Here is a 268,891-nt window from a genome sequence, read left to right on the forward strand (position 1 = left end):
TCTTCTGTTTGAGCCATCTCTCTCTCCCTTTTTTCTTCTTCTTCTGGTCTGGTCGCTCCTGTTATGGTGAGGGGCAGAGCCTTAGGTGTTCACCAGGGCTGGGCACCCCAGTCGCTAGATTGTGATGTTGTATGTGAGGGGGGGGTCGAGAGGGAACAATTGCGGTAGCTCCGCTCTCCATGGGACCTCAGTCCCTTCCCTGGGATCCTGGTTTGCACACTCTGCCCTGCTCCATAATCGTGCCTCGCTGGGTCTGCCAGCTGCCGCTTGCATACTCAAGGTCCACCCACTGCAATCTTGCGTGCCCCGGATGCCTTACACGCTCCCAGTTGCCTTATGCGGCCAACTCTCCCTGCTCTCCGCGCTGCGACCCACACCAGGCTGCTCGTCTCCACCCCCTCTACCAGTATGGATGAACGGGTCTATTTCAACTTCTTGGCTGTCCAACTTCCATTCAGATAAATTTTCTATCAGTTCTGGGTGTTATTCTCCCTCTAAATTGTGTTGTTGTTCCAATCTTGGTTGTGCGTGGAGGTACGGTGTGTCCACCTATGCCTCCATCTTGTCTGGAAGGGCCCACTTTGAATATTTCTTGCCAATTCCTTCTAGCCTGCAAAGTTTCTTTTGAGAAAGCTGACACTATTATGGGAGCTCCCTTGTAGATAATTAACTGCTTTTCTCTTGCTACTTTTGAGATTCTCTCTTTGTATTTAACCTTTGGCATTTTAATTATGTGTCTTGGTGTGGGCCTCTTTGGGTTCATCTTGTTTGGGACTTTCTGCACTTCATGGACTTACATGTCTATTTTCTTCACCAAGTTAGGGAAGTTTTTTGTCCTATTTTTTTAAAATAGGTTTCCAATTTCTTGCTCTCTCTCTTCTCCTTCTGGAAGCCCTGTGATGTGAACATTGGTATATTTAAAGTTGTCCCAGAGGCTGCTTATACTATCCTCATTTTTTAAATTATTTTTTTTCTTCTTGCTGTTCTAATTGTTTTTTCTTTTGCTTTTCCTTTCTTTCTTTTTTTTTTTTTAAGAGGGAGAGAAACATCAATGTGTGGTTGCCTCTCACATGCTCCCTACAAGGGACCTGGCCTGCAACCCAGGCATGTGCCCTAGACTGGGAATCAAACGGGTGACCCTTTGATTCACAGGCTGGCATTCAATCACTGAGCCACACCAGTCAGGGATGATTGTTTTTTCTTTCCTTATATTCTAAATTGCTGACTTGAGTCTTGGTTTTATTCACTCTACTGTTGATTCCTTGTAAATTTTTCTTTATTTCAACTAGTTTGTCCTTTGATTTTGACTGGATCTTTTTTATGCCATTGAGGTTCTCACTATAAGGTTCATTGAGCATCCTTATGACCAGTGTTTTGAACGCTGCCTCTTGTAGATTCTTTGTCTCCATTTGGTTTAGTTCTTCTTCTACAGTTTTATTTGGTTCTTTCATTTGGGCCATGTTTCTTTGTCTCCTCATTTTGGCAGCCTCCCTGTGTTTGTTTCTATGTATTAGGTAGACCTGCTATGTCTCCCAGGCTTGGTAGAGTGGCCTAATGTAGTTGGTGTCCTGTAGGGTCCAGTGACACAGCCTCTCCTACTACCCAAGTTGGGTACTCAAGGTGCACCCACTCTGTGAGCTCTGTACACACTCCTTTTGTGTTTAACCTTGATCACAGTCAGCACATCCAACCAAGGTCAGCCACCACCTGTATTCTGTCTGGGGCCACACAGCATAAGCTACAAAGCAATCTGTAATACCTGCTCCTTGTGCTGGGCTTGGAGGTGCCCAGGCAAGGCCAAGCTGTGAACTAAGGCTGGCCGCTGCTAGTGCCAGGCCTGGGGCAACTTAATAAGAGGTATGGGGCTTGCTGAAGCCAGATGCTGCTTGTTGAGAGAATTTAGGAAAATCTGAAGCATAGGCCAAGATAAGCCATTTGCATGGAAAAGCCACTGGAAACAGCTTGGGTAGACCCAAAAGTTGGGTGGGACAGGGCCTCAGGGAATCACCAGAGTGGAGCAAACAGTGTGAGCCAGTCTGATGGAGTCTCAGATATGGCAACCACCTGCCAGCTCTTTGGCTTTATGGGGAGAGAGCTCAGGAAAGGAACAATGGCCTCTGCCAGCACTTCTCTCAGGGAAGAGCTGCCCCCAGCTCTTACCCTGAAGCCAGACAATTCAGATTCTCCCCATATGTCTCTAATACCTTTCAAGCTGATACCCCAGTGCTGGAGCTCAGAGAGAGTGAGTCCAATAAGTGTGTGTGGGGGCCATTTAAGAGAAAATGCCTGGGACTCCAGAAGTTTGTGACTTCCACAGCTTCAATCCCCACTGGTTTTACAGGATGAAGTTATGGAGACTTCTCTTCCCAGCACTGGAATCTTGGGCTGGGGGTCCTGGTGTGTGGCTGGGACCCCTTGCTCCTGGGATATCCCTCCCCATTATTATTCGACACTCATGGATGTGGGACCAGACTGTTCCACATCTCTACCCCCCACCACCAGTCTTGCTATGGTTTTTTCTTTTCTTTTTTAAAATTTATTTATTTATTTCTAGAGAGGGGAAGGGAGGGAGAAAGAGAGAGAGAGAAACATTAATGTGTGGTTGCCTCTCATGTGGCCCACAACCCAGGCATGTACCCTGACTGGGAATCAAACCTGTGTTGCTTTGGTTCACAGCCCAAGCTCAATCCACTGAGCTACACCAGCCAGGGCCTTGGTTTGTTCTTTAATTCCATGGTTGTAGGATTCCCATTCAGCTAGATTTCTGAATGATGGTTGTTCTATAGTTTAGTTGTAATTTTTATGTGCGAGGAAGCAAGCTCTATTTACCTATGCTGCCATCTTGAACCTGGAATTTACATCTTGAGAGCCTAGGATAGTATTATCTTCTTGAACATAAACCTATTAGAGATTGAGACTAATATTCTTGGAACTTCTTGATATGTAAGAGTAGTTACCATCTTTTTCTTCCCTGCACCCCTTCCCCAGAGAGAATCTGAAGATAAAAAATAAAATCAACAGTTTTAAAGACTGGAAAATTTTTAAATTTATTTTATTTTAGTTTTTTAAAAAGATTTTATTTATGTATTTATTTTTAGAGAGAGAAGGAAGGTAAAAGAGAGTGAGAGAGACATCAATGTGCAAGTGATACATAGCTCTGTTGCCTCCTGCACCCCCCCCCCAATGGGGGATCTGGTCCATAACCCAGCGTGTGCCCTAACTGGTAATGGAACTGGAGACCTTTCAGTTCACAGGCTAGCACTCAATCCACTGAACCACACCAGCCAGGGCAAGACTGGAAAAAGTTTTAGAACATTTTTACAGAAAGGTCAGTACATACAATTCCCAACATAAAGTAAATAAATTTTAGGCTGATTATTTAAAGAAAAAAGTACTTGTGGGTTTGGAGCATGCCTTTAAATTGCAGCCTGCATTGTATGAAATGCAGAAAGTGAACTCCGAGCTAGTGAGTTAGCCTTCCCATCCCACAGAGGCTTCTTTAATACTTCATCAAACAATGTGAGGTAGAAATGAATAACGTCAATCAAAAATAAAAATGAAACAGCTCTGAAGTTACCAATTTAGTTGTGAACACTCTTTTGATGTACAAATAACTCCCCCAAAACACACATACACAAAGGGGGTCCCCTTGGCTGCCTGGACTGGGGGGCCCTGGGATACAAATTTGAAGACTCCCTAGCAACTTCCAAGTGATTTCACTTGAGTACTCTCCTCCTCCCATTCTCAGCACTCCCCATCACCTTCACTTTCAACTCAACTGCTGTGCTTTCTGTTTGTGATTGCAGTCCCTACTTAATTAAGGTGACTTCTGGTTTGTGTGACATTACAGAGCTTTGTCTGGTAGAATTGCAGTCCCAGGTTACAATTTAGAATGTTCATCAGTTTTCAGTAGACCACCATTTGGTGAAGATGACCTTAGTTTACCTAATTTTCCACCACTAAAAAGCCTGGCAAATGTGCCCTGACTAGTGTGACTCAGTGGGTAGAGCATTGTCCTGCAAACCAAAAGGTCACCAGTTTGATTCCCAGTCAGGGATACCAATTGAAGTTTATCTTGCATATTGATGCTTCTCTCCCTCTTTTTCTCCCTTCCTTCCCCTCTCTGTAAGATACATAAATAAAATCTTTTTTTTAAGCCTGATAAATGCAACCTCTGTTTTCCCTCCAAGTGAAAGGAAAGAGGTAAATAATGCCTAAAATAAGAGACTTCCTGATCCTGCCAGCTTATTTCCTCTTGTCAAAATTTCTTCTCATCGACTTCCGGCAAGATGGAGGCATAGGTGGACACACCGTACCTCCACGCACAACCAAGATTGGAACAACAACACAATTTAGAGGTAGAATAACACCCAGAACTGACAGAGAATTTATCTGAATGGAAGTTGGACAGCCAAGAAGTTGAAGTAGACCCGTTCATCCAGACTGGTAGAAGGGGTGGAGAGGAGCAGCCGGGCATGGGTCTCGGCATGCGGAGAACAGGAAGAACTGGGCGCATAAGGCAACCAGGAGCTCATAAGGCATCCGGGGCACGCAAGATTGCAGCAGGTGAACCCTGAATACCCAAGTGGCAGCTGGTAGACCCAGTCAGGCAGCGATTGTGGACCAGGGCAGAGCGTGCAATCCAGGATCCCAGGGAAGGGACTGAGGTCCCAGGAGAACGGAACTACCGCCATTGTCCCCCCCCCCCGCCCTCACATACAACATCACAATCTAGTGACTGGGGTGCCCAGCCCTGGTGAACACCTAAGGCTCTGCCCCTCACCATAACAGGAGCGACCAGACCAAAAAGAAGAAAAAAGGGAGAGAGAGATGGCTCAAACAGAAGAACAAATCAGTGCCCCAGAACTCATCCTTTTGAGTGACTAAGAGATAGCCGATGTATCAGATGCACAATTCAAAACACTAGTGATCAGGAAGCTCACAAAATTGGTTGATTTTGGGCACAAATTACATGAAAAAAAATGCAGGTTACCCTAAAAGAGATGAAGGAAGATGCACAGAGCACCAATAGTGATGGGAAGGAAACTGGGACTCAAAACAATAGAGTGGACCAGAAGGAAGAAAAAAACAACCAAACAGGAAAGAATGGAGAAATAAGAATTCAGAAAATCGAGGAGAAGCTTAGGAACCTCCAGGACATCTTTAAATGTTCCAACATCCAAATTATAGGGGTACCAGAAGGGGAAGAGGTAGAGCAACAGATTGAAAACATATCTGAACAAATAATAAAGGAGAACTTCCCCATTCTGGCAAAGGAAATAGACTTCCAGGAAATCCAGGAAGCTCAGAGAGTCCCAAAGAAGTTGGACCCAAGAAGAAACACACCAAGGCACATCATAACTACATGAGCCAAGGTAAAAATGAAGGAGAGGATCCTAGAAGCAGCAAGAGATAAGGGGACAGTCACCTACAAAGGAGTTCCCATCAGACTGTCAGCTGATTTCTCAAAAGAGACCTTACAGGCAAGAAGGGGCTGGAAAGAAATATTCCAAGTCATGAAAGACAAGGACCTATATCCCAGATTACTCTATCCAGCAAAGCTTTCATTTAGAATGGAAGGGCAGATAAAGTGCTTCTCAGATAAGGTCAAGTTAGAGGAGTTCATCATCACCAAGCCCTTATTCTATGAAATGTTAAAGGGACTTATCTAAGAAAAGAAGATTAAAAAAACATGTACAGTAAAAGGACAGCAAACTCATAACTATTAACAACCACACCTAAAGTAAAACCAAAAGAAACTAAGCAAACAACTAGAACAGGAACAGAACCACAGAAATGGAGATCACATGGAGGGTTAGCAACAGGGGGAGTGGGAGGAGGAGAGGGGGGAAAAGGTACAGAGAATAAGTAGCATAGATGGTAGGTAGAAAATAGACAAGGGGGAGGGTAAGAATATTATGAGAAATGTAGAAGCTAAAGAACTTATAAGTATGACACATGGACATGAACTAAAGGGGGAGAAGTGGGTGGGAGAGGGTGTACAGGGTGGAGGTGAGTGAAGGGGGAAAATGGGACAACTGTAATAACATGATCAATAAAATATATTTTAAAAAAAGAAGTACAAATAGGTAGTTACAGAATAGCCATGGGGATGTAAAATACAGCATAGGAAATGGAGAAGCCAAAAATCTTATACGCATGACCCATCGACATGAACAATGTTGGGGGCATTGCCTGAGGGAGTGTAGGGTGCTGGATGGAGCAGGGTAGAGGGGGGAAAAGTCAGGATAATTGCAATAGCACAATCAATAAAATATAATTAAAATAAAAAAAGAAATATTCAAAGTGATGAAAAGCAAGGACTTACAGCTGAGATTATTCTAACCAGCAAAGCTGTCCTTTAAAATTAAGATATAAAGAGCTTCCCAGACAAGAAAAAGTTAAAGGAATTCCTTAGCTCAAACCAGTATTGTATGAAATGTTAAAGGGTCTTCTTTGAGAAGATCAAAAATATGAACAATAAAATGACAATAAATACATATCTATCAACAACTGAATCTAAAAAACAAAATAAAAAACAAGCAGAACAGAAATAGAATCATAGAACATTGTGATGGTTGCCAGATGGGAGGGAGTCGGGGAATGGATGAAGAAGGTGAAGGGATTAAGAAGTACAAATCGGTAGTTACAGAATAGCCATGGTGATGTAAAGTAAAGCATAGGCAATAGAGGAGCCAAAAAACATACATGCATAACTCATGGACATGGACAATGGTGTAGGGGTTGCCTGAGGGAATAGGGGGCCTGGGTGGAGGGGGGCAAAAGGGGGAAATTGGGATAACTGTGGTAGCATAAACAATTAAATATAATTTAGAAAAAGTAAAATCCACTTGGCAAAACCTGAAAGAAAAGTGAAACTTTATCTACTTATTTAGTGGTTTTGCAATATTTTGGATGGTTGGTGGGTTTGCATACCTTAGAGTATTCATGCAAGTGTGTGTGTGCATAGTGTGTGTTTGTATGGGGGAGGAGCTGGAGCTGCACGCAGGGTCTGTGCTGGACCTACCCTGCTGGATGGCTGCGTTGGGAATAGGGTACAAGTGTTGCTCCCTCAGCTCTGTGTTCAGTCCCTGACTGTTTTCTACCAGCAAGAGGCCATCCCCCTTCCCAGTCCCTAGTTTTCTTTTCTGGCCGCAAGTGAAACAGCTGCTGAGCCAACTCTCCGTTTTGGGAAGTCAGACGACCTTTTCCCTCTCCCACTGGCTGCCTGTTCCTGCCCGAAGCTGGACGCCATGGGCTCACTGATGGCCCTGCTCTGCCTGCTGCTCCTGTTTCCAGGTAGGAGCAAGGTGGGAAGAGGATGTGGGGTCCTGTGGGCGGGGCTGCTGCCGCCCCCATGAGCTTCTCTGCTGGCAGCAGTCTTTTGCTTTCCTTTTTTATCTCCAGGCCCCGGGTTTAGGATAGTGCCTTCCTTCTTTCTCCATTTCTGTGTTTTGTCCCCATGCCCACAGGCTTGGCTGCAGCTGCGCCCTCCTGCCCTCAAAATGTGAAAATCTCCGGCGGCAGTTTCACCGTCAGCCATGGCTGGGACCCTGGGAGTGTCCTCATCTACTCCTGCCCGCCTGGCCGTTACCCATCCCCGGCATACAGACTGTGCTTGAGCAACGGACGGTGGCAGACCCCGGGATCCGCCCCAGGGACAAAGGCAGTCTGCAAACGTGAGGCTCTCCCCCGACCTCACTCAGGGTGCCCTGCTAGCTCAGAACTTCTATTTAGGATTTGCTGGGATTGAGGCTTAACCTGACTAGATGGTGTGGGAGGAATGGCAAAGCTGCTTTTCCATTGGGCTTTGCAAAATAGTGGGAAAATGTTGGCTTCTCATAGCAGGGCATTGGGAGCAGGCTTCAATGGGATTGTGGGGTGCTAAATGCTAGAGATGATTTTCGAAATACTCAACAATTGACTGCGTGATACTGGCCATTCAGAAAGTAGGTGGTCTTGGAGCCCCTGTTGTGCCCACTTATGGGACATCTGAGGACCCCAGGGGAGGGGCTGTGGTGACCTTGGCCCTGAGGGGCTGAGAGAAGTGGTTATATATCAGTAAATTAGGTTGAACTGTGTGAAACTGACAGTGTTCACCCAATTGCCAAAAGCAGCAATTTCACAGGCATCGACCTAAAATGTAGGCAGCCAGTGGGCTATTCCCAGCTTCCAGGCAAATGTCACCCACTTGGTGCACAGCTCAGGTGTTACCTGTCCATCCTTATATCCCCATTCCCCTCTCTCTCCAGCTGTTCGCTGTCCAGCCCCTGTTTCCTTTGAGAATGGCATGTATACCCCACGGTTGGGGTCCCACCCCGTGGGTGCCAACCTGAGCTTCCAGTGTGAGGATGGCTTCGTGCTTCGGGGCTCACCTGTGAGGCAGTGTCGCCCCAATGGCATGTGGGATGGGGAGACGGCCGTGTGTGACAATGGCGGTGAGTGTCCTGACTGATGGCTGCATGGAAGCTGGGGGCTTCCAGGAACCCTGGAGCCAGATGTGTCCAGGGAGCCTCTGTGGGGACAGGGCCCTGGTGTTTCTAGTACCAAAATAATATTCCTGGACTCTGGTAAATTGACATAGACAGGTCACACATCACGGGCCTGTAGGGAGCCTGGCCCAAGGCAGCTGGTTCTACATGGGCAGCAGATTCAACATAACGGCTTCACAGACTGTACAGCTTTTCCAAATGCCTCAAAGCAAGATTTTGGTATTCAAGTCCCATGGGATGGCAGGAACAAAAGATATGCTGAGAGAGTGTCATACTTAAGTGCCTTGCATCTGCAGCCAGGTTGGGTTCCAAGTCTGGCTCTGACTTTGACAGAGGTTATTTATCCTCTCTATGCCTCAGTTTTCACATCTGTGAAATGGGGATAGTAAGGGTGCTGACTATCCCCATTTCACAGATGTGAAAACTGAGGCATAAAGAGGTTAAATGAGGTTGTCATGTGCATGGAGTGAGTTGATATTAGTAAGCATCTAGAACAGCCCTTGGAATCTGGTAAGTGCCACATATACTTTTGTCACAGTTATTACTGTCCCAGTGAGTGGCGAGGGGCTCTGCTTGACAGAATGGGACTCCCAGTGTTTCCTGGAGTCACATTTGCCTGCGAGTTTTGGGAGCTTCCTGGATCATAGTTCTAAGCACGTAATACAGAAGACAGAGTCCATGAGATACAGCAGGAACATTCCCTCCCCTGGGGGCCCAGATGTCCTTGACTCTGCCAAATAGTCACTTATTCAAACATAAATGTGGTATACAGATCTTAAGTATTCAGCTTAATGAGTTTTTAAACATGTATTCACTTGTGTAATAACCACCTAAGAGAAAGAACATAGCCAACATCCCAGGAGTCCCCTGTCCCCTCCCACAGGTAACCACTCTCTGACTTTTGTCTCCCTGGGTTAGTTGAAGTTGTTCTCATCCCTCATACACACAGAGTTACACAGAATGTGCTCTTTTGCATCTGGCTCCCTTTATTCAACATTCTTCCTGCAAGATTTATCCATGTTTTTCTGTGTATCCACAGTTTAATTATTATTGCTTGTGTAGTTCCACTATATGAATATATTATAATTTAGTTATGTGTTCTGTTGATGGACAGTTGGCTTATTCCCAGTTTGGGGCTGTTACAAGGAGAACTCTGTTAGCATGACTTCCATGCACTCGTTCCTCTTGAGCATATTATCTAGCAGTGGAATTGCTGGGTTCCTGTTGGCATATTTAGTTTCAGTTGAGGCTGGCAGGCATGGCACTGACATTCCAGTGATATAATCAAGTTTGGTGGACTCACATCTTATCCAGCCCTTGGAATTATGCATCTTTCTACTTTTAGCCATGCTGCTGGGTATGTACTGATGACGTCTTATGGTTTAGGAAGTGCCAATGTCCTCTGTGGAAGGGCTTCTCTGCTGGCATCTCGCCCAGGGTTCTGGGATGGATGTAAACTGAGTCCCTGGGCTGGGACTGGGTTGCTTTAGTTTGCAACCAAGGGCACTGAGCTCTGAACATTTGGCCCTCCTTAAGGTTTTCTATCCACACCCAAGTGGGAGACCAAAGGGCCGAAAGAGGCTCTGAGGGGCTGGAGAGGAGGAAAAGCTGGAGGGAGAGGGCAGGTAAGCAGGGCTAGAGGTTAAGGAGGTGGGTCCCTGAATACCTTCATCTTCCTTTGTTCACTTGTAGCTGGTCACTGCCCCAACCCTGGCATTTCGGTGGGCTCGGTGCGGACAGGGTCCCGATTTGGCCTTGGGGACAAGGTCAGCTACCGCTGCTCCTCGAACCTGGTGCTGACAGGGTCTGCAGAGCGGGAATGCCAGGGCAGTGGGGTCTGGAGCGGAACAGAGCCCATTTGCCGCCGTGAGTAGCCATCCTGACCTTCCCAAGACTCTTGGGTACCCAACCCCCCAGCTTTGGCTGACCCCAGTGGCTCTTCCCATAGAACCCTACTCTTACGACTTCCCTGAGGACGTGGCCCCTGTCCTGGGCACCTCCTTGTCCCACCTGCTTGGATCCACCAATCCAACCCAGAAGAAGAAGGGTGAGTGCTTGCAGCAGGGCAGCAGACGACTGGGCAGGCCTAGTGGAGGCTTGGCTTCTGGTGGGCTCAGAGGGCTGAGTTGACTGGAGGGGAAGTAGGGAGGCCTGAACCCCTTGGCGAGAGAGCAGGTCAGAGGTGGAAATCTGAAACCACCCCCTTCCACATTTCTGCCAGAAAACGTGGGCCGAAAAATCCAAATCCAGCGATCTGGTCACCTGAACCTCTACTTGCTCCTGGATGCCTCTCAGAGTGTGAAGGAAGAAGACTTCAGTATCTTCAAGAACAGCACCACGATCATGGTGGACAGGGTCAGGCAATAGAAGCCTAGGCACAGAGCAGGTCTTCCTGCACACACCGTCTCTCTGTCTCCTTCCGTGCTCAGAATCCCGCTCATAGCCCACCTCCTTCAAGAAGCCTTCCCAGACTATATGCATGTCATGAAGGAATCTTAGGTTCAATTTATAGGGTCACATTTTTCATTCCACAGTCACCTACTGTATATCAGGGACGGTGCATGGTGGTGAGTGCTGGGGGCACCAAAGGTGAACAAGACTGAGGTCCTACTTTCTAGGAACTCATCACCTAGAGCGGTGGTCTCCACCGATGTGTACACAAAATAATCTAGTGGGTGTGCAGAAAAATAATAGTATCCCTGTTAAATAATTTTAAATTAATCAGTAACTTAACATTTAATCATTTGAAAGCATTTCAATATCTTATATGTGTTTAGGGTGATACACCTTATAAATATACGAGTATAGTTCATAAATATATATACCTTTATCAGGGTATGTGCTCACAACATCCTCACTAATGCGATGCATGAACAGAAGAGTTTGGAAGCCATGATTTAGTTTCGCTGCCCATATTTTACTTGATAATTATGCTTTTCACAATAGTTTTTGTAGATGTATGTTTTTCCTCCCAGCTACATTTTAATTTTTATTTTCTAAATTATATTTTATTGATTATGCAATTATAGTTGTCCTGATTTTTCGTCCTTTCTCCCCCTCCACCTAGCACCTCCACTCCCTCAGGCAATCCCCTCAACATTGTTCATGTCCATGGGTCATGCATATAAGTTCTTTGGCTACTCCATCTCCTATACTGTACTTTACATCCCCCTGGCTATTCTGTAACTACCTATTTGTACTTAATCCCCTCACCTCTTCACCCATTCTCCTCCTCCCCTCTCCCATCTGGCAACTATCTGGTAACTAACTTCTTTTCTCTTGCTGCTTTTAAGAGTTTCTCTTTATCTTTAACCTTTGGCCTTTTAATTATGATGTGTCTTGGAGTGAGCCTCTTTGCATCCATCATAATTGTGACTCTGTCCCAGCTACATTTAAAGAAGGCAATTTTTGTGCTCCTTAGAGTCTCTCTTTGGGCTTAAAGTCAAGTAACTTATTAAACCATGAAGCTGCCTAATGCGACTGTTGGGTCCCTCAGAGTTGCACCAACAGGTTCAAATCCTACCTCTACCTCTTACGAGTGGTGTGACCTGGGGCAAGGTAAGAAAGCCTCAGTCTCCTCATCTATAAAATAGGGACTATGATGCTCCCCTCACAGAGTTGCTGTGAAGATTAAATGAGAAGTGAGACTCTCAAAGAGAGTAGATGGCCAACAAGTATCAGTTTCTGGAGTTCTTCCAAGCAGCAGTTTCTTAGTAAGTGTCTACTCACAGACCTCGCCTTTGTCAGTCCAGGTTTGCAGCCTCCTCCAGGTCCTTTTGCTTGCTCTCTTACCAGCAGCCCTTCGGTTTCGGGGCTCTTCATGCCACCTCTCACTTCCCTTCACAGATCTTCAGCTTTGAGATCAATGTGAGTGTCGCCATCATCACTTTTGCATCAAAGCCCAAAATCATCATGTCTGTTCTGCACGACAGCTCCCGGGATGCGACCGAAGTGATCCACTATCTGGAAAACATCAGCTATAAAGGTATGGATGTCATCAAATGAAAGTGGTGGGAGGGAGAGGGGAACAAGTCTCCTGAAGACAGATCTGGATGAATTAGAGAGAGGGGGTCCTCCTCGTAGCATTCAAGTGTCAGGGCTTTGGGGTTCTGTTTCCTTAAGTTTTCAAGTCAGGTTCATGGTGGGCGAGTCCCAGCTCCCACCATCTCCTGACTTCCTCTAACGTGCTGCATATCTAGTGCATCATGCATGTCTCGGCTCCCAGAATCACATGGCAGAATCACATGGCAAGCAATCACATGATGCCAGAATCACATGGTCTGGTTTTCGTGGCTCATTGCCGTAGTCTCCTATGTCACGGCAGAGTACCTGGGTGTAGGCAGCAGATGCTAACACAGTCCAAGTTGTTTGGAAACTCCATCTTTGCATCTGGGGACTTTAGATTGGCCTTAGATTGGGGTTATCAATGAGCACTTCTACCGGGATGGGCGGCTCTTATTGCCTGAACAGGCAATGATTCCAAATCTCTATCTGGATATCCAAGGCCTGAGTTTATCGAATGAATGAATAATTTTATTTCCAGTAGTTGGGGGAAACAGAGTGGTTCCTTTCTTCCTAACTCATTGCATATTCCAGATCATGAAAATGGAACCGGGACCAACATCTACGAGGCCCTAAATAGTGTCTATATTATGATGAATAACCAAATGCAACGCCTCGGCATGAACACAGTGGCCTGGCAGGAAATCCGGCACGTCATCATCCTTCTGACAGATGGTGAGTGTGCTCGTCTCTGGTGAGGCTGCATTGTAGAAGGAGCACCACAATGGGGCCAGAAGACCAGCATTCTGGTTCTCTCTCTGCCACTTTGAGCCTCTGTTTCTTATTAATAAAGTAGAAATAGTGTTAAAAAATAGAAATACAGTCAAACCTCAGTTCTCAACCATTTGGTTCTTGAACAATTTGATTCTTGACCAAGCTGTTCACAGAAAAAAATGTCTCAGTTATCTAACAAAACTTGGGTCTCAATTCTCTACCTGACAACCCGTTCGTGCTGATACCGATGTGATGAGTCTTGTGTCTCTCAGGCAACAAACAAAGGAGATTAAGCTTTTGAACAAATGGACAGTTTTCCGGAACAAATTAAGTTTGAGAATCAAGGTTCCATTGAAGTGTTGAAGGTGACAACGGCGATGACAAAGATGACAAAAATGACAATAGCTGCCTTCCTTTCCTTACCCAATTTTTATGGAAATTTAAGTAGTTTGTGTAAAAGTGCTTTGTGATTATAAATGTTAGTTATTGTCCCCACCTGGGAGGTGTCCCAGAGCGAACCGGATGGGGCATCGCTCTGGAGCCGTGAGAGCGAGGAGCAGAGGGAAGGGCGACTGTGTAGTGGATCTGGGCTCCGACATTGATCTTGACTTTGTCCACATTACATCACCCATCAGTACTATGTTCTTGTCTATAAAATGAGGAAACCCATACTTCCTGGGGTTTCGTGAGAATTAAATGAGATAAAGTAAATGAAGCTCCTGGCCCAGTGCCTGGAATACAGAGAATTTTGGTAAAATTCGGGGTAGAAGTGTTGGTGTTGAGGTTCCCAGGATGAATGTCTCTCCACTCCTCCTGATATATCCACACAGACGAACAATTCTTTTCCCTCCCTGTTCTAGGAAAGTCCAATATGGGGGGCTCTCCCAAACGAGCTGTTGATGATATCAAAGAGATCTTGAACATCAACCAGAAGAGGAACGACTATCTAGGTGAACCTCCACCCCCAACCCCACCTGTACTGCCCCTGCAGGGGGCACAAGGCCCTCGGCCAGTGGTTCCAGTATCTTTCTAGTGAGAGTCCTTCCACTCCAGCTGTGTCATTCCATGTGAAGGCCCCTGAGTGTCATGTTGAACAGTCTGGCGTCAAACCACCCATGTTTCTAACCATAGTTTCATCTTTGATTGGTTGTGGCTGTGGGCAGTTTCTTCCCTTGTAAGAAGAGGGCATTGTAGGCTGATTGGGGCAAATGCTCAGATGTTGCCTGATACAGTGTGTGCGGTCATCATCTTCACCATCATTGTCCTCATTATCCACCATTTTATGTTCCACGAACCTCACCAGGAAGAAAAGGCCTGAATTCCTTGTGGGGACTGTCCCTGGCATTTCTCCCTGTAGCAGTACAGATAAGTAACCAAAGCTTTGGCAGCTGCAGACTCTAAAAAAACAATTCCTCTGGTTCGTACTAAATACAAATTGCACCAACCTTTGACCAGAAAAGAATTTCAGAGGAAGCACTCCAGATAAGGGAAGGCAGGTAGTTTTGAGGCCCCAATTTCACGTTCCCCTGGTTCTGCCTTTTCTGTCTCCCCCACCCTGCCGTGCCCCTCCTCCCCTCGGTGGAAAGCAGGTTCCTCTTTAAAACTTCCACTCGGAGGCTGTGCCCGGATGGTTGTGTGAGCCGGTTCTCCAGTGGGAGGGGTGGCCCCAGGCCCCTCTTCCAGAGCCTACTTTTTCAGAGGAAGACTAGATCTGAAGTTTTGCCTCCATGCTATTGTCATGAGTTCTTATTTATCTAGTCATTTAAAAGTACTTCTGAGAGACTCTCCGGGGCTAGGCACCATTCTACAGATTGCTGTGAACAAAAGGACCAAAAATGCCTGTTTGCATGGGGATATCATTCTGGAGGGGCAATGTATCAGTCAGCCAGGGCTGGTGCCACAAATTGCACAAACTTGGGTGGCTTAAAACAACCGAAATTCATTCTCTCACGTTCAAGAGGCTAGAAGTCCAAAATTAAAGTGTCAGCAGGGTCCTGCTTCCTCTGGAGGTTCTGCCAGCTTCTGGGGGCCCAGGCGTTCCTTGGCCTATGGCAGGCTAACCCAGTCTCTGCCTCTGCCTCCACACCCCGTCCTTCCCTCGGCCTCTCTGTTGTCACAGCACTCTCCCTGTGTGTCTGTGTTCAAACTCCCCTCTTTTGATGAGGACACTGGACAGCAGATCAGGCCCATCCTAGTTCAGGATGACTTCATCTTGATCATATCCATAAAGACCCTATTTCCAAGTAGGGTCCCATTCACAAGTAGTGGGGGTGAGGACTTGAATGTATCTTTTTTTGAGAAACAACTCTACCCACTGTTGGCATCAAACAAGGGAAATCAGGAATCCACAGGGTCTGGTAGGTGGTGTGACTCAGGCTAAGGCACAACATGAAGCAAGCAGGGAATGGAGGAGCCTGGGGCACTTCAGTCTCAGACAACGAGGCCAGGGAAGGACCCCCTGAGATAGTGATGTTTGAGTCAAGACTTAAAAAGGTAAGAAAGTGAGCCATGTGAGAAGATTGGGGAGGAGGAACCAGCAGAGGCACAGCCAGTGCAAAAGGCCTCAGGTACGCACGTGCCTGCAAATTTGAAGAACTTCACAAAAGGTGTGTGGCTGGAAGAGAGTAAAGGGTGAGCAATGGTAGGAAATAAAGTCAGACAAGTATAAGGTGAAAGTGAGGCCCATGTAGGGCTTTGTAGGACAGAGTGAGCTCTAAATACAGCCTCCTGTTTCATGGGGTAGCCCCCCAGATGCAAGATTCTGGTGATTTCCTCCTCCCCATCAGACATCTACGCCATTGGGGTGGGCAAGCTGGATGTGGACTGGAGAGAACTGAATCAGCTGGGGTCCAAGAAGGACGGCGAGAGGCATGCCTTCATTCTGCAGGACACAAAGGCTCTGTACCAGGTCTTTGAGCACATGCTGGGTGAGTCAGCTTCGTTCTCCCTCTCCAGAGTAGAGAGGACAGAGAGGAGCCAGCCGGGGGTCCAGTTTGGGAACCTGTTCACAGTGCCCCTCACCTGCCTCCTTCCCCATCTGCTCCTCACACCCACAGATGTCTCTCAGCTCACAGACACCATATGTGGGGTAGGGAACATGTCAGCTAATGCTTCTGCCCAGGAAAGGACACCCTGGCATGTCACTATCAAGGTACCAGGAAGGAGGGTTGGGCTTGGATCTCAGAGGTGAAAGTGGCCAGGGGACAGAGACACAGCTGTGCCTGAGGATCATCTATTTCCCTGCAGCCCAGGAGCCTACAAACCTGCCGGGGATCCCTCATCTCAGACCAGTGGGTCCTGACAGCTGCTCACTGCTTCCGCAGTGATGACAAGGACCATTCCCTGTGGAGGGTCAATGTGGGTAAGGCAGGGCCCCCACCAGGTTCCCAACCCTGTGGCCAGAGCTCCCACCACTTGTCCCTAGCTTCTGGCTCCTTCAGGACCCCCAGCCTAGCCTAATCTGCCATATTGTTCCCAGGGGATCCCAACTTCCATTTGGGCAAAGACTTCGAAATTGAGAATGTGGTGATTTCCTCGGGGTTCAACGTCTATGCCAAGAAACATCAGGGAATCCTGGAGTTCTACGGTGATGACATTGCCCTGCTGAAGCTGGCCCAGAAAGTAAAGATGTCCACCCATGCCAGGTGCCGGCATCTGGGGTACAGCACTCTGGGGAGCCCTGGAGGAGGAGTCACCAAGGGCGAGCCTCTATGACCCCCACCCTTCTCCCCAGGCCCATCTGCCTTCCCTGTACGCTAGAGGCCAATCTGGCACTGCGGAAACCCCCAGGCAGCACCTGCCGAGATCATGGTGAGTGCTGCGACTTCAGCTACAGGAGGAGCTGGGACCAAGACTTGAGGGTGATAACACAGGCTGTGCTCCCATCCCCAAGTCAGGAGTCTGGGTGCTGGGTAAAGGGAGCAGCACCAACCTCCCCTTCTCCTTGACTGCAGAGAGCTTGCTTCTGAACACAGTGAGTGTTCCTGCTCATTTTGTGGCCTTGAATGGGGACAAACTGAACGTTAACCTCAAGACAGGGACAGAGGTGAGAGTCTCAGGTCTGGGATTCTCTTGGGAGATGGGAGTCCCCTGGACATCACCCAGAATGTCTCTCTGCCTCCTTCAGCTCTGGCTGCTTTCTGCATCTCATCCCTAGTCACCCCTCCTCCCTGGTCTAGCTGAACTCCCAGGTGTTCCTGGGGCCTGCTCATTCTGCCTTTCTCTCTTGTTCCACTCCCACTGCAGTGGACAAGCTGTATTGATGTCGTCTCCCAAGAAAAAAACATGTTCCCCAACTTAACAGACGTCGGGGAGGTGGTGACAGACCAGTTCCTATGCAGTGGGACTGGGGAAGATGACAATCCCTGCAAGGGTGAGGAGTCAGGAGCTCCCCTGCATATCTGCAGATAAGAAGCTGCACCGGGAGCTCCCACCCATCCCCCACCCTGGAGCCCGGATGTCTGGGGAAGGCTGACAGTCTCTTGTCCCTTCTTTGTGCAGGAGAATCTGGGGGAGCAGTTTTTCTTGAACGGAAATACAGGTTTTTTCAGGTGAGGAGAAGGGGGACACTTGCAGGACTGGGATCATGGAATCGCCTTGTTGGGAGGACAAGGGAGGCCTTTGAAGGAACCAGGGAGGTTGGGGCTTGGGTCTGGGACTGTGGCCGTCTCCTGTCCCATTCTCTCTTCCAGGTGGGCCTGGTGAGCTGGGGTCTCTACAACCCCTGCGGCAAGTCTGATAAAAACTCCCGCAAGAGAGCCCCCACAGGCAAGGTCCCACCACCTCGGGACTTCCACATCAATCTCTTCCGCTTGCAGCCCTGGCTGAGGCAGCACCTGGAAGGCGTCCTAAATTTTTTGCCCCTCTAATCATGCCCACTGACCCCTTTGCTGTCCTGCAGAACCTGCCATCTCTCCCATGTCCTACCTCTAAATTTCTGCCTTCGTACCCCATGACCCATCTTTAGTCCAGCCTCCAGGATCCTGGGACAGTGCCTGGTCCACCCTCTGCTTTATGTGACTCACTCTCCTTTCACTTTCATGTGGAATTTCCCAGTTATGAAATTAATAAAAATCAGTGATTTCCACATCTGTCTGTGCCTCTGCCTGAGGTGGGGGGCGGGGAAGGCAGGAATGATTCCAGGAATTGCAGGAGGCAGGTCAGAGACCCCGCTGGACAAACAGGGACTCTGCTCTATAACACAGACAACAGGGGGCCGGCTGGGGCTTATTTCTGGCCCCTTAAGTGGGCAGTCTGGGCTTGTTGGGGAGGAGAACTGTGGCAGAGAAGAGTTGTTGAAGGGGAGAGCTCCAGACCTTGGGCAGCAAAGGGTGGGGCTTGTGCGGTTTCTATTCCTTGACTGGCAGCTCAGGGGCCCACCTGCTTGGACATTCCGGGAAGTGATGTGGGCAGGGCTGACAGGGTGAGCCACAGGTGCCAGCATTCTGATTGCATAAAAGGCTAGAGGTTGTTGGTGGCAGGGCAAGGGAATGCAGCCTGGTCTGGGTCTGCAGTTTCTGGTTGGACACTGAGCCAAGCGGACACACAGCACAGGCTGGGGAAGGCCATTCTGCCTCCAGCCGCAGCCTCTCTCCTGCCTTCCGTGGCCATGTGGAGCAATCTCAGCCCCTGGCTCTACCTGGTACCCTTGGTCCTGCACCTCTTGTCTGGAGGTAAGCCAGGATCACTGCCCCTGTTCCTGCTGTCCCCAGAATCCCTCCTTGGCCTTGTCAGGCCAGGCTTCACCAGTCTGTTTTTTTAGGTGTGGGTGCGACACCATTGCCGGTGCCTGAGCCCCACCGCCCCTGCTCTCTGGAGGGAGTAGAGATCAAAGGTGGCTCCTTCCGGCTTCTCAAGGAGGGCCAGGCACTGGAGTACGTGTGTCCGTCTGGCTTCTACCCATACCCTGTGCAGCTTCGCATCTGCAGATCCACAGGGTCCTGGAGCACCCTGCGGACCCAAGACCAAAAGATTGTCAAAAAGGCAGAATGCAGAGGTTGGAGGGCAGTGGGGGTGGGCATGGGCTAGCAGAGGGCTAGAGCCAGTGGCGGCCAAGGTCCAGACTAGCATGAGATTAGAGTGTGTTGAGACCAGGCAGGCTGAGCAAGTATAGGGGCTGTCTGGGTTTGGAGGTGGGAAGGAGAGAGGAAGAAGGAGGGAGGGGAGCAAATTTAGCATCTACCCACTACCAGGCAGCCCCGGCAGTTAACAGAACACTCAGGAATGGGAAGGGAGGAGCAGCAGGGTTGAGGACCCTGTTCCTGTGCAACCAAGAAGGTGTTTTTACTCAGTGGCAGGGACTTAAAGACCAGAAGGGATACTCTAAAGGGCAGCCCTTCTCTCTCAGTAAATTCTGCTTGTCTCTCTCCCTCAAAGCAATTCGTTGCCCAAGACCACAGGACTTTGAGAATGGGGAGTACTGGCCCCGGGCTCCCTACTACAATGTGAGTGACGAGATCTCTTTCCACTGCTATGATGGTTACGTTCTCCGGGGTTCTGCCAACCGCAGCTGCCAAGTGACTGGTCGGTGGGATGGGCAAACAGCCATCTGTGACAATGGAGGTGAGAAGCATCATCTCCCCACATGATGGTGGTCTCTCCCTGACTGCTCTGCAACCTGAGGAAGTGGTGCCATAACTCCTGTGTTCTCTCTTGCCCTCCTGGCCTCTGGCTTTGGCCCTCACCTCCTTATTTCATGCCTCTGCAGCGGGGTCCTGCCCCAACCCAGGCATCCCCATTGGCACAAGGAAGGTGGGCAGCCAGTACCGCCTTGAAGACAGTGTCACCTACTACTGTAGCCGGGGGCTCACCCTACGTGGCTCCCAGCGGCGAACATGCCAGGAAGGTGGCTCTTGGAGTGGAACAGAGCCTTCTTGCCAAGGTGACCCTTGACCTATGCCCTCAGGTCAGATCTTGCTCTCTCATCCTCAATCCTCATAACAGGGCACTATCTTCTCTCCCCTTAACCTAGCTCCTTCCACTTCTAAACCTCCCTGCAGAACTTCCTCACTTTTGAGCTCTTCCACTCTGGAAACCCACTGTCCCCTGTCTCTCTGGTCCCTGTGTTCCTGACCCTCCCAGACATTTGACCTGATTTCTGACCTCTGCCAGACTCCTTTATGTATGATACCCCTGGAGAGGTGGCCGAAGCCTTCCTGTCTTCCCTGACAGAGACGATAGAAGGAGTCGATGCTGAGGACGGGCACAGACCAGGTTTGACAGAGTGGGAGATGGGGCAGGGAACTAACTCGGGGAGAGTGGGCAGGAGAACCATGCACGCTGAGCCTGAGTGTCTCTGATGGCACCCAGGGGAACAACAGAAGAGGAAGATCGTCCTGGATCCCTCAGGCTCCATGAACATCTATCTTGTGCTGGATGGATCAGACAGCATTGGGGCACACAACTTCACAGGGGCCAAGAACTGTCTTAGAGACTTCATTGAGAAGGTGAAGCCGCTCCCCCTGAATGTGGGGACCCTAAATGGATCTCACTGCTGTGCCCGGACTAGCTTCCTGGTGTTCCCAGACCCTCTGAGCCACAGGGTTCTAGAAACATCCAGGCCCTCCTTCCCTTTTACTTGAAGCAGTTTCTTGACCTTTAACCCAGACTCCCCAACAAACCTCAGAGTGACTATCCAACCCTTGAGTCTCTTCCTATGCCCTTCCCTGTCCCAGCAATGCCATGACCCTTTGCTTCCCTCAGGTGGCAAGTTATGGAGTGAAGCCAAAATATGGTCTAGTGACATATGCCACAGACACCAACATTTTGATCAGAGTGTCCCAAGCAGAGAGCAGCAATGCAGACTGGGTCACAGAGAAGCTCAACAAAATCAGCTATGAAGGTCAGAAGTCAGGGAAGGGAATGGTGGGAGGTTCACTTTGGGGTCAGAGAGGTTGGAAGGTTCAGGGTGTAGCATAAGACCACATCAGGGGGCCAGGAAGACCACTTTGTAATGCACAGTTGGACATCAGGGTCAGTGGGGAATGAGGGTTAGTGGGAACCCGTTATGGGCTGAAAGGGTCACTTTGTGGTCAAAGGGAAGTCAGAGGGGTGACGACTAACGAAGTTGGAAAATGTGGAATCTACTGCTGACAGGCCTCTGGGTTTTAAGAAAGTCTTGGAAGGCTAGGTGGGGTGACGATCTCCTTCCTTTCCACAGATCACAAGTTGAAGACGGGAACTAACACCAAGAAGGCCCTCCAGGCCGTGTACAGCATGATGAGCTGGGAAGGGAACAGCCCCCCAGAAGGCTGGAACCGCACCCGCCATGTCATCATTCTCATGACTGACGGTCAGAAGGGCCCTTTCTCCTGCCCAACTCTCAGCCATTCATACCAGTGTGTGGCCCTTTGGTCCACACCTAACAGTGACTCATAGTGGGGGCCCTGAGCAGCAATGGGCCTCAACCATGTTGATCTTTTCTGTGACACTTTACAAGGGGGGCTCTCCATGATCTATCACTTCCATTTCCTTCCCAACCTGCTTAACCAGCCATGTGTCACTATATCTGGCCAATTTATCTTTCTTGACCCTCCTCCTTGCCTCCCCCGTCATGGTCCATCTCTTCTGCAGGCTTGCACAACATGGGTGGGGACCCAGTCCCTGTCATTCACGATATCCGGGCCTTGCTGGACATTGGTAGGGATCGCAAAAACCCAAGGGAAGAGTACCTGGGTAAGTTTTACCACCCAGAACCCTGGGTGGGTAAGTTTTACCACCCAGAACCCAGAACCCTACTTTCAGTTCCTGCGCCCCAGGGTTTGGACCCTCACCCTGACCTTTTCTCTCTCAGACATCTATGTGTTCGGTGTTGGGCCTCTGGTGAACCAAGAGAACATCAATGCTTTGGCTTCCAAGAAAGATAAAGAGAAACATGTGTTCAAAGTCAAGGACATGGAAAACCTGCAAGATGTTTTCTTCCAAATGCTTGGTAGGAAGATATCAGAATAGTGTAAGATGGATGGGAAACTCAGCTCTCCCCAGGCTCCCCCAGGTCACTCATCTTTCTTCTCCTCCCAAAGCCATGGCAGTCTGGAAGGCTGTCCTCATTTCTGAGGACTCATTTCTGAGTGTCATTATTGTTTCCTGACACTGTCCACTTCCTTATCTTAGAGGCATGGAACTCCAAAAGACGTCAGAGACCTTTCTCCAGTCCCTTTGTTTTACAGATGTGCAAATTGCAGCTGAGGGATGTCAGAGGACAGCAAGAGTTAGGCCTGAAATTAGCCAGGTCTCCGATCTTAGCCTCAAATTGTTGTCATTGTACCAGTGATTTCTTGTCTTCATCATAAGTAAACAAATGCCCCTGCCTTTCCTTTTCTCCTTATGGGCCTTGGGTCCCCATGGACATGTAGGTGTCCCTCCCTAACAGGAGCTGCTATTTGGAATGGTGTCCCAGCCTTCAGCACGTTCTTTTTTGCCAGATGAAAGCCGGACTCTGGGTCTCTGTGGCATGGTTTGGGAGCACAGGGATGACAGTGATTACCACAGGCAACCATGGCAGGCCAAGATCTCTGTCACTGTAAGCAGTGTTCCTGTGGTGGGGACTTCTGGGAGCTGAGGTCAGGGTGAAGTGTGGGTAAGGGAAAGGGCCAAGTTTCCATGCTCGAGTGTGGTGTCTGTGAAAGTGGAGCTCCCCCCTCTGCCATTCTGTTCCCAGCGCCCTTCGAAGGGACACGAGAACTGCATGGGGGCCGTGGTGTCGGAGTACTTTGTGCTGACGGCGGCACACTGTTTCACGGTGGATGACCAGTCACACTCCATCAAGGTCAACGTGGGTAAGGGTGACAAGAATCAATCCTGAGCTCCACCTTCTGGCCAACACCTCCCACTTCAAGAGCCCACAGCCCACATGCCCTCCACGTAGTCCCTTCCTTTGTACACTGGACCAGTTAGGATGCGGTGGGGCCAAAGGCGGGAGGCTGCCCACAGAGAAGTGGGAGGTCCAGAGGTACACACAATTCTCCAACCTTAGGAGGGATAAAGCAGGACATGGACATAGAAGCAGTCCTATTTCACCCCAAGTACAACATCAGTAAGAAAAACGCAGAAGGAATCACTGAATTTTATGACTACGACGTGGCCCTGATCAAGCTCAAGAACAAACTGAAGTTTACTGAGACTCTCAGGTGTGGCTTCCTGGGAAAAAGGTGGGGCTGGAAGACTGGGTAGGTACAGTGTGTCATCCCTGAATTTCCCCATCTCTCCTCAACAGACCCATTTGTCTCCCTTGCACCAAGGGGACAAATCAAGCTTTGAGGCTTCCGCTGTCAACCACTTGCCAGCAGCAGAGTAAGACATGTTCAGGGAGAGCACTGGGATGCGAGTCCAAGAGACAAGGGTGCATGAGAGTTGCTGCAGGAGATAACTGCTCAGCCCCTAACTCACACAGAGGGGCTGAGGGATGTTTGCTGAGATGGGGGTGGGGAGTGCTGAAATGATCCAGTTTGTCCATCTGTCCAGTGCAAGAGCTGCTCCCTGCAAAGGATATCAAAGCTCTGTTTGTGTCTGAGTTGGTCAAGGATGGGAAGAAGAGGCTGACTCGGAAGGAGGTCTACATCAAGAATGGGGATAGGGTAAGAATTGTGGGATCCTAAGGAGTTCCTGTACCTGGGGTATCCAACCTTTTGGTATCTCTGGGCCACACTGGAAGAGTTGTTCTGAGCCACACATTAAATGCATTGTGACATAATCACACACACAAAAATCTCTAATTTTAAGTCAATTTACGATTTTGTGCTAGGCTGCATTCACAGGCATCCTGAGCTGCATGCAGCCTGCAGGTTGGGCACCCCTGCCTCTGACTCTCCCTAAGCAAACTTTGTTATCCCCTTCTCCATGCTTCCCACCTCACCTACAGAAAGATGCATGTGAGAGAGATGCTCAAAAGGCCCCAGGCTATGAGAAAGTCCAGGACATCTATAAGGTGGTCACCCCCAGGTTCCTTTGCACTGGAGGGGTGAACCCCTATGCTGATCCCAACACTTGCAAAGGTGAGAAAAGGCTCTTTGGTTGTGCTGCAAGTTCCTGAGGCCCAAGAGTCTTTCCCTACAGCTTCTCTTTTCCTGTAGGTGATTCCGGTGGTCCCCTGATTATTCATAAGAGGAGCCGCTTCATTCAAGTGAGTCTCCCCTTTCCCAGTAGCAGGGAGATGCCTAGTGGTCAGCACAGGCCCTGAAGCAGTCAAGTCAAACGGATGTGGCTAGAAAGGGGAGGGCAGAGCCCATTTCACCTTAGGGCTATTCCCTGGACTGATTGGCTCAGGACCTCGTGTCTGGCCTGGGTGCTGCAGAGGACAGGACTGAGCTGGGTCACTAGTCTAACTCTTCCAGGTCAGTGCAGACGCACTTGGGAGTAGTTTTGCTTTCTGGGATGAGGAAGGAATCCTACCAAACGATCTGTGGCAACCCCTTGCCCTTTCCAGGTTGGTGTGATCAGCTGGGGTGTAGTGGATGTCTGCAAAGACAAGCGGTTGCAGCGCCAGGTACCTGCTCACGCCCGAGACTTTCACATCAACCTCTTCCAAGTGCTCCCCTGGCTCAAGGAGAAACTCCAAGATGAGGGTCTGGAATTTCTATGAGGGGTTTCCTGCTGGAAAGGGGCATGTGATCAAATTAAAACAGCTCTGACTATACTGTGTTCAAGATCCTTTTGGGGAAGGGAGTGGGGAATGTGCACTGGCTACCTTGTTACAAAGCAAAACAAATCAAATCGAAGAGCCATTTTTAACGGTTCAACCGCAATTCCAAGTTCTGAAAAACCAGAGGCTGAGGAAGATGGTGAGCTTCCACCTCAGTGTTTTACTGAGACCAGTGTTGGGGCAGACGAGGCACAAGAAATCCAGCTCCATAACTAGAAGCCATCCACAAGGTTTTCCTTGTAGACATCATCACTGTAGACAATCTGGGTCCTTTTGTCCCGGTGGCAACCCTTAGGACTGTTCTGGACAGCTAGGTTGGAAGGAAAGGATTAGTTAAGGCCAGAAGGAGAGCATTGGTGAGACCCTAGGCCCAGTCTTACCTCCTCACTCCTGACCTGACTTTTGGAAGCCTGGTTTCTATGCTGCCCTCTGGTGGTTGGGATGGCCTGTCTCCCTTTAGCCCCTTAGGCTAGTGGCTGCCAATTCATCACTGGGGCAAAGGGTATTATGCTGTTATCTTGGCACATGGGCATACTGTAACAAATGTTTTGTTCTTAGAAAATTCCCAAACGTTGTTGTTGACACATGTGAATGGCGCTTACTTAATGCTTTTAGTTAGTACATCAAAAATTAAAAATTAGAAAATCTCACCCTGGCTGATATGGCTCATTGGATTGAACACTGGCTTGCAAACCAAGGGGTCACTGGTTCGATTCCCAGTCAGGGCACATGCCTGGGTTGTGAGCCAGGTCCCCAGCAGGGGACATGTGAGAGGAGACCACACATTGATGTTTCTCTCCCTCTATTTCTTCCTCTCTTCCCCTCTAAAAATAAATACAATCTTTGAAAAAAAGAAAAAAGAAAATCTCTACAGCCCTTTGTTGACATGTTGGTCTTTTATCTGGAAGGCCACTCTTGCTCTGAACCCCTTGTTTTGTTAACTCCTTTGTCAAGAAAATCTATTTCAGCTAAACTTGGTTATTCACACCGAGAAACGCTCCTTTCCCTACCAGGAGAACTCACTCCGGGGGTAGCTTTGACCCTGAGCATTCTTGCGTGAGCCTTGGGCTCTCTTCCCCTTTCTCTTTCCTCCCTGTATCCAGTGTGTCTTTCTCTTCGCCCCATCTCCAAGGATTCCATCCCTGCCACTCTGGGGCTAGAGTGAACCCCCCACACCAGCTCCCATCTCTTGGATTTTTATATCCCGCCACTGCTGATCACGCCCTCCTCAAAGCTGGGGTTCTTTGGTTTCAGGGGCCCAGGTCCCCCTGGTGCTGCTCCCAGCCCTGACCCCTCCTGGTATCAATGTTTCCAAAAGGAGAGAAGGCCCCACGGAGGAAGGTGGGCGTCATGTCTTCTCCATACTATGCTGCATCAACTTCAGCCTAACACGCAGAAGAGCTGGGACAGGTGGGGCATGAGGAACACAACCCTCCTTCCTACCACATGGCCTGTGCATTTCCCAAGCCCAGCCCTGGGTCATTTCCCCCTGCCCCCCAATGATACTGTCATTTTGCAGCCACCATGAGATACAGATGACTAATCTGTTTTCATTTCTCACCTCATGCCTGAGTTCCAGATCTCTATTCCAAATGCTTATTTTAGAAAACCTACTATACTTCATCTCAAAATGAACAAGGCCACATGAAATGTTCATCTTCCTCATGAACTTGACCTGCTTTCACGTCTTCCCTGTTCAGTTATTGGAAGTTGTTTTCAACCCTTTTCTCTCTTCTTTCTCCTACTTCCAACTGACAGAGGGTCTACCCACTCTCCTTCCCATTCCCACAGCCTCCCACAAATCCTGACCTCTAGAGAACCCGGGGACACGCAGGGAAACAAAAGGCGTGAGAGGTGGGGGACAGAATGAAGGAGCAGAAATCCTGTTCTTACCAAGGGAGCCCCAGACTGACTTCCCAGTGGCGGCGTCCAGCATGGGCTGTTTGCGGGCAATGCTGACTTTGAGCTGCACGGACTCCACCTGGGTCCCATTGAGCTGGGGCAGAAGTGGGGAGGGCAGAAGATGGGGGAACATTACAGACAAACCAAAGGTGGATTTCCATGAGTTTCCATCCTAGGAGTGGACTGAGCAGGAATCTGAGAATACAAGGTTTCCTGTGTGAGCAGGGAGATACTATTCTGTCAAGAGGAAATTATTTCCTCCTGGCTCCCAGCACTTTAAAGAGAAAACATGAGGATGGCAAGAGGGGTGGGAGTAACGATCTGGGAAATCCCAACCTCAGCAACGGCCTGATCTGCTGACTCCATCTTTTCATAGGTGACGAAGGCACAGCTGGGATGAGAGAAAACAGGGTTAGTGGAGGGGTTACGTCTTCTGAACCCAGCCAACCCCGTGCTCATAGGCCACTGGAGACATACTGGCCTCCTCCTGGGCCTCATCATCAGTTCGGCCTGACTGTCATCCTTACTTTCTGGGAGGGTCCATGGAGAGGTCAATGATGTTTCCAAAGGGAGAGAAGGCCCCACGGAGGAGGGTGGGAGTCATGTCTTCCCCATACACATAGAGAGTATTCCCCTTCCGAGGGGCCCGGCGCTCAGGGAATGAGTCCGACCCTGTGGGATCACAAGATGTACCATGTCTCACCCTCCAATTTAAGAGCGTGCTTTAGTTGGAGCCACTTAAATCCTATCTGAGGTCACTTTTCCCACCAGCCAAGCCAACTCACTGCGGAAAAGGCCCTCTCGGTCCCGGTCCCGGTCTCTGTCCCGGTCTCTGTCCCGGTCCCGGTCTCTGTCCCGGTCCCGGTCCCGGTCCCTGTCCCGGTCCCTGTCCCGGTTCCGCTCACGACTGCGGTCCCGGCTGCGGTTTCGGGGAGGGGAGACTGAGGAGCGGGCACCACCACGTTCTTCATAGCCCCAGTCAAAGCTTCGAGGGAGGCCATCACCAGCCCCTGGGCCTTCTGCCTCATCCCCATCTGCCCCCAGTTCCCGAAGCCGATCACTGGAAGACACAAAGCTAGGGAAAAGACAGGCAATGATGATCAAAGGGGGCCTCTACCTTGTCTTCCCAGATCCCATGGAGACTCAACACTCCCTCTACAGCCTCACCTCCTTCCATTCCAGCCCCACACCTTCTGAGGACTTGGTAAGCCCCTCCCACCACCACCTATTGGGACCCAGTCCTATCTGTAAATTGCTAACCTCTCATACAGAGATTTCCTTTGGGGACGTCTGGATAACTGAAAAAGAGACCAAGTTTCAGTGAAGACAATTCTAGTTGCTGGCATGTAGGTACCCTCAGGGACAGAGGATTGGGGACCGTTACCTCCTGCAGATCGTCGTCGGCAGATATGCTCCTCTGGAATGGCTGGAAAGTGGGGACTGGCCCCTTCTCAGGGTCCTGGAAGGTGGTAGAGACTTACCTCAGTGTGGGAGCAGGGGTTGCTTAACTGTGGGACACAGGGGATTCCTCTTCCCTCACCTTCTTCTGGCCTATCTTTTTTTTTAAATTACTTTGTACTTTTCTTATTTGATTATATAGTATTTTAAATAAATGACCCTAATATTTCCTCAAAGTATTTAGTTTATCTATACATTTCTTGAATGTGATGATACTTCAGCCTGTCTAACTCCTGAGAACAACACAATACCAGAGCTCTAATTCATGGATTAGAGCCATAGAATGAGGAAAGCGGACAGCGCAGGAGTCACCCATTTTCCTCACTTGTCAGATAAGCAACCTGAGGCTCAGAACCATAGAGCAATTTGCCTGTGATCAAACAGGCATTACTTTCCCCCAAACCTACCTCCATTCCAACTTGGAGGGACACCCTCTGAAGTCAAGGGTTCCCTAAACAAGCTTTCTGCTTGTGCTTACTTTTAACTTCCCCTCCAGGGTTCGAGAACGTTTGAAGCCCGAGTTCTTGGTCTCAGCCTTGATGGCACTGATGGCTCCTGATTTCACCAGCTGCTTTGCCTGCTCTGTTGCGGTAGCTGTGTCCACGACAGGCTGCTCTGACAATGCTGAGTGGTGAGGGAAAAAGGCATTATGTTGGCCAGGTGTGAGAAAGATCAGCTCCCATGCTCCCCATTTCCTGTCACTCACAGCGTTTGACACCGCCTTGGCTGGCTGTGCTGCTGCTACTTTGCTTCTTAAGAGCCAGCAATGCCTTTTTCTGGGAACAAGAATGAGAAGAGAGGAGTTGGTGAGGGCCAGTGCCTGACCAGATCCTTTCCCAAGGACCCTAGGCATCTTACTCCAGGGTCCACCATTCTGAGAGAAAACAATGCAGATGGTGCCCCTGGAGTGGTTCACTGAGGCACCCCTGTCTCTTACATATGGTCCCCCAGACCACCTGCAGTGCCAGCGATACCCAAGCTATCCAAACCATGGTATCCAGGGGCTTTCCAAAGTATTATGTTTTTGAAGGTGAAGACAAGGAGTTCAATCATGGACCAGAGCCCCAGGTTATAAGCTGCAAGTAAGTATAAGCCTATGTGTCTTTCTTGGGGGCTTCATCCATCCATCCCCTGTATATTTAACAGAACACGCCATTCATTACTTTATTACAGGGATATGCAAAAGTATGAGACACAGTTCCTCTCCCCCCCAAAGAAGTTTACAACCTGAGAAATAAAATGACTAGACTAAATTGCCAAGAATGTTTATAAGAGGTGAAAACCACTTGAGAGGTGAAAACTACTTGAGAGCATTTTCTGATATCAAATGGCTATTAAACTGGACCCTGGGTGGAATCTGTACAACAGAGACTGAGAAAAAGGGACATTTCAAACAAAGAAAACAAGGTGGCAAAAATGCAGAGGGAAGAAGGCTTTTGGAATGCATGTTTTGGGACTAGTGAATAGTTCTGTTTTACTAAAAAGGGATGCCAACTTAAGGTTTTGCTCTATAGACAAAACGAAACCACTTAAGGGTTTGGAGAAAAAGGACAGAATCTTGTGTTTTCAATGGATCGTTTAAAAAAGGGTGAAGTCTGTTTAAAAAAAAAACCACTGTGGAACACGCTTAGAGACCATTACAACAGTCTAAGTGAATGTCAACAAAGACCTGAATTATGGAATACACAGGAAAAAGTAAACGGGAGGAATTACTTCCAAGAAAGAATCAAGATGACTTGGCAAATGTTTAGCTATACAAATAGAGAAGTCAGTGCTGAGATTTTTTTATTCCCAACACACAAGAGAATTGAATGTGGTCAGTCTGTATTTGGAAGACAAAAAAAATGAACTAGATTAAAATAGGAGGAAGGTGATAGCTTTATTTTGGATAGGCAAAGTTTATCAGCAAGACATCAGATGGAACTGGAAAAACCTAACTTGGGGGTCAACAGCTTTTAGGTGGTAATAAAAGCTGTGGGGAAGGGAGACAACTCCATGGCAAAGTGAGTAGGAAAGAGACAAGGTACACAACAAGACACCAGCCCACCTCTGAAGCTACACTGACAGGTGACAGTCTCTAGGTATGAGTCAGAAGAACCCTCCATCCCTCACCCTCACCCCAAGTGGTCTCAGAGTGTAGAGTCTGAGAAAGATTGGGCCAGGGCCCCACACACTCCCTCACCTTTTTCTTCAGTTTGTTGAACTTCTTCTGCAGAGCCTCCTCCTCCTCGCTCAGTCCAGGGGGTATCACCAACATGGTGGCTCCTGGTTCAGGGGCAGGGCCCAAGACATCTTTCTCCACTGCCAACACCCAGGGTCCACTGTATCCAACCCCAGCCCTCCGGGCTTACTCTTGTGTATCACCTCTCCCTACCCCTTGCTTAAGCTAGGCTGCCGTCCAAGCCTCCGCTCATGGGGGTCAATCAGCATTCCCTCCTCGCTAGGAATCACGGGCACCAGAGGCTTGGGGCACTACGTGGACAGGGGAGAAACACCCTCTCCGTCGACAAGATGATGGCATCAAAAGCCCCCTATCCTCATTGGGGTTAGTATGGCAACTAACCCCGAACTGCAGAGGAGACAGTGGAACCCGCGCAGCGCTCTCAGAGCAACGAAAAAGAGAAGAAGAAAGGAAGGAGCTCGGACAAAAAGGGACGAAGGGTGAGAAAGAGAAGGCCTTACTTGAGGGGGTGTCAACCCGGGCCCAAGGTCTCGCGCGGCGCCCGCGCTGGCAGCAGATCGCTCGCTCGGAGCGATGACGTAGCTAGAGGCGGAAAACGCGGTAACCAAGGTGAAAATACTTCCGCCCGACCTTCTACCGGCAGCCCCTCGGTAGCACTTGTCCTCACTAGGGAATGTGTGTATGTGGCGGAAGTCGCCTTCACTTCCGCCCTTTTGGGGGCGGGGCTTACCTCAAGGCTCCTTGCTGCACTTCCGGGCTGTGGGGCGACTGCGGTGGCTCCAAGATGATGGAGAGGGAGAGACTTGGTGAGGGGGAGGGGGTGGAACAAAGGAATAGACTGGAATCAACCCTTGACTTCTGACCTCTGATCTTTCTCTCGTAGTGCTATCTCCCCCAGATCCCCTGGACCTGCCTCTTCGGGCTGTGGAGCTGGGATGCAGTGGGCGCTGGGAGCTCCTCAATATAGCTGGGGCTCCAGAGAGCACCGTAAGTGACTTTTGACTCTAACCTTTGACCCGCATCAGCTTAAAACCTTACGGTAGGATCTAGCAAGACCCACTTTTCTCTCTGGACACCTGTCATCCGGCCTGGACTGGTGCAGGACAGACTCCAGGCTAGTGGACCTGCTGTAAGTCAGAGTCCCAGTGAGGACCAGCAGGGAGCGCCAGCGATATTTTTTCTCATCCCACTGGTGGTTGAGATGCTAGCCTTTGAGCCCCTGACTCTTCATCTTTAGGTCTGGGACCTAAATCCAGTGATTGTCAAATTTAAGTGTGTCTCATAATTAGTGGGGGGCCAGCGGGGGGTCCTTATTTAAAATACAAATTCTTAGGTCCAGCCCCAGATTCTGAAATCTGAAATCTGTATTATTAACCAGTGCCTGTAGTAATTCAGTAGCAGGCCATTTGTCCTGTAAAGCATTCAGCCTCTGGAAAATATTGCTTCCCTTTGATTGTCCTCGTGTGTCTGGGACATCTACCATTTCTGATCTAAACATGAGTCCCATCACTTTCTCTCATCTTGCCCTTGTTCCAGCTTCCGCACAACCTCCTTCCCTGTGCCCCAGATCTGCAGCAAGAAGCAGAGCAATTGTTTCTGTCATCTCCAGCCTGGCTGCCTCTGCATGGCCTGGAACACTCAGCTCGGTGAGGGGTCTGGAGGAGGGGCTTGGACTAGGGAGATGGGCCCCTGAAGGAAGCTGAGACAGAGAAGAAAGAAGATTTGAAAGCCACTTCCTTTTCTCCAGAAAATGGCAGCGGAAGATGGATCCCTGGTCTCTCCTTGCTGTACTGGGGGCCCCAGTCCCCTCTGACCTACAAGCCCAAAGACACCCAACCACAGGCCACATACTGGGCTACAAGGAGGTAAGAGATCAGGGGTCACGAGAAGCAGAGTTGGGAAAAGGAGGGTCAGAGGCAAGATCACCTTCACTGGGGCTCTGATTTCTTGCCTCAGGTCTTGCTGGAGAATACAGACCTGTCAGCCACGACCTCATTATCTCTTCGCCGGCCGCCAGGGCCCATCTCCCAGTCCCTGTGGGGGAATCCAACACAATACCCTTTCTGGCCAGGTGACTCTTGTGGAAATGAGATTGTAGGGGAGGGAGCTCTCAGTCTCCAGGGAAGGGTTCCCGTATCACCCCTCATGAATCCGTATGTGTCCGACCTCTCCCAGGTGGAATGGATGAGCCCACCATAACAGATCTGAGCACTCGGGAGGAAGCCGAGGAGGAGATAGACTTTGAGACAGGTGAGGTGGTGCCAGGATGGACCCTTAGGAGGCAGGGCTCCAAGTCTGGGCCTTGAGGATGAGGGGCCCAGGCCCATCACTGGGCTGCTGCTAGCTAGTCCTTCCCTGCCTTTGAGCAAATTAGGAGAAGGTCCCTCTTCCATAACAACTTTTACTGTTATTTGTTGGCAAATTATTACAACTGTCCCCAGCTACAAAGCCTCTACTGTGAATGGTATCCTTTAGGTTTATGTAACGTCTGACCTGTACAATAGTGCAGTGCACCTGACCTCTGTCCCTGTTCTCCAGCTCTTCTTACTGTTCCACCTGGCTTCAAGAAAGGTGTGGACTTTGCACCAAAGGGTGAGTTTTGAGATGGGGGGTATAGGAGACGTGGTGCCCTTCTCCTATAAAAGAGAAATGGACATGATTGGGTCTCCCATTTTGCCTTGCTTCTCAGATTACCCAGCTCCAACTCCTGGGTTGCTCAGCCTCAGTCGTCTGCTAGAGCCCCTGGATCTGGGTGGCGGTGATGAAGATGAGAGGGAGGCAATGGGACAGCCAGGAGGTACCAGAGGGGACACAGTTATGGCCTCTCCCTGTAATGCTCCCTTGGTTCGAGCAAGCAGCTTGGAGGACCTAGTGTTGAAGGTTGGTGCTTCTGGGTAGTCAAAATAGGAAAGAAGGGTGCCTTGCTACCAGGAGGGTGGGTTGGCTTGGTTGGATCTATGGGGAAGACCAGAGTAATCTTTTGAGGGGAGTGGTAATGGGGAGTTTTCTGGCTATACCTTTATCACTCCTACCCCTTACTTTTCCAGGAAGCTTCCACAATTGCATCCTCCCTAGAGCCCCCCAAAACCCTTCCTCAGGAGCAGTGGGCCATTCCTGTGGATGTCACCACCCCTGTTGGTGATTTCTACCGCCTCATTCCCCAGCCAGCCTTCCAGGTAGTGTGACCCTGGCCTCACATCCCACTCCCAGCCCACTGCCTTGTTTCCTCTCCTCACCAGAGGCCAGATGCGTTCCAGGCAGTCTTGGACCTCAGTCCCAGCCTTGCCTCACTCTGGCCTCCCCACTGCCCTGTGTGCCCCGTGAGAGGTAGGAAGGCCCCTCTCCCTCCCTTCTTTAGTCCCCATCCATTTCTGTCTCCCACAGTGGCCGTTTGAGCCTGACGTGTTCCAGAAACAGGCCATCCTGCACTTGGAACGGCACAACTCAGTCTTTGTGGCAGCTCACACATCCGCAGGGAAGACAGTTGTGGCTGAATATGCCATTGCCCTTGCCCAGAAGCACATGACACGGTACAGCATTTCCCTTCCTCAGCTGTCCCTGCTTTCTCCTGCATCCTTTCTAAATCTCATCTCTTCCCACGTCTTTACCTCATCTTTTAGTTGGGAGATATGGGGGAGGAACTGAGCCATGGGCCCAGGAAGAAATGAGAAGGTGTGGGGAGAGAGTTTAGAAGAATGACCTGTGTGGCTTTAGTTCAGGAAAGGGATGTGGAACAGAATTTTCCTGGGGTTATGTCATGAAGGAGAATGAGGGCAGTTCAGATGCAGAACGGGGGCCCCTGAGCTCTGCGGCATGCTGCTGGGAGGGCTCAGGGTGGGAGAGGAGGTGCTGGCCACAGTCTGTATGGAGAGACTGGCTCACTTCATGCCCTCTTCTCAGCACCATCTACACTTCGCCTATCAAGGCTTTGAGTAACCAGAAGTTCCGAGACTTCCGAAACACATTTGGGGATGTGGGACTGCTCACTGGGGATGTACAGCTGCACTCAGAGGCCTCTTGCCTCATCATGACGACAGAGATCCTTCGGTGAGAGATGGGCACTCAACACGGGTGGATTTTTGGTGAGGAACATGAGGCTGTTCTGGGGAGCATGTTGGCCAAGTTGGTAGAGGCAGGAGCCCTGGAGAGTCAGCCTTCAGTCTCTCTTCTCCCCAGCTCCATGCTGTACAGTGGCTCAGATGTCATCCGGGACCTGGAGTGGGTCATCTTTGACGAGGTTCACTACATCAACGATGCTGAGGTAAGGGGCATGAGGCCCACGGGACCCTGCACCCAGGAACCCTTTCCTGTGGAACTAGTTCAGCAGCTCCCTCTTCCACATACCCTGAAACATTACTGCCTTCTTTGCCCTCCATGGGAGCCTAGGAGCAGAAGGGCAGCCCCTCTGAGCCACCCAATGACTTGTCTTCCCTCTCTGTGCCCAGCGTGGGGTCGTGTGGGAGGAGGTGCTTATCATGCTCCCTGAACATGTCTCTGTCATCCTTCTGAGTGCCACTGTTCCCAACGCCCTTGAATTTGCTGATTGGATTGGGTGAGATGTGCGTTCTGGGGTGCTTGGGTGAAAGAGGCTGTAGTCTTCCTTGATTGGGGTGGGGAGGGGGTGAAGATTGCCACAGCAGAAAGAGTCGCCAGACCTTGGGGGTGGGAGGAGGAAGGGGTGGGGCTGGGGAACATGGCCCACTTGGGCCCAGACCACTTTGCATGCTGAGAGATGTGACGACAGGAACAGCCTTCCAGCCTTCTGGCTCTCAGAAAAGACTGGGTGAGGCCAGAAGCGGAAAGGTGGGTGGGGATATGGGTTGTTCCTTACCACACTCCCATCCCTGATCGACTGTTCCCTTCCCACTCAGACGACTGAAGCGTCGTCAGATCTACGTGATCAGCACTGTCACTCGCCCCGTCCCCCTAGAGCATTATCTCTTTACGGGGAACAGTCCCAAGACCCAGGACGAACTCTTCCTGTTGCTGGACTCCCAAGGCACCTTCCACACAAAGGGGTAAGCTGGAGATGCAGGGGAGAGTCAGGGTTGGGCCTGGCTGGGTGTGACTGACAGCTGCCTTCCATGTACCTCAGGTACTATGCAGCTGTGGAGGCCAAGAAGGAGAGGATGAGCAAACACGCCCAGACCTTTGGGGCCAAGCAGCCCACGCATCAGGGGGGCCCAGCACAGGTCAGAACCAGCGGGCTTCGCACCTGTCATCACTTACCCCTTCCTTCGTCCCCTGGGACTGCACTTGAGCTTTGTGTGTCGCCCAGCCTGACAGTCTTTTACCAGCCCCCACTTTGGCTCCCACTGGCTCCCACCTCTGTCCCTTTACACTTCTCCAGGACCGAGGTGTGTACCTGTCCCTCCTGGCTTCCCTCCGCCGCCGTGCACAGCTGCCCGTGGTGGTGTTCACCTTTTCCCGGGGCCGCTGTGATGAGCAGGCTGCGGGCCTCACCTCCCTTGACCTCACCACAAGTTCAGAGAAGAGCGAGATTCACCTCTTCCTGCAGCGCTGCCTTGCTCGCCTCCGAGGCTCTGACCGCCAGCTGCCCCAGGTGTGGAGGGGGCACTGAAAACTGGTGGGAGTGGGTGCTGCACTCCGCGCCCCCACCCGACCATGGCCTCTCGGCTATCTGCAGGTGCTGCACATGTCAGAGCTCCTGCACCGAGGCCTGGGCGTGCACCACAGCGGCATCCTACCCATCCTCAAGGAGATCGTGGAGATGCTTTTCAGCCGTGGCCTGGTCAAGGTGCACATGCTGCCCTGCTCCTTCCTCATTGCGAGATCTTTTGCAAATTACTTAATTTCCCTGAACTTTATGTTTCCCATCTTAACATGAGGATGCATTCAGAAGAGAAACCCGAAAAGCTAGCAAGCATATAAGTTAGAAAAATGCAAATTGAAATACTTATAAGACTTCACAGTGATTAAACTGATAAAACTTAGGGAACTGGCTAATGCCAAGTATTGCCGAAGCCATAAGGACTACAGGCAGACCTCGGAGGTACTGCGGGCTTGGTCCCGGACCACCACAAAATGAATACCTCATTAAAGTGAGTTTTTGGTTTCTCAGTACATGTGAAAGTTATGTTTACACTGTACTGTACTTTGTAAAGGTACAGTAACATTATAACATTATATCTAAAATCAACATACATACTTTAATTAGAGAATACTGTTAAAAAATGCTCACCATCTCCTGAGCCTTCAGTGAATTGTAATCTTTATGCTGGTGGAGGGTCTTGCCTCCACGTTGACTGAAGTGCAGTATGTGAAATGCAGTAAAGCGAGGTCTGCCTGTACAGGATGACAGGAACTCTCACACAGGGGTGGCCAGTCTGGAGTGTGCCCTGGCATTCTTTAGGTAAGAATAACATACTCTTTGATCCTCAATTCCATTCCTGAGTATAAACCACGAAGAAGTTCTCATCCTGGTCCACGATGGAATGTGTCCGCTCTTCCTTTATTGGCTCTAGTCTTGTGGCAGGGTGTCGGTGGTGGTCCTGAGGCGCCCTTCACTGGGAGAACAGGTAGGTAGCTATAGGGCAGGCACCCCACAGGGTGTCCTGCTATAGTTGGAAGCAAGGGATTAGGTATAACCACAGGAATGCAGATGGATGCTGAAAACATGACGTGGAGGAAAAGAAGTGAGGAAACAGAAGGGGATCTATAAATGCCTTTAATATGGATTGCAAATTACACACACACAAGACAAGATGATGTGCAACAGCATATTCACACAAAAAGATACTCCTTAAAGACATTGGATAACTGGCAGTGGGGGCATGGAAGTGGGACATGGGGGTGCAAAGAAATAAATAGACAGCTAAATCAATAAAATGAGGAAAATGATAGTCCCCACTCCAAAGTTTTGCCTGGAGAGTTAAATGGGCTTCTGTGAGTTAACCATCTGCATCGTGTCAGGTAGCCTTGGTACAGAGTAAGATGTGCTGGGTGTCTGTGTGTAGCCCCTTTGCTGATCTTCTCCTGTGTCCCAGGTCCTGTTTGCCACTGAGACCTTTGCCATGGGGGTAAATATGCCGGCCCGAACAGTGGTGTTTGATTCCATGCGCAAGCACGACGGCTCCACCTTCCGGGACCTGCTCCCTGGGGAGTATGTGCAGATGGCAGGTAGGGCAGGCCGGAGGGGCCTGGACCCCACAGGCACCGTTATCCTGCTCTGCAAGGGCCGAGTGCCCGAGATGGTGGACCTGCACCGAATGCTGACGGTGAGCCAGGCAGCATGAGGAAAGCTGGAGGGCTCCAACTGGATTCTCTCTCTTCAACCCCCTTCCCCTCTCCTTTCTTTCTTTTTCCTTTTGCCTGGGAGAAGCCAAGGTAGAGTGAGCAAATCCAAGGGTGAGACCCAGTCTCATCTCTAGCTTTCCTACTGAGTACGGAGCTAGCTGGCCCTTTGCAGATTTATCACTTAGTTTTGTTCCCTGAGTTTGCAGAGGAGGTGAGCAGGCAGTTTGTCTGGGGTCCCATGGTTTCAGAGCTGGGACTGTCTGTAGAGGGCTGGCTGGGGGCAGTCGGCCCATCCTGGTTGCCCACCCCCCCACACAGGGTAAGCCATCGCAGCTGCAGTCGCAGTTCCGCCTCACATACACCATGATCCTCAACCTGTTGCGGGTGGACGCCCTCCGGGTGGAAGACATGATGAAGAGGAGCTTCTCGGAGTTTCCGTCCCGCAAGGACAGCAAGGTGAGGGGTCAGGATGATCAGTATACCAGGCTGGATGTCAGACAAGGGAAGCCAGGCCAGGAAGAGGCAAGCATGTAGAGGCCAGTGGGGTGCAGGTGGGGATGTGGCAGACTGAACCTGGAGACTTGTTTTGCACCTGCCCCCACTTCTGCTCAGGCCCATGAACAGGCTCTAGCTGAACTAACCAAGAAGCTGGAGGCCTTAGAGGAACCTGACCTGACCGGCCAACTGGTCGACCTTTCCGAGTATTACATCTGGGGAGAAGAATTGACAGAGATTCGGAGCCTGATCCAGGTGAGCCAATGTGTGTGTCGTTGGGGTGATGGCGGAGGGAAGGAAGACAGGGTGACACTCTGGAGACTCCTGAACCTCGTGCCAGCATCCCTGACACTTTCTCCTTTATCCCTTTCATGCATATCTTCACTCTTCAGCGACGTGTCATAGAGTCTGTGAATGGGCTGAAATCTCTCTCATCTGGAAGGGTGGTGGTTGTGAAGAATCAGGATCATCACAATGCACTGGGTGTGATCCTGCAGGTGACTCGAAGGGAACCTGGGCCCCAGAGGGCAGGGCAGGCCACACTCAGCTGTGCTCTTGTTTTCCCCTTTTGCCATCCTTCCCATCACCACCACTTCATGCCCACCTCCTGGTCCTTCTCCACATGCCCCTCCCCCACCCTGTCTGCTCTGATTGTTTGACTTGGTTACCAGTCTATACTGGTGGGCTCTGCATGATGCTCCATGATCCCTGCCTGAAGGTAGAGATCTGTCTCTAATTTTGTTATCCACTCTTCATATTGCCCTGTCCTGGCGTCTCCCACTTCCCCTAGGTCTCCTCAAACTCTACTGGCAGATCGTTCACAACCCTGGTCTTGTGTGATAAGCCCCTGTCTGAGGACCCATGGGACAGGGGGTCGGCCTCCCCAGGCGTGCCCTACCCAGATGACCTTGTGGGATTCAAGCTGTTCCTGCCTGAAGGTGAGAGTGGGACAGATGTTCAGGTTCCTAACATCAGTACAGGCAGGACACTGGGGTTACAGTGAGGCCTGACCCTGATCTTCCCTTTTCACAGGGCCCTGTGACCACACTGTGGCCAAGCTTCAGCCCAGAGATGTGGCTGCCATCACCACCAAAGTGCTCCGGGTGAACGGAGAGAAGATCTTGGAGGACTTCAGCAAAAGGCAGCAACTGAAATTTAAGTTAGATGCTGGGGAACCCATTTTCCTGGGAAGGGACTATGTCATGGGGAGTGGGAGGTATGGTTGGGGCGTCTCCCCTGGCCTGAGGGAGCTCTTACATAAGAGAAGTCTCAGGACCTACTCCTTCCTTAGGCAGGATCCTCCTGTTGCTGCCGTGACCACTGCTGTCCAGGAACTGCTGCGCCTGTCTCAGGCCTACCCAGCAGGACCCCCTACCCTCGACCCTGTCAACGACTTGCAGCTTAAGGATATGTCGGTGGTTGAGGGTGGACTCCGTGCCAGGAAGCTCGAGGAGCTGATCCGGGAAGCTCAGTGTGTGCACAGCCCCCGTTTCCCTGCCCAGGTAGGGCCCCGGATGCTGGCTTCAAAGCTCTCTCTCTGGTTCCCTGAAGGCTGCCCACCCCATCTCAGCCTTGGTTCTCAGGGCCCTGTGGAGGGCGAGAGGAAGGCTAACCCAGGCCTACCCGTGGCTCTCCACAGTACCTGAAGCTTCGGGAGCGAATGCAGGTACTAAAGGAGATGGAGCGGCTGCGCTTCCTACTGTCAGATCAGTCGCTGCTACTGCTCCCCGAGTACCACCAGCGAGTACAGGTGAGAGTGTTGGTAGGGGGAAGGGGGCTAGTGAGGAAGGGCAGCAGGCTCCTAACACCCACCATCTTCTGTCCAGGTGCTCCAAACCCTGGGTTATGTAGACGAGGCAGGCACAGTGAAGCTGGCGGGGCGGGTGGCTTGTGCCATGAGCAGCCACGAGCTGCTCCTCACTGAGCTCATGTTTGACAACGCTCTGAGTGCCCTGCGGCCAGAGGAGATTGCAGCCCTGCTCTCTGGTCTGGTCTGCCAGAGCCCTGGGGACACTGGGGAACAGCTCCCAAGTACCCTCAAACAGGTATGGGGTGCCCACCCCTCTCCCTCCCCTGGCTGCACATTCCCAGTCCCCATTCCCAGGTTTCCCCAAGTGACCTCTCCAGCCTGTGAGTGCTCCTAAGAGCTGGAATGGCTTGTTCCTTGATCTGAGTCTCCCTTATCCTAGAGCAAGAAGGCAGTTCTTAACTGTCCATCCCCATCCGTAGGGAGTGGAACGTGTCCGGGCTGTGGCCAAGCGGATTGGTGAGGTTCAGGCGGCCTGTGGCCTGAACCAGACAGTGGAGGAATTTGTAGGGGAGCTGAATTTTGGGCTTGTTGGAGTTGTGTACGAGTGGGCCCGGGGCATGGTGAGTAACTAGGGTTTGGGGTTTTGTAGGCAGCTGGTTGGGGAAAGGCTGCCCAGGTTTATCATATTCAGTCCCCACCCTGCTCCCCCCACAGCCCTTCTCTGAGTTGGCAGGGCTCTCGGGGACCCCTGAGGGCCTGGTGGTCCGCTGCATCCAGCGCCTCGCCGAGATGTGTCGGTCGTTGCGGGGGGCGGCCCGCCTGGTAGGCGAGCCTGTGTTAGGTGCCAAGATGGAGACGGCAGCCACCCTGCTACGGAGGGACATCGTCTTCGCAGCCAGCCTCTATACTCAGTGAATGACTCCCGTGTAAAAAGTGGTAATAAAACAGCAAACCGTCTGTGTGTGCTTGAGGGTGACTCAGCTCAAGAGACACAACAGGGAGAAGCACCTGGAGATATGTCTTTAACTCCACAGAGACAGAACCAGCTCCCGCCCTTAAGTATCAGTCTTTAGGGGATGGTGTCTTGGGGGTTGATGGGAAGTCCTGAGTCATGGCTTCCACATACCATGTGGGCAGGAAGGCATGGGGTACATCTCGATGTACAGACACTGTGACTGGGCCACCAGGCTCCCAGGAGAAGAGGTGGACGAGCCTGAGAAGAGGGAGTTGCCAGTTGAGGGCTGGAGGGTGGGCTTCAGGGACCCAGAGGGAAGGGTTAGAGTCGAATGCCTCACCTGGGGTCATCCTGGATAACTGTGTTCTGGGCAAAGCTAAGGAAGGCAGCACAGAAGTTCATGCACACAGAGGGATTCCAGCCGTCACGGTCATTCTGGAGAGGGCAAAGGAGGAGGCAGAGATGAGTGAGGGCAAGAGTGGGGGGAGGGGAATGCACATGCAGCCCGGGACACGGGACCCGTGGTCTTGGCCTCGGGGCTGTGGCACCACTGCCTCACCCTGACGTGTTCGAACATCTGCATGGTGGGAAAGGTCTTGAGGGAACAGACGAAACCCTCTGGGTTACGGAAGCCAGCAACAACATTTGGGACCCCCAGGAGGAATGACTGAGCCCACCATTTCAGAAGCTTGTGTCTGTAAGGAAAGATGAGGTGTCGGTGGGACCCCACCTCCATCCTCCGCCTCTTCCCCCAAGTCCCTTCCCCAGCTGTCAGTTCTAAGCTCTTGCCCTGCCCACTCCTCAACCTGTAGAAACTCCTCCATTGGCCAGGGCTGTGCATCTCCTTGGAGGTCTTGAGTTCCACATAGCAGGTGGGGGGCTGTGGGGACGGGGCCTGTGGGTCTGTGCAGTCTACCTCCCCTGAGAAGAGCAGAGGGTGGTTTCCCAAGCGGCTGCGTAGCACAGAGCAGAAGGCCACGTTGGTATTTACCTCCCCAGAGGGGTCCGGGGAGCCTCCAGGTTTGTCTGTACAGGGAGAGAAGCAGCGGCAGGGGTGGGGGCTCTCAGTCTCTGGGGAAGGGGGAGGGAGCTACAGAGCAGGGGCAACTCTCACCTGCACACATGTACTGCTCAAACTTGTACCCCATGTACATAAGTTCCCGAAGGAGGGGTGGCCGGGCAAGCCTCTGGGCTCGAGCAGCTGGTGTCTCTACCTCACTCAGGTACAGTGTCCCCTGGAACCTGGAGGCCGCCAGCTGCCAGCCTTCCTGCCGCTCATATGGTGTTGTCAGCAGTTTTGTCAGGTGCCCCCGCCACGTCACTATGGCCCCTGTCAGCCAGCTTGGACCCCTGAGAGGGAGGAGTTAGAGGCTGAACGTCTGACAAACAGTAGCTCAGATGGCTCCCCCAAAGAACAGCCCAAGTTTCTTCAGAGGACTAAATGCCCTCCAGCTTTGGCTTTCCTAATTTTAGGGGGCAGGTACAGGTCTGCATCTACTTGTGTGCTGTGCTCAGCTCACCCTTCCAGCCGGCCTCTGTGCTCCAGGAGCCAGCGTAGCAGGTGGTCCAGGCCTTCTCGGACCTCCTCGTCCCGGGGCTGGTATCGATCAGGGTATCCGTCTCTGAGGTCAAAGTTGGGGCACTGACCATTGGTGGGGGGTGGGCTGTAGTAGCGCAAGGCTTGGGCATCTCCATGGTACTGGCGTTGGGCATCCAGGGAGAAGCAGCCCATTTGTGAAGGGCGCCGGTAAAAAGGAAAGGGCCCAGAGTAGAGGGCAGGGTCTGTGGGTAGTGAAGGGGCTGGGCGGGGGAGTTTGTTCCGAGGTTCAGCTACTTCTACCTTCCCAGCTCCTCTCTTGGTCCCTCTGGGCTCCATGAGATCCTGAGAGATGAGGGGAAAGTTCCGCTTTTATAACGGAGGCCTGGAGAATGGGGACTCGGGGTCAGGACCAAGTAAGTCGCCTGATGGCGAGAGTCTGGCTTTGAAACACGGAGTCCTCAGCCCCTTACACAGAACCACCGCCAGGTGCACCCATGGCCCTACCTTTTTACCACCAAGGCGAAGAGGTTAGGAAGGGTGTTTGGGCTCAGATCAAGGATCTGGTTGCTTCTCAGCCCGCCAAACTCAACTCCCACCTCCGCAGAGCTTTGACGTCTCGGCAGGTACAGCCGAACTCTGAGGGAAGCTAAACAGGTTTTCGGCTCTGGCTGGCGCAATCACTCAGCGACAGTGGCTGGCAAACCCCTCGCACCAGGAAGTTGGTCATTACGCGGCGGCCCGCGCCCGCGGCACTGCCAGGCTTCGGGGACCTGAGTTCCCAGGGGCAGCGGAGCAGCACGGGCCCCGGAATCCGCATCGGCACCGCCCCTCGCAGCCAGGGCACGAGAGACGACGGGTGGACGTCTCTTTTGTCACTGTAGGGCCTGACTTACGCTCCGCCCAGTCTTGGAAGACGTCACTGCTCCGCGCCGGAAGTGTATTTTCCTGGTCTTTCCCTCAACACCTTCCCCTTCTTCGGCCCCACAAGATCCCGGGTCATGAGCCGGAAGAGGCAGCACCTGGTCCCGGAGACTTTGGGACTGAAGAGGCGGCGGGAACCAGGGCATGCAGAGGGAGACCCTTTGAGGGGCGAGACAGGTAACCGTGACAACCGGGAAGTCTGCACGAGCGGCCTCGCCTCCCCTCACCCTAGATGCTGGGAGGACGGCACCCCCATAAGCGTGCCCCCGCTCTAGTTCACGTCCCAGTGACCAGGCCTCTCCGCCCAGGATCGGCACGCGCGGCAGTCGCGGAGCTGGTGCGGCTGTTCCCCCGAGGTCTGTTCGAAGATGCGCTGCCGCCCATCGCGCTCAGGAGCCAGGTGTACAGCCTTGTGCCCGACCGGACTGCGGCTGACCGGCAGCTGGTGAGGGGCGTCGGAGCCACCGACCGAAGCAGTACTCAGGCTCTCGTTCCGCCAGCCATCCTGCCATTCAGCAAGCCTAGCTCTTTTTGGGCAAGACACTGCAGTGCCAGGGAGAATGCTACAGACTCTGTTAAAGGACGCGCAGGCAGTGGGGAGCATGACGCAGTGGGAGCATGAAGTTGGGGGAGCCTGCAGTGCTGGGAGTGCAGGCAGACGTCAAATTACAATAGGCCTTGAGCATCAGTGTTGTTTCTGCTTTACACCGAAGACAGTGATCTTAGAGCATGTTAAACAGGAGAGGGAGCGGTGTGTTGCGTGGTTTGGAGGTAGTGAGATGAGGCAGGGGGATCAATTCGAAGAAACTGTCTCTGAGAACTGGTGAAGGCCTAAATTAGGGCAGTGTAGCAGGAAGGGAGAAGGTTGGGTGAGGGATGTAGGAAGTGGCAAGAGGGAGGAATCCAAGATAACTCAAGATTTTATGGTGGACATACTGAGAGGTTGGCTGGTGGAGTGAATAGAGAAGCACATTGATTTGTTGGGCAAAAATGATGTTCTTAATTTTGTGCAAGTTGGGTTGGAGGTGCTTGTGGAGCGTCCAAAAACAAATGTGTAGTAGACAGTTGCATGTGAAGGTTTTTGGAGAAAATGTTTTGGAGAGAAGGTTTTGGAAGGGCTTTGGAGAGAATTCTGGGCCCATGATTTAGAATTGGAAGTTATTGAGAAGTGAGAGGTGGTTCAAAGTCTGTGGATGTGAGTGAGATCGGATCGGAAGAGTGAGTAGAGGGGTGATTTTTAACCTTTTTGCATACTTCAGTAGATAATGAAAGCAGTATCTTTCTTTACCGAAAAATGCATACACGCCATGTATATACAATGTACATGCACAATTTGGGAGGAAGGTGTGCAACAGATATTCTGAGGCCCATGGTTAAGGACTTCAGGTTTATAGTGAAAGATTATAGGGCCAGATCCACAGTGCTGAGATATTCCAATATTTAAGGCAGTATTTCTCAGAGTATGTCCTGGGTTCTATATCAGAATTATTTGGGCTGCTTCTTAAAAAATGCTCAGGGTACTGAATTAAGGTCTCTTGGGGTAGGACCTGGTAATCTACATTTTGAACTACTGCCCCAAGTGATTCATAATGTGCCTTAAAATTTGAGATCCACCGATGTAAGGGGAAAGCAGAGGAAAAGGAGTCTGGGAAAGAGGCTGAGAAGGAATGCCTAGAGTTAGGGTAACCCAGGAAGAGGCCTATTGTGAAAGTAGAGATTTTCAACAAAGTGGGGTATTTGGCGTTTTTAAACCCATGATTCAGGGCAGTGATCTGTGAGGAGGTCAAGAAAAAATAATATCCCAAATCTGTCCATTGGGTTTAGCAGGTAGAAGGTTAATACGGCAACCTGTCGGAAAGAAGAGGGAAGAATGGAAAGATGGAGACCAACTCCAGTCTCATGAGGAAGCAAGTCAGGTGGAACCACTCTCATATATATAGTATTTGTTATTTTTAATCTAATCAACTGGTGTTAGCCTGAATTTTTTTAAAAACTTTAAAAGTTGGCACAAAAGAAAATGTAAACATGTACACACACACAATTTAAAGAATGTTTACAGACCATATACCCATTTAACCACCACCCAAGTTAGACTGTAGAACACCGCCAACATCCGACATATATCGCTCTCCGTTCAAAATGCCTTATGTCCCTGGAAGGTGACTGCTGTCCTGACTGGTATGACAGTTCCTTCGGTTCTCTTTATGCCACCTATGTGTTTATCCATGAACAGCATAACTCAGTTTTACCCACTTTTGAACTCATTATAAACAAAAATCATACTGAGTGTATTTATTTATATCTTATTTCTTTTTTAATGTATTTTATTGATTATGCTATTATAGTTGTCCCATTTTCTCCTCTTCCCTCCACCCTGCGCACCCTCTCCCACCCACATTCCCCTCCTTTAGTTCATGTCCATGTGTCATAAGTTCTTTAGCTTCTACATTTTCTATACTATTCGTACCCTCCCCTGTCTATTTTCTGCCTACCATCTATGCTACTTATTCTCTGTACCTTTTCCCCCTCTCTCCTCCTCTCACTCCTTTGTTGCTAACCCTCCATGTGATCTCCATTTCTCTGGGTCTGTTTCTGTTCTAGTTGTTTGCTTAGTTTGTTTTCATTGTTTTAGGTGTGGTTGTTAATAATTGCGAGTTTGCTGTCATTTTACTGTACATGCTTTTTATTTTCTTTTTCTGAGATAAGTCCCTTTAACATTTCATATAATAAGGGGTTGGTGATGATGAACTCCTTTAACTTGACCTTATCTGAGAAGGACTTTATCTGCTCTTCCATTCTAAATGAAAGCTTTGCTGCATACAGCAATCTTGGATGTAGGCCCTTGCCTTTCATGTTTCAAATAGTCCTTTCCAGCCCCTTCTTGCCTGCAAGGTCTCTTTTGAGAAATCAGCTGAGAGTCTGATGGGAACTCCTTTGTAGGTAACTGTCTCCTTATCTCTTGCTGCTTCTAGGATTCTCTCCTTCATTTTAATCTTGGGTAATGCAATGATGGTGTGCCTTGGTGTGTTCCTCCTTGGGTCCAACTTCTTTGGGACTTTTTGAGCTTCCTGGACTTCCCGGAAGTCTATTTCCTTTGCCAGATTAGGGAAGTTCTCCTTTATTATTTGTTCAAATAACTTTTCCACTTGTTGCTCTTCCTCTTCTCTTTCTGGTACCCCTATAATTCGGATGTTGGAATGTTTAAAGGTGTCCTGGAGGTTCCTAAGCCTCCTCATTTTTTTGAATTCTTGTTTCTTCCTTCTCTTCTGTTTGGTTGTTTCTTTCTTCCTTCTGGTCCACTCCATTGATCTGAGTCCCAGTTTCCTTCCCATCACTATTGGTTCCCTGTACATTTTCCTTTATTTCACTTAGTGTAGCCTTCATTTGTTCATCTAATTTGTGACCAAATTCAACCAATTCTATGAGCATCCTGATCACCAGTGCTTTGAACTGTGCGTCTGATAGGTTGGTGATCTCCTCGTCACTTAGTTGTATTTTTTCTGGAGCTTGGATCTATTCTTTGGTTTGGGCCAATTTTTTTTTTTTTTGTCTTGACGCACCTGTTACGTAGTTAGGGGTGGAGCCTTAGGTGTTCGCCCAAGCAGGGCAACCCAGTAGCTGTGTTGTGATGCTGTTTGTGCGGGAGGGTCCGAGAGGGAACAATGGTGCTTGCTCCACTCTCTGCTGAATTTCAGTTACTTCCACTGCTTCCCCTAAGCAAACTGGGCCCTTCTGGTGCTGATTCACATGTGGGTGGGTTTGTGTATGTCCTAGGACCCTGTGGGTCTCTCCAATGAACTCTACTGTGAGGCTGGGAGTCTCTCCCTGCACCTCAATCCCCACAGGTGTTTTCAGTCGGTGTTTTGAGGCTTTATTTCCCTGCACTGGAGCCCTGGGTTGCACAGTCCATCTTGCTCCGCAGTTTCTCCTGGTTTATCTGTGCGAGAATGTGGGACCACCTGATTCCGCCAGCCGCCTTACATGCTGTCCACAATCTGCCACCTCTCTGGATCCACCAGCTGCTGCTTCTGGCACCTGAGATCTGCCAGCCACTGCTTTTTTTTTTTTGCCTCGACCCCTCTCTACCATGCCGCCTAACTCCACTCCTCCTACCAGTCTAGATGAATGTGTCTGCTTTAATTCCTTGGTTGTCGGACTTCCATACAGTTCAATTTCCTGTCAGTACTGGTTGCTATTTTTTTTCTAAATTTTTGTTGTCCTTATTTTTGTTGTGGGAGGAGGCACAGTGTGTCTACCTATGCCTCCATCTTGGCCGGAAGTCTATATCTATTTCATTAAGTGAATATTTTTGAGATTCTTCCAAATTGTCACCTGTAGCTGTAGTTAGTTCATTTTCATAGATTTCCATTTTGCAGACCTATCCATTTTGTTCATTCACTTGGAAAAATTGTATTTTTCTAGGAATTTGTTGATTTCACCTAAACTTTCAAATTCATTGGCATAAAGTTTGGAGTCTCTTTTTATTGTTTGTAGAATAATAGATTTCTCCTCCCTTTTTCTTGGTCAGTCTCACCAGTGACTTATCAACATTAATAGTCTCTCAATGTTTTTTTTTTTTTTATTATTGGTCATATACAGTTTTCTCCTTTTTACTCCCAATCAAGTCCCCCCTCCCACCCTCCCCACTTCCCTCCCATTACCACCCTCCCCTTAGTCTATGACCATGTGTCCTTTAAGTTTGTTCCTGTGAACCCTTCCCACTGTCCCCTTAAATTCCCTCTTCTCGCCCCTCCGGTCACCATCAGCCTGTCCTCTATTTCAGTGTCTTTGGTTACATTTTGCTTGTTTCTTTGTTTTGTTATTTAGGTTCCTGTTAAAGGTGAGATCATATTGTATTTGTCTTTCACTGCCTGGCTTGTTTCGCTTAGCATAATGTTTTCCAGCTCCATCCACGCTGTTGCAAAGGGTAGGAGCTCCTTCTTTCTTTCTGCTGCATAGAATTCCATCGTGTAAATGTACCATAGTTTTTTGATCCATTCATTTACTGATGGGCATCTTGGTTGCTTCCAGCATCTAGCTATTGTAAATTGTGCTGCTATGAACATTGGGATGCATAGGTTCTTTTGAATTGGTGTTTTAGTATTCTTAGGATAGAGTCCCAGCAGTGGAATTGCAGGGTCAAAAGGCAGATACATTTTTAGTTTTCTGAGGAAGTTCCATATTGCTTTCCATAGTGGTTGTACCAGTCTGCAGTCCCACCAACAGTGCACTAGGGTCCCCTTTTTCTCCACAACCTCTCCAACACTTGTTGTTTGTTGCTTTGTTTATGATGGCCATTCTGTCTGGTGTGAAGTGGTATCTCATTGTGGTTTTAATTTGCATCTCTCTGATAGCTAGCGATATTGAACATCGTTTCATGTGTCTTTGGATATTCTGTATGTCCTCCTTGGAGAAGTGTCTGTTCAAGTCCTTTGCCCACTTTTTAATTGGATTCCTTGTCTTCTTAGAGTACAGTCATGTAAGTTCTCTATATATTTTGGAGATTAGACCCTTGTCTGAGGTGTCATTCGCAAATATGTTTTCCCATACAGTTGGTTCTCTTTTAATTTTCATACTGTTTTCTTTAGCTGTGCAGAAACTTTTAATTTTGATGAGGTCCCATTTGTTTATTCTTTCCTTTATGTCCCTTGCTCTAGGGGACACATCATTAAAAAAGTCTCTTCGTGAAATATCTGAGATTTTCCTACCTACGTTCTCCTCTAGGACTTTAATGGTGTCATGTTTTATATTTAAGTCTTTTATCCACTAAGTCCTTGAATTTATTTTTGTATATGGTGTAAGTTGGTGCTCAAGTTTCATTTTTTTGCACGTGGCTGTCCAGTTCTCCTAACACCATTTGTTGAAGAGGCTATTTTTATTCCATTTTATGTTGCTGCCTCCTTTGTCAAATATTAATTGACCATAGAGACTTGGGCTTATTTCTGGGCTCTCTGTTCTGTTCCATTGGTCTATGTGCCTGTTTTTATGCCAGTACCAGGCTGTTTTGATTACAGTAGCCTTGTAATATAGTTTAGTGTCGGGTATTGTGATCCCTCCTACTTTACTCTTCTTTCTCAATATTGCAGCAGCTATTCGGGGTCATTTATAATTCCACATAAATTTTTGAAGTGTTTGTTCTATGTCTGTGAAATATGCCATTGGTACTTTAATAGGAATTGCATTGAATGTGTAAATTGCTTTGGGTAGTATGGACATTTTGATGATATTAATTCTTCCAATCCATGAACACGGTATATGTTTCCATTTGTTTGTGTCTTCCTTGATTTCTTTCTTCAGTGTTGTGTAGTTTTCTGAATACAGGTCTTTTACCTCTTTGGTTAGGTTTATTCCTAGATATTTTATTTTTTCTTTTTGCTATTTCAAATGGGATTTTTTTCCTTGATCTCTGCTTCTGCTGTTTCATTGTTGGTGTACAGAAATGCCTTTGATTTCTGGATATTGACTTTGTATCCCGCTGTTTTGCCAAATTCATTTATTAGGTCAAGCAGTTTTTTGGTAGAGTCAATAGGATTTTTCTATGTATACTATCATGTCGTCTGCAAACAGTGATAGTTTTGTTTCCTCCTTTCCGATTTGGATGCCTTTTTATTTCTTTTTCTTGTCTGATTGCTGTGGCTAAAACTTCCAGTACTATATTGAATAGAAGTGGTGAAAGTGGACAGCCTTGTCTTGTTCCTGATCTTAATGGAAAAGGTTTTAATTTTTGCCCATTGAGAATGATGTTGGCTGAAGGTCTCTCATATATGGCCTTTATTATGTTGAGGAATGCTCCCTCTATTCCCACTTTGCCAAGTGTTTTTATCATGAATGGGTGCTGTACCTTATCAAATGCTTTTTCTGCATCAATTGATATGATCATGTGGTTTTTTGTCTTTGCTTTTGTTTATGTGATGTATTACATTTACTGACTTGCGAATATTGAACCATCCTTGCATCCCTGGAATGAATCCCACTTGGTCATGGTGTATAATCTTTTTAATGTATTGTTGGATGCGGTTTGCCAGTATTTTGTTGAGGATTTTAGCATCAATGTTCATCAGTGATATTGGCCTGAAGTTTTCTTTCTTTGTTGTGTCTTTATTTGGTTTTGGAATTAGGATGATGTTGGCCTCATAAAAAGAGTTTGGGAGATTCCCATCTTTTTGGATTTTTTGGAATAATCTGTGAAGGATAGGGGTTAGCTCTTCCTTAAATGCTTTGTAGAATTCTCCTGTGAAACCATCTGGTCCCGGGCTTTTATGTGTTGGGAGTTTTTTTGATTACTGCTTCAATTTCTTTTGTTGTTATTGGTCTGTTCAGACTTTCTGCTTCTTTTTTCATTGAGTTTTGGAAGATTATATTTTTCTAGAAAGTTGTCCATTTCATCTAGGTTTTCAAATTTTTTTGGCATACAGTTCTTCGTAGTAATTTCTTACAATCCTTTGTATTTCTATGGTATCTGTTGTAATCTCTCCTCTTTCATTTCTGATTGTGTTTATTTGGATCTTCTCTCTTTTTTTCTTGATGAGTCTGCTTAAAGGCTTGTCTATTTTGTTTATCTTTTCAAAGAACTAGCTCTTGGATTCATTGATCCTTAGAATTGTGCTTTTAGTCTCTATGTCATTTAATTCTGCTCTGATCTTGGTTATTTCCTTCCTTCTGCTTGCTCTGGGCTGCCTTTGTTGTTGTTCCTCGAGTTCTTGTAGACGTAGGGTTAGGTTGTTTGTTTGGAATGTTTCTAACCTTTTTAGGTGGGCCTGTATCACTATGAACTTCCCTCTCAGGACTGCCTTGGCTGTGTCCCATAAGTTTTGGGTTGTAGTGAGTTCGTTTTCATTAGTTTCCAGAAACCTTTTGATTTCTTCCCTAATATCATTCTTGACCCATTCATTGTTTAATAGCATGCTATTTAATCTCCATGATTTTGAGTGTTTTTGTTTTTTTTTCCTTCGGGTTGGTTTCTAGCTTCAGTCCCTTGTGGTCTGAGAAAATGCTTGGTATGATTTCAATTTTCTTGAAATTCTTGAGGCTTGTTTTGTGTCCTATCATGTGGTCTATCTTTGAGAATGTTCCATGTACATTTGAAAAGAATGTATATTTAGCTTCTTTTGGATGGAGGGCTCGGTATATATCAGTAAAGCCCATTTCATCAAGGGTATTGTTCAATGCCACAATATCTTTGTTGATATTTTGTTTAGAAGATCTGTCCATTTTTGATAGTGGGGGTGTTAAAATCTCCCACTATAATTGTGTTGCTGTCCATATCTTTCTTGAAGTCCTCTACGATTTTCTTTATGTATTTGGGTGCTCCTATGTTGGGTGCATATATATTTACAATATTTATGTCTTCTTGATGGATTCTTCCCTTGAGTATTATGAAGTGACCTTCTGGGTCTCTCTTTATGGACCTTTTTTTGGAAGTCTATTTTGTCTGATATGAGTATTGCTACCCCAGCTTTTTTTTCCCTGTCCATTTGCTTGGAAGATTTGTTTTCCAGCCCTTCACTTTCAGCCTGTGTAGGTCTTTTTATCCTGAGGTGGGTCTCTTGTAGACAGCAGATATGTGGGTCATTTTTTTCTTATCCAATCAGCTATTCTATGTCTTTTGATTGGAGCATTTAATCCATTTACGTTTAAGGTTATTATTGATAGGTACTTATTCATTGTCTTTTATGTATGTGTGTTCCCTCTCTCTCTCTCTCTCTCTCTCTCTCTCTCTCTCTCTCTGTCTCTCTCTCTCTCTCTCTCTCTTCTCTCCTCCTTAAAGCAGTCCTTTTCAGAATCTCTTGCAGAGCTGGTTTGGTCGAGGTGTATTCTTTTAGACTTCTTTTGTCTGGGAAGCTTCTTATTTGGCCTTCAATCTTGATTGAGAGCCTTGCTGGATATAGTAGCCTTGGTTGCAGACCTCTGGTTCTCATTACCTGAAGTATTTCTTGCCATTCTCTTCTGGCTTGAAGTGTTTCCATTGAGAAGTCAGCTGTTAGCCTAATTGGGGCTCCCTTGTATGTTATTTCCTTCTTCTCCCTTGCTGCCTTTAAGATTCTCTCTTTGTCTTGAAATTTTGTCATTTTAATTATGATGTGCCTTGGGGTGGGTCTCTTTGGGTTCCTCTTGATTGGGACTCTCTGTGTTTTCTGGATTTGTGTGACTTTTTCTCTCGTCAAATTAGGGAAGTTCTCCTTCATTACTTGTTCAACCAGGTTTTCGATCCCTTGCTCTTCTTCTTCACCTTCTGGTATCCCTATTATACGGATATTATTACGTTTCATATTGTCTTGCATTTCTCTTAATCCCTCCTCATTCTTTCTGAGCCTCTTTTCCTTTTCTTGCTCTTTCTGGATGCTGTTTTCTACTTTGTCCTCCAGCTCGCTAATCCGGTCTTCTGCTTCATCGATCCTGCTTTTCATTCCTTCTACTGTGTTCTTCAGTTCAGAAATTGTATTCTTCATTTCCTCTTGACCTTTGCTGAGAGTTTCTATTTCCTTTTTCATGTTTATATAGTTTGCAGTGAGATTGATGTAGTTTCCCTCTAATTTCTGAAAGCTCATTGTGAGTTCATTGAACTTCCTGGTAATCATTGTTTTGAACTCACTATCTGATAGTTGGGTTGCCTCTATTTCATTTAGCATTTTTCCTGAGGCTTCCTCGTTTCCCTTCAGTTGGGGGTTGTTTCTTTGTTTTCTCATTGTTCGTGGGTTTCTTCTTTGTTCTTCTTGCTTGTTAATTTGAACTGTTCTGATTCCCTGTATTTATGGTGTGAACTTCTGTGGTAGAATTTTTGTGTGTTTCAGTGGTGCAATCTCCTTCGTGTATCCTGGTGGTCACAGCTTCCCCCTACTCTTTTTTTGGGATCAGTTGGAGGAGTAAGGCAAAATGGTTTAAAACAGCAAGATAGTATACTATGATATTTACTTTAGCAGCCAGTAGAGAAGAGATGGGTTATCCTTTGGCTCCTTATAGTGTAGCCGTGATCCTCCACCCCCACTATCCACCTTTTTAGAAAGGATGGAAAGAAGGTAAGACTCTTATTGGGGATGAGAGGATTGTTAGTTGGATCTAGAAAGCTGTGAGGCTGTGGGAGGTCAGCTTCTAAGGTAGGGTTGGACTAAAGATTAGTATATAGGAGTAGTGAGTAAAAGAATAGAGACAACCCCCCACAATAGTATAGTTCAGAAAATTGCAAAGTGGGTTGAGATCAGGTAGGGGTATTGAGAAGCATTTACAATTGTATAGACTAGGTCTTGCTAGCAGTAATAGTAAAGTGACAGTCTTGTGGCAGAATCGATGAGGTCTAGATAACAAGAATAAAGAGTATAGAACCTTGAGAAGTGTATTAATGGAACGCAGATGAAGGATAGTAACTTATCAACACCTTGTGACTGAGATACCAGGGGGAACCTATCAAATGACAGTATAACCAGCCAAGCAAGGAAGATTATACAGAAAGAAAAAGAATACCAAAATATTATTAAAATAAAAAATGTCGTAAAAGGGAGAAAAAGATAATACAAATTTACAGTAACTTGCAAGATTAAAACAAAAGGAAAGAAAAGCAGAAGATGTGGTACAGGAGAGATAAATTTGGAGTGGAAAGAATAATATTAGGTTGAATGGAAGAGAAACATAAGGGTTTGCGAGATAAAAATAATGAGAATTGAAAAAAAAGTCACATAAAACACAAGATAAAATCAGTCAACCAACAACAGCCAGAGAAACCAATAAAAACCAAACCAAACAAAAAACAAACAAACAAACAAACAAACAAAAAACCTCTTGTTGGTTTCTAACTGGCCAGACCAGTTTTTCTGATCTTGCTAGCTTCAGCTGGCTGAGGGGCCTTTGAAATGCTTCTCTCTCTCACAACCAGAACTCAGCAAGTCTGTCAGGTACCGGGGCGCTCCCGAAAACACTGGTGCGAGAGAGTCAGTCTTCCCGATGAAGGTGCGGGAGCCCAGCCGTTTCCAGCTCCGTGTTCCCCGCCGAACCGCACTCTGACCGGGTGTTGGCGCCTTTCCCGACTCCCCCAGTCGGGCTGGCTGGAAATCTCTGAGCCACCACTGAAGGAACGCCCCCAGCCCCTTGTCCCTTCTGGGATCGCAGCGCGCGATTCCTGCCTCCCTATGGGGCGCGAGCCGAGCACTGCCGGCTTGTGCTCTCCACTGATCTGCACTTCGCTGGGGTAGAGATGCCCCTGGTCCTGTTGGCTAGAGGCTCTCACTTCTCGGTCTCTGGGCGGGATTTCATATTCCCTGGGCGATTTTTTCTCAGTCCAACTGGCCAATCTGTTCCTTCTAGCAACCCGTTCTCTCCTGGAGTTGCTCACCCCCGTATTCGGGGGAGGGAGGGGGCAGCAACTTCCCTCTCCCGGGATCCCTGGGGAAGAGCCCGGAGCACCGGGCGGGCCTGGGGTCTGCGCACCCCAGACCCCGCGCTGATCCTTGGGCCCCTTTTGTCCTGTACCCTCTTCTTACCGTCTGTTTTTCCAGTGAGTGCAATAATTTCTGATGTCCTGCTTTCAAAAGTGATTCGGCAACCCAGCCCACTTGCTCTGCCTCTCCACCGATCCGCGAGTTTCCCCCCTCTTCACAGAAGCCGAGAAAAACGCTGCCTACAGTAAAGCCGCCATCTTCTAGTCTCTCAATGTTAATAGCTTTATTGCTCTCTTGTTTGCATGTTTTCTGTTTCATTAATCTGTTTCCCCTCTACTGTTGGGTTTATTTTACTTTCTGTTTTCATGAATTTTTATCCTTTCTCTCTCTCTTATCTTCACCCGAGGGCATTTTTTCATTGCTTTTAGAGAGAAAGGGACAGAGAGAGAGAGAGAAACATTGATTGGTTGCCTCCTGTATGTACCTTGACCAGGGATCTTATGCACCCTGACCAGGGATCAAACCTACAACCCAGGTACATGCCCTGACTGGGAATCGAACCTGCAACCCTTCAGTTACGGGATGACGCTCTAACCAACTGACCACACCAGCCATGGCTATTTCCCTCCCTCTCTCCCTCTCTCTCTCTCTCTCTCTCTCTCTCTCTCTCTCTCAATTCTTACCCGAGGATTTTTTTTATTTTATTCTAGAGAAAGGAAGGGAGGGGGGTGGAGAAAGAGCGAGAAGGAAATCCAGAGAAACATCCATGTGAGAAAGAAATATTAAGCAGTTGCCTCCTGTACATACCCCGACTGGGGATTGAATCCACAATCTAGGTGTGTGCCCTGACTGAGAGTCGAACCCTCAACCTTTTGATGTAAGGGACGTTGCTCCAACCAGTTCACCCACCCAGCCAGGGCTGTTCTCTCTTCTAATAGATAAATGCAGGGCAGCTGTAGTTTTCCACTAAATATTGAGATTTATCTGTCTCCCCAAATTTTGTTATATATTTTCATTATGATTCATTTTAAAATGTCTTCTAATTTGGTTCATGATTTGTTTTCTTTTATTCATTGGGTTGGTTAGTAATGTGTCTTAATGTCTAAACATTTTCTTATTACTTTGTTGTTACTGATTTCTGGCATAAATGATATTGTGGCCAGAGAACATATGATTTCAGTCCTTTGAAACTTACTGAGACTTGCTTTGCCTTTTGTGGTCAGTTTTGTTAAATATTGTACGTATATTTGAGAAGAATAGGTATATTCAGTTATTAATTTCTTAGTAATGTGTTACTGTTGAAGTCTTCTGGCTCCTCACTGCTTATTTTGTCTGTTGTTCTATGAGTTAATGGAATTGGATTAATGCACTGTCCTGGTTGTGGGTGTGTTATACATTGTACCTTCTCTCTGTGTCCTTTAAGTCTCTTAGTCTCTTGTCTGCATTTTCTGTCTTCTGACTGTCTTTACTATAGTGTGGTTAATTGTTTTGATCTGTCTTGCAGATTAGTAGCTTTTTATTTAGCTGTGTCTTAATTCATTAAACCCATCCATTGAGTCCTTAATTGCACTTTCCAGTTCTAGAATTTCTATGTGGAATTTCTATTAAATTTCTATTAAAATATATTATGTTGATTTTTTAGGTAATTTAAAAAGAAGATTTTATTTATTTTAGAGGGAAAGGGAGGGAGAAAGAGAGGGAGAGAAACATTAATATGTGGTTGCCTCTTATATGCCCCCCACTGGGGACCTGGCCTGCAACCCACCCATGTACCCTGACTGGGAATGGAACCTGGGACCCTTTGGTTTGTAGGCCAGCACTCAGTCCACTGAACCACACCAGCCAGGGCTGTCATGTCAATTTTTATAATTTCCTGCTGAAAAACTCTATCTTGGCTTTTATTTATTTCAGCATTATGAACATAGGGGCTTTTAAAAAATATATATTTTTTTATTTATTGATGAGAAAGAGAGAGAGAAAGCAAGAAAACGTGTTTGTTGCTCCAGTTACTTATGCATTCACTGGTTGCTTCTTGTATGTGCCCTCACTGGAGATTGAACTCGCAACCCTGGCATATCAGGACAATGCCCTAATCAACTAAGCTACCCAGCCAGAGCTTTAATAGTCTGTTTTTGATAATTTCTTGATAACATGTCTTTTGGGGTCTGTTTCTGTTGTCTGTTTCTTTTGAATTTGTTTCCTTGTGTGTCCAGTTATTTCAGACTGTGCTGGACAGAGTTGCCTAAATCATCACATGTCTTCCACATTCCAATTACTTCTATGAATTCTTTTGTTCACTTATTATTTTGTGAGCTCTTTGATGCTTAACAATTTAAAAAATAATATTTTATCCAGCATTTTAATTAATTTTCAGCAGGTAGGTTGGTTCTTGCTGTATTCCTAGTTGATTTTTATTTGTTTTAAACCTTTTATCTTGTATTCCTCTCCACTTTCCTCTACCCCAAGTCTGGACTGTTAATTCCTTAAGGCCAGGGCTTGTGTCTTAATCACTGTTTTACCTTTAGTGTCAGGCAAATGAGTAGTCTTAGAAAATGCTTACTGATAGTTCGACACTACAGATGAGGTGGGTGGGTGACCAGTTGGGAAAGACTCTGGTGATTCTCCTGATTCGCTCCCCACAGCTTTTCCTTTACTTAGAGAAAAACTCCCCAGTGTGGGCCAGGTGCGCAGAGTCTAGGGGAGCATCTCACCCTGACACTTTTCCTTCCATTCCCATCTTTCTGGAGACAGAAGGAACTTCAGGAACAGGGGGAGATCAGAGTCGTCCAGCTAGGCTTCGACCTGGATGCCCATGGGATCATTCTCACCGAGGACTATAGGACCAGGGTGCGTGCAACTGTGTGTGTCATGGGGCGTGGGGTGGGCGGGCAGGAGACTGGGGAAAGGAAGTAAAAAGAAAAGAGGCCGTTCTCCTACTCCATAGCTCACAGAGGGCACAGGACAGGGCTCTGCTAAATAGTAATAAGAGGGAGGAGGGGGAGGAAAGGTATGGAAGCTGGAAGGAACTCAGCAGAAGGGAATCTGCCTCCCACCTGCAGGTAAATGTCCTGGAAAAGAGGCCACTGGGGAGTGGGGGAGGGCCACACCAATCTCTCATCTCTGGTTCCAGGTCCTCAAGGCCTGCAGTGGCCGATCATATGCTGGGGCTGTGCAGAAGTTTCTGGCTTCGGTGCTTCCAGCCTGTAGGGACCTTAGCTTCCAGCAGGACCAAATGACGCAGACCTTTGGCTTCACAGACACAGAGATCACGTGAGACTTGGGGACTTGGGGAACCAATCAAATCAGGCATCTGGCACCTCCCTGCCTCCCTCCCATCCAGCCTTGTCCTTTTCCTTTTGCTGAACCTGCCCAAAAGGTTTACTTTTTTTTTTAAATTTTAGTAAAATGATCTAAATTTGTATTATTCCCCCCAGGTAAGACACCTGTCTTACCTGGGGCCTTGGAAAGAGCCCTGGATTAAAATTCAGGCCATCTGGGTGGCTAATCAGACGCATCTAGAGGCCTGCAGGGACCACAAATGCCTGATGTGAATCTTGCTGATACTAAGAACAGGAGTGGTAGGAGCTAAAGCACTCACTTTCAAAGGAACAACAACCAGGCGTGGGTGAGATGAAATTATCAGTGCAGGGCTGATATCAATGTCCCTGGCTCGGGCTCCCTGTTTCGTAACCCACGGTGCATGTGAAGGCGTTTTCTGAATTTCTCAGTAGATGTGGGAGGAGCTGTGGTGAAGTATGCGTAGTCAGTGGCAGGAGCACAGAAAAAAAGACCCTTATTTCTGGTGGGACTGAGGGTGTCAGGGCTTGTGGTCAGGGAAGGCTTCTGAGAGCAGTTTTGGGGAACTAGCAGCGGGTAAAGAGTGGGGGAAGGGCAGTTGGGCAGGTGAATGGGATCGGAGAACTGCTGGGTGGGGTGGGGTATCTGTTATCCAGTCCCTTTGCTGGGTTGCTTGTGTTTCTGGAGACAGAGTCCAAACATAAGCAGACGGGGAGGAGAGAGGATTCTCAGAGCCAAGGCCTCATCTTTCCTGGCTTCCCACCTGCTTAGGCAGCTGGTGAACGCTGGAATCTTCACCGTCCGAGATGCTGGGAGTTGGTGGCTGGCTGTTCCTGGAGCTGGGAGATTCATTAAGTATTTTGTTAAAGGTATCCTGTCTACAACTCCAGCCCTCATCCCCTCAAAAACACCTTTCAGTCGCTTCTCTGGCCTGTAGGCCTTACTCCGCACTCCTGTGCCATCTCTCCTCCAGGGCGCCAGGCTGTCCTTGGCATGGTTCGGAAGGCCAAGTACCGGGAGCTACTCCTTTCAGAGCTCCTGGGCCGGCGGGTGCCTGCCTCGGTGAAACTGGGCCTCGCCTACCACGTGCATGACCTCATTGGGGCCCAGCTGGTGGACTGGTGAGTCTTGCCTCCAGCTTCTAGCAGTTGGCAGAGCAATGACCCAAAGTGTAGTTGGGTTTCCTCCCCACTGTTGCTTTCCTCACTAGGGAAGCCCAGCTCTTCTCTCCCCTGGAACCCAGGAACATCCCTGGCCAAGGTCTGAGTTCTCCCCAGACCTTGGGCCTGCGCATCTGGATCCCACCATGTCTTTCTCTTGCGCAGTGTCTCCACCACTTCTGGAACCCTCCTGCGCCTGCCGGAGACGTGAGGATTCCACTCATCGTGGCAGACCTCCCCGCAGTGGAGCGAGAGGGGCCCGGGAGTGTTGCCCAGTGGTGGCCGAGACAGGGTCACCTTGCAAAGCTTGGGGCTAGGACCGTGAGTGTTGGACTCTCGAGTGTGATGTCAGACGTGACTGCTGCTGTTGACCTGGGCTCCGAGCCAGTGGTGGGGTCTGGGCGGTGCTGCTCTGCCCTTCCGTGGAAGTGGAGTCAGAAGACGTGCCAAGGCCATGGCTGCTGCCTTTCGTGCAGCAAGGTGCTGCTGTTAACTGTCCTGGGCTAGGAAGGTGGGGTTTCTGAGGAGACTGGTGGGGGAGGGCGGGGTTCTCTTCCCTACATGTTGGGTTGAAGCTGCCAAATAAAGTGTTTCTGATGGTGCTGTTTCCTGGGTGTCTTGTGTAATGTGCTGTGTGCTTCTCGTTTTGGGGTAGAGGTAAGGCCACACTTGGGCCTAACCTGTGCCTCATTGTTTGGAGGGAAAAAGGGGTGTTGAGGTCAGTTTTCCCTGTGGGGTGGTGAGGGTGTGCCTGATCTAAAGCACAGAGTTTCTGTCGGGGCCTGCAAAGAGCAAAGGCCTGATGTAGTGCAGTTTTTGTGGGTCATGGAAGAGGCCAGTGTCCCCTCCCCTTGTATTAGGGCCAGGACCAGGAGCCTCGTTTCTCCAGCTGTGCACTGCGCCCTCCGATACTGAGCACGTTCGAGCACTCACCCGGGTATGCCCCGTAGGGGTGCCCAGGGTACGGGGATGAGATGGGTTAACAGGGAGGGCATGACTCTGGGCTGTGATTTCCTGATTCCCCCAGAGACCCAGGTGGCTGGGGTGTCCACCCCTAACACTGGGCCTGGGGCCAGTTGCATTTCTGGGCTGTCACGTGGTTTCCCGGCTTGGCTGGGCTGGGGGAGGAGCAAGGTCCAGAGTCAACCCTGCTTCACACACGAGGCTGACCAGAAAGGAGCAGACAGACAGACGTGTTTGATCCCTCTTGGGTCTTCCAGCCATGAGGCTCCTCTGGGGGCTGATCTGGGCGTCCAGCTTCTTCGCCTTCTCTCTGCAGAAGCCCAGGTGCCAGAGGCAGGGGGCCAGGGTTGCAGAGTCGGGGCAGGGGCGGAAGAGGGGAGGCTGACTGCTGACCCCGACCTCTCCCCAGGTTGCTCCTGTTCTCTCCTTCCGTGGTTCACCTGGGGGTCCCCCTGTCGGTGGGGCTGCAGCTCCAGGATGCCCCCCCGGGACAGGAAGTAAAAGGGACAGTGTTCCTGAGAAATCCGAACAATCTTGCTGTCTCCTGCTCCCCGAAGGTGGACTTTATCCTCACCTCAGAAAAAGACTTTATTCTCGTCAGCCTCCAGGTAGTTGGATGCCACTCCCTCCCGCTGTTCTTAGCGCCTCCCACTCTGTCCCCTCTGTCTTCCGTGCCTGTCTTCTCGCTGGCATCCCTCCCTGTCGCTCCTTTCAGGCAAAGGTCTCCTTCCCCGTTTCTGTCTCAGCCTCTCTGGCTTTCTCCTGCTCTGTCTCTGACCCACTTCCTTTCCCTCCCCTTTTCCTGACAGACATCCCCCAAAGGTGCTGAGAGCTGTGGCCTCCACAGCCTCCTCGGAGGCCCCCAGGTCCAGCTCGTGGCCCAGTCGCCATGGCTGAGGAGCACTCTGTTGAAAGGGATAGACATTCAGGGCATCAACCTTCTCTTCTCCTCTCGCCGGGGGCACCTTTTCCTGCAGACCGACCAGCCCATTTACAACCCTGGCCAGCGGGGTGAGTCTCAGCCCCAGGGCCTCGTCCTTGAACTCCCTCACATCTCCTTCTGTGAGACAATCTGAAAGTGCGCTGCACAGGAAGGCTGCCTCGCAAACGTTTGTCCTCCCCTCACTCCCTGCCCACGTGGACTGCTGCTTACCTCTCCCCCTCCACTCCCAGTTCGATACCGGGTCTTTGCCCTGGACCAAAAGATGCGCCCATCCACGGACACCCTCACGGTCACTGTGGAGGTGAGTCCCTGACCTCTGCCCTTCCTGATCAGCTGGGGCCACTGATCTGACCTCCCAGCCATGACACTTTTCCTCCCGTTGCAGAACTCTCATGGCCTCCGTGTGCGGAAGAAGCAGGTGTATGCTCCCACATCCATCTTCCAGGATGACTTTGTGATCCCGGACATCTCAGAGTGAGCTCTCGCCTCAGCTGCCCCACCCCATTCCTGGTTCCCCTGCTCTGTCCTCCAACACACAGAGTCAGACCCCAGCTCCCTGGGCCTCCGGTTTACCCCACAGTCCTTTTGCAGGGAGCCAGGCTGCTGGCTCTCCCAGGCCCTCTTGCGCAAGTGGGCTGAGTCCCTCCCTTGTCTGTCCTCAGGCCAGGGACTTGGAAGATCTCAGCCCGATTCTCAGATGGCCCGGAATCCAACAGCAGCACCCAGTTTGAGGTGAAGAAATATGGTGAGAGCTGGAGATGTGAGGGCCAAGCAGCTCCTTTCCTGCAGGGAGTAAGGGCTGAAGGAGAGGTGGTGGGAGCAGGGCAGGGGCAGGGAAATACGGGTGCCGCCGCCCTGAGGGGTGGGGGGAGTCATTAAAGGGCCCTTCCACTAGAGCCTGACTCGCCTACCTCTTTGCCCTGGGTCAGTCCTTCCTAACTTTGAGGTGAAGATCGTCCCTGGAAAGCCCTACATCCTGACAGCCCCTGGCATTCTTGATGAAATCCAGTTAGACATCCAGGCCAGGTAACTCCGGGCCCTGCTCCCAGGGCTCCCCATTCATTGTGAACGTGCCACTTCCCTCCCTCATCCACCACTGCCCCCCCCACCCCGATTCCATCGTTCGCCCCAGCCCCCCCACCCAGCCTGCGCCCAATCTCTCTGCGGCCGCAGGTACATCTACGGGAAGCCAGTGCAGGGGGTGGCATATGTGCGCTTTGGACTCCTGGGTGAGAACGGTGACAAGACTTTCCTTCGGGGACTGGAGAATCAGACCAGGGTAGGAAGGAGGGTAGGAGGGGTGAGGGTGAGGGGAGGGGTGTGAGGGTGAGGGGAGGGGAGGACACGAGGTGGGAGACTCAGGTATCAACCCAGGCTCTGCTTTCTTGTTTGCCCCAGCTGGTAGAGGGCCAGTGTCACATCTCCCTCTCGAAGGCTGAGGTTCAGGATGCCCTGGAGAAGCTTAACATTCGTCTGACCGACCTCCCAGGGCTGCGCCTCTATGTGGCAGCAGCCATCATTGAGTCTCCAGGTGAGCAGCTTCGCCTGATGATGACCCCAGGCCCTGGCCTCTGACCTCTGAGCTGACTCTGTTCCCCAGCACTGACACCACCCCTCACCTTTCTTACCGTCCTCTGAGACCCACAGGCACGGAAGACCCAGGAGACTGTCTCTCTCCACCTGTGCTTCTGGGTGGTTTCTGGGGAAACAGCACCTTCCCCCGTCTCAGTTTATTTTTTTTCCCACCCATCTGTCCATCCATCCACCTGTCCTTCCATCCATTCACCCAGCAGATACATGTTATGCTCCATCTGTGTGCTGGGTCCTGTGTGGCTCAGCAAACATAGAGATAAATGGGAGACTGCCTGCGCCCTGAGGAGCTCACTGTCTTGTGGGCAGGAAACCTTTGAGCTGCTTCCCTCTGCTCCGCTGCCCCTCTTCCTGGGTCCCCCCTCCACCCCTCTGCTTCATGTCTTGCAGGGGGAGAGATGGAGGAGGCAGAGCTCACGTCCTGGCGTTTTGTGTCATCTCCCTTCTCCTTGGATCTTAGCCATACCAAGCGACACCTTGTGCCTGGGGCCCAGTTCTTGCTGCAGGTTTCTTCTGCAAGGGCAGGGGGTTGGGGGGAGTGTGGTCGTCAGGAGGGCCCGAGGCCTTTCTGACCACTGTTTGACCTGCCCCTCCCTGCCCACCTAGGCCCTGGTCCGGGACATGTCAGGCTCCCCTGTCTCCAGCATTCCTGTCAAAGTTTCTGCCACATTGTTTACTGGTTCTGCTTCTCCTACAATACATCAGCTTCAGCAACACACAAATGGGAGAGGCCAAGTCATCATGTCCATTTCTGTCCCTCAGACCACCTCAGAAGTGCAGCTCTTGGTAGGACTCTGACCCGCAGGAGAGCCCGGGGAGGGAAAGAAGGGCAGGCTGTGCTCCTGAGCACCCACGGCCCTGCGGCCCCCACCCCACCCCTCCCTCCAGGTGTCTGCAGGCTCTCCGCATCCAGCTACAGCCAAGCTCACCGTGCAAGCCCCACCCTCAGGAAGCCCTGGGTTTCTGTCCATTGAACGGCTGGATCCTCAATCCCCGCGAGTTGGGGACACGCTCCACCTGAACCTACAAGCCGTGGGCATCAGTGGGGCCAGCTTCTCTCATTACTACTACATGGTGTGCATGAGCCGGGTTGTGGAGGAGGGCAGGGTGCAGGGAGCAGCTTGGGCAGGAGAGAGCCCTCTAGTGGGGAGTGGTTTCGGTGCTGGGGATGCGCAGTGAAGAGGGGACCACTCTTGCCCAGATCCTGTCTCGGGGCCAGATCATGTCTGTGAGTCGAGAGCCCAGGACGGCCCTGACCTCGGTCTCGGTGCTTGTGGACCACCACCTGGCACCCTCCTTCTACTTTGTGGCTTTCTACTACCACGGGGGCCTCCCAGTAGCCAACTCCCTGCGAGTGGACGTCCAGGCTGGAGCCTGTGAGGGCAAGGTAACCAACCCATCGGGAGAGATGGGGTGGTGAAGAGAAAAGAAAAGAAAAGCTCCCCCCACTCTGACTGCCCCACCTCCCGCCTCTGCCAGCTGGAGCTGAGCGTGGACAGTCGCAAGGACTATCGTCCTGGGGACACCGTGAAGCTCTACCTGCACACTGATTCTCCGGCCCTGGTGGCACTGGGAGCTGTGGACACGGCTCTGTATGCTGTGGGTGGCAGAGCCCACAAGCCCCTTGACATGGGCAAGGTTTGTTAAGACGCCCCCCACCCCACCCTCGTCCTCTAGGACGCATTCTCCCGCCGCCTGAGCCAGAGCCCGGAGCCTGCGGCCCGGCCCTGGACCTCACTCAGGCGGCCCCCAACTCCCCCCGCCTCGCACTGTGCTCCCTGTGGTCGGTTTCTCCACCGCCTGCCTCGTATGTTTGTCCATCCCCTGCCCTCTCACCCACAGCCAGTCCTGCCCCTCAAGGCACTCGTCTCTGCCACATCCCTGTCTTTTCTTGCTAGGTCTTTGAAGTGATGAACAGCTATGACCTCGGCTGTGGGCCTGGGGGTGGGGACAATGCCATTCAGGTATTCGAGGCAGCTGGTCTGGCCTTTTCTGATGGAAGCAGATGGACTTCGGCCAGAAGGAGTGAGACCATAGGAGGAAGTGGGATGGATGGGGGGAAGGGAGGAGGGGCCTTAGGGGTAAGATAGGAGGAGGGGTAGGAAGCTCTGGGCCTGGGAGGGGGAGGGGGAGTGGGGAGGGGAGGCGGCAGGCCACACACCCAAAGCTTGGCTGCTGTCCTGCTCTCTACCAGGTCTGAGCTGCCCCAAGGAGAAGAAAGCCCGGGAAAAGAGAAATGTGAACTTCCAGAAGGCGATTAATGAGAAGTGTGAGTTGTGGGCACCTGTGAAGCTCTCCACTTAGGCCCGGATGCCAGGAGGAGAGGTCTGCCTCTTGGCGCCTCTGCTTCCAAGGGAGCCAGTTTACGGTGTTCAGGGCCAGGGATCCGGGCTCTGGTGTTGACAGCGAGTGGGCAGGACGCTCTCTCCACTGGCCACTCTGGAGTTCCTGGTTTCTCAGGGCGAGTCCTGTGTCTCTGGAGGTCAGGGTGGGGAGGAGGTGTGTCTCCCGCGCTTACCCCCGGCGGCCCTGCAGTGGGCCAGTACACTTCCCCAGGAGCCAGGCGCTGCTGCCAGGACGGGCTGACGCGGCTGCCCATGATCCGCTCCTGTGAGCAGCGAGCAGCCCGCGTGCCGCAGCCGGCCTGCCGGGAGCCCTTTCTGTCCTGCTGCCAGTTTGCCGAGGGCCTGCGCAAGAAGACCCGGGCCACGGGCCAGGTGGGCCTCGCCCGAGGTGAGCCGAGGGGCGGGGGTGGGGGGGGCAGGCCGGGGAACCTGGGAGGGCACAGGGGCCCCTCCTCATCCCCGTGCACTGTGGTCCCCCAGCTCTGGAGATCCTGCAGGAGGAGGACCTGATGGATGAAGATGACATTCCTGTTCGCAGCTTCTTCCCAGAGAACTGGCTCTGGAGAGTGGCATCCGTGGACCGCTTCCTCCAGTGAGGGCGTGTGGTGGGCCTGGCCTGGTCCCTGGGCAGTGCCTGGGGCCAGCCCAGGCTGTGACGAGGCTTCTCACCTTTTTCCTACCACAGCATACCACAGCTGCTGCCTGACTCTCTGACCACATGGGAGATCCATGCTGTGAGCCTGTCCAGAACAGCAGGTGAGGTTGCTGTGCTGGGCCTCCGGCCACCCCTCTTCCATCCCCCTCCATCCACCTCTCTTTTCTCTCACTGTAAGGAAGGGGGTGCAGACAGCGGGGGAAGTCTGCACTGCCCGCAGCAGGGCTGGGAGGCTACAGAGCAGGGCAGAGATGGGTCACCCCTGCCCCTTGTTAGTGGTGCCCTGTGGCCGTGATGCTCCCGGGCCTCTGATTCCCGCCCCTTCCCCGTGCTCCTCCCCCCGCAGGCCTGTGCGTGGCCACCCCGACCCAGCTCCGGGTATTCCGAGAATTCCACCTGCACCTGCGCCTGCCCATCTCTGTTCGCCGCTTTGAGCAGTTTGAGCTGCGTCCCGTCCTCTACAACTACCTGGACCAAAACCTGACCGTGAGGCCCTGTGGGAGGGAGCCTGTGTGCCTGGGGGCCTGTGGGAGCTGGGCGGGGGAGGGGTGAAGAGCCTAACCAGACGGGGGCTCTGGCCATTCCCGTCTTCCTGCCCCAGGTGAGCGTCCACGTGTCTCCGGTGGATGGGCTGTGCCTGGCCGGGGGCGGAGGGCTGGCCCAGCAGGTGCTGGTGCCTGCACGCTCTGCCCGGCCTGTTGGCTTCTCTGTGGTGCCCACAGCGGCCGCTGCTGTGTCCCTGAAGGTGGTGGCTCGAGGGTCCCTGGAGTTACCTATAGGGGATGCAGTGTCTAAGGTTCTACAAATTGAGGTGAATGGAGTACCCCGGAATTCAGACCCCCAGGCTCCCAGATTTACCCCCTGACCCCTGGCACCCTCTCTGCTGGCCAGGCCAGAAGCCCAGGACCCAAACCCAACACTTTGGTCAGTTTACTGCGTCTGCAGTTCTGATCCAGCTCTGTCTCTGAATCCACACTCCAAGCCCTGGGGCGCCTGCGCTGGGAGGGGCGGCTGCAGTCCTGGGTGATCAGCAGTCTCTCAGAGCTCTGTTTCCCCTGAGACAGAAGGAAGGAGCCACCCACACAGAAGAGATGGTCTATGAACTCAACCCCCTGGGTGAGAGGCCCCAGCCCCCTGCCATCAGAGTTCTAAAGGGGTGGTAGGTGGAAGGAGATGCGGACGTCAGGACAGACTGACAATTTACCCCATCTTCCCAGACCACCGAGGTCGGACCTTGGAAATTCCTGGCAACTCTGATCCCAATATTATCCCCGATGGTGATTTCAGCAGCCACGTCAGGGTCACAGGTGGGAGTGTCCTCCAGCTCCTTTCCTGTGGCCACCCTCAGATTCACGTGCAGCCTGTCTGTCCCCACGGCCCCACGGCCCCTGACCCGGGGTCTCCAGACCTGCTCTCTCCCCGTGACCACCTTCTCCCCCGTGACCACCTTCTCCCCTGTAGCCACAAATCCGTTGGACAGTCTGGGCTCTGGGGGGGCCTTGTCACCAGAAGGCCTGGCCTCCCTCCTGAAGCTTCCTACGGGCTGCGGGGAACAAACCATGGTCCTCTTGGCTCCGACACTGGCTGCTTCCCGCTACCTGGACCAGACAGAGCAGTGGAGCAGACTGCCCCCGGAGACCAAGGACCACGCCGTGGATCTTATCCAGAAAGGTTCTGGGTGCAGGGCAAGCAGGAATGGGGGCGGGCAGTCAATGGAAGATGGGCAGCCCAGGCGGCTAGTGCGGGGATGAGGGGGTGCCCGATGGGAACAGGGAGCGTGGCCGTGGGCACACAGAGCAGCTGCCTTTCCTCTCCAAGGCTACATGCGGATCCAGCAGTATCGGAAAACAGACGGTTCCTACGGGGCATGGTTACATCGGGACAGCAGCACCTGGTGAGGTTGGGAAGAGTGGTTCTGGGTCTCCAAGAGGTGGCAGGGCTGCCAGGGGCAGGGCCAGGTTAGAATGGGAGGGCGACTAACAAGGTCTCTCAGGGAGTGGGGCCGTGCTCCCTGGGGGGGCCAGTCCCTGTCCCCAGCTGTCACTCTCCCCCCCTAGGCTCACAGCCTTTGTATTGAAGGTACTGAGTTTGGCCCAGAAAGAGGTGAGCGACTCACCTGAAAAGCTGCAGGAGACGGCCGAGTGGCTGCTGTCCCAGCAGCAGGCTGACGGTTCATTCCAGGACCCCTGTCCAGTTCTCCACAGGGGCATGCAGGTGTGGGCCAGGAGGCTGGGCCGAGGAGCGCGGGGGCGGGGGGGCAGGGGGGAGGCTCTCCCGGCCCCTTACCCCTCCAGGCTGACATCTCCTTTCCTCCCAAACCAACCAGGGGGGCTTGGTAGGAAATGACGAGACTGTGGCCCTGACGGCCTTTGTGGTCATTGCCCTTCATCACGGGCTGGCCATCTTCCAGGACACGAATGCAGAGCTGAAGCAGCGAGTGGTAAGGGCACCCTCGCACCTGCCTTTCACTGGCCCCCAGCTCTTGCCCTTTCTCCTCAGGAACCTAGGTGACCAGCTCACAGATCTTCCTCCCCACTTTCTCATAGGAAACTTCCATCTCAAACGCTAACTCATTTTTGGGGACGAAAGCAAGTGCCGGGCTTCTGGGTGCCCACGCAGCTGCAATCACAGCCTACACGCTGACGCTGACCGAGGCCTCTGAGGGCCTGCAGGACGTGGCCCACAACAACCTCATGGCCATGGCCCAAGAGACAGGCGGTGAGAGTCGAGAGGGTTCTGGCATTGATCCTGGGGCTTGGGGGAGCTTGGGACCTCCAAGTGCGCCCAAAGGCAAAAACCAAACCAAGACCCCGAGAAGGAGTGAGGGCATCTGCAGGGGCGACGAGGGCAGAGCTGGACGAGCCTGACAGGAGCGCGAGGGGCCAGATGACCAGCGGCCTGTCCGTTCACCGGTGGGTCTCCCTGCCCTCCCAGACCACTTGTACTGGGGCTCCGTCACCACCTCCCAGAGCAACGTCGTGTCGCCCACCCCGGCCCCTCGCAACCCCGCAGACCCTGTGCCCCAGGCCCCGGCCGTGTGGATTGAAACGACGGCGTACGGCCTGCTGCACCTGCTGCTCCGGGAGGGCAAGGCGGAGATGGCCGACCAGGCTGCAGCCTGGCTCACCCACCAGGGCAGCTTCCAAGGGGGATTCCGCAGTACCCAGGTAGGGGCTGCCCTGGGACTGCGGGGTGGGTGGTCCAGAGACCGAGCCTGAGTCCTGGTCCAACCTCCCCAGGACACGGTGATCGCCCTGGATGCGCTGTCCGCGTACTGGATCATGTCCCACACTGAGGAGGAGACGGGGCTCAATGTCACCCTCAGCTCCATGGGTCGCAATGGGCTTAGGTCCCACGTGCTGCAGCTGAACAGCCGCCAAAGTCAGGGGCTGCAGGAGGAGCTGCAGGTGAGCCACACCCTCGCCTGGGTTGCCATGACACCTGGGCCTTCTCCGAGGGGCCAGAACTTCCCAGCACCCCGTCCCCCGCCCCCAGCCCGCAGCACCCCTAGCAGCTGGCCCTGAGACCCTCGTGGAGAGACTCACTGGCTGTGCGGTCTGCAAAGTCGCCGAGCCTCCGGGCTTCGTTTTCCTCCTCCGAAAGTAGTGTGTGCCGAGTCTGCCCAGCAGTTTCAGGAGGCTGAAGTGAAACGATGCAGTGAAGGCGTAAACGCTGTAGAGACATGAGATGGGGAGAGGAGGGCTGGGTTTTAGGAAGGAGGTAAGTTGGAACAACAAACAGCGCGTCCTTCCGTGCCCTTCTGACATCCTTTCCCTTTTCTGTTCCTGCAAGTTTTCCTTGGGCAGCAAGATTAATGTGAAGGTGGGAGGAAACAGCAAAGGAACCTTGAAGGTGAGAGCCCACAGCGGTGGGCACCCCGGCCAGCAGCGAGCAGCTGGGGTCTTGAGTGGGAGACCCGTGGGCAGAGCTCAGGGTCAGCAGGAGGGAGACGCCCCAGGGCTGGTCTGGCGCCCGCGGAGCTCTCCCTTCACTCCGGCCTCCACCCTGCCGGAGCTCTCCCTTCACTCCGGCCTCCACCCTGCCGGAGCTCTTGTCGGTGCCTCCCCCTCAGCGTTGTGCTCACGCACCCAGCGCTCAGTGCCAGCCTCTCCTGAGACGCGGCCCTTCCTCCTCCTGTATCCCCAGCAGCCCAGTTGTCACTCTGGAGGCATCTTAGTGCCCTTCCCTCCCTCCCGCGCCCCTCTTATGGCCCCAGTCACTGCTCCTCTGGTCCCCTGATGTCTGGGGCCCTCGTCACTTGTTCACTGATCTCGGGGCTGGAACAGTCTTGGGACTTCTCCCACCCCCACGTCTCACCCCTCGGAGTCCCCGTCCACAGTGCCATGAAACTGACCTTCTGAGGACGCTGGTCAGACCAGCCTTCAGACTTGCCCACGCCACACAGGGCCGGGTCCCTGCCCACCCCCCTGGCCAGACAGGTGTACCTGGCTTCTTGTCCCATGTGGCAAACTCATTCTCTCCCTTCAAGCCTTGGCCAGAAGCTTTCCTGAGCTTTCCTAGCAGCCTCCTCTGCATGGTGTACAGTGCTGGTCCTGAGGGCCGGCCCCTGCTGCCCCCCCGCCGCACTGTCTAGCCCAACTCCGGGCCATTCGGATGTGGGGACTGGTCAGGAAGGAGGGCGGGAGGGGGCCACCCTTCAGGCTTCAAAGCCCTTAGCCCAGGGAGATGCCCTTAGGTGTGGCTCTGGAGAGAGGCCTGTGGCCCCAGTTGTCCCGCGTTCTCTCCGTGCCCCTTGCTGAGCCAGGTCCTTCGTACCTACAATGTCCTGGACATGAAGAACACGACCTGCCAGGATCTTCAGATCGAGGTGACGGTCATGGGCCACGTCGAGTACACGTGTGAGTGTGGAGTCAGGGCCACGGGGCCTCTGGGGGCTGGTACCAGAGGCCTGGTCTCAATGCCCCTCCATGTAGTGGCAGCCAACGAGGACTACGAGGACTACGACTATCAGGACTCAGGTTTCGCCAGAGATGACCCAGGGGCCCTTTCCCAGCCCGTGACACCCCTGCAGCTGTTTGAGGGGCGGAGGAGCCGCCGCAGAAGGGAGGCGCCCAAGGCGGACGAGGAGCAGGAGTCCAGAGTGCAGTACACTGTGTGCATCTGGTGAGGCTGGGGGGCGGGACCCAGCCAGGCGGCGTCTGCCAGCGGGCGCAGGGGGAGCCCAGACCACAGGGGACGTCTCTCTGCAGGCAGAACGGCAAGGTGGGGCTGTCGGGCATGGCCATCGCTGACGTCACCCTCCTGAGCGGTTTCCACGCCCTTCGGGCTGACCTGGAGAAGGTGTGGCACGTGCCCCAGGGGCCCGCTGCATCCCTGCAGCCCCTCCAGCTGCGAGGGGGGGGGGGCCCTGCCACGTGCAGGGCCCACGGCCGCCTCCCTGAGACCCTCTCCTTCTTTACAGCTGACTTCCCTCTCTGATCGTTACGTGAGTCACTTTGAGACCGAGGGGCCCCACGTCCTGCTGTACTTCGACTCGGTGAGCAGGGAGTGAGGGGCTGGGGTGTGGATGGTGCTGCTTACTGTGCACGTACTCTGAGGTTTCCAGGAGACACTGTAGCAGCGGCTCCTGGCTCCCAGGGGGAACCTGTTGGGAGCGGGAGGCTTGGCGAGGGAGCCGGCGCCCGGCTGCAGAGTGGTGCCTGCAGGCGGCCAGGGGCCAAGCCCTGGTGTGGTTTGGGGGCCAGTGCCAGTCAGCAGGGGCAGCCTGAGAGAGTCTGTCATAAAGCTGAATTTATGCAACTGGAGGATTTGCTTTTGTTTTTCTTTTTATTGGCATTCCTAGTTTTTTATATTAAAGTATATTTTCTCTTATCAAGTGATGTTGGTCATAGATGAGTTGGTTTTGTCTTTGCACCTATTTGGCTAAAGAGTTATCAGAGCCAAAGAGGGCTCTGATGGCCCTCAAAAAATTTTGGACTGTTTACTATAATGTCTTGGAGAAAATGTGAAAAAGGCATGTGAACACAGTAACACCATCAGTCACGTATTTGTGGGTTGGGAAAGATGCCCCCCTCCACCCCCAGTATGTAAAGAGGGGCCAGACCCTGTTGGCTGAAAAGCCAGGCAGGGAGTCTGGTTAGACACAGTGGGAAAGGGGGCACCGACCGTGCAGAAGCTCAGCTGAGGAGGGAAGGTGGCAGGTGCCAGCCACACCGCACAGTGCGGGCGTGGGGAGAAGGAGCCAGGCTTTCGCGTGTGGGGCAGGCCCCAGGGAATGGGCGTAGTGACAGCACCCACAGTGACAGGTTGTGGCAGATAAGGGAGGCCCTCATTGTATCAGTGATGAAGCGAGGCTCTCAGGAGGGTGAGTGGGTTGGAGGGCAGGCAGAGTGAATCTGAAGAATATATATATCCTACAAAAATCCTAATGCAAGAATGAAGCTCAGAGGTTTGTTTGGGAGTCAACCTGGAGGGTTTGGTGAAAGCCGGGAGTGGCGGAGACATTCACAGGGGAGCGCAGGGGAAGAGCCAGGGCCAGGCCTGGACCCCTGGAAGGAAGACGAGGGGCTGTCAGAGGCAAGCGGGCCAGAAGCAGGGATGGTCCGGAAGCTGACCCTGAGTTTCGGGAAAGTGTCCATGGTGGAACACTCTGCGGAGGCTCTTGGAGACAAGAGACCGGGATGAGGTCACCATCTGGGCAGTGAGGTCAGCAGAGACCTTGGGAGCAGTTTTTAGAGTTCTGGCAGCCAGCAGGCAACAAAAGGTGAAGGACACTGAGGATGAGACCAGCGGGAACCAGAGACAGGCCAAGGAAATGCAGCACAGTGGCCCTCAGAGCCCAGGGAGTGGGCCCCTGACCCCCCCACTCCCCGTGCCAGGTCCCCACCTCTCGCGAATGTGTGGGATTTGGAGCCGTGCAGGAGGTGGCCGTGGGGCTGGTGCAGCCCGCCAGCGCAGTCCTGTATGACTACTACAACCCCGGTGAGCACTGCGGACACGTGGGGGGTGGGGGGCATCAGAGCTGGGGCAGTAAAAGGTGGCAGGGCGGTCCTGTGGCTCCAGAGGACTGGGAGACAGCAAGGGCGCTCGGGCCCTAACTGCCCTCTCTGCGTTTCCCCAGAGCACAGGTGCTCTGTGTTTTATGGCGCGCCAGCTAAGAGCAAGCTCTTGTCCACGCTGTGCTCCGCCGACGTCTGCCAGTGTGCCGAGGGTGAGCCGGGGTCTGCGGGCCTGTGGGCGGGCTGGGGGGGCGCTTGCTGGGGCTGACCTTGTCTCACCTGGGTCCTGACCTCAGGCAAGTGCCCGCGACAGCGGCGCGCCCTGGAGCGGGGGCTGGTGGAAGTAGATGGCTACAGGATGAAGTTCGCCTGCTACTACCCCCGCGTGGACTATGGTCAGTTTGCCCATTGGTTCTGAGGGTCTCTGGTCGTGCCCGCTCCTGCCACAGGCCTGCGGGCGGCCTCTTTGCTCTGACACCAACTTGCAGCCCTGAGCCCCGGGGTGACGCTCCTTCCTTTCCTTCCCCTAAACTCCCTCACAGGCTTCCAGGTTAAGGTTCTCCGAGAAGATTCCAGAGCTGCTTTCCGCCTCTTTGAGACCAGTATCATCCAAGTCGTGCACTTCTGTATGAAGGGGCGGGCCAGGGGTGTGGGCAGGGCGGGGTAGATAGAGGGCAGCTGAGGTCCGGGTTTGGGGCCTCGCTGCCTAATAGTAAAAATTCAGAAGAGTCTGAGCTTAGATCCCCTCGGCCTCTTCTTCGAAGCTCTGGGTTTGTCATAAACGGGGAAGCAGCACCCTGCTGGGAGTGACAGGGCTCGGTGGGGGGCAGGGGTGTCTATAAAGCCCCTGGCCCCTGGCTGTCCCTGCCCCTCCTCCTCCCCTCTGAGCTCTGGGCCTATCTGCCCACAGCCAAGGACGCCCAGGCCACTGCTGGTCAGACCCGAAACTTCCTGGTTCGAAACTCTTGCCGCCTTCACTTGGAACCTGGGAAGGAGTATTTGATCATGGGTCTGGACGGGACCACCCGTGACCTCAAGGGACAGTGAGTTCTCTGGGCCCCTGAGCCTCTTGCTGTTCTCACACCTCATGAGGAAATGGATCCCCAGTGCTAGGCCCTGCCCCTCAGAAGCCAGGGACCATGTGCTCTCCTCTTCTATCCGCCCATCCTCCTGACCCCTGCTGCCTGTCCTTTGCCCCCACAGACCCCAATACCTGCTGGACTCGAATAGCTGGATTGAGGAGATGCCCTCGGAACGCTTGTGCCGGAGCACCCGCCAGCGGGCAGCCTGTGCCCAGCTCCGGGACTTCCTGCAGGAGTATGGCACTCAGGGGTGCCAGGTGTGAGGGCTGCTCCCCTCCCCCAGGAGGAGCCTGGGCCTGGGAAAGACGACTCCTGGACTGGCCCCACGGCAGGGCCAGAGACCCAATAAAGGCCTTTGTCAGCAACATGGCTGTGTGTGTCTCCAGGACTGAGAACAGTCCCCATCGTGCCTTCCGGGTCGGGGGGCCCAGGCCAGGGTTTGCACAATCTTAGGCCTTCAGAGCCTGGATGACCTTGGGTGCCTCACCCCTCGCGGATGGCTCACTGAGAGCTGAATCCATCACAGGATCCCCCGAGCAGACCTGTGACCCAGCAGCCTGCAGCCTGGGGACCCAGTGTCCACACCAAGGCCTGCCTTCCACCGTTCCAGAAGGGCACTCCACTGCCCCAGGTGGCCAGGTGTGACAGGCCCTTCGTCCCCAAGCAGGGCCTGCGCTCAGCTCACACCTGGCTCTTCTGCCTCAGGAGCCACGCCATCTGGCCCACGTCTCCCGCTGGTCCTGGCGCCATTAGCAGCCCTGGGGGCTGTGGCTTTGGGCCGAGGCCTGGTCTGTTGAAAGCCTGTTGACCCTTGGCCTTGCCATCGGCAGTGTTAGGGAACATGCCCAGAGTTTCGTAATTCCCAGATCAGATGTCCCTTCTTCCAGGTACTAATTTTAAGTAAGTAAAAAATTTGTCTTTAGTGTGTTTGTTAATACTCTGAAGAGAATGTTCTACTGGGGCAGACCTTCCTCACCTGTCTGCCTGGCTCCTCACCATTTGGTGGTGCCCTTGAGTCTTAAGGGCTGACATAGAATTCCATCAAATCCACCCAGATAAATTTGCTGCGGCAGTCCAGAAGCCTGCCATTCAATCATCCAACAGAAATCTGTGGGGCTCTTACTCCATGCCCTATGCCAGGCCCCCATCTTCTGAGAGGTGTGGGAGCACATAGTTGGGGCATCTGACCCAGTCTGGGGAAATGGGCAAAGGGGGCAGGGCAGGCTTCCTGGAAGAGGTGGCGTCTAAGTTGGGTTCTGAAGGCTGAGGACTTGGGCAAAGAGAGGAGGGTAGATGAAGGTGTTTGAAGCAGGAGAAAGAGACTATGAAAGGCCCGAGGCCAGGGTGGGACAGAGCACATTTGGGGGCCTCAGGCTGGACTTGGGATTTGGTGGGGGGGTATGGGAGAGATGGCGCTCGAGTCAATTTATGAAGAACTGTCCACAAACATGCCAGCTTTCCTGGTCACTCTCCTTTAGAATCGAGTCCCCTCCTATTCCACGCAATTTGGAGAAGGTCCGACCTTCCCAGTGCTTCAGAGGCTTCCTGGGGCCGTGGTTTTACACGGCCTTGTGCTCGCCGATCAGGTCTCACTCCCTAAAGCCAGCGCCATGCTGGTGGCATAAACCCATTTACGAGAGCCAGGGATTCAGCTGCAGCCGTGGCAAGACCTGGCCCGGGTCTGAGCGAGGCGGCAGCCGCTGCCCGACCACAGGAACCGTGGCCTGTGTCCTCTCCCAGCCCTGGGCATGGATCCAGGCAGAGCCCAAACTCTGCCACTAGGGCCCCACAGTTCTCTCCGAGGTAGTGGGTGGGACAGCTGGGACCTCAACTCAGGCTCTCCAGGGCACGCACATGGCTCTGGGCAAAGCTCTAAGGGGAGGACCCTCCACCCCTCAGTTCTGGGGTCAGTTCACAGCCAGGAATGGGGAATTGGGGGATGGCATGGGCCTCAGGTCACCTCCAAGCCTTTGACCCCCAGGAGGCCCTACCCTCTCACTGGGCCACACTCCTCTGGCATGGCCTCTCACCAAGACTCTCCTCTAAGCTCCCCAACTTCCACTTCAGCCATAAAATTGGTCCCTGATAGTCCTGTTTGGTTTGGTGGGACCCCCCCCCACCTCTTATGGCTACAGCTCTCAGGATAGGGCTGGACCCCTCACCCCAGCCGGGGCTATTAAGCTCCTTCCTGGGGACTTCGGAATGGCAGGAGGCATGTTGAACAGTGCTGGGAAGCCTCACTTGCCCCTGGGCTGGACATGTGGACTCTGACCCCAAAGGCAGTCCTGTTCTGCCCACACCTGGACACAAGCCGCTGGAGCGCAGACACAGGAGGGAGGAACGGAGTGTGAGGAAACTCCTGTCCCGAGGGCCCTCCGCACTCCCGAGCCCTCGCCTCCTGCTCTCAGGTTCTGAGCCGCCCTTGTATTCATGTAGCAGTTCCTATTTTGGCTCAAGTCCCTCAAGTTGGTCTCTCTATCTTGCAACCAAAAAGTATTAAGCACATGGTCAGAGCTCTAAACTGGGGACCATATAATTCTTCATCTTCAACTTCTGAGAGTGAAATGAGAGCTGATAATCACATGAGACAACAGGCACAAGGTGGGGAACCCCAGCGAACCGGGCTGTGTGTCTGCCCATCTGCGAGCTAAAGATAACACAGATCACTTTCATCTCATTTTGTCCTTCCGACAATCTGAAAGGCACGTGAGGCCGGGACTGTCATTTTCCCTTGCAGACAAACTCTGCAGCAGTAAGCTGGTCACGGGGAGGGCGGGGGAGGGGTGGGCAGGCTCAGTGGGCCCAGGCAAGAGTGTGGACGCATTTTCCTGTATGGCTGGTGCGGGGCCGTGAAGGTGATGCTGGCTGTGGGAGAAAGGTCAGGGTTGCACTTTCCTTCCTTTCTTCTTGATGGATGAAAGAAGAAAGGCCTGTTCTTTGAAATATGGACTCCCCAAGGCCAGCACGCCTGTTGCCATTCCAAGAATGTGGTATTCTGTGGGCGGGACAGTGGGCAGGGGCCTGAGGGAAGGAGTCAAGGGGGGCCCCAGGACAGCCCGAGCAGCAAGATGGATGCTGGGACCTCCAGAGGTATAAGTGGCCAGGCGGGGGCCTTTGCATGGGTCTCTGGCCATGCTGCTCCTTGGGCTGCTGCTGCTGACTGTGTTGGCTGGTGCCCGCCTGCTGTGGGGCCAGTGGAAGCTCAGGAGCCTCCACCTCCCACCTCTTGTCCCCGGTTTTCTGCACCTACTGCAGCCTAACCTTCCCATCTACCTGCTTGGCCTGGCTCAGAAACTCGGGCCTGTCTATAGGCTCCGCCTCGGGCTACAAGGTGAGTGTGTGCCTGCTCCCTGCCTGGCTCCGCCACAGTGGGATGTGGGTGCACTCTCTGCTGATATCTGCTTTGGTACTCCCCCAGATGTGGTGGTACTGAACTCTAAGAGAACCATTGAGGAAGCCATGGTCAAGAAGTGGGTGGATTTTGCCGGCAGACCCCAGATACCATCCTGTAAGGGGTGGGAGAAGCTGGGGCTGGGGGTGGCAGGGAAGGTCAGGCTGTGGCTCCCTTGGTCAGTTCGGCCCCTACCCCTACTCGCAGACAAGCTGGTGTCTCAGCACAGCCAGGACCTCTCACTTGGGGACTACTCCCTGCTCTGGAAGGCCCACAAGAGACTCACCCGTTCTGCCCTCCTGCTGGGCATGCGCAGCTCCATGGAGCCCCTGGTGGAACAGCTGACCCAGGAGTTCTGTGAGGTGAGGCTGGACCCCATGGTCACCCCAGGTTGGCCTCTCCTCTGCCAGCAGTCCCGGCCTGTTCAGTTCCTGCTTTCTCCACAGCGCATGAGAGCCCAGGCCGGTGTCCCCGTAGCCATCCAGAAGGAATTCTCTTTCCTCACCTGCAGCATCATCTGCTGCCTCACCTTTGGAGACAAGGTCAAGGCTCTCTCAAGCTCACATCTGCTTGGACCCACTCCTCGGCCCCTCCCTGACCCCTCCTTGTCCTAAACTGAAAGGATTCCCTCTTCTGGCAGGAGGATACCTTAGTACATGTCTTTCACGACTGTGTCCAGGACTTGATGAAAACCTGGGACCACTGGTCCATCCAAATTTTGGACATCTTTCCGTTCCTCAGGGTGAGGAGGTGGAGCCAGACACCCTGGCTCCTGGGAGTGGGTGGGGGACAGGCTTCCTTCCCAGCAGCTACACTGTCTTGCTCCCTGACCAGTTCTTCCCCAACCCCGGCCTCTGGAGGCTGAAGCAGGCCGTGGAGAACAGGGACCACATTGTGGAGGAGCAGCTGAGGAGGCACAAGGTGGGCACTGTGCTTGGACCAGGTCCTTCAGCCCGCCACCAGGCACTCAGGCTGGCCCCTCCCCTCTCCAGGAGAGTATGGTGGCCGGACACTGGAGGGACATGATGGACTACATGCTTCAGGGCGTGGGGAAGCCAAGAGTACAGGAGGCTCCCGGACAGCTCCTCGAAGGGCATGTGCATATGTCTGTGGTGGACCTTTTCATCGGTGGCACGGAGACCACTTCAACCACTCTCTCCTGGGCTGTGGCGTTCTTGCTTCATCACCCTGAGGTGTGCCCTGGGGACAGGGAATGGCCGCCTGTCACCCCACCCTGATGCAGGCTGTGTTAGCACAGGGTGGGGGGGCTTCTTCTAATTGGCACAAAGGTTCCTGTGGGTGCACCAGGGCATGGCTGGAGGCGGGGTGAGAGGCAAGGCTGGACCCCGCACTAGACTTGCCCCCATTTCCCAGGTTCAGCAGAGACTGCAGGAGGAGCTGGACCGTGAGCTGGGCCCTGGGGCTGGGAGCTCACAAGTCCCGTACAAGGACCGCACGCGACTGCCCCTGCTCAATGCCACCATCGCCGAGGTGCTGCGCTTGCGGCCAGTGGTGCCCCTGGCCCTGCCACACCGCACCACTCGGCCCAGCAGGTGACTCCCGAAAGGCAGGGGTGAGTGGGATGGCAGGCGGGGTCCTGGGCGGCCTCTAACTCCACCCTGCCATCAGCATCTTCGGCTATGACATCCCCGAGGGCACAGTCATCATCCCCAACCTCCAGGGGGCCCACCTGGACGAGACGGTCTGGGAGCGGCCACACGAGTTCTGGCCTGGTGTGTGCAGGGCCGGTGCCCGCGGGTGGGAGCAGCGGGGGCCAGTCCCTGGCAGCCTCTGACCAGGTCTGTCCTTCCCCTGCAGATCGCTTCCTGGCCCCTGGCGCTAGTCCCAGCGCTCTGGCTTTCGGTTGCGGGGCACGCGTGTGCTTGGGCGAGCCGCTGGCGCGCCTAGAACTGTTCGTGGTGCTGGCGCGCCTGCTGCAGGCCTTCACGCTGCTGCCACCCACAGGCACCCTGCCCTCCTTGCAGCCCGAGCCCCACGGCGTGAACCTCACTGTGCAGCCTTTCCAGGTGCGGCTGCAGCCCCGAGGAGCAAGTGGCCCTGTGCTGGGAGAGAGTCAGTGACTGGCAGGACACGTGCAGCCTCATGCCTCAGTTTCTCCTTTTATTGCTCCCGTACCATCCTCCCTCCCCCCTGTAAACATAGTGCTGTGAGACCGCGGTGGAGAAGGCTTCCTCTGGTGGATGGGTAGTGAAGACGGGCCTTGAGTCTTCTCTCCTCGCGGCCCCTCAGTGCTCTGCAGCCGTACCTGCGTGGGAGAGGCGAGCCCAGGCTCAGCCTCCCCAGGCAGGGGCCTGGTAGCCTCTGGGTCTCAGCTTCATTTCCGTGAAGGGCACAGAGAACTCGAAGCCCTTCCAGTGGTACCAGCTCACTCCCTGGAAAGGAGGTTGTGGGGAGAGTCAGAGCAGACATCCCATTTGCTCCCACCCCTGCCCTTTTGGGAAGCTGCATTCCAGAAATCAACCTTCTTCCCTCCCTGCTGCCTTCATAACCCTCAAGGGCAAGGACTGAGGCTTAATCCTGAGCTGGCTCTTTCCAACCAATAAATCACCTCCTCTCCAAAACACCCTGGTGAGAGAGCATCGTTCTTCCATTTCACAGACGAGGGCCTCGTGGGCTCAGTGACTTGCCCATCACATGGAGCGTCACACCCAGGCAGGCCGAGCCCCAGCCGCCCCAGCTGCATCTCCCCCGGACGCTCACCTGGTGGTCCACTGTGCTCCCGTAGAGCCCGTTGAGGTTGGCATAGTGGCAGTTCCTATACCACCAAGCCCCTCGGTAGGAGACGGCACAGGAGATGAGCAAGTTGTTGGGGTCTCGGTCTCGGGCAGAGAAGACACTGCCACTGTGGTAGCTCATGGAGTCCCCTGGCCGGCGGGTGAGGAAAGGAGTGAGGACCTCCCCTACCTCATGCCCACCCAGCACCCAGGCCCAGCCCTCACCTGCGGTGCCGTGGTAGCCCTCCAGGTGGAGGCGGTAGTACTCTGAGGCCGAGTCTACCCGGAAAGAGTCGTACTGAGCGAACACTGCCTCGTCCCCAGCCCGCAGGTCCACACGCATGGAGTAGTCGCCAGCTCTCGTCAGGCTATGCAGGGCCTCGTTGCCTGGGGGTGGGAAGCATGCTCTCACCAGGGCCCTGGTGTCCACAGGGCCCCCATCCCTTCCCTGGTGCCCCCGTGCCTGTGAGGCACTGACCCAGCCAGAACTCCCCAGAGATGTTCCCAAAACCACGGGCGTAGTCTTCCCAGTCCCTCCAGAAGTCCGTGTGTCCGTCCATGCGACGCTGGAACACCTGAGAAGTGCGCACCATCAGCCCATGGCCCCCGGCGCAGCAGCCCTGGCCCTGTGCATGTCCCCGGGCTCCCGGCTGCCACCCACCAGCCAGCCGCCCCCGTCAGTCTCCATGTCACAGAACACGTTCAGGGGCCGCTCTCGATTGCCGTTGAGGAAGATGGTGGAGGTTCTGGAGGTGCCGGCCCCGTTCTGCATCTCCTCCCCGCAGTCCCGGGGGAAGGGGACCCGCAGTCCACCTGGAGAGAGGACAGAGAGAGGCCGGTCCTTTCTCCAAACCCTAGACCCCAGCTGCCCACCCAGCCCCCACCTCAGGTCCCAGCACCCAGGTACCCGTGGTGAAGGAGGTAGACATGGGTGGCGTGAGGCTCTCGCCCCACACAGCCCGGAGCCAGGCTCTGTAGCTGGTGGAGGGAAAGAGGCCCTGGAGCTGGTGAGAGGTGAGGCCTCCTGCGAGCTCGATCTCCTGTGAGACAGACAAGGGGCGGCTCAGGGGACAGGGAGGCAGAGCCCCACCAGGAGAGGCAGAGGCAGCCCCTCCTGGAAGGGAACCTAGAGACGGGAGCTGGCCAGTGGGGCAGGGGTGGGGGCACCTGGGTCTGTCCACCAGGAGTGTCGTAGGTGAGCAGGTAGCTAGTTGGTGGGACTTGGGGCTCTGTCCAAGTAAGCAGGGCTGTGCGGGGGGTCACTTCCTTGGCTTCCAAGTCCCGGGGGCCCTCCAACCCTGGAAAGAGAAAAGGGAAAAGAAGAGGGAGGTGGGGCCCTTCCTTGCACCTGCCCCCCCCCATCCCACACACTTCACAGGAGGTACCTGTGGTGAAGGTGATGCTGGCTGGAGAGGTGAGGTTGGGGCCTCGAAGGCCACGCACGGTGGCTGTATAGTTGGTGTGGAGCTCGAGGCCGTGTAAGGGGTAGTCCACGGTGCTGCTGGGGGCTGAGGCCTGTAGAGAGGGGGCTGGCCATGGGGGGATGTCAGTAGCTGCTGCTCTGCCTCCCTGCATATGCCCCCTCCAAATGCCTGAGCCCTACTCACTGCCTGGGGCTGTAACCTGGATGTCATATGTGTCCACAGGAGCCTGAGGGGGCTTCCAATGTAGCACGGCTGTTCCTTCTGTCAAGTTCAGTGCTCGCAGCTGGGTGGGGCCATCAGGAACTGGGAGAACAACATAAGGGGCTCAGCACAGGCCCCTGCTGCTTTCCCCACCCCCTCCTTCCCAAATCCTGCTGGGCCTCTGGTCTGCGGCTGGACCCTCCAACACCCCTGCCCTCTCCAGTCACTGAGCTAACTCCCACCCATGGCCTCACCGGTGGTGAGGAAGCCCGTGAGAGGCTCACTCTCCTCGAAGCCCCGGACAGACACCACCGTCACCTCGTAGCGAGCGCCTGGGACCAGCCCCTCGAGTTGCTGGGTCCGGGCCTGGCTGTCCACTTGCACACTCTGTGGCTCCCCTGAAAACACGGTGGGCTTGGGAGGTTGCTAGGGGAGCCAGGAGGGGCTGCGGGGTGGGCAGAGTGGAGGGCGTGGAGAAATGAGAGCCAGTGAGGATATGGGCAAAGGGTGTCACCTCCTTCTGCCAGTTGGTAGGATACTTTGAAGCTGTCAACTCTGGACGGTGGGGGCATCCAGCTGACCCTGGCTGAGGTCTCCCCAATTTCGCTGAACTGGAGGTCACGGGGGCTCTCCAGAACTGAGGAGAGTAGTGTGCCAAGTAGTGATGGTGAGGGCACAGGCCGGGGGCTCCCATGGAAGATCCCTGCCCCCACCTTCCTGGGACACTGGCTGCAGGCACAGACGTGAAGTCTTTCTGCATTCCCCACTCCCTGCCCCACTCACCAGCCTCCCTCTGCCCGAGGCACCAGTTCCCAGCCATGGGGCCTCACCTGGGCTCAGCGTACGGGCGGTGCCCTGCACACTGTCGGCATTGTGGGGCCCACGCAGGCCATACAGTGTAAGGCTGTACAGGCTCCCAGGACGGAGGTCCCGAAGCACAGCCGAGCGCCGCGTCCCTGGCACTGTCACCTCCCGCTGCAGCAAGGGACGTGGATGCAGCTCCAGAGTGCTTGCTGATGGGACCCCATAGTGAAGCAGGAAGGAGTCAAAGGCCCCAGGGGGGGCCTCCCAGTTGAGACGCAGAGAGCTGGTGGTCACATCAGTCACAGACAGCTGGGAGAGCCGGGGCCCTGGCTCCCCCAGGCTCTGACCGGCAGGAGCTGACCCTGCACAGAGTGGGTGGGAGAATGGTTTAGAGGCAGAAGCACACCATCCAGGTGTGCCCCATCCTGGGGCAGGTCGCTTCTGCCACCCAGCCTGGCCCCTAGTTCCTCATCTGTAAAGTGGAGCTAATGCGGGCCTGGCACCCACAGCAGGACCCACAGTGACAGCGCCTATGTGCAGAGCCAGGGCAACCCCTCTCCCCGCTCCATGGCACCCTCATGCTCTTTCCCTGTGCTCACCACTTCTGGGCGCCCCTCACCCTCCAGGCCCCGGGGAGAAGCAGGGAGGCTAAGATGTAGGCCCTGGCCCAGTGGTACCTGTGGTGCCCTCAGCTGAGACAGGGCCCAGGCGCTTCCCTTCACGGAGGCCGTAGAGGAAGAACTTGTAGGGGGTGCTCGGTTCCAGGCCCGACACAAGGACCTTGTTCTGGTCACCACCCACAAGCAAGGCCTGGGACTGCCTGTCTGTGTCCCAATACTGCACCACGAAGGAGTCGAAGGAGCCCTGGGCCACAGTCCACGAGAGGCGCAGGGAGTCTGGGGTCCTGTCAGTCACTGCCAGCACCCCCAGGCGGGGCCCTTCGGGAGACTCAGGGGCCTCTTCTGGGGCTGTGGGAGAAGCCCGGGAAGACGCTGAGTGCGCGTGCGCACGTCTATGCGAGGCTGCATGGGCTGCGCCTGCGCACAGCAGGCCCTCCCAACGCCACTGCTCCGGCTCTGGGGTGGCCCCGGGCTGAAGTGGGGCCTTTACAGGTCCTGGCCGGGGAAGCCAGGTAGAGAGGAGAGAAGGACTGAGGCTCTCCTAGCATTTTCCTTGTCTCGAATCTGCCAAATCCCTGCCCTGGCGGTGAGGCCTGCTACGCCACCACGGGTCTCCCTGGGGCCGGCACTGTGGCCCCAGGGCTCCTCTCTGTGGACTCCTTTGCTAGGTCTGAGCTTGTGCTGCCTCTGAGGCAGGACTGACTCGGCCAGTCCTGAGTTCGGCCATGGTCCTCCTTTCTGAGAACAGCTGAGGATGGAAGTGGCTGGTGAACAAGGGGCAAACCTGCCTCGTGGGGCTGACGTGAGCTGGGTCAGCACCTCTGGAGGAGCCCCTCCCACCAACACAGCCACTTCTGCTGGTTTCTTTGCCCTTTGCTGTTGTTTTCCAATTTTTCCATCTGAGAAAAGGCTCCTGACCCATCCATGGGTGGGGTTTTTTAACCCTACCTGGGCAAGGTCACCCTGAGGGGATGTAGGAGTGCCCCCCGGAGGAAGGGCAGGTGGTTGAAGGGGGCAGGTGGTTGAAGGGATCCGGAGATTGAGGGCCACAGCCTGGGCCTCTCCTGGCCTGGCTCCTGCTTTCGACTGACCCCTGGTCACTGACAGAGCTGGCCCCTGGCTCCCTCCTCTGGGCTCCAGGCAGGGCTCCCTCATGCCCCTGTCCACTCCTGCCTGTTCCTACATCTTCAGCCCAAAGATCGGCTTGCTGGGGCTGTGCAGGACGGCCTCCCCCTCCCTGTCACTCCCAGGACAGAGACAGGCCCAGGTGTTGTCCTCCCAGGAGCCCGTGGAGCAGGAACTTGTATTTCCTGCCAGGCTCTGGGCCATCTATGGTGGCCTCTCGCTGGTCTGCAGCCACCGGCACTGTCCTGGGCCGCCCGTTTGTGTCCCTGTACTGGACCAGGAAGGAGTCAAAGGGGCCCTGAGCTACCGTCCACACAAGGTGCAGGGAGAGTGGGGTCTCATCTGTCACTGTAAGCTCCCCTAGGTGGGATGGGGCTACCAGTCCTTCAGGGGAGCTGTGGAGAGAGTTGGGGGTGGTGAGAAACTCTTAGAGCTGCCTTCACCTCAACCTTGGCAACTTCCAGGAGGTGTGAGGGTCTGAGAAACAGTCCCTGAGGTGTGGCTTCAAGGACAGCCGCCTGAGGAGGCAGGCCTGCTCCAGTCCTGTGGGCACCTGGTCTGCTCCTGCAGAGGCCACTGCCCAAACCCTTCCTTGCCCCCTCCCCCCACTTGACCAGTGTGCAAGAAATGTATAAAAGATCACCTTATAAAGGGAGGTGACTGGGGCTGTTGAGAAGGGTGTCAGTTTCCCGCTGACCCCCAGACCCCCGAGCAGAGATGTGGTCAGTGCTGAGAAAGGTTCCAGAGGGTGTCTGGGTGGTCAGGTTGACAGTGGAAGCCAGGCCGGGCAGCCAGCCGAGCTCACAGGTGGCCATCACCCGTCATGCCCCCCTCCTTGCTCTCTGTCAGCCTGGGCCCTCCTTCCACCTACTTCCCCAGCCCTGCCCTGAGCTCGGGACTTCGAAGCTGGGTGAGGAGGGGTAGCGGGAGGGGCCGGGGGCAGAGTATGGAAGAGACCTGCCAAGCGTGGGTGCTGCCTGGTGGGGGTTGGAGGAGAAGTCTGTACCCCATCACCATAATGAGGGTTCAGGGAGGAGAACTGCGGAGTCTGAGGGCCCCTGGCCCCAGCTGGCCTGTGCTGAATGTCTGGCCAGGGTGGCTTGTGGCTCCGAGGGTGGGGCGAGTGTCAGTGACTGACCCCTGCCCCCTCCTTGGGGGACTGAGTCATAGGCACAATGACACAGATTTTCCCATTGTCTTTTTGCAGCCGAACTCTCTGTACTTTCTACCTCCTGTCACAGAGCTGGGGCCAAGGAAGGAGGATGTGAACGTTCACTGAGCGCCCATGGGTGTCATTCACAATCATCACGCAAGTGTGGAGACTGAGGTCCAAAGGGACGCAGCTGGGATGTGGCCGCACAGCTGGGTCGCACACTGGCCTGTGTGGCTCTGGAGCCTGGGATGTTTTTATTGCCTGGCCAGTCAGCGAGTGGAAAAGAAAATGCATGTTACTGCTCAGAAGAGTGCCCGGTATGCAGTAGGGACTCAATATGTGTTTGCTTTTGGTGTTAGGGTTGTTGCATCAGGGCTGACAGAGAAGAATAAACTTCATGGGATGGCCTCAGGCCCAGCTCTGGGGCTCAGATAAGAGGCAGCTCGGAGAAAGGTGGGGGCAGGGCTGGAGCTTCCCTGTGGTGCCCTCAGCAGGGATGGCACCCTGCTGCTCCCTGCCTGCCAGCCTGTAGAGCAGGAACTTATACTTCCTGTTGGGCTCACTGACAGTGACCTCCAGCTGGTCTGCAGCCACGGGCACCACCTGGGACTGCCCTGACCCTGTCCTTCTACTGGACCACAAAGGAGTCAAATTTGCCCTGGGGGACCACCCAAGAGAGGCTCATGGAATCTGGGGTCACGTTTGTCACTGTCAGCTCCCCCAGGTGAGGAAGTTTTGTGTCTGGGACTGGAAAAAAGGGAGAGGTACATGGAGAACAACAGAAACCCTCAGGGCCACATGTCAGGAAGGGGAAAGCAGAGGTGAGGGGACAAAAGAGGAGCAAGGGAAGAAAGAGGGGTCCTTGGGGATAGGAGGAGCAAGGAGAAGGACAAGATGAGGGGTAAGGGGGACTGGGTTTCACTGGGCCCAGTAAATGTATGGGTCTGGAGACCCTGAGGTCTGGAGTGTGGAACACAAAAACTGATGTCCCCCCTGTTGCCACAAGGGGGCGAAGGATGGTCAAAAGGCTCCAAGAGCAAAGGTGGTCTGTGGACCTTACTCAAGGGTCTTTGCATCTGCAGAGAATGGGCACTGCCTGTTCCAATCCTGCAGACCAATGAGTAGGAATTCGTACTTGGAGTTGGACAGGGGTCAGACTGGAGATGGTGACTTTCCCTTGGGCACTACCTGGGGCTTCCCCTGAACATCCCTGCACTGGACCAGGAAGGAGTCAAAAGGGCACTGGGCCACTGCCCAAGACAGGGGCGCTACATCCAAGGTCATGGCTGCCACAGCCAGCACCTCCAGGCAAGGTGCCACGGGGGCTCTGTGGGCACAGAGGCTGGAACAGAGCAGCAGAGCCTCAGGGCTCAATGGCAGGACCCTGTCCTAGAGAGGGAACATTCAAGCTAATTGCTGCGAAGTGTTCCTGGGTCCCAGGAGTTGTGCCTGCACCCACACAACAGGTGTGGTAGGTGCCTTATGGGTATCACACGGCCAAACTGTGCAGGGGGCTGGCACAGAATGGAGCGGGGAGAGGAATGCAGCTGCAGGGGTTGGGACATATCTGCATAATAAATAATCAGCAAGTTCAGAACAGGACTCAAACGCAGAAAGCCAGGATCCACACCCACTTTAGCCACCAAACTCCCCAGTCAGGGAGCCCGAGGAAGCCACAGATTAAAAAGTCAGCAAGTTAGAGGTCGGTATGGTGAGGAGAGGAACAAAGCTAAAATGTATGAGGTATGGCTCATGCGTACCAGCCCCTGACAAGGTGCGTGCCATCCTCACTCATTCAAGGATCATGAGGGACCCTGGTGCCATGTGGGAAAGAACAGGGGAATGACCTGTGTGCAAGGAGTACTGACCGCCAAGGGGAAAGGCAGAAAGGAACACAGCAAAACCCTGCCCTGTCCCCACTCACCTGTCAGGCCCACAGTGGACACGGGGCCCACACGCTGCCCCCCGTGTAGGCCATACAGGTGCATCTTGTACTTGCGCCCCGGCTCCAGGCCCTGCACAGTGACTTCTCTCTCCTCACCCCCGACACGCACCACCTGGGGCCGCCCGTCCCTGTCCTTGTACTGGACGGTGAAGGAGTCGAGTGGCCCTGGGGGACGGTCCAGGAGAGGCTCAGCGAGTCTGGGGAGGATTCTGTCACTGCCAGCTCCCCCAGGAGGGGCTCCTCGGGGGGCTCTGGGGCCTCTGTGCTGGGTTCTGTGGGGCTGGGGGTCTCTTCCTCAGCAGCTGAGAAGGACAGACAGAGGGAGTGTGAGGCAGGGTCCATGGAGATGTCCTCAGTCTTCTCCCAGGCTGTGGTCATGACTGGACCCTGAGGTCACTGCAGAGGAGTCCCTCCTGGGGGCTGGGAGGTCCTGCTCAGCCCAACGTCACAAACATGCCCAGACCCTCGGGGTCAGCTGTGGGGAAGCAGGGCAGCCACCAGCACAGCTCACAGAGGCCTTTCTCTGCCCAGGGGGACACGCTGGTCCTCGGGGAGCCCAGGGGGAGGCACTGAGGGCACCATGGCTCAGCCTCGAGCAGAGGGGCCCCCTGCACCCCGCCCACCCATCGTGGAGTGTGATGCCCCTGCAGGCTCCCTCCCTGGGGCGCCCACCGTCCACTCACCCGTCACCCCGATGGCAGAGATGGGGCCCTGGCGCTGGCCGTCGTGGAAGCCATACAGGTTCATCTTGTACTTGTGGTCTGGCTCCAGGCCCGAGATGGTGACCCTGTCCTCGTGTCCTGGCACCCGCACCACCTTGGGCTGCCCATCACCGTTCTTGTACTGGACTAGGAAGTGGTCGAACTGGCCCTCGGGGACGGTCCAGGACAGGTGCAGGGAGTCCGGAGTGGTGTCAGTCACAGTCAGCTCCCCCAGGAGGGGCTTGATGGGAGCCTTGGGGGTCGTGGTGGCAGGGACTTGGGTGGTCCGAGCTTCGTGATCTGGAGCTGGGCGAGCTGGACAGAGACATGGGAGACAGGTGAGGTCTCCTCAGTCCTCAGTTCAGCCTATCAGGGTCTATTGTAAAAATAAGAGAACAAGGAACAGACTCTGGCCGTCCACAGTGGCTCTTGCTATGACTCTTTCTGGTCCCTTAACGTCTCCTTCCTCACTGTCACCCCCCCCCCGCCTCACCCACCACCCACCAACACCACTGTGGCTCTCCCTCTCCTCCTGCTCCTGCCTCTCCTCGGAACACAGGTCTGTGTGGCCACCGCGCCCTGGGCTCCCTGCACTGGGGTCTCGTTGGCATCTCGCTCCCTCTGGCTCATGGCTTTGCCCCTGAGCAGCTCAGAGACGCTCCCCACAGGAAACCAGCAGTCGGCCTGGTTCTGTCCCTGTCCTCAGCTGCCATCGACTCTGAGTGTCCCAGTCTTTCTAAAGTTCCTGTCACATCTCCTCACTCTCCACACCTGCAGCCCAACCTTCCTGCTTAGGGCCACCCTCACCTCTCACCTGGTGTCTCTGCCTGCTTCCCGTCCCCTCCGCACAGGGGACCAGAACGGGACATTAAGTGCACAACTGATGGAATCGGTCCAACTTGAAACTGTGCACAACCCTCTGAAGCCCCCGAGGAGTCCCTGCTTCCTGAGCTGCCCTCCCCTCTCCACCCCCATCTCAACACCACCCCCATCTCAACACCACCCCCCTACTCAGAGCACTTCATCCAAGATGCTCTCATGTGCCCCAGTATTCCAAGTTCCCGGGCCTTTGCCCCGGCTCTGACATTGTTCATCCGACACACTAGTCATCCCACGCACTGTCACCACACTAACACCTGCCTGACCTCAGGTATCAGCCGTCCCGTGGGCGCCTGTGGACAGGCTGGCTGAGGTCTCAGTGCCCCGGGACTCTCTGTCATATCCCTGTCCTCCTCTGTCTGATTTGCTGGTTCACAGCCTGTCTTCCCTGACCGTCAGCCCCCTTAGTATAAGGCCTTGTCTCTCGTCCAAGTTCAAGGCTGAGTCCCTGTGAATTCCCACAGCACTTGGCTCAGGATGCCCCCATCTTAGCTGGCCCATTACAGTCAGAGGTCTGGGAATGTCCGAACCATGAGGCTGGGGCGCTGCAGACAGGATGCTACTTTCTGAGCACCTCCCACCCTCCGTCACAGCCTCCAGTCATGCCACAGACGCTGCATCTCTAGGATACCCCAGGGGTGCCAGCACGATTCCCTCCCACAGATTCTGGGAAAGAGTTGACCCCTTGGTTGTGAGCAGATGCTACCCAAGTGTGGTCCTCACAGCAGCCGCAGCAGCAGCAGCCCAGAGAACCTTAGGGATGCGGGATCTCTGGCCCCAGCCTGATCTGCTGAAAGATCTGCCCTTCACCAAGACCCTCAGGCCACCGATGCGCAAAAGAGGGCGGGCAAGTGGGCACACTGATGTTTTCTTTATTACCAAAGATGGTAATAAAGGGAAAGTTTTCCAGGGCCGGTCCTCACCACCCTGCCTGCCCTGCCCCCACTCACCTGTCAGGCCCACAGTGGACACGGGGCCCACACGCTGCCCCCCGTGCAGGCCATACAGGTGCATCTTGTACTTGCGCCCCGGCTCCAGGCCCTGCACAGTGACCTCTCTCTCCTCACCCCCGACACGCACCACCTGGGGCCGCCCGTCCCTGTCCTTGTACTGGACGGTGAAGGAGTCGAAGTGGCCCTGGGGGGACGGTCCAGGAGAGGCTCAGCGAGTCTGGGGAGGATTCTGTCACTGTCAGCTCCCCCAGGAGGGGGCTCCTCAGGGGGGCTCTGGGGGCCTCTGTGCCGGGTTCTGTGGGGCTGGGGGGTCTCTTCCTCGGCAGCTGAGAAGGACAGACAGAGGGAGGGTGAGGCAGGGTCCATGGAGATGTCCTCAGTCCTCTCCCAGGCTGTGGTCATGACTGGACCCTGAGGTCACTGCAGAGGAGTCCCTCCTGGGGGCTGGGAGGTCCTGCTCAGCCCAAACCTCACAAACATGCCCAGACCCTCGGGGTCAGCTGTGGGGAAGCAGGGCAGCCACCAGCACAGCTCACAGAGGCCTTTCTCTGCCCAGGGGGACGCGCTGGTCCTTGGGGAGCCCAGGGGGAGGCACTGAGGGCACCATGGCTCAGCCTTGAACAGAGGGGCACCCCGCACCCCACCCACCCATCGTGGAGAGTGTCCCCCTGCAGGCTCCCTCTCTGGGGCGCCCACTGTCCACTCACCCGTCACCCCGATGGCAGAGATGGGGCCCTGGCGCTGGCCGTCGTGGAAGCCATACAGGTTCATCTTGTACTTGTGGTCTGGCTCCAGGCCCGAGATGGTGACCCTGTCCTCGTGCCCTGGCACCCGCACCGCCTTGGGCTGCCCATCACCGTTCTTGTACTGGACCAGGAAGTGGTCGAACTGGCCCTCGGGGACGGTCCAGGACAGGTGCAGGGAGTCCACGGTGGCGTCAGTCACAGTCAGCTGCCCCAGGCTTGGCTTCAAAGTGGGGCTGGCTGACTGTTCCACTTCGGGGGCTGGGAAAAGATGCAGACAGAAGCTTTCCTGTTGCTAGAAGAAGTTGCTGAGACCCCAGCTTCTCCTGACTTCTTCAGCTCTGGGACTAACTTAAGATCCATTTCTGGTTGTGACCATCACGTCTTTCTGTGGCCTCCTTGGAGTCCATGTACCTGGCCCGCCTCCTGCCTCAGAGCCTTTGCCTGTTTCCTCTGCCCTCTCGCTCTTTCCCCAGATGTCTGTGGGGCCCTGCCCACGCTTCCTTTCAGTCCTTTCAAACGCTACCTTCTCGGTGGGACCTTCCCCCCACCACCTATTTAAAGTTCCAGTCCTCCCAGTTACCACCTACCCTCTTTGTGTAGACCGAATTCCAGCAACAAATTGGAACACAACAATTATGAAGCCACCAGAAACTGGTAGCACTCCCTGGATACTTGAGGACATTAAGGAATGACTGTTCATTCTTGAGGTACAATAATTATCACGTGGTTATTTGTAAATAGCCTTTTCAAAGAGGGACTATAAATATTTAGTGATGAAGTACAGTGTCTGGGGTGAGTGCAAAAACACTTCAGTGGTCTACCCCACCAGGAATACTATTTGGCTGTACAAAGACACACAGTACTGCCTGATGCCACCACACGCATGGACCTCAAAGCGTGGCTGGCGAAGGAGCCAGGCACGAGAGAGCATGCGCTGTGGGTCCCGTTTGCACGGTTGGTCGGGCAGGGCAGGGCCAGGCACAGAGCACAGATTAGGGTGGCCTGGGGATGGGCGTCGGAAGGGTCTACCCATGAGGGCTCTTCTTGGGGTGGAAGAAAAGTTCAAGAACAAGATAGTGGTGAAGCACGCACACCCTCCAAATATACTAAAAATCGATTAAGTCGTATATTGAAACAGGTGCCATTTCTCGTATGCGAATTATGTCAATAAAGTTGTCGCTATGGAAGCATTCTATGGAGAGGGCGGGCAGAGATGGAGGAAAGGGCGAGCAGACTGGACAGGAGTTGCTATCTGGTGGAAGCAGGTGATATGTGTCCCAGCTCCCAAACAGAGTTCTCTCCAGAGTTCCCAGCCAAAGCAGAGCCACAGTGGGCCAGGGCATTATTGCCTTGGAGGCTTCGGTACCCCGGGGCCTCTCAGATGGCCAGGCGCCTTCCTGACAATTGCTCTTCCTGCCCCCAGACTGTCTCTGTCCTCGGCTGTCTGATGGACAGTGCAGGGGCAGAGGATGGGATTTTACAGTCTGCACTGCAGGGGACTCTGGAGGCTCCACTACTGCGACCTTTCCTGAGCCCAACCCTGGAGGCCCTTCAGCCGCCACTCACCTGTCAGGCCCACAGTGGACACGGGGCCCACACGCTGCCCCCCGTGCAGGCCATACAGGTGCATCTTGTACTTGCGCCCCGGCTCCAGGCCCTGCACAGTGACCTCTCTCTCCTCACCCCCGACACGCACCACCTGGGGCCGCCCGTCCCTGTCCTTGTACTGGACGGTGAAGGAGTCGAAGTGGCCCTGGGGGACGGTCCAGGAGAGGCTCAGCGAGTCTGGGGAGGATTCTGTCACTGTCAGCTCCCCCAGGAGGGGCTCCTCGGGGGGCTCTGGGGCCTCTGTGCCGGGTTCTGTGGGGCTGGGGGTCTCGTCCTCAGCAGCTGAGAAGGACAGACAGAGGGAGTGTGAGGCAGGGTCCATGGAGATGTCCTCAGTCCTCTCCCAGGCTGTGGTCATGACTGGACCCTGAGGTCACTGCAGAGGAGTCCCTCCTGGGGGCTGGGAGGTCCTGCTCAGCCCAACGTCACAAACATGCCCAGACCCTCGGGGTCAGCTGTGGGGAAGCAGGGCAGCCACCAGCACAGCTCACAGAGGCCTTTCTCTGCCCAGGGGGACGCGCTGGTCCTTGGGGAGCCCAGGGGGAGGCACGAAGGGCACCATGGCTCAGCCTTGAGCAGAGGGGCCCCCCGCACCTCGCCCACGCATCGTGGAGAGTGATTCCCCTGCAGGCTCCCTCTCTGGGGCGCCTACTGTCCACTCACCTGTCACCCCAGTGGCAGAGATGGGGCCCTGGCGCTGGCCGTCGTGGAAGCCATACAGGTTCATCTTGTACTTGTGGTCTGGCTCCAGGCCCGAGATGGTGACCCTGTCCTCGTGTCCTGGCACCCGCACCGCCTTGGGCTGCCCGTCCCTGTTCTTGTACTGGACTAGGAAGTGGTCGAACTGGCCCTCGGGGACGGTCCAGGACAGGTGCAGGGAGTCCACGGTGGCGTCTGTCACGGTCAGCTCTCCCAGGAGGGGCTTGATGGGAGCCTCGGGGCCCATGATGGAAGTTTCTGGTAGTTCATTCTCCTCTTTCCTTGGAACTAAACAGATACAGGGAGAGAGAGGAGGACCTGAGCGAGGGGCCGGCGTCCAGAGGGCTCTCCTGTCCTAGGGCTCTCATGCTGTCTGGAAGGAAGCAGGGTACACAGAGTTCCTCTTGCTCACCTGTCCGAGATTCCACCCGGATAGGACCCAGACGATGCCGGCCATGGAAACCGTACACATTTACCAGGTATCTGTGGTTGGATTCCAGTCCAGAGAGGGTGATGTCATTTCGGTTGCCCCCTAAACTGACAACTTGGAGTTTCCCATCCTCGTCAATGTACTGGACCTCGAAGGAGTCAAATTCTCCCTCAGTGACCGTCCAGGAGACGTGTAGGGTGTGTGGCGTGGCTTCGTCCACAGTCAGCTCCCCGAGTTGCGGCTCAGACTGTGGAGGGTTTGGGGCCATGGTCTCAGCTCCAATTTCTTCCCTGGGGGCTGGTGCAGAGAGACAGGTAGAGCTGGGTGATGGGCTTGTTGCTGCACTAGGTCTCTCCAAGGGGAGGGTGGGAGGTGAAGGCAAGTGGTCAGTGACAAAGGGGGCCAACTATTGATACACGGGGGGATTTTAAAAGCATGATGCTAAGTGCAAGAAGCCAAACACAAAAGACTATGTACTGTGTGATCCTGCAAACAGAAGGCTTTAAAAGTCAAAATGATCCTGATGGTAAGCAATCCACAGTGCCAGAGGCTGGTGCTAGGGCACAGGTGGCAAACACAAGGCCCGTGGGCCGAATCCGGCCTCCACCTTGTTCTATCTCCTTTGCTGCCTGGCACCTTGTTTCTACCCAGCGGCAGTGCCAAGCTCCTTGCCCCTAGTTAAGGTGTAGTGACATTTATACAGTCCTAGAATTACATTTGGGCCTTAGAAGGCAACCGCAAGGCTGCTGTGGCCCCCGGTGAAGATGAGTCTGATGCCCCTGCACTAGGGGAACTGACTGAGAGGGACACAGCGCCCTTTCGGGCCCAGGGAAGTGTCTCACAGCTCAGTTGAGATAATGATTTCATGACATTGAATTATTCCCTTTAAATGGGTGGATTTTATTGTACATAAATTATACCTCCATATAGCTGATCCCTTTCTCTAAAGACAGGGATATAGGAAGCTCTGAAATGGTGTGTCTGGGTGAGGCCAGGAAAGGCTGGCAGGAAAGAGGAACAGTCTGTTCTGGCCACAGCCACACTCACCGGTCACAGCGACAGCAGCGATGGGCCCCACACGCCGGCCCTGGTGCAGCCCATAGAGCAGCAGCTTGTACCTGTGGGAGGGGTCCAGGCCCGAGACCCTGACCTCCCTGAGGCTGCCTTCCACGGGCACCACTTGGGGCTGCCCGTCCTTGTCCTTGTACTGGATCACGAAGGAGTCAAACTGGCCCTCGGGGACCGTCCATGCAAGGCCCACGGAGTGTGGTGTCACGCTGGTCACCTGTAGCTCCTCTCCCAGATGGGGTTTTGAGGGACGCTTTGTTCCAGCATCATCCACAGCACCCTGGGTCTCTGAGATGTAGACATAGAGGAAATGGCTGAGACATTTCTGGAAGTCTGGGTGACTCTGAAGGGCAGGAGCGAGAGCTCTGGAGCCTGGGCTTTGATGTGTGAATCCCACAGGGCTGGTGCCATGGGCTTACGCAAGGAGAGCGGGGGGACTGGGTCCCAGCCTGAGTGGCTGGAACCAGATAACAGTGATGGCAGCCAACACAAGGGACCACCTGTAGCCCTGGCCTGGCAGGGTACCAGACACCTTCCCCAGGGCCTCCGGGTGCAGAGGCAGACCCTGCAGGGGAGGCCCTCACCTGTGGTGCCATCAGCGGTGAGGGGGCCATGGCGTTTCTTGCCCAGGAGGCCATAGAGGAGGAATCTGTACTTGCGGCCACTGTCCAGAGGGGTGATGGTGACTGAGCGTTCGTGACCTGCCACAGGCACTATCCGGGGCCCATCCCTGTCCTTGAACTGGACCGCAAAGGAGTCAAAGTGGCCCTCGGGGACCGTCCAGAGGAGGTGTAGTGAGTCCTCAGTGGGCTCTGTCACCCACAGATCCCCGAGGCGGGGTGGGGCCCCTGGGCTGGCATCTCCTTGGGCAGCTGACAGAGAGGAATAGTTCTCATGTTTATCTTCCAAAGTGGCTCCTTTACTGCCTCTTGCTGGAGTTGGAAAAACCAAGAACTGCCCAAATGATCAGTGCTTCCCCCAAATCTTTCTATCACCCTCCCAGTGCCACCACCATCCCCAGCTGGCCTGTGCCTCTGTCCACTTAAGCAATCAGGAGGGGTCTTCTGTCCTGAGACACCTCTGGGCAAAGAGACTCCCTAGCTTGCAGTTTATCTTATTCCTCTGGCTGTCCAGATTCCTCCCATCAGTTAGAGACTAGTTCCCTAGCAGGTGCAGCTTGTCACAGGCTTGGAGTGCTGTATCCTTTTACCAAGGAGCCCACTCTTTGTGATTTGACTGCCTCTGGGGAAATCCAAGGGTCCTGGGGACATCAGTCAGATGGGGGCACAAGATTCCTGATGGCGGCAGACAGCAGGAGAGAAGGCATGACATTATGACAGGGGTGGTCCTCATAGGCCTGGTGGAGGGGGCTGCCTGTGTATGAGGGGGTCGGGGAGAAGGCGGGGAGCTCAGACAGGAAAGGAATCTGGTGTCAGCCCAAGAAGCCATCCTGAAGCCTGAGAAGGAGCTGGCCCACTGCCTTCCTAGACAGCAAGGATGCGGAAGGCATTGTTATTGCAAGAGTTTTCTAGCAACACGGAGCCCCCTGGGGCAGGGGAGGGCCTGGACCGAAAACCAGGAAAGGGCCACAGCTGGGCAGCCAGTCCTGGGTTCCTGGGGACCTTGGTTTCTGAGGCTCCAATAGGAGGACAGGGAAGGAAAGATATGGGACCCGACAGGCCTGAGCCAATAGGGTAAGAAATTGGGTGAGAGTCAGAGGGCAGATGGCAAAACTCTCAGGAGAGGGCGGTGCCACAGGGCTTAGGACCCACAGGGCCCAGGGAGGCAGAAAAGGCCCTGCTCCCTTCTCTCTCTTGCCAGCACCTGCTCCCCATGCCCACCCTCCAGAGTGGGGTCTGAAGGGCCCTCCCCCTTTCAACAGGAGCAGGGATTATGAGAAGACAGGGAGAGCCAGCTGGGGACGGGTCCAGGTCTGGCCCGTCATCCTGGCTCCTGTGTGCCTTGGACTGGGCAGCTTTGCCAATGAAACAGGAGGACGGAGCGGGGCCTGACTGGTGCGACAGGAGATCAGTGTGAAGAGGGGCCTCAGGCTCAGCGTCAGGGGGCCTCTCACCTGTCTTTGCTCCCACAAAGACAGGGCTGAGTCGTTTCCCTTCCTGGATCCCAAAGGGCAGGAACTTGTACTTCCTGTTGGGCTCTAGGCCACTGACGGTGACCTCCAGCTGGTCTGTGGCCACAGACACCACCTGGGGCTGCCTGTCCCTGTCCTTGTCCCCCGGCCACGAGGGAGTCAAATTCGAGGGACCACCCATGAGAGGCCCACAGAGTCAGGTCAGGAGTCACATCTATCACTGTTAGTGCCCCCAGGTGTGGCTCCTGGGGGGACTCTGTGGCTGGGGCTGCTGGGAGGGGCACTGGGATGGGGGACAAAGAACAGGGCTGAGGTTTCTGGAGGGACAGCTCTCCCCACAGGGCTCTGGGCTCCCAGGACCTCAGGAGCCTCGACCTGAGATGGGAGACAGTCGCATCTTTATTTTCCACTGACCGCTAACTGAAATGCAGCGTTCCCTTTGACGATGCACACGGGAAACCAGCCACAGTGCACCAGCAGTGCCTGTGACCCTGTCACCAACAGGAACCACAGATGTTTTCACATCAACTCAGAGGCACTGCAGGGACTTCACAGTATGGGTTACACTCACCACTGCTCCCAAATGTGACACTAAGTCTTGTTATTTAATGAACGAATCAAGAAGGTCCTGTGTTAAACTTGAATTTTAAAATATTTTGATGAACTGTATATCAATATAATTGACTTCCCTTGTAATGCTATGCATTTCATTTCCTAGATTTAGAAGCATCGCCCTGAAGGGCATCCATGCTTTTCACCAGACACCATGGAAAAGCAGCTGTGGGAGCCTGTGACCAGGAGGCAGTGAAGCCCTGGAGGCCGAGAGCGAGCTTCCAGAGGTGCCCGTGTGCCTGACAAGGAATTCAAGGGGTGTGTGCCACTTAACCCCAACAGAATAGGCCAGCAGGGGAGGTGGTAGCCATGTCCAGGTCACAGAAGCTTATAAAGAGAAGGGAAGAAACAACTGTGGACAGTCAGAGAGGGAGAACCTCAGCACCGGATTTGGGTCAGGTGAGAGGAAGACATTCTGGCCTGGGGGAGGGGCAGAGTGGAGATGGGGCTGGAGGGCAGGGAAGGTTCCAGCCTGGGGGAGGAGCCAAGGGGTCAGGGAAGAGACTAAGATGCTGTGACCCCAGGAAAACCTGCAGAGGCCGCCAAGGCAGGAGAGGTTGTGGGTGGGGACTCTGAATAGCTAGGGTTAGGGACCGCCTGACTCCTCACTCACCCGTCACAGCCACCGCAGACAGGGGGCCCACGCGCTGCCCGCCGTGGAGCCCATAGACATGCATCCTGTATTTGCGTGCGGGTTCCAGCCCCGGGATAGTGGCCTCGTGCTGGTCCATGGCCACAGGAATGACCCGGAGCTGCCCATCCCTATCCTTGTACTGGATCACGAAGGAGTCAAACTGGCCCTCAGGGACTGTCCACACGAGGCCCACGGAGGTGGGGGTCACACCCGTCACTGTCAGGACCCCCAGGCGTGGCTCCAGCGGGGGGTTGGTGGCTGCAGGAGTCTCTTCTGGTTGTGGAGCTGCGACAGAGATTGTGAGAGATTGTTAGGAAAAGCCCTTCTTTCCCTTGGTGGTAATTATGTCTGTTGTTTTTGCGGTGCCTGTGAGGTGGGCCTGATGTAAAACTAAACTCATTGGCAGCACCTGTCTGGCCAACAGCCCTCTACTAAGTCCCCGCCAGGCCCTGAGGCTGGGCTTCAGGGGAGCGGTCAGCCGTCACTGAGGCCTGGGAAAGTGGCTGAGCTTCCACCCATGCTTCGATGGTGCCCTACTGTCCACACCTTCATGATGACCTCCAGACTGCTCCACATCTTCCCTGGGTACCTCACCAGTGTCTCAAATTCAGCAATCCAAACCCCAGCTCAGGGCCTCCTCCCATACCTGCCATCTCCTGGCCTCCCCACCTCAGCACGGCCACTGCGGCCTCCCCGGTACCATACGCCATCCTCTCTGACCCCCAGCCCAGCCCAGCCCAGCCCAGGAGCGGGCCACCTGCAGAAACTGACTGTCCTCACCAACTGCCCTGCTACCATCTCCAAGCACCACCAGCTCTCATGGGGTTATAGGACAGTTCCCTAAATCGCCTCCCTCTTGCCCCCTCAGCCCCCCGCCCTCTGTTCCGCACTGTTAACACGTTAGTCAGACATGCTCCCACCATGGTGTCCATCGCACTCAGAGAGAAAGCCAAATCCGCACGATGGCCTTAAGGTCCAACACGTTCCTCTCCCAGACCCCCACCCCTAATTCTAGAACATTCCTTGGTTCACAGACATTCAGGCACCTTCTCTCTACCCTGAGTGCTTGTCCCCAAGGACCTCAGTGGCTTGTCCTGTCCTCCTTCATTCTTTCCTCAGCCTGGCCCTTTCCCACCTCCTTCCCATCACTAACCTACTGGCCTTGGCTTTTCTCCCCAGCTTGGCACTGTCACTGTGGTACCACTGACACGCCTGTGCAGTTGGGTGCCTCTCTCCACAGGCAGGAGCCCTGGCTGTTCGCTGCTGTGCCCCCAGCCCGCTGTGGGTGCTCCACAGTGTTTGCTAATGAAACTCTGCATGGCTGGGCTAGGAAAATCCAAACTCAGGACCTCTTGGTTCCCATAGCCCAGAATGACCCTGGAGACACTGCACCAGTGACTGAACCTGGAAGGTGGTCCCAAGAGGCAATTGGCAGGGGTGAGGGGCGGTGGATAGGGTTTCCAATAGCTTATTTCTCTGGCTCCTGAGAAGAATAGGTTCCAGACAGATGAAACCTGCTTCATGAACAAGCTGCTGACAAGGTCTCAGGAAGACAGCGATGAGTCTGAGCGGAGAGGACAGGGACGGGGCAGCTAAAGGGGCGGGAGAGGCCACTGCTGAGCAGCAGTGAGGCGCAGGTGCTGGGCGGGGCCCTGGGCTTCGTTTTGTTTGCCTCCTGGCTCTGCCAGTTCCTGCAGCATCCACTCCCTGCTCGCTTTCGCCCTCTCTGCACTTCTTTCCATGAGAAAGAGAACCTGTCCCTCACCATCAAGCCTTGTCGGAGGTGGTCTGGTTTAACTGGGAAGCTGGAATTATACCTGCCCATGGGTGTGGCAGCCCCAAGGCTGTGTCTGGCATAAACTTTTTCCAATTTAGAAATGTTTCTCACTAGCTGCACGCATTTCTTCTCCTGCCAGGCATGGCCCTAAGTCAGCATGGTGCCCTCCTCTGATAATGACCGGGTTGCTGGACCTCACGGTTAGGACCTGGGCAGCTGTAATGGAACTCAACTCGTCAGATTCCAGAACCCAATTTCCCTCACTGCACAGTCCGTGCCCAACACAGCCCATCCTTACCCAGGGACCGGCGAGGCCTCGTAAAGCCCCGTGTGGCAGCCCAGGACAGACAGACGGAGTGAGGGTAACCCCTGGAGAAGCCTCGGCCTCGTGTTCTGGGCCTGGCATGAGCCTCCCCGCTGTGACATGCAGGACTCAGGGTAGCCCTCCCCTCTTCCTACTCTCAGTGCTGACTAAAGCAAGAAAAGAAATCAGGGGTGGAAAGTTCTGGAAACTAAGCCAACCAAGTCACAGTGAGGTTGGGCTTTGTGGAAATACAGAAACTTTGCTCTGGAAACCTATCTGTTCCTCTGCTTTCAAGTCTGTACTCCTTCCCCTTACAGTAAAAACTGTTCTTCAAAGTGTCTTTCTTTCAGTGAGCTAAGGGGGAAAGAGATTCCCCCTTGCTCTGACCAGCTGGGCAGGATGCTGGAGGGTCCCAGAGGTCACCTAGGACCCGGGCCATCGCGCTGCGGCTCCGGAGAGGAGGAGCACAGGCTGGGCCATTCACCACGGCTGGCTGAGATGGCCTGTGCCTGGGAAAGAGGAGGGAGGGGTGTTCTTCCTTGCTGCAGAGGCACCCACTGGGAGAGTGGAGAGCTTCCAGCTGCGCTGCTGAAGGAGCCACGTCTCGCGCACACTCCCATCACCTGGGAAGCTGGGGCAGCCTGCTGCAGTGAGGGTACCTGTAACACACACAGTGCCAGACACCGACAGCGTGTTCTTTCTGAGCCGAACCTTCCTTAGTGCTTGACGTTGCTGACTCACTGAGCCCTCATACCAGTTCTATCAGTGGGCATTATGATCCTCATTTTACAGGTGAGGAAACAGAGGTGCAGAAAGTATAAGAATTGTTCAAGGTTGAGCAGCTGGTTGTAGTCCATACACGGGAACTCCCCTGTCTAGGTCTTTCCCAAGCAGGTGGCCATGGGGAACCAAGCAGCTGGTCAGAGATCACCACAGGGAGGATAACGCACTGGTGGGAGGAATGAGCTAGACCCTGCCACCACTCACCTGTCAAGCCCACAGAGGACACGGGGCCCACACGCTGCCCCCCGTGCAAGCCGTACAGGTGCATCTTGTACTTGCGCCCCGGCTCCAGGCCCTGCACAGTGACTGCTCTCTCCTCACCCCCAACACGCACCACCTGGGGCCGCCCGTCCCTGTCCTTGTACTGGACGGTGAAGGAGTCGAAGTGGCCCTGGGGGGATGGTCCAGGAGAGGCTCAGCGAGTCTGGGGAGGATTCTGTCACTGTCAGCTCCCCCAGGAGGGGCTCCTCAGGGGGCTCTGGGGCCTCTGTGCTGGGTTCTGTGGGGCTGGGGGTCTCTTCCTCAGCAGCTGAGAAGGACAGACAGAGGGAGGGTGAGGCAGGGTCCATGGAGATGTCCTCAGTCTTCTCCCAGCCTGAGGTCATGACTGGACCCTGAGGTCACTGCAGAGGAGTCCCTCCTGGGGGCTGGGAGGTCCTGCTCAGCCAAACGTCACAAACATGCCCAGACCCTCGGGGTCAGCTGTGGGGAAGCAGGGCAGCCACCAGCACAGCTCACAGAGGCCTTTCTCTGCCCAGGGGGACGCGCTGGTCCTTGGGGAGCCCAGGGGGAGGCACTGAGGGCACCATGGCTCAGCCTCAAGCAGAGGGGCCCCCCCGCACCCCCGCCCACCCATCGTGGAGTGTGATGCCCCTGCAGGCTCCCTCCCTGGGGCGCCCACCGTCCACTCACCCGTCACCCCGATGGCAGAGATGGGGCCCTGGCGCTGGCCATCGTGGAAGCCATACAGGTTCATCTTGTACTTGTGGTCTGGCTCCAGGCCCGAGATGGTGACCCTGTCCTCGTGCCCTGGCACCTGCACCACCTTGGGCTGCCCGTCCCCGTTCTTGTACTGGACCAGGAAGTGGTCGAACTGGCCTTCGGGGACAGTCCAGGACAGGCTCAGAGAGTCCACGGTGGCTTCAGTCACAGTCAGCTCCCCCAGGAGGGGCTTGATGGGAGGCTCGGGGGTCGTGGTGGCAGGAACTTGGGTGGTCCCAGGTTCGTGATCTGGAGCAGGGCGAGCTGGACAGAGACATGGGAGACAGGTGAGGTCTCTTCAGTCCTCAGTTCAGCCTATCAGGGTCTATTGTAAAAATAAGAGAACAAGGAACAGACTCTGGCCGTCCACAGTGGCTCTTGCTATGACTCTTTCTGGTCCCTTAATGTCTCCTTCCTCACTGTCACACACCCCCCACCTTGCCTCACCCACCACCCACCAACACCCCTGTGGCTCTCCCTCTCCTCCTGCTCCTGCCTCTCCTCGGAACACAGGTCTGTGTGGCCACTGCGCCCTGGGCTCGCTGCACTGGGGTCTCGTTGGCATCTCGCTCCCTCTGGCTCATGGCTTTGCCCCTGAGCAGCTCAGAGGCGCTCCCCACAGGAAAGCAGCAGTCGGCCTGGTTCTGTCCCTGTCCTCAGCTGCCATCGACTCTGAGTGTCCCAGTCTTTCTAAAGTTCCTGTCATATCTCCTCACTCTCCACACCTGCAGCCCAACCTTCCTGCTTAGGGCCACCCTCACCTCTCACCTGGTGTCTCTGCCTGCTTCCCGTCCCCTCCGCACAGGGGACCAGAACGGGACATTAAGTGCACAACTGATGGAATCGGTCCAACTTGAAACTGTGCACAACCCTCTGAAGCCCCCCGAGGAGTCCCTGCTTCCTGAGCTGCCCTCCCCTCTCCACCCCCATCTCAACACCACCCCCATCTCAACACCACCCCCTACTCAGAGCACTTCATCCAAGATGCTCTCATGTGCCCCAGTATTCCAAGTTCCCGGGCCTTTGCCCCGGCTCTGACATTGTTCATCCGACACACTAGTCATCCCACGCACTGTCACCACACTAACACCTGCCTGACCTCAGGTATCAGCCGTCCCCGTGGGCGCCTGTGGACAGGCTGGCTGAGGTCTCAGTGCCCCGGGACTCTCTGTCATATCCCTGTCCTCCTCTGTCTGATTTGCTGGTTCACAGCCTGTCTTCCCCTGACCGTCAGCCCCCTTAGTATAAGGCCTTGTCTCTCGTCCAAGTTCAAGGCTGAGCCCTGTGAACTCCCACAGCACTTGGCTCAGGATGCCCCCATCTTAGCTGGCCCATTACAGTCAGAGGTCTGGGAATGTCCGAACCATGAGGCTGGGGCGCTGCAGACAGGATGCTGCTTTCTGAGCACCTCCCACCCTCCGTCACAGCCTCCAGTCATGCCACAGACGCTGCGTCTCTAGGATACCCCAGGGGTGCCAGCACGATTCCCTCCCACAGATTCTGGGAAAGAGTTGACCCCTTGGTTGTGAGCAGATGCTACCCAAGTGTGGTCCTCACAGCAGCCGCAGCAGCAGCAGCAGCCCAGAGAACCTTAGGGATGCGGGATCTCTGGCCCCAGCCTGATCTGCTGAAAGATCTGCCCTTCACCAAGACCGTCAGGCCACCGATGCGCAAAGAGGGCGGGCAAGTGGGCACACTGATGTTTTCTTTATTACCAAAGATGGTAATAAAGGGAAAGTTTTCCAGGGCCGGTCCTCACCACCCTGCCTGCCCTGCCCCCACTCACCTGTCAGGCCCACAGAGGACACGGGGCCCACACGCTGCCCCCTGTGCAGGCCATACAGGTGCATCTTGTACTTGCGCCCCGGCTCCAGGCCCTGCACAGTGACCTCTCTCTCCTCACCCCCAACACGCACCACCTGGGGCCGCCCGTCCCTGTCCTTGTACTGGACGGTGAAGGAGTCAAAGTGGCCCTGGGGGATGGTCCAGGAGAGGCTCAGCGAGTCTGGGGAGGATTCTGTCACTGTCAGCTCCCCCAGGAGGGGCTCCTCAGGGGGGCTCTGGGGCCTCTGTGCCGGGTTCTGTGGGGCTGGGGGTCTCTTCCTCGGCAGCTGAGAAGGACAGACAGAGGGAGGGTGAGGCAGGGTCCATGGAGATGTCCTCAGTCTTCTCCCAGGCTGTGGTCATGACTGGACCCTGAGGTCACTGCAGAGGAGTCCCTCCTGGGGGCTGGGAGGTCCTGCTCAGCCCAATCTCACAAACATGCCCAGACCCTCGGGGTCAGCTGTGGGGAAGCAGGGCAGCCACCAGCACAGCTCACAGAGGCCTTTCTCTGCCCAGGGGGATGCGCTGGTCCTCGGGGAGCCCAGGGGGAGGCACTGAGGGCACCATGGCTCAGCCTCAAGCAGAGGGGCCCCCCCGCACCCCGCCCACCCATCGTGGAGTGTGATGCCCCTGCAGGCTCCCTCCCTGGGGCGCCCACCGTCCACTCACCCGTCACCCCGATGGCAGAGATGGGGCCCTGGCGCTGGCCATCGTGGAAGCCATACAGGTTCATCTTGTACTTGTGGTCTGGCTCCAGGCCCGAGATGGTGACCCCGTCCTCGTGCCCTGGCACCTGCACCACCTTGGGCTGCCCGTCCCCGTTCTTGTACTGGACCAGGAAGTGGTCGAACTGGCCTTCGGGGACAGTCCAGGACAGGCTCAGAGAGTCCACGGTGGCTTCAGTCACAGTCAGCTCCCCCAGGAGGGGCTTGATGGGAGGCTCGGGGGTCGTGGTGGCAGGAACTTGGGTGGTCCCAGGTTCGTGATCTGGAGCAGGGCGAGCTGGACAGAGACATGGGAGACAGGTGAGGTCTCTTCAGTCCTCAGTTCAGCCTATCAGGGTCTATTGTAAAAATAAGAGAACAAGGAACAGACTCTGGCCGTCCACAGTGGCTCTTGCTATGACTCTTTCTGGTCCCTTAATGTCTCCTTCCTCATTGTCACACACCCCCCACCTTGCCTCACCCACCACCCACCAACACCCCTGTGGCTCTCCCTCTCCTCCTGCTCCTGCCTCTCCTTGGAACACAGGTCTGTGTGGCCACCGCGCCCTGGGCTCCCTGCACTGGGGTCTCGTTGGCATCTCGCTCCCTCTGGCTCATGGCTTTGCCCCTGAGCAGCTCAGAGGCGCTCCCCACAGGAAACCAGCAGTCGGCCTGGTTCTGTCCCTGTCCTCAGCTGCCATCGACTCTGAGTGTCCCAGTCTTTCTAAAGTTCCTGTCACATCTCCTCACTCTCCACACCTGCAGCCCAACCTTCCTGCTTAGGGCCACCCTCACCTCTCACCTGGTGTCTCTGCCTGCTTCCCGTCCCCTCCGCACAGGGGACCAGAACGGGACATTAAGTGCACAACTGATGGAATCGGTCCAACTTGAAACTGTGCACAACCCTCTGAAGCCCCCGAGGAGTCCCTGCTTCCTGAGCTGCCCTCCCCTCTCCACCCCCATCTCAACACCACCCCCATCTCAACACCACCCCCTACTCAGAGCACTTCATCCAAGATGCTCTCGTGTGCCCCAGTGTTCCAAGTTCCCGGGCCTTTGCCCCGGCTCTGACATTGTTCATCCGACACACTAGTCATCCCACGCACTGTCACCACACTAACACCTGCCTGACCTCAGGTATCAGCCGTCCCGTGGGCGCCTGTGGACAGGCTGGCTGAGGTCTCAGTGCCCCGGGACTCTCTGTCATATCCCTGTCCTCCTCTGTCTGATTTGCTGGTTCACAGCCTGTCTTCCCTGACCGTCAGCCCCCTTAGTATAAGGCCTTGTCTCTCGTCCAAGTTCAAGGCTGAGCCCTGTGAATTCCCACAGCACTTGGCTCAGGATGCCCCCATCTTAGCTGGCCCATTACAGTCAGAGGTCTGGGAATGTCCGAACCATGAGGCTGGGGCGCTGCAGACAGGATGCTGCTTTCTGAGCACCTCCCACCCTCCGTCACAGCCTCCAGTCATGCCACAGACGCTGCGTCTCTAGGATACCCCAGGGGTGCCAGCACGATTCCCTCCCACAGATTCTGGGAAAGAGTTGACCCCTTGGTTGTGAGCAGATGCTACCCAAGTGTGGTCCTCACAGCAGCCGCAGCAGCAGCAGCAGCAGCCCAGAGAACCTTAGGGATGCGGGATCTCTGGCCCCAGCCTGATCTGCTGAAAGATCTGCCCTTCACCAAGACCGTCAGGCCACCGATGCGCAAAAGAGGGCGGGCAAGTGGGCACACTGATGTTTTCTTTATTACCACAGATGGTAATAAAGGGAAAGTTTTCCAGGGCCGGTCCTCACCACCCTGCCTGCCCTGCCCCCACTCACCTGTCAGGCCCACAGTGGACACGGGGCCCACACGCTGTCCCCTGTGCAGGCCATACAGGTGCATCTTGTACTTGCGCCCCGGCTCCAGGCCCTGCACAGTGACCTCTCTCTCCTCACCCCCGACACGCACCACCTGGGGCCGCCCGTCCCTGTCCTTGTACTGGACGGTGAAGGAGTCAAAGTGGCCCTGGGGGATGGTCCAGGAGAGGCTCAGCGAGTCTGGGGAGGATTCTGTCACTGTCAGCTCCCCCAGGAGGGGCTCCTCAGGGGGCTCTGGGGCCTCTGTGCCGGGTTCTGTGGGGCTGGGGGTCTCTTCCTCGGCAGCTGAGAAGGACAGACAGAGGGAGGGTGAGGCAGGGTCCATGGAGATGTCCTCAGTCTTCTCCCAGGCTGTGGTCATGACTGGACCCTGAGGTCACTGCAGAGGAGTCCCTCCTGGGGGCTGGGAGGTCCTGCTCAGCCCAACGTCACAAACATGCCCAGACCCTCGGGGTCAGCTGTGGGGAAGCAGGGCAGCCACCAGCACAGCTCACAGAGGCCTTTCTCTGCCCAGGGGGATGCGCTGGTCCTTGGGGAGCCCAGGGGGAGGCACCGAGGGCACCATGGCTCAGCCTCAAGCAGAGGGGCCCCTGCACCCCACCCACCCATCGTGGAGTGTGATTACCCTGCAGGCTCCCTCCCTGGGGAGCCCACAGTCCACTCACCGGTCACCCCGATGGCAGAGATGGGGCCCTGGCGCTGGCCGTCGTGGAAACCATACAGGTTCATCTTGTACTTGTGGTCTGGCTCCAGGCCCGAGATGGTGACCCCGTCCTCGTGCCCTGGCACCCGCACCACCTTGGGCTGCCCGTCCCCGTTCTTGTACTGGACCAGGAAGTGGTCGAACTGGCCTTCGGGGACAGTCCAGGACAGGCTCAGCGATTCCGGGGAGGATTCTGTCACAGTCAGCTCCCCTAGGAGGGGCTCCTTGGCGGGTGCTGGGGCCTCCATGCTGGGTTCTGTGGGCCTCAGGGCCTCCTCCGCAACTTCCTGATGGGCTGAGAGATGGATTGGGATAATGGCTTAAAGGGTGACTTGCTTTGGTGGTGATGTTACATATGGCAATCATTTATATTCAGTAAATATATTCCTGAAATTGCTGGTTTGTGGGGCCTCTATGTTAGCCATTGAGTGGGTGGTCATGAAAGATACGACTGAGTGGGGCCTGGTTCCACCATGCCGTGCTAGCCAACTGTACTAGTGGGCTCTGTGGACTGGGGTCTCCCCTTCTGCCTGAGGAAGGAGCTGAGATGGGAAGATGGAACCTCTTAGGTGCTGTCTACCATGGTCACTGCCAGTGTTGACCTCAGGTTGTGAAGGACAGTGTAGCCTCTTCCCATCTGCACCTCTCTTTCTGCCTCTGCCCTCCCCGCCCCCGCCAGGGCTTCCCATGTTCACCCCACCTTATCCCTCAAGAATAAGCCACTAAGTCAAGGCTTTAGACAAAAGTGGGAGTGGGGTGGGCCCTGCTTCAGTTTGGGGGTGGGACCGGGGCTGGGGCAGGCCCTGCACTTCCCTTACCCACATTATCTGCATTTGGATCTGTGCTGTGGCTCCATGGCCTGGGGAGCCCGGACAGGGCCAGCCAGCCCTTCGCTGACCCACTCCCAGGCCCATGGGGAAGTATTTAGGGGAAGGAGATTGAGGAGGGAATAGGCAAGAATGATAACCCAGCTGAGGATGGGGAAGGTAGGGAGGATGTGAAGAGGGAAAAAGGAGCCCCGGCTGGCATAGCTCAGTGGATTGAGCACGGGCTGCGAACCAAAGTATCGGTTCGATTCCCAGTCAGGGCACATAGCTGGGTTGCAGGCCACAGCCCCCAGCAATTGCACATTGATGTTTCTCTCTCTCTCTCTTTCTCCCTCCCTTCCCTCTCTAAATATAAATAAATAAAATCTTTTTTAAAAATCTTTAAAAAAAAGCAAGGACAGTATTTAAAAAAAATCTGTTAAAAAAAAAGAGAAGGAGAAAGGATACTGGGAAGCAAGACAGTCAGGGAGAAATAGCAGCTCACACTGAGACAGCGGTGTCAATGTTGACAGGCAGTGTCCTGAGTGCTGTGTGTGCTCTGACAACTGAGTGAAGCAGTTACCATTATTACCCCCATTTGACAGATGAGAAAGCTGAGACACGCACAGTCACACATGGGAGAGCTGGGATAAAAATCTAGGCAGTTGGATCTGGAGCCACGCTCCCAACCCTGCGGTTACACAGCCACGGAGATGGGGCTGGCTGGGGAGGCTGGACACGTGGGACATCCTGGAAGGTGCTGGAAGTAGCCCTTTTCCCTACTTCAAGCTGGCTGGGAGTCAGGGAGTCGGGGGCTCAGAGGAATCCTCTTCATGCTGGACAGGGCTAGGGAAACACAGTGCTCTGAAGCTCGGAAATGACCGTGACCGAAGCCAGGTCATGGAAGGTGAAGCGCAGTACAAACCACGAGGAAAGAACATAGTGGCTGAGGACAGTGCAGGCAGGACAGGTGCAGGACAGCCGGGGTGGAGGGATGGTTGCAGGTGCTCTGTTTGCGGGAATGGGGGCTGCTCTTGGAGATGCAGAAGCAGGGCCGGGACAAAGGCTGTGGCTGATGGCTGGGAGAGAAGTCCTGGGACTCGGGGAAAACGAGGGTGGAGGCTTTGGCAGCACTGGAGCCAAGAAAAAGAAGGTGCGAGGAGGTGCACAGGAGCCCAGGTCCCACCCAGAGGACTGGGGGCTGACAGGGAAGGGGGCCCTGTGGCCCTGACTCACCGGTGGTGACCACGGTGGACACAGGCCCCACACGCCGCCGGCCATGAAAGCCGTAGAGGTTCATTTTATATTTCCAGTCAGATTCCAGGCCAGGGACAGTGACCGTGTTCTCATCTCCCTTGACCGACACTGCCTGGGGCTGCCCCTGTGCATCCTTGTACTGGACCACAAAGGAGTCAAAGGTGCCCTGGGCCACTGTCCAGGATAGGCGCAGCGAGTCTGGGGTCACGGAAGTCGCTGTCAGTTCCCCCAGTAGTGGCTGCTCGGGGGGCTCTGGGTGGTGGGGCTCTTCTGTCTTCTCTGGAGCTGTAAATAAGAGGATCTGGCCAGGCCTGAACTAGCCGCCTGGGATTGGGGCTCGGGGTAGGGACGGGCTGTCACACCTAGAGAGCCATACTGGGTTAGTGTGAGTGCTGAACTCCTGGGATGTCTGGCACCGCCAGGGTAGGACACACCGCTGGGGCTTGGGGAGCAGCTGAAAGGGTTGGACAGGGCCCAGCAGTGCAAGGTGGGCTGGCTGCCCCTCAGTCTGGGAGCGGGACCAGGATCTAGAGTCAGCCTTCTCACTGGGAAGCCCAGCCTGTTCCTGGCTAAGGGCAAGTGTTTGGAAGGCTGGGAGGGGTTACACGGGGGCTTAGGTGGCTGCCACTCACCAGTGCTGCCATCAGCCGTGAGGGGGCCATGCCGCTTCTTGTTGGCGATGCCAAACAGAGTGAATCTGTACTTGTGGTCAGGGTCCAGTGGAGAGATAGTGACCGAGCGCTCAGGTCCCTCCACGGGCACCACCTGGGGCTGTCCATCCCTGTCCCTGTATTGGACCATGAAGGAATCGAACTGGCCTTCAGGGACTGTCCAGGAGAGGTGCAGTGAGTCTGGGGTGGGATCTGTCACCCATAGTGTTCCGAGACGGGGTGGTGTCACTAGGCTGGGATCACTCGGAGGCACTAGGAGAGAAGGAAGGGGACAAAGGTACATCCACCTCCCATGCAGGGATGCTGTGGGAGGTTGTGCAAGTTGTTTACTGCACAAAGGTACACAGAAGGAGCACTAAGAGAGTTTCCAGCCAGTACTCTGCTTGCCAAGAGTGAGACTCTGCTGCATACCCTGGCGATGGGCTATGCCCACCTACAGGCAGGGCACCTTCTTCTAAATGTGTAGACTGGTATGGTCCTTACTCTATCCCCAGCCTGGGGAGGGGGCCTCAGAGACAAGGGAGCCAAGCCAGCCCTTTCCACATCTCCATGGCGGCCAGGGAAGTGTTCCAAAGTAACCTGCATTGCTTCAGGCTTAATGCCAGCTGGTTTCTCCTCTGAGAGAGGGGAGCACCATACTTAGAGTGAATTGGTGTGGGAGGCTCGACCTGTGCCCTGGGCCCCACATCCTCCTCTCCCGCCCTCCTCCACTCCGCTGTATCTCCCTCCACCCCCCAACCTCCCTCTCTGCTCTCTATTCCAGTCCAGACTCCAGAGAGAGATGTCTACACGGGTTATAGCCATGCCCTCACGTCCCTCACACTCCACGGCAGCTCTCACCAGGGCAGTGGGGAGCTCACATTGCCAAGTCCTGTGGACACTGCAGTGCTGAATCACTCTCACGGAATCTGATGTGCCCGACCATGCCCTTCATTTTGGCATTCAGGACAGCACTCTCTGGGACTCTGCTCCTATTTGCAAGTATGCTTCATGCTACCCTGCGGGCTCTTCTCCCTCTGCAAGTGCCCTGGGTGTTGGCCATCCCCAGCGCTCCCACAGGCTCACCCGCACTCCTATCTGCTGGCACTGATGACCCCCGACCCTCTCCAGGCCTCCCCTCTGCTCTCCACACCGTGGAGACAGCAGTGCAACCCCAGGGCCCATCACTTTCTGCCTGAGTGACCGCTCTGCGCCTTGACCCTCCACATCTACCGCTCGGGCACGCCTCCCAGGGCTGCTGTAAGGGTTGGGTGTGATGACACACCTGGAACATCCCGGAACACACCTGACCTCAACAGATGCTCAAAAGATGTTTACTACGTATCTCGCTGCATTGTTCCTCATCTCTGCTGCTCCTTGTCTCTGGGACGGGGCTGTTGGATTCAGAAATGTGGGCTGCCTGGGTCCAGCACTGTCCTTCACCCCCCACATCCAGACTCACTGCCACCACCCCAAACTTAACTCACTTCCCTAGCTATCCTCCACAGCAGCCTTGGTGTAATTTGTAAGATAAATACAGAATCATGTCTCTCCCCACTTAAAACCCCTCAGAGGCACCCCCCAAGAGCCCTCAAATGAGGTCCAAGCTCCTGTCAGACTCATGAGACCAGTCCCTCAGCTGCCCAGGCACGCTGCTGTCTGGCAGGAGGAAACAGACATGGATGCTCCTACAGAGTCACACACACTCCTGCCCTCTGCTCTCTACGGGTCTGTCTGTGCTGCCCTCCTCATCCTCTGCCCGACTCACCACTGTTTTCCCTTCAGGATTCATCTCAGGGGCCCCTGCCTCCAGGAAGCTCTCCTGGAGTTCCCAAAGCACTGGAAAGACCTCCTTGAGGACCATGCAGAGGGCAGGGGCAGGGGCCAGTGATGGGTGTGATGCTTTCACTTACAGATCTTGACTTCAGCCACCAGGGGGCCATGCTTCTTCTTGCCCACAAACCCATACAGGGCGAATTTGTACTTGCGGCCCATGTCCAGGTTGGTGATGAGGGCCGAGCGCTGGGGCCCCTCCACAGGCACCATGTGGGGCCCATCCCTGTCTTTGTACTGGATTGTGAAGGAGTCGAACTCGCCCTCAGGGACAGTCCAGTGCAGGAGCAGGGAGCTGGAGGTCACATCTGTCACTGTCAGCTCGCCCAGGCGTGGTGGGGCCAAGGGCTTCCCAGGCTTTCCCCCGTCCCTGTCTGCAGTAGGGGGAAGGGAGTAAGAGCAAAGCAGGCAGTCAGCCAAGGCCTTGTCCTCATCTCCTTTCCTCCCCTCTGCACACTGGCTTCCTCTAGCCTGGACAGCTCCCTCTCTCCCTCGAAGACTGACTCCATCTCCCCAGCCCTAAGACCTCTGTGACCAGCCTTCCTGGGCAGGGGATTTCCCCCACAACTTCTGTTCTGGAGTCAGAGTTTTGGCCCCTACTACCCCTCACAAAAGTCCCAGTCCCTCTCCACACCAGGGTTCATGGGGAACTTTCAGGTCCCCCATGGTTCTTCCCAGGAGTTTTAAAACCCCCCACTGCTGCTGTAAAGCAATCTGAAGACTTCTCAGTCCACCTGAACTTTTCTCTTCCTTATCTCCGTCTCTCTCAGTTGTGAGCCTGACCTGGAGTTGTAGGAAGAGTCAGCTTTCCTGGTCCCATAAGCAGGGATGAAGAGGGAATGTGAGCGCCAGGCACCCCAGCCCCAGGCCCTGTCCTTCACTGGCTCTGGACACCTCACCCAACTCTGAAGTCCTGCTGGCTGTGGTGCTCCCCGCCCCAGGGAACCTCCACCCCCAGAAGAAAGTGGCTGATGGAGCCGTGGGGTCCTGTCCATGGCAGGCCAGGCTCTCCAGGTGGGAGCAGTGCCACTGCCCTAGCCTGCCCAGTGAGGCAGGATGGGAGGGACTGTGGGGAAGGGAAGGGGAGGGGGGTAAGTATCATCAGGGCCAGAGGCCTCCCCACAACCACCCTGAGAGGTGCATGGGGTGGGGCGGGGCGGGGCAGAGGAGTGGCCAGGATATGAAGGTATAGGACACAGAGCACAGAAAGGAAAGACTCCCTGTCCCACTCTGACTTCTCTCATCTTCTTTTCAGGGAGCTACTCCCCTTCCTGGCCCACCCTGTCATCATTCTCCGACTCCACCCCCATCCCTCTTGCCTATGAACCCTCAGCTCCTTTCCTCTCCTTGTTTTCTCCCAGCACTTCGACCCAGACACAGCCCTGCCCTTCTACCCTGTCCTACTTCTGCAGTGGCCCAGCCCCTCCCCCGACCTCAGGACTCTGGTCTGAGCAGAAGCCAGGATGTACCCATAATGCCTTGATAGATGAGAGGAGCAGAGGGCTTGCCCTCAGGAGGAACCCCATGAAGTGACAGCACATAGGGGGCTCCAGGAGGGGGTGAGGGCACCAGTGCCTGGCGGACGTCCCCTGGCAGCAGTTCGTCATGTGCCCCTGGAGCATCGGGCACCCAGAGGCGCAGCTGGAAGTGGGTGAAGGCTTCGGGCTGGGCCGTCCAGGCTACGTGGAGGCGACCAGTTTTGTCTTTGCCTAGTACCCTCAGCTCCCCCAGCTCCTGGGGGCGCTGCTGCAGGGCAGGGGCCTGCACCCCTTGAGTTGTTGAAGGGCCTGAAGGGGAAGGCTCATCGGTGGCTCCCAAGAAGCCCGAGGGGGAGGATCCTGGGAATGGCAGGGCAAGAAAAACAGGGGAGTCCAGTGTGAGAACCTGGAAGGAACCCCGGCCCACAGGCTCTGCCTTCTAGCCTTTAAGAGTTTGCACATATTCCCTGGGCCACCTCGTCCTCCCAGATGTCAGCCTGGCCCTCCAAGTACCTCTGTGCACCTCACCTGAACAGACAGGCCTGCAGATGATAAAAGAAATAAAGCCTGCCATCCCTCCCCCACAAGACTCCCATGACCTCCGGCCCCACAGACTTCCAATCCCTCCCCACAGGCATGCCCCTCCCCACGGGGTGGTGGTCGTGGCTCCCATTAGTGCTGCAGTGAGAAGCCTGGAATAAAGGGGGAGAAAGTGGTGTTAGGGAAGGAGGGTGTGAGAGGAGAGCAGGTAGTGAGAGGAGGGGGTTAGCATCCAGCTCAGGTGGCATCTGGTCCCTATGGGTGAAGAAGACATCCACGACCCTCCCCGTGGTCACCACAGAACGCCCCTTCCCTGACCCCGATGTTGCTGCTGTGGGAGAGACCGGCACGAGTGAGCCAGGAGATCTGAAAGGTGGCTCAGGAAGCAGTGGATTCCCCTCACACACACACATGCTGCTGATGGCTTCAAGGCTCCCCAAGCAGTTTCACTGTGTCCCTTTGAGGTCAAGGCCAAATCACAGAAAGTAGTAACCACTGACCACAGTCTTCAGCCACCCTTACCCCAGTGAGTCAGAGCTGGGAACCTGTGGCGTCAGTCACTCCTGCCCCACCCCCCCCCCCACCCCACCGCTCTAGTGAGTCTGCACTCCCTCCCCGCTCACCAAGTGCCCCTTCTATGGCCCAGAACAGCCATCCCAGCAGAAGTGCCTTGAGAACCCAAGAGAAAACCAAGGGACCCCAAAGACTTGTTCTCCTGGGCCTTGTATATCTATCTGCCAGAGCCCAGGAGAGCTGCGCTTTGCTATGGGGACCTCTGGAGCCTGGACCAGGTAGGACTTGAAGGCAGAAGGGTGTGATGGGGCGAGCAGTGGGAGGACCTGAGGGATGCAGACTCCACAGGAGGGTGAGCCTGGGCAGGGGAGGGGTGTTCCTGAGCCCCAGCCCACGCTACCTGTGGTGGTGATGAAGGCGTAGGACTTGGAGGTCTGCCCTGCCCGCACCCCGTGGACCTCCACATGATAGGTGGTGGCTGGCCTGAGGTCAGGCAGAGTTACGGTGCGCGTGGTGCCAGGCACAGTCAGCTCCCCGCCGGGGGCGTCTGCAGGTGGCTGGGGCTGCCAGCGCAGCACCACTCGTTCAAAGTGGCCGCGGAGCCCATCGAGGGACACGAGTAGTGAGCCATTGGCGGAACTGCCTAGCACCTCGGGCTTGGGGTGACGGGGCACAGCCATCCCATCGACGCCTTCGGGTAAGAGGCTATAGATGCCCTGGTTGGAGTCCCGTTTCCAGGTGCCAGAGTCGGGGCTGGCGGTGGGGTACAGCTGACGGGGAGGGGGTGCAGAGCTGGTGGGGGCAGAGGCCGCCAGACGCCGCTGCAAGTATTCGTGGATGTGGCGCGCCACGGAGGTGTAGGTCTGGTTGGCCCTCAGTGGGTAGTTGTGAGCCCGCAGGTGGCGCTCCAGGTCCTGCACCGTGCCGCGGAAGCGGCCCAACTCCGCTGTCAGGTTGCCCCACGGCCGCCGAGGGGGCTGGGGCAGGCTAGGCCCAGGCCGAGGCTCCTCTTGCCCCTCTGCCGGTCGAGGGAGCCTAGCCGGCCTAGGGGGCTGCGGAGCCGGAGCTGGCCGAGGCCGAGGCCGGGGTTTGGGGGGCGGGGCTGGGGGGCGCACCTCCGGGTAACTGTAGTGGCCTGGTGCTGGAGTAGGGGGGCAAAAAGGGGATGAAGAGAGCCGATCAGTGGTAGCCGCTCGCACCATCGCTGCGCTCCTCCCAGGCATTGCCTCCCTCCATCCGTCCCTCCCACCAGAGTCAGAGGCCTCATCTCTGTGCCCCACTCCCACCTGGAAAGAGAACAGAGAAAAAGGAGTCATTGTCCCAGAAGCCCCTCACCCCTCGCCCTCCAAGCGCAGCATTGTTGGTGCCCTAGAAAGAAAAGGGAAGCCAGCGGGCTGGGCCCTGTGTCTGAAGGAGAGAAAAGGGAGTGGGAGGGGAGAATGTGAGCTACAGCAAAGTGGGGGGAGGGGGGGTCCCTCGGTCAGAGGAAAAGAAAAGAAAGATCCAGGCATCTGTCAAGAGACCTTGAGGTTAGTGGAAAATTACTGCCATGAGACCTAACTCCCCAAATCTCAATCCTAAAGTCAACAGGAGTGCTGGTGTCTGGTCTGCCTAATTCCAGTCCCTACAAGATCAGACCACCGACTGAGCACGAGGGCTGTTCCCCATCTACGGGCATCGCCAGCACCTCTTATTCACTACTCTCTTCATGGGCAGCTCCTCCCATACTCCAGCCCATAGGCTTCCTATAGGACTCGAGTGCCTGAAAGCTGTCTCCCTGGTGCCTTTGGTACAGAGCAAGGCCCCCAGCAGGTGCTTTGGGAGCGCCACCCACCCTGCCAAGTGCGTTTGGAGGAGCCTGTGGATCCCACGTGGGCCCCCATGGAACGGGCTCCTACACTTGGAAACCAGGCCTTTCCCCAACCCCTGGCTAGCATACCTGTGTTAGCCCTGACAGACGCTGGGTAGCTTACTGCCCGGCCCCGCTCCGCAGTGACAGTCACCACGTATTCTACACCCGGCATCAGGTCAGTCAGCAGTGTTCCGTCTGCCTCGGCTGGCACTTCCAGCCGCACCCTCTGGTTGCCAGCAGTGACGTAGGACACCACGAATCGGTCCACCTCGGCCTGGGGGCGCAGCCAGCTGAGCTCCAGTGTGGTTGGAGTCACGGCCACCACCCGGAGGTCCTGGGGGCCATCGATCACTAGCCAGGTTAGAGAAAGGATGGATCAGGTGGAAGTCTGGTTTTTCAGTCACCAGCTTTCCTTGCCCCACCCAAACCCTCCCTTCTGCCCTCCTGGAGGGCAGATTCCCAGCTGCCTCTCTTATATCCAGATTTCCACTTAGGATCCACCCCACAGCCCCTGCTCTCACTGGTGGTGATGGTCTTGGAGACAGGAGGGCCCCAGTTAGTCCCTCGAAGGGCACGGACAGTGACCTGGTACTCCTGACCGGGGGCCAGTCCTCTCTGGTCATAGGCTGAAGCAGAGCTTGGCACCCGTGCGGTGAATGGGGGGCTTGCCCCCTCTGTCTGCAAGAGAGAGAGAGAGCACTGGGTAGGTCAGGGCTGGTGTTCTGCCCCTACCGCTCAGCACCCCCAGCTCCAATTCCAGGTGGTGTCAGCCTGGGACCGTGCAGAGGGTGACCTGGTGCAGCTGGGGAGCAGCAAACACGTGCACAGAGAGAGCATAGAACACTCTCTCTATGCCAGCCACTGTTTAAGGGAGTTTATGTGTATGACCTCACTGAATCCCCGACAATGTGACCTCGGAGTCCCCTCTCTTGGGCACTACCTTTTAGCCTGGTCATCAGCTGTCTGCCAGAATCCTACCCGACACCCAGGAGTCTGGCTTTCCCTGCAACCCTGGCTTCCTGGTGGTCCAAGGCTTCTCCCAAGCTCACGCCTGTTAGGACAGAGGAAGGAGATGAGGGATGCCCTTTCAAGTCTTACTTCCTCCTTAAAGCATCTGCCCCAGCCCGAGCCTCCCCACAGACATCTGCCCTGCTGTCTAATGTGGGTGTCACCCTGTCATGACATTTCCCTTCAGGCATTTTTCTTGTCTCTTCAGCAGAGTTGTAGGCCCCTCAACAACAACGCCCATCTGTTCAGAGCTCCACAAGTATGTTTCCCAGTTTTGTATCTGGCATCATGCTGGGCATTGAGACACAAAAATAAAAGCTACGGTCTCTGTCCTCAGACAGCTCATGCTATAGTAGCTAATGGTGTGGCTGTGTCTTAAATTTTATCAGACCCCGCCCAAATCTCTGTATAGTACGTGAGAAAACAACCCCCCTCCAAGTGTGCATTGGAGGTGTGAGGACTATCCGTGGTGACCTCACAGAAAAGCTGCTGGCCCCAGCTCCAGGCAGGGCCTCTCTGGAGTGCAGCCACAGGGACAGAAGGAACTGATGCCTGGGAGCAGCCCCCAGCCCCGTGCTCACTGGGCTGCCCACGCAACGAGCATGCTCAGCTGCACTGCACTGTGGTGGGCCACCATGGGGACGCCCCCCGTCCAGCCGAGGAGGACTGGACATTTCAGGTTTTCTCCTAAAACCAGAGCTGGTGGGGGAACAACAAGTAAACAGCAAAGCACAAAACCAGATGAGAGGCCACATAATGGATTTCTGGGTTGAGGATGAATAAAGCATTGTCAGGGTTTTCTTGGCTGAAAAGTTACCCTGGGCACATAGTACCTTCATCCTACTCCTGCTCACCCTGCCCCAGGACACCCCAGTCTAATAGGCCTTGGTTGACCTCAACTCAAGATGCATGAAATCCTCATACCTCCCATGACTTAACTCTTTCACCCTTTATTCCCCCCAACACACACACACACACACACACGTGCGCGCGCACCTTGGGTGCTCCCTGATGCCTGGTCCTTTCAGCGAGATAAGCCCATCCTAAGGTCTCCTTCTCCCATCATCTCCCACCATCTCAGATCATCTACATGAACCTTTTAGACACCCCTTAGGTCCCTCCTGAGATACTCTGGAACAATTCCTTGATAATCCCACTGTCACCACATCTGGCTGCTCTGAGGCAGGCTCTCTAGCCAGATGCTGGCAGCTGACTTTGCCCCTTAGTAAAAGCTTGGCTGCTTCACTGACTGTCTTTGGTTAGTTTCTAACTCTGTTCTCAAAATCAACCTTGTGGCTCTAGTGGTGGACTCCACCTTGGTTGGTCCTTGGAGTTTACTTCACCTTCATCCCTCTCTTCAGACTAGACTCAAGACAAACTTTTCTGAGGCTGCAAGATCTTGTGTTTCAATGAAAACTGGGCATAGCTTTGGTTTCCAGGCTGCAGAACACACCCAGACAAGGAATACCTAAAGCTTTTTCTGTTTCCTCATGCTTTCTCTTACATTCATGGAGAAGCTAACATTTTGCAAAATAGCAACATTCCTTAAGTTGGTGGTCCTCAGGCTTAGGGCACATCAGGACCCTAAGGCTTGTTGAGGGCTTGTTACAACACAGGTTACTGGGCTCCACCCCCAGAGCTTCTGATTCAGTAGATCTGGGGAAGGAATCCAATAATTTGCATGACTAACAAGCTCCCAGGTGATGCTAAGGCTGCAGATCCAGGGAACACATTTTGAGAACCACTAAGTCAGAGTAACAAGGCCACACATGCAGAGAGAATTATTGCTTTCCGGTGTTCTGAAAATCACTCTAATGGCCAGGTGTGTCCCTTGTCCAGGAGTAGCAGAGTCTGGGCTTGGAGAGAGAAGTGTTTCAGGATAAGGTAGAGACAGACAGGATTCTAGGAAGATGGCAGTTGCCAGAGGAAAGCCAGTTACTGAATATATTCTGTGCCAATAGAACTAGACAGAGAGCACTGACGAAGGCAAAAGGCACAATTTTAGGGGCCAGCTCCAGAAAGTATAGCAAGTAAGCCCTGGCTGGTGTGGCTCTGTGGACTGAGCTCCAGCCTGCAAAGCAAAGTGTCGCTGGTTCAATTCCCAGTCAGGGCACATGCCTGGGTTGTGGGCCAGGTCCCCAGTAGTAGGTGCACAAGAGGCAACCACACACTGATGTTTCTTTCCCCCTCTCTCTCCCTTCCCCTCTAAAAATAAAATGAAATAAATCTTTAAAAAAAAGTGTAGAAAGTATAGTCTGAGGGCCAGTAGCACAGGCTGATGAGGAGCTCAAGAGGAATGTCTAGGGACCAATTTTACAGGAGAATTTTTCACCCCTGGGCTCAGAGAGAATCCAGATTATGACAGAAGCCCATAGCCAGAGCAGAGCACATGAGCTGACAGCATGGCCAAGCCGGGTTCAGGCCGGCTTGACGCCACCCAGCCCCATGGTGAGGGAGGACGCTTCGACTGGGAAGCCCTACCTCCTGAGAACACCCAAGGGTAAGCTTGTGCTTACTAAGAGCAGGAGGCAGTGCTGCCCTGCACGCTCCTTCCATTTCCAGTGTTTATTTTAATTCCACTTTCCCTCAAGTTTCTTTGGAAAATTCCTTCTAAAGTCCTACCTTCTCAAGATTAGAACTATGTAAATAATACACACAGAGAAGAGAGTGGGAGAAACACTTTAAAATGTTAACAGTGCTTATTTTAGTGTGAAGCGGCCAAGAATTATTTGGTTTTTGTCTAGTTGCCAAATTCTTGTCTTGTGATTAAATCATTCTTATGCCAAGTAAAAAAAATTAAGATTTTATTTATTTTTAGAGAGGGAAAGGGAGAGAGAAAGAGAGGAAGCGAAAGAGAGGGAGAGAAAAATCAATCAGCTGTCTCTCACACATGCCCTGACAGGGGACTGAACCTGAAATCCAGGCATGTGCCCTGACCAGGAATCGAACTGGCAACCCTCCACTTTGTGAGACAAGGCCCAACCAACTGAGCCACACCAGCCATGGTGTAAAAAAAGTTTTTAAACAGAGAAAAAATCCAAGCTATCCTAGTTATAAAATGAAGTAGGGATCTCTACCTCTGCTTCTATTAGAGAGTGAGGAGAGACCGAAAATGGCAGGGACCTGGCTTTGAGGTATGTTAAGAATAGCCAGGCTAGTGGGGGTAGGGATGACAGCCAGCATCTCTGAGCAGCTCCTTCTGTCCCAGAGGCTTCCTAGGGTTTTGGCCCTGGGAGTTATTTATTTTTCCAGAGCCCTGGCTGGGCAGAGATGAGGGTGACATGGCCTACCTACTGTGACATTTGTGGGATGATGCAGGAAAACATGAATTGGACAGTAGAAATGTGAGATGATTTGGAGTTAGGAGACCAAACACATCATAAAAGCCCATACTGCACAAAGGGAGGTCTCTAATGGGAGGCCACAAGGCTTTGTCCTTCAGGTACCCTCCGCCCAACATTTTAAGTGTAAGTTGGAAGGACACAGAGGAAGGATGCTTTGCAATAATACAGTGACGACATGGAGGCAGAAGAACCACTTCACAGATTCAAAATTATTGCACCAGCGTAGACAGCTTGGCCCAAACCAGAAAAGATTATATGAAACAGAGCCAACTACAAAGCCCTATATTTAGGCTAAAAAAAGTGTATATAGTTCATTCCTTTTTCTTTCTTTTTTCCTTACTTATCTATATTTCCTGAAGTTCCCACACTAAGCCTACATAAGTTTTATAATAAAAAGTTATTTAAAAAAACAAATATGATCAGCTATGGCTGGTATTGCTCAGTGGATTGAGTGCCAGCATGCAAACCAGGGAGTTGCCGGTTTGGTTCCCAGTCAAGGCACATGTCTGGGTTGTGGGCCAGGTCCCCAGTAGAGGGAGCGCCAGAAGCCACACATTGATGTTTCTCCCCTTCTCTTTCTCCTTCCCTTCCCATCTCTGTAAAAATAAATAAATAAAATTAAAAACAAAAAACAAATATGATCAAAACAGCTGACAGTTTGTGTGACCACAAGTTAATATGTCAACTCTGAGAAAAGTGCTGTGTCTCCAGAATTAGCTCCTCTTCTCTGCACTCATGTTTTAGAGACAAATGAACAAAGCAGGAGGCACTAGAAGAGGGAACTCTGGAAGTGAAGAATTCAAGAACAAAGTCCTAAGGAAAAGGGTGGGGAGGAACCAGTGGGTTTTGCCCATGAGAATGAAGGGTGACGTGATGGCTGATGTCTCCAAATCCCTGAAAGGCTGTGGTGAGGGATGTAGGGCAAGCAACTCTGTTGGTGAAGGCCCAGCTAGGGCCACTGGACGGATGTTAGAGTGGGCCAGATGTGGACTCAGCAGTAACAAAGAGAACTGCCTGACAATGATGACCACCAAAGGACTGGACAGCCTCAGAGAGCGCTGAGCTCGCTGTCACCAGAGGTGTTCCAGCAGGAGCTGCTGCAAAAGCCCTCAGCACCCTGTGTAGGGCAGGGCAAGAAAGACTTTACAGCAGCTTCAGGAACCCAGATATTTGGACTCAAGCACTGATTACCTGGAATGTCCTGCATGAGGTGTGCAGCCCCTACCCTGGTCCTACCCTCTCGTTCCCTCCTGGAGTGTGCCTCTCACCGTGGGGGTGAACTGAATCTCATAGGCATCCACAGGGCCAGGAGCCCTGGTCCACTCTGTCCGAACCGTCGTCTCCTCCAGGAGGTGCATCCTCATGCCCTCAATGGCTGGCACCTCTGCCCGGAGAATGGAATATGGGAAGCTGGTTAGCCCAAGGCAGCCCCACCTGATCCCCATCATCACAGGCCCCCTTTTCGGGGGCACACAAAGAGGTCAATCCCTGTTCCCACTGCTCTCTGGAGATGTGGCAAAGCTGACAAAGGCCTGAACAGGCCTTAGGTTTCCTTCAGCTTCTCCTCCATCCAGGAACACAGAATCTCCCTGAAAGCAACCAAGTGGCCCTCAACCTGCTCATAAGATATTTGAAAGCAGGTCCTGCATACAGGTATGACCCCATGGTTCTGCTGTTCCTGGTGGACACTGGCTCCCTGGCTCCTGTGACTGCCCACTCCCCCCATATATAACCTTCTTCCACCCTCTCTCCAACTCCCTGGGCTCCAGGGCCTCAGGGTGGGGCCTTCCCACTGACTCAGATTCCCAGTCCCTGACAGAGGATACTGGGGAAGGCTGCCCACTCACCTTCTCCACAGTCCTCCCCTGCATAGCCCTCTTGGCAGATGCAACTGCCCTCACGACACTCTCCTCGGCCACGGCAGTCCTCCGGGCATGTTTGGATGGCGCAGTCCGGGCCTCGGAAGCCCTCAACGCACACACATTGGCCTGCACGGCACAGCTCCCGGGGCCCGCAGCCTTCAGGGCAGGCGCTGGCAGGAGGCTCTTCCTGTCCACAGTCCTCACCGCTGTAGCCTGCGTGGCACACGCAGGATCCCTGCACACAGCGCCCACGACCCCGGCAGTTGGCCGGGCAGGTGCGGATGGAGCAGGAGGGGCCGGTGTAGCCTGAGTAGCACACACAGCGCCCATCATCACAGTGGCCACGCTGGTGGCAGTTGGAGGGGCAGGTACGGAGGCTGCAGTCCTCTCCCGCGTAGCCTTCCCAACAGGTGCACACACCGTCCTGGCACACGCCGCGCTGGCTGCAGTCTCCCGGGCACCGCCTCACGCCGCAGTCATCGCCTGAGTAGTCGTCATCACACACGCAACGTCCGTCTAGGCACTGGCCACGGCCTCGGCAACCTCCTGGGCAGCTGAGTAAGCTGCAGTCCTCTCCCTCGTAGCCAGCGTCACACGTGCACACGCCATCCTCGCAGTGGCCGCGACCATGACAGTCCCCGGGACACCGACGGCTCCCACAGTCCTCGCCCATGAAACCTGGGTTGCACACACAGCGACCATCCACGCAACGCCCGCGCCCTCTGCAGTCGCCAGGGCAGGCCCGCGTTCCGCAATCCCGGCCCGTGTACCCGGGCCAACACACACAGCGGCCACTCTCACAACGACCCCGGCCACGACAGTCTCCAGGACAGCTGCGCACGCCGCAATCCTCGCCGCTGTAGCCTGTGTTGCACACACACACGCCATTCTCACAGCGCCCGCGGCCCCGACAGTCGCGCGGGCAGGCGCGCGCACCGCAGTCGGGCCCTGTGTACCCTGGCCAGCACACGCAACGGCCGTCCTCGCAGCGGCCCCTTTGGTTGCAGTCGCTGGGGCAGCTCCGCACGCCGCAATCGTCCCCACTGTAGCCGGTGTCGCAGATGCATTCTCCGTCCTCGCAGCGCCCGCGGCCTCGGCAGTTGCGCGGGCAAATCCGTGTGCTGCAGTCCTCACCCGCGTACCCAGGCCAGCACACGCAGCGGCCGTCCACGCAGCGCCCACCTTCACCACAGTTCCAAGGGCAGGTCCGTGAGCCACAGTCTTCTCCAGTGTAGCCAGGGTCACAGACGCAGCGCCCTTCCTCGCAGCGCCCTTTCTGGCTGCAGCCCCGGGGGCAGCTCTTTACTGAACAGTCCTCACCTGTGTAACCGGGGTTACACACGCAGCGCCCATTTTCGCAGCGCCCCCTCTGGCTGCAGCCTCGAGGGCAGGAGCGCAGGCTGCAGTCGTCACCAGAGAAGCCCAACCGGCACACGCACACGCCCTGCACACAGCGCCCACGGCCGTGGCAGTCCCCAGGACAGGAGGGCCAGCCACAGCTGGGGCCAGTGTAGCCAGGGAAGCACACACAGTGACCGCGGACACAGCGCCCCTGATCGTTGCAGTCATCTGGGCAGGACCCGGAGGGTGGCGAGGAAGGGGACACTCCGGCGTCTGTGGGGTCTGAGCAGGAGGGCCCGCCCCAGCCTGGCTCGCAGGAGCAGGCACAGCGGCTCAAGTCAAACACACCGTGGAGACTGCAGAGGCTACGAATGTCTGTCTGACCTAGAATAAGAGCAAGAGGAGGGCCTCAGTCTCTCTGGGGGAGAGTCTGAGCCCATATAGTGCTCCCTTGAGTTGTCCCCTTCATGAGCGCCAGCCTCATTTCATAAAGCCATCTTAGCTTCCGACTGCTCCTGGTCAATATATGTGGTCTCCCAGAACCCCAGCATATGCTAGGGAGAAGGGGAGGGAGCTGACATCTAGCCAGGTTTCTCCCCTCTCCAAGTTTGTACTCACCGCCCCCAAGGGTGAGGAAGGGGTGCCTCTTTCTAACTCATACCCAGCTATGCCCCCTCAACTGCTGCACTCGCCTCTTTTTCTGTGCCCCCTCCTGTGGTCACTTGCTTACCTGTGCCAGCCTGGGCAGCAGCAGGACAACATCCCCCTGTGCACTGTTCCTTGAGCCCCTTCACCAGCTCCTCCAGGATCTCTAGGCGGACCCTCAAGGCCTGCACCTCTGAAGCAGGGACCGGGGGCTCAGTGCCCGGGGGACAGCCACAGCTAGTTGAAGGGGGCAGGTTAATACGGTGGGTGAACACCACCTGCTTTTCCCCTCCTTCTACAGTGTGCTCATAAAGCTGAGAAGTGGGGTTCGCCCCTCTTGGTTCTGCTGTGCGGCCCCCTGGCTTAGGAGGGGGTCGTGGGGCAGGGAGTGTAATATTGGAGCGTGAAGAGAAAGGGCCTGCTCTGACTGTGCCCAGCAGCAGCAGGAGGGCCAGGTTGGAGGTTAGGGAATGTTGGGCTGGCATCATTCAGGAGGCTGCAAGGAGAGAGGGTAAGTGTGAGAGCAGTTTCACAGGGAAGACAAGATGTCCCCTCCAACACGCACATTGACAACAGTCCCACCACCCACAACTAATCTACCCACCTCACATGTAAGTAAAAATCCACGTTTAACTCAGCCCTAAGGAATCCCCCCTTGGAGAGATTCATTGTTGTACTCACTTTCTAATGTCATTTGTTTACCCTGCTCCCCATCTCTTTTTACTGCTCCACCCACACCGGTCCTTTGTGTGTTCCACAGACACCACAAACTTGCATTATTAGCTTAAGGACCCAACTTGCATTATTAGCTTAAGGACCTATATATTCCCTCTCTGGGATGCTCTTCACTCAGCTCTTAAAGACGGGCTCCTTCTTGTTAAGATCTTAACTCATATGTCATCGATACCTAGAGGCCTTTCTTGCTGCCCAGCTGGAGCAGTCTTCCATTACTCTCTCCCATAGTATCCCCCTTAGCTCCTCATGGCATTCACTGCTGCCTGAGTTATCTGTGCGGACACTTGTTTGTTCTTTCTCCCACTACTAGAATGGGAATTCCATGGAAGTGCACGACTGTGTGCCTGGGCCTGGCACACAAGGAGCTGTCTAACACATTCATGTCGGATGATCAGTGGGGGAGTATCCAAGGCCAAGCCTTCCACGAGCACCTGCATCCCAGCTCCTACTAGCCTCTCAGCAACCTTCAGGTGCAGAGTGTCCTCTCTCTCTTTTATTCACCACTTACTTTGCTCAACTAGGTCCTTTCCATCGGCTATTATATGAGCTGCCAGTTTTTAAAAAGCCCTTTTCCTGAGGACTTACATTACCAAGTATCAAAACTTATTATAAAGACACTGGGAGACCAACAGAATAGGGTTCAGAAACAGACCCACGTGTATGACAAAGTGTTACTACAATAAGAGGGAATGAATGGTCTTTTCAGTAAACGGTGCTTGGTCAACTGAAAATGTGTATGGAAAAACCACCTAGCTCTACCTTATGTCCACACACAGAAATTAATTTGAAATAAATCTGATGGATCTAATTTTGAAAGATAAAGCAATAACTTTCAGAACAATATCTTACAGAAGAAAATATAGGAAAATATCTTTATGACCTCAGAGTAAGCAGAGATTTCCTTAACACCTAACCACACAAAATTTAACCATAGAAGATTTCACACAAAATTTAACCATAAAAAAAGAGACTGATACATTGGACCCCAGTGAAACTGGTAACCTCTTCTGGTCATCAAAAGACACCAATAAGAGAATAAGGAGAGCCATAGACTGGGAGAAAACACAGTGGACCCTTGAACACAGCAGGGTTGAGCTGCGGGTCCTCCTACATGCAGATTCTTCCCAACTGACCTACGCAGCTCCGTTCCACCCTGCTCAAGGCTCAACTGTGTGATATGTCAGAAAAAAAAATTGAGAAAAAGGTTTAAAGTCTAAAATAAAGAACTTCAAAAACAAAGACAAAAAGGCAGGCAACCTAGTTTTTTAAATTGGCAAAAGACTTAAACAGGTACTCCAGATAAGAATACAGTATATCCAAAGGGCCAATAAACATGAAAAGGTGAATACCATCACTAGTAATCAGTGAAATGCAAATTAAAACCACAATGAGATGTCATCAAATATCCACCAGAATGGCTACAATGAAAGGGACCGCCATTGCTCGATACTGGCAAGCATATGAAACTACTGGAGCTCTCATCTATTGACAAAAGAAGCATACATTAGGGCACAGGCGGCAAACACAAGGCCCGTGGGCCGAATCTGGCCCTCCACCTTGTTTTATCCGGCCCGGCACCTTGTTTCTACCCAGCATCAGCGCAGAGCTCTCACTTAACTGTAAAGGAGTAATTACATTTATACAGTCCTAAAATTACATTCAGCCCTTTGAAGGCAACCAAGAGGCTGATGTGGCCCCCAGTGAAAATGACATCCCTGCATTTGGAAAACTGGCAGTATCTACTAACTAAAACACATAGCCTGTAACCTGGCAATTCTACTGCGTGGTAAATATCCAATAGAAATGACTGCACATCCTCCAAAAGATGTATGAAAATGTTCATGAGATTTATTCATGCCAGTCAAAACTGGAAAAAACTCAAGCATCTGTAAACAGTAAAATGGAGAAATAAACTGAGGCATTGTCATACAATGGAATATTATACAGCAATGAAAATACCCTCTGGCTACACGAGACAGCATGAATAAATTTTACACACACAATGCTGAGCAAAAGAAATCACATACACACAACCATTTTGAAAGATGCTATTTCTGTGAGGTTCTAAAAGCAAATTATTGCTTTTAGAAGATAGGGTAGGGTTACTTTAGAGGATGATACTGACTGGGAGGAGTTACAAGGGGGATTTCTAGAAATGTTCTGCACGTTGATCTGGGTGGTAAACAGATGTATACCTATTCAAAAATTGAGCTATACACTTAAAATTTGTGCATGTCATGGTATGAAAGTTACACCTCAAAATAAAACAAAACACCTTCCCCAATCTCATATTCCCTCCAGCCACCACATATCTCTATCCTCTACTTCATGGCCACAGTTGTCAAAAGAATTAACTGTACTAGATGTTTCTATTCCCCCTTATCCCATGAATGCCTCATATCCGCTCTCATCTGGCTTCTACACCTCCTTCAGCCCACCACATAGCCCTCCCCAAGGTCTCCCAATGATCTAGCTCAGTGTCACAAAATCTAGGAGATATTTGTCTTTATCTTACTTGATATCTGTCAAAATCACTATACACCGTTGACCACATTTTCCATTTTAAAACATTCTCTATATCTGGACTTCTGGTCAAGATGTTAGCATAGGTAAACACGGCTTGCCTCCTCGCACAACCACATCAAAATTACAACTAAAATATAGAACAACTACCCATCAGAACCATCAGAAATCGAACTGAACGGAAGTCTGACAACTACAGAATTAAAGAAACCACATCTGTCCAGACTTGTAGGAGGGGCAGAAATGCAGAATAGGCTGGTCCCACATCCACGTGTGGTGGATAAAATTTTGGGAAGAATATCTCAGGAGGAGTCCCACCCTCACACGAGGCCCCCCAGCCCAGGGTTCCAGTGCCAGGAGGAAAAGTCCCTATAACATATGGCTGTAAAAACTAGCAGGGATTAAGTTAGTAGAAACTTCTAGAGTTCCAAGCAGTTCCCCTCAAAGAATCTATATACCAACTTACTCAGACTCCCTGTGAGCTCTAGCACTAGTATAGCAAGCAGCTTGAAAGGCAGCACTGGCATACAGGGAGAAACAGAAGTGTCTGGCATTAAAATGGAAGCTGAGGGACAGCTTTCTCCCAGACAGAAACACAGGCAGAGGCTGTAGTCCCTCTTCTGAGCCCTTCTCCCCACAGAGACACAGGGTGGCAGATAGGTGAGTGCCATATCTGAGACTCCACCAACCTGTCTAACACTGTTTGTTCCACCCTGGAGATCCCCTGAGGCTCCATCCCACCCAACTTACTGGGTCACCCAAACTGTTAACCATTACTTTTCCATATGAATGGCTGGTCTTGACTCATGCTTCACAACTTCTTAATCTTATCAAACAAGCAACAGCCAGACTCAGTAAGCCCCTAACCTTTGTACCTCTTGCTAAGTGGTCCCAGGCCCAGGACTAGCAGTAGCCAGCCTAGATTCACAGCTTGGCTTCACCTGGGAATCTCCAAGCCCAGCACAGGTAGCAGCCTTCTAAGATTGCTTTATAGCTCATGCAGGGTGGCCCTGGGCAGAACATGGGCTAGGACTGACCTTGGCCTTCATCATTCAGGAACCTGAGAGCCTACCCCATTTACCCAGTGGACAGCTACAGACCAAGTTGGAGCACCACTACCTTGCCTCTACACAGCTGATCCTCCATGGAGGGTGGAGGCAGCAGTGAGTGGTCACAGCCAGTCCTTGCAGCTGAATGGCCTGGATAAATCTCTCCCATTGTCCTGGCAACAGCAAACGAGGGTCAACCACAAGGGGAGGGTGTACCCAGCCCACATAAAGGGCGCACCTCAAGTACCCAGCTTGGGTGATAGGGGATGTTGTGCCTCTGGACCCTACAGGACACCTACTACATTAGGCCATACTACCAAGACAGGGAGTCGTAGCAGCTCTATCTAATACACAGAAACAGACACAGGGAGACTGCAAAATGAGGAGACAAAGAAAAATGGCCTAAATGAAAGAACAGATCAAAACATCAGAAAAAGAGCTAAACAAAATGGAGGTAAGCAATCTATCAGATGCAGAGTTCAAAACACTGGTTACAAGGATGCTCAAGGAACTTAGTGAGACCTCAAAAGCATAAAATAGATCCAGTCAGAATGAAGGATATACTAATTGAAATAAAGAACAATCTACAGGGAAACAACAGTAGAGTGGATGAAGGCGAGAATCAAATCAATGATTTGTAACAAAAGGAAGCAAAAAACAACCAATCAGTACATCAAGAAGAAAAAAAAATGCAAAAAAAAAAAAAAAAAAAAAACCCCCCGAGGATAGTGTAAGCAGCCTCTAAAACAACTTTGAGCATTCTAACATTTGCATCATAGGGATGCCAGAAGGAGAAGATAAAGAGCAAGAAGTTGGAAATCTATTTGAAAAAATAATGAAAGAAAACTTTCCTAATATGATAAAAGAAATAGACATGCAAGTCCAGGAAGCACAGAGAGTCCCAAACAAGATGGATACAAAAAGGCCCACTCCAAGACACATCATAATAAAAATGCCAAAGGTTAAAGATAAAGAGAGAATCTTAAAAGTAGCAAGAGAAAAAGCTGTTAGTTACCTACAGGGGAGTTCCCATAAGATGGTCAGCTAATTTCTCAAAAGAAACTTTGCAGGCTAGAAGGGATTGGCAAGAAATATTCAAATTCATGAAAAGCAAGGACCTAGAGCCAAGATTGTTTTACCCAGCAAAGCTATCGTTTAGAATTGAAGGGCAGATAGATAAAGAGCTTCCCAGACAAGAAAAAACTACGGAAGTTCACCATCACTAAACCATTATTATATGAAATATTAAAGGGACTTATTAAAGAAAAAGAATATCAAAACTATGAACAATAAATACATATCTATCAACAATGGAATCTAAAAAACAAACTAAGCAAACAAGAACAGAGACAGAATCATGGATATACAGAGAACTTTTTGATGGTTGCCAGATGGCGGAGAAGGGTGTGGGGGAAAGGGTGAAGAGGTGAGAGGATTAAGAATTACAAATAGAGGCCTGGCTGGTATGACTCAGTGGATTGAGCACCAGCCTGGGAACCAAAGGGTCGCTGGTTTGATTTCTAGTCTGGGTACATGCCTGGGTTGTGGGCTAGGTCCCTGGCTGGGGGTGTGTAAGAGGCAACTGCACATAGATGTTTTTCCCCCTTTTTCCTTCCCTTATCCTCTGTCTAAAAATAAAGAAATAAAATCTAAAAAAAAAAAAAAGGAAACAGACTAGCCAAAGAATTTATACATATGACCCATGGACATGAACAAAGGTGTGGGGGTTGCCTGAGGGAGTGGAGGGTGCTGGGTGGAGGGGGGCAAAGGGGGAAAATTGAGGCAACTGTAATAGCATAATCAATAAAATATTTAAAACAGAACATTCTCTATTTGTGCTATCAATATGGTAGCCAGGAGAAATATGTGGCTTGAACACTTGACATGTGGCAAGAATGACTGAAGCACTGGATTTTATTCAGTGCTTTTTAAAAGCTCCCCAGGTGATTGTAGTGTGCAGCCAGAGTTGAGACCTACTACTCTAGTCACCCACCTAGATACCTTCTTCCAGACCTATGGCTTGAATTTCCTATGTATACTCCAAAGTATAAACTAGGGTAGTCATCTCCTCTTAACTCCAAGCAATATATCCAACTGCCTACTTGGTATCTCCCCTGGAGCACCCCGAATTCAGGGTGTCTGAAACGGAGCTCATGATGGTCCTTCCAGAGCCTCATCCACTCTCAGTGTTTTCCACTGAGCTCGTGGCCCATCATTCATCCAGTTTTATAAGCCAGAGACCTAACAGCCCATTCAACATCTTCATATTTCATTATATTTACCCATGTTTTCTTGTGAAAATCTCTTCAGTTTGCACATTTTTCTCCCTCTTACCAATGTTATAGTCCAGCCTCCCATCCACCTTTTGCTTGACAACTGAAGTTGCCTCTTGGCTGGTCCCTCTGCTCCCACTCTTGCCCTTTACAATTCTGAGAAGGCAACTAGGATGTCCCTCCCCCCATAAAGACTCTGCAGTGTCTCCCTTCTGAATTTTCTTCCAACACTGACAGACAGCCCCGCATCATCTGGCGTGTTGACTCTTCTCACCTCATCTCCCACAACACTCCCCTCCCTCTCTCTATTCCAGTCCCACAGGCCTTCTGAAAGCCCCTCATTCTCTTCCCAACCCCAGACCTTTGTATACGCGGTTCCCTCCATGTGGCCCACTCTTCCCTTTTCTTGTGCCCTCGTCATCCTTCAGGGCTCAGCCCTGCATCACTTCCTCAGGAAGCTTTCCTGCCCAGGTCAGGTCCCACTATCATGTGACATCACAGCACCACACAACTCTCATTTGTAGCTTTTTTAACATTTTGTAATCACAGATTTACTTGTGAGATTTTATTACTTTCTTGCCCACACTCCATCTTGCACGCTAGCCTGTAAAAATGTAAAGTCCGTGGTGGTGGTATGGCAGCTGTGTTTATTTATTTCTTGGCTGCATCTGTGCCCAATAAATATTTATTGACTATATGATTGAATGAAAAGTTCACTTTAAGCCCAAGACTAGCTTTAGAGCTGAAACAAAGGATAGAACCAAGGTCAGGGCTAGGACCATGGAGTGTCGGGGACTGGAAGATGGTTAGGAACAGCAGCTGGGGCAGAGTGCTGGCCAGGTGCGGATCCTGGAAGACCCAGATGGTACAAACACTTTGGAAAACTGTTTGGCAGGCTGTACTAAAGCTATATGCAAATGCTATGACCCAGCAATTCCACTCCTAGGAATACACTGACCATACAGTACTACTCATAATGGCCTCAAACTGCAAACTACCCAAATGTCTCACATCAGTGGACTGGATTAAATAAAGTGGATTATTCACACAGTGGAATGAAATAAAGCAATGAGACTACTACAGATATATGCAATCATATGGACGGATCTCACTAATATAGGATTGAGCAAATACAGCCAGACACAAATGAGAACATGCTGAAAAATTCTATTTATGTGAAGTTTGAAGAGCGACAACACTAAACTGCAGTGTTACAAGTCAGAAGCACAAGTTACAAGTCTTTGGGGCATGGTGGGGAAATTCTGGGGTGCTAAGAATGTCCTATTTTGTCTTGACCTGAGCGGCTCAGTTCGCTGGGTATTATTCTGCAAAGCAGAAGGTCAAGTCTATTTCTGGTCAGGGCACATGGCTGGGTTGCAGGTTTGTCTGGTCCAGTCAGAGCAGGTAACTGATTCATGTTTCTCTCCCTTTCTCCCTCCTTTCTTCTCTTTCTAAAAATAAATAAAATCTTTAAAAACAAAAAGAATGTCTTACTTCTGGATCAAGGTGCTGGCTACCCAGTTGTGTCTGTCTGTGGAATTCACTGAGGAGCACAGGGAAAGGTTTAGAGAGACGGTGTGTGCTAAGGGTGAGCTAGGAGAGGGCCCTGGAGAATGGGAGTGTCCAGGGGGTGGTCCAAGTTCCGGTCAGGACAAGGGTTAAAGAGAGGTGTGGACTGTGGCTCTTCCAGACCTGAGAGGCTGGAGAGAAAAGGGCAGGGGGAGGGGTGGACATGCTGACTGGAGAGGAGGGAAGGGGACAGTGACAGCGCCCTTCTCCCACACACATACGTTTACTGGCTTCCTACTCTTAAACTTCTCCTCTAAGTTTGAGGAAAAGGAGTTTTACAGGACTACTGGCCATCGCACAGGGCCACCAGCCCACAAAAGGCGAAAGGGAGCTGGACAACAGATGGAATATTTGTGCACTGAGAGCACCCTGCCCAAGAAAGCCTGGGCAGAGAGGCCTGGCACATGGAGAGCTGCCCTTCCTTGGGCCCTGCATCCTGTCTCTCAGCTTGTGTGTAGTCTTGGGTATGAGGTGAGTACCTACCATCAAATCCTGTCACTCTGTGTCTAAGGCCATGAAAATCACAGGGTGCATGCAGGTACACACACACATGTATACATGCAATTGTGTGTGCTCATCCACAAATACAAATATAGCCTGCATCTTTGCAGATGGGTCACACACACACAATCTCCCCTTCACAATCCTCCACACTCAGAGTACTGATTTCTCCTTGGCTCAGAAGGCAGCTATGTGAGTCAAAGAACTTAGACAGAGTGAGGAGAATCAAATGGGAGGCCCTTCTTGAGGGGGACAAGGCTACCAGGGGCCCCACTCCTCTGGAGGCCTTTGGGAGTTGTCCAGTACCCTCCCCGCAACTGGACCCCACATCTTTCCCTGTAGTTGGAAAACAGTGAGGCTGAGCACAGGAGTGGCCCCCACCAGCCACACCCCCAGAGCCTCCTTCCCAGTTTCTCCTGCCCAGTCACTGCCCCCTCCCCCCCCCGCACCCCCCGCCCCCCTCCAGTCCCTACTTCCAGCTTCTGGAAGAGTTCTCTTCTCTCAACACTAGGAAAGCAAGGAACTTGGGTGTCTATTGTGTTTCCACCTTCATGCCCCAACCGCAGTGCGGGGGAGCCTTTCTGCAGCGGGGAGGGGGACATGGCTTCTCCCTCTTGGTATCCTCCCCACAGCGGGAGGGCTGGCAGGGGTTGGGGCATCTTCCCAAGCTGTGACTCATTGTGCAGGGTATTCATGTTGTGGCCAACTCTGACACTTCACTCATCAGGGACTGTTGCTCCCAAGAGGTGGGGAGAGAGGCTGGCTTCCATGAAGAGAACTGTCTTCCACGAAGAGAGCTCCATGAGAGATGTCCCCATACCTCCCTTTGCCACTCCTGCCACATGAGGGGTGGAGGTAGAAGGATTCTAGGAATGTGAAAGGAGGGAGATGAAGGGGATCCAAATATTGGAACCAGGTGGCAAAGAGGTGCCAGGCAAGGGCCATGTTTGGGGATCAGATGTCCCATATTCTGGGGAGCTAATTGGCCAGCAAATGGAAACGTTAAGAGACAGGATTTCCAAACCACCCCCAAGCCTCAGGGCAGGGGCAGTGAGAGACAGAAAAGCAGGTTTTGGTCCTGCATTGAGTGACCAGGACTCAGGGATAAGGAAATTTGAGGAATTGAGGTGCTAGGTCCTCAGGAATTTGGAGGCTGGACTGGGAAGGAGGGGAAAAGGCTGGGGATCTGGGAAGTGGGCGGAGACTGGAAAAGGACAAACAGCAGCTGCGGTGTTTGATGTTTCCTAGTTGCTTCCCAGTAATTCCTCTCAGTTCATTTCCAGTTGTTTCCAAGCCATGAAATTCTTTCCAGACAAGATAAGGGGCCCGCCCGCCCCACCCGGGGTGTGTCACGTGTATGGGGGAGGGATGTTCAGACAGACAGACGCAGGGGGAGCCTGGAAGGGGATTGAAGAGGGAGCCCTTGTGCCCCTAGAGGCATCTCTCAGTCATCCCACCCCTGCTGAACCATGAGTCATGGGTGCTGAGCTCTCTGCCAAAAACAAGTTTTAAGATCCTCTCTGCAGGCTCTATGCCCATCTCAGACCTGGGAATCCTGACTCTGCTCCATTCTAGCATTTCCTAAAGGCTCAAGACCCCCAACCCTCCCTCCCAGGCCCTGCCACCCACGTGCTATCACCTGGCAGTCCCCATCTGGATGCCCAAAGAAGCTTCTGGAACCTTCTTGAGTTCTGTCAGGCTCAGCTGCTCCAGCCAGAGCATGTGGGGTTCCATCAGCTCAGCCAGTCCCTGCTTTCCCCCAGCACCTCTGGGGCCCAGTCCCCTACTTAACTGATAACTACCTTCACCCAGATCTTCACCATGTGATCTGGCCCACCTCTCCATCCATGCACTAACCTTCCTCCCAGATGTTCCCTCCCCAGGGAGTCCAGCCCACAGTGCACAGTCCTATTTTCACTGCACCAACAAAAAGTCCCTGCTGGGGAGAGAGTCCCTTGAGAGTAACTGTGCCAACCTTTGCCTGGGGTGTAGGGATAGAATAGAGCCCCCACGTCTCCCAACTCTTCCCTCAGTCTCCCCAGAGCTCTGTTCCTTACCTGGGCAATGAGCAGCTGCAGTGCCTCTGCACCTGTTCTGTCCCCAGCCTCAGGAGGTGGGCCCTCAGGGCAGGGCAGGGTGGGCTCCCCTTTGGCAGCCTGGCTCTCTTTGGCTGCCCTGAGCTCCTGGGTGTCCCTTGCTTGTTCCCTGCAGTGGGGCTCACTGAGCCACAGCCCGTCTATCTAGGCAGCCAGCGACAGTGAGGAGGAGGGAGGCTGTAGAGAGCAGGGGGAGGAGAAGGGGAGGACCAGTATGAGGTCAGGGAGGGGAGCGGAGATACAGCAGGTCCTCCCACCCCTCCCAGGCCCTCCAAAGTCATCACATGCCCCTCCTCTCCTCCCGACTCACCGCTGATCCCCTCTGTCTGGGATCACTGAGTCCAATGCCCTCATCTTGCCCCCTCCATCCTTGTTCCCACCTCCTTCGTCTCTTCCCCATCCCATTCTTACTCTTCTTCCCCAGCCTAATTTTTGCCTAACTTGACATCCTCCCCACCCTTGTGCTATTCCACCTGCCCCACCCACTTCCCCACCTATTGCTCCTGCTCTCTCCTCTCTACCAACAACCTTCCCCACAGACAGCCCCTCTCTCTTCCTTCCCTGCACCTCCCCTCCCATCTCTTCCAGCTGCCACACTGCTCCCCGTCTGCGTGGCGCTAGCACCGCTCCTGTCCTGCACCAACACTTCTCTCCTGGGGGCATGGGGCAGGAGGAAACTTCCCTCCCGGCGTGCAGCCTTCTCAGGGACTACTTGTTCGCGCCCTGCCCACCGTTCCCATCTGCATCCTGCCTGGTATTAGGTGGTCTCCCTTCTGCGTTCCCTGCCCTGTGCTGCCTTTTCCGCCTGCTTTACTCAATCCACCTCTTCTCCGAACAGATCACTGCCCCTCCCCTTTTACTCTCCCACTTCAGCAAATTTCTAGACTAATGGCAGATGAGGCTGGAGCACTGGCTGAACACCAGGGCATACAAGATTTTGGAGAGCAGTTGGGGTTCAGGGGAGACAGGGAAGAGAAGCCTGAAAGTTAGGAGGAAGGTTTAGTCACGGAGAGAGCCAGAAGCAGGAGGCAGGTATGGGGGAAAAGCAGAAGGGTGTAATGTCTGGTGGCTACAGGGATGAAGGAACAGGATAGGGTGGGTTGGGGGCTAGAGGAAAAGGGCACTTCGATCTCAGGCAGAGATTCAAAGACCAATTCAAGAGGAGGGGCATCATATACACCCGCATCAGGCTGCTGGCTGTTTCTCTAGCCTCCTTTCCCCATGTGCTCACTGCCCTGATGAGGGGCTGTAAAGGAGACTCCACACCAGGTTTCACAGTGAGGAGAGTTCTACCTGCCCTGTTACACACCTCACTGCTGAGCAGACCGGCCAAGTCACAAGTGCAAGGGACGCACAGGAGCCTGTATGTGCCTGATTCTGCCACTGGGGTTGAGGAACAGCTGTCCACAGCCAGGTCACAGGTGTGCAGCGTTCCTGGGTCAGGGCATGCTGAGCTAGAACAGGTGGCCAGTGAGCTCCCTGGGGCTGGGGACAGGCTTGTATGGGCTCTCACGAGGGTGTCTCAGTGTCTGGGTGTGTGTGTGTGTTTTTTCCTGGCTTTGACGGGGAAAATGAAGTCATAATCTTGGATGGAGCTGGGTGCAGCTTCCTTCCGCTGCCTTGGCCCAAAGCCCCCACAGCTTCCCGGAGATCTCTGGGCAGGAGTAGGGGAAAGTAGAGCCAGGGCGAGGGTCCGAAGCAGTACCACACAGGGAGAGGCAGCTGCACAGAGGATGGTTCTCTCTGATACCCCAGATTTCAGTAATTCTGTCCCATGGTCCTACCCATTTTTTTGGTTCTGTGCCGCATATTTTGGCTTTATTATTTAGGAAGTATGGCCACCATAAGTATAGTTGCCCAGAGAGAGGCCAAGAGACCCTGGAGAAGAGCGGGAGCTAGAAGAATGGCCCTGGGGTGTCCTGGAAGTCCATTGCTGAGTACAGACGGGATGCCAGAGTCTCAGAGAGGAGTGCAGGATTCCAGACCTGTACAAGCTTACAAGGCATTTGAGAAAGCCACTGGAAGCTTGACAGACATAATTCCAGCTTCTGAGATAGCTACTGCCTAAGATTTGATTCCCCTGGATTTGAAACCCAGGGAAATAAAAATTTCAAGGCCTCTGAATTTCAGGCTTTTGTCTCCCCAGGAATTCATGGCTCACATGGTTGTATCTCATCGGGAAAGCACCAGGTCTTGCACAGGGCAGGTGCCTCGTAAGTGCTCCTCAGCACTGAACTATGAGGCATGCTCTCCCTCTCAGGGGGCCTGCCTGAGCCTTTCCCATCCCTCTCTCCTTCCCTCCTAGCACACAGCCTCTCCCTTTCTCCTAAGCTCCAAGTGCCCTACTTCTGCCTCTGTAACTTGTTTCCTAAGCCTATACAGCCCAGCTGGCTCACTTCTACCTCTGTAACTTTCTAAATACACTTATTTAAAAAAAAAACTGAATTGTGAAAGGATTGGGAAAGATGGGGGAAAGGGTGTCTGGTAGGGAACCCCAGGTGTGAGGGCAGGGATGTCTAGTGGTCAGAACAAGGTTGCCTTCTCTGAGGGGTTCCGGATGACAGGCTTAGAAAGGGGTGCTGTCGGGAACTGTCCACACGCTCTGGCTGTGCTCTGAACCCTCAGTCCAGGTGTGTCTTCAGCTCTGGGCTTCCATCCTTGAATGAACCTCCAAGTTCCTGTACTGACCTCAAAAGGATAAGGGATAGAAGACACAGACAGGAAGGAACGGGAAAGACAGGGAGAAGGGAAGGAAGACAAAGAAGAATAAGGGCTAATTAAGGGCAAGGACCTGAAAAATGAGGAGGAGGGAAGGAGCTGTGACCCAAGGAAGCAGTCCCCAAGAGGGAAAGACAGAGAACATCTGTATGGGAGCCCCCTACAAAGCACTTTCTGCAGTGCACCCGCATTTGGTTAAACCGAGGCTCAAAGAGGGCAAGCGACTTTTCCAAGGGACCTTGCTAGTGGTGGTGAAGGTGGGCCTCGACTCAGGTTCTCTGATCCCAAAGCCTGTATTCTCTCCCCTCCCCACAGAGGAACCCTGGAAAGACAGAAGACTTGAGGCAGACACAAATGAAGGGGCTCCTGGAAGGACTTTGTTTGAGAAGGAGGAGTGGATGATTTGGATTTAAAAACTTCTTTCTGCATTGTTATTATATAGATTCAGTTAGAAGACACTGCCAAGTATAAGACGGGGGATCACCATTTCATTGACATTTGGGGCTAGGAGATGGAGAGGAAAGGGAACATGGACAGAAAAGACTGACTGAGACGAAGATGGGAGAGAACTAAGAGATTCAGGCTAAATGGAGCCAAGAGCCACAGGGAGAAAGATTTGGACCCTCAGAACTTCCTTTGCCTGCAGACATGGGTGTGGGGAGAAGGGAGGAGGAAGGACATTTCTATCTCATGACAAAAGAAAGTCACACAATTGTTTTGTTCTCTGCTCTGGGGCGGGTGGGCGCCCATATTTACCAGAGGGACTGAGGTCGCCGTGGCAACCACACATCTGGGCCCCGGAATCCAGATGTGCTGTATCCAGAAGCCATAGCACAACGATGAGGCAAACATTAGGCTCTCAAGTCCTGGCCCCCACAGCTGGAGAGCACAGAGGGCTGGAGCGGGAAGTGAGGGGGGGAGACTGAAGCAGGAGAAGAGAGGAAGTCATGGAGAGGGACAAGGAATGTGGACAAAGCGGTGAATAGGGAAATGCAGGGGGGGGGGCGGGGCGGGGCGGCGCATGAAAAGGGAGGAGGTAGCACAGGCTCTTCAGGAGATGAAAAGACCAAGAGAAAAGAGAGAGAAGAGAATGAAGCAAAGGGGGAGGAAGGAAATTATGTTTCCTTCTTTCCTTGAAAGAAGCAAGAAACAAAAAGATGAACAAGGAATAATGGGTCAAAAGGAGGTGATGGTCTGAGGGGGCAGGGGCAGAGGACAAAGAAAGGCAGGAAAAAAATCTAGAGAAAAGAGGAGGAGGAGACAATGGGTCAGGGATGATTAGAACAAAAGGCAAGATCCTGAAGAAGGAAAGCAGCAGGCCAGAAAGACAAAGTGGGCCTGTGACAGGAGGGGCCAACAGGAGGTACAGGAGTGACAGCGGCCGGCAGGCTGAGGTGGCCTAGGATGAGTGCTGTGGCTGGAGATCCTCTTAGGCCCAGAGATGCTCTGCCTCCACCCCCCAAAGCGTACCCACCCTCTACGCCTCTTATTCTTCCCACCACCCACTCTCTCAGCCAAGAGTCTCCCAATTCACACCAAAGTACAGCTGTCCCTTGCCACTCAGCCAGAAGAGTCACATGCCCCGGCCCAGAGCCCCCAGTCTGAGATGGCAGCATTTCAAGTACTTTCCCAAGCTGGGGTCAGGAAAGGGGAAGAGCAATGGGACAATGAAACAACGATGGACTCAGGGAAAAGGAGACCAGAGGAGAAAAGGACAATGTAAATGAAGCAAGAAGCAGAGGCAAGGAAAAGTGTGTCTGCCATGAACCAGACACTGTGAACAGCATCTTTCTCTCTCACATCAAAAATGAAAAGCAAGTAGAGACACCCCATTTAACAGATGAGAAAACTAAGGCTTAGAGTTACACAGCAAGAACATTGAAGAATCACCAGCTCAGGTGATCCTTGTTCTTGCACTCACTGCCTGGATAGGGCTGGGTAAGGCTTAAGGGACCCTGGGACAGGAGGTGCTGGCTGAGGAGCCAGGGCTGCCCTCAAGGTTGCCACAGTTACTCTGTTTTCACCCCAAACACAGCAATGGAGAGGGGGGAGCCTGGCTGGACACGTGAGGTTCTTTCCTCTCCTTCAGGCCTGGGCTTGTGGCCCGGGTGGCCCCTGTCCAGTCATCCGGGCGTTGAGCCCAGGCCCAGCCCACACCCTCTAGCTGACCCAGGGCACTCCCGAGGGAGTCAGAGGCACTGCTGGACAGGAGCCGCTTATGGGGATCCCCACAGGTTGAGTGAGATTTGGTCTCACTCTTCGTCCTGCTCCCCTTCCTGCTAATCGGAAGGCACAGCCATTTCTGTCAGATCTGCTCTTGTCCTTTTCTTTCAACTGGACCCTGAAGTCTCAGTCTTCTCCAGTTCAGGGCTAAAAAGATGCTCAACATCCCCTCCCCTCTGAACGCCACCGCTTCTCCATTTCGACCCCTCCTTTCTGGCTCACAGCCCTGGGGCCCCAGCTCAATTGCTTGTCCTGGAAGTGCAGCGAGGGAGGGAGAACCTGCTAGAATGCAGGGGACCCTGGGAGGCTGCTCACCCCAAAGGGCGTGGGGCCCCCTGTCCTTCCTGTTTACTAAGACACATTCCAGGGATCTGTATCCTCTGTGCTGTCACACCATGGGACATCCCTCCCCTCCCCACCCCTCCCACAGACATACCCCAGTGTTGCAGGACAGGGGATGACATGAGGTCTATAATCCCACACCCACCCCACCCCAGAGCCAGCTGCCTCCAGTGCTTCACTCTGATACACTGGCCCTAGAGAAGCCACTTCCCCCCAGGTGCCCCGCCACGAGCCAGGAAGGCAGCCACCATTCCTTTAACTCCCTCCAAGTTGTTTATTTAATAATTAAAAAAAGAGATGCACATACATAAATCTGATCTTCCTCATCACCCTTCCTTTATGCCCAGAAATGAGTTCCAAAACATAAAAGTGGCCCTCACCCTGCCTAGGTAGGGACTACACTCCCACCTCCACATCCCAAACAGAAACAAAAGAATCAAGAGCCCACCAAGGGCCCCCTTACCCTCACTCAATAACTTTGATCAAAGAGCAGGGGCTGGGGGTTCAGAGAAATGAGAAGAGCCCTATGTTCCAAAAAGGAGTGAGAAGAGAGGTGAACCCCTTCACCTCCAAATAAGTGTTTAACCCCACAGCCTGTCCCTCCACGGCCAATTACCCAAGTGCACGGATCGGGGAGATGAGAAACAGTCCCACTTAGTGACAACCTCTCCCACCCCCAGCGCTGAGTCAGTGTGAGAGGCAGAGGTCAGGGGTGATTGAGGTAGATAGGCTGATGGGTAGCCTGGTGGGCCTGGCTGGCTGCAGAAGCTGGCAAGGGGCCACCTGTGGCATTGCCCGGGGTCGAGGACGGTTGTTTTCGGAGCGAGGGGGGCACCGTGGAGGTCTTGATGTGAATCACCCTGGTGTCCATGACCTCACACTCGATCTGCATCATCTCCTCATAGTCCCCAAGGGCCCCCTGGCCTGACAGGGTCTCTGTGAGAAAGGGAGTTAAGGAAGAGGAGAAGATGGAGGCAAACAGAGAGGAGGAGGTCACAGAAGCAGAAGTGGATGGGGAAGAAAGGATGGTGGTGACCAGGCAGGTCCATAGCAGGAGTTAATGAGAGAGTAGGGATGGAGTTGGTGCAGGGAGAGGGAAGGGAAAAGAAAAGAATGACATCGATAAGTGTGAGGTCACAGAGGAGAGGACATCAAGAGAAAAAAGGAGGTAAGAGTCTGGCAGGTTCCCAGCCCACGCCCTTCTGCCCAGCACCTACTCAAGCACCTTCATCAAGGGCGGTCCCTCGCATCGCCTTCCTCCCATCAGTCTCCTGTACTTCGTTCTGCTCCACACCCATTTCCTGTTTCCCCTCACCTAAGAATCTAGCACTTCTCTGGATCACCTCACTCCCCTCCACACCCCCCTCAGCTCCTCATGCTGGATATCCCTACTGGAACGCCCCCTTCCTCACTTCAGGACCCTGCCCCACCCCTAGTAGGAAAAGAATTACCATTGGGGGCCATGGCAGGCATCACCAGGGACATCTTGGGCCGAGAGGTCTTATTGTGGCTGATGGCTGGGAGTAGCAAGTGGTCCTGGGGAGCAAGAGGGGCCAGGCCAGGAGGGTGGAGGAGAAGACACCAGCAGGCTGCCTGGATCTCCTCCCCACCTCAACCTGAACACACACTGCTGGGACACCCAGGATGGTGGGGATGGGCAGGGAGGAGGGGCTCACCCGCCTGAAGGAAACAACATAAAACGTGTCTTCCCGTCGGTCAATTGCATCCAGGAACTCTGGCTGTGAACGGTCTGGGCGGCGATACAGCTGCAGTTGGCCCACAGAGTCCCTAGGCAGGTGAAAAAGCAGGATTTGGGAGAAACTAAGCCCAGTACCCCATTCCCATTGGGAAGCAGGGAAAAGATGAGAGAAAAGACAAGAGACCCCCAATGGATGAGGGAAGCATGATGACACTGGTGGCAGTGGTGACAAGCACTGGATAGCTCCTGGGGATATAGCTTTTCTGAGCAGAACTTCACTTAATAAGGAAGCACACCCCCTAGACTCACCTTTCCGGGGGCCCGGGGGGTTGGGTGGGGACTGCCTTAACTGGAGGCAAATTCTTCTGTCGCTGAGACTTCTAGAAGGAGAAGTGTCTAAGGATTTGAAGAGGGCGAAGGGAGAAGGGAAAGAGAGACGGCAAGACAGCCCCTGGAAGCTGACGCCACCTAACACCCACCCTGCCGCTTCCTCAAGCCTCCACAAGGATGTCCTTGTGGACATCCTTGAAACCCCCAGGTTGAAACGTGCTCTCTTGAAACCCCCAGGACACTATGCCCTTGTCTACCTGTCTCTCCTGGCCCCCCCGGGGCATCTTCCGCCGGCCTCTCTGGTGGCGCTGCACCCAGCCGCTCAGCTCATCAGCAAGCCTGCGGAAGCACAGGAGGGGAACAGCTCTGCGCCAGTCCAAGGCTCCCACTTCCCTTGCCCACAACAGGAGGGAGCAGAATAGGAAGGAGAGCTGGTGTTCTAGAACACACGGACAGAATGAATGGTCGGGAAGGTGCCCCAGCAGTGCGTCCCACCTCAGGGACTCAGTTCGGTTGAAGTGCCGGCAATCTGAGGAGAGGAAGAGCTGGTCCAGGTCTCTCAGCAGCAGCTCCTTGGTGCCCCCGGGGAAGGCTGTTAGATTCCTGGAGTGAGGCAGGGAGGAGGCAGTGATTGCAGCTGCCCAGCACGCCACCCACAGTGAAGCCCATAATGGCAAAGAGCAACTATGGCTCCCCTCAAAAAGAAAAGATAAACGTGGGGGAGAAGACATGCAGTACCCCTAAAAGAGGGCCCTCTCCTCACCTGAAGCTCGCCTGGACCTCCCGGCTGGGCCGGGACTCCTTGGGGCCCTCAGAAGAGCCCTGGAGGGGCTCCACTCCGTGAATGGGCAACTGTGCTGAGAACTCCAGCAAGTGTCTCTGGGGCCGATGCTCCTCTCCGCTCATCCAAGGAGAGACAGTAGCTGAAGGAGGCTCAACAATGCTGTGGGGACAGGGCAGGACAGAGCACGAGGGAGAATTCCAGCTTTACTGAGGTGCTGGTTAAGGACAAGGGCTCCGCACACAACCCCCCTGTTATATAAGACTGACTCTCCTCACCAGCCAGAAGGGAATGAGAAGAGTGCCCACCTCATAGGGCCAGGAAACGAGGGAAAAGGAGCACGCTTAACCTAAAGGCTACATCTCAGGAAGCACTTGTCTGTTTTCATCAACATTATCAGCACCACCTACCTCAGGACATACCACGTGTGAGATTAGTGATAGAACAAGAAGGGACTGCTGGATACACCCCTGTGCCAGGGATCCCACAGCTCTCTGAGTGTGTGAGTGGGATGAGGGAGATGGCACCAAAGCACCAAAGTAGGAATCCAGTAGCTGAGGGTGAGCTCCACCCGAAGCTCCTGGGGAGCAAGGAGGGTCTCACCTGACAGGCCCAAAGTTGAAAGCAATGAAGAGAAGGAAGACCATGATGCAGACCACCTTCCTGTTTCCAGACCCTAACTTGAGCTCGCTGTTCTAAGGCACAGAGGAAAAGAGGAGAGAGGGTGGGTGAGCCCCCCCAAAGAGCCTCCATTGAGTCTCCCAAGGACACGTGTCTCACCTCAGCCCACAGGATCTCCAGCCGCCGCCGAAGGGCAGCGTTCTCCCGGCGCAGCTGCTGGTTGTCTGCGAGCACAGCCTGTAACCGAGACTCCAGCCCCTGCAGGTACTCCTTCTTCTTCCTCCGGGACTGGCAAGCTGACTCCCGGTTCTTGATCATTCGCTGCTGCCGCTTCAGCAGCTTTGCCTAGGCACCCAGAATGAAAGACGGGTAGTGGAGGGGAACTGTTCCCCCAACTCCAGGGGCTGATTGCCCAAAGCTTGTGGGGGCCACTCTCCTGCCTTCATGACCTTACAGCACCAAAGAGGGGAGGGGGGTTCTACTCTCTACTAAAACACTTCAGAGAGAGGGACCCCTCTCAACCACCCCCCGCCACAATACCTCAGAGCCAAGAGAAGTTAGGCTGTAGGAAGAACTTCCTCCATCCTGGTTCCTAGTGAAACTTCAGTTCCTCTCTGCTGGGTGGTTTCCCCTCTTCTCAATTCTCCTTTTTTAGGGCCCTAGGTTTAACCTTGCTAACTGGTTCTCCCCTGGAGGAAGCAGCCTCCCTCTTCCAACTGCTGTCACGACCATAACACAGAATGATTCCCCTGCCTTTGACTTACTGAGACCATCCCTGCTTCTCCATCTGCAGTTTGACAACAAACCTAAGGATCATAAAACTACGTGAAGTTGACGCTCATACATGAACAGGGGCCCATTCTGACTTTCAGGGTCATCTTAAGGGTCTGCTTCCTCACTTTCTGCTCTCTCCTCACACCACAGTTCTCTCCCAAGACAGACTTTCTTCTTCCATTCCCATTACTAGCCCCCCTCTCCAATACTTACGTCCACTTCAGGTGGGCAGGAGTTCCCAGGCATCGGAGCTGGAACAATGCTCTTCCTCTCAGGCCGTGGAGCAGCGGGGGCTGGCCCCTCAGGCTGGACTTGAATAGCACCTTGAATAAGGACAACTGGGGACACTGGGGCAAGTGAACAGGAGAAAGAGGTCAGACAGCTATAAGTCATGTAGGGTCCTGTGTCCACACCTAAGCACCCAAAGGCCTCAGTGGCCATGAGCTCCCTTAGAAGGTCAATCCAGCCCGCCTCCTTCTTTCCTTCTTTAGTACCTGGGGGGGGCTGGACAAGGGGCTGCAAAAGGACGGCGGTGCTCAGAGGCATGGTGCTGGGTGGCACTGGGACAGTGGTTATCGCCACTGGTTTAGGCTGCAGTGGTAGTTTCCGGGCAGGCAGGGCTTTGCCTGAAAGAAGGTGAAAGGAAGGAAGGAAGAAAGGAAGGAAGGAAGGAAGGGAGGGAGGGAGGGAGGGAGGGGAGGAATGTAATGACTGTAGACCTTTTGCCAGGGACCCCAGGATCAAGAGGCCCCATTACCTGAGGAGCCATCGGAAGATGGACCCACTCTGATCTGAACAGCTCCAAGTGGGGGGCCTGGGACATCCTGCAGGAGACACCCTTGAGGAGCTGGGTATTCTGTCTTCACTTCTAGTATCTCCTCTCCTATAAAAGCCTATAGGGGGCAGGGGAATTCCAGAAAATTTGAGAGTCAGAAGTGTCAAGGAGAAGGAACTGAAGAAGCTCTCCTACTTCTGAGAGTGAGTAGGAACTCGCTGTAGTGCCTGGAGGGAGGATGGGACATTGATACTTGCCTGGTTGGGCGAGTCTGCTGAGAACAAGGAAGCCTCAGAGTTGACGGAGGAAGATGGGGAGACAGGTTCTGTCTTGGTCTGGACATCTGGGGGGTGGCAGGATGAGACAAACAGCTTGTTATAACCATGTTATAACCCTCAGGAAACTCTTCAAAAGCAGGGCCTATGCCTTGTGCCTCATGTCTATCAAAGCGACAGGTGCAGGTCTTCAAAATACACACGTCAGAGTAGAGAATCTGACGCCAATAGTCAACAATCTTTTTGCTATAAAGGCTTTTCAGTCCTTCTCTTGTTTGTCCTCGCTGTAACTTTCAATTTTTTAAAAGATTTTATTTATTTTTTAGACAGGAAAAGGGAGAAAGAGAAGGAGAGAAACATTAATGTGTGGTTGCCTCTAGCACACCCCCTACTAGGGACCTGGCCTGCAACCTTGGCATGTGCCTTGACTGGGAATCGAACCAGAGACCCTTTGGTTCGCATGCTGGCACTCAATGCACTGAGCCACACCAGCCAGGGCTTCATTATAGTTTTTAATAATGTGTTGGATATGATCTGCTTTTCCTCCAAATCCAATCTTCATCCTTCCCTGTCCTGCTATGAAACCCAGGAGGAAAACAAGAATGGACTACATCACCGGGCTCCCTTGCCCTCTTGCTTCTTGTTGGAGAAGCAGCACCAGGAAACCCTGAAGGCACTTTGAAATTAAAAATCAGCCTGTCCAACACTGATTTCATTGTGCTCCCTCATCAGAGGACTCCTGCTCTTGTGCTCACTATCCAGTGAACAGTATTATCACCCACTGGATGGTTGTCCCAGCCAGAAACCCAGGCATCCTGTTTGACTCCTGTACAATGTTCAGGAGGTCACTGCAACTCATCCATTACACTTCATTCTTTCTGCCTTCCTCTTGGCATCCAAGTATTTTACTTGATTAACCACGTAAGTCTTTTCCTTGGTCCTCCTCCTCCTGCCTCCAGTCTTGTTTCTCTGCAATCCATTCTCTCCTCTGCCATTCGAGTCACCTTCCAAGTCATATTGCTCTCCTGATTGATTCTTCAAAGGCTCCCAATTGCCCACAGGCTAGAAGCTGAAAGTCCCTCAGCAGGGTTCTCACCTGGCCCCTGCAGCCTCTGCAGCAACTTGCCATCCCCCACTCCCTGTTCATATCCACTCAGAAGAGATGCAGGTTTGTTATACACACATACCAGTCCCCACATTCTCGTTCTGGCTAATTTCTATGTGTCCTTCAAAACTCAGCTCAGGAAACCCTTCCTCAGCACAGCAGCACAGCCCCAATCTGGTGAGATGCCCTTTCTTATGAGCTTTCATAGCACCCTATGATGATCTCTATCCCAGCATCACCACACCTGTGTTTACTGGTACTTGTCTTTCACCCCCACCACACCACAGGATTCTCAAGTCAGTGTATTGGTCACATCTTTTTCATTTTTGCATCCCTAGCACCCTGTCCAGTACCCGGCATAGAGTAGGTGCTCAATATATGTTTACTGAATAAAGACATTAAGAGTGCATGAACTTGACAACACTTAAAGAAATAGCACAGATAATGTTAATTGTAGAATCTAGCAGTTGAGTATATAGTACTCCCAGTTTTCTATGTTTAAAAGAATTTTAATAATAAAATGTTGTAGTAAAAAAACAACATAAGTAAATATGGCCTAAACTGTCCAAAGTCTGTAAAAAATGCAAAGCAACAGGAAATTAAATCACACAACAGGATACTAGGAAAAAGATAAAGAAAGAGAAATCATACCCATCATTTCAGTGCTGCCCTTGCTGTGGTTTCCTAAAATTCTCTCTCCCACTCCTGGCCTCTTTCCTGGTTATCTGCCATTTCCCCTCCCACCTTACCCTCCTAGTCCTGCTACCTGCCCCCACCCACCACACACACATACACACACGTATGTGCACACACCCATGCATTCTACCTGGTAAAGTCTGGGGGTGGGGCAGGTTGTCAATACCTGAGGGATCATCAGAGGTGGGGCCCACATTGATCTGGACGGTTTCAATCAGGGATGTTGGATCGTCTCCCAGGAGGCAGAGTGGGGGTGCCAAGGACTCTATCTTCACAACCAGCACCTCCCCTACACCAGGGGTCTGGGTGAGAGTAGGGGTGAAGTGTGAGGGCAGAAAGAAGAAAACAAGGGAGGTGTTGAGAATAAGAGCAAGAACAGAGGCTTTACAGATTACAAACACCAATTATCTGACATTCTGGTTTAAATGGTACTCAGCATCTCGCCACTCATCCTCTCCTTCTGTTTTATTCCTGGGAGGGTTGATGGTGTCTCATGATTTCAAACATTGCCTTAGAGTGGACATCTTGGGCAGGAACAGTTCCAGAATTCCCAGCCCCACCACAGTTGTCATATACATCTCCATATACTAAAGAGTCTATTTTCACTTCTAGAAACCAGAGTGGAGATGTAGCAAATGAGAATGTCAAAGAAATGACAAAGGCAGGAAAGGAGCTCCCCTACCTCACACATAAATTAATCCACAGCACCTACGGGTAAAGAGAATGGAGCAGAGTCCTTGCCACAGAGGACAGAAGTAGAGAGATGGTTCTCTGACCTGGCTGGAGGGCTCTGTAGAATGATGGGATGATTCGGAGCTGAGGGAGGAGTTAGAGCAGGGAGAAGATGGCTCAGACTTCACCTGTAGATCTGAAGGAAAAGGGGTTAGAAAATAACCAGGAAGCAGAGCCTGAAAAGGGTCCAAAAAGTGTCCAAGGACTGCGGATAGGCACCTCCTCAGTAGGGCAAGGCAAGAGATACATGTAAGGAGAGCGTTAAAAAGCACTTGTGCGGGGGAGATGGGAGGACACGGGATTGTATAGTTTCTGGGAAACGGGGAAGATGAGGGTTTCCGGAAGGATGAGGGAATCACAAACGGCACTACCTGGGAAGATAGGCAGGGGGTCCCACGGGGGTTCAGGGGGGCTGACATCCATCCCCACATCCAGTATGCTGCTGCCAAACTGAACAAAGGAGGATATTAGACGGCAGGGCTCTGAGGAAGGAGGAGTGCTTCCAGTCGAGCTCAGGCCTGGGAATGAGTCCGGGTTCTAGGACCACGGACTCATTCTTATCCACGGAAGGTAAGAGACAATGCTACTCGGGGAGCAGTACCGGGACATCCTTCTCTGGGCAACGGAAGAGCTGCGTCTGCTCCTCGGCCACCTCATCTAGGCCGGTGTACAGGGTGCAGTCTGTAAGAGATGCGGAATGTCAGGGGTGCTGTCCAGTGGCCCAGCCTAGGGATCCACCACAGCCCTCGCTCCGCCCCTCATTGGAACGGCGGGGCCAGACCCACCGCCCGCTCGCTTGAAAACTGACACAGCCGAACAACTCCAGCTCCTCCTTTCCCGACCCCGGAACAACTCGACGTTTCCGCGGGGAGCGGAGGTCTCCCCGAACTCCCGCACCCCCGTAAGGACAACGGGCACCCCTGCTGCCCTCTTGGAAAGGTGGATTCTGCATTTACCCAGACTTCCTCTTTGGGGCCTCCCCTTCCTCAGGGGCACAGTATGAGATAGCCCTTCCCCATCCCCGAGGCCTCACTCCACACACCCCAGTCCTCCGGGCTCAGCAAGTTGTCGGTGAAAAATCGCGTCGGGTCGGCAATTTCGCTGAGGAGCATTAGCTCCGCCATCTTTCCCCCGCCCCCTAACCAACCCGGACAAGGTTTCCAAGGCCCGCTTCTCCCAATCAGCAACTAATCAGTTGACTTTTCAAAAAAGGGGGGCGTCCCGGAAGCTCTTACGACCAGTAAGAGACCTGGATGCTGAGCACATGAAGCAATAGAAGAGGCGGCTCTACAGGCCGAGCCAATGGGAACAAAAGAGGAAGAGGAGGTGGAAGAGGAGGGGAACGGTACACTCTCCTACTACCGGCCTTAGCTCTTGCGCATGCGCAAAGCGGGACCCAGCGAGCAAGCTCCCGGGACATGTAGTTCACAGGATTTAAAGGTCTGCTGTCTCCCCCAGTCAGTCCTATTCATCTTCGGAAATGGCCAAGCCCCCTACAACAAAATATATGTAACCATGCCTTTTTAGTGGTAAAAAAGGAAAGCGATGCACTGCTACCTCCCCTAGGAAGGCAAATGCTGGGAATGAGATACATCTGAAATCTTCCCTCTGGGCCCATCCCTACCATTCTCACTGCACAGTTCACAATTCAGATTCCTGTCTCTTTTAACTTTTTTTAAAATCCTCACCTGAGGCTATGTTTATTGATTTTAGAGAGAGGAAGGAGGAGAGAAAGAGAGAAAGAGGGCATTGATGTGAGGGTCAAACATCGATCAGTTGCCTCCAGCATGTTCCTGGACCCAGGATAGAATCCTCAAAGTGTTGGCATACAGGACGACGATCCAACAAACAACCATCAGGCCAGGGCAAGTTTTAACTTTTAATCAGCCAAACATCTTGCGGAGACCCTGAGCCAGTCCTGCATCCTGTTTCTTCCCCTGAAAGATCACCTTTCCCAGCTCCTCCCGGGCTGCCCGGTTTTTTGGATCTACTACCAGCACCTTCTTGAGGTCAGCAGTTGCTTTTTCCAGGTTCCCAAGGGCAGCCTGGGCAACCCCCCTTCGGTACAAGGCCTTTAAATGCTCAGGTTCTCGCTCGAGCACCCGGTTACAGCTCTGGGCTGCCAAATGGGGCTGCCCTAGCAACAACTGACAGGCAGCTAGATTGGCATGAAGGACCGTTTGTTCTGGAGAGCCAGGTGGGGGTAAAGTCAGCAGCAGCCGAAGAGCCCGTCCATAACATCGCGCAGCCCCTTCAGGGTTCCCAGCTCGAAATAATTCTGTGCCTCTTGCATGTTCTTGCTTGGCCAGGGTCTCCTTCTCGCTGGCCTCCAGCTCCCAGGAGTCCTGGCCCTGAGTGAAGGAAGCCAGTGTGAGCCTAACAGGAGGTCCAGAGTGCCCAGGGATCTGAAGTTCTGCCTCCTCACCTTGACACATGGACTCCAAGCATTTCTCTATGAGGTCTCCCCAGGTTTCCTCCCTCCATGAGCCTAACCCCATAGTTAGCTCTGTCCAGCCCTCTGGCAACCCTGACCCAAAGGGAAACCCAAAAGCCAGTACCCGGCAGCAGGAGCCCAGCTTGGGTTTGTCCAAGCCATGGCCACGGATTATAATCTTCTTGACAAAGCTCCCATCCGGACAGTACCAGAGATCAGAAGATTGGAGGGGCTCTGGCATTTCACTCGCTGATCCATGAGATTTAACAGAGTTTTTTTCAAGTCCAGCAGCCAGTTTTTCAGTCTCTTGAGGATTCTCTAGAATTTTGCTGGCTGGATCTGGGCTCCTTCTCAGCTCAAGAACTTCAGTAGGAGGCTCTTGGGCCTGCTGCCTAATTTGAATAGTTGAATCACGGTTCTTCTTAGGATTCTTTCCCCACTGTTGTTGCAGTTGAGAGGTGTCTTTCTCTCCCACTGGATTGACTGGTGGCGTCTCCATTTTGCTGCCTGGTCCCTTCCCTCGTGGGTAATCAGTTTGGGTCGGAAAGGGATGGACTAGGTTCAGGTCAACGCTTGGGGAAAAAAATCAAAACAACGCTAATTGTCAGGATTCCTTTTTAGACTCCTTTCCCGTCTTTCTGGATCCGGCCTCGATCCTCAAGGTCGTCATTCCGCCCCCCCCGCCCCCTCCAAATATCCTGCGAGAGTCTGGGTTCCACCCGGAACTAATCCAGAACTATAAATTCCACAATTCCCTGCGGTTCGGGGAGCTGCCCCAAGTACGGACTCCGATCGAGTCCAAAAGGACTGGGCTGCCGAAGACCCTAGCCGGGTGGAGATGGCCGAACCACTCGGGTCGCCTCTCCTCTCGAAGCAAAGTGCTCACTGAGTGCTGCCCTCGGAGTCTTGCCGCAGGCGGCGAGGACTGCCCGCACAGAGGCCGCGGAGTAGGGACACTGACAGTTAATTCTGGAGCCCGCGAGACGGCGAATCCAGTCGGATTTCTGGCAGCCAATCCGGAGGCGGGAAAAGTCTGGTTAGCCCGCCTTTTAGGCGTGACATCATTTCCCCCAATCAAGCGAAAAGCTCCAGGCCTTAGCAACCGAACTAAGCCCAGTCGAACCGAGCTAGGCGAGTGCGGCTGACCAGGATACCGAGTCTGAAGAAGTGCTGGAACGGGAGACTGGGGCGAATGCGGAGAGTAGCGAATGGTGGAACTGGTGGTGGACGACAGCGACAGCCGCCCAGTCGTCCTTTTTTCTGGCTGCTTCAGGCCCTTTGTTGTTGACTTGATCCCTTTGTTCGGAGCTTCCAGTCAGAGGCAACCATCTGCTCGTTGGCCCATCAGTCCAGGGTGCTCCGAGATAAACTCTCAGGCTGTTTTCTCGTCAACTGGCCCTGTTTCCTTAGGGGATCACCTGAGCGTTCTCCTTACCTTTTCGTTCATATTCATCATGGACTTCAAGCTCTTCTTCTACTTTTTATTAATTTATGTTTAGAGATGGGGGAGAAAGAGAAGGAAACATCTACCTGTGGTTGCCCCTCGCGCGCCCGCCAATGGGGACCTGACCTGCAACCCAGGCATGTTCCCTAGGGAATCGAACCAGTGACCTTTTGGTTTGCAGGCGGGGTGGGGCTCAATCCACTGAGCCATACCAGCCAGTGCCAAGCTCCTTTTCCTCAAGAAATCTTAGTTCTCAAATTTTGATTTGACTATAAATCACATGGGGAACTTAAATTGCAGGTTGCGATTTAGGAAGTTGGATGGGCCCTGTGATTCTGCATTTTTTTACAAGCTTTTGGATTCTGCTGCTGCTGCTCCGTGGACCACACTTTGAATAGCATGATTCTATAGAATAACCCCACCCAGTTCCTTTCACACCTTGCTTTGTGCCCCTTCAGAACATCCTATATTTTGCACACATAACTGGTATAACCTGCTCCACTGGGTATTATCAGTGGAGAACTGGGCCTCCTCCTAATAGAAGATGTAGGTTCCTTTGTGGTTCAGCTTTGCTTCTCCAGCACACTGCACAGGCTGGGCCACCACAGCTCTTTGGGAAAGGAAAATCCCACTCTCCAAACCTCACTTTGGCTCCTTTATTTTGGTCTTTAACACTCTAGATTGTGCCCCATACTACAAGGGCCATGTCAGGACAGAAGATAGTTTCATAATCCACAGATGGTGGGTCAAAACAGTCCACTCCCTGTTTTGTGTTGAGACTCACTAACCTAGACCTTTTTTTCAAGTTTTATTTCTGGGTTCTGGGCCAGAGTCACCTTAGTACACTGCCACCTCCTTCCTCCTATGGCTAAATACTCTGATTCTTGGAATTCCTGGGCTCCTATCAAAAATTAATCTATCTTTTCTCCCTGTTTCTTCCTTTTTCCATTTCAGGGATTTCTGGGAAAGGCAGGAAATCTGGAATGAGTCACAAAAGGTTTGATTGTACCCTAATCCCCAGACAAAAATTGCTAATTTGTATTATGTGTGCTCTAACTAAGAGGGCCACTCCAATGACCCTTCAAAGATCAGCTTCTTTCAGTTTAAAGGAACTATATAATCTGCTACAAATGTATTGCTTTGTAAGGTGTGTGTGTGTGTGTGTGTGTGTGTGTGTGTGTGTGTTTCCTTTGGAATAGACTGCAAGGCAGGGAACTTTTCTTCTTTTGTGTCTCAAATACTCATTCATTCATTCAAAGTATTTGTCAAGCACCTGCTATGTTTCCCAGGCAGTATGCTAGGAACTGGGGAGACATAGGTGAGTGAGACAGACAGTTCCTGTTCTCATGGAACTTCCAGTCTGGTCCAGGAGAATAAGCAATTGCAGTGCCATGAAAAAGTGTGAGGTGCTATGGCAGTGAATAAGGGATAAGGGAATATCCCTTGAGGATGAGCTATTTTTGCTGGCATCTAAAGAATAAATTAGAACTGAAGCACTGAGAACATACCTATAGACCCCCTATTGAGAAAAACTGAATTAACTGGTCAACTTTGGCTCTTTGGGTGATCTCTTATCACCATTGTGACTATAAAACCCAATGCAAACATAGGTGCTGAAACTGCCAAAAAAATATTCATCCAGAATGAATGTTTTTATTTTTTAAAAGATAACCCATCAAAATGAAAACACAAAATTCAAGTTTTATAAGAGGACTCAGAAGTCCCCAAAGAGAAACCCATGGGTATGTAGATTCCCCCAGGTCTCAGCTTGAGAAACACAGGACTAGGAAGGAGTGAACATGTGAAGAGCCACAATGTCAGTGCATGAATGCTGACTGACTCACACTGCTTGCTCTCTCCCACTCCCTGCCCCTTGAGTCTCATGACAGTGGGGCTCAGCTCTCTGAGAACAGTCTCCAAGGAATTAGGAAGTGGGAGGGAAACAAGCCAGGAGGATTATATCCCCAGGCCTGGCTGGAGAACCTGGGATCTGAAGAAGACACAAAAAGAAGATGACAAATAAAAAATTGTTTACCTGTTGGGACAGAGGCTCAGACTGGGGAGTGAGGAAGTAGTGATGTCTCTCTCCTCTCTCTTTTCCCTAAAGATTTGAGAATGAGATGGAAGAGCAGACTTGAGGGGAAGAGATGAAAAGGAGCCTTCTTCCCCAAGTGACTGAGTTCCATCCCACCCTCCCACTAGAAGTGTCCTCTGCTCCCTCTTTTTCCTTTAGTGGCACAGGAACTAACCTCACCAGCATCAAAGTGTATGGATGCAACTGGAACATACTTACCTTGTGCTTAAGATACTTTCCCAGCTTCAGGTAAGAAGGGTGGTAGGGAGGAGCACATAGGAATCTCTGGAAAGGGAGTGAGATTATGGGAAACTCTGGGTTAAGAAAGTTAAAGCCTTTTTTTTTTTTTTCCTTCCTGGCTGCTTAAAGATCAGCTACCATCAGGAACAATACAGTAACTGTCTGGATCCAGAAGTTCATGACCAGTACACTACTTCAGTGGAAACAAATAGCCATTGATGTCCTTCACTCTGGGAAGGCAACAGTACCTAAGACAGAAATCCAGGGAAAACCAGCCAAAATGTGTAAGACCACATCAGGTGTCATCTTTGTATTTGCATTCAGAACCCATTTTGGTGGTGGGAAGACACCTGGCTTTGGCATGATTCCTGGGATCACACAAAGAAAAATGAACCCATAGACATACAAGGTATGTCCTGTATGAGAGGAAAATACCTCAAGAAAACAGGGAAAGGAATGTAAGAATAGGGTAAAGAAAGAGGGGCTGCAGAGGCCAGTACTGGTGCTGCAAAAAGTGAGTTGGAAGAACATTTACTCCTGGACAACAGGAGTAAATGTTCTTCAGTAACTTCATCTGTGGTGATTGTGCAGATTTTTCATGATGGGATTAATAAGCTAAGAACTTTTAAAAAAGTCAAAAATACATCTGGGAGAATGGAAGGACCTGGGCCGGGGGTGGGGGGGTCAACTGATTCTTCTAGCTGCGATTAAGGAAGATGAGCCCCATTCTGGAACAATTATTCCCTCTTCCAAGGGGGCACTGAATGCCTTGCTGAAGATGGGTCTGAGGGAAAACCCCATATTTGACAAGTTTCTGAGGAGTTATGTATAAATAAATAATTGTTTTACATCCCACCTGGAGTCACTTCTTTCCTTACTTGTTTCTGAGACCCCTTCTTCCAAGGTGTCTCGGAGGATCTGGACATATTCTGCTACTTCTTTGTCCTATCCCATAAGAACATCGTTTTGTCCTCATTAAAGATCTAACCTGATGGCAGAATCCAAGATGAGGTCTAGGAGCTGGTACAGGATAACTTGAGAGCTGGTGGTTTTTCCAAACACAGAGGATAGAATACCTACCCTCTAAATGGGTGAAGTAAGGTTCTTTTCTTATTCATTCAATAATCCTTGCTGAATACTCAGAATTCATCAATGAAATGTGGAGATAAAGACAGAGTTAGTTAGCCCTGGCTGGTGTGGTTCAGTGGACTGAGAGCCAGCCTGCAAACTGAAAAGCTGCCAGTTCAATTCCCAGTCAGGGTACATGCCTGGGTTGTGGGCTAGGTCCCTAGTTGGGGGCATGTGGGAGGCAACCCATCTGTGTGTATCTTGCACATTGATGTTGTTCTCCCTCTCTTTCTCCCTTCCCCTTTCTCTAAAAGTAAATGAATAAATCTAAATTTTTTAAAACCTTATCTCTTTTTAAAATATTTTATTTATTTATTTTTAGAGAGGGAAGGGAGGGAGAAAGAGAGAGAGAAACATCAATGTGTGGTTGCTGGGGGTCATGGCCTGCAACCCAGGCATGTACCCTGACTGGGAATCGAACCTGCAACACTTTGGTTCGCAGCCCATGCTCAATCCACTGAGCTTTGCCAGCCAGGACTAAAAACTTTTTTAAAAGACAGAGTTAACCATCAGTAGTCTAATAAGAGTGAAGAGTTATTTAACCAAAGCTCCAGATGCAAGGGCAAAAATGGTAAGTAGTAGGGAAGTTATGTCTAACTGGGGATTATCTGAAAAGTATTCCAGAGAGTTGAGCCTTGATGGAGGGCCATAATTTTGCTGAGATTGAAGGGATTTGCTGCAGGTGGAGAAAGCAGTACAAAGCAGGAGAGATTAGGAAAGGACTGTCACTTTACTCCCAGTATTATTCATCTCTGGGTTGTCAATCTCAGCTCTCTCAGAGTATTCCAATACCTGTTCATGCTGCCCTGTCACCAGGCACTGAGCCCGTTGGAAGTTTTGACACCCTCACATCCCACTGTGTTCCACACTCACCACATGGGACCATATGCTGCACTTGCTTTCTGCCATTTAGCATCAGCATACATACAAAAAATTCTAGTTTTCCAAAGGCTAAATAAATCCCCATTCTGTGGTTCTTTGTTCTGGGATTTATGTCAAAATTGTTCCTGCTGTTCACTCCCAAAGCATTTGGCTTCTGCTTCCCTTCTACACTGGGCTTTTGGGCAGGACGAGGCAGCCTTTACCACAGTGAAATGCTTAATGATGAGAGCTGCTCTTTACCGAGCCCTGACCACATTATGACCACAGTAGCAGGCCTTGTGCTAAGCCTGATGTATAGCACTTCATTTTCTCCTCACGTGACTCCAGGTGCTCCCTATTCAGTTATTCAGCAGAACTTCATGGATGACCGCCCCTGGGCCAGGCACTGTGCTGGCTCCTGGGAATAACACAGTGGGAAAAAGTTCTGCATCTTTTGTACCTTATATTCAAGTGGAGATAATAGGCTATAAAAATCCATCAGCGGTCCTGGCTGGTGTGGCTCTGTAGCTTGAGTGCTGACCTGCGAACCAAAGGGTCACCAGTTCAATTCCCAGTCAGGGCACGTGCCTGGGTTGCAGACTAGGTCCTTGGTTGGGGGCATGAGAAAGGCAACCACACACTGATGTTTTTCTCCTCCTCTTTCTCCCTTCCCCTGTCTAAAAATAAATAAAATCTTTTTAAAAAATCCATCAGGAGATATAATGCCAATTCTGTATAATCAGGTGGTAGTAGATAAATGATTACATAAAAAATAATATAATGTGATATAAACACAATGAAGCAGGGTAAAGGAATGGCTAGAAAATGCTCCCACATGTGCACAATGCTATTTTTAATCAAGTGATGAGGAAAGCCTCCTTGTGGAGGTGATACTGGTGCAGACATAAATGATGTAAGGGGAGCACACACACACATGTATCTGAAGGAATGTGTCCAGAGAGAATACAGCAGCGCCAAGGCCCTGAGGCAGGAAGGAATTGGATTTTTTATGCCAACCTCTCATAGTAGCTGGAAGAACAGTAAGGGAACCAGAGTGGGTTGAGCAGAGGAAGGAAGGGAAATAGTAGGTGGGGATTAAGTCAGCGAGGTGGGGAGGAAGGAGGCTAGGTAGGCTTCGCAGGCCAGGATAAGGGTTTGGATTTTGTTCTAAGTGTGATTGAGAAACCATCAGAGGGTTTGAGCTAGGTGAATGATATCATCTGGTAATTTGAAAGATCACTCTGGTTTCTGCATGGAGGGAGGACTGTAGCAGTCAAAAATGGAAGCAGAAAATCCAGTTAAGGGGTTAGTCAGGGGAGCTTGACTAGGGTAGAGGAGAGGCCAAGGGCAGAGTTCTGAGGCCCTCTAACATTTAGGAGTCCGGAAGACAATAGAAGCTGTCAGTGGAGACAAGGAGCAGCAATAAGAAACTAAGAAAGACTTTCTTTAGTTGAATCCAGAAAGAGTATTTAAAGTGAAGAAAAGCATTTCAAGGAGGAAGGCGTGATCAGCTGTGTAAATGTTACTAATGGGTCTAGTCCAGGGTTTCTCAGTCTTGGCACATATATGTCACAAAGTAAATGAACATAATGCAGCTTGAGAAAGAAAGTCTCCCCGCTGTTGCTGAAGCTCCCTCCCTATGTGTCCCCTCCCACCAAGGGTAACCACTTTTCTGAATGTTGTGCTTTTACTACTAGGCAAGTAGCAAGTGAGGTTTTCTTATTTCTTCTCAAAGACAACTTATTATTATACTATGTTTTTATGATGATGGAAATGTTTTAGTAAAGAGGGGAAAACAGATTATGTGGGAGAGATAGAGAATCATTTCAAGAGCCTGTTTCTGCTCAGGTGAGAAGGGACTGGGTTGCAGTGCACAGACAGGTGAAGCTGGGAGCAAGTCGGCTTCTCTGCAGTAATGAGGGGATGTCAGTGAATATGGCAGAGACACAATGGACTGGTAAATTTAGGAATGAGACCATGAGGAAATTCTCAGTTTCTATTTTCTCACTGAAATAAAAAGGAAGGTTGTCATCTTGTGAAATTGTGGTCTCAGATTTGGGGAATGCAAACCAACCGCGGAAATGTGGGCTGGCAGGCCACAATGAAGGCCCACAGGCAGTGAGACCAGTGAGTACGAGTGTTTTCCCCCAGATGTGTTTAGTTGTTGAGTGCAAGTGTGGAGGCAGGCAGAGTTGGATTTAACCAGGAATAAAATATGTTGGAGAGAAAGGAGCAAGGGCTGAGAGGTGATTATAGTGTTGAACCTGGGGTCCTACACTGGGTAAGGAGGGATGTGAGAAATTGAGGGGATCAAATATCAAAGAAGAGTGAGAGAGTCAGTGGATGGGAGGTCTGGGTAGGGATGGAGAATTTTGGAATGGGGGTTCTGGGCAGATGAGGGGGTGGCATCACATGACTGAAGAGATTTTGACAAGTGGCAGTTATTGGTAACAACCGAGTCAAAGATTTGCCCCAGGGAGTGAATGGCTGGGGAGAGGAGAGAAACATCATTGGAGGTACTGGATCTTCATGAACGAAGAAGGATTGGTGACCCCGAATGGAGTCATGGGGAATCAGAGCTCCAAGGAGAAGTTACAGGGGTCAGAGCCTCTCCTGGAGGACAGTGTCTTTGTTAATAGGGTACAAGGGCCAAGAGCAACATGCTGGGAGGGAGCTGAGGTAAGGTGGGAGGAGACTCAAACTGGGACAAGCTTCCTGAGAGAAGAAGATTCAGAGTGAGGTGAAGAGATCTGGGAGAAATAATTTGCAATTACTTTTTCCCCTGCCTAATTCCTTTTAGTTCAATTGAGTCCAAAGAGGTTTTGTCTGAAAGGATCTGAAAACCAGTGATAATCCACTTTTGGCTCTTGCATTCACAAAACATGTAAGGTGAGTACATCAAGATCTCAGATGAGAAGAGATGGGGGAAATGCAGATAATGTCAATAATGAGTAGGTTTTAGACCTGGAACCTTTCTTCTAGAGGAAGTTACTCTGTTTGAAGCCACACCTTTTGTCCTCTGCCCTCCCCATTGGTGGTCCCTGAAGTGATTCCCAGCCTTCGCTGCTCATGGGAATCATCTAGGGATGTCTTTAAAAATATTGATGCCTGAGTACCATCTGCAGAGATTCTGATTTAATTAGTTTAGATGCAAACAGGGCTTTGGGATTTTTAAATGCTCCCCAGATGAATCTAATTTGTGAGCAGGGCTGAGAACCATTGCCCCAAGGAATGCTGCAGCTCTGTTGAGAAACTCACTGCTTAGTCCAACCTGTGGGAGTGAGAGATTCCGTCTTGCTGGAGGTGAGAGGCTGAACTGATCTGGGCCTTGAAGAGTAGGTAAATTTTAGCCAAGTGGAGGAGCAGCAGATGTGAGATGTGAAAGAACATCCTGAACAAAGGCTTAGATGTGGTCTGAAACACATGGTAAGCAGCAAATGATTTGTTTATAACAGGCAGAGGTTGGAGAAAGAGGTCTAAGATTTGAAGATGGCTGGGTAAAGACCTGGAGGTGGATATGATGAGTAATTCACTTTGGTTGGAGATTAGGTTGAAGAGAGAACACCGAATGATTTTAAGTTATAGAAGGTGTTGAGCACCAAATTAAAATTTTGTAAATAATTGAGTAAGCAGTAGGGAAGTTTGCAGGCCTGTTGAACATTGGGGTTATTTAAGTGTGTGTAGGGAGAATAACCTGACAGCCTCGTGAAGGGGGTCTTGGAGTAGGTAGATGTAGGAAGTAGGGAGACCTGTTAGGGGAGCTGTTGCAATAATCCTGCATGAGATCCTTTTTCCAGCAAGGGCTGGGGAAAAGTTATAAGATTCAAAAGATATTGTGATGGTAGAATTGACTCAGCTTGTCAGCAAACCAAAAGTAAAGGTAGGAGGGAGTTGGAGAAGGTATCAAGTTTTCAGATAAGGGTGCTGGGAAAATGGTGCCATTAATAGAGACAGGAAAGCAGGTTTTCAGTAGTATTTCATCAGTTTGGTTTGGAACATGCTGAGTTTGGAGGACCAGCAGCATGGTCCATGTGGGTGCTCCACAGGCCCTGGAAGAATGCCTGCATATACATATATAGGTTGGATAATGTCTTAGTAAACTTGGGCTGCTGTAACAAAATGCCATAGACTGGGTAGCTTATAAACAACAGACATTTGTTTCTCAGGGTTCTGGTGTCTGGGAAGTCCAAGATCAAGAGACCAACAGATTCAATGTCTGCTGACAGCCACTTCTGGTTCATAGATGGCTGTCTTCTAACTATGCCCTTACATGGGGGAAGGGGCAAGGGAACTCTCTGAAATCTCTTTAGTAAGGGTACTAATCCCATTTATGACAGTCCTTCCTCATGACCTAAGCACACCCCAAGGCTCTACTGTCACATTGGGGATCAAGTTTCAATATATGAATTTTGGGGTAACACAAACATCAGTCTATAGCAGAGAAACATTAGAAATGATGTCTGAATTTGGGGTGGATGAGATTTTCAAGGGACACTCCCAAAGAAGGAAAAAATCCAGAGTAAGCTCTAAGGGGAAGAGAGGAGATAAAACAAGAGTTGGGGGAGGAAGATAATTAGAGGTATAAATGAAGATAAAGGGGAAAGAGATGACCTGTCTCTGACCCTGGGAGAGTGAAGAATCCAAGGTCAAGGGACAAACATGGAAGAGTTCAGTAAAATGCCATTGATTTTGGCTCCTGGTCACTTCTGGTCATTGGGTACTGTTTTCTTCTTCTTCTTTTTTTTTAAGATTTTATTTATTTATTTTTAGAGGGAGGGGAAAGGAGGGACAGAGAGAGGGAGAGAAACATCAATGTGTGGTTGCCTCTCATGCACCCCTCACCGGGGACCTGGCCTGCAACCCAGTCATGTGCCCTGACTGGGAATTGAACTGGTGATCCTTTGGTTTGCAGGCTGGCACTCAATCCACTGAGCCACACCAGCCAAGGCTGGTCATTGGATACTATCTGAGCAGGGAGTGGAAGCATATTTCAAAGGGTTAAGAAACAGTAGGTATGAAAGAAAGACAAAGAAATGTCTGTGACATTTCTTTAATACTCCCTTATTTAAGGGAGAAAAATGAGTAGGTGGTAAGGAAGTAGAGGTTGCAAACATGAATTCTTTTTTCAAGAAGTTTGGTGAGGCCCTGCTGGTGTGGCTGAGTGGATTCAGTGCTGTCCTGCAAACCAAAAGGTCACTAGTTTGATTCCCAGTCAGGCCCCATGTCTGGGTTGTGGGCCAGGTCCCCAGTCCAGGGCATGTGAGAAGCAACTGACAGATGTATCTGTCACACAATGATGTTTCTCTCTCTCTCTTTCTCTCTCCCTTCCCTTCTCTCTAAAAATAAATCAATAAAATCTTTAAAATAAAAGAAGTTTGGTGAGAAAGGCACATTCAACCTGAAATGTCTAAAGGAGAACCCATGAACCCATGCCCTGGCCAGTGTGGCTCAGTTGGTTGGAGCATTGTCCTGTAACCGAAGGGTTGCACGTTCCGGTCAGGGCACATACCCAGGTTGTGGGTTCAGTCCTCGTACTGGCACAACCCATCCTCAGTTCAGGTGCTTATGAGAAGCAACCAATCAATGTTTCAGTGCTTCTTTCTCGAATCAGTGTTTCTCTCTCTTGAAAAGGAATGAAAAAAAAATGTCCTTGGGGTGAAGATAAAAAATTAATGGAGAACCTATGATTTGCACACCTCATCCCATCCTCTTCCCATGTCTCCTATTTTAACTCTATGAAGCCAGTGTTGTCATCTGCTGTCTCAGCAGATGTCTCACCAGCATCCTGCATGGTATCCGCACATTGTCTGAATGCATGGAGTCAGGATAGGACCATGTTCTGCAGGTGTACAACCAAAGATTCCAAGTCCACTGCTTGTGGCCCCCTCCCCTCCCCAAGAGGCCCCTTGACCTGCCCTCAGGGTAGGAGAGGGCAAATAGACCCAACTGGATTTAAGAGGATTTCAGAGACCTCCTCCTTGGGGCTCTGCTGTAGTCTGAATGTGTTCCCTCCAAAATTCATACATTAAAATCCCAATGTGCAGAGATGGTGCTCTTATGGAGGTGGTTCCTATGGGAGGTGATTATTAGGTCCTGAGGGTGAGCCCTCATGCATGGGATTAGTGTTCTTATGGAACAGACCACACAGGGTTCTCTCACCCCTTCTGCCATGTGAAGATATGATGAGAAGTCTGCTACCCAGAAGAGGGCCCTCCCACACCTGATGGTGCTAGCACCCTGAATTCAGACCTCCAGCCTTCAGAACTCTGAGAAATAAATTACTGTTGTTTATAAGCCACCCAGTCAGTGCTATTTTTGTTACAGCAGCTGACATAGACTGAGACAGGCTCTCACAGCTCTTTTCCCTTTGCCTTCCCTATACTTGTACAACACACCACTTAGGGTTCTAATTCAAGTTGTCTGTCACCTTCCAGCCCCTAAACAGGAACCACTGTGGGTAGCTGGCATCTTTTCTCTGCCCCTGCCAGCCTATCTCTGACCAACTTCTTCAGAATGGTCTGCCCTCTTCTTTCCTCCTGACTTCCTGGAGTCCTGGGGATAGACCCCTGGATCTCATTGTATCTTATCCCTCTCCAAATCCTAAGCCCAGTGTGGTAGAGAGTGGAAAAGGTGTGTTGGGGAAATCCCCACTGAGAATGGACCGCAAAATCGTCCCAGGTAGTATCCTGAGGAACCTTCCTCCCTGTACTTGTGTGTCTCTCTGGTGTCCCGGAAATCTGCCTCTGTTAGTTTGTCTGTCAGTTTTCTTCCCCCACCACACTCCAAGGAGAAATGAGGGGAGGTGGAAAGGGGAAACCAAAAGATCAGGGTCTTTGCAAAGCTTCAGTCTTCGGAACTGCGGTTAGTAAATCGACTTAGACTCTTTAATAATGTCTTTCAGAAATTCACACACACACACACACACACACACACACACACTCACACTCACACACTCACACATGGATCAGAATAAACTGGGAAATGCCCAGGGAAGTCGGGAGCGGGCCGGCTCCCTCCGGACATTGGAAGGTCCGTACCCTGAGGTCCCTTCTGCCTGGCTACTCAGGGGTTGGGAGAGGTGGAAGGGAGTATTTACAGAGAACGGGGACGCAATCTTCATCCCAGGGAGAAGGGTCCTAAACTAGGAACCTCCCAAATCTCATTCCAAATCAAATCAAAACAAACCAAAAATAGAGGTTCTGGAATTAGCAGGAAAATCAGTGGAGATACGGGGTGGGAGATGCGAAAACTGTACTAGAAAAAAAAGAGAAAAACAAAAACCCGGAGTGAGCCTGGGGATCCTTCCTATCCCGGGGCTGGGCCCTAGCGCCAGTTAAAGGGGAAGAGTCTGTCTGGGAACTCGGTCTGGGGCCACAAACCCAATCACCGCCCCGAATCACCCGCAAGAAGAGAAGAAAGCGCAGTGGGAGCCTGGAGGCGGCACATTGCCAAAGCGGGGCGGGGCCTACAGAGGAGGAGGGGTTTGGGGGACTAGTCTCGGAGCGGCGCAGCAAACACCCAGGGAGCTCCGCTAGGGGCGCTGCATTTGGAGGGGCTGGGGGTCTGGAGCGACTGGGGGCCGGCATTTGGCTGAGATCCAGGGAAGCGGCGTCTTTGGGGGTGTGGCGCAAGCGGTGTCTGTGGGGGTGTGGGCTTTGGCGGGGTTCCTGAGGAACTGGATTCGGAGCGTGCCGGGAAGGCGAGAGGTTCTGCGGAGTCCGAGTTCAGGACGTGTAGAAGTCCGGTAGCCCCAGGGGCGGGTGTGCAGGGCGCCCATTGGATCCACGGCAAGATTGCAGAACGCGCTTAGGAGGCCGAGGGGTGCAGGGCGGGGAGGGGCCGAGGGCGTCCTTACGGATCCCAGTAGTTCTCGTGGTGCTGCGCGGCAATGATGATGACCACGGTGAGGATGGTACAGAGCACCATGGCTGCGATGCCCACCGCCAGGGAGATGAAGGAGAAATTCCGGGCTTCGCGCGAGGCGATCTCCGCAGACACCATGTCTCCACGGGCCAAGGCCGTGCGCACCTGCGGGGGAGAGTGGGGGAAAGGCGGATCAGAGAACTATGTCTCAGCCTCTCACTAAGATGCTCCCTAGAACGTCCAGCACTCCTCGGGAGTAAGAAAAAAATCGAGTGAGCCTCCTCCCCAAATGCCCCCATCACACACACACCTGCACTGCCTTGAAGATGGCGATGATGCCTGTAGGCCAGAAGCAGCAGATGGTGGTCAGCACAGCGATGGGCATGTAGTCGTGCGGCGGGCGCCTTGGCTCCAGCAGGGCCAGCCCCGGACCCTGGGGCGGCGGGGGGAGCGTGGAGGCTACTCCCGTTCCCGCCGGGGTCCCGCCTGCATAGGGCTGTGGAACGAAGGTTTGTGGGGGAGGGGGTGGAGAGAGCTTCACTCAGACCCTCTCTGAGCCGCACAATGTTCCGCTCTTGGAAGAGCGGTTTTTAAAAGCACAGTTCTTGGGTGTTGCTTCTCAAAGAACTTGCTCATTCATTAGCCTTCCAGAATACCTAATTCTACCTCGGTCTCTCTCCTCCCTTCCTTGCAGTCGTTAACCCTCTATCCTGGGGGTCTCCACACTCCCTCCCCCAAGCTGTGGCCGCACCAGCGTTGCCCAGGCCTCACTTCAGACCCCGTTTCTTCTCTCTGGTATCTACCTGGCCTCCCCTACTCAGTCCCAGGTTTCTTCTCCCTATCTGTTCTGTTTCCTCTTTCAGGCCATGAGCTCTGACCCTGACTAACTGCCGGACACCCTCCCTGCCCCACTCTCAGGCCTTTCCCTGGTCCCTCGTCCACTTGGCCTTACCCCCGAAGACTACCAGGTCCCCTGACCCTGTTTCTTTATCACACTAGCCCCCAAGGTGTCCCCAGTTCCTGGTTTTGCCCCATCGTGCCCTCCTCCTCCTCCTCCCAGGCCCCTGTCTGCCCGGTACTCACCGTGCCCACTGGGTAGACTGGCACATAGGCAGTGCAAGGCTGCAGCTGTAAGGGATAGCCGGGGGCCACGTAGCCCCCCAGCGGCAGGGTGCCTACCGTCCCGGTGTGCGTAGGCACCACGAAGCTGGGGGCCTGGGCAGTATGGGAGGGCGCCGGCGGGGGCGGGGCCGCGGCGGCGGGCGGCGGTGGGGGCAGTGGGCCCTCGAAGCGAGTCTCCTGCAGGTAAGGGTCGGGTGGCATGCGGGGCAAGGTAGCACAGCCAGGTGGGGGCGCCCCGGAGGCCGGGCCGGGCGGGGCGTGGTGTGGGGGTCGTGGCAGAGTGGCAGAGGAGGAGGGACCACGCTGAGCGGTGGCCCCAGAAGCCAAGCCGCCAGCCCCTAAGCGCGGGAGGGTGGCGGTGCCAGACTGGTAGTGGTGGTGGTGGTGGTGGTGGTGCGAGGAGGGGGCTGCCTGTGGGGGCGGGACGGGGGGTTCGGCCGGCGGCTGGGGAGCATTGTAGGGTGGCGGAGAGGTGTGAGGGACTGAGTCGGGGAGGCCTGGGGGCAGTGAGCAGAGGTGAGGGTACAGGGAGAGATAAGACAGATGGAATTAAGGAGGGGTAGGGGGAGATGGAGAGGGTCGAGGATGGAGAAAGGCAATGGGAGAGACGGAGGCGGTGGGTGAGAAGCCATCTCTCATTTTGGGGGCAGGAGAGGGGTTGTATCTAGGCCATCTGTGCCCCCCTTCTGTCTTTCAATTTAGTTTTGAGGTCATAACTTCCACTGCTCCTTTCTGCTCCTCACAGCAAGGCGCACACAGCTTTTGCCAGCAGACCCAATCTCCTGTACTCCTTGGCATATGGCTTTGCCTCTCTGAGCTAGTCCTGTGTGTATGCATGGGTACACATACAACACTGTTTAACATGTGCTCAGTTCAACAATTGTGTAAGCACATGTAGGATGACATGTTCCACTCTGCCATTCCTTCAGTGGTGAGGGGGTGCCCTAGCCTTTCTGGGAATCTCAGGACTTTTTTTAGGGCTGAGAAAGAAGGCCCAACTGCATTTTACCCCACTGACAACCCCCATCTGATAGTGTCTCTGTATTTCCCCACTGGATGTCCTGGATGTCGCCATCCCAGCCAGTGTCACCTGTCTGTCTATCACTCCCAATGATGCTATCCTTGCACTACCTGGCTGATGCTAAGCCATTCTGTACTTCCCTCACTGCCTCAACCTCCCCCCTGCTGACCATGTTGTTGGCAGGAGGCAGAGGCTGAAACTGGAAGAAGGAAAGGAAGTGATATAGTAAAGGGGACCTAGGGGGTGGTTGAGAGCTGGATAGAAGGGGAATGAAACCAAACCACCCGCTAGGGAGAAGTAAGGGAGAGGGTTGGAGCCGAGGGTGTGGGGAGAGTCAGGAGACCTTAGAGGGAGTAGGAGATTTTGGTGTGGATTTTTACCTGACTTTTCCGATGACATGCTTGTGGTCTCACTGGGGCAGGGTCCCTGCAGCTGGAGTCTGGGTCCCCAACTGGCGTCGGAGTCTGGGTGCACAGATTGCGCAGCCAGCAGCAGCACAAGAGATGGAGAGAAGACAGCGGCGGGGGTGGGGGGTGGAAAGGAGGGAGAGCTGGGAGGGGGGGGAGCTTAAAGGGACCGGGGCAGGAGTTGGGGAGCGCTTCAGACATACCCCTACTCGTCTCCCCTCCTCACCCTGCATCTCTCCTTCTCTCACCCCAGCATTCAAGCCCCCACCCTCAAGTTTGGGCTCCCTTAGAGTTGTCATGGAAACAGGGAGGCAAGCAAGACCAGGCAAGGGGAGGGGGGTGGGACTAAAGAAAAGGAGGAGGGAGAGAACTCTCTAGAGTCTTCCCCTCCAAGGCTGGCTGTAGTGATTAGATTGTAAGGAGGAACTGAGCAGGTGCTTAGTGGACTCAATTCCCCAGTTCCCTGAAGATCTGGTTCATTCTGGTTAGGTCTCCCCTCTTCAGCTTCCCTCAGAGTCCCTTTCGATGTCCCAGAATCTTCTCCCAAATTCTTGACCCTACTTTACCTACTTTAGGAGAGAGAACTGTGTATGAGAGAGAACTGTGTGTAGAGTTGAGACCTGCAATGGCCTGAAAAATTCCCAGGGTTGTGGCCTCAACCTGCCATCCTGGCCTGAGGTCAATGGGGAGGTAAAGTGGGAGGCACAGGTCTATGATAGCTGGAGTAAGTGGTGCGTGGGATGGGGAGGGGGAAGGACCAAGAGGAAGGGAGGGATGTATTGATACTTTCTTCCACCTGGGTGAATGAGCTGAGGTGCCTTGGGAGAGGGAGGGGATGAATCAACCCCACATTTCCAGAAGCTCAGTTTGGGAATATGTACTTGATCCCTTTTCCCCCTTTGTTTATTGGGCTCCTTTGAGTTCCTGGACCCATCGGTGTTCAGATTCATTTCTTAAATCCCCCTGACCCCACCCTGGCTGGGTAGATCAGTAGATGAGAGCACCATCCTGATATGTCAACATTGCCCGGTCAGGGCGCATACAAGAATCAACAAACAGCCCACCCGCAGCCGCTGCCACCCAGAGGTGGCTGCGCTGCTCCCTGCTCACAGCCTCTGTGCGCTTTACTCTGACATGGCAAAAATGTCCAGTCCTACAGAGACTGAGCAGTGCATCGAGCCTCTGCTGTTTTCTGGAGGTATGTTGAAAAGGACAGTAACAGCTCTATACTTTCCAAGACTGAGTTCCTAACCTTCATGAATACAGAACTGGCTGCCTTTGCAAAGAACCAGAAGGAACCCGGTGTCCTTGACCGCATGATGAAGAAATTGGATGTGAACAGTGATGGGCAGCTAGATTTCCAAGAATTTCTTTTTTATTTTCTTTTATTTATTTATTTATTTATTTTTAGAGAGGGAGGGGAGGGAGAAAGAGAGAGAGAGAAACATCAATGTGTGGTTGCTGGGGGCCATGGCCTGCAACCCAGGCATGTGCCCTGACTGGGAATTGAACCTGCGATGCTTTGGTTCGCAGCCCACGCTCAATCCACTGAGCTACGCCAGCCAGGGTGAGAATTTCTTAATCTTATTGGTGACCTGGCAGTAGCTTGCTGTGAGTCCTTTAGCCATTCCCAGAAGCACACCTGAGGAGCCCTTGGAGCTGGCCTCCAGACCTACCCCCTTTCCTTCCTGCTTCCCAGTCATCATCTCCTCACGGACCACACATACCCTGAACCTAGTGTACCTACCACCCCATGCTTGTCCTTCCTGGTGGTAGTAATAAAACATATTTTTTAAAACACACACACACAAAGAACAAACAAATGCATGAGTAAGTGGAACAACAAATTGATTTTTATCTCTCCCTCTCTGTTCCCCTTCCTCTCTGTCTAAAAATCCAATAAATGAAATTTAAAAAATAAAATAAATGTCCCCACCTCTCACCCCTGAGACACAAAGCCACCTCCTAAGTCAACTTGGGGGCACAGTGGTAATTGCAGTCTTATTTAAAAATATATTTATTTATTTTTAGAGAGAGGAGAGGGAGGGAAACAGCAATGTGTGGTTGCCTCCCCCTCCCCCGCATCTGCTACTAGGGATTTGGCCCATAACCCAGGCATGTGCACTGACTGGGGATCGAACCAGCAACCTTTTCATTCACAGGCCAGCACTCAATCCACTCAGCCACACCAGCCAGAGCTGACTGCAGTCTTTTTATTAGTTTATCACATCTTGGAGTGCATAGATGGGGGGTGGGATGGAGAAAGAAGGCAGTCTACCTAGACTTACAGGAGTTGGGCTTTTTGCAAAGACACAGTCAGGGAATCATTATGACCCCCCACCTTTAGATCAGTACTTCCCAGTTCCCACCTGAGGCAGCCACTCTCCCAGGTGTGTTCTTCCCCTCCGTGTCTAAAGAGAGACTACAGAGCTAGCTGTACAGAGACCCTCACCTGGGCCGGAACCAGGCTGCAGGGATTTAGATCACAGCTCCTTGTTCTGGTTTCTATGGTGTATGTGTGAACCCCTAACCGTCTACCACCACCTCATTCTCATTCTACACAACTTGGGGCTTTAAAAAAAAGATTATTTTTAGAGAGAGGTGAAAGGAGGGAAACATCTGACATGTGAGAGATACATTGATTGATTGCCTCTGGCAAGTCTCCAACTGGGGGCCTGGCGTGCAACCCAGGCATGTGCTTTGACTGGGAATCAAACCAGCAACTTTCATTTCAGTTTGCAGGCGGGCACTCAGTCCCTTAAGCTACACCAGCCAGGGCTTAAGGTAGTTTTATTGGGAGGGACTTAAGACCAGCAAACACCTTGTGAAAAAAGAGAGGGGTTCAGACAAACTGGGAAGTCCTTTTCTCAAGGGAAATGTCTTCAAATGCTAAGTAAAAGCTCTAGCTGAGGAACCTGGTGTCCAATGAACTCACTAAGAGTCTGAAGGCTTTGCTAGAAATAAATGACTTAGATTTATTAAAGGATTTATTCAAGGGTCTTTGGGTTTGCAAAATGACACCACTATAAGCAATACCCAGAATGTTCCCAAGAAGAAAGAAAAGCTGAGAGTTTTTATAGCAAAAAGTACATTCTTCAGAAGAATCAGTTTTGCATTCTTAGTCTCTGGATTGGTGCTCCTCTAGCTGACCCGTGGTCTGGATACTGGATGTCAGGTGGTGTGGATATCTAAATAGTCTTTCCGTAGTCCTTCAGTTGGTCGTCAGAAAGTTATCTTGAAGTCTGATGTATATGCAGGCATTGATACAGAATTACAAAGTTACAAAGTTTACGTTAAAATAAGAATAGAATCATTTCTTCATACCTCAACCAACCTAACTTTAGTAATTTAGCAGCTTGGCTATGGCAAGTCCCTTTTATTTCTTCACTAAATTCTTCATGGCTATCAGATCGGGGTTACAGGTGTAGAGGTGGGGATATCTGGAGTTTGGGAAGTGTGAACTGGGTGGGAAGGTCTGGCTGGGGAGCCGCCCACGGGAGCTCCCAGCTGAGTGCTGGATTGCGGGGGTCGCTCTAGTTGAAAGTGCGGTCGAAACCAAGCTAGCAAGGTTGAGTCATGGCTGCCTCAGGGGCCCTCCGCCCCTTGGGGGTGGATCCTTTATGGGGAGCTGAGGAGAGTAGGGCAGGAGAAACTGGGCCAGACTGCTCTTTTTGCTCAAGGGGCCAGGAGGACTCTCCGCTTCTCTGCAGACAAGGGCACAACACGCACTTCAGAATCAAGAGTTGTAAGAGCTAACCTAGGGCCTACTGGCAGGGGTGGGGTTGGGTTCGTCTGGACTGCCTCCAGCCATCGGCAGGTGACAACGAAGTGCGGACTGCCTTTCCTGATACTGTGCCCCAGCGCCACCCGGGGGAAATTAAACGTCTTGCTCCGAAGCGGAGGCAGACCCAAGAATTGGGCACTGGGGCGAAGGCCGTCTCTCTATTTCTAGAACCTCTTTCTGCTTCTTCCTCTCCTCAACTGCCTAAATGGATCGCTCCGCCTACTCCCTCCCCACTCCTATAACAAAATGGAAAGTTCCATTGCCCCTCCGGTCCGGGGGCCTGTGTTGCGGGGGAAGCTAGCACGGTTGTCAGGGAAAGCCCCGGACGTGACGGCTGAGCTCGACCCTGAGCCACCGCCTCCATCCTACCCGTCATTCCCAAGCGCACGCTGTTCTCTCCCCCCCCCCCCCCCTACCCCGGAGTTCCTGACTGGGAAGAAGTAAACAGCAGGCTGAGGGGGGCTCTCGGAACCAGGCCAGGTGGGAGTTTGCACTCTTCTGGGGACCTGTGCTGCGGCTCAGGGAGGTTTCCTGCAAAACCCTGGGTGGTGCACAGCTAGGATGATGCTTTAGGAAGATCCGAGGCCTAGGGACTCAGTCCCTGCGGTGTTGGGGGCGGGGTTTCGAGAGCGGTTGTTGAGTCTACATGGTAGGAGTGTGTTTGTGGGGAGAGGATTGTGGTAAAAAGTTGGCTATTTTGTGACAAGGACATGGGTGGGCACAGGCGGCAGAGGCTTGATTGCCTGTTGCCTGTCCGAGGGGAGGAGACGTTGTCAACTCTCACAAGCTCTCATCACCCCCTCTCAGGCGACAGCATGCTGGGGCTCCGGGGGCCGGGGCTCCCTGCTGCGGGGATCCTGTGCCTGTTGTCCTTCCTGGCGCTGCTGTTGCTCCCTACGGTCCCTGCGCCCCATCGTGCTTCCTACAAGCCGGTCATCGTGGTGCACGGGCTCTTTGACAGCTCGTACAGCTTCCGCCACCTGCTGGAATACATCAACGAGGTCTGGCAGGGACGCGTGGTTGTGGGGTGTTGGAGGAACCTACAGTGTTTAGGGAGGGAGAATGCGGAACTGAAAGCCGTCCTTGGGGCCTGCCCAGTACCTTGGGAGCTGGCGCTGGCGTCGGGAGTGTTGGGTGGGGAACGAGATCCCCAGTTCTAGCAGGGCACAGTAGGCATGTGGACGCTGCCAGGGGGGTTTGTGAAGGGGCTTCATAGTTCATGCCCAGTTGCAACCCTGACCGCTTCCCACAGACACATCCCGGGACTGTGGTGACAGTGCTCGATCTCTTCGATGGGAGAGAGAGTTTGCGGCCCCTGTGGGAACAGGTGCAAGGATTTCGAGAGGCTGTGGCCCCCATCATGGCAAAGGCCCCTCAAGGGGTGCATCTCATCTGCTACTCGCAGGGTAGGTGCCCCTCCCCACCCCAATGCTAAGAACTATCTTTAGCTTCATCCTTATCTGAGGGACACTTCCTAATGTTCATCCCCTTTCCTGAACCACATTATTCTAATGGGGACCCTGGTGCCTGAACCCTCCTTTTCTGACTTCCTTCAGCACCTGGGTCTCACCTCTGTGTGTCCTGAGTGGGATCTGCCTGCTGTGTTGCCTGCTTCTTTCCTCATTACCCATGGACCTAAGTCTCTTGGACCTAAGAGATAGTGAGTGGGGCAGTTAAAAGCACCCTAGAGTTAGAGTCAGAAAACTCAGAATCTAATTCTGACTCTCGTTTATGTGATGTAGGGCCTCTTTGCCACAGGGCATGTCTGCATTCTCTGGGCCTCAGTCTTCTTTATGTGCACTGTGGTGGGGGGATAGGCAGAGTGGGGAGACTGTTGGCCTTGCTGTCTCTAAACCCACACCCACTGCGGTCTGCCTACAGGGGGCCTGGTGTGCCGGGCACTGCTTTCTGTGATGGATGAACACAATGTGGATTCTTTCATCTCTCTGTCCTCTCCACAGATGGGACAGTATGGAGGTGAGTGGGTACTGTGGGCTTTGTAGAGGGCCCTGAGTTTTGGGGGCACTAATGTTTGGGGCTACTTGACACTGCCATTTTCTTGCCAGACACTGACTACTTGAAGTGGCTATTTCCTACCTCCATGAGGTCTAACCTCTACCGGATTTGCTATAGCCCCTGGGGGCAGGAATTTTCCATATGCAACTACTGGCATGGTGAGTAGGGGATGCTAAACTGGACCTCCATGGAGGTGGACCCTGGAGAGCAGTGCTTGCTGCTCCCCCTCTACCATAACCAATAGCAATAGTAATGGTGATAACTTATGTTTATTGAGCACTTACTTTGTGAACAGGCACTGTTCAAAATGTCTTATATGTATCACCTAGTATTTCAGAAAGTATAGTCTGGTGCAGTGGTCAGCAAACTTTTTCTTTAAAGAGCCAGATAATATTTTTAGTTTTGTAGGCCATATAGTCACCACTACTCAATTCTGTCACACCAGTATGAAAGCAGCCATATGCCACATGTAAATAATGAGTGTACCTGTGTTCCAATTAAACTTTATTTAGAGAAACAAGCAGTGGGCGTAGTGCAAATACCTAAGGTACTTTTTAAGATCATGGATGCTGGGTTCAGACTACTTGGGTTTGAAGTCTGACCCTGCTGGGTGACTTTGGGTATTACTTAACCTTCCTGTGACTCAGTTTTCCTCATTTGTTATATGATAATATAGTATTTACCTTATAGGGTGGTTGTAAGGATTAAGTACATTAATGAGTGTAATATACTTTGAACAGTATCTGGCTCATAGTAGGTGCCAGATAAAGGTGTTTGCATCATTTTTACAATTATTATTGCTGCTATATTACATTACTCTTCACCTTGTCTATTACTGTAGCCCCCTGACTGGTCTTCCAGTCTCTAGTCTTGCCTGCTCTCCCTGCTTCTCTGTTTTTCTAAATGCTGTTTGTACCCAGATCCTCACCACGATGACTTGTACCTCAATGCCAGCAGCTTCCTGGCCCTGATCAATGGGGAAAGAGACCATCCCAATGCTACTGGTGAGACCTCGGGCTTCTGCTTGGGTTCCATTTTCTGCTTTTCTGATCCCCTCCTATGTTCCCCTCTGCAGCGTGGCCTGATGATCCCTGTGACTGACTCAGGCTGTCTTCTTCCCAACCCACAGTGTGGCGGAAGAACTTTCTTCGTGTGGGCCGCATGGTGCTGATTGGGGGCCCTGATGATGGTGTTATTACTCCCTGGCAGTCCAGGTAATAAGGGACTGTGTGGCCTGAAGATTGGCTAAGGATACCCCCTAACCCCCACCCATCTTCATCTCATGTCTAAAACTGGTTCCACTGCTCAGTGAATGCACACCCCTCCCCCCACCTTCCACATATCCTTTCAGCCAAGACCAAAACCTGGAAGTCATCCCCCAGCCCCTGTATCTAGCAAGTCACTACCTCTTGCTGACTCTACTTCCTCTCCATCCCTGCCACCCCTGGTTTTGTAAAAACTTTAAACTTTGAAATAATTACAAATTCACTGAAAACAGCAAAGATGTTTTAGAGAGGTCCTGTGTATCCTTCACCTAGTTCCTCTGGTGGCTGCATCCTGTGTAACTACAGCACAGTATCAAAGCCAGGACATGAACTGTGGCACAGTACGTGTAGACAGTTCCATGCTGTTTTAATCCATTTCCTACCACCTCTTTTACTTAACTGACTACTGTGGGTGCCTCCACACTCATCCCTTCCATCTTATTATTCCTCAGAAAAATCCAGGTCTCCACAGCACTGTGTGCCTGACTCTGTTACAGATCATCATGAGTGACATGACATGAAATGTCACCTGATCTACGTAGTCACTCATTGAGCACTGTGTGCCATGGCACAGTTCTGGGCCCTGGGGAATGTAGCTGTCAATTAAAGAGAAGTCCCTGCTGTTATGTAGCGTACATTCTTGTGGGCGATACAGATTATAATAGATATAAAAGTAGATGTCAGGTGGTAATAAAATAGGGCAGGGGAGGGCTTACAGGATGACTGGAGCCTGTTTTAGATAGTGGCCAAAGAGGTCCTCCTGGAAGGGTTGCCCTTTGAGCCAAGGAAGGAAATGAGGGAAGGCTTGTGCAACAGTGTGAAGGAAGGAGGACAGCACCTGCATAGCCCCGGGGCAAGTGTGAGGAAGGAGGAGGCCAGTGAGTGCAGGGGGGTGGGGAGAGTGGGAGAGGAGGTTGAGAGAGGTAGTAGGGAGCCACTGTGTTGAGCCTTTGGAAGGCAAAGTAAGGCCCTTGACTTTTTTCTAAAATATACACAACATAAAATTTGCCATTTTAAATGCATGGTTCAGTGGCATTAAGTACCTTCCCATTATTGTGTAACCATCATCACCATCCATCTCCAGAACTTCTTTTTCTTCCCAAACTGGAATTCCATACCCATTAAACACTAACTCCTCAGCCCTGCCTCCCAGCCCCTGGCAACCTCGACCCCTGACTTGTTATTCCAAGTAAAACAGGAAAGCATTGTTGGGTTTTGAGTGAAGGAGTAATAGCTCTTATAATAAGAGTAAGAGATAATATTTATATTTCATTTTGGATCTACAACAACCCTATGAAGGTAATAATAGCTCACGGTACATAGCACCTTTTGTCCCAAGGCACTGTTCCAAGTACTTTTCATATAAAGCTCATTTAATCCTCTAAACAATCTTATGGGTAATTGCTGTTATCCTCCTTTCACATTTTAGAAAACTTGGGTGCAAAATGCTTATATTCATAGAGTTAGTAAGCAGTGAAGTCAGGCTACTCATTAACCACAATGTTTTACTTCCTTTCTACAAAGGAGGCATTTCTTATATGCCTCCTTTGTCGAGAGGAGACAGGAGAAGTAACGGCCCAAGAGGAGAAGAAGCACGCCCAGCTGCACACAGCGCGGGGTGTGGCAGAGCTGGTGCACGTTGGGTCTATGTGTTCTGACTGCTCTCCTCAATAATCTCCTCTACTTCAGAAGTTTCCAGAGTAGCCCAAAGCAATCTTGTGTATGCTTCACCTAGTTTTCTTAAATGTTAACATTTTGCCGTGCCTGTGCTAGCACCTGTCTCTCCATGTGTAGTGTGTGTGTGTGTGTGTGTGTGCGCGCACACCATGAGAGTAGGTTGTAGACATGCTGCCTCTTTACCCCTAAAACTTTAGTGTGTCAGTGTATATTTCCTACATACAGGGCCTTTTTTTTTACATATCTGCAATATCATCAAAATCAGGGAATTAACATTGATATGGTACTCTATAGATCTTATTCGAATTTTTTCAATTGTCTTTTTAGAAAAAATTCCTGTGCAAGATCCAACCCAGGATCATGTATTACATTTAGTTTTCATGTCTTTTTAAGTCTGGAATACTTCCTCAGTCTTTGTCCAGGACATTGATATTTTTGAAGCGTATGGGCCAGCTATCTTGTAGAACATCTCTCAGTTTGTGTTTGTTGGCTATTTCCTATCCAGGTTATATATTTTTATGGGAATTCGGTGAAGTGATGCTGTGTCCTTAGTGCGTCACCTCACAGGGTATATGATATCCAGTTAAATATTTTGATTTTCTCCAGCTCTCCTGATAACGGCCCACCCCCATCTCTTTATAGCTTCTTTGGTTTCTATGATGAAAATGAGACGGTTTTGGAGATGGAAGAGCAACTGGTGAGTGTCTGGGATTTCTTCATGCCTGTCTCAGCTCAGTCTGTAGCCCTCCCTGGTACTGACCCATGAGCTAAAGGGTTCGCCCTGTGGGGAGGGGGCCTGAGACATGAGCAGGAACTCACTTTGTCTCTCTCTGTGTCTTTCTTCCATGTCTCTTTACCCACCTCAAAGGTTTATCTTCGGGATTCTTTTGGGTTGAAGACTCTCTTGGCCCGGGGTGCCATAGTGAGGTGTCCAATGGCTGGGATCGTCCACACAGCCTGGCACTCCAACCACACCCTTTATGAGATCTGCATTGAACCTTGGCTCTCCTGAGGACGCCCTCAGGGGTCCTCTAGGGACTCTCTGGCCCAAAGACCAAGTGGTGGCCTTGGAAAGCAGACATCAGGCTCTTTTGTGCCTGTGACCGTGTCATTGCTCGCACACTGCCCCCACCAACCAGGGCTCCCAGGACCCCCTCCTCCACTCTGTGAATGACATATCTTGGTCTCCCCCACCTCATGTATTCTGCTGGGGGTTGTTCCATGCTCTCCCATCCTCCCAAGACTGAGGTTGGGAAGTGAGAAACCAGGTTTTTAACTTGTGGCTGCTCCTCCATCTCCGGCTGCACTGGAGAGGAGCCCAGCCTGCCTATCACAGAGGTCTCCTTCCAGTCCGCTCAGGACATTGTTAGCTTCTGTTCTCCCATGTTCCCTTGTCATCAGCCCTCCCACGCCCAGGAAGAACTACCCATGAGAGTGGGTCCTGAGGCTCCCCTATGGGGACAGTTCATTCTTGAAGTGTCAGTGTTGGGGAATATCTGTGGCCTGCAAGGCCCATCTCAGGTTTGGGGATCCCCCAGTCCCTATGTTCAGTGTTGGGGCATCCTCTGGGAGCCTAGTTTCTTTGAGGCCCCAGCCCCTTTTTTAGCTACTCTTGAATGGGTGTTACCCGAGTATTTATGGAAATAAAGTTCCATTTCCTCAGTGTGGCTTGGCTCATTTCCAGGTGAGGGGGACCTGGCTCCCCAAAAAGGGTGGGAATGGAGAGTTGGAGGCCTGGGTGCCCCGATGCCTGGTTTGGGGTGGGACCTTCTTGGTGTTTCTGCTCTCTCAATGCCCATTCTGTGTGGGTTCCTGATTCTCTGGGTTCTTTCCTGCGGAGAACAATTCTCTAGCTGTCCCGGCCTCAGACTGGGAGGCTGGGCTCAGGGCTCCCTCCAGTGGTTTATGCTTCAGCTTCATGGATAGAATGTCCCTGCTACCCCCACACTGGATGAGGGGGCTAAGGGTCAGGATGGGCATTTGTTGAGCCCCTTTCCAACCTTTGTAGACCAGAGCTGAGTGAGGGGCTGGACAATGAGCCTCCTCTTCCTTGAAAGAAAGAATTTTGGTAGAGACAATAAGGCCCTGTCTGCTCTAGCATAGGGGGCGGTGGCTGACTCAACTGTGCCCCACCCCCACCCCTGCGAGGCCCTGACAAATGTCAACAAGAAATGGGGTCAGTTTTCCTCTTAGTGCCCTGGGTTGCCTTCTTGCCCTTCACTGATGACTTCCCCTTCTTTCTTGCTTCAGCTGATTTTGCGCCTTTTCCCGTCATCTGACCCTACTTTGTTCTCTGCTAGCTCCCTCTCCCTGCTCCCCAGGTCTCTCCCACTCTGTGTTGTGTTTAAGAGGGGGGCAATAGCCGAGGGTGTTGGTGGTGTTACATAGCCAGTGGCCTCTGCCGATTTGGGGAGGGTTCCAGAAATAAGGGGCCTCAAGTTTGGAAGATACTTCTAGGGGGCCCTTTGCTGGGCTGGGGTGAAGGTAGTAGGACTTGGACCCCACTAAGCAGAACAAGCTGGAGCTATGGGGGAGGCTGGAGGGAGGGGGCAGGAATGGGAGGACTCTGTGTAGCCCAGCCCCTCTGCAGCAGCCCAGCCTACCCACCATTCTGAGCTGCTGCTGCTGAGGCTGGTGGCCTGAAGTTTCTGGGAGAGAGGGAAAAGCAGGTGGGGAGAGAATGTCAGTGGGAAAGGGGGGTCATTCAGAACCTTACAGTGAGTGTGAATTGGGGGTGTTGTCCGGGTAAGAGGTACATGATGCTGTGGGTGTGTGAGGGTAGTGGGAATGTGTTTAAGGACTGGAGTTTCCAGGTGTGCGGGTTTGTGTGTAAGGTGTAGTGGTGAATACCTGAGGTTTCGAAGGTAGAAAGATTGGGTGGAAGAGGGCATGTTAGAGATTGGAAGGAAGGTCATGAGGGGAGGGTCAGCTGTGCGTGAAGAAGGGAGGGAGGGAGCGTGTGAGGGGCAGCCTGTGTGGTGCTGCGTGGACCATGGCATGCTAAAAGGGTGCTGTTGGCAATCCTGGTGACTAGTGCAAGTGTGTACAAATGAATGTTCTGTCACCCTTGGAAATGAATGTCAAGGCACCAGCAGACTGCTTTGGAGGGGCTAGAGCTGGAGAAGTTAATAGGGGAGGGAAGGCCATCATTAATCTCTTCTCACCTGTAGCCAGCAGGGCGGTCTGGAGTCAAGGAGAACCATGGGGTCCAGGGCTGAGCTGTGCACTCTCTTAGGTGGACTCTCATTCCTCCTGCTGCTGCTGTCAGGCGAAGGGTCCAAGGGTGGATCCCTCAAAGAGAGGTGACAACAGGCGGCAGGGGCAGGGGCAGGGTGAGATCTAAGGAAACCTTCTGGGAGTGGGGCTTCACAGGTGGCAAAACAGAAGTTTAGAATGGGTGTGAGGCTGTTGGACTGGGCCTCAGTGAGCCTAGAGGGATCTAGGATTCCAGGCTCTCCAAGGCCTGGCCTACTCATGTCTCCCACCTTCTCTCACATGGGTGCAGTCAGGGAGTCTGCTCCAAGCAGACACTGATGGTCCCACTGCGTTACAACGAGTCCTACAGCCAACCAGTATATAAGCCCTACCTTACCCTGTGTGCTGGAAGGCGCGTCTGCAGCATGTACAGGTGAGGAGCGGTGAGCTTGGATTCCAGAGTCTTTCAAGAGGAACCCCAAGAACCCCAAGTAGGATCCACATGCAAGAGTCTACAGTCAGACACTGTGTTCCAGGACCACGTACCGAGTGGCGTGGCGGGAGGTGAGGCGGGAGGTGCAGCAGACTCATGCTGTGTGCTGCCAGGGCTGGAAGAAGCGTCATCCAGGGGCGCTCACCTGTGATGAAGGTGAGGCTGGTTCTTCCTGGGCCTCAGGGAGGTGTGTCTCGGGGGTTAGGAAGGCCACTGCTGCATTCTAAATGGCCATTCCTGTGCCCGCAGCCATCTGCGCTAAGCCCTGCTTGAACGGAGGCGTCTGCATTCGGCCTGACCAGTGCGAGTGCGCCCCTGGCTGGGGTGGGAAGCACTGTCACGTGGGTGAGTTGGCTCGCCCTTCCCTGCAGTGGCACTGGGCCTTCCCTGTCCACCCGGGCACTGTCCCAACCCTTCAGCCCCCTCTTCTTTCTGCTAACTAGATGTGGATGAATGTAGAACTAGCGTCACCCTCTGCTCCCACCGTTGCCTAAACACTGCAGGCAGCTTCCTCTGTGGCTGCCCACAAGGCCTGGTGCTGGGCCCAGACAGGCGCTCCTGCACAGTGGGGTCCCAGGAGTCTCCAACTAGTGCCAGCATCTTTACTGTGGCGGGTGAGCAGCGGGCTTTCGGGCCTCGGGAAGGGCCAGTGGTGGGCTGGAGCAGTGGTCACGCTCTCCTTTGTCCCAGTTCAGGAAGCGGAAGCAGAAAAGGATGAGCATGCCCTGAAGCAGGAGATCCATGAGCTGCGAGGGCGCCTGGAAAGGCTGGAGCTGGTGAGACTGGGTGCCTAGGGCCGAACCCCCTGTTGGACGAGGGCACAGTCCATCCCCAACACCCTGAGATCTCTTCCTTTGCAGTGGGCTAGGCAGGCTGGGGCCTGGGTCCGAGCTGTGCTGCCCATACCTCCCCAAGACCTGCAGCCGGAACAGGTGGCAGAGCTGTGGGGCTGGGGCGACCGGATCGAGTCTCTCAGTGACCAAGTGCTGCTGCTGGAGGAGAGGCTGGGTGCCTGTGAGTTCTCTTGCTCCTCCCTGCTGGGACCCCACCCCCCACAACTGCCTCCAGCTCTTCCCAATTCAGTTTCTCTTTTTCCCAAACACTTCCCCAACACTCACTCTCCCCACACCGTCCCCAACCTGGTGGTTTCACTTATTGTTGGGTGATTATGCCAGCCTCCCCAGTACTCACACCTCCTCCAGGCTGGAGGCAGTCCACAGCCAACGTGTCTGCCTCTGTCCTTGTCATTAACCAGGTTCCTGTGAGGACAATAGCCTGGACCCAGTCCTCAGTGGGCGCCCATGAGGATCTCTACAGAACCCCTTGCTCCCTAAAGTATACAGAAGCTGAACCCACTCTCGTCCTTTGGATTCACCAGCTGGGGGGGCAGTAGATAAGGTAATCTGCCCCTTAGGAGTGCTGTCATGGCGGCCCCTGAGTCTTCCACCTGGGGCAGATTGCCTGGGGGGTGGGAAGAGCTGCTTCAACTCGACAAAGGCAGCTAGTATGTCCAGATCTCTCAATCTTTATTCTGGTTCCTTGCTATTATCCAGATAATTAATAAAAACCAATGACATAAAACTAAATTCCACCTTCTCCTTTTGCTCCTAGCCCTTCCCTGTTGTGGGCACAGGTCTGGCATAGGAGACAGGGAGCGGCTAATGCCACAGGCAGGAAATGAAAACTGGCTCAGAGGGGGAAACCTCAAAAGAAAGAAATAAATTAAAAGCCATCCCCTTCAGCCAGGGTTCAGTGCTTTCCCCCCAGCCCTCCAGGGAGCAGTGAGTACAGTACTTGCTGCCTGCCTCTTGCCCCTTGTGTGGTTAGAATGGTATAGCAGGGCTGCAGGAGGGTGGGTGGGGCCAGGGCCACAGAAGAAATGTACCATGGGGACAGGGAAGCAGAAATGTGAAGACCAAACTGGCTTCCAGAAGGTTGCTCACTCCTGGGCACCTGGGCACGGCAGGGATGAGAACTCTGAGTGAGGAGTGTAGCCTCCACTGAAAGGAGGCTCCACACGGAAGGAGGGTGAGGTGCTGAGGAGTATTCCCAGGAGGAGCCTGGGACGAGTGTTCCAGGCACCAGCTTCCAGGCACAGCATGAGGAGTCCTCCTCACAAACAGATGCATCCACTGAATCCATGGATGTGGGGTGGGAAACTGTCCCACAGAATGGACGAATCCACTGGTCAATTTGGGGTGGAGAGGGAGAGAAGACCACAAAGGAAGACAGTCCAGTGGGGACAGAATGGAGTGCTCCCACCCATGGGTAGGCTGAGCCACTGAAGAGATGAAGGGGAGGCAACTGTCTCATAGACACGATGGCACAGGAGGTGGGTAGGGGTCAGAGTGGGGACTGCACCAAGGCAAGAGAGTCCATGGGGAGAGCTGGGGTGGGCAGAGATACTCACTTCAGAAGCTGAAGCTTCCAAAGAGGACATGGAGTGGGGAGAGGGGAAACGAAGAGGGTCTGGCCCTGCTTCAGAACCCACTGGGCTGGGAGGTGTGGAGGAAAGTGGGGTAGACGGGAGGGGAGCTCAGAACTGGGCCTCGCCCACTCCTCCAGGCTTCTTCAGATAGTCACCACCACCCCTGCCGTCAGTGGAGATTTCCCGGAAAACAGTGAGCATGGAGTGCCGGACTGTGTCAGCCAGAGTTGGGACGTCATCTGGTGTCAGCCCTTCTGTGGGCACTGGGGGCAGCACTCGCACCTGACATCGCCCTGGGAGGAGGATGAGCACAGTCAGGGCCTGTCTGCCCAGGGCTCTGCCCACAGCTTGGGCCCAGTTTCTGAGCTCTTAAGCTACTCCCCTCAACCTTTTAGTGCTCTTCCTCCGACCCTGAACAAATGCCTGTTTGCTAGATGCCCCGTTCCTTGCAGCCCTCCTGCACAAAGCCTTCCTCAAACCCCACTCCAGACATGGGACCCTTCCACTCCCCATCCACTGCCTAGGTTTAGGGTTTACTGCTGAGTGTTAACAGCTTTGCACACACAGGCCTTATCTTTCCTGAAGTATAGTAATGGCCTCTCTTGGAGGGACCAAATGTTACTTATCTAGCATGGTAGGGTGGGTGCTTAATACATACTTATTGGCAGATGATCCTGTGGACATCTCACAACCCTGACAGACTGATCCTGCCTTACAGGGACGTCCCTCAGCATCTACCATGACCTTTCTGGCCCCTCACCCCCACTGTTTTGCTCGGAGCTCTCACCTGAAGTGAAGCGACGCTCCTTTTTGCAGTAGAAGTCTTGATAGGAGGACATGACGATGGGGACAATGGGAACCTGGGGAAGGGGTAAAGCGATCAGCCCATGGCTCTTCTGAGACCCCATGACAAGCCTCTGCCAGAGAGGAAAGGACAGTCGGGGCCTGGGGCAGAGCAGCAGAAGGAGAGGTAGTAATCACCTGGGCCTGCACTGCAAGGTGGAAGGCACCACGTTTGAAAGGTAGCATGGAGCCATTGTGGTTTCTTGTGCCCTCAGGAAAAACCCAGACCCGCACCTGGGGAAGAAGGAGGGTCAAGGAAGACATTCACATACAGAGGGGTCACATATGGTTGTGACGCTGTAATGGGACTTCTGAGGCCCCTTGGTGCTGCTTATCAGTTTATTTACAACTGTTCTACTTCATAGTCCCCATGCCCCTGGGGTGACTCACGTCCTGGGTGAGCAGGGTCTGGGCGACCTCAGACATGACACTGATGGCATCCCCAGTACGCTTCCGGTCGATGAAGATGACTCCAGCCAGCCAGCAAGCCAGCCCAGCAGAGCCGGCCCACAATAGCTCCCGCTTGGCAATGGGTACACATCGGCCAGGCAGTACCTCCATCATTCCTGGGTAGAGGTGGGGGTGGGGTGAGCATCAGGGTGGAGGCAGCCCACCTCACACAGGTCTACTGGATATAAAGGAAGAGGGAGGAGGGGTGGGGGGCAGGGCCAGGGAAGCCCCAAGTGGAGGGAAGGGTGACTAAAGGTCTACCACCCTGCTTATCAGGGGTAGAAGACCACACCCCAGATGCAGGGGAGCTGAGCAATTCCAAGAGAGAAGATTCTGGGGCAGGTTCCAGGAGGAAGGGCATGGCGGAGGGAAGTATATTCTGTGAGGGTCTCACCAAGCAGGTCGAGGGAGCTCTGGTGGTTGGAGACGACAACGTAGGGCTGTGAAGGAGGGAAGTGGTGAGCCCCTCGCACTTCCACTCGGATCCCATACAGGTATTTGATGTGCAACAGCATCAGACGCAAGATCCTATGGGATGTCATGGCAAGCGGTTTCAGCAGGATCCACCAACACCCACCTCCATGCCTCAGCTCCCTTCTACCCTCCCTTCTTTCTGGGTGTCTTTGCAGTCCTCTCCCCTTCCTTGGCCCTGGACACTCTCAGTCTCTCCTGCATACCGCATGCCCTCCCCACCCACTGCTCATTTCCGACCCCTTAGGTCCCCTCATCATCCAACACCCTGGCCCTCACTTCATGTTCTCGACATTGCGTCCTCGCACAGCACACACAGGGATGGCGAGCACGGCCAGGAAGAGGATCCAGCCGTTGTAGAAGGCCATCTTGAAGAAGTACTTGGCACTGGGGCTACAGAACCACAGGGTGGGAAGCAGGAAGAGCAGCAACAGGCAGAGCAGCAGCAGCACTGTCCATGCCCCTGGCCACAGCTCCATTCTGGTCACCTGCAGGGATAGGGTGAGGGGCAGTGGGCCTGATTCCTGGTGCAGGTGGGGCAGATGAGGTGCAGAAGGCAGGAGGCACAGGATGGCACCAGGGGTCCCACTGAAACCCACCCAGGAAGCCTCTCTAGGATGGAGGCAGTGGGGGGCTCCGGACTGGTCTCCCACACCTCTCTCTGAAGGCTTCCGATATCTGCAGATACACAAGAGACATGAGACATATACATCCACAGGTCACAGATACATGATAATAAAAGGACAATACAAAGGAGAGCTAACACTAGCAGCTGGTAAGGTCTTAACTGTAAGGTCTAAACTGTTACCATGTAACAGTTTATACCTGCACTGTCCAACCAACAGCCCCCAGCCACATATGGCTACCGAGCACCTGCCACATGGCCAGTCCTAACTGAGATGTACTAGAAATGTAAAATACATATCACATCTCAAAGACTCTAAATGAAAACCTTTTATATTGATTACGTTTTGAAAGTATAAACTTTTGGGTTCAAGAAGTTATTAAAATTAATATCACCCTCTTATTTTTTTACCAAAATATTAAAATTTGTGGCTTGTGTTATATTTTGTGCTAGACAGGGCTAGTCTTTACACTATATTAAACCACAAAGTTTACATTTTATAGGAAACAGGCCCAGAGAAGTTAGATAACTTACCTGAGGTGATATGGCTCCTCAGAGGCACCTTGCAGTTTCCACCTAAGCAGCTTGTGCCCCTAGCCACTCAGTCACACTGCCACCTGTAGGCATATACATAGGTGCACATGTAGCAGACACAGTGAAAGTCATGAAAGTCACAAAACACTCACAGACATTCTCAAAGGCTGACTCGCAAGAATAAAGGTTCTGTCGCTAACCAAACACATACACACCAAGACAGACTGGTTCACACACACTCACATTTATAATCACATTCAGTGACAGATGAAATATTAGAAATGCATACCTAGAAAGTCCCTCTCCACCCAGGCAACCTCCCTTGTTCCAGATAAAACCATGGACATACCAAGAGTAACTACATCTATCAATCCTGCCTCCACAGATAGGCAAGGGAATCCCACCACTCCTTCCCTCCCTTCCAGCGACACCAGAGGCAGTCTGGCCAGGCAGATACAGAGGGTAAGGCCTCACCAAGTGAAAAAAAGAGGGCAGAGATTAAAAAGGATATCACGCCACCTGCCCCGGGAGAGGAAAGAACTCAGGAGGAAGATGGGCAGGTACCCAGAATCTGCCTTCTAGACTCTTCCTTCTTCCTCCACTCTGCTGCCCCACTTCTGGGGCCAGGGGCACAATTCACAAAAAGTTGTTCAGGCAAATAATATCAAGGCCAAAGACACACCTTTCCAATAACAAGAAAGCCTGTGCTCAAAGGTAAGCCCACTGCCAAGAGCAAAGGTAACAGGCAACAGAGGAAGTAGGAGTGTCTGCCTGCTCTGAGATGCTAGCCTCTGGAGCCGCCCATCCCACTGCCCCTGAGGGCGTGGAGCAGTGTTTCTCCCCTGGACTGTTTGTAACAGGCTCCTAACTCTTCCCCTCCAACTCCTCCTCCACATGGCAACCAGAGATTTTTCTGTAATACAGATCTGGGCATAACTCCTGTCTTGTCTAAAGGCCCTTCTTGACAAGTGGACTTCTGCTTACATCTTCAGCCACATGCCCACAAATGCCTCTTTACCCCAAAACGGTCTACTTCAGTTCCTAAGACACACCCTGATCTTTCCGGGTTCTGTGCCACAAACGTGTTATTCCTTTAGGCTGGAATGCCCTTTCACCTCCTTCCACTGCCTCACTTAGCTCAGGGTCACATTTTAGAGGTCTTCCTGAACCCCTCCAGGCCTGATTTTTCATTACACTTTTATCTTAATTACTGGTTCTCAAAGTGTGGAAGTACAATTTCTTAGACCTCACCCCAGAGCTCCTGGATCTGAAATTTTGGGTGCTGGGCCCATTAGACTGTATTTTAACAAGACTTCCAGGTGAGTATGAGAACCACTGATGCTGACACCACTGTGTATAACTGCTCACTGTCATTTTTGTTTCCCTCTCCAGTCTATAAGCAGCTTGAAAACAGGGACTCTGTCTTATCCCCAGTGCCCATGGCAGGAGGAGGCAGAGAAGGGCTCATTACCATTTGCTGAACAGATCAAAAGGCTGTATACATATCCACGCAAGCATAATTAATGACAGAAATGACGGTTCTGAACACAGGATAGCTACCCCCTTGAGGACTACTAACTATGAAAAGAAAAGTCCCTGAGAAAGCAGTGAACACATCAAGCCGAACAGTAACCTACCCTCAATATATGCATTTGATACTGGCCACAGTGAAAGCACAGTGACAACAATCAAGATGGTACATATCACCGTCTACACAAGAGAAACACACAGAATGGGGGTTAATGCGCCACGGAGAAAGACACTGGTGCCATCCAATACATGCCAATAATGCAGAGTCAGGGACAGCTCAGTGCATGGCAGGGCTGACCATACGACATGCACTGACCTCCACAGTCTCAGGCTGTACACAGCCACGAGAGAGAGAACGTGGGGGAAGGGACACAGGCCAGAGAGATCAGCAAGGTAAGGCTAGGTTTTTGGGGAGGTGGAGGCCCCATTACCCTCTCTGATATGTAACATTAGGTGTCCTCTCTGGAGAAGAAATATATAAGAATGTATAAACACAATGGAGTGCCAAATGAGTTAACGACATGTGACTCCCAAGGTATATATACTGCCAATAAAATTAATGGACAGTATGTGTAGCCATAAGCAAACATGCTTTGGACATGGCATATCAGCATATCATGAGAAGGGGCACACATATGTGCAGAGTGAACCCTGACTGGAAAAACATATGCAGCTTACAAAAGGGGCGTGTGCGAGTTAGACAGGCCATGGGTCCCACACATGAAGACTGCTGCATGTGGTGGGGCTGTGGACAAAGCACATGAGCCCAAGAAACCACGGTATAATCTCTATATGCTCAAGTAAATGTGCCGAAAAATAACATGTGCAAGACACATGAAATCAACAATAGGTGCAATATGTACATGAAAACTCACACACTTGAATATGTCAAGACAGATGTGAGACATGGACATAAGACATGAGAACGGGCAATTCTGGTGGAAAATAACATGCTATTTCTCCACAGCCCATGGACAGCATTGCACAGCCTAACTGCACACAAGCCATTAATTATATCAAAGGCACACAGATTCAACATAGAAAACATGGCCCCCCACAAGGCATCTGAGTGTCAGTAAGGGTCTAGCAGTGCTGAAGGCCACTGAAAAACAAGAGGACCTGTGCCTGGATGGAAACAGACCTGTCTAGGGGGATTCCTAGGAAGCAAATTATGCTGGGGGAAGAAGGACAATAAACCACCTTCTCCCAGCCACAACTCCCAAGAGTCAGGTGGGGCCAAAGGGCAAGGAAGGGAATTGGGGAAGCTGCAGGAATTTTCTCTCCAGGATTCCCTGTACACACCCCATCCCCAACTCACGGGGTTTCCATCTCTCCTCCCCCTGACTCTTCCATCCTTTCTCCCTTTCAGGCCCCCTCTCCCTAGTCGGCTCTCATCCTTTACCCAGCAACCCTCTTCCCAGTCCGTCCTCCCAGACCCAATCTCTCTCCCACCCTCCCCTCCCCTCCCCCCTTTCCTGCCCCCACCTCAGTGGGGAGGGGGGCCTAAGAAGGTGGCCCCCTCCCCAGCCAGGCTTCGGCAGCGGTGGTGATGGGTGGCTGGGTCTCTGCCTCGGTCAGGGTGTCGGTGCCAAGGGGACGATAGGATTTGGGGGTATCCTAGCCCCGGCCGATGGAGGGGAGGGGAGAGTGGAAGTCTGGGCCCATAGCGGTAGGGATGGTGGGGGCTTGTCTCCCCACCTCCCTCCCTTCCTGCTGTCTCTGAAGGCTGGGGCCGCTGCTGCCGCTATCCACCCCCTCCTCCCCAACGCCTGCTGGTTTCCGGGGCTGGCCAGGAAGTAGGGGGCGGTGATGGGCAGCCTGTTTGGCCAATCGCCTCCCACGAACTTAGGCCTCGCCTTCCTACATCTACCAGTCTTCTCTCGCTAGCTCCGCTCGGAGAAGAGCTGAGCTCTGCATGTGTCTGTCTAATGCCTGCATCTGCGTCTTTTTCCCTCCATAAAACTCCCCTTTAGCAAATATGACCTGTGTGTCCCTACGTGCTGTATTCCTTTCTTGGCCTATTTCTTCTTCTCAGCCTTCGTCAGTTCTCCTTTTGTCACTTTTTCTTGGCTTCTTTCGTTTCCTTAGCTCCCATAGTTGCTGTTTATTTCCTCCAACAATTCTCCAATACCCCCTTTCCTGTCCCCCATTCAATTCCAAATACTTATCAAGCATCTACTATATGCCAAGCAGTAGGTCCTTCACCTCTTTTTGTCCCTCCATCTCACCTCACCCTGTAGCCCTCTTGCGGTTTCTTTGCCCTTTGTCCTCTCACTACCTCTCAGCAGTCCAACTCCCCCTGGCCCCTGCCTCTTTAAAGAGAAAGGATACTCTCAGGCCCTCTCCCTGCCCGTCTTCCCATGCTGTGTAACATCAGTACTTTTTCTAGTTCCTTCCTATCGGTTTCCTTATTTACCCAAGCTGAGACAACCCTTCTCCCAACACAAAATGTGGGTGCGTCTACTTTTACAATGGAAATTGGGCATTAGGATTGCTTTCATCGGGAAAAAATAGTAAGGAAGAATGCTGATTTCTCTGGGATAAGTGTGCCTCCCTAATTTTGTAGCCATGTACCTAGCTCTTGTCTCCAGCCTGTGCTCCCGATACTAGCGTTATCCCTTTACCAGGATTATTCCATCACTACTTTTTCCTTGGTCTCCACCTCTTTTCAAAAGCTTTTCCCCTAAATCTCTGCAGAACTGAAACCTCACCTCCCCTGCTTTTACCAGGTAGTTGCTGAACTGCCCTCAGCCCAGGTCTGCCCCGCCCCGACACACCTTTGCCTTGAGTTTACACGCCCTGTGATGTAAAGAGCACTGGGACTGGGAGGAGTGTTACCTAGTTCTGCTCCTTGGGCCAGAGTGAGGGTCACAGACTGAACAAAGGCCCAAACTTGTAAGAAAGTCCCAAGCTCTGAAGCTGCTTGCCTAAGTCCCAGGGGTCCAGCCCATGAGGAAGACCCTAGTTCTCCAGGACATCTTACAAGAAGGAAGAGGCCGGCCTAAACCCCAAAGCTCCGCGGGTCCTCTTAAAGAGGGGCGGACCTTTCCCCTTCTGCACCCACTCATAAAAGGGGTGGAGCTAGGCCTTTTCTGCTACTGTGGTTTAAAACGGAATCGATGTCTACTGTGTTCTACCAGTCACTAAAAAAAGGGATGGGCCTTCAGTTCTGCACTGTAAATGACCTAAAGAGGTGCGGGCTGAGTCGTCCAGCCGAGGGAGATGGGTTAACACCAGAGCCGCAAGTCGATGCTGGCACCGTCCAAACGTCGGGCTAATCCCAGTCTCTCCTTCTTCACTAAGAGGGAGGAGTGGACCCAAGTTTTGCTCTCTACAGGAGGCCGAAGCCATTTTGGACCCTGCGACCCTAGGGTTCGGCCTCTTTTCGGAGCTCTTCGCCGTCTTTCCCGATCTCGGCCAATTGGAGCAAAAGAAACGAACCAATCAGGAGAGAGAGGCCACAGGATGAGGCTAACCCGAGGCGTTTGAACCCCTCAAACCCAACCAATTGTAAAACAGTCACCGTGGCGACAGTATAGAGGTGAAGGGATGGGCCAGAGAATGCTCAACCCTCCCAGGATTGGTCCACCCCTTCCCGCCGCCCGCTGCGCACGCGCATTTTACTTAGCCACCATTTTCCGTCGAGTTCTAGCCAATCAATTGCTTCGAAGCCCTAAGCTCCAAAGTCCAATAGGAATCCGGACAGTCTCCGAAAGCGGAAGTGAAGGAAAGAAAGGGGCTTATATGGGCGAGGTCTATGGAGTCTCGAACCAATTGCTTCTGGCCTTTGGATATGACTGGCAGCTACTCAGACGAATAAAACCTTCCCTGGCCAAGCGACAGGACGTAAGGCGTTATTACCAGCCTGGCAGTGCATACTGATTGCGACTGTATAAGCCAATAATCATTGTGCAGAGGGCAGGACCACGCAAACCTCTTTCACCCTCCGCCTCTGACCAATCCTTTCTTTTGAATCCCGTGTGATTGGCAGGCAGTCAGACCAATCGTGATTAAAAAACTTTGAAGCCTCCCCAACGATCGTGAACCGGAGGCGGTTTCTTGTTTGTTGGGGCTTGTATATTTGTGTTTGCGGCGACTAAGGGGTACGTGGGGGGCGAAACTGAACCGGCCATGGCAGCAGCGGAGGAGGAGGACGGGGGCCCCGAAGGGACAAACCGCATGCGGGGCGGGGCGGGCGCGGCCTTCGAATGTAACATATGTTTGGAGACTGCTCGGGAAGCTGTGATCAGTGTGTGTGGCCACCTGTACTGGTGAGAATCGGGAAGGGGGCGAAAGGAGTGGGGCTCACCTTCATGCGGGGGAGGCTGGGGGCGGGGGATGATACAATTGAGTCCCGAGGAGGGGACATAACGTCTTTTCGGGTACGTGTGGGTGGGAGGGTCACGTCTGTACAGACGAGACCTGTGGCAAGGAGAGGCATAGAGTAGGACCTGGAGCGTATGGCATGTTAGAAGTGGAGTGGGAGTGTGGGCACCGCACACCTGTGTAGGTGAGACCCTAGCCACCTTACCCCAGAGAAGGGAGGGGTCTTAGCTATCTGGGTGGAAGCGGATTAGACTCGAAGGATAGGGGAGGCATTAGTTGAACAGGGGAGACCTGGAATGTGGGGTCACATTCGGGTGAGGTATGGCAGGGTGTGGTATGCCCTGAGGACAAGGGCACTTGGAGGGACAGTCTTGAGAGTTTAAAGGGTTGTGGCAATAGGGACTTTATTGGGCTTGGAAGAGAGGAAAAGTAGTAGTGGGGGAGGGTGCTAGCTAGGGGGTTTGTTTGGGAGTAATGGGGGCAAGGATAGGGCTGGGACTGAAGGAGGAGATCTGGAAAGGGGTGGTTGAAGAGAATTGGAAATTAAGTTAAAAGGAGAAAGGAGGGGATGGGGTGTGTGTGTGTTGGGGAGAGGAGAGGGTTGAGCGTTTTAAGTATAGATGAACTTTTAGATCAGGAAAGCAGGAAGGCCAAGTTGGCTGGCATGGTAGAGGTGGCAGAAGATATGAAAAGAAACAGCTGGTACTACCTGGGGGTTGGTGGTGAGATGGGACTCTGAGGTGGGGTCTGTGTCTCTCTTTCCTGTAGCTAGTTTGACCTTTTTCTTCCTCCCACCCTCCATCCAGTTGGCCCTGTCTTCATCAGGTGCGTACTCAGAGAAGATGAAGAGGGAAATGGGGGAGGTCTGAATTGCTGGAAGACTCTGCTGTGTACTGGAAACCACTTCATTTTTCCCCCCAGTGGCTGGAGACGCGGCCAGAGCGGCAAGAGTGCCCAGTGTGTAAAGCTGGGATCAGCAGAGAAAATGTTGTGCCTCTTTATGGGCGAGGGAGTCAGAAGCCCCAGGATCCCAGGTGAGAGAGAGAAGGGTGCTGAGGGAAGGTGGAAGACTTCCTCTTTGATGGTGGGGTGTGGAAGTGGAGAGGACATTTCCTGTTGATGTCCCTCTTTCCCTCAGATTGAAAACTCCACCTCGCCCCCGGGGCCAGCGACCAACTCCAGAAGGCAGAGGGGTGAGTCTTGTCTGATTGTGTTCCTTCTTTGCTAAAGGCTTGCCTAGCTCCACTCTGACTTTATCTATTTCCTTAGGGATTCCAGCCGTTTGGTGACACTGGAGGCTTTCACTTCTCATTTGGTGTTGGTGCTTTTCCCTTTGGATTTTTCACCACTGTCTTTAATACCCATGAGCCATTCCGCCGGGGTGCAGGTAAAAGCCTTCCCTCAACCCCTACCAGGGAACCCCCTGAATCCCCTCAGTGTGGGCTCTGGAGTGGATGCTTCTGCCACAGCTTTCCTTTCTCCTACAGGTATGGATCTGGGACAGGGGCACCCGGCCTCCAGCTGGCAGGACTCCCTTTTCCTGTTTCTTGCCATCTTCTTCTTTTTCTGGTTGCTCAGTATTTGAGCTGTGTCTCCTTTCTGCCCACCTCCAGCCAGAGGAGAATCAGTATTTGGGGTCCCTGCTGACCCTTCCTTATTCCTGGACCCTCCCTCCAGCCCCTCCATTTCTGTTGGCCAAGGCCAACCATGGCCACTCTCAGGAGGGTGTGGGGAGGAGTGACGTCTGTCTGTGCACAGGCTGGGAGAAGCATCTGCTCTGAACTGCGCACTCTTACTCAGTAGCAGTGTGTCTCCCAGCTCTGGGAGAGGAGGATGGACTGAAGAGAAGGTCTGTTTCTCCCCTCCCCTCATCCTTTGCATTCCCCCACATTTCTTGATTTGATGTTGAAAGGTGGGCAAGGCTCCCTCTTACTTTCCCCCACTTTCCCCTTGTTGATTTAATTTAAATTTTCTCTCTCTAGTGTCCAATATGGGCTCTGATTTTAAATGCTTCCTTTCCCTCACTACCCCCTTTATTACAAACTCAATAAACAGGTGAGATGTATTGATGGGAGTTCTGCCCACCTGCGTCCTTCCCTGCTTCCTTCCCACCCAGGAGCATCTCCGCACTTTGAGTAGATGTTTGGTGTGGTGGGGGGATGTGTGCGAGTGAGCCCCTCCTCTCAGGGGTGCAGGGAGTGAGGGCATTACACACACAAGAGCAAAGGGGGCAAGATATGTCAGGAGTTTACTCGTTACTATTCATTGGAAGCTTTGGTTGTGGAAGAAAGTTTGGCAGGGTGGGTAGAGGTTATACAGGGGACAACTGGTCTGGGTCCAAAACAGTGGGGGGAAAAGAAAAGGGAGCTGAAGGGTAGAGGTGTCTGTGGGCTCCTCAAGGCCCTCTGACACCACTTTCTGCTGCCTCAGGCTCCTCTGACTGATTGAGCTCTGCACGCTCTTCCTCCTCCTCCTCCCGGTTTTCTGGGGCCTTCCTGGGGAGGAAGATTGGGGAGAATTCTGTTCATGGGTCCTAGCACTTCCCCTGCACATCCCCTTACTGCCTGGAAGCCCCAAGTCTGAGGTGTTTGGTCTACTCACCTCTCCTCTCCTCGGCGTTGCCGCCTTTGCCACAGGATGATCCCAATGAACAGGGCTGCTGCCCCAAGGCCTCCGAGGATCCCCAGGGCCAGGGCTAGAGTTCCCAGCCCAGGCCCTCCCACAGAGCCTGCGGGGATATAGGGAGGATGGAGGACACAGTCCCACCACTCATGATTCCTTTTTTGTTGACCATCCCTCCAGTCATATTGGTGTCTGTCTGCTCCTCTTAGCTTATCCAACTCCTTACCTGCAGTTGGTCCCTCCTTGCCTGTTTCTGTAAGACAAAGAGCAAGTCAGGAAGGAAGGCTCCATGTTGGGAGAGGGCTATTTGGTGGGAGCCCCAGTGAAGGGGCTCTTCCTTCAGTTCAGCGTGGAAAGGGGACAGGCTGGGATGCTGCCTTGGTAGGGTCTGGCTGGGGCAGCCGAGGCCTGGGTGTGGGTGCACTGAGGATAGTATGGGGTGGCTTTTGGGGACAAGGCCAGAATGGGGTAGGTAACTGGAGCCTGCACAGGGCTCCTGGGTCTAGGGCAAAGTCTCCTCACCGATGATGCTGATGCTGACGGCACGGCTTTCCTGGGGCCTGTGGCTGGGGTGGGTGGCCACACAGCTATAGGTTCCTTGATCCTGAGGCCTTACCTCAGGGATGAGCAGCACTGGGCTGGGAGGGTGGGGAAGGGGTGTGCCCTGGGTGGGGAGGGCGCAACAGGAGCCTATTTATAACCTCTGTCTGTGTACCCCACACTCCTGTCTTTGTCTCCACATCCTCAGATACCCTGTCTTCCTCCCTAGCTCCTTGCCTCCCTCCCTCTCCATGAGCTCCCTGGCCCCCCAGTTGCCAATTATGTATCTCTACCTCCCAGCCCCCTTTCCAGGTCGCTCACATCCTTGATCCAGTGGATTTGTGGAGGGGGCTGGGTGGGAGCTTCACAGGTCAGGGTCACAGTACCACCAAGAGCTACTGCTCCACCTTCTGGCTCCACCACCAACTGGACTTGGTCCAGAGGCACAGGCTCTGGGGCTGGGGAGGAGCATGAGGCTGAGAGTTACACCTGTGTGTGATCTCAGTGGCCATACTTTCAGAATGTACTCACCCAAGCTTGGAGCCCACCCCACCTCTGTGCTCGCCCCAGACACTGAGCTGGATGGGGGCTGTGTGCAGGGCTCGTCGTCGGGGAAATCCAGGGCTGAAGCTGCAGGAGAAGGTAGGGTGGGACACTCCTCCCCGGGCTGGGGTCACCATCAGCTCTGACTGGAGTGTGAAAAGTCCTGTCTCAGGGTGTCTCCTGGTCTCTTCCTTCACAGAAACCCCTATGGTGGAGGAAGGAGAAGGCAAGGTATCCCAGGGTGTGAGAGAGAGGGATCAGAAAAGCAGTAGGAGAAGTGACCCTGAGACTCACCTTTGCCATCAGGTATCAGAGGTTTACCATCCAAGTGCCAGCTAAGAGTCCCTGCAGGGTAGCCCCCCTCGGACACACATGTCCCCACCTGGGAAAAGAGCGACCTCATCGTCTTTGAGAATAAGAGACTCCGTACACATGCACCCTTCTCCTCCCTTCCCATTCTCAGGATCAGTTTCTATTCCCTGTTTCTTCCACTACCTTACTGGGGACACCAGCCTTGAGTTCAGAGGCAGGATCAACAATTTGTGGCTTCCCAGGAATCTCTGAAGGAGGGAAATTCCAATCAGATGCTGGGACTTTGAAGATTCGCACACCCCTGGTGTGGGAACGGGGCAGCCAAAGTCAGAGGTCTACACAGTAGGGCCAAGGTGGCAAGGGCTGGGGTTACAGGCTTTTTCTTAAATGATAGGTGGGCCTCGGGGAAGGCCCTGGATTCTTACGGTAGACTCGGACTTGGTAGTTGGACTTAGTCTCCTTTCCTTTCCGGGTCATTGCCCGGCACTGGAAAGTCCCCTCATCCTGGATTCCGATGGCTGGCAGGAGGAGGGAACCATTGGGGAGGACTTGAGCCACGCTATCCCAGGGTTCTCCCCGGGGAGACAGGACCTTCCAAGCTTCTGTCCGGCCTGTGTTCTGGGAGCAGAGAAGAGGGGCCTAAACAGTGCAGGCTCTTTGGGGAAGGACTCCTGAGGTAGGGAGGTGGGGCGCAGGGGCAACGACAGGAACCCCACTTACCAGTTTCCATTCCAGCTGCTGGGGCGGTTTCCTGGGAGCACCCTTACAGTTCAGCACCAGTGGCTTCCCAATCCGGACTGTGAGATTTTGACCACCTACCACTGTCCCTGGGAGACAGCACCAAGGTGGAGGGGCCAGAAGGGAGCTAGGGCTGAGAGAACTAGCACAGGGTGGGCAGGGGAGCTGGAAAAGCAGTGCCCAGATTCCAGGAAAGTTCTGGGGAGGGGGCAGTGCCTTCCACAGGTGAGGGGGGGAGCGGCTCACCCCACAGGCTTAGGACCAGCACCCAGGCTCCAGCTGTTCCCCTTGCTGCCATCCTGCCTCCTGTCCAGGCTCCTGGCTCTGTCTGCCTCTCAATGATGTGGCCACAGCCCTAGGTGGGGCTGTACCCTCTCCCCTGCCCCCATCTCCCCGTCCTGTCCTGGCACAGGGAATGCTAGGAATTCATGACTCTCGGACAAGAGTCCTTCAGGTACTAGGAGAAACAATTATCACCCCACCCCTGGGCACCGCCACATCCATGGGGGTGGAGAGTGCACTTCCTAGTAGGGTCTCTCATGCCCTTAGGACCCCCAGTCTGTTCCATCAGTCTGCTGAGGACTACCTGGTGGACCACTGGAGTCCCACCTGTGGAGGCAAGGTTGCCAGGCAACAGGGTTCTGGCCAGGCTGTTGCCCATGGAAAGGAGGCAAAGCTGAAACACAGGGCCTAGGTGTTGAGCATAAGGCTGGGGAACCTGGGGGAAACCCCTTTGGGGCCTTATGAGAGAAAAATATTTTCCTGGGGTTCCTCATATTTTTGAAAATAATTCTCAACTAAACCCAGGGGAAAAAGAAATTTATTTAAAACTGATTTATTTTTTTCTGTGAAACTACAAGTTTACAAGTGAGGAGAGAACTGCCCATGCCCGTGCCTCCCCCACCCACCACCCATCACAACCCCAACTGCCCTTGGTCCTGCCCGGATCTCTGATGGGTGGGGTTCGTGGTGACAGTCCTGTGAACTCCTGATGATGTTTGTGGGCCAAGGATGGGGCAGTGATTTTACTTCCCCCCATACTTGGCTTTTTGCAACCTCCCTGCTCTCTCCACCCTCACAATTTTGGACTGAGGGAAAAAGAAGATACTTCATTTCTGGGGAAATCGAGGGAGATACAGATACAAGCACCCCAACCCATACTTATTTCAGAATAACCCCCTCCCCATTCTTCCCCTCCAATCTGCAAATAGTAGCTAAAAAAAAAAAAGATTTAAAGACATACCACAGGGGAAGGTGGCATTTCCTCAGAATTACTGCATCTAGCCCTGCCCGAGTTGTGGGAAGAGGGAGGATAGGCCAGCCACAACACGCCCCAGGCGGCCTCCACACCAAATGCGGCTGGAAGCTGCCTGAGCAAGCAAAGAACACCTGGGACTTACAAGCAAAGGAGAATACCTAAGCAATTTTAGGGGGGCAGGTGTGGTGACCTGCTGAATGTACTTCCTGATGGACAGGCCTGGAGCAGGTGGGTCTCTTCGCCAGTTCTGTGTGTGCCCCTCTTTTACCCCTTTGGCTATAACCCCTAATATGGGAAAGCGGGAAATTAAGAGAAAAATCAACATATTTATAAAAAATACCTACTTCCCCAAACTAAAATGAAAATTAAGAACCAGAACAAAAAACCCAAAACCAAACAAACAAATAATGGACCCCAGGGTTTCTTCTTTCCAAAAAAAGAAAAAAAAATTCAACCCTAAAACCCAGTTAATTCCCTAAAGTAGCAGAAACTCCCTCCGAGGTAGATATCTGAGTCAGACACTCTTGTCCACCGAGCTATTCTATTGGTTTAAGATGAGCTGCTTATGAGGTAATAAAGCTGTCTGGAGGGGCAGGGGGTAGGAGGCAAGGGGGCATGGCCCAGGTCCTCTGTCCAGAAGTTGTGTCCCCATTTTTGGCACCTCTGGTAGGTAGGGCAAGGCTGGCGTTCTCCATAGATCCCACAGCAGATAAGCGGTGGGGGAGGGAAAGTGGGTGAAACCAGAGAGCGAGAATAGTTGTACATGTGTGAGAGAAAGGGATCTGAAAAATAGGATTCTGGGTGTGTGTGTGTGTGTGTGTGTGTATAAGAAATGGGGAGATTAAAGATTGAAAAAAAGGAAAAAGGGGGAGACAGACCCCACTTTCCTCTTAGGGGATCCCATCTCCTTGCCAGGTAAGCAACACCCCCAGCACTGAGTCTGGTGAGGGAGGGGATGACCCCATTTGCCCTTCTCTGCCTTGTGCTTCTCCTGTGTTGGGGGTCTCCGGATGCTTTCGTCCTCTTCAAGAGTCACCTCGTGAGCCCCCACCCCTGTGGCCCTGAGGGGTGAGATCAGTTGGAAGTGTCAGAATGAACGCTTCCTGGTTCCTCTGTTGGGGATGTCACTGAGGACGGGGTCACAGCCTCCTGCCAGCCGCCATTTGCCTGGAAAAAGACAGACAGCTGGGGTAGGACTCTGAAACCCAGAGTGGGGGACAACATTTCCAGGGAGAGGGTCTTCCTGTCCAGGTGAGAGGTGGAGAGAGGGGGCTTCAGGGATCCACTCACCCTCATTTCCCGAGGGCTGTACATCTGGCCTCCCCCGAGGTTATCCCCATAGCCCCCTGGCCCCATCGAGTGTCGGAGTGATTCCACCTGTGGGCAGCGAAAGAGAGTATGGTGCGGTGAGAGGCCTCAAAAAGTCTTGTATCCTGAAGGGAGGGAAAACCAAGCCTGGGAAAACCGAACTTAAGGGGAAATGGGCCATCTGACCTGAGAAGCAGAGTACGAATCTCCGTTGAGCCCGGGCACCCCCAGAAACATGTCTCCGGATCCCGAGAGACTGAAAGAGCCTCCAGAGCCTTGGGAGAGCAGAGAGGGAAATGTGTAACAGCCTGTGATGGCAGACAGGAGACATACCATAACTCTGTTTCCAAAAAGCCCTCTGAACTAGCTCTGTGGGAGTGTGCCACAGTGCACAAATTATCCACAAGACAACACTGCAACACTCAGAAGGATCAGGCTGCTTCCACACCTCCCCTGGCCACTTGCTAGAAGAAAGGCAAAGATGTGACTTGGCTGCAGTGGCCTCCTCACCCTGACATCTTCACCCCATCTCAGCTTGGTCTCTCTCACCCCCAGAGGTCCCCACTCTATGATCCTGCCTAGATAGGAAGTCGGAACAAAAACAGGAAGTGTGCAAAACGACCAGCCAGGGTGGCAGCAGGGTGTACCTGCAGAAGAAGGGGGTGTTGGGGAGCTGGTGCGGCTGTGGCCTCCCTGGGTGACTGACACGGCAGTCTTGACGGCATAGATATTTGCCTCCTCTTGGAACTTTCCAATATTTTTCTTATAGCGAATCCGCTTGTTGCCAAACCAGTTGGAGACCTATGGGGCATTGGGCAGAAAAGAGGGTCAGTTGGAAACCTTTCCCTCTGTATGGCTCTCAGTCAATAGGATTGGAGAGGTTTTTGCCAGAAAACTCCTCCCCAATACCTGAGAGACAGTGATTCCACACTTCTTGGCGAGCTCCTCCTTAGCTTCCTCACTAGGATACGGGTTACTCAGGTGGGAGTAGAAATATTCATTTAGGACCTCAGTGGCCTGTTTGCTGAAGTTACGGCGTTTGCGTCTAGAGAGGAGGGAGCAGGATGGTGGTGAGGGGGACGCTGCTGTCCCAGCACGGCCTCCATGTTGCTTAACTCCAGAGGGCGCCACTGTCGTGGAGTTTGGTGTTGTGCAACTTGGTGGCCAGGGGCTTGGGGTGAAGAAAGGGAAGGAGCCTAGTGCTGGGGGCAGGCCCAGGCCCCTGGGCCCCACCTGGCATCCAGGAATCGGGAACGCAGGATCATGACAGCCTCGCAGGTGCTCTGCTTGAGCTGCATCTGGATGGCACTGAACTTTCGATGGATGATGCTCACCATACGCTCCATCTCCTTGGGTGCCACCGGCCGTGTGCGGCTCTGCTCCCTCAGTAGGTTCATGACATGGGTTGTGAACTCATTACATGCCTGCATTGGGAACCGGAGGGCTGTGAGGAGTTTGGTCTTGGGATTTCCCCCAAGGAATCTCCCTCCACCCACTCCAGCCTCCTCTCCTCACCTGCTCATACTTCTCTAGCTCCGAGTGGTAGATATGGCGAATCTGAGCAAGTTTGCTGCGATAGTCCGAGTGTTCGATGGAGTTGTCAGGGGACATGCCGCCCCCGGAAGCTGCAGCGGCTGCAGCTGCTGCCGCTGAGCCCCCCCCTTTCTCAGGCCCAGCCACACCCTCTGCCAGAAGCATATTGTCCAGGCGCATCAGCTGGGGGTCCACTGGCTCCTCCTCCTGGGAGCTTCGAATGCTGAGGCCTAGTACGTAGGTGAGTGGACTTAGGGACCCCCACACCCAGTTCTTAACCCTCCAGGTGCTACCTGGAGACCCACATTTCTTTGGTTCCCTCCCAGTCCCCCTGGCAACCTCCCTGACCCCACTTTCCTCAAGGCCCAAGTTGTCAAACTCTTGGCCTGTGTCTGTAGTGAACAGGGCTCCATCCCAGGAGGTAAGGAATCAGAGAAGTACCCACATACCAGTTTTCTCCTTGATTTCACACAGGACGCTAAAGAGAGCGGGCTTCATTCGGTGGCAGTTTAGGGCATGTTTCCTTGGGAGGGATGGGAGAGAAAAGAGTTGTGCTATAGAAACAGGCAGGTGTGAACCATGAGGGTGGGGAGCCTGGGAACAAGGAAGGTAAAAAAGGGGCTGGGGCAGAATGTAGTTGGGGTTCTTGGGAAGAGGTAAGCTCTGGGAGTGTGGAGATGTGGGAAGCTGCTTGGCTTCAGGCCACAGAGGGAAGGTGGAGGCAGCAGGCTAAAGGCCCCTGTGGGCAGGCTGGGGGCTGTAGGATATGGTCTAGAAGGATGCAGGGGGTACTTTGGGGGTGACTGCATACATGAGGGTGACTAGGTAGATTTCAGGAGAGATGGAGACTGGGGAGAAGAGTCAGAGTTTGAGGTGCCAGATAGGGGTTAGGGGTGACAAGCTAAAGTAGGGTGATCAGTAGAGATGTGTGTGGAGGATCCTGGGACTGAGCAGGGTGAAGCTCGGGTGAGGACCCTTGGAGACTGGGCCATGGAGTGGTAGGAACCCTGGGGAGGGGTGTGGAGGTCCCCAGGTCTGCAGAGGAGGGGGGTGAGCTGGGTGAGGAGTTAGGGAAGATGACAGCATAGCCATTTCTTAGTCCAGGAGTCAGAAGGGGGCTCTGGAGATGGAATATGTTCCAGGGGACTGTGGGGGGCTCAGTCAGGGGTTAGGAGGGGGATGAGACCACCTGGGTCCCCATCTTTAAGGTTTCAGGGCCTGGGAGCAGGAAGGTTATCTCGGGGCTTCCGGGAGTAAGGAGAGAAGAGAGCTGTAGGATCCTGGAGTTGGGGGCGGGGGGACTCCCAGAAGACTCAGAGCTTGTGAATGGGGCTTCTGCTGGGTCTGTGTGGGGTCCCGGGGTGGGGGCACTCACTTGGCCTGGGCCTCGTCCAGGCTCTGGTCGGTGATGGTCATTATCTGCTGCAGAATGTCCCCGATGTCTTGCTTCCCTCGGCCTCCCGGGACCCCCCCGCTACCCCCACTGGGGTCTCCGCCACCGGGAGGCTCGCCAGGGCCCCCGGGCTCCCCACCCACCAATCCCAGGCCCCCCCGGCCCCCGCCTGGAGGGGGCGGCCCCAGCAGACGCTCGTCCATAGTTGGGGGGGCCTGAGGCCCCCTCCCTTCTTCGCCCCTCCCCCCGCCTTGTTACTTCCCCCCCAAACTCGCTGGGGCCGCTGCTCCCTCCGCCCCAACCCCCGCCCGTCTCCCCGTCTCTCGGCTCCCCTGAGGGTTCACCCCGGCCCTGAAGGGAGACCTAGGGTACCGGCTGGGACCCCACAGGAGACCCCGGCCCCCGGCGGCGGAGAAAATGGAGCCGGAGAGAGAGAGGAGGCCCAAGCGGGGGTGTGTGTAAGAGAGAGGGAGGAGGGAGGAGGGAGAAGGGGGGGAGCGAGGGAGGGAGGCTGGGGGAGGGGAGGCGGGGAGGAAGAGGAGGGGAGAACAGAGGAGAACTGGGAGGAGCTGGGGGCGGAGAGAGACATGGAGGAACTGAGACCGAGTCGAGGAAGGGAGAGGGGAGAGGGGAGAGGGGAAGGTGGGAGGATACTAACCCATTGGAAAAACTATGGGAAGGCCCCGGGGCTGGACTTCTGCGGCCTGGGCCCGGGGCGTGTTGGGGATGGGGGTCCTGCTACCAGGGTTCTGAATCGGGGATCTGGGTGATCTGGACTGCGCCTGCTGGAATGCCTGGGTTCTCAGACAGCTCAGTTCATATTTCTCGTCTTAATGACTCCCCTCCCTGTTCTACTTAATTAAAATCAGGAGAGGGGGTGGGGGGTAATTAGGAAGGTCTCCAGCCGCTGCTTAATAAGCCAGTAATTAACCAGCCAAGGAGGGAGCTGGCCTCGGGCCAGACTGGGGAGAGAGGCAGCCCCAGGCTTCGCTGCCCTACCCTCCGCCCGCAGCCCCAGATAGCAGTCTTCAGTCCAGAGGGGAGTCACATTTATTCATACAACCGAAACATCAGACAGACGCGGAGCAGCAGTGGAGAGGGACGGTGGTTCGGGCTGTGTCCATTCACAGCCTGCAGGCCCCCTGGTCCCGGGGCTGGGTGCTGGTCGTGGGAGTGGGAGAATAGTCTCTATCTCTTTGCGGTGGCGCCCTCCCTTTCATTTTGGGAAAGAGGGTGGAACTGTCCCTCAGGTCACAACCTTAGGAAATTGGCCTTTTCTTGAGAATTGGAGGCCTGAGTCCTCAGATCCTGCCTATTGGCTTGACTACTGAGGGTGTCCCCCCAGCTCAGTACCAAGACTACAAGCCACTCCTTGAGATTAGAGTCATGATGGGGTGTCCTTTGGCGGCTGGGATCCTCTTGCTGCCTTGAGCTCCCATGTACTCAGGGAGAGATTTAAATGACTATCCTACCTTGATTATTCCCAGGGTTTGAGGACTCTCACCCCCTCCACTTCCCAGGGAGTGTGAATAAGGGTGATGAGTATTGAGATTTCTGCTGGGTTCAGTCTCTGGTGCCCCTGCCAAGCAGGGTTGAGGGTATGCAGGGGGCTGCCCAGCTTTGAGCCTCAGGAGTGAGTGCCCAGGGACTGGTAGGGACTCAAGTCTCAGCACGCATGTGTGTGGGGGGCCGGGACCTTTGTTCTTCCATTCTACCCCCACCCTGAACTCTCAGCAGCAATTCCAGGAGCTCCTGTCCCCCTGGCGGTAGGGGAGGCTCTGACCGCTGGGCTTCAATCCGCTGGCTCTGGAAGAGTGTAAGGAGGGAAAGGTGCTGGTGAAGAAGAGGAGCAGGCCTTGAAAGGAGCCAGGGCTGGTTTGAGGGGCATGTGATGGGAATAGGGGGTCTAGGGCCTGGGGAGGGAGCAGATACAGATACCTGGGGGGAAGAAGGGCCCCAAAGAGAATAGGGCCAAGAGACCAGGAAACCTGGGTCTTGCCTCCTGGGTGTGTGTGTATGTGTGTGTGTCAGGGAGTGTCTTACCTGGTGACTGAGGATGGTGCTGTAGAGCTGTTCTCTGTCTTCAGGAGGCCAGGATGGGGCTGGGGCTAGTCTTGGGGGATTGTGGGGAGCTTGGAAGGTGGCCCTCTGCTCCTCTAGGCGACGGGACTGAGCCTCAGCCACCAGGTCCAGAAGGAGCTCAGTCTGCAGGGAGAGCAGGGAGGCCGAGCGGCGTCCCGGGGCTGAGAGAGGAGGGGGAGGGCTCAGAGAAATTGGCAGGGGGTGAGGGATGGGGACTGGGAGAGACAGAATGAGGTGATTAGGGACTGGTGCCCAGAGGTAAGGGGGTACAATGGGGAGTCCAGGGGAGTTGGAGATAAGGCCCATGATGGAATGGGCTCTGGTAATGAGATCAGGAAGGATCTGGGCACCAGGGTTAGGGATCTCCCTGGGTGGGTGGGGGTACCTGTGAGGCGGGTCCCTGGAGGAGGGGATGGAGGAGCAGATCGCCAAGGCCGAGTGGTGGTGTTCACAGGGGGCCAGCTTTGCTCATCCTGATGGGGGCCCTGATGCCGAGATATCCATTGCACTCAAGCAGGGGTGGGGTGGGCAGGGGGCTAGGCCAGCAGCCTCTTTTTTTCTCTTCCTGTGTCTCTGTCCCTGTCCCAGCATGCCCAAGCCCTTCCAAGTGCCCTGAGTCCACCATCACTAGATCTCTGCTCAGGTCCTCTCACCTCCCTTTCTCCCAGGGTCAGCCTTCCCCACCGGGTGCCAGCTCACCTGCTCACCATCCTCTTCTTCCTGGGGTCTCTCAGCCTCCATCCCCTGGAGGGGAGAAACCAACGGGGGAGGGGTAGTAAGGATTTGGAGGAGGGCCGGAACCCTGAGTTCCTGAGGGGAGTGGGGGCTTGAAGGGGTGGGGTGAGCCGGGGGCTGGATGTCTGGGTACTAAGCAGGAAGCTGGGTTCCTGGTCAGCCCCCCCACGGCCCCGCCCATCCCTGTCAACTTCCTCCAGTTCTCTTTTCCCACCCAAACCGCTTGCTCAACCTCTCTCCCCTCAGGGGAGCACAGAGACTTCGAAAAGCTCCTCCAGCCCAGTAGTGGAGGGGTTTCAAGGTGGGCAAGAACTCTTGGCTTTCTCATCTCCAGGGCATCAGTAGCTGCCCCACCCCCTCTGTTCAGCTCTGTCCCCTCCTCCCCTTCAGCTCTGTCAACACAGGAACTAGCTGCACAGGAAGTGGTTTCACTCCTCAGAACCCTAACTCCCAGGTCCCATCTCTCCTTGAGATGGACCCTGACATAGGATTCTGCCTTCCCTGCTTCCCAGCCTTATTGGGAATAGGACAGGCATGGTCCCAGTGGGAAGCAGGAGTCAGATCCAAGGTTGTCAGTCCATCAGAGGTATACATATACCCTTAGTACTGGGTCCAACACACAGTGAGTGTCCAGTAAATGTGCCAAATAGTTAACCCTGCCCTCTAGGTGCTTGGTCTACTCAGCAGACAAGATATGCACCAAATGTGAGGTGTGGGTCAGGGGAACATTTTCTCTGGTCATGAATGAGGGATATAGAAATGAACAAGAGAGGACCACCTCATTGGCTTGGTCTTTGATCTGTGCTGATCAGGGTGGCTGGCACCAAGGTGGAAGCACAACAGACATTTGGGACCTCTACATGGACACCTGTCACAGTTGGGTGTTTATAGCTGAGCGACTTCAAACATGGAATGTGATGAAGAGCTCTGATTCTGCCACTTAATGCCTTGCAATCTCGACCAAATAAAATCTGGGCCTCAGTTTCTAAGAGTAAAATGGAGATTCAGTAGACCTAATAGTTGATGTGAGGGTGAAATGTGATAAAGCATTGGGCATAGTGAATGCCCAATAAATGGTAGTTATTATAAGGTGTGTCATAAAAGTAGTGTGGGTTTGGTTCCAGACCATAATAAAGTGCTTATCACAATAAAATGACACGTTTTGGTTTCCCAGTGTGTGTTCACAACTATACTGTAGTCTATTAAGTGTGCAATAGTATTGTCTTAAAAACAATGAACAAAAAAATGAACACCTTAATTAAAAATACTTTATTGTGCCCTGGCTGGCATAGCTCAGTGGATTGAGCGTGGGCTGAGAACCAAAGCATTGCAGGTTTGATTCCCAGTCAGGGGACATGCCTGGGTTGTGTGGGCCATGGCCCCCAGCAACCGCACATTGATGTTTCTCTCTTTCTCCCTCCCTTCCCTCTCTAGAAATAAATATATAAAATCTTTTAAAAATCTTAAAAAATGCAGATGCTTATTTAAAAAAATACTTTATTGCTAAGAAATGCTAACCATCACTTGAACCTTCAGTGAGTCACAATCTTTTTGTTGCTAGGTCTTTGTTTTCAATGACTTTAATATGATTTCAATGTTAATGAAACATATCTGTGAAGCACAGCAAAGTGAAGCACAATAAAAGTGAGGTATGCTTGTACAATATTAGATTTCAAAACGCTTCAAGCCTTTATGTCTCAGGTTCATCACCACCACGAAAGAGGTGTAGCTACATTGCTGAAATGTGGGTTGTTTGAAATGTTCTAACTTCCTCTAGCTAACTTGGGCCCGTGGGAGTCTCCTAAGTGGCTATAACTAAGTGCTGTTGGAAGAAAAAGGGTCTACTGTGTGGCTTCTCCTTGGACTACTATAGACTCTTGCCTTCAGATACCCTAAATTAACATAGGACCTTCAAATCTTATTCTTGTTCTTAAACAAGACTGAAAGTCTCTATCTAAATAGAACTTGGAAAACAAAATTCTGAAAAGGCTATGCAGTCACTCCCATATTTTTTCCATTGCACTCCCCAACCCTTAACAAGTGGGTAGCACTACATCAGTGTTATCTGGTGGCAGATTTGGGGTTCTTAAATAGAGATAGCAGTGGCTAGAAGAGCGGTGCTTCATCCCTGCAGTGATTTGTTGACTGGTAGTGAGAATGCAAGGATTCTTCAGCTGGAGTGGCCCTTGGCACTCCCCCCACCCAGCACCTGCAATGCCTGACACATAGCAGGCACTTAATAAATATTTGTCAGCTGTTTGTAGGTAGTGGGAGTGATCTAAAGGCTGCCTTTGGGAACCAAAGACAGATAGGAAAGAACATTTACATCCTATTTATCTGTAGCTCTTGGTTCCAGTTCAGGGTACATGGCCCACTCCACCCTACCCTCCTGTAGACCCTCACTCTTACTTTCTGGTGGAGGGACTGGGCCTACTTCATCTCGGCACCCGGAACCCTTTGTGGGGCTTCATCTTCTCCACGTGGAAGATGACGGTTGTGAGCGGGCATACACTCATTTTGGGAAGGACGCTATATTCCCAACCATCTACTTTCCGGGCTCAGAGAAAATCTGGAGAACTTCCAGATGGTCATTGGGTACTCACTTTTAGAATGAAAGGTTCTATTAGCCTTCTACTTTTGACCTTCGCTTACTGCATTTAAAGTTATTACTCGGTGGGATGGGGGAACCTCTGGCAACTCGAGATCCCCTATCTCGGGACAGAGTGAGGCAAGAAGGCGGAATCGGAGTGTTGGAAGAGGGACCGCAGGCTCCCAGGGCCACCCAGTCGCAGGGCCAGTCAGCTGAGGCCACACCCTCGCTCCGGGATCTTCCGTGCACTACAGCAGGGTTGGGCCGCGGCCCACTCACGCCTGCGGGAAACCTCCCGCCACAGGGCGGACCTCCTCCCGATTTTCCTTTCGATTGGCTTTGGCACTGCGAATAGACCCCGCCCCCTTGCGCGGCCAAGTCTACCGACAAAGTCGGGTTTTGCAGACTTGCTCCGCGCCCGCGCGGGACTGCTCCAGCTGACAGCGTCCAGCTGCGCAGCAGAGCCCTATCCCCGCGTGGCCGCAGACTTCCCGACGCGGTCCGCGCACGCGCGAAGGCTCTCTCCCGGCGGCTCGGCGTGGCCTTTTGACGCGTCCGCGGTGGCCCCGCCCCTTGAAGCAAAGTCAGCAGATCCCAGTGGTTGCGCTGGCGGGCGATGTCCGCGGGCGTTAGTCCAGTCTGATCCCGCAGTTCTCTGGCCGCCTCCAGCCCTAGCAGCAGCTGGACTACCTCCACCGCCCCTTCTCGCGCCGCCAGAAACAGTGGCGTCTGCTCCTGCGTGCGAGGAAACGGCCAGGAGCTGGGTCAGGGAAGGCCACACCCACAGGACTGGCCCTTCAGGACTCCACCTACTCGACTGCCGGTCCCTTTCCCCTCTGGTTTGGGGGAGTTCCCGAGCTTTCCACCTCTCCCGCACCCCCTTTCTTTTTTTGTAGGGAGGCTTCCACTTGCTCTAACCCTGCGGTCCTGGGCGTCTTTATCGGCTCCGGCTTGGAGAAGGGAGCGGGCGGCTCGGGCGTTGTTCACGGCGGCTGCCCAGTGCAGAGCGGTTTTTCCTGGGGAACAACATGGGAGGTTGTCACCCTGAATGTGGGGTCAGACACCTGGGTACCCTTTTCCCAAAGATTCTGGTCTTGGGGGAAGGGCTATTCGGGTCCATGGGGTTTCGGGTTCCTCAAACGCCGAAGCGTTGTCCGGGTGACCCCACCGGCAGGAATTGTCCCTGGTGACGTCACCGGTGTGCGGACTGGACAATGGGGCATTGTTCTGGGGTTGTTGGGACCGGGAGAGCCCTCCCTCTTCTCACCGACACACTGTCTCCCCATCCTATTTTACAGTGGGCTAGGATGGTGTGTATCGTTGAAGTTGATGGGGGAAGACATGCTCCATTCTGTTACCGCATCGTAGATTTACCACCCTGACAACAGGGTGAGAGGGAATCCCCCAGCCTCCAGTTGCTCCTCTGCTGTTCCCTTTTTTTTTTACGTTTTACCTCACATTCCATCTGCTTAACTTTTCTATAGCTCATCAGCACTCCCACACCCGGATACATACCCCATTTATCTCTGGCTCCTACATCTGCTTGGGCTGCAATCAGTTCTTCGACCAGGTCCTCCACTGCCAGCCTGGCAGCCAGCATTAGCGCCGTGGTTCCATCCTCTGTCCTCGCATCCACTATGGTCTGTCTGCTGCGGAGTAGAAGCTGGGGGGACCAGACAGGGCCAGTGACCCCTGGTATGACCCGGGCTACTAGCTCAGGGCCCTCACACTGTTAACCATCCCCCAGCCCATATTCAGCCATCTGTTCTTGTTTCTCTTTCAGGCCCCCATCTCATATCACCTTCCTCTTTGCCAAACCCCAGAGAATGCTTTTGCCCAGCTTTAATTCCAAATTGGCTCCCTGTTCTCTTCAGTGACTCCAGTGTGCACTGACCTGGCAGACCTCCCTCGCATCAGCAGCCACAGCAGTGTGAAGGGGGGTGCGCCCTGCTCTGTCTGGCTGGTTGGGGTTGGCTCCAGTCTCAAGGAGGCGGCAGACAGCAGTTGGCTGGGAAAATCGGGCAGCCAGGTGCAGAGGGGTCTCCCCAGTCCCCACAGTATGAGCCTGGGGACAGTTTCCCCCATCTAACAGAGGAGCCCAGGACTCAGAGCTTTCTTGCCATGCCCCCTGGAAGGTCCTGGACTCTACTCCCCCAGAGTAGATTGCTGACATCAGGGGTGTCACCCCATCTGTGGGTGGGAGACAAGGAATGGGAGACATCAATAAAAAGGACATAAAGGGGGTGGAGAACATGGAGGCTCAGGGAGAATCATAGCCTGAGGTGCCAGGAAGCCCAACTCTGGCTCTTGATTTTGTGTGGCTTTAGTCAGGTGATTTCTAGTCTCTGGGCTTCAGTGTCTTCATTTCTAAAAGGAATCAGCAGGCCTTAATTCTCTAACATTCTAGGGCAGTGGTTCTCAAACTTGAGTCTGATTAGACTCACCTGGAGGGCTTTGTGCAACGATTCCCCAATATCTGAATCAGGAGCTCTAGAGTGGAGCCTGAGAATGCTTATTTCTTTCCTTTCCCTTTCTCTTTTTCTTCCTTTCTCTCTCATTCTCCCTCTTCCCCCCCCTTTTAAAAAAGATTTTATTCATCCATTTTTAGAGAGAGAAGGGAGGTAGAAAGAAAGAGAGAGAGAAACATCAGTGTGCAGTTGCTGGGGGCTGTGGCCTGCAACCCAGGTATGTGCCCTGACTGGGAATCGAACCTGTGACACTGATTCGCAGCCTGCACTCAATCCACTGAGCTTTGCCAGCCAGGGTTTCTTTCCCTTTTTAAAAAAATATTTTATTTATTGATCTGACTAGTGTGGCTGAATTGGTTGAGCATGATGCTGCAAAATGAAAGGTTGCTGATTTGATTCCTGGTCAGGGCACATTCCTGGATTGTGGGCCAGTCCCCCATTGGATCATGTGCAGGAGGCAACTGATTGATGTTTCTCTCCCTCTCTTTCTCTCTCCCTAAAGTCTATTTTTAGAGGGGAGGGGAGAGAAACATCAATGTGAGAGAGAAACATTGATCAGTTGCCTCTTGCCCCAATGGGGGATCAAACCTACAACCCAGGCAAGTGCCCTGACTGGGAATTAAACTGGCGACCTTTCACTTTGTGGGATGACGCCCAACCAACTAAGCCACACCAATTGGGGCCTGAGAATTTCCGACAATTTCCCTGGTGATACTGATTCTTTTGTCCTGGAACCACACTTTGAAAATCACCATTCTAAGGCATTAACTCTAACGTTTGCCCTCCAGGTCTGATAGCAAAAGATTTTCTGATTCTCAGGGTCAAAGGGATTTTTTTGGTCTGGGTTGGCTCACATACCAGGTCCATGGGTATCCACATCAGGTATGTCCATCTCAGATTTCTGGGGAGAAGTCAGCATGGCTGCCTCGGGGAGCTTCTGACAGTCACCACTCAGAGACCAGAGCTGGCACTTGGCGGGTGAGTCCTTTTCTTCAGCCTCGGGATCAGAAAAACAGTGAAGGAAGGTTGACTTGTCCCTTCAACCCTTTCATCTGCTTCAGTGCTTTCCCCAGGCCTACCTCCTCTCCTTTCTCAGGGCCTGAGTGCTTCACAGCTCTGTCCTCATCAGCTTCTGCCTCTAGTTTCAGTGACCTGGAAGAGGGTAGGTGGGTAGAAGACCTTCAGGGTCCACAAGGTTTCCAGTAGCCTTGCTACACCTTTCCCCTTCCTGTTTTCAACTTCTGCAATGGCATCTCCTATTGCCCATAATCATAAATATCTTCAGAGGCAAGAGTTCTTCCCCCCCTTAGGCCCAGTTCTTCCTCATCTCACTTGAGGCTGATGCTGTCCTCGCCCAGTGGGGGCCGGCGTTGGCGAGGAGCTGGCTGAGTCCGAGGCCTTTGAGTGAACCCAGGGGGCAGCCAGAGGGCCCCATGCTCTCGGCGCTGCCGCTGCCGCCGCCGGATGAGCTGGAGGACCAGAAGAGCCCCGAGGGCCAGGAGAAACACCCCAGCCCCCAGTGAGCACAGCACAGGCCAGGGAAGCTGGTTGGCAGGGGGCACTGGTGGAAGAGAGATAGTCAAAAAGAGGCCATTCTAGGTGAGGTGGGGTACTACTGTGAGAGCTTTGGGCCTTGGTTTCCTCATCTATAAAATAGGAACATCAATAGCACCTTCTCAGTGGTGATGTTGGGAGGATAAAAGGAGTTAGTACTGTGAAGCACTTAGAGCACAGCATGGCGTAGTGAGTGCGGTATAAAAGTTGCTATTCTTCCTTGAGCTCTGAACAGGTACAGGATTGATTGGGTGCTCTCTGTCTAGTAGAGAGGATGGACCAAAGCCTGAGGTTTGTAGATCTATGATAGAGGTTAGAAAAAAGTCCTTAGGAAAACCAGGAGTGGGCCATGAGGAGACCCAGTTAGAGAAAGAGAGGTTCACAAGGGTAAGTCCCCACCGAGAGCACCTGAGACCCAGTGATCCCTTTTCATTCAACCTCCATAGCTGGTTGCTGGCATGAAAGCTGGCCTGGGAGCAAAGTCAGGGGAAGGGATGAGGTCACCTACCAGTGCCTGCACGAGGGTGGGCAGCCAGCAGTGGTCCTGGGAGTAGGGGCTCCAGGGCCTCCACTGCAGCCATGGCAGCAAGGAAGCGGAGCAGGAGCCCAGGGTCCCAGGGACAGCGGGATGCAGGGTGGTCAGGGCCACAGTGAGACAAATCCACACCCATCACCACCACAAACCTGCAGGGGAGGCACCTCAGAGACCCTTGTGTTGGACCCTCCCTGGCTCCCTTCCCTTCGCCTACTTACCCTGTACTGAGGGAGTCTGTCTCCTTGCCCACAGGCTGTGCTTGAGCAGTTCCTGTCTCCTGATGAGAGGGGTCTGGGATTCCTCCTAGCTCCTGTTCGGCCTGGGCCCCAGGATAGGGGTACACCATGTCCCTGCCATCACTATCCTTCCTTACCCAGAGCCCCACCCTCAGAGTCAGGGACAGTACCCGGGCCAGGGAAAGCAGCTGCTGGTCCAGGGCTGGGGGGTTCAGCACCACCAGCAGGGCCAGGGAGGGCCCCCACTTGGAATTCCCATCTTCGGGGGGCCTGCAGTCGCCCCCATCCCAGCCACATTCTGGAGTGTTGCAGCCTTTCTCGCAGTGCCCATTGTGGAAGTGATCATGGCAGAACTGGTCATAGGCTGGACTGTGGAGTGAGTAGAGGGGGACTCAGGACCCCCAAAGCAACCTAATTCCCTCCATCCCAGAGAGGATTCTTGATATTCCACAGCCTGTAGGGCACTGGTTGCTGAGCAGGGGCAGCTCCAGAGAAGGGGCTTAATCAAGCCCTGGATGGTACGTAGCCCAGATACCCTGATGTCTACTGACACCCTGGTTTCCTACCTTCCAAAGCCCTTCTGTCTCCCTGAAGGAGAGCCCAAGCTCTTTTCTGTCAGGGGTGCAGGTTGATACTCTATGGCAGTAGGGCTTAGGGGCTTAGGGGCTTAGGGGCTTGAAGCTAGAGCTCTCAGCAAGGAGCCCAGGCAGAGGTAGTGCCTATTCTTGGTCCCGCATTAAATTGATGCTGCCCCCCCCCCCCCGGGTTGGAGTCTAGGGCCTTCTACCCCTTCTTAGCAATGGTTACAAGGGTGGAAACTGCCTGGAGCTTGAGGCTGTGGTCACACTGTAACTCAGAGGCATCTATATCTCTCCCACCCTCGCTGTGCCACCCCACCCCAACTTAGGGTTTCAGGCTTACGTGCAGGCTGGAGGAGTCTGACAGTCATAGCCATCAAACAAACATTCTTCAGAGTCACACTGCGGGTGGCACTGCCCATCCCGGAAGAGAAGCCAGCAGCGGGAGTGGGAAGGGCAGCCCTTCCAGGGGTCCAGGACCCCCAGGGAACAGTCCCCTCCATCCCAGTTTCCTTCTGGGCCACTGCAGCCAGTGTCACAGGCCCCATCTCCACCTCTGCCTTCACATCCTTTTGCTCTGGGGCTCTGACACCGGGGCCCTAGGGAGCTGGGAGGGCAGGAGCATCGAAAGCTTGGGCCCCCCAGCTTGGAGGTCTCTGAGCAGCTGCCATTGTGGAGGCAAGGAGAAGGAGGGCCGCAGCCTGGAGCAGGTGGGGCCAGGCAGTCAGGGCCCCTGTAGCCATTGAGGCAGGCACAGTGGGGTGGGGTGCCAGACCTGGGGGAGGGCAGGCACAGGCCGCCGTGGTGGCAGTGGTGGAGGCCACAGGAGGGGGCTCTGTGGCTGCAGGTGGGGCCTTCAAAACCCTGCAGAGAGAAAAGATGTTGGGGAAGGACCTTGCATTATTTTTCCCACTTGCCCCAAGCAAGCTCCTGGGTTAAGATAACAAAGGGACCTGGAGTCTCATATCAGGAAAGGGCCTCAGAGAACTTCAAGTTAATCATTTTATAGATGCTGAAACCATGTCCCATGTTTTTGTCACTTAGGAACATTACGTAGTGGTGAAGGTGGGTGAGCCACGGCTGTGTGCAACAACCTGGGTGGACTGTAGCATCGCAAGGCAAGTCCTGGCACACTAAGCAGTTAATAGAGGAATGTTAATTGAACTAATCTTAATCTTTAGAAATGGAATTATATACTTATTCTTCCTCTGGTAGGGAAACAGGACAGAGGACCTAAGTATATGTAAGTTATTAATCTTGTAATTCTTGGGTTTGATTCAGGGTGTTATATTGTAAAAATAATAAAAGAAGGTCATGCACAAAACAATGATGTTAGTGTATCATGAAACAAGGCTTAAAAATTAATCCAATTGGTCCTGGCTGGTGTTCGATTTCCAGTCAGGGCACATGCCTGGGTTGCGGGCCAGGCCCCCAGTGGGGGGTGCGAAAGAGGCAACCACACATTGATGTTTCTCCTTTCTTTCTCCTTCCCTCCCCTCTCTCTAAAAATAAAATCTTAAAAACAATTAGCCTAACTGTATGCATCTGAGGCCCATAGCACATGCACATACACATGTATACACACAGTTAAAATAACTAAGAACTTATCCAGCGTCACCCAGCTTGACCTTGGGGGCCTTCCCTTGGGCATGCCCATGATTTCTGATAATGCCGTTTGTGCTACCACCAGATTCCTGCCACCCCACCCCCTCCCCCATCTGCTTCTGAGAGGCGCTCACCTCTGTGAACAAGGGATGGCTTTCTCCAATAATTCCCACCAGTGCTCCCAGGCTCCCTTCTGAGCTCAGACTTTCATACCTGGTGTCAGTGTTGAGGGCAATGGAGAAGGCAGCTTTGCAGTCACTCACCTTGTGGCAGTGGCAGGTAAAACCTGGGGGTGGTCCTACTGTGGCCTCACAAGACCCTCCATGGGAGCAGGGCTGGCTCTGGCAGGGGTCTATCTCCACTTCACACCACGGGCCTGTGGTGGGGATGGGATTCAATGTCACACACTGCTTTGGTCACTGCCTTCTTCTTAGCTCGTTCCTAGGAGATGGCCCAGCACTAGATGCAGAGGCAAAGGCATCCTGGGGCATGTTCTCTGGGCTAGGGTGTGGGGCTGGATAAGATGACTAGGCTGACTTGAGGGAGGGGATTGTCTGGGTTTTCACGGTCAGCTCAGCTGTGCCACAGAGATGCCTACATCCTACCTCAGCCCCATCCCAAGCCTCACCTGTGTGTCCAGGCAGACACTGGCAGTAGAAGGCATTGGCTAGAGAGTGGCAGGCTGCAGTGCCTTTGGGGTGGCAGCGCTGGTCCAGACACTCACTCACAACCCCCTCGCAGTGCAGACCCACAAAGCCTGGAGGGCAGGCACAGTGGAAGCCTCCAGGTTTTGGGGTGCAGGTCCCATGGTTGTGACAGGGCTGGGATTGACAAGCATCTTGTTCCTTTGAACAGTTCTGTCCACTGTAGCCTGGGGCACACTGTGGGCAAAAAGTCAGATGGGGAACCAGGAAGAGAGCCCATCCCAGCACTACAGGGCACCCAGCTCCAGACAGCCTGCCCAGACCTGACCTTCTGGCGCCACGGTGTCACTCAGCTCACCAGCCACCACAGCCACATTTAGCTTCACCCATATAAACCCCACGAGACACACAATTGTTCAATAACACACAACTTAACCTTCCACCACTCCAGTCCCAAACAATCTTTAGGACACACTACTACTAAACATAGCTCCATTTTTGGTACAACTTCTCTCCCCACCCGCACACCCACAAGGCTGTGTCAGGCTTTATTAATTGATAGGCATTTATTGAATGCCTACTTTGTGCCATCCACCATTTTACGCAGTAGGAATACAGGGAAAACCAGAACTCATCCCTGTTTCCATGAAGTTTCCAGGCAACCAGAAGAGACAGCTAGCACTTCTTGCATGATTTATATGCACAACCCCATAAAGCCATCCTAAAAACCCTCTATCTGGATTATCTTATTTAATTCTCACTTCACAGAAATGGAAACTACTTCCTTGAAAGATTAAGTGATGTGTACACATCACACAGCTAGTAGGTGGCAGAGCTGGGGTTCAGTGCAACTCTATGACTCCATAATCAATGCCCTTAACCATTTTCTGATTGTTTCATATCCCTCTGCTGGAGAAGAGTCACTGATGAGGTCTGTGCCATGTGCTGAGTTCCTGCAAGAGGAAGGTGAGCATGCAAGAAGGAAATACCAGGAAGGCTTCAGAAAGGTGGAGAAAAAGGCATTCACATAGAAGTGGCCAGAGCCCTGGCTAGAAGCTGTATTGGTTAGAGCATTGTCCTGATACACCAAGGTTACGGTTTCGATCCCTGGTCAAGGCACATACAAGAACCAACTAAATCAATGTTTCTCTCTTTCCTTTCCTCTCTGTCTCTAAAAATCAGTACATAAAAAGAAACTACTAACTTCTGGCCAAGATGGAGGCGTAGGTAGACACACTGTGCCTCCTTGCACAACCAAATTAAGGACAACAAAAATTTAGCAACAAAAAAAACAACAACCAGAACTGACAGAAAATTGAACTGTATGGAAGTCCAACAACCAAGGAGTTAGACACATTCATTCAGTCCAGTTGGAGGGGTGGAGTTGGGCGCGGGGTGGAGAGGGGTCACAGCAAAAAGGGTGGCTTGCAGACCCTGGCACACAACAGCGCTGACGGACCCCTGGTGGTAGGCAGGCAGGCAGACCCTGGGCTGACCCAGCGGTCCCATATTTGCATGCAGACAAACCAGGCAAAGCTGGGGAGTGAGACAGACTGCACAGCCCAGGGCCCCAGCTCCAGGAAATAAAGCCTTAAAACACCAATTAAAAACACCTGTGGGGGTTGAGGCACAGGCAGAGACTCCCAGCCTCACAGGAGAGTTCGTTGGAGAGACCCACAGGATCCTAGAATGTACACAGGCCCACCTGCCCAGGAATCAGTACCAGACAGGCCCAATTTGCTTGTAGGAAGTGACAGAAGGGACTGAAATCCAAGAGAGAGTGGAGCAAGTGCCATTGTTCCCTCTCAGACCCCTCCCCCACAGAGCGTCACAACCCAGCTACTGGGCTGACCCACCCTGGTGTACACTTAAGGTTCTGCCCCTTGTGTATAACAGGTATGACAAAACAAAACAAAACAAAAGGCCCAAACAGAAGACAGATCAAAGCTTCAGAGCAAATACTTTTAAGCGACAAAAAGATAGCCAACCTATCAGATGCACAGTTCAAAGCACTGGTGAGCAGGATGCTCACAGAATTGGTTGCAAATTGATTTTGGTTGCAAATTAGATGAAAAAATGAAGGCTACACTAAGTGAAATGAAGAAAAATGCACAGGGAACCAATAGTGATAGGAAGAAAACTGGGACTCAAATCAATGGAGTGGACCAGAAGGAAGAAAGAAACATTCAACCAGAAAAGAGTGAAGAAACAAGTATTCAAAAAAATGATGAGAGGCTTAGGAACCTCCAGGACATCTTTAAATGTTCCAACATCCAGATTATAGGGGTACCAGAAGGAGAAGAGGAAGAGCAACAAGTGGAAAAGTTATTTGAACAAATAATGAAGGAGATCTTCCCCAATCTGGCAAAGGAAATAGACTTCCAGGAAACTCAGAGAGTCCCAAAGAAGTTGGATCAAGGAACAGACCAAGGCACATCATAATTACATTACCCAAGATTAAAATGAAGGAGAGAATTCTAGAAGCAGCAAGAGATAAGGAGTTAACTACAAAGGAGTTCCCATCAGACTCTCAGCTGATTTCTCAAAAGAGATCTTATAAGCAAGAAGAGGCTGGAAAGAAGTATTCCAAGTCATGAAAGGCAAGGACCTATATCCAAGATTACTCTCTCTAGCAAAGCTTTCATTTAGAATGGAAGGGCAGATAAAGTGCTTCTCAGATAAGGTCAAGTTAAAGGAGTTCATCATCACCAAGCCCTTATTATATGAAATGTTAAAGGGACTTATCTAAGAAAAAAAAGATAAAAAACATGTACAGTAAAATGACAGCAAACTCACAATTATTAACAACCACACCTAAAACAAAACCAAAAACAAACTAAGCAAACAACTAGAACAGGAGCAGAACCACAGAAATGGAGATCACATGGAGGGTTAGCAACAGGGGAGTGGGAGGAGGAGAGAGGGGAAAAAGGTACAGAGAATAAGTAGCATAGATTGTAGGTAGAAAATAGGGGGAGGGCAAGATTCATATGGGAAATGTAGAAGCTAAAGAACTTATAAATATGACACATGGACATGAACTAAAAGGGGGAATGTGGGTGGGAGGGGGTGTGCAGGGTGGAGGGGAATGAAGGGGGAAATGGGACAACTGTAATAGCATAATCAATAAAATCAAAGAAAAGAAAAAGAAAAGCCCTACTCAATTATTAAAAAAAACAACAACCCAAAACACAAAGTGGCCAGAGGGCTGGAAGAAGCAGGTGGGGGGAGTGTTTTGGAAACTTCTGGAGGGATTTTCATAAAAGAAGAAGTAAAGCTGAGTAACAGGTGTGTGGGGGTTCCTACTAATCAGTACCCTGATTTGTATGTGCGTGAAAATGCTCACAAAAAAGTTAAGGTTAGGTTAAGTGCATGGTGCCTTCTACCCAGACTTGTGGTTCTGAATACAGAAATCAGGCAGCTCAGACTGGAATCTCAGCTCTGCCTCTCTTGCTCAGTGACTCAATCCAAGGAGAGGCCCGAACCCAGCCTAGAGGGAAGTTCAGGACATCTTCCTGAGGAAGGCAACTCCTGGGCAACATCCAGTGGAAGAGGGGTGGGGAGGGTCATCAGGAAGCCAGAGTGGGTTGTGCAGGGGAGCCTGCAGCAGTTTCATGTTGCTGGAGCAGAAACTAGCAGGGTGGGATGAGGAGGCATGAGGCCTGAGAGGCAGGCAGGGCTGGGTCTTGCAGGATCCTGGACTTCCCTGTGAAAGATGTGAAGCTGCTGAAGGGTTTTAAGCAGGGGAGTGACCAGTCAGCTCAACTCTTCCAACAGAGCATGCTGGTAGCAGAGTAAAGGCTGAACCTCTAGGAGGACAAGTGTGGAGGCAGGGACAATGGGAGGCTGATGCAGGTGTCCAGGTGGAATGCAACAAAGGCCTGGTTTAAGGCAGTGGACAAAGGGTGAAGGGACGAGGATATGAGTTGAGAAATATTTAGGAGGTAAAATGGCAACGACTTGGTGGCTGCTGGGTGTGTGGGGTAAAGTAAAGGGAAATGGATATGACACTGCCCCCTCCCCCACCCCCTGAGTACTTTTTCCCATATCCAGCCCACCTTTGTCACTCTTACCCATTCACTTTCTTCTAGACCTGCTTACCTGGCACAGATACCCATTGGGCTGGGCCACGCAGGTGGCCCCATGTTGGCAGGGCCTGGACTGGCATGGGTTCACCCTGTCCTGGCACACACTGCCTTGGAATCCAGTGGGACAGCGACAGAAATAGGAGGGGCCACTGTTAATGCAGAGGCCTCCATTCTGGCACAGGAAAGAGACTTCAGTGCCTGGGGGGAGAGACAAACATGGACCAATAAAGGTAGGTGGGGTGGAAGGATGCTCAGGCCCCAGACACTGAGCAGAGAGGCCTGTGGGGACTACTAGCATTCCTCGGGGAGGTGGAGACCTGAGGAGTCAGTACCTCCTGACAGGGAAGAGGTTAAAACATCAAGTTCCCCCTCCTGTCTACTGTGCCAGGATGGAGGTCTCTTTTCTCAGGCTTCTCAGAGAATGAGTTCTGTATCACCATTGTTCTCATTGTTATTCCCATCATCCACCACTAACCCCACAAATCTCTTCCCTGACATTTTCTCATATCAAACCATTTGAACAAAGGGCTATTCTTTCACAAGGGGGTTGGTTCTTGATATCACATGAGTGGGGCACACCAAAATGTGTTGCATGTAGTTGGGTTAAATGTGGTCCACTCTAGCTGAGATGATGATAATGACAAAGTTGAGTTGCTCCGCACTGAGTTAGGTCCCTGGTGATTGTGGGAAACTGCAGTCTTGTTGACTGGGGTGGCTTGTGTTTCCTGGGTTGCACTGAAGGTGGTGCTAGGAGCTGAGTTGTGTGAGGATGCCCTGGGTGCTGAGCTGTAGAATCAGTCACTATGGTTGGTCTGTATTGTTTCGACCCTCGGTTGGTTGTTTTGGCCAAATGTGTGGATTCCCTTAGCAATGGGATAGAGGAGGGCACCTTTTCTCTCTTCATCTGCTCCCCAGTCTGGCCTTGGGTGGGTACCTTGGCTCAGGGCAGCCTTCTGACAGGAGGACAGCGGGACTTCACAGAGAGGCCCAGTCCATCCCTGGAGGCACAGGCACTGGAAGGAGGGCCCAGTCTGGAGGCAGTGGGAGTTGTGTGGACAGGGCTTCTGGGCACATAAGTCTATCAGACTCTGAGGGTTTGGAGAAAGCATGAGGCAGGACACAGCATCAGGTTCCCAGGCCCAGAGATGATCCTCTGCCAACTGCAGCTCCTCAAAATGTCTTACCTCTGAACCACACCCCTCCCTGGTTCCCTTTTGACACCCACAGCCCAGCACAGTGCTGGGGTCAGACACCCTTTCAGCCCTTCTCTTCCATACAGACCTCAATGCCTAGGCTTCCAAACCTCTCTTCAGATGCGTACCTTGCCCAGACTTCCCTGCTGCCCACCTTTTAGTTCTTGAGACCCTCTCGCTAGAGCTCCCCAGCCCCTCTCCTTAGCACACCTGGCTTAGTGCCCCTCACCTGACAGCTGCTTCCTGTGTAGCCAGCAGGGCAGAGGCAGCGGGGACCCTGGGGCCCATCTTGGCAGGTAGCCCAGTTTCTACAGGGGCTGGACAAGAGAGATGGGACCCAGTAGGGACACAGAGCAGGAACTAATGGGGAAGGAGTGTGATGTGGTGGAAAGGCAACCACGGGGGAGATGGGAAACTGGAGAGAAGTCAAGTAAAGGACATGGGATATGGGATGGGAGTCAGCTGGGGCCCCAGAGGACATGGAGAAAAAGGGGAGGAAGGCTGAGGGATTTCCTCCCCTTCTTTCCTTCAAGGGTATTTTCACCCTGCTCACCTGTCTGCACAGCTGGGATGGATCCTTTCCTCACAGCGTGGGCCCTGGAAGCCAGTGGCACAGAAACAGGAGGAAGTGCCAAGCCTTTTCACACAGGTACCGCCATTGAGGCATGGCGCTGGAGAGAGGAGGCTGTGAGGGGTTGCAGTTCTTGCCTAAAACGTGGCCTTAAGCTGTCATACCACATACAGGACATTAACCCCCACCCCCGAGCCCCTATCAAACGCAAGCTCACTGTGTTCAGTTTCTTTTTGTTTAAATACAGCACAAACACTCCCTGCCTGTATTGAGGCCCAACCCAGGACACGGTGGGTGCTCACTGGAGGCACAGTGGTCGGTGTGGGTCTGGCAGTGGGGCCCAGTGTGGTTTGGAGGGCAGGTGCAGGAGTAGCCCCCAGAGCTGGGGCTGCAGGAGCCACCATTGAGACAGGGTCCTGAGTGACAGGCTGTCACCTCTTCAGCGCAGGTGGGCCCTGAGGGAAGCAGGTGAGGACTGAGGAAGGGAACCCTCCTTTTCTTCTCTCCTCTCCTCTCATTCCTCCTCCCTTTCCCTTCCTTCCTTCCTTCATCCCCACCCCTACTGTCCTCTACCCAACAGCTTTTCTTTTCTTACCACCTCCACACATCACCTGTGTCCCCTGCAGCTTGTGCCCAGTTTTTCTTGGTGGTGATAGACCGAGAGCTCTCTGTCACTTGTCTCCACTGGCCTCACCCTTTATTTAGAGGGTGGCCAGCCCAGGGTGTTTATAGTTTAGGGAATACCTCACCTGTGTAGCCTGTGGGGCATGTGCAGTTGTAGCCAGAGGGCTGGGGGTGGCAGGTTCCCCCATGGGCACAGGGCATGGAGATGCAGCTCCCCAGCGCCGCCTCACACTCTGGTCCTGTCCAACCCACGTCACACACACACGAGGATCTGGTCATTAAGGGAAAGGGGAGGATTTTCTCTTTTTCCCTTCCCATTGGTCAGACCCCTATGACCTCTTCATTTTTTTGTCCCTGAGACTCTGACCCTTTTCTTCAGTGTTTTTGCTCTTAGTGTTGTCCCCCGTTCACCTCCCCCATGCTCATTCTCTCCAACTAGATAGATATATTCCTTCTGTGGTGTTTGCCATTTGTGTTTCCTCATTAGAATGAAAGCTCCTTGAGAGCACTTTGTCTTCTTTGTTCTATGCTGCTCTCCCAGACCCTAGAACAGTATCCACGCATAGCAGATGCTCAATAAACGTTTGTCTAACAAATGATGAATTGACCTTGGGATTTAATGCTCTTCTTTCTGCTCTGACCCTCTAGTCCTCTGTTTCCCCCATTATTGATGAACTATCCTCTCACCGGATAACACTCACCAATCCAGCCCTCCCATTGGCTGTGACCTCAGTCAGAAATTTACCATCTCCTTGCTATTCCCCATTGGTCATTTCCCATAGACTTGCCCTTTGCTGGCTGTCTTCTCCTGCCCTAGTTGAAGACTCAGAGGCCAATGCAAATGCAAGGGGTCTGGAAGATGTTACCTCTGGCAGTGCCCATGCTGGCAGGTGCAGTTGTCCTCAGCAGGGGCACAGCCAGGGCTTCCACTGGGGCAGAGGCAGTGGAGCTTGTCCTCCTGATGCTGGCATTTTTGTTTGGGCTGGCAGAGGTTGGGGGCACACAGGGGAACCTCACAGAGCTGACCTGGTGGGGAGATGGATCAGAGAGAAAACAGGGTACCTCCATGTCCTTGGTGGGGTTAAAGGCCACTTATATACAACATGCTCACTGCTCAGGAACTTGGCCTTCAGTCATTCCCTATTGCCTCAGGATACTGTCTAACTTCCTCAGAATGGCACACGGGGTCCTGCAGGACAGGTCCTTCCTACAAGTTCTGTGTTTCTTGCCTTTGCCCCATTGCACCATAAGCTCTGGGTGTCCTATAGCTCCTGAAGTGGGGTGTCCTTTTCCTCCCTCTGCACCTTTGCATGTGTGTTATCTGCAGCTAAAACATGCTATCTGGCCTTCTATCTTGACAAACTCACTCATTCTTTAAGACTCAGCTCATGAAACCTTCTAAACTCTAGTCTGGGTTAGTGGGTCCTTTGTGCTCCTAGCATCCTATGCATTCCACTCTTAGAGCACCTCTCTGGGCCATGGTGAACAAGAGACTTGCTGGTCTTTCTGCTCAAGATTTAAAGCCACTTGAGGCAACGCTCTTACTCAATGCTGTGTCTGTGTCTGGCATAGTCAGCACTTAATGAATGCTCGTTAACCATCATGTTGGGCCCTACAATAACTCCGCCCTCAGCCCATGGTTGTATAGTAATGCAAGTTTTGCACTGAATGAGGGGTTTTGTTGTCATTTGAGCCTCACATCCCAACCCTCAAACACCCACAAATGACCACTGCCCCACCCCAAAAGGATTCAATTATCCCCACCAGTCTTTGACAAGGCTTCCCCTGCTGACCTGTGAAGCCAGAGGGGCAGAGGCAAAAGAAGGCTCCTGGGAGATCAAGGCAGCTGGCGCCTGTGGGGCATGGGCCACTCAAACACTCGTCTACCTCCTCCTGACAGCGTGGGCCTTCAAAGCCTATGGCACAGTGGCAGGCTCAGGGGTCTGGGAAGTCTGCCTCTGGCCCCCACTCTCCCTCCAGTGTCTGAGCCCCAGTTTACCTGGAAGACACTCGCAATGGAAGGACCCAGGCCGGTCCTGGCACTGCCCACCGTTGGCACAGGGAGAGCTGCCACACTCGTTGACATCCTCCTCACATCGGGGGCCTGTGAATCCTGCTGGGGCGGGCGTGGGTGGGACGGATGGTGAGGGGCATCTCTGTTTTTCTCTACATTTATTATGGAGTTTGTTACAGATGTTTGACTGAGCTTTACAGGCATGACTTCATGTATTTGAAGAAAGTAAGAGTTTACACAGATACTTAGTCTCTCTCTACATACACAGAGGTGACGTTGCCACAGGTCAAAGGGCTTGGTGTGGGGCTTTGTTGTGATATGTCATTACACAATGAAAATGCCAATTTGAGGGCTTTTTAAATAGTGATTTGAGTTTCAGGATGTAACATAGCATAATTGGGTGATTTTATTCTTCATATAAATAAGTCATCACTAGATATATTTACTAATTCTGAAAATATATTTTATCAAAACCATCAATGCCAGTCCTGGCCCTTCCCCTGGCCAGGAAAGGTGAACCTGGAGGGTTTCCCAGAGGACTCCTGGGACAGGTGGGATGATGGGAGGGTGATGTAGGAAGGTGAAGCTCAGCCGCCCACCAGCTGGGTGATGTTGGGAAGCTACTTGACCCTTAATAAATGGAGCCCCTCTGGGCTCCAGTTTCCTCCCCTGCAGAGGGTAAATAATGGAATTGACCTCAGGGTAAGATTAAAAGGAGTAAACAAAATAATGCCTGGAAAATAGAGCCAAGCGTGTGGCCCAGAGGAAATATTCTATAAACACCAGTGATTATCATAGCAGAGAACAGGTGTCCGATGCAGTGGAGGTGGCCTGGCAGCTCTCCCTGAGTACTCGATGGGTGGTGCCCAGATCAGCCTGGGACCCTGATATGCAGAGGTGCATATAGTGGACTCTGAGATAGGTCTGGAAAGGAGGGTTTTAGGGTGATTTGGCAACACAGAGATGAAGGTGGGTGGGTAAGCAAGGGAAGGAGGATTTGGGGGATGTAACAGAAGAGAGTTTGGAGAGCAACACAGCTGGAGAAATGGGGAGTCCTTGGTAGTCTCAGGAGAGCTTCAAGAGGCCTCAGGCCTGGACTGTGGAGGCTCAGGCCTGGGGGCACAGGCTGGAGGGGAATCTGCACTCACCGGGCAGGCAGGCGCACTGGAAGCCGTTGAGCTGGTCGAGGCAGTCTGCCTGGTTCAAGCAAGGGGCCGAGGCACACTCATCTGTCTCCATCTCACAGAGCTGCCCTTCTACGCCTGAGGACAGGGCGTGGTGGTGAGGGCTAAGGCCCAGCCAGGCTTCTGCCCAGGAGGCCCCAGGCTCTAGAACCAGCCTGCCCCCACCGCCCTGAGCCCCATGGGCAGCTCCTCCCGGGGAGCTGTGTGTGTGTGGGCTGCAGAGGGGAACACAAAGCCCTGCTGCTCTGCGGTGCGGCTCTGCTCTCTCCGGTGAGAGAGCTCTGAGAGCAGGGCACCTGCAGGGGCTGGTGACAGGGGCTGCGAGGGTGTACCATTCCTCTGTGCACAGAAGGCGGGCTGATCGGCCTGGAGGTCTCCAAGGGACAAATGAGACAAGTAGGCCTCTGCTTGGAGGTGGCCCACTCTTGTTCTGTTTGGGCAGGCCTCTGTGACAGGGAGACCAGGCTCCTCAACAGGGGCATCTGAAGGCCATTGGGGAGGCCGTGTCGCTCCCAGATTTGTGCTGTTTCTTTAGGCTTGTCCTGGTGTCCACTGTCTCATCCTGAGCTAAAGCTGGATTAACCTCTGGACCACGGCCACCCTCCCTCTTCCTGCCTGGGAAGCCTGCCTCTGAAGCCCCTTGATGTCCACAACCTTGTCCCTTGGATTATCGAGCAGCTTTAGAAAGGCAGTGTAGTAGACTAGCTAACACCACCGACGCCCCAGGTTTGAATCCTGGCTCTGCCACTTACAAGCCGGGTGACTTTGGACAGGTCACGTAAGCTGTCTGTGCTTCAGTTTCCTCATTTTTAAAGTGGATATAGTAACAATGCTGACCTCATAGACTTATTGTAAAAATTAGATAAGGCGTGTAGGCTGCCTAGGTAGTACCTAGCACAAAGTAAGTTATCTTATTGTTCTGGTTTCATTCCACTCCCTGATACTATTGGCTCTCATTATCTCCCTGGGGAGACTTTCCTCTTTACAACTAGTGTGGAGGTGGGTGCGGCCCTGCAGTATCGCTTTCCTGTCGCATCAAATTCAAACAATTGGGGTTCGAGGGCTTTACTATCAAGAAATTATCAGAGGGGAGTTCCTGTATTAGAAAGAACATTCTGGGTTGTCATGAAGTTTATTAGTTGCTGTTCTGCTCTCCCTCGATGGGCCTCTGTGTACGGTGGGGCAGGCTGTATACTCTACAAAGACCATGGAGTGAGTGTTCCCGCTCACCCCCAGAGCTGAGCAGTGCATAGCCTTGTTGCCATCTGTGGTCCTTCTCCCAGGAGCCAGAGGCCTCCTCATCTGGGGCGAGGAGAAGAGGGGAAGCATTCCTGGGTAATTGGCCTCAGCTGGCCTGAGGCTACCTGTGCTCTGGAGCGGCAATGGCCTGTGGGTTCAGGACTAGTCCTGTCTCTTCTACTCAGGGCCCCCACCCAGCTGGTACCTGGTGGGCAGAGGCAGTGGAAGGTGGCAAGCAGGTCCAGGCAGGTGCTGCCTGGGTGGCAGGGCTGGGACAGGCACTCATTGTGATTGGCCTCGCAGCGGGAGCCCGTGTAGCCAGGGGAACAGAGGCAGTCGAAGGAGCCGGGGGTGTTGAGGCAGGAGCCGCCGTGTTCACAGGGTCCAGAGCCTTGTGGGGCTGGGAGGAGAGAAGAGCTATGTCCACAGGGGCCGGGGTGGGATGGCCACAAGGCCAGTCTGCCTGTGGGGCATAGGGGCCTGTTTGTGGCGGATGAGACCATATCGGGGGAGGCCTGTGTCTTTAAGATGGAGAAGGACTAAATGGGTCTGAAGGGCTGAGCGAAGACCATGGAGATGTCAAATCTGGACAAATTTAGGCAAAAGAGTTGTTTATATTTTTTAATTTGGAAAACAATATCTCCTGTGCAGAGGATGTCTGGGGGCTCAGAGAAGATCTGATATGGGGGTGCCTCACCCATCTGGCACTCATCCAGGTCCTGGTGGCAGGTGGGCCCTGCGTAGCCAGGCTGACACAGGCAGAGTGTGGCGCCTGTCAGGGGGTTGGTGCTGCACTGGGCTTCCTCGTGGCATGGCTGGCTCAGGCACATGTCCTCCATGTGACACAGGAGGCCTGCAGGATGGCGGTGGGGCGAGGCTCTCAGAGGTCATTTGAAGCTCCCAGCTACTCCGCTGCTTCTCTCATAGGCCCTCTCCTCGTCCCACCTCCTAGGACCCTGTGCCCCTCACCTGTGCGGCCAGGTGGGCAGAGGCAGGAGAAGGAGCCCACGTGGTCAATGCAGGTGGATCCTGGGGCGCAGGTGGCAGCAGCACAGTCATCCAGGTTCTCCTTGCAGCCTGTGCCTCCCCAGCCACTTACACAAACACAGTGGAAGCCACCAGCCGAGTTCTGGCAGGTACCCCCATTTCTGCAGCGAGGGGGATGCTGGGGCTCACATTCATCCACATCTTTCGAGCAGTCCCAGCCTGCAGGAGGGCAGAGACACGAGCTGGAGCTGGAGCTGGAGCTGGGGGCCCTGTGGGAGGGGAGGTCAGGGGCTGACCGACTGGGCCATTGGTGCCATGAACTAGGCTTAAATGACTCACCAGTCCAGGCCTCTGAGCAGAGGCAGGTGTAGGTGCCCATCCCATCCTGGCAAGTGCCCCCGTTCTGACACTGGTGCCTGACACAGTCATCTGGATTCACCTCACAGCCCGGGCCTGTGAGACCTGATAGGGTCATGGGATCAGCTGAGGGAGGGAGACAATACACCTGCCCAGGGGCGGGGCTTCAGGAGGCCCCCTGTGAGGACACACCTGGGGGGCAGAGGCAGAGATGGAAGGTGGAGTCTCTCCCTGGAACCAGCTGGCAGGTGCCCCCATTGGGACAGCCTGTTGGGGGACAGGGTCCTGGCCACAGGTCACAGCGTAGATCTTCCTGCCCAGTGGGGCAGAGACATTGGAAGGACCCCAGGGTGTTATGGCAGGTGGTGCCCTTGGGGCAGGGTCCTGGGTCCTGAAAACACTCGTTGACATCATGTTCGCAGGCGTGGCCCTCGAAGCCAGGTGGGCAGTGGCACTGGATCTGGGGGTAGGTGGTCAGACACACCCCTCCGTTCATGCAGGGGTTGGCTGAGCAGAAGTCCCGAAGCTGGCACTGCTCACCTAAGGTGCGGACAGAGGGGCCAGTCAGCGCTGCACGCATTCCAGCGCCTGAGCACACCCACCTGTCACTACACTGCATTCTCGAATTTTCCTATTTCCTTCCCGTTCCCCCTGTGCCCTATCTGTCCTATCCTAGCACCCTTGCCTCAGTTTTGGCTTTTTCTTGGGAGAATTAAATTCGGAGTGACTATATTTTCTAAGCTAAAAATAGGACATGTAGTTGTTGGTGAGGTGTTGCCCATCGGCCCTGCCTAGGAAGATCTGGGACACAGGGTCCCTTCAGGGGTGACCTTGGTGGGGGCGGGGGGGGGGGGTGGAAAGTAGCAGGCCTCTGCAGGCAGGAGGCTTAGAACCTTGCTGCTCCGCAACTGGCTGTCTGCCTCTGGGCAGTAGTCTGGTCTCTCCGCCCGATTTCCTAATCTTTGGGTGGGTGTAGTGATCCGTCAGTGATAAGAGACTCCCCTCACAGCTGTGCGCACCAGTGGTGAGGGCAGCAGTCATGGCAGCCACCACTCAGGGCACGCTGGCTATGTGGCAGCTGCTGAGCTAAGTGAGCACCTCCTGAGCACCCCTGGTCCCCCTTGGAACAGCCATTTGAAGTGTGCACGTCGGGGGACAACTGAGGACAAGTGAGCTCCAATATCAGTTGCAGGGTCACAGGACTAGTCAGTGGCAGAGCTGACACTGGACCCGGGGGAGAGGCTGCTCCAGAGCCCCGACTCTGACACGCAGGCCTGGCAAGTTGCCAGTGACCATCCTTGTCACACGTGCTAGTCTCACCCCCAGTCTCAGGCCCAGTTTCCTCAGCATCACCTGGGCAGCTCAAAAATCTTCGTGCCACAGGCCCACCCTAGACCCACTAAATCACTCTCTGGGATGAGGCACTGGTATTTTTAAGACATTCCAGGTGATTGCTGTGCCTCAGCAAGTTTGAGAAGCCTTGCCTCTAGCCCGCCCTGCACAGAGTCACTATATTTCAGGAACTTTCTTATCTATGTTACGTACTGCTGCTGGGTCCAGCCCCTCCGCCCCGATCTGGGCTCTGGGCCCTTCCTCTCTCCAGGGCCTCTCAGCTGTTTATGTCCCTGACCATCTCCTTAGAGTAGCACGCCCTTCCCATCACAGGTCCTGCTCTCTTGCCTGATTCCTCTTCGTGGGTCAGATCCTTTCCACCTCACCTCAACCCCTGTCATACCTGCTCCACACAGGTCTTTCCAAATGATCTGATGGGACCACCAGGAGTCTGAGGCTGTGGAGGTGCTCAGAATGCAGAGGTTCCCCGTTGTGCCACATTAACCCTCTAGCTGCTGGGTAGAGGGGAGCTTGAGGGGGCTGGGAAAGGGTCACGGTGGTACCCTAAGGGAGCTATGGCAGTAGTGTTTACCTACTGGTTTGGAAATATTTCATCATTTTAATCATCAGTACAACTATGCTGGTGAATGGCAATCTTGGGTAAATGTGTCACCAAGAATCATCTTGTTGATTCTCATGGTCTCTGTCCTCATGGGGCTTGGTCATCTTTTCTACCCCAGAGCCCAGCTCGCTGCTCCTGCCATTTCTCTTCCCCCTGACCCATCAGTGCTCACCTGTCCATCCAGGCAAGCAGGAGCATTGTGGGAGTCCCGACGCCTGGATGTGGCAGTGGCCCATTTTGGAACAGAAGGAAGAACAGGGGTCCTTGAGCTGGGCCTGGCACCTCTCTCCAGTGAAGCCAGAGGGGCAGATGCAGAGGAAGCTGGTGGTTACAGGAGAGGGGGTGCTGGGGGAGCCTGTGAGGGCCGGAAGCAGGGCTTGGCAGCTGCCCCCATTCTGGCAGAGCTGGGCATCCCAGCAGGGGTCAGGAAACTGGCATGTCTCACCCAGGAAGCCGGGAGCACACCTGGGCAGGGGGGAGAGGAAAACTCACATCACTGGACACTGTTGCCTTTTCTTCTGCCTCCCTCCCTCTTTTGCCTTCATTTGTTTCCTTTCATCTCCTTCACCTTCTCCTTCCCTTCTCCTCTCCTGCTCTCTCTCCCGCTTTCCCCCTCCCAGACACACTCACTGGCAGATGTTTCGGCCCTGAGGTAGGCTCAGGCAGCTTCCTCCATTGGCACAGGGTTCTGAGGAACTCCTGCAAGGCAGCCCTAGGGATGGAGACAGGTATGAGCTGGGAGTGGGAGTGTAGTGCTCCACCTGTTCTCCAGGTGCTCCAGGGGAACTGCCTGCAGCAGCCCTGCACACACACGTGTGTGTGTGTGTGTGTGTGCACTCTTAACCATCATCAGCCTCCACGCCCCTGTTCCTAGTCCCCACATGGTGCCTGTCCTAGCCTTCTAGATCTCAGGCCTCTTACCTACTAATCCGCACCCCCCTTTCCTGTTTTTTACATTGGTGTCCCAACTCCAGCCTCAGGCTCCATCCTCAGAAGCAAGTCAACAGGGATCAGGAAGGGGGGTTGAGGGGACTCCTGGGAGGCGAATGGCTGAGACAGAGAAAGGATTTCCTCCCGGAAGGGCACAGTATTGAGTCATGGAGGAATGGGTGGGGGTGGGGGGGGCGGCTGGACAGGGAATGGGACTTGGTAGGCCCTTGACCTTTCCATGTCTTCATCTCTTACTCCCCTTGCATCTCTTTCCCCACCAGGTGGTCAGTCTGTTCCTTTTCCCCTCCAAAATGAGCCTGCTGTCCCCCAGCTCCAGGGCTGACTGGGTTCTCCCTGAGGGTAGGCACCCTGTCGTCCACCCCCACAGGCTCCCCCTGGCACCAGGCCTGCAGCTTCGGCCTGTGCACATCCGGCAGCAGAGGCTGTCCCGATCAACGATCAACGGAGTGAGACTCTCCTCTATCCAGTCAGTGTCACCTCAAAGCTTGGTGCTGGGTCCTCTGCCCCCAGTGTACCAGACACCTCCTGAGAAAGATGGGTTTCCCCACCTCTTCCACCCCGTGCCTCACCTCTGGTCTTCACCACAGAGCAGCACAGCAGCAGCAGCAGCAGCAGTAGCAGTGAAGGGGGCTGCATTCCAGAGCCTGGCCCCACAGAGCCCTCACTAAGTCAGGAGCCACCTCCTCTGCTCCCACAGGCCCTCTTCCTCCTCCTGGCCTGCCTGCAAGTCTCATGTCTGAGCTGTTTCCTGAGTCACACAATGTCCTCCTGGACACCCTAGTGATGGAGGAGGGGGGAGGAACTTTGAGGGGGATGAGGGAGGGGCCTTCCATCCCTGACAGCTCCCAGGAATAGGACAGAGTGGCCAGAGGGCAGGTGATGGGAGGGGAGTACTGGTCTGCGGGGCCCCTGGAGACAGTCTCAGGCTTCTGTTGAGGTGCTCTCTCCTTTCTAGAGATGGGACTTGCGAGGTGGCTGCCTCTGCTTTGGGAGGTCAGGACCTGGAAACAGATGTGTGGGGTGATGGGAGCTCTGCTAGTCCTCTTCCCAGGGGAGGATGCTTGTTTTTGGAGGTCACTACAGAGGCTTTTCAGAGATTCTGCAACTTTGTATAACTTAAAACTACCCTTGGCAGAGGGATCCCAGGGGACTTCTGGGCTTTACCTTGGCACTTGCTGGGGCTTCTCTCCTTTTGGGGAAGGGCAAGATACCAGCTGGTTTGGGGGGAAATCTTGGCCTTCCTTTGGAGGGGAACATATAACACCATCATGAATAATAAAGGGCATCTTCTATGCTCAGTTTTGCAGTCTGGATTATTTAAAGCAAACACTGCATTTGGGTTGTTCTCCTTCCCCCATGCCTCCCTCTTTCTGCTGCAGAGGTTCCTGTGTTGCAAGGAATGCGAGTTATTGACTTTAAAATCAGAGTAAATAAAATCACAAAAGAATTTATTGCCCTGACTTATCTACCTTACTGAGTAAACCCTGGACCTTGGGGTCACCACACCCGGACTTCCTCTGCTAGCACAGGGCTGAGAGTCTGGGTGGCTGCAGATGTGGCAGCAGCTGTGACAAGGAGCCCTCCTGCAGCGTGGTGTGCCCTGAGTAAGTTTCCTCTGCAAGGAATATACTTTGCCAGAACTAGTAAAATAATATTTTAAATCCTCACCTGAGGATATGTTTATTGATGAGAGAGAGAGAGAGAGAGAGAGAGATCAACAGGAAAGAGAAACATTGATTGGTTGCCTCCAGTACACACCCCAACTGGGGGATTGAACCTGCAGCAACATAGGTGTGTGCCCTAACCGAAGTCTGAACCCTCAGACTTTTGGTGTATAAGATGATGCTCCAACCAACTGAGCCACTTGGCCAGGGTGCAAGCACCATTAATTTTTTTTCTCTTTTCTTTTTTCCTTCTTTTTCTTTTTTCATTTCCACAACCTACAGATTTGTCAGAATTTTTTTTTATTTTAAATAATTTAAAACTCAAAGAAAAAGGGAAACAATACTAAAAATAATTCCAGGGTACTTTTCACTCAGATTCACCAGTTATATCATCTAACCACATTTGTTTTACCATTATTTCTCTAAATACACATTAGAATTTTTCTGAACCATTTAGAGTAAGTTGCACACAAGCTGCTCCTCTATTGGTAAACACATTGGTGTGAATTTCATGTAAATTCACAATTTCATGATGACATTCTTTTACATAACCACAGTACAAATATCAACATCAGAAAGGCATTAAACAAAAAATGTTAATGTCCACAGCTGAAAGTCTTTTTATTTATTTTTTTTGAAGAATTTATTTATTTATTTTTTTAGAGAGAGGGGAGGGAAGGGAGAAAGAGAGGGAGAGAAACATCAATGTGTGGTTCCCTCTCAAGTGCCCCCTACTGGAGACATGGCCTGCAACCCAGGCATGTACCTGACTGGGAATCCAATCAGTGACCCTTTGGTTCACAGGCTGGCACTCAATCCACCCAGCCACACCAGCTAGGGCAAATTGGTTGCCTTCTTGTACGTGCCGTGACAGGGGACCAAACTTGAACCCAGGCATGGGCCCCGGTGACTCCTCACCCTTTGGGATGATGCCCAACAAACAAAGCCACATTGGTCAGGACCTGAAAATCTTTCCTCCCCATACGTCAAGGTTGCTGGTTTGATCCTGGGTCAGGCACAGTTTTCTTTCCATACTCATGCTTGATGAATGATTATTTTAGTTTTTTTTCTGCTGTTTATCCAATTACTTAAAATGATTACATACTTTACTTCCAAATTCTGAAGTCCCTTCTGTAATTTAGCTATTGTCTACTCTCCTATTTTATCTTGGTTATTTTATTTTACTTAATTTGTTATGTTTCTCTCAAATCAATAAATTAAAAAAAAGGTTTATTAGGCCATTAATAGCAAAAAAAAAGTCAGCCTTGAGTCCTGGAGCCCAAACCCCCAGCAACATGGCTAGGTGGTGTGGATGAAAAGGGAACACATTCTAAATATGACAAGCTCAGGAGAGGCCTTTGTGATGGCCTTACAAACTCTAAAGTAACCTAAAGTAACCATCTAGGATGGTCTGAAATTAAAACATTCTAACTAAAAGCGGGTCTTGGGGGGGACGGTCATTTCCTAGGATAGAATCTTTCCTAAAAAACTCTGTCTTTACCTTAACTGAGTCTGTCTATTGTCTTTTTGCACCTACAATAATATTCTTTTGATTGTCAAGGTAACTTTTTTCAGATCCCTCCAGGCACAGCAACCTCACCATCTCTTCTATTGTTATGTTAATTGTTGACTCAACTATCTTGTACCTGTAACAAGGGTGGGTCTGGACAAATTCCAAAACCAAGCCAGAGCCAGCACCTTCTCCCAGAAGTGAGGGTGTTGCAAGAAGGCTGAGGGCTGCAGATTGAAATAGCAGACAGCACTTAACATGCCCCTGGGCAACAGTAAACAATGCCAACATTGATCAAACTAGCCCTGTGCAGGGCTAAAGACTTGGTCCCCGTCCTGGCTGTTGTGGCTCAGTGGATTGAATGCTGGCCTGTGAATCAAAGGGTTGGTTTGATTCCTGATCAGGCACATGCCTGGGTTGTGGGCCAGGTTCCCAGTAGGGGGCGCCTGAGAGGGAACCACACATTGATGTTTCTCTTCTTCTCTCTAAAAGAAAAATAAAAGATGACTCTACCCCCTTTTGGAAAAAATGGGCAGCCAGACAGGGGCAAAGACACTCTGTAGCTGAGGAACATGGCAGACGTTAGCCCACATTAGTTGAAAAGCCAGATGCAGGAGATCCAAGATGGCAGAAGAGTGAGTGGAATCTACCTTTACCTTCTCCCAGAACCAATCTGGAATTACAACTAAATTGTAGAAAAACCATGCTGAATAATCAACTGAACACTAGCTGGAGAGAAGCCTTATAATCATGGACAGATAGAACACCAGTATTGGTAATACTGGTAGGGAGAGTGGAGGAGGCATGAGAGGGCTGGCTGGGTCTTCACGAGTAGCAGCTGATGTTCCCCTTGAGAAGTGTGGGGTCTAAATTGCAAGCTGGGCTCCCCAGCCTACACATCACAGCCAGAAAGAAACCCAGATAACATCCAGCTGTGAAAAGCAGCGGGGTTTATGTCTGCCAGGGCGAGATGGCTGGAGGCCCAGAAAGCCTCTTAAAGGGCCAATGCACAAAAATCCCATATGCAGCCCTTTATGCCGGGTGCCGACAAAGATGCTTGAGGAGACTCTGGGGTTGGTGGCTCTGCAGAGAGTACTGAAGAAACAGCTTCCAAGATCTCTGTGCTGAGTCATTCCCCATGCTGCACAAGCCATCTTTCTCAAGCAGAGCACTCCTCTCCAAATGACATCAGCCTGAGTGGAAGCAAGAGCCCCCCATCCTCCCCATAGTAATTACTCTGTCCCACACTGTGACCCTGGCTACTGATTAGAGCTTAAGGCTACATCATTGATTAGTTTAACAGCTAAGGCAGATCTCTGGAGCTCTATGAGACTTTAGTTGATCCATTCCTGGGCCTGGTGCTGACAAAAGCTGGCCTTGGTGCACAGCCTGGTTCTTTCTGCACACAGACAAGTCCCTCAGAGGGAGCCATATGCTGCGGTTTGCTGATAGCTCCAAACAGGTTTACTAGGGCCAGTCACAAGCAGTGTCTGACAAAGGCCTACACCAGAGTCTTTACAGATTTACCTAATACATATGAACTAATACAAAGAAGCAGACAAAACTGAGAGACAAAGAAACAGACCTCAAATTAGAGAACAATAGAATCCTTCAGAAAAAGAGCTGGATGAAACGGAGGCAAGCAATTTACTAGAGAGTTTAGAGTAATGATGCTAAGGATACTTAACAGTAAGAAAAAAATACATAGAAACCATAAAAAAAGGCCCAGTCAGAAATAAAGAATGCAATATCTGAGATAAATAATACACTGGAAGGAATAAACAGTAGGTTACATGAAGCAGGTGACCAAATCAGTGATTTGGAGGACAAGGTAGAAAAAAAACATGCAGGCAGAGGAGCAAAAATAAAAAAGAATTAAGAAAAAGAGAAGAGCTTAAGAAACATTCTGGACATGAAGTGTAACAACATCCACATCATGGGAACAACAAAAGGAGAAGAGAGCAAGCAAGATATTGAAAACATATTTGAAGAAGTACTGACTGAAAACTTCCCTAATCTGGTGAAGGAAAAAGACACAAGCCCAGGAAGCTCAGAGAGCCCAAAACAAATTGGATTCAAAGAAACCTATACTGAGTCACAACATAATTAAAATGACAAGGCTTAAAGACAAGGAGATAATCCTAAAAGCCACAAGAGAAAAGCAGGTAGTTACCTACAAGGAAATACCAATTAGGTTGTCATCTGATTTCTCAACAGAAACATTTCAGGCCAGAGAGGAATGGTGTGAAATATTCAAGACGATTAAAAGGAAGGACTTACAACCAAGGCTACATTACCCAGCAAAGATGTTGGGGACTGCTTTGTGTAGTATTGGAGACTATAGCCTCGTGCAAGCAAGGCCTTGAAAGAGGCCTGCTAGTCTTGACCAGAAAGCTGGGAATGCAGGAGCCAGGCATGACCCAATACTGACACTGAGGGTTACTGTGGGAAATCAGGCCTGAAAAATACATTGTATCCTTTGAAGCTTGCTTTGCTTTGCTATAGCCCTGTTGATATTATCCAGATGTTTAACCTCAAAGCATAAGGAGTCAACTTCTTATCTCATGAACAATGCCTTAACAACCATCTGGCATCAGCATGTCTGACAGACCCTGACCTGAGGCAGATCTCTGTGTTTCTTCACTTTTTATCTATAAACAATATCTGTTTTCTATCACTATAGCTTGTTGACATTGATGAGCTATGCATGCATACTGTACACCCCTGCACACACTGATCCCAATAAAAGCCGTTTTGGAGAAGGGCTCGGGGTATTCTCCACTAGAGGGAATCACTATCCCCTTTCCTGCAGGAACAGATTGTGTCCGGGATGACTCATTTCATCCATAACCTGGAGAACTCTGTGGGACGGGGTTCCCCTCACAAAGATGTCATTTAAAATGGAAGGAGGCCCTGGCTGGTGTGGCTCAGTGGATTGAGTGCCGGCCTGCAAACCAAAAGGTTGCTGGTTTGATTCTCACTCAGGGCACATACCTGGGTTGTGGGCCAGGTCACCAGTAGGGAGCAATCGAGAGGTAACCACACATTGATGTTTCCCTTTCTCTTTCACCCTCCCTCCCCCCTCTCTAAAAATAAATAAAATATTAAAAAAATAAAATGGAAGGAGAAAAAAGGAGCTTCCTAGACAAGAAAAAACTAAAAGAGTTTGTTAACACCATACCAGTACTGCAACAAATGTTAAAGGGCTTGTTTTCAGAAGAGGAAGAAGAAAAAGAGAAAGAAAAAAACCTCAGAGGAAGTAGTGTAACAATAAAATGGCACTACACATGTATCTATCAATAATCACCTTAAATGTAAATGTCTTAAATACTCCAACCAAAAGACTTTGGAAACTGAATGTATAAGAAAAGAAGACCCATATACATACTGCCCCCAAGAGATACAACTCAGAATGAAAGATACACAAAGACTAAGAGTAAAGGGATGGAAAAAGATATTTTGTGAAAATGGACAGGAAAAAAAGCTGGGGTAGCAGTATTTATATCTGACAAAACAGATTTTAAAGCCAAGGCTATATATAATAAGGGATAAAGAAGGACACTACATAATGATAAAGGGAACAATCCAACAAGAGAAAGAGGATGTAACCCTAGTAAACATTTATGCTCCCAACACAGGAACACCTAAATATGGGAAGGAAATCTTGATGGACATAAAGGGAGAGATTGAAAAAAAAAATAGTTATAGTAGGGGATTTTAACATCCCATTGACTTCAGTGGGTAGATCTCCCAGACAGAAAATCATCAAAGAGACAGTGGCCTTAAACAACACACTAGATCAAATGAATTTAGTTAATATCTTCAGAGCATTTCATCCCAAAGCAGATGCTACATACTTTCAAGTGTACGTGAAACATTTTCTAGGATAGACCACATGTTAAGACATAAAACAAGTCTCAATAACTTTAGGAAGATTGAAATCAGCCCTGATTGGTGTGGCTCAGTGGACTGAGGGCTAGCCTGCAAACCAAAGGGTCACCAGTTATATTCCCAGTCAAAGTACATACCTGGATTGTTGGCCAGGTCCCCGGTGGGAGGCATGTGAGAGGCAACCACACATTGATATTTCTTTCCCTCTCTTTCTCATTCCCCTCCCCTCTCTCTAAAAATAAATAAATAAAATCTTAAAAAGTCTTGAAATCTTAAAATAATCTTAATCTTAAAATAAATAAAATGTTAAAAAAAGAGGCTGTTTTCTTCTTGTCAGCTGGGCCTCTTCTAAAAAAAGAAGATTGAAGTCATATCAAGCATCTTTTCTGATAACAATCATGTGAAATTAGAAATCAATCACAAGAAGAGCACTGAAAAATATGCAAAGACATGGAAGCTAAATAATATATTATTAAGCAATAAATGGGTCAACAACAAGATCAAGGAAAAAAAATCAAAAGATACCTTGAAACAAATGAAAATGAGGACATAACAATCTAAAATTTCTGGAATACTGGGAAAGCAATACTAAGAAGTAAATTCATAGCAATACAGGCCTATCTAAAAACCAAAAAAAACAAAAAAACCCAAAACCAAAAACAAGAATAAACTCAAATAAACTATCTAACTTTACAGTTAAAGGAACTTGGAAAAGAACAACAGACAAAGCCCAACATGGATAGAAGGAAGTAATAAAGATCAGAGCAGAAATAAATGAAATAGAGCCTAAAAAAAGATGCAAAAGACCAATGAATCCAAGAGTTGGTTCTTTGAAAAGATAAACAAGATTGACAAACTTTTACCTAGACTCATTAAGAAAAAAAGAGAGACAGCCTAAATAAACAAAATCAGAAACAAAAGAGGAGAAAAAAAAACAGATACAAAGAAACACAAAGGATTGCAAGAAAATATTATGAATAACTATATGCCAATAAAGTAGACAACCTGGATTAGCTAGATGAAATGGATATATTTCTAGAAACACACAATCTTCCAAAACTAAATCAGGAAGAATGAGAGAATCTGAGTAGACATATTATACCAAGTGAAATTGAAGCAGTAATAAAAAATCTCCCAACAATCAAAAGCCCTGAACTGGTTGGTTTCACAGGTGAGTTTTACCAAACATTCTGAGAAGAGCTAACACCTCTCCTCAAACTATTTTATAAAATTCAAGAGGAGGGAAAGCTCCCAAACTCATTTTATGAGGAAAGCATTATCCTAATTCCAAAACCAGATAAAGATACTACAAAGAGCCCTTGCTGGTGTGGCTCAGTGGATTGAGTGCTGGCCTGTGAACCAAATGGTCGTTGGTTCGATTCCCAGTCAGGGCACATGCCTGGGTTGTGGGCCTGGTCTCCAGTGGGGAGTATGTGAGAAGCAATAACACACTGATGTTTCTCTCCCTCTCTTTCCTTCTGTCTAAAAATAAAATAAATAAATCTTAAAAAAAAAACTAAAAAAAAAAGAATACGCCATGATCAAGTGGGATTTATTCTCGGAATGCAAGATTGCATAACATTCACAAACCAATAAATGTGATTAACCACATAAACAAAATGAAGGATAAGAACCACATGACCATATCAATAGATGCAGAAAAAGCATCTGATAAAATCCAGCACCCATTTATGATAAAAAATTTCAGCAAAGTGGGATTAGAGGAAATATAGCTAAACATAATAAAGGCCATATACAACAAACCCTCTGCCAGCATCATAATCAATCATCATACTCAATGGGCAAAAACTACAGGCATTCCCTTTAAGATTGGGAACAAGACAAGAATGTCCACTTTCATCTCTCTTATTCAACATAGTACTAGAAAACCTAGCCACAACAATCAGACAGGAAGGAGAAATAAAAGGCATCCAAATTGGAGAGGAAGAAGTAAAACTGTCATTATTTGCATATGACGTGATACTGTACATAGAGAATTCCAAAGATTCCACCAAGAAACTGCTAGAACTGATAAATGAATTTAGCAAAGTAGCAGGATACAAAATTAGTATCCAGAAATCAGTTGCATTGCAACTGCAACTGTCAGTTGATAGTGCAGGTTGGGGCACGGGGTGCAGGCGTGAGGTGAGGGTAGGCGCTGGACTTCCCTTAGCAGGAAGTATGGCAGGGAAGTCTGGAGGGGGCAGGGGAACATGGGCAGAGCAAGGCAAGGGACACAGGGAAGAACCTAGGAGCAGCTCACTGGGGTGAGAGATCTGGGGAGAGGAGTGGTCTGCAGTGGCCTGATTCTACGCCTTGCTGGGCAGCCAGGCAAGCTGGCACAGGTTTTCAGAACACAGTGGACTTGTACTGGAAAACCCTTATTGAGTTTGTTCTCTCACATTTCCTGTGCAAAGTTCTGTAAAATCTCTTCAGTATGAGCTGAGGAATAAGAGGCAATTCTCCCTTTGGTCCTGGGGTGATGATAGCAGAGGAACATGGGGTTGACACTGGGGAGCCTCCTGGGGGTGAACCCTATAGAACCTACATGTCAGGTCCCCACCTCCCAGCCAATCAGCTTTCTCTACTTCCTGGAGGCTCAGCCAGCAGCAGCCCCACAAGGTGGGCTGAGCTGCAGCTTCAGGTCTGCAGACATACAGGGTGCTGTTGTTGTCCCACCCCAGAGCCTCCGTGGCCCCCAGTCTGCCTGCCTCTCCCACCTCTCTATGCACCCAGAGTCCCCATTCACTGGGCTGGTCTCTGGGTTGTCACTGGTGTCCACATCTCTGTGGAAGGTGGGGTTGTCATCCAGCAGAAACAATAGTGGAGTAACCTGGGAAGGTGCTCCTGGTAGACTGACATGGGGCAGATTCTCATATTAGCTCCTCCCCCAGGCCCATTTGTCTGGGGTTGTGTGACTCTCTGTTGCACCCTTCTCCCCATCCCGTCTCACTTTTCCTTGGCCTGCTGACCTTCCAGGAGACTGACCTCTGTGGATTAATCATGGGGTTCCCTTTGCTGGTGGCTTTTTACTGGGCTTGGCCAATGGGAAACACCTGTGGTGGAAGGAGAAGGGATGGGCTATTTCTTAGGTGCTTCCTCCCTCGCTATCAGGGTCAGGGGTCCTTGGAACCACAAGGTCACTCTGCTGTTCCTCCTCTAGTCCCTTCCTGACTGGGGGAAAGGGGAGGTTCCCTCTGCCCCAGGTCCCCTGCTGTTCTACTCTCCCATATACACAGCCCCTCTTAAAAACCCTGAACGATCTCCGTGGAATTCTGCTTCCTATTGGGACGCTCCATTTCTCCATCTTCAGTTCTCTTCTCATCCTCTTGGGGCTGAGCAAGGGCTCATCTCCTGTGAGGGGGATGTTCTCTCCTCACTCAGGACTGTGCTCTTTCAGCAGAAAGTGTGTGGCAGAGTCTTGGCTTCCTTTTCCTCTCCCCTTCCTGGGATTCATCCTTTAATCCCTCCCTCTACTTTGAACCTCTGGCTCCAGCTCTCTGAGTCAGGGTGTGAGGCTTTCACAGAGAGGTCAGGTGCCCACCAGCCATTCTCAGCTTCTTGCCAGGAATTTGGAATTTCCCAGGGGAACCTTCCCCTGGGGAGTCAAAGCTGGAAACTGAGGCCACTTCTTCAGCAACTGTCCCAGGGGCAGCCTCCTCTCCCCTTCCCTCTGTTATCCCTGAGGGCTACCTGGACATCCCTGAGGGGTACCTGAACTTCATTGCATCTGAGGGATCTGCCTTTTGTCCACGTTGCTGTGTGATTTCTCCACTTTACCATGTGTCCTGTCAGGTGAGAGAAAGAGGCTTTGTCTTCCCCATATACCCATGACCAGCTGTCAATAAATGCCCACTGAACAAGTGTGTGTAGAGAGTGTGACCCATAGTCACTCAGTAGGGGCACCATGAGGGGTGAAACCAGAGGACAAGTGGAGCAGGCAAGCCTTTCGGTTTGGGGGAAATGTAGAGCCAAGGTCTGGTCCTGGCCTTTTGCAGAGAGAGAGAGGGAGAGAGAGAGAGAGAGAATGTGCACACATGTGGGATCCACAGGAGAGTCCCTCACCCTCTCAGGTCTTGGGGAGCAGTGAGATTGGGGAGCAAGGTGGGACAGACCAATGGGTGGTGACAGGCTTGGACATGCTGACACTGTCCCTGCATTTCCCTAGGGGACTCACTTTTGTTGTTAAAAATGAGTAATACTTTATTAAAATAACTGAATATAAAATAAATAGAACGAATAACAACTTACTCTTCAGCAAGTGGGTAAGTACTGAATTCTGGTGTCCTTTCCTGTCCTGACTGCCTCTTCAGCCTACCACGTAAGCCCTTGTCTGATTTCTGCCACCACGGAGTTGCTTTGCCTTTTCTTCAAGTTCATCTATCAGGAATCCTCTTGCGTGGTCATTTGAGTCTGGTTTCCTACGCTCCCGTCCACTTGTTTAAGAGCTTTTGTAGGCATTGCCAGCCTTCCCTTGGTGTCCTGCAGGGAAGCTCCCTTTATGTCCTCCACGTGCCTGCCACGAGGGGGCAGCAGAGCCTGATGGAACCTGGTGAGGCCTGGCCAGCAGCTGTTCTTTCGTTCCCTGGGTTACTCCCCCACCCATACAGCACCCTCCAGTTGGGCCCCTCCCAGGCAGGGTGGTCCTGCTGCCACCCTCTGAGATCTGCTGCTTTAGAGAAGGTTTCTGGAGCAGAGGGTTGGAGCGAGGGGTCTCCAAACTCTTTGGATCACACACTCCTTCCAGGAATGTACTTTGAACATGCAGTTATGTGCAAACATTATACAGATTATAAAAACAAACACCAATAACACATTAAAAGAGATCAGAGTAAGCTTATAATAAAAATTCTAATATATTTTTTTGCTTCCCCTCCTGCCCTCAGACTCCTGGAGCACCCTGGAGTTGGTGCCCCCACGCTGGTGGCCTCTGTTTAGAGCTCCGCTGAGCTTCAGAGGGGACCTGCTCCTGTCAGGGTTTGGCCACACAAGCACATGATTCAGGGCAGGTCCCCTCACATTGTTCAGTCTCCATCTTCCAGTGGTAAAAAGACCCCCCCTTATGACTATAGCAAATCATTCATTAAAATGAAATATGTAATGTTTAGAGCAAAATAGTACTGGGTGAAGGGTGGGCCCCAGGACCTGGTGACTCTAGCAGGGCCTGGCCTCTGGGCTTCAGCCTACAGTTCAGCCTGGGGATACAAGTGCCCCAGCCAAGGAGAAACAATGCCCTGCATCCAGGCACTGTTAGAATCAGCCTCTCAAGTTGGCCAGATCCTCTCCTGCCCCTAGTGCCCCAGGCCCCTCTCCTCTGTCAGGGACAGAGGCCAAAGTGCCAGGCCTCCAGGGGCCTTCCTGTAACTTGACACTTAAACCTCTCTGTCCACTACTTGCCTGTTTCACTCTTGACCATGGATGGGTCTGATCTACATGGGATTAGAGGGTGAGTAAATTCTTCCCAGGTCACTGACTGGGTCACCCATATGGAGAATACACCCTCTCATTCCCTGCAAATCATTCACTGACACCGCAGCGACTGAGAGACATGTGCCCATTCTGGTGACTCATTCTTAGATATGTCAGGGCTGAATGCTGGGAGGACCTTGCACCTTCCTTCCCTCCCCCCTTCCTCCCTCTCTTCCTTTCTCCCTGCCTCCCTTTCTTCTTTCTTTCCTTTCTGGGGCCATGTTTCTGTTGGCTCCCGTTCCTTTTATTTTCTTACTTATCTTTTGCTTATGTATTAGTGTAATAGAATGTATTAAATTTTCTATAAGAATGTCTTTCTCCCTGGTTTCACTCCCTTCCCTTTAATATCACAGGGCTTGGGTGGGACTGCCACCTCCTCACCTCCCCTGGAGCTTAGACTTTGAAGTCAGAGTGGATTGCCCACTCAGAGAGTATGGGGCAGGTGCCTGATCTGGTGGGCCCTGCAGCCCACTTGGGCAGGCCCCGGCTCCTGGTAGGGCGTGAGGGGTTCATGGAATTCTCTGAGGCAGTGTCGGTTGGATAATTAAGTTGTAGGAATAAGAGCTTACATTAGGTGGGGTTCAGGTTAAGGTGAGGGCTTGTGACTTTGGGACCCTGCTCAGCAGGCTTCCAGGGTCATGAAGATTAGGGAAAGAAGAAAAAAAAACATTTTAAAGTTGAAACACAGGCCACTACCATGTTTGTATATTCATGTGTATGTATGTTTGTGATTCCTTTTATTTTTAATTTCCCCCCAAAATTGGTTGTCAGCTGTCAGAAACTTGGTCTGTCTTGCTCCAAAGTTGTTCCTCCTGGTTTATCCTCACGCAAACAAGGGACCACCTGCTCCGTCAACCCCAGCCTTGCCAGGCTTCCTCTCCACCCTGGATGCCCATTTCTGCCCCTCCTACCAGTCTGAATGAATGTTTCTTCTTTAATTCCTTGGTTGTCAGACTTCCATAGAGTTCAATTTGGGGGCAGTTCTGGGTATTTTTGTTTTTAAATTTGTTGTTGTCTTTTTGGTTGTGCTCTATTTATGCCTCCATCTTGGCTGGAGGTCTTGCAGTTTTTGTAGAAGCTTTTATTTACTTATTTACTTATTTATTTACTTATTCAGATAGAGGGGAAGGGAGGGAGAAAGAGGAGAGAAACCTCCATTGCTGCCTACACACCCCCAACTGGTCACAGCCACAGCCAATACTTGCCCCTAACTGGCCAAGGTAATTCTTTCCCATTGATCTGCCTACAGCAACCAAGGCTCAACTACCAAAGGAGAGTGTACTCAGCCCACATGAAGGGTGCACCTCAAGCACCCAGCTTAGGAGGTAGGGGAGGCTGTGCCACTGGTCTCTACAGGACACCAACTACATTAGGCCACACTACCAAGACAGGGAGTCATAGCAGCTCTATCTAATACACCGAAACAAACACAGGGAAGTTGCCAAAATGAGGAAACAAAGAAACATGGCCCAAATGAAAGAACAGATCAAAACTCCAGAAAAAGAGCTAAATGAAATGGAGATAAGCAATCTACCAGATGCAGAGTTCAAAACAGTGGTTATAAGAATGCTCAAAGAACTTAGCAAGAACCTCAGCAGCACAGAAGAGATCCAGTCAGAAATGAAGGATACACTAATTGAAATAAGGGACAATTTACAGGGAAACAACAGTAGAGTGGATGAAGCTGAGAATCAAATCAGTGATTTGGAACATAAGGAAGAAAAAGCAACCAATCAGAACAACAACAACAAAAAAAATGAGGAGAGTGTAAACAACTTGTAGGACAACTTCAAGTACCCAACATTCACTTCATAGTGGTGCCAGAAAGGAAGAGAAAGAGCAAGAAATTTGACATCTATTTGAAAAAATGATGAAAGAAAAGTTCCCTAATTTGGTGGAGGAAATAAACATGCAAGTCCAGGAAGCCCAGAGAGTCCAAACAAGAAGGACGTGGCCTAACTGGTGTGGTTCAGTGGATTGAAGGCCAGCCGGTGAATCAAAGGGTTACTGGTTTGATTCCCAGTTAGGGCACATGTCTGGGTTGTGGGCCAGGTCCCCAGCAGGGAGTACATGAAGGGCAACCACAAACTGATGTTTCTCTTCTTCTCTTTCTCATTTGATTCCCCTCTTTCTAAAAATAAACAAATAAAAATATCTTAAAAAGAAAAGATGGATGAAAAGAGGCCCACTGAAAACAAATCATAATTAATCATAATTAAAATGCCAAAGGCTAAAGATAAAGAGATGGGTGGAGGGTGGTGGAAGAATGGGTGAAGAGGTAAGGGGATTAAGAAGTACAAATAGGTAGTAACAGAATAGCCACAGGGATGGAAAGTGCAGTGTAGGAAATAGAGGAGTCAGAGAACTTATGCGCATGACCCATGGGCATGAACAGGGTGGGGGGGGATTGCCTGAGGAAGTGAGGTTTGATGGGTGGGAGGGACAAAGAGGGAAAAATCAGGACAACTGTAATAGTACAATTAATAAAATATAATAAAAAGGGGATTAATCCTTTCTACCTACTGTCATATTAAAAATCACAGTTCATTTTACAAATCACCTTTGTTTTAATGGCTTAAGTATGTATCTGAAACTTGAAAATACTGCAGCAACTAAAAGATGAAAAGTATTATAGGACTGTTAAAGAAAGTAAAATACTAATGTCATTAGCATGAGGATAATTTATATTCGATAAAGAAAAATCATTTGTGGTCAGTCAACAGGGTTTGTCGTTAAAGCGGCTGGAACGTGACCCTGATGAGCTGGGAAAGGGCAGTGGAGTCTGCAGCTTGATGCCCTTCCTATGCATGTGCTCTAGTGTCCTTCCAGTGTCCTTCCGGAAAATCTGCTGTCAGCCCCCTCCCCCATGATGGAGTCAAAGGGCTGGGATTTATGATGTGATAAGCCTCCTGGCCCTATCAGCCTGGGATGTGTTTGAGTCCAAGGTCCCTTTCTGCTCCTTCTCACCCTGACTTGTGTGCAGTTGGGGACTGGGCTGGGCTTAAGGGCTGGGGAGGAGGTGGAGGGCAGGGGTCTCCTTGCAGCTCTAGCCTTCCCTGCCCCCCATCTTTTCAAGTTTCTGGATTAAGAGTGACTGGATGGTTGGGCTCAGGTTTTACTTAATCTCTGTCTGCATGCATGAGAATGAAGAGGCAGAAATGTAATTTTTATGACCCAGTCCCTGGCACTCAGTAGGTATTCAATAAAATGTTTTTTTCCCCTCTGTCTTTTCATAAAATTTCCCTAATGTCTCTCAGGTCTTGAGAAGTCTCCCTGTTGGGCAGTGGGGGTTGCAGGTGCCCCCAAAGTCCAGTATGGGTCTTTGTCTCATTAGTTAGTTTTGGCTCAATATGGATTTTACAAGTATTCCTTAATCTGAGTGGTCCTTAGCAGAAATGGACCTTTGGGGGAGGACTTCGGAGTGAGATGTATTCAGGTATATCCTGGAATCCCTTGTTTGCCTGGAGTTTAATATCTCAGACCAGACTTCCAGGCAGAAAGCAAGCATCCTGTGCATCAGTGGGTCAGCGAGTCCTTGCTGCAGAAAGACAGATGTAAGGGGTCATCCAGAACAGCTGGTAGTGAACACAGGCTGCAGGAGATCCTGCTGGGTGTGTGGCTGTGAAACTCTGAGATGTTTGGTTTCCTCTTCTAAGAATGAAGATAATCATGAGAGCCACCTGGCCAAGTCAGTGAGGGACAACTAGACCAAATCATGTAATATGTGAACTGGGACACAGGCAGGCTTGAGGGGGCCATCCAAGGGGGTTGAAACAGAAATTTCCAATGGGTGATGTCATCAGTGACACAATTGTGCTTGTGGTAGATAGAAAACCAGAGGGGAAGATGGTGAAGCTGTTGGGTCCATGGGGTTGACTTGTTTAGGTCGGAGTCAAAGGACTTCATGCTTCTTAGTGGACTAAAATGGTTTCTGAATTTTCACAAGTCTGAGCAGCCAATGAGCCAGACCTGAGGGTGAGAGTTTGGTGGGAGAGAGAGAGCAAGACATCCAGTGGGAAGGTCCCAGGCTGGGAAAACTCAGTGAATTGGAGAAACTCATGTGAGACCAGTGAGGGAGCATTTGGGAGAGGAATGGGATAAGTGGAGAAGAAGACCAGAGGTGGGGCCACCGAGGAGGGGGAAGCAGAGGAATCCCTTGAAGAGATGAGGCAGAGAGTTGCCATTAGCTAACTTGAGAGAATCATTCCCTTGGAAGGAGATGAAGTTGAGGAGGTGAGACAGGGGCACCCATGAGGGGGCCACTCCTTGGGCTGGTGAGAAATGAGGGTGGCTTGTAACTAAGTGCTGGCTATAGCTATAGATTTGAGAAAAATCTTGAACTTTATAGTTGGTTGGAAATAGACTGACTGTAGAGCAAAGTGTCAATGATGCTCTTTGAGTTTCTGGCAGAGATAACTGGGTGAACACAGGTTCTCTTTACTGAGATGGGGCAACTGCAGGAAGGGAAGCTGCTGAGGAAGACGCTGGGCTTCAGGGTTTTCTTTCAGGCTTTTCGTGGTGCACTGGCCATTTAGGTGATACTAAAATATTAGCAAGCCGCAGGGCAGTGTCCATTCAGCATGAGCAAGACCAGGGTTTCAGAGTTGGTTCTGGAAGTTCCTGATACCTTCAGTTAATCCCTCAGTTGCCAGGTTGTGAACAGTCCCTGGGTCTTCTGTAGGTGAAGAGGCAGGCACTGGAGATCTTCCAAGGCTCAGGCCTGGGGTGATTACCAACCAACATGAAGTCATTTCTGTTGTGAACAGACCTATGCATAGGGGTAGATGCTGGTCTTGGCTGTGCCACACTCAGTCCTACTTCTGAGGCCTAGAAAAAGACAACCTGCGATGTAGCAGCTGTTGCACAAAGAGCCTCTGTCTCTGCCCTGGAGGGCTGTCTCAGTGTGCCTGAACCTACACTCTGCTTCCTGCTCCAATCATGCTGTTTCTTCTCCAAGACCTGAGGCACCCAGTGCAGAGGGCGGGGCAGAGTCTGCTGCACTGCTTTGGACAAGCTTTCCCTTTCTAATGGTGGAAGGAGCAGGAGAAGGGTGGATTCTTCAGGCTGGAGCCCCAGGGCCTAGTCTCTACAGATTCCCCTGCAGCCTAGGCCAGGCCTTGCTTCTTCTCCACGTCCTGGGAAGCAACTACCTCTCCACACGAGGAAGCAGAGCACCCAGCCTTGGCTCTGGCAGCAAGGTTTGGGTCTCTGAGTGCAGATTCAGAAGGCCCCTGAACCTTGTGAAGCTGCTGTGTTTAGAGAGCTCCAGCCTTTCACAGCAAGTAAGTTGGTTTTGAGGACACTTGTAGGTCAAGAGGAGGAAGCAGGGAGCAGCTGGCTGTGAGGCAGAGGCTGAGAGTGAGGTGAGGCTGGGGGTGGGGTGGTGGCTACAGGAAGACCTGGGGGAACCTCCTTGAGGATCCTTTACCCTGAGACAGAAATCTTCCAGAGAGAGGAAGAGGATTCACCCGTGGGTTGGGAACTGGCTGGGCACCTGGTGTGTGCAGGGCCATGTCCTTGGTCCTGAGCAGGAAAGGATGGGGTGGGATTGAAATGAAGGTGACTGATACAAGCAAACATAAGCAGGACAGGGTGCCTGTGATGGGAGCCACTGTCTCCTTGGGAAAGATGTAGTCTGTTCTGCTGCTTCTCAGTGATTCCCTGCTCACAGTTAGGGGACGACAGAACATAAGCAGGACTGGGCTTGCCCTTCATGGCAAGGAGACTGGGTCTGGGCCCTCTGTCCTGGGGAATCACTGGTGTGTGCCAACAGTGGAGAAATAGAGGGACAGTTTCTCCCACAGGCCCAAGGTGCTGAGGAAGGAAGGGCCTGGTTTTCTGAGCAGGGTGGGCCTGCCCTGTGGTGCAGTTGGGGTGGGAAGGGAAGCAGTGTTTTTTTACCCCAAGCAAATCTAAAGGTTCTCTAGCTGCAGAGGCTTTCAAAAGGGCAGGGAGGAGTCTAGGCTCAGCCCTTTGTTGGTATGAGGAGTGTGTGGGGCCTCCCACCCCATTAGCTTACTGAGTCAGTAGGGAAGGCTGTGCTCCGGCTGGGGACTGTTGCCAGCCCTGAGCCCTGCTGTCCCCTTTGAGGTCCCACTGCTCCCTCGGTCTTCACCTGCCTCCTGCCCTGCCTCTCCCCAGCTTGGGGGAAATGGAAGACTGCTCCAGCTACTCTGTGCTCTGCCATCTCACCTCCCTGCTCCTCCTCATCCAGCTACTCACTCGGGGGGCTGCAGGTGAGTGTGTCCCCACCCCTCTTCCTGTGTCTCCCTCAGGGGGGTGGGATTCCTGGTGAGTGGGGTCCCCAGGTACCCGGCCAGTTCTCTCCACCAGGAACAGTGGCTGTTGGTGGAGGCCCTTCTCTAGAGAGGTTATGATTCTCCCCATCTACTCATTGTAGTTAAACATTTAAGAACAGTCACCAAAGCATAAAAAAAGGATGAGACCTGACCAATTGTCCAGAGGAGTGTGTGATGTTTTTAAAAAGTCAGCTGTCAAATGAGAAAACACTTCTTTCTTCTTTGTTTCCTGGCTCTATTGGTATTCTAAGCACTTACTAATTTATCAATTCATTGCATTCCAAGAATACTTTCATCACCTGGTTCCAGTTTTTAGTTTACAGTAATTCAGTACAGGAGAAAGACATGGGCACATAAAGTTCAGGGTAGGAACAGTGAAGTTCCTGGGTGTGGTTGAGTGACCATGAGTTTAGACCAGGGCAGAGGCATGCCCTTTGGTCAGTTTTTAGTCCTGTCCTAGGAGGGACCAGGTTAGAGCCGTGGTTCTCAAAGTTCGGTCTCCAGATTATCAGTGTCAGCTTCCTGAGGAACTCCATAGAAATTTATATTCTTGGGTCCCCAGACCTACTGAATCAGGAGCTCTGGGGGTGTGGCCCAGTGATCTGTGGTTCACGAGCCCTCCTGCTGATTGTGATGCACACCGAAGTTAAGAATCTCTGGCCCAGAGTGTTTCACAGAAGGGCGTGAAGAAGGGAGCAGAGGCGAATAAGGGAGTCATTTTGACATCATTTTTGGGTCACGAGGTTGTTGTCAGAAGATATTTCCCTGATTCAGAATTGTTACTCATACCATCAGGTCAGGATGGATTGACACCTGCCGCCACCTGCCTGGGCCTTCCCACCTGGTGGTGTGTTCCCTGCCCCAGTCCAGTATCTCCATGTTTCTCACTCTCATGTCTGTGTCCACAGAGTTCTTGGTCATTGGCCCCTCAGAACCCATTGTGGCAGTGCTGGGTGGGGACATCACACTGCCCTGTCGTGTGTCCCCGGCCATGAATGTGGAGAACATGGAGCTCCGGTGGTTCCGCTCCAAGTTCTCTGAAGCTGTGTTCATCTATAAAAATGGCTGGAAGCAGGAGGACGAGCTGATGGCCCAGTATGCAGGACGGACCTCTCTGGAGAGGGAGCTTCTCACCCAGGGGGAGGCTGCCGTGCGCATCCACAAAGTTCAGGCTGCCGACGACGGGCTCTATTCCTGTTTCTTCAGAAAGGGAGACTTCTATGAAGAGGCCAATTTGGAGCTGAAGGTGGTAGGTTAGTGACTTGATCTGTGCTCCTAGAGTCTTGGAGTGCTGAACTTGGGAGGAACCTGAAGGACTGTGTAATTCAGCTCCTCATTGTATAGATGAGAAAAAGGGGGCTTATTCACTCATTCATGTTTCACTAAAAATACATAGAACCCCTACTATGTGCCAGCTCCTGTTCTGAGCACCTGGGATATACCAGTGAACCAAAGATCCCTGCCCTGTGGAGTTGCAGTGTACAGACAATAAATAAACACACAGATAAGTAGGTTATAGAAGCTGTGAAGTGGTGGTAGTAGTTACGATAAAAGGCCAAGTAGAACAGGAGAAGGGGACTAGGATGTGGGGTGAGAGAGGAAAGACAGGCTTCACTGTCACATAGGGGCTTAAATGGGGTCTTGTTGACAATCAGAGCAAAAGTTGAAGGAAGTGGGGATTTGGCCAAGTGGCTATCTGGGGGATGAGAACGCTAAGCAGAGAGAACGGCTTGTGGGAAACCCGAGGTAGGAGTGCGGCTGGTGTGTTCTGGGCACACAAGTTGGCCCTCATGGTTTGTTTGTAAGGTGAGTGAATGGGAGGTGGTAAGAGGTGATGATACCGGAAAAAAGAGATGTTCCTGGTGAAGGGTGGGATTGATGAACACTGCCTGCCGCAGTGAGGAAAAGTTCACAGGGAGCACTCGCCTGAGCAGGCACTTGAGTTCACCAGCCAAGGTCCCAAAGAGACTTGAGTTTGATGGACTGGGATGTGAGGAGGCAGGTGATTATGGTTTTGAGCAGTTAACAAACAGTCCTTGTGGTCGGAATATGTGTGCCTTGAGGGGCACAGGTGGTAGGAATTGGGGGTAAGTAGAGAAGACAGTTGGGAGGAAGGCAGATGCCAGATCATCTGGTCACTGAGGAGAGTGCACAGAATGTGTGGGGAGTGTGCCCTTTGCCAGCTGTGAGGACGGATGGAAGGTAAGCAAGGCTGGGGGCATGGATGCAGTTGCGAGGTGGGGAGGGTGACTGCCAATCTTCATGGAGCGGCACTGAGGTGAGCAGGAGGGATCAGACATCATGAGGTTTACAAAGTAGAGCAACTGAGTGTGTAGATTTGGGGACATGGACAGCTTTCTGGCAGAAGTGGGGATTCCTGGGGTTTGCTTAGGTTAGTAATGAATGAAAATACTTTTCTTATTGAGTAAGCATTACACCAGAATATGGCAATTGTCATAGGCACTTTACTAATATAGTTGAGCAGCAGATACAAAACATTGCATATGTGTTTTAAAGATAAACCTACTAATCCTCAGGAGAGAGAACTTGAAAGCACCATGGTCACACAGAGTTCACCCTAAATTATCTGGTAGTTGGGGTGACTATGTTAGCTAATTGGGGGAAAAAGAAATTCTCATATTCTTTTAAAATGATTATTTATTTTTATTTAAAATGTTATTATTTTTAATTTTTAAAAAGATTTTATTTATATAGTTTTAGAGAGAGGGGAAGGAAGGTAGAAAGACAGAGAGAAACATCAGTGTGTGGTTGCCTCTTGCACACCCCCTGCTGGAGGCCTGGCCTTCAACCCAGGCATGTGACCTGACTGGGAATCAACCCGGTGACCATTTGGTTCACAGGCCTGCACTCAATCAACTGAGCTACACCAGCCAGGGCCCAATTCTTATATCTTTGTGACAGGAAGTGGCTTTACAACTTAGAGCATGGTGCCCACTGAGGTTAGATGCCTCCCCTCCCACAGGAAAGGGGAAAGTAGGGTGCTATCTCTCTTGATGCTAACATTTCAAAGAGATGGCTCTACTTCTCTCCCTCAGGTGTGGGCTCTGCCCCTCAAGTGCGCATCACAGGGCCTGAGGAGGATGGGGTTCAAGTGGTGTGCACAGCCTCAGGGTGGTTCCCGAAGCCCCAGGTGCAGTGGAGAGACCTCAGTGGAGAGAAGTTCCTGGTGTTCTCCGAGGCCCATGCCCAAGACGCTAAAGGGCTGTTCAGTGTGGAGGCCGCTCTGGTGGTGAAAGACCGTTCTGTGGGCAATGTGACCTGCTCTATGCTCAATCCCGTCCTGGGCCAGGAGAAGGCGATGGCCATTTTCATCCCAGGTCAGAGCTGCTCCCTACTCCCAGCAGAGCTGGAGGGGGGTTGGGGCCCTGAGTGTGCTGGGCTGGGCTGGGCTGTCCTGAGCTGTGCCTCTGATGGGGTCTCTGTCTGGGTGCAGAACCCTTTTTTCCCCAGTCCTCTCCGTGGAAACCAGCTTTCCTAGTGAGCCTGACCGTGCTGGGACTCCTACTCCTTGCTGCTGGCTATTACACCCAGAGAGAGCATTCCGCAAAGCTGCAGGAGCTGCAAGAACAGAAGACTCTGTGCCAGGCTAAGGAGCAGGACAGGCAGGCAAAGGAGGAGATGCTGAAGGCCAGAGGTAAGGCAGGACAGGGCCCAGGGCGCAGGGCCTAAGGCTGGCTGGTGTGGCAGGCGGTGCTGAGAGGAACAGGCAGATGGCCGCATCAGGGGCCAGGGCTCCAGCTCTCCAGGGAGACCCAGGGTCTTTGGTCCAGAGCAGGTGGCTGTGGAGATCCAGGGAGGGCAGCTGGAGGCTCAGGTGCATCTGGAGCTGGCACTTCTAGGATATAGAAAGGTTGTCTGGGAACACTGTCTTTCCTTTTTTTAGGGATGGGAGTTCATGCCTTTTGTTCACTCTCTTTCAGATAAACTCCAAGCAGAACTTGGTAAGTTTTGCTTTTCCTCCTGATCTCTCTGTCCCCTTCGTGGGAGACATTCTGGTTCTTAGCTCACCTGTTTCTGTTGCTGTCTTTCAGATTGGAGGAAGACAGTTTACCTGGCTGGTGAGTGATTCTCCACATGTCCTTGACGCTCCTGTCCCACCTGTGCCCAGGTGTCCCTCTCCTTGTTTCTGTCTCGGCACACACATGTAGACACCTTTCCTTGGGCAGAAGTGAGAGCTCGTGGGAGGCAGAACCCTGCTCCATGGGATCTTGCAACTGGGGCTGCTGTTTCCCATCTTGTGCTTGGCAACCAGGCATGATGGGTAGCTCCTAGATTCCTGGTCATGCATCCTGGGTCTCATTCCAACTCAGACATAGCCACTATGTTGCTAATTTTCTAGCCTTCCATGCACCCGGCTCTCAGCAGCACCTGGAAAGGAGCCGCATAAATGAATAGGGTCATCAAGGTTAGGATTGTGACCTCAGCCTTCCCCAAAAACATCATCTAGGAAGAGTTTGTTCTTTCTGGGTTCTGAAGGTATTAATCAAAAAGTCCTGGGCAAGGACTGGGTTGATCACACATAGGAATGTGACAGATGGGCTGTCGATGCCCCCAAACAGTGATGTTTATCTTTGAAATCATTTATCTGAGAAAGATTGGCCGCTTTTACCTCAGAGCTCAACTCACCTCCCTGTCCTTAAATCAATTCCCATTTTGAGTTATTTGCCAAGTATATGTTTGCCAGAAAAAGATTGGATATGAAAGTGCTTTCTTACAATTATGGAATAATTTATATTTTATTTCCTAAAATATTTTCAAACACGTAGTATACTTTTTGATTCTGAATAGAAACACTGAGCAGCAGGTGGAACGGGAGTTTTTGAGGTTGACTTGGCACAGAACGGCTGACTGACTTGCCAAAAGTCACCCAGCTGCAGCTGGCCGGTGCTGGAACTCCGCCTGTAATGCAGGCTTCCTGACCTGTGATCGGGGTCTCCCACAACACCTGCCATCTGGGCGTCGCAGAGGTCATCTCCTCTCCAGCCTCTCCCCCTGTAGATGGTCTCCCCTGCAGGACGGAAGAGGCCAGTAGACTCACACTGAGCAGGCTTGTTGTGGCTGAGGTCTCACCACAGTGTGTTCCCTTTCAGCCTGGAGGAAGGCCCAGCTGTATGCAGGTAAGTGACTCAGTTTCCGTGGCTTCGTCTCCCCAGCCTTGACCCTGTCCCCTTCTCTATCAGAGGACCTCACTCTAGGATGGGGTTGGCGTCCCTGTTCTCCTTGTCACTTTTGTAGCCTCCACCTGAAGAGTGTGGGGCCTCCTCCTTTTCTGGGCCCATCCTCTGCTGCAGGTTGCCCTCAGGGCTGGCAGTTCATTCTGAACACACCTTGTTCTACTGGCACTTCTCAGTGCAGTGACGGTTGCGAGGAGAGTCTGCGGGCAGGTAGTGCTGTGCAGGTCAGCAGTGTCTCTCTAGAAGATTTCTGAAACCCTGTTTGCCTCAGGACTCAGGTCTTCCTGAGAGGGTCCCTGGTTGTGGATCCTTCTTGCCCTGAATTTCCTCCCCTTTTTGGATCTAGTTTTGTTTTTTCCATTTGTTCCCGGTCCTCTGAGATACTGGTCTTTTCTGCTTCCTAGTGCTCTGATCCCCATGTAAGGTGTGTTTCTTCCTCTAAGCCTCCTTGGTTGCTGAGGAAGCAGTTGCTTTAGGGCAGGTGTTCTGAATCTGGGGTCCAGAACCTCCAGGATGTTTATGCTCTGGGGTGGGGATCTGTGAAAGGGTTAAAGTTATATGCAAAAGTCTGCGTATGTTTGTGTAACAGAAACAAAAATGCAACTTTTAATTGTCCACACCAATTATTTCTCCTTTTAGGAGAATTTGTATTTGCCTGAGATGCTTGGTCCCGGTTGTTTGTTAGGGCAAGGTGTGAAGATTGCCAGAGGAGAAACCTGCAGGAGTTGGAACTGTTTACTAGAGTAATGATGGAGAGCAAACCATGGAAGACCAGACTTGGTGGATTAGGGGGGAGTTGAGAAGGAGGTGGAATGGCCGAGATTCCACTTGTAGGGGTTTGGGGTGGCTCAGAGTGGTTGAAGTGAGACCACAGGTCACACAGCCATGGTGGCTTGAGTTGGGGAGTTCGCAGAGTGTTTGCAAGTTATTGGGTACACAAAATGTAATCATATCCTTGATGAATTTCAGTAAAGGTACGTTCATTTTTAGGCCATTTTGAGGTAACCATCTAATTGAGTTTTCCTGTGATGGTGGGACCATCTCAACCTTCCACTGGCAGTCAGGGCAGGAGTGTGGGGTGGGGGGTCCTGAGGCAATGACGGGTCGTCCGAGGAACCTTCAGTACTGGGGAGTTAAGGGTCTGTGCCCCCTGAGCATGAAAAACGTACCTTCCTCTGCTCCAGATGTTTCTGTTTATGGGCAGGGATACAGACCGAGAGACAGATCGGGGTGAACCGTGGGATGACGGAGGTCTTGCAGGGGTGTCCGACCTGTGGCCCACAGACCGCATGCAGCCCAGGATGGCTGTGAATCGTAAATTTACTTATAACATTGTGTGTTTTTTTGTGATTACGTGTCACAATGTATTTAAGCTGTGGCCCAAGACAATTCTTCCTCTTCCAGTATGGTGCAGAGACACCAAAAGGTTGGACATTCCTGCCTTAGAGAGCCTTACTGGTTCTCCCCAGGATTTGTTTCTATACAGTGATGATCGCCTCCCCCTTACCTGCAGAATTAAAGTGCATGTGTTTTAATATATATCTTATATCTTTTTTATTTTGTAAGGATAAACATCATTACATTAGAATCAGCATTTTCATATTGACAGGTTCATAGTGTGAGGTGAACAAATGTGTAATTTCATCTTATTCACAAAATTGGAAAAATAATTTTTAATTTAAAGATTTGCTGTAGAAATTAGATAAAGAATGTACTGAAGTGCAAAGCACTCAGTCCATTGTGGAGTGTCAGAATTAAATGGCAATTTTCCTCTCTCCTCCATCCCTTCTCCAGTTCTCCTTCTTAGGTGTGGCTGGTAGCCACAAATTTACAACCCAAATGTGCAAGAAAAACGTCATTTACTTATTTCTATAAGTGTTTTAATTTTATCTCAAGTCTCTATCTTGTTGGAGGCAAAGCAGAGATTTCATGGTTTTATGACATGTGTAAACTTTGCTTTGGCCAGTGAGGTTCCTTTCATCTTCCCTGAAGGGAGTATGGAGGTTGGAAGTGGTTATGTGGCCTTGGGTCAGTGCGGGAGGCGTCCCTGTGTTCTCCTTTTAGTCATTTTAGGTGCTCACCCCGGGGAGGCTAGCCTGATCTGCTCCTTAGGATCCTTGGGTTGCGGTCTGCTTAGGAGGGGCAGGTCCCATCTACCTGTTTAGAGGAATTTTTGGTTCCCCCCAGTCCTTCTCCCATCTCCAGGTCCTTATTCATATCTGTAAAGTTTCCTTTGGCATATGGTATTTGCATGTTCAGGGGCATAGGACATAGCATCTTTGTGGGGCTCACCACAGCAGGATTTCTCTGGAAGCTTCCAATCTTTCTGGGCAATTATAGGAGGAAACAGATGACTGATCCAATATTTTGGGTTATTTCTTGGCTCTTACTACTCATGAAAGGGGAAGAAAATTTATTACTGTCTGTCCTCTTACTGAATGCATGTCTTCCCTGCTTTAAACCTTTCTCTCCCTTCCCTAAAACTTCCCCATTGCCCCCTAACTGGGCAAGATTTCTCTGATGTTCTGTACCAAGTTCTCTTCACTCGTAGCTTATAGTCATCCTTTGAGACCAGCCCAGCCAAGCTGTATTCTCTCTACTCATGGCTCAGAGACACCCTACAAATTAGGCTCAATCAGTTCTTCATTAGAAAATGGACAGTTTGATTTCCCTGATTCTTTTCAAGAAAACCTAGCTTTCAGAACGGTTGTGTGGCTTGGGACTTGAGAAAGCAACTTGGGTACCCAAGTCCGGGCCTTTCAGCTTAGGTAGCTATCCAGACTCTTAATCCCTGAGCATTAAGCTTTATGGCTTAACATTCATGGGAAGGTTGAGACCTGATGGTTCTGTCAGTGAGTGTGTGTGCACGTATATGCCTCTGTATGCGTGTGTATATAAAAAAATAAATGCATGAGCTGAATGTTTCCAAAAACAATTCCCCTTGTCAATCCTGCATCAGTATGTTTCAAACAACTAGGCCCTGGTCCCAATGTGTGCAGCCTGTGAATCTCTGATGTGAAATGTGGTTCTCTTGCAGACTGGCGGCAGGAGAAGTTCCAGGCCTGTGAGTGACTATGTGCTTTCTGGGTGCCCATCCTGCAGCCCCTACAACTTTTGGCCTCTCCTTCAGTTCTCTGTGGTGATACACATGCTGGCACCATCAGTGGTGGTGGGCTGGGTGGCAGAGGCTGGCACCCAGGTAGCAGAGGGCAGTCCAGGCTGGTCCTCAAGGTTGCTCCAACATGTCTAATTCCAAATAAGTTTTGTGGTTCCTTCTCCTGCTTGGAGGGTTGTGGGCTTGAGTCATAAGGCTTTCATCTCAGGGGGTCATAGCCCTCCCTCCATGTAGCTAAGTGTCTGGTGGGTGATGGGGTGGTTGTGTGCCCTTGTTGTGGGGCTGAGGAGGGCCTTGCGTGATTGGTACCTCTCTCTGCAGGGTCTGTCACTCTGAATCCAGTCTCTGCCAGTCCCAGCCTTATCGTCTCTCCTGAGAAGACAAGAGTGACCTTGAAGGACACCAGTGAGGACTCAAACAGCACCTGCAGCGTGTTGGGCCTTGAGGGCATCACATCAGGGCGCTGTCACTGGGAGGTGGAGGTCACAGGTGGAGACAAAAGTGAATGGGCTCTGGGGGTCTGCAGGGAAGATGTGGAAAGGGAAGGCTGGTACAGAGAGTCCCCAGATAAGGGTTTCTGGGTTGTGGGGAAGTTTGGTTCTGAATATCATGCCTGCACTTTAAGTCAGACTTTGTTATCTCTTAGGCAGCTTCCCCACAGGGTGGGTGTTTTCCTGGACTACGACGAAGGGGATGTCTCCTTCTATAACATGACCGATGGTTCCCACATTTTCTCCTTCCCTCCGGCTTCCTTCTCTGGGACCCTCTTTCCATACTTCAGTTTGAGGTCAGAGTTTGGGTCCCTGACCATCTGTCCCATGACGGGTGCATCTGAGAGGCTCTCTGTGCCCCTTAATAATTCTCTGGAGGAACCTATGAGCCTCCCAGGGGCGGGGTTAAGCTCAGGCTCCACTGGTGATGAAGTTGAATCTCCACTACTGTCCTGAAACATGGAGGCCATGCCCCCTCAGTGTCCCTGTCCCCTCACTGAGGCTTTCCCTGGAGATGCCAACTCCCTGTGGCAAAGCCTCTGAGCTGAGCCCTGGAATGCTGAGTCTTCCCTTCCTGCTCTGCATTCAGACCCTCTGGTGTGTGGTTATGAGAATAGAGAATAGTCAGTTTATTCCTTGTGCATAGGAGCAGGTTATAAAAGTTGACTGAGCTGGTTTGGAATAGGCTATATTTTGGTATGGGAAGTTTTTTTTTTTGTAATGAAAAATATTTCATGAACTCGTTATAGTGTTTGAATAGGAAAGAGGATTAGGGGTAAATTACCCTGCAGGTTTAGGTGGAGTTTCCTTTATCCATTTGGAGTTTGGGCAGAAGAATGCAGAGGCTGAGGGTAGTCCCCACATCCATTTTGGGGGTTCTCACTATCTGACCAGAAAAGTTGGCCATCCAAAGTCTCCAGGAAAATGGATGGCTGCTGGACTTTTAGGAGGAGAGGAGTCTAATATTCTACTCTCTCTATTTCCTTTTCTGGGATGGGTGGAACACTTGTTTTTTCAAACCTCAGTAAATTTCTGTTACCTGTGAAAAACCTGTGCTGTGTTAATTTAGCGAATGAAGGAGAAACATCTGGGCTCCCCTTTAGTGTGAGCAAGGTTTCAGTCATCAATGTATTGCTTCTTGGTACTTCCAAGTCCAATGGTATGGTTAATGCAAAACCACAGCAAAGAAAAGGAAGCAGGACTTTGGGGAATGAAAGTGCATTCATTCTGCCAGGCACCGAGCTCTGACTTGCTATGGTTCTCACTAAATGTGGAAGACCTGGAGCAAGAAATAGAAGAAAGAAGACGATCAGTTCTGACCTGTGACCAATTACAGAAAGAAGGAGTGGAGTAAAAGCTTTGTATATTTTTTCTTTCTTGTTGTAAGTGTATGTTTATTTGTATATATTAACCATTTTCTTTTTCTTTCTTCTTACCCTTATGCTTTTATGTAAGTCGTTGGGGGTTATGTGTAGTATAGTCTTTAGGTATCAGACTAGTCAATGGGGCTATGAATTTCAGGAACTTTGCAATATAAATATAGCAATGTTTGATACAATGACTGGGACTTTCTGTCTCGACATTTTGGGGAAAGGGTGAGAATTTCTTCACTTGTAAGGGTAGCTTTGTCTTCATGCATGAAAATGTAATTTTTATATGAAAGTTCAAATTTGGTAAATGGTTCATATTGAAGCTGAGTAGCCAAAGGTGTGGACCGTGTCCATTATCAATTTATTGCCTCTTGGTTCCAAATCCACCCCACATTTGCCTTGTTTTGTGATCCTGGAGCTGGAACCTCCTCCCCCCATTTCTTCTTTGCCATTTGACACAATGTAGTTAGACTATGTCCCCTTTGCACTGCAGGGGGCGCTGTAGGACATGGCAGAGGAAGGAGATTCTTTTCTAGGGGTGCTTTTCTTCTTGATCCTGTGGGGTGACTGTCAGTGGCCTACAGAAAGCCCCCCAATGTTCTCCCATCTTTTGGTGAATTTGACATTGCAATAGTCTGTTTTCCAGAGGATAACTTTCTCAGGGATCTAAGCAGCACCCCAGTGGGAGGTTTCCTGCCCACCAGCTTTGGCCTGTGGCATGTCAGTGGACTTCTTCACCTTTGGGAGGGCTGTGGTCCCATCCTGACTAATAAGCCCTGAATCTGCCTTTTGGTGGGGGTCATCTCCCAAATGTCTGTCTTTCCGTGTCTTCTGCCTTAACTCTTGAGCTAGTGTCTGTTTCCTGTATCTGCTTTTTCTGTATCCCTTAGAGCTTTCTTTTACTTCTACTGGTAGTTAACTACTAAAACTACCTTCTGCTAGTTAATAATTTTTTATATAAAAATTTCCCTGTTCAAATTACTGATGTGGTTTCTGTCTCCTGACTGGACACTGAATCTAAACATCTAAACCATGATGTAGCTTGGAGGAAGGCATGACACTTCCCTGTGTGGGGGAAAGGGTAGCTGAGGCATTTACAAATGTTTTAAAATGGCTCACCTCAACAATAAGATCACACAAATACACTCTACAGGGTCCTAATGTGGACTTTAAGTACGCTATATATTCATATTTATATGTCATATTTATGCTCCCTACCATTTAGCTTGCCCCTTTGTGACACTATATTACCGTATTTGCTCACATATAATGCACACCCACATTTTGAGTGCATTATACACAGGATTATTATACTCATGGCATGTAATCATTTATACCAATGTATAAATAATGCACATCCTTATTTTTCCCTAAAAAATTTGGGCAAAAAATACACACTGTACATTGCAAAGTACAGTACTTTTGGATGAGCTATAGGCATATTTCCTTTGAAATAGACAAGGAAGGCATACATGTGATATGAATTATCCACACAAAGTAGGAGTAATTATTATTCCATTAAATAGGAGTTAGTTCAACAATGTATCAGTTAAACAGCCCTGGCTGGTGTGGCTCAGTGGATTGAGTGCTGGCCAGTGAACCAAAGGGTCGGTGGTTTGATTCCTAGCCAGGGCAGATGTCTGGGTTGTGGGCCAGGTCCCCAGTAGTGGGTGTGCGGGAGGCAACCACACATTGATGTTTCTCTCCCTCACATTCTCCTTCCCTTCCCCTCTCTCTAGAAATAAATAATATTTCAAAAAATGTATCAGTTAAACAAGTGGACCAGCTGCCTACATATTGCAATCCCAAGAACAATCATTAAGATAATCAGTATGGTAGAGTTTTGTCAGAATCGACCTATTTAAAAGTTACCTTGCCCTGGCTGGTGTAGCTCAGTGGACTGAGTGTCAGCCTGTGAACTGAAAGGTCAATGGTTGATTCTTGGTCAGGGCACTCACCTGGGTTTGTAGGCCAGGTTCCCAGTTGGGGATGTGTGAGGGGCAACTGACTGACATATCTCTCGCTCATCGATATTTCTCTCTCTTTCTCTCTCCTTTCCCCTCTCTTAAAAAAATAATAAAAATAAATAAATCTTAAAAAAGTGTTATCTAGGTGTACATTTTGTATTGAGTTTATCTTGGAAGTTATGGTGATCAAACTTGCAAACTCATTTTTTGAAATGTTTATTATTGTTATTTAGGAAAGTATTTAATTACACAGGAAATAGCTTTTTTCCTGGCTGTGTTTATTGCATCCACACTCCACAATGTGGACCTTCTAAACTTTAATCTGCCTTGGTTGTGCTGGAGCACAACTCACTTTGTTTCTTCAGGAGCCTCTCTGCCTCCCTTCAGGCACAGGTTATGTGAAGCTCCTCAGGTTTCCTAAGGTGCAAGCTAACCTGCAGGCTGGCTCCCCCTCACTGATCACAGAGAAAGGCTGCTGTAAGTCTTCATTTGAGCAGTACTACCCACTCTGGATGTTCTCGGAATTGTAATCTTTTACTATCTTTTAGTAACCCCTCAACTATTAGCCATAAAATCTTTTCTTTATATTGTTAAGAAAAACTATTTAAAACCTAGAAATAGGCAAGAATTTTGGTGTCATGTCCTGTCACTGTCACCTTGAGATATTAATAGGCTCCCACAAAGATTATTTGAGGTCTGTCCAAAAGGTATCCAGCCATATAATATGAAAAACAGAGACATTTACTGAAGAAGATGCAAGATACAAGAAACATTGTACATAGGACAATGATGTCTCAGTCTCCTTCAGAGTAGGCACCTTGGGACCTTACACAGATCTCTCAATTGCCATTAGTTGCCCTGTTGTATTTTCCTGACTCTCATCAACAGTCTGAAATCTCTTCCCTTTCAAAGGTGATTTTAGTTTTGGGGAAAATCCAGAAGTTGCAGGACACTAAATCTGGGCTGTAGGGCTCCTGAGTCACCTGGGTGATTTGATGTTTCACCAAAAAACCTGCATGAGATGTGATGCGTGAATGAGCACGTTGTTGTGATGAAGCTGCCAACCACCAGTTGCCCATTGCTGTGTCCTTCTGAATCATCTGAATAGTTTCAGTGGAGAAATGTTCAAGCTTAACACAAAATCTGATGCAGATTCATTGCTCTACTCACTCATTTTGTATGTTTTTTTCTTTTTAAAATATTTTATTTATTTATTTTTAGAGAGAGGGGAAGGGAGAGAGAATGAGAGGGAGAGGAACATTGATGTGTGAGACAAACAATGGTTGTCTCTCACACCCCCCCAACTGAGAACCTGGCCTGCAACCCAGACATGTGTCCTGATCAGGAAAGGAACTGGTGACCTCTTAGTTTGTGGGATGATGCTCAACTTAGTGAACCACGCCAGTCAGGGTTCGCTCAGTCATTTTGAATGTGACGGCCACACAGTACACATGCTCACTCAGTCGTGTCTACCACCCCCCTGACCAGTACAGTGAAGTCATCATTGTTCATACATGCACATTCCAGTCCACTCTCCTTGGCTGCCAGGTTACATCGATGCATAAACCATTCTTGTTATATTAACAGTGCCTGGACTTTTTCTGGACAGACCTAGTATAATTATCTAGGGGATATATCAGTGTTTGACTTTGGTTTTTAATCATAAATTAAAGCCTTGTTTTCTGTGAAGTTCCAGTAGAAAAGATAACCCCAAAGATTACAATTATTTCCCCACAGAACATTAACCACTTTTTCTTCTCTAACTCAGAGTACTTACTTCAAACTGCCATTTCCTGGTGGTGAATAAATATCCTGTTCTCAAAATGCTGTTTGAACCTACTTTATATTGTGCTAGTTCCATCACTGACATTAACTGAATAAATTTTTATATTTGACTGAGAGTCATGTTTATGACATTATGAAAATTATACAATACTTTATGTTTAGAAACATAGGTTTTATAAAAGGAACTTTATATTAATTATAAGTATAAAACCCTTAATACCCAGTAATTTAAAAGATAATAGCAAAATTCCCATGTGACAAATGTAGAGTAGAAATAATGCAGTATGAGTTATAGTGTATATAATCCTCCTTCCCCTGCAGAGTTGAAGAGAAGCCTGGTGAGTGGAAGAGACTTTCTCTGGATAGGGCTGGGATCAGATCCTCTATTCTAAGTGGAAATTGTCTTATCTGATTCTCATGGATCCCTTTCTCATTTTATTAGTATGTTCATCCATATAGCTGAGCACCCTCCAGCTTCTATCTAATCTAAGAGTCCTTGGCTGGCATTTCCATCACTTGCTTCTTTCTATAATATTTATTATCCATCGCCTTCTTCACTCACCTTCCTGCCTCTTCCTGTGTGGTCTCAGCGATGAGTATGTGTGATGGAGTATAGAGATCTTTAGCCAGAGGGAGAGAATCCCCCAAATAAGGAAGGCCAGGGAGATTTGGGGGAGTCAGGATGTATCATCAGGAGTCCTCCTCCCCAAATGTCTTTTACTTCCCCTCATTGGGATGCTCTGTGTGTTCACCAACACAGTTCTGTGGGGAAAACTCTGTGTCACTTAAGTTAGGCCCAGACAGAACATCTGTTCCTTGGCACTGGGGGTGTTCTCTGGCTTGTGTCACTTCCTCCCATCTTCTTTTCTCCCTTCTTTCTCTCTCTTTCCTCTAATTTTTCAGCCCTGATAGCTACATGGCCTTTCCAACGGAGGCGAAGGGATGCTGTCATAACCCTGCATAATAAAGATGATTAATCATGTTTCACCTATAAACATTCTCTTGGGTTTGTCCAGAGACATTCATCCCAGATTCAGGAATGACTGGGAATATTGCCACTTGCAACTTTAAGAAGTGCCTCTGAGAGGAGCACTGTGGTGAAGTGAACATAGCCCTCGTTTTCTATAAACACATGCTAGATTGAGCCGAGTAGTATTCCATTGTGTAAATGTCCTATCTCATCTATTGACAGACCCTTGGGCTGCTTCCATATCTTAGTGATTATAAATAATGCTTCAGTGAACATAGGGGTGCTTATGTTCTTTGGAATTAATGTTTTAGATATATTCCCAGAAATGGAATCACTGGGTCAAAAGGTAGATCCCGCCCTGGCTGATGTAGCTCAGTAGATTGAATGCCGGACTGCCAACCAAAGGGTTGCTGGTTTGATTCCCAGTCAAGGTAGGTGCTTGGATTGAGGACCAGGTCCCCAGTGGGTGGCGGGGGGTGGGGGAGCAGTGCACGAGAGGCAACCACACATTGATGTTTCTCTCCTCCTCTTTCTCCCTCCCTTCCCCCTCTCTAAAATAAATAAATAAAAATCTTTAAAATAAAAGGCAGATCCCAAACTTTGTTATTGGAAATGGAGGAAGAGAAAGTGGCTGCTGGCTGGATGGGCTACAAGTGTTATTCTAGTTCTCAGTTGGATGGGAGTTCCCAAGTTTGGGACCTCTTGGAATTGAGAAATAATGGCTCTTCCCTAATCATTTCACATTATTTTCTTCATTTGTCCAGCCAACAATTTGGTTCAGGCCCTAATGGTTTCTGTTGCATGTTACTGGACAGGGGCCTGGCCATGAGTGGGTCTGCCTAGGGCTAGCTGTTAGTGTGTGGGTTTCTGACTTTGTGTAGGAAAGGTTTTGCAACACAAATCCAGGTGACTATGAGGATACATTTATTAAACCTGGGGACAGTGAAACCGGGAAGGGCTTAGCATAGAAGGAGCAACAGAAGAGCCTGGGCTGAGCTGTTTTAGCTCACTGGGAAGTCAGAGAAGAGGGGGCCTTGGGGACAGGTTCAGGAGAGTAGCTTGGGACAAGCTGCCAGCTGCCCATTGCCTTAGAGTTTAGGAGATGCATGCCCGTGGGGGATGCTGGGTCCTTTGCCTTCAGGATTTTATCTTTCTCTTGCAGGTAGAAACTTAGGGGAAGTCTCAAGGGAGGGTTTCAGCAGAATATTCATCAGTTTTCTAGGTGTGCCATTTCAGGATTGTGGTCTCCACTGATTGGTTATTGACAGGACAGGGCGTCTTTAGTCATTGCAGTTGGTTCTGATGTCACCCTGCTGGTTTTGCTGCTTTATGGGGCCTGGTGTTGAAATACAACCAAAGCCTAGATGTTATCTCTAGGGAGGTGACCTATATTTGGCTGTAATTGCTCAGCCAGCTTCTTCGGCTATTTGTCTCAGTTGCTCTATTCCACTTGCCAAGGGATCTTTCTAGATTCCTGTCTCATTCTAAGCTATTGCACTTGTCTCCTAATTTGCCCAGTTTTCTCTCTACATTAATTCATTATTTTACTCATAAAACACTGAAAACTGAGTACACACCAAACAATGTGTGCCTAAGGTTCATGTTGAAACTTAAAATTTGTTTGAAAATTTTATTTTAAAATTCCAGGGTTCCAGCCAAGATGGAGGCATAGGTAAAAACTCTTCCATTCCTTGCATAACCAAAAGGAAGATAACAACCAATAAACAACCAGAAGTGCCAGAAAATCAAACCGCATGGGACTCTGACAATCAAGGAACTAAAGAAAAAATAAATCAGAAGAACCAGACCAGTAAGGTGTGGACTGCCTGGGCCAGCTTAGAAAAACCGCAGTGAGGTGGTGGACCGCATGGGTGGGGCTGGCTGTGTGGAGGTGTTGGGCTGTGAGGGCAGGGCTGATTTAAGTAGAAACTGAGACTGAGAGCTCACTGTGGACTATGGTGGTTGCTGTGGTGGGAGAAACTCCCAGTCTCACACAAGAGTTTGTTGAAAAGTGAGCTAGAGACCAGCAGGCAAGCTGCATTGTTCCCTCTGTGGCCCCTTCCCCACAGGTAGTGCAGCAGTGCAGCAAAGTGGGTTGCCCTGCCCAGGTGAATAACTAAGGCCTGGCCCCCTTACAAACTATCAGCTGCACCAAGACAAAGAAATACAGCTCAAATGAAAGAACAGAGCAGAACCTCAGAAAGAGAACTAAGTGATGAGGAAATAGTCAATGTATCTGATGGAGAATTTAAAGCCCTGGTAATCAAAATGCTCACAGATCTGATTGAGCTTGGTTGAGAAATGAAAAAATGGATGAAAGATACCCAAAGTGAAATGAAGCAAAATATTCAGGGAACCAACAGTGACAGGAAGGAAACCAAGACTCAAAGCAACGATTTGGAACAAAAGGAAGAAATAAATATCCAACTGGAACAGAATGAAGAAATAAGAATTCAAAAAGTGAGGAGAGTCTTACAAACCTCTGGGACAACCTGAAACATTCCAATATCTAAATTATAGGGGTGCCAGAAAGAGAAGAATAACAGCAAGAAATGGAAAACTTATTTGAACAAATAATGAAGAAAAACCTCTCTAATCTGGCAAAGGAAATAGACTTCCAGGAAGTCCAGGAAGCCCAGAGGGTCTCAAAGAAGTTGGACCCAAAGAGGAATGCACCAAGGCACATCATCATTAAGTTACCCAAGATTAAAGATAGAGAGAGAATCCTAAAAGAAGCAAGAGGAAAAGAGAGAATTACCTACAAAGGAGTGCCCATAAGGCTATCAGCTGATTTCTCAAAAGAAACCTTGCATGCAACCTTTCCCATCACCACTTTCCTCTACCCTTCCCAACCTTACCTCCCATCCTCAATCCTACCCCCTTTTTGGCTTTGTTCATCTGTCCTTTATACATGTTCCTTTACAACCTCTTCCCTTCTTTCCCATGTTATTTCCCTCCCCCTCCTCTCTGGTTACTGTCAGTTTGTTCTTAATTTCAGTGTCTCTGGTTATATTTTGCTTGCTTGTTTGTTTTGTTAACTAGGTTCCACTTATTGGTGAGATCATATGGTATTTGTCTTTTACCATCTGGCTTATTCCACTCAGCATAATGCCCTCCAGTTCCATCCATGTTGTTGCGAAGGGTAGGAGCTTCTTCTTTCTTTCTGCTGCATAGTATTGCATTGTGTAAATGTACCACAGTTTATTGATCCACTCATTTACTGATGTGGACCTTCCAGCACTTGGCTATTGTAAATTGTGCTGCTATGATCATTGAGGTGCATATGTTCTTTTGAATTAGTGTTTCAGGATTCTTAGGGTATAAACCCAGCAGTGGGGTTATTGGATCAAAAGGCAATTCCATTTTTAGTTTCTTGAGGAAATTCCATTCTGTTTTCCACAGTGGCTGCACCAGTTTGCATTCCCACCAACAGTGCACAAGGGTTCCCTTTTCTCCACCACCTCACCAGCACTTACTTTTTGTTGATTTGTTTATGATGGCCATTCTGACCAGTGTGAAGTGGTGTCTCATTGTGCTTTTAGTTTTCATCTCTCTGATGGCTAGTGATGATGAACATCCTTTCATATGTCTCTGGGCCCTCTATATGTCCTGCTTGGAGAAGTGTCTGTTTAGGTTCTTTGCTCATTTTTAATTGGATTGTTTGTCTTCCTGGTGTGGAGTCATGTGAGTTCTTCATATATTTTGGGCATCAAACCCTTGTCTGAGATATCATTGGCAAATGTATTTTCCCATACAGCTGGTTCCCTTTTCATTTTGCTGATGTTTTCTTTAGCCATACAGAAGCTATTTAGTTTGATGAAGTCCCATTTGTTTATTCTTTCCTTTATGTCCCTTGCTCTATTGGTGAAAATATTGCTGTGTGGAATATCTGAGATTTTCCTGCCTATGTTCTCTTCTAGGACTTTTATGGTGTCATGACTTATATTTAAGTCTTTTATCCATCTTGAGTTTATTTTTGTGTATGGTGTTTTTTTTGTGTGTAAGTTGGTGGTCTAATTTAATTGTTTTGCATGTGCTTGTCCAGATCTCCAAGCACTATTTGTTGAAGAGGCTATTGTTATTCCACTTTATGCTTCTGCCCACCTTGTCAAATATTAATTGATCATAGAGACTTTGGTTTATTTATAGGCTCTCTATTCTGTTCCATTGATCTATGTGTCTGTTCTTATGCCAGTAGCAGACTGTTTTGACCACTGTGGCCTTGTAATATAGTTTGATGTCAGTATGGTGATTCCACCTACTTTGTTCTTCTTTCTCAAAATTGCAGCAGCTACTCTAGGTAGTTTACGGTTCCATATAAATTTTTGAAATGTTTGTTTCATATCTGTGAAATATGTCATTGGTACTTTAATAGGGATTGCATTGAATCTATACATTGCTTTGGGTAGTATGGACATTTGATAATGTTAATTCTTCCAATCCATGAGCATGGTATGTGCTCCCATTTCTTTGTGTTTTCCTTAATTCCTTTCTTCAGTGTTGTGTAGCTTTCTGAGTACAGGTCTTTTATCTCCTTGGTTAGGTTTATATCTAGGTACTTTATTTTTCTTTTGCTATAGGAAATGATATTTTTTTCCTGATTTCTGCTTCTGATATTTCATTGTTGGTGTACAAAAATGCCCTGAATTTCTGAAAATTGACTTTGTATACTGCTGTTTTGCCAAGGTCACTGAGTAGGTCAAGTAGTTTTCTGGTGGAGTCAGTAGGGTTTTCTCTGTACACTATCATGTCATCTGCAAACAATGACAGTTATGCTTCCTCATTTCCAATTTGTATGCCTTTTAGTTCTTCTTCTGGTCTGATTGCTGTGGCTAGAACTTCTAATACTATGTTGAATAGAAGTGGTGAAAGTGAACATCCTTGTCTTGTTCCTGATCTTAGTGGGAAAGCTTTCAGTTTTTGCTCACTGAGTATGATGTTGGCTGTAGGTCTCTCATATATGGCCTTTATTATGTTGAGGAATGCTCCCTCTATTCCCACTTTGCTGAGTTTGTTTTTTTTATCATAATTCAGTGCTGTACCCCATCAAATGCCTTTCTGCATCTATTAATATGATCATGTGTTTTTTGCCCTTCTTTTGGTTGATGTGATATACTTCATTTATTGATTTGCAAGTATGGTACCATCCTTGCATCCCTGGGACAAATCCCACTTGATCATGGTGTATGATTTTTTTAATGTATTGCTATGCAGTTTGCCAATATTTTTGTTGAGGATTTTAGCATCTATGTTCATCAGCGATATTGGTCTGTAGCTTTCTGTTTTTGTTGTATCTTTATCTGGTTTTGTGATGATGCTGGCTTCATGAAAAGAGTTTGGGAGTCTTCCATCTTGGATTTTTTGGAATAGTCTGTGAAGGATAGGGGTCTTGCTCTTCCTTAAATGTTTTGTGAAATTCTCCTGTGAAACCATCTGGTCCAGGGCTTTTGTGTGTTGGTAATTTTTTGATTACTGCTTCAATTTTGTCAGCCGTTATTGGTCTGTTCAGGCTTTCTGCTTCTTTCATTCAGTTTTGGAATATTATATTTTTCTGGAAATTTGTCCATTTCACCTAGGTTTTCAAATTTTTTGGCATATAGTTCTTTGCAGTAATTTCTTACAATCCTTTGTATTTCTGTGGTATCAGTTGAAATCTCTCCTCATTCATTTTTGATTCTGTTTATTTGGGTCATATCTCTTTTTTCTTGATGCACCTGCTTAAAGGCTTGCCAATTTTGTTTATCTTTTCAAAGAAACAGCTCCTGGATTTATTGATCCTTAGAATTGTGCTTTTAGTCTCTATGTTGTTTAATTTGGTTCTGATCTTGGTTATTTCCTTCCTTCTACTTGCCCTGAGCTGTCTTTGTTGTTGTTCCTCCAGTTCTTATAGATGTAGAGTTAGGTTGTTTATTTGAAATGTTTCTATCTTTTTTAGGTAGGCCTGTATCACTGTCAACTTCTCTATCAGAATTGCCTTTGCTGTGTCCCATAAGTTTTGGACTGTTGTGAGTTCATTTTCATTTGTTTCCAGAAACTTTTTGATTTCTTCCTTAATCTCATTCTTGACCCATTCATTGTTTAATAGCATGCTATTCAATCTCCAAGAGTTTAAATGCTTTTTCCTTGGGGTTTGTTTCTAGTTTCAGGCCCTTGTGGTCTGAGAAGATGCTTGATATGATTTCAATTTTCTTGAATTTGTTGAGGCTTGTTTTGTGTCCTATCATGTGGTCTATGTTTGAAAATGTTCCATGTGCACTTGAAAAGAATGTGTATTTTGCTTCTTTGAGATGAAAGGGTCTATATGTAGCAGGTATCAGTTAAGTCCATTTGGTCTAGTGCTTCATTCATATCCATGATATCCTTGCTGATATTTTGTTTGAAGGATCTATCCATTTTTGACAGTGGGGTGTTAAGATCCCATAGTATAAATGTGTTGCTATTTATAGCTTTCTTGAAGTCCTCCAAGATTTTCCTTATATATTTTGTTGGTCCTATTTTGGGGGTATATGCTATCCCAATATTTATGTATTCTTGATGGATTCTTCCCTTGAGTATTATGAAGTAATTTTTTATGTGTCTTTTTTTTGTGGCCTTTGTTTTGAAGTCTATTTTTTCATATATAAGTATTGCTATCTTGGCTTTTTTTCCATTTACTTGGAATATTTTTTTTCCCAACCCTTCACTTTAGTCTGTGTAGGCCTTTTCTTTTGAGTTGGGTCTCTTGTAGACAGCATACAGGCAGGTCATATTTTCTTATCCATTCAGCTACCCTATGTGTTTTGACTGGAGCATTTAATCCATTTACATTTAAGGTTATTATTGAGAGGTACTTATTCATTGCCCCTTTTCCCCTTTGTACCTTTTGCTCCTCTCTCTCTCACTCTCTTTCTTCATCTTTTTATAGCTGTCCCTCTAGTGTATCTTGCAATGCTGTTTTGGTGGAGGTATATTCTTTTAGCCTTCTTTTGTCTGGGAAAGTCCTTATTTCACCTTACATTTTAATTGGGAGCCTTGCTGGATAGAGTAGTCTTGGTTGCAGGACTTGGCTTTTCATTACTTGGAATATT

At 51.9% G+C, this 268,891-nt stretch overlaps 21 protein-coding genes and 1 long non-coding RNA gene across 45 annotated transcripts; 11 read left to right on the forward strand and 11 right to left on the reverse strand.

Annotated features, from left to right (window-relative positions):
* The first annotated feature begins 6,999 nt into the window (after positions 1-6,999).
* Positions 7,000-18,356, forward strand: C2 (complement C2). The gene is made up of 18 exons (XM_045826200.1): positions 7,000-7,299; positions 7,473-7,679; positions 8,253-8,438; positions 10,185-10,358; positions 10,441-10,539; positions 10,714-10,847; positions 12,339-12,477; positions 13,089-13,229; positions 14,129-14,218; positions 16,055-16,195; positions 16,325-16,419; positions 16,515-16,629; positions 16,747-16,912; positions 17,002-17,078; positions 17,222-17,313; positions 17,514-17,640; positions 17,769-17,818; positions 17,960-18,356. The coding sequence occupies exons 1-18, from the start codon at positions 7,254-7,256 to the stop codon at positions 18,134-18,136; spliced, it is 2,256 nt and encodes a 751-aa protein (XP_045682156.1). The 5' UTR covers positions 7,000-7,253; the 3' UTR covers positions 18,137-18,356.
* A 201-nt stretch (positions 18,357-18,557) lies between these two features.
* Positions 18,558-24,900, forward strand: CFB (complement factor B). The gene is made up of 18 exons (XM_045826199.1): positions 18,558-18,940; positions 19,030-19,263; positions 19,644-19,829; positions 19,975-20,148; positions 20,379-20,480; positions 20,577-20,713; positions 20,970-21,108; positions 21,427-21,558; positions 21,840-21,941; positions 22,060-22,197; positions 22,691-22,788; positions 22,927-23,044; positions 23,242-23,395; positions 23,482-23,558; positions 23,730-23,842; positions 24,127-24,259; positions 24,338-24,387; positions 24,691-24,900. Exons 1-18 carry the CDS (start codon positions 18,877-18,879, stop codon positions 24,844-24,846), a joined length of 2,307 nt encoding a protein of 768 aa, XP_045682155.1. The 5' UTR covers positions 18,558-18,876; the 3' UTR covers positions 24,847-24,900.
* Positions 24,901-25,046: 146 nt separating this feature from the next.
* Positions 25,047-31,122, reverse strand: NELFE (negative elongation factor complex member E). Of its 3 annotated transcripts, none has more exons than XM_045826203.1 (11): positions 30,949-31,122; positions 30,449-30,531; positions 28,973-29,042; positions 28,745-28,890; positions 28,193-28,267; positions 28,069-28,106; positions 27,594-27,883; positions 27,336-27,480; positions 27,145-27,199; positions 26,800-26,902; positions 25,047-25,216 (listed from the first exon to the last, which is right to left on the reverse strand). In XM_045826203.1, exons 2-11 carry the CDS (start codon positions 30,521-30,523, stop codon positions 25,119-25,121), a joined length of 1,095 nt encoding a protein of 364 aa, XP_045682159.1. In that variant the 5' UTR covers positions 30,524-30,531; positions 30,949-31,122; the 3' UTR covers positions 25,047-25,118. The 3 variants fall into 3 exon arrangements, with proteins under 3 accessions (XP_045682159.1, XP_045682160.1, XP_045682161.1); XM_045826204.1 differs by lacking the exon at positions 30,949-31,122 and adding an exon at positions 30,641-30,940; XM_045826205.1 differs by lacking the exon at positions 25,047-25,216 and having other exon boundaries at positions 26,898-27,003.
* Positions 31,123-31,172: 50 nt separating this feature from the next.
* SKIV2L (Ski2 like RNA helicase) lies at positions 31,173-40,907 on the forward strand. 2 transcript variants are annotated; one of them, XM_045825848.1, is made up of 28 exons: positions 31,173-31,254; positions 31,332-31,435; positions 31,985-32,094; positions 32,196-32,313; positions 32,405-32,519; positions 32,624-32,698; positions 32,987-33,040; positions 33,138-33,328; positions 33,496-33,624; positions 33,833-33,978; positions 34,349-34,495; positions 34,625-34,709; positions 34,894-35,000; positions 35,320-35,466; positions 35,544-35,640; positions 35,799-36,011; positions 36,096-36,206; positions 37,456-37,686; positions 38,024-38,161; positions 38,318-38,455; positions 38,593-38,697; positions 38,991-39,138; positions 39,233-39,359; positions 39,492-39,702; positions 39,840-39,950; positions 40,027-40,245; positions 40,430-40,570; positions 40,665-40,907. In XM_045825848.1, exons 1-28 carry the CDS (start codon positions 31,233-31,235, stop codon positions 40,863-40,865), a joined length of 3,741 nt encoding a protein of 1,246 aa, XP_045681804.1. In that variant the 5' UTR covers positions 31,173-31,232; the 3' UTR covers positions 40,866-40,907. The 2 variants fall into 2 exon arrangements, with proteins under 2 accessions (XP_045681804.1, XP_045681802.1); XM_045825846.1 differs by having other exon boundaries at positions 39,233-39,702.
* Positions 40,908-40,959: 52 nt separating this feature from the next.
* DXO (decapping exoribonuclease) lies at positions 40,960-43,334 on the reverse strand. Of its 6 annotated transcripts, XM_045825853.1 has the most exons (8): positions 42,950-43,118; positions 42,746-42,787; positions 42,426-42,527; positions 42,020-42,255; positions 41,712-41,931; positions 41,465-41,600; positions 41,246-41,340; positions 40,960-41,163 (listed from the first exon to the last, which is right to left on the reverse strand). In XM_045825853.1, the coding sequence occupies exons 4-8, from the start codon at positions 42,057-42,059 to the stop codon at positions 41,013-41,015; spliced, it is 642 nt and encodes a 213-aa protein (XP_045681809.1). In that variant the 5' UTR covers positions 42,060-42,255; positions 42,426-42,527; positions 42,746-42,787; positions 42,950-43,118; the 3' UTR covers positions 40,960-41,012. The 6 variants fall into 6 exon arrangements, with proteins under 6 accessions (XP_045681809.1, XP_045681806.1, XP_045681805.1 ...); XM_045825850.1 differs by having other exon boundaries at positions 42,426-42,787; positions 42,950-43,334; XM_045825849.1 differs by having other exon boundaries at positions 42,426-42,827; positions 42,950-43,334.
* Positions 43,335-43,384: 50 nt separating this feature from the next.
* Positions 43,385-59,789, forward strand: STK19 (serine/threonine kinase 19). Of its 3 annotated transcripts, none has more exons than XM_045825855.1 (7): positions 43,385-43,543; positions 43,675-43,811; positions 57,487-57,582; positions 57,866-58,005; positions 58,804-58,901; positions 59,006-59,153; positions 59,358-59,789. In XM_045825855.1, the coding sequence occupies exons 1-7, from the start codon at positions 43,444-43,446 to the stop codon at positions 59,401-59,403; spliced, it is 765 nt and encodes a 254-aa protein (XP_045681811.1). In that variant the 5' UTR covers positions 43,385-43,443; the 3' UTR covers positions 59,404-59,789. The 3 variants fall into 3 exon arrangements, with proteins under 3 accessions (XP_045681811.1, XP_045681812.1, XP_045681813.1); XM_045825856.1 differs by having other exon boundaries at positions 58,804-58,882; positions 59,005-59,153; XM_045825857.1 differs by lacking the exon at positions 43,675-43,811 and adding an exon at positions 45,191-45,282 and having other exon boundaries at positions 43,388-43,543.
* A 530-nt stretch (positions 59,790-60,319) lies between these two features.
* Positions 60,320-74,094, forward strand: LOC123810333 (complement C4-A-like). Its single transcript, XM_045825928.1, has 41 exons — positions 60,320-60,479; positions 60,565-60,763; positions 60,965-61,166; positions 61,329-61,399; positions 61,484-61,572; positions 61,761-61,843; positions 62,028-62,124; positions 62,272-62,377; positions 62,497-62,629; positions 63,079-63,194; positions 63,295-63,474; positions 63,577-63,762; positions 63,890-64,075; positions 64,168-64,326; positions 64,587-64,713; positions 64,883-64,957; positions 65,224-65,421; positions 65,514-65,625; positions 65,719-65,789; positions 66,035-66,174; positions 66,290-66,499; positions 66,753-66,804; positions 66,906-66,995; positions 67,150-67,359; positions 67,507-67,582; positions 67,746-67,902; positions 68,015-68,128; positions 68,235-68,406; positions 68,623-68,855; positions 68,928-69,095; positions 69,481-69,540; positions 70,454-70,547; positions 70,623-70,812; positions 70,899-70,989; positions 71,111-71,185; positions 72,528-72,630; positions 72,770-72,859; positions 72,944-73,042; positions 73,190-73,273; positions 73,558-73,690; positions 73,851-74,094. Exons 1-41 carry the CDS (start codon positions 60,415-60,417, stop codon positions 73,990-73,992), a joined length of 5,238 nt encoding a protein of 1,745 aa, XP_045681884.1. The 5' UTR covers positions 60,320-60,414; the 3' UTR covers positions 73,993-74,094.
* Positions 74,095-76,861: 2,767 nt separating this feature from the next.
* On the forward strand, positions 76,862-79,201 carry LOC123810467 (steroid 21-hydroxylase). The gene is given in 10 exon segments (XM_045826234.1): positions 76,862-77,060; positions 77,148-77,237; positions 77,328-77,482; positions 77,567-77,717; positions 77,720-77,862; positions 77,955-78,041; positions 78,113-78,313; positions 78,495-78,673; positions 78,750-78,853; positions 78,939-79,201. Coding segments are annotated over 10 exon segments (1,572 nt in total).
* A 27-nt stretch (positions 79,202-79,228) lies between these two features.
* Positions 79,229-134,537, reverse strand: TNXB (tenascin XB). Its single transcript, XM_045825858.1, is given in 45 exon segments — positions 79,229-79,513; positions 79,842-80,005; positions 80,081-80,242; positions 80,334-80,430; positions 80,517-80,668; positions 80,763-80,895; positions 81,023-81,153; positions 81,241-81,384; positions 81,463-81,582; positions 81,735-81,878; positions 81,995-82,117; positions 82,311-82,646; positions 82,962-83,252; positions 87,107-87,286; positions 87,289-87,429; positions 87,811-88,143; positions 89,658-89,850; positions 89,852-89,947; positions 89,949-89,986; positions 90,368-90,664; positions 91,973-92,296; positions 92,678-93,001; positions 93,126-93,440; positions 94,191-94,499; positions 94,796-95,083; positions 97,529-97,834; positions 100,618-100,810; positions 100,812-100,942; positions 101,326-101,658; positions 103,181-103,451; positions 103,453-103,505; positions 103,888-104,220; positions 105,744-106,067; positions 106,448-106,780; positions 108,528-108,833; positions 109,181-109,471; positions 111,112-111,405; positions 112,501-112,869; positions 113,963-114,703; positions 115,502-115,765; positions 115,936-116,092; positions 121,035-121,150; positions 121,614-123,353; positions 123,700-124,110; positions 134,322-134,537. Coding segments are annotated over 44 exon segments (11,895 nt in total). The 5' UTR covers positions 124,103-124,110; positions 134,322-134,537; the 3' UTR covers positions 79,229-79,411.
* Positions 134,538-139,897: 5,360 nt separating this feature from the next.
* ATF6B (activating transcription factor 6 beta) lies at positions 139,898-148,606 on the reverse strand. 2 transcript variants are annotated; one of them, XM_045826260.1, is made up of 18 exons: positions 148,474-148,606; positions 148,033-148,112; positions 147,803-147,881; positions 147,476-147,567; positions 146,866-147,001; positions 144,881-144,966; positions 144,606-144,741; positions 144,343-144,474; positions 144,062-144,195; positions 143,234-143,419; positions 143,057-143,148; positions 142,436-142,615; positions 142,168-142,275; positions 141,930-142,011; positions 141,652-141,722; positions 141,320-141,431; positions 141,095-141,179; positions 139,898-140,579 (listed from the first exon to the last, which is right to left on the reverse strand). In XM_045826260.1, the coding sequence occupies exons 1-18, from the start codon at positions 148,553-148,555 to the stop codon at positions 140,350-140,352; spliced, it is 2,103 nt and encodes a 700-aa protein (XP_045682216.1). In that variant the 5' UTR covers positions 148,556-148,606; the 3' UTR covers positions 139,898-140,349. The 2 variants fall into 2 exon arrangements, with proteins under 2 accessions (XP_045682216.1, XP_045682217.1); XM_045826261.1 differs by having other exon boundaries at positions 148,388-148,515.
* A 690-nt stretch (positions 148,607-149,296) lies between these two features.
* Positions 149,297-150,823, reverse strand: FKBPL (FKBP prolyl isomerase like). The gene is made up of 2 exons (XM_045826078.1): positions 149,990-150,823; positions 149,297-149,782 (listed from the first exon to the last, which is right to left on the reverse strand). Exons 1-2 carry the CDS (start codon positions 150,362-150,364, stop codon positions 149,315-149,317), a joined length of 843 nt encoding a protein of 280 aa, XP_045682034.1. The 5' UTR covers positions 150,365-150,823; the 3' UTR covers positions 149,297-149,314.
* A 1,437-nt stretch (positions 150,824-152,260) lies between these two features.
* LOC123810436 lies at positions 152,261-154,436 on the forward strand. The gene is made up of 3 exons (XR_006784244.1): positions 152,261-152,306; positions 153,417-153,632; positions 153,753-154,436. It is a non-coding gene; the product is annotated as an uncharacterized LOC123810436 (long non-coding RNA).
* Positions 154,437-162,498: 8,062 nt separating this feature from the next.
* PRRT1 (proline rich transmembrane protein 1) lies at positions 162,499-166,107 on the reverse strand. The gene is made up of 4 exons (XM_045826108.1): positions 165,999-166,107; positions 164,559-165,094; positions 163,786-163,971; positions 162,499-163,640 (listed from the first exon to the last, which is right to left on the reverse strand). Exons 1-4 carry the CDS (start codon positions 166,015-166,017, stop codon positions 163,464-163,466), a joined length of 918 nt encoding a protein of 305 aa, XP_045682064.1. The 5' UTR covers positions 166,018-166,107; the 3' UTR covers positions 162,499-163,463.
* Positions 166,108-169,657: 3,550 nt separating this feature from the next.
* PPT2 (palmitoyl-protein thioesterase 2) lies at positions 169,658-176,429 on the forward strand. Of its 2 annotated transcripts, none has more exons than XM_045825967.1 (9): positions 169,658-169,770; positions 170,617-170,810; positions 171,062-171,215; positions 171,691-171,786; positions 171,876-171,983; positions 172,746-172,829; positions 172,955-173,039; positions 175,410-175,464; positions 175,636-176,429. In XM_045825967.1, the coding sequence occupies exons 2-9, from the start codon at positions 170,625-170,627 to the stop codon at positions 175,777-175,779; spliced, it is 912 nt and encodes a 303-aa protein (XP_045681923.1). In that variant the 5' UTR covers positions 169,658-169,770; positions 170,617-170,624; the 3' UTR covers positions 175,780-176,429. The 2 variants fall into 2 exon arrangements, with proteins under 2 accessions (XP_045681923.1, XP_045681922.1); XM_045825966.1 differs by lacking the exon at positions 169,658-169,770 and adding an exon at positions 170,146-170,289.
* Positions 176,430-176,555: 126 nt separating this feature from the next.
* Positions 176,556-180,041, forward strand: EGFL8 (EGF like domain multiple 8). 3 transcript variants are annotated; one of them, XM_045825969.1, is made up of 9 exons: positions 176,556-177,436; positions 177,938-178,069; positions 178,273-178,395; positions 178,499-178,611; positions 178,705-178,800; positions 178,899-179,069; positions 179,146-179,231; positions 179,316-179,469; positions 179,711-180,041. In XM_045825969.1, exons 2-9 carry the CDS (start codon positions 177,969-177,971, stop codon positions 179,758-179,760), a joined length of 894 nt encoding a protein of 297 aa, XP_045681925.1. In that variant the 5' UTR covers positions 176,556-177,436; positions 177,938-177,968; the 3' UTR covers positions 179,761-180,041. The 3 variants fall into 3 exon arrangements, with proteins under 3 accessions (XP_045681925.1, XP_045681927.1, XP_045681926.1); XM_045825970.1 differs by having other exon boundaries at positions 177,413-177,436; positions 177,942-178,069; XM_045825971.1 differs by lacking the exon at positions 178,899-179,069.
* On the reverse strand, positions 179,961-187,077 carry AGPAT1 (1-acylglycerol-3-phosphate O-acyltransferase 1). Of its 4 annotated transcripts, XM_045825975.1 has the most exons (10): positions 186,822-187,077; positions 185,444-185,516; positions 183,807-183,889; positions 183,303-183,325; positions 182,927-183,135; positions 182,571-182,704; positions 182,117-182,292; positions 181,865-181,960; positions 181,671-181,743; positions 179,961-181,176 (listed from the first exon to the last, which is right to left on the reverse strand). In XM_045825975.1, the coding sequence occupies exons 5-10, from the start codon at positions 183,124-183,126 to the stop codon at positions 180,992-180,994; spliced, it is 864 nt and encodes a 287-aa protein (XP_045681931.1). In that variant the 5' UTR covers positions 183,127-183,135; positions 183,303-183,325; positions 183,807-183,889; positions 185,444-185,516; positions 186,822-187,077; the 3' UTR covers positions 179,961-180,991. The 4 variants fall into 4 exon arrangements, with proteins under 4 accessions (XP_045681931.1, XP_045681930.1, XP_045681928.1 ...); XM_045825974.1 differs by lacking the exon at positions 185,444-185,516; XM_045825972.1 differs by lacking the exon at positions 185,444-185,516 and having other exon boundaries at positions 183,247-183,325.
* A 2,368-nt stretch (positions 187,078-189,445) lies between these two features.
* Positions 189,446-191,736, forward strand: RNF5 (ring finger protein 5). Of its 3 annotated transcripts, none has more exons than XM_045826075.1 (6): positions 189,446-189,607; positions 190,469-190,487; positions 190,584-190,696; positions 190,801-190,855; positions 190,932-191,049; positions 191,132-191,736. In XM_045826075.1, exons 1-6 carry the CDS (start codon positions 189,468-189,470, stop codon positions 191,245-191,247), a joined length of 561 nt encoding a protein of 186 aa, XP_045682031.1. In that variant the 5' UTR covers positions 189,446-189,467; the 3' UTR covers positions 191,248-191,736. The 3 variants fall into 3 exon arrangements, with proteins under 3 accessions (XP_045682031.1, XP_045682032.1, XP_045682033.1); XM_045826076.1 differs by having other exon boundaries at positions 191,150-191,736; XM_045826077.1 differs by lacking the exon at positions 190,469-190,487 and having other exon boundaries at positions 189,470-189,607.
* Positions 191,737-191,898: 162 nt separating this feature from the next.
* AGER (advanced glycosylation end-product specific receptor) lies at positions 191,899-195,072 on the reverse strand. Its single transcript, XM_045826280.1, has 11 exons — positions 194,664-195,072; positions 194,400-194,506; positions 194,105-194,297; positions 193,863-193,927; positions 193,662-193,749; positions 193,378-193,572; positions 193,146-193,300; positions 192,807-192,948; positions 192,511-192,537; positions 192,264-192,390; positions 191,899-192,157 (listed from the first exon to the last, which is right to left on the reverse strand). Exons 1-11 carry the CDS (start codon positions 194,713-194,715, stop codon positions 192,058-192,060), a joined length of 1,251 nt encoding a protein of 416 aa, XP_045682236.1. The 5' UTR covers positions 194,716-195,072; the 3' UTR covers positions 191,899-192,057.
* A 148-nt stretch (positions 195,073-195,220) lies between these two features.
* On the reverse strand, positions 195,221-200,133 carry PBX2 (PBX homeobox 2). The gene is made up of 9 exons (XM_045826279.1): positions 199,892-200,133; positions 198,966-199,039; positions 198,499-198,746; positions 198,217-198,407; positions 197,893-198,028; positions 197,631-197,784; positions 197,170-197,258; positions 196,966-197,052; positions 195,221-196,842 (listed from the first exon to the last, which is right to left on the reverse strand). The coding sequence occupies exons 1-9, from the start codon at positions 200,110-200,112 to the stop codon at positions 196,750-196,752; spliced, it is 1,293 nt and encodes a 430-aa protein (XP_045682235.1). The 5' UTR covers positions 200,113-200,133; the 3' UTR covers positions 195,221-196,749.
* An 808-nt stretch (positions 200,134-200,941) lies between these two features.
* On the reverse strand, positions 200,942-203,027 carry GPSM3 (G protein signaling modulator 3). The gene is made up of 5 exons (XM_045826281.1): positions 202,959-203,027; positions 202,691-202,735; positions 202,377-202,476; positions 201,953-202,152; positions 200,942-201,715 (listed from the first exon to the last, which is right to left on the reverse strand). The coding sequence occupies exons 2-5, from the start codon at positions 202,730-202,732 to the stop codon at positions 201,569-201,571; spliced, it is 489 nt and encodes a 162-aa protein (XP_045682237.1). The 5' UTR covers positions 202,733-202,735; positions 202,959-203,027; the 3' UTR covers positions 200,942-201,568.
* NOTCH4 (notch receptor 4) lies at positions 202,165-228,817 on the reverse strand. Its single transcript, XM_045826278.1, has 33 exons — positions 228,668-228,817; positions 227,778-227,859; positions 227,320-227,612; positions 225,386-225,733; positions 225,176-225,298; positions 224,819-225,055; positions 224,547-224,702; positions 224,055-224,249; positions 222,575-222,688; positions 221,412-221,525; positions 221,206-221,328; positions 220,279-220,438; positions 219,538-219,683; positions 219,091-219,243; positions 218,771-218,888; positions 218,447-218,534; positions 217,959-218,112; positions 217,038-217,222; positions 212,921-213,173; positions 212,556-212,668; positions 211,031-211,551; positions 210,092-210,478; positions 209,847-210,022; positions 209,117-209,345; positions 208,864-208,936; positions 208,643-208,781; positions 207,211-207,506; positions 206,832-206,979; positions 206,235-206,332; positions 205,330-206,051; positions 202,691-202,735; positions 202,377-202,476; positions 202,165-202,206 (listed from the first exon to the last, which is right to left on the reverse strand). Exons 1-30 carry the CDS (start codon positions 228,732-228,734, stop codon positions 205,350-205,352), a joined length of 5,991 nt encoding a protein of 1,996 aa, XP_045682234.1. The 5' UTR covers positions 228,735-228,817; the 3' UTR covers positions 202,165-202,206; positions 202,377-202,476; positions 202,691-202,735; positions 205,330-205,349.
* A 16,806-nt stretch (positions 228,818-245,623) lies between these two features.
* LOC123810520 (butyrophilin subfamily 1 member A1-like) lies at positions 245,624-257,293 on the forward strand. 5 transcript variants are annotated; one of them, XM_045826325.1, is made up of 10 exons: positions 245,624-245,914; positions 246,723-246,868; positions 247,840-248,184; positions 249,988-250,269; positions 250,386-250,586; positions 250,873-250,893; positions 250,984-251,010; positions 252,043-252,069; positions 255,164-255,190; positions 255,563-257,293. In XM_045826325.1, the coding sequence occupies exons 2-10, from the start codon at positions 246,784-246,786 to the stop codon at positions 256,186-256,188; spliced, it is 1,641 nt and encodes a 546-aa protein (XP_045682281.1). In that variant the 5' UTR covers positions 245,624-245,914; positions 246,723-246,783; the 3' UTR covers positions 256,189-257,293. The 5 variants fall into 5 exon arrangements, with proteins under 5 accessions (XP_045682281.1, XP_045682282.1, XP_045682284.1 ...); XM_045826326.1 differs by having other exon boundaries at positions 246,774-246,868; XM_045826327.1 differs by lacking the exon at positions 245,624-245,914 and adding an exon at positions 245,977-245,995 and having other exon boundaries at positions 246,774-246,868.
* The last annotated feature ends 11,598 nt before the right edge of the window (positions 257,294-268,891 follow it).

This window comes from Phyllostomus hastatus, unplaced genomic scaffold, assembly GCF_019186645.2.
Source record: "Phyllostomus hastatus isolate PE091 unplaced genomic scaffold, TTU_PhHast_1.1 phas_scaffold_60, whole genome shotgun sequence".
Lineage (NCBI taxonomy): Eukaryota > Metazoa > Chordata > Mammalia > Chiroptera > Phyllostomidae > Phyllostomus > Phyllostomus hastatus.

Bases quoted from the DNA above. Each gene is read 5' to 3' on its own strand.
- ATF6B (XM_045826260.1), bottom strand. From the start codon at position 148,555: ATGGCGGAGCTAATGCTCCTCAGCGAAATTGCCGACCCGACGCGATTT. The intron at 141,723-141,929 runs GTAGACAAGGGC...TTCTCCTTCTAG, and splicing joins GGGGGGGCCAGGAGAGACAG to AAGTCTCAGCGACAGAAGAA. The intron at 141,180-141,319 runs GTGAGCCCCTCC...CTTGCTCCCCAG, and splicing joins ATGTTGTTTCCTTCAGGCGG to GACCACTTGCTACTCCCAGC.
- PBX2 (XM_045826279.1), bottom strand. From the start codon at position 200,112: ATGGACGAGCGTCTGCTGGGGCCGCCCCCTCCAGGCGGGGGCCGGGGG. The intron at 198,408-198,498 runs GTGAGGAGAGGA...TTCCCAATGCAG, and splicing joins AGCTAGAGAAGTATGAGCAG to GCATGTAATGAGTTCACAAC. The intron at 196,843-196,965 runs GTGAGTGGATCC...GTCTTTTTCCAG, and splicing joins ACAGCCCTCGGGAAATGAGG to GCAAATGGCGGCTGGCAGGA.
- SKIV2L (XM_045825846.1), top strand. From the start codon at position 31,233: ATGATGGAGAGGGAGAGACTTG. The intron at 33,625-33,832 runs GTAGTGTGACCC...TGTCTCCCACAG, and splicing joins TTCCCCAGCCAGCCTTCCAG to TGGCCGTTTGAGCCTGACGT. The intron at 35,467-35,543 runs GTAAGCTGGAGA...CATGTACCTCAG, and splicing joins GGCACCTTCCACACAAAGGG to GTACTATGCAGCTGTGGAGG.
- AGPAT1 (XM_045825974.1), bottom strand. From the start codon at position 183,126: ATGGAGCTGTGGCCAGGGGCATGGACAGTGCTGCTGCTGCTCTGCCTG. The intron at 182,705-182,926 runs GTGAGGGCCAGG...GACATCCCATAG, and splicing joins CGCAATGTCGAGAACATGAA to GATCTTGCGTCTGATGCTGT. The intron at 182,293-182,570 runs GTGAGACCCTCA...ACCTCTACCCAG, and splicing joins GAGCTCCCTCGACCTGCTTG to GAATGATGGAGGTACTGCCT.
- NOTCH4 (XM_045826278.1), bottom strand. From the start codon at position 228,734: ATGCAGCCCCCTTCACTGCTACTGCTGCTGCTGCTGCTGCTGTGCTGC. The intron at 221,329-221,411 runs GTAAACTGGGGC...ACTGTGCCATAG, and splicing joins CCATTGCGAGTGTCTTCCAG to GCTTTGAAGGCCCACGCTGT. The intron at 218,113-218,446 runs GTGAGGGGCACT...CCAAACCCTCAG, and splicing joins ACACAGGAAGCAGCTGTCAG to AGTCTGATAGACTTATGTGC.
- GPSM3 (XM_045826281.1), bottom strand. From the start codon at position 202,732: ATGGAGGCTGAGAGACCCCAGGAAGAAGAGGATGGTGAGCAG. The intron at 202,477-202,690 runs GTGAGCTGGCAC...TCTCGGCATCAG, and splicing joins AAGAAGAGGATGGTGAGCAG to GGCCCCCATCAGGATGAGCA. The intron at 201,716-201,952 runs GTAAGACACTCC...ACACTCTTCCAG, and splicing joins GCACCATCCTCAGTCACCAG to AGCCAGCGGATTGAAGCCCA.
- DXO (XM_045825850.1), bottom strand. From the start codon at position 42,781: ATGGAGCCCAGAGGGACCAAGAGAGGAGCTGGGAAGGTAGAAGTAGCT. The intron at 42,256-42,425 runs GTGAGCTGAGCA...CCTCCCTCTCAG, and splicing joins CACAGAGGCCGGCTGGAAGG to GGGTCCAAGCTGGCTGACAG. The intron at 41,601-41,711 runs GTTGAGGAGTGG...CTTTCCTTACAG, and splicing joins CAATGGAGGAGTTTCTACAG to ACACAAGCTTCTGAAATGGT.
- PPT2 (XM_045825967.1), top strand. From the start codon at position 170,625: ATGCTGGGGCTCCGGGGGCCGGGGCTCCCTGCTGCGGGGATCCTGTGC. The intron at 171,787-171,875 runs GTGAGTGGGTAC...TTTTCTTGCCAG, and splicing joins ACAGATGGGACAGTATGGAG to ACACTGACTACTTGAAGTGG. The intron at 173,040-175,409 runs GTAATAAGGGAC...ATCTCTTTATAG, and splicing joins ATTACTCCCTGGCAGTCCAG to CTTCTTTGGTTTCTATGATG.
- LOC123810520 (XM_045826325.1), top strand. From the start codon at position 246,784: ATGGAAGACTGCTCCAGCTACTCTGTGCTCTGCCATCTCACCTCCCTG. The intron at 248,185-249,987 runs GTTAGTGACTTG...TCTCTCCCTCAG, and splicing joins TTTGGAGCTGAAGGTGGTAG to GTGTGGGCTCTGCCCCTCAA. The intron at 251,011-252,042 runs GTGAGTGATTCT...GTTCCCTTTCAG, and splicing joins GAAGACAGTTTACCTGGCTG to CCTGGAGGAAGGCCCAGCTG.
- EGFL8 (XM_045825969.1), top strand. From the start codon at position 177,969: ATGGGGTCCAGGGCTGAGCTGTGCACTCTCTTAGGTGGACTCTCATTC. The intron at 178,070-178,272 runs GTGACAACAGGC...ACATGGGTGCAG, and splicing joins GGTGGATCCCTCAAAGAGAG to TCAGGGAGTCTGCTCCAAGC. The intron at 178,612-178,704 runs GTGAGGCTGGTT...CTGTGCCCGCAG, and splicing joins GGCGCTCACCTGTGATGAAG to CCATCTGCGCTAAGCCCTGC.
- STK19 (XM_045825855.1), top strand. From the start codon at position 43,444: ATGAGCCGGAAGAGGCAGCACCTGGTCCCGGAGACTTTGGGACTGAAG. The intron at 58,902-59,005 runs GTATCCTGTCTA...TCTCTCCTCCAG, and splicing joins CATTAAGTATTTTGTTAAAG to GGCGCCAGGCTGTCCTTGGC. The intron at 59,154-59,357 runs GTGAGTCTTGCC...TCTCTTGCGCAG, and splicing joins GGGGCCCAGCTGGTGGACTG to TGTCTCCACCACTTCTGGAA.
- FKBPL (XM_045826078.1), bottom strand. From the start codon at position 150,364: ATGGAGACGCCACCAGTCAATCCAGTGGGAGAGAAAGACACCTCTCAA. The intron at 149,783-149,989 runs GTACTGGCTTTT...TCCTTCACTCAG, and splicing joins AGCTGGGCTCCTGCTGCCGG to GGCCAGGACTCCTGGGAGCT.
- C2 (XM_045826200.1), top strand. From the start codon at position 7,254: ATGGGCTCACTGATGGCCCTGCTCTGCCTGCTGCTCCTGTTTCCAG. The intron at 10,540-10,713 runs GTGAGTGCTTGC...CATTTCTGCCAG, and splicing joins TCCAACCCAGAAGAAGAAGG to AAAACGTGGGCCGAAAAATC. The intron at 12,478-13,088 runs GTATGGATGTCA...TGCATATTCCAG, and splicing joins GGAAAACATCAGCTATAAAG to ATCATGAAAATGGAACCGGG.
- NELFE (XM_045826203.1), bottom strand. From the start codon at position 30,523: ATGTTGGTGATACCCCCTGGACTGAGCGAGGAGGAGGAGGCTCTGCAG. The intron at 28,107-28,192 runs GTAACGGTCCCC...TCTCTTTTTCAG, and splicing joins CCGACGACGATCTGCAGGAG to TTATCCAGACGTCCCCAAAG. The intron at 27,200-27,335 runs GTAAGGATGACA...CTCTCATCCCAG, and splicing joins TCCATGGACCCTCCCAGAAA to CTGTGCCTTCGTCACCTATG.
- CFB (XM_045826199.1), top strand. From the start codon at position 18,877: ATGTGGAGCAATCTCAGCCCCTGGCTCTACCTGGTACCCTTGGTCCTG. The intron at 20,149-20,378 runs GTGACCCTTGAC...GACCTCTGCCAG, and splicing joins AACAGAGCCTTCTTGCCAAG to ACTCCTTTATGTATGATACC. The intron at 20,481-20,576 runs GTTTGACAGAGT...GATGGCACCCAG, and splicing joins TGAGGACGGGCACAGACCAG to GGGAACAACAGAAGAGGAAG.
- PRRT1 (XM_045826108.1), bottom strand. The intron at 163,972-164,558 runs GTGAGTACCGGG...TTCGTTCCACAG, and splicing joins CAGTCTACCCAGTGGGCACG to CCCTATGCAGGCGGGACCCC. The intron at 163,641-163,785 runs GTGTGTGTGTGA...TCTCCCCCGCAG, and splicing joins CCATCTTCAAGGCAGTGCAG to GTGCGCACGGCCTTGGCCCG.
- RNF5 (XM_045826075.1), top strand. From the start codon at position 189,468: ATGGCAGCAGCGGAGGAGGAGGACGGGGGCCCCGAAGGGACAAACCGC. The intron at 190,697-190,800 runs GTGAGAGAGAGA...TCTTTCCCTCAG, and splicing joins CAGAAGCCCCAGGATCCCAG to ATTGAAAACTCCACCTCGCC. The intron at 191,050-191,131 runs GTAAAAGCCTTC...CTTCTGCCACAG, and splicing joins GCCATTCCGCCGGGGTGCAG to CTTTCCTTTCTCCTACAGGT.
- AGER (XM_045826280.1), bottom strand. From the start codon at position 194,715: ATGGCAGCAAGGGGAACAGCTGGAGCCTGGGTGCTGGTCCTAAGCCTG. The intron at 193,750-193,862 runs GTAGTGGAAGAA...CTCTTTTCCCAG, and splicing joins AGGCTGGTGTCCCCAGTAAG to GTGGGGACATGTGTGTCCGA. The intron at 193,573-193,661 runs GTGAGTCTCAGG...CCTCCACCATAG, and splicing joins TCTGATACCTGATGGCAAAG to GGGTTTCTGTGAAGGAAGAG.
- LOC123810333 (XM_045825928.1), top strand. From the start codon at position 60,415: ATGAGGCTCCTCTGGGGGCTGATCTGGGCGTCCAGCTTCTTCGCCTTC. The intron at 65,626-65,718 runs GTGAGGGCGTGT...TTCCTACCACAG, and splicing joins TCCGTGGACCGCTTCCTCCA to CATACCACAGCTGCTGCCTG. The intron at 73,691-73,850 runs GTGAGTTCTCTG...TTGCCCCCACAG, and splicing joins ACCCGTGACCTCAAGGGACA to ACCCCAATACCTGCTGGACT.